The sequence below is a fragment of the Thamnophis sirtalis genome, unplaced genomic scaffold (assembly GCF_051295495.1).
Source record: "Thamnophis sirtalis isolate CommonGarterSnake01/CBP01778 unplaced genomic scaffold, rThaSir2_p1.2 scaffold_10, whole genome shotgun sequence".
Taxonomy (NCBI): Eukaryota; Metazoa; Chordata; class Lepidosauria; order Squamata; family Natricidae; genus Thamnophis; species Thamnophis sirtalis.
The window spans coordinates 25883373-26125382 of record NW_028261390.1 but is presented as its reverse complement, the minus strand read 5'-3'; the positions used below and the strand labels follow the sequence as shown (position 1 = coordinate 26125382).

At 38.8% G+C, this 242010-nt stretch overlaps 3 protein-coding genes and 1 long non-coding RNA gene across 5 annotated transcripts; 2 read left to right on the top strand and 2 right to left on the bottom strand.

The window, feature by feature from the left end:
- The first annotated feature begins 20194 nt into the window (after window positions 1-20194).
- FHIP1A (FHF complex subunit HOOK interacting protein 1A) lies at window positions 20195-106915 on the top strand. 2 transcript variants are annotated; one of them, XM_087724316.1, is made up of 13 exons: window positions 20196-20423; window positions 28653-28773; window positions 48888-49100; window positions 50301-50927; window positions 64213-64371; window positions 68857-68943; window positions 75462-75629; window positions 80005-80084; window positions 82815-83002; window positions 85375-86412; window positions 94048-94226; window positions 94502-94640; window positions 104706-106915. In XM_087724316.1, exons 3-13 carry the CDS (start codon window positions 48999-49001, stop codon window positions 104960-104962), a joined length of 3024 nt encoding a protein of 1007 aa, XP_087580442.1. In that variant the 5' UTR covers window positions 20196-20423; window positions 28653-28773; window positions 48888-48998; the 3' UTR covers window positions 104963-106915. The 2 variants fall into 2 exon arrangements, with proteins under 2 accessions (XP_087580444.1, XP_087580442.1); XM_087724318.1 differs by lacking the exon at window positions 28653-28773 and having other exon boundaries at window positions 20195-20423.
- Window positions 106916-111558: 4643 nt separating this feature from the next.
- On the top strand, window positions 111559-111975 carry LOC148043816 (uncharacterized). The gene is made up of 2 exons (XR_015697877.1): window positions 111559-111699; window positions 111762-111975. It is a non-coding gene; the product is annotated as an uncharacterized LOC148043816 (long non-coding RNA).
- GATB (glutamyl-tRNA amidotransferase subunit B) lies at window positions 111756-151333 on the bottom strand. Its single transcript, XM_014068499.2, has 13 exons — window positions 151182-151333; window positions 149163-149313; window positions 142857-142970; window positions 140447-140645; window positions 139003-139125; window positions 133581-133694; window positions 128612-128696; window positions 127344-127388; window positions 124304-124493; window positions 121746-121879; window positions 120649-120727; window positions 115051-115185; window positions 111756-113936 (listed from the first exon to the last, which is right to left on the bottom strand). The coding sequence occupies exons 1-13, from the start codon at window positions 151331-151333 to the stop codon at window positions 113811-113813; spliced, it is 1647 nt and encodes a 548-aa protein (XP_013923974.2). The 3' UTR covers window positions 111756-113810.
- A 43529-nt stretch (window positions 151334-194862) lies between these two features.
- LOC148043815 (uncharacterized) lies at window positions 194863-199226 on the bottom strand. The gene is made up of 2 exons (XM_087724315.1): window positions 197814-199226; window positions 194863-195055 (listed from the first exon to the last, which is right to left on the bottom strand). The coding sequence occupies exons 1-2, from the start codon at window positions 198823-198825 to the stop codon at window positions 195006-195008; spliced, it is 1062 nt and encodes a 353-aa protein (XP_087580441.1). The 5' UTR covers window positions 198826-199226; the 3' UTR covers window positions 194863-195005.
- Between the last annotated feature and the right edge of the window lie 42784 nt (window positions 199227-242010).

The following is a 242010-nucleotide window of genomic DNA, read 5'->3' as shown; positions in this document are numbered from 1 at the left end:
TAAAGAGTTCTCCTCTTCAGCTCCAGAGTGATGGAATTAAGGCATGATAATATCGGCCCTTTTACCCAACTTGCCACATGGCATCTGAGAACTCAACCAAACCTGGATTCAAAAGGCAGCCTAGAGAGTTGCCCCTGCATGGGCCCATGGGAGTCTGACAACCAATCAGAATACAAGCTCAAGATCAAAGGCCAGAGAGGGCATAAAACCAGGGACTCATCTTCTCTTCCTTCCCTTCCCTTCTCTTCTCTACCAACATTGAAGCATGTGATCACCTTTTCTGTTCAGGACTCAAGCCATGTGGTCCTGCCCACCATTAAAACCATCTTTCCAAGCAGCCTCCATGTCTCCAGTGTCTTTTTCCCCACTTGGAGCCAAACCCAGAAGGACATTTCTTCCAACAAATGCATTACAAATACCAGTGACTGGTGTAAATGGTTGATACGGTTTGCTGCCAGCATCCTAGGTATCAACCAAGGACCTTCTTAAAATATAAGATGTTCTGCTGGTGTTATTGCAGGAAGCTGCAATTTGTTGATGTATTTTGCAAAATTCTTGGACATGGTGCCAAGTGCCCCGATGACAATGGGTATCACTGTTACATGCTTCATCCATAGTTGTATAGTTTCGATGGCCAGGTCACAATATTTCATAATTTTTTCTAGTTCTTTTTCTTCAACTCTGGCATCTCCTGGAACAGCGATATCAATAAACTGTACACTTCGGCCCTCTACAGTATTATTGTTGTTGTTATTATTATTATTAAAAAATCTTGTGGTTCAGGCCTGCTGTGTTATATATTTTTGTATTACACCCATCTGAACTAGCATCGGTGATGTTACCTAGTTTGGGGTAATGAAATGTCTGCAAGAAAACAAGCAAACTCAGACATCACCGAGGACTCCTCATACCCATCTTCGCTAGTCCCAAACCCATGGAGGTGGTGGGCAATGGCAAAAGAGAGTGGAAGAACCCAACTGATAAAAGATACTTGAATGCAAGGGTCAAGTCAGTGGTGGGATTCAAATAATTTAACAACCAGTTCTTTACCCTAATGAATTCTTCCAACAACCAGTTCACCAAACTGCTCAGAAAGTTAACAACCAGTTCTCCCAAAGTGGTACTAACTGGCAGAATCACACCACTGGCAAGTTATCCTCTGTGTTTAAAAATTCTGATTATTAAAAACATGGGGGGAGCTTGCCTCCACGTTTTGTTTATATTACCAGTGGTGGGGGGATTCAATAGCAAAATTACAGAGTAATTCATCATGAATCAAAAAGTAATATTCAGTTCTACAATTAGTAAAATGCTAGGTCAGTTTTTATAAAGATACAGCAAATTGAAGAAATATGTAGATGTGAGGGAAAAGCACACATCATACTAGTCAACAAGGGCATCTATCAGCAATAATGGAACCTTTAGTTTTAATATGTAGGTTACCAGGGAAGAGAAGACTAATGTAGTACATTAGTACATTACTACCATGTCATACAAAATAAGAAATGAAAATTAAGTATTGTGCTCTCATTCAAACCACAATTTTCTTAATAAAAGGAAATGCCAGAAAGATTTCAAACTATATTGTGCACAATTTTAAAAAATTATGGTATAAATTATGTCAGCCAAAGTTGCTATTAATGGTTTATAGCCATTCTATAACAAAGATTTATAACCAGTCATATGAAAGATGGTCTAATTGTAATTCTGATTCTGTGCTTTGTAATTAATACTGTTAATTATATGGATTATATGGAGTTACGTGGACCTCAATTTTCCAAAGACTGCAAACCTGGAAGGACACATCAATTACCCTGACCTGATCTTTCAGTTAGTAGAAACTTATTGGTGTCTTACTGGCACTTTCAACTTAGTATGTTCTGCTTGAACACTAATGGTGATATCTAGTATGCCTTTCCCACACCCAATGTTTTTATGGAAGCAAGCATTTTTATAGAGTCCCTAAATCTAGGTGTGCATAGATGAGCTGATAAGTTGTGCTAAGTTATAATTTGCTTAGCCACTGCTTCACAAACCACAATTGGCTAGTTTCACTAAGCACAAAGCAAATAGGCGTCATGTCTACATAATGAGCCGAGGTGGCGTAGTGGTTAAATGCAGCACTGCAGGCTACTTCAGCTGACTGCAGTTCTGCAGTTCAGCGGTTCAAATCTCACCGGCTCAGGGTTGACTCAGCCTTCCATCCTTCTGAGGTGGGTAAAATGAGGACCCGGATTGTTGTTGGGGGCAATATGCTGACTCTGTAAACCGCTTAGAGAGGGCTGAAAGCCCTATGAAGCGGTATATAAGTCTAACTGCTATTGCTATTGCTATTGCTAATGTAAAAAATATATTCAAAAATAGTATGTGCACTCTTTCCAAAGAGATGGGAAGATAAAATCTGTCTAATGTGGCTTCAACTTTGACCTGACCACTGCATATATTTTTCTTTCAATCAGGAAAAAAAGGAGCTGCAAACTATGATGCCAGGCATATTAATCAAGATGGCTACTGCCTTACAAACTGGGGAAACCCTTGATATGTGTGATCACCTGTTATCACTGAAACAGTGGCTGATTAATTAATATATAGTTTCTATTAGGCAATTCTTGTACAACTTGCAAATGATGCTATGAAATTACCAAAAACGTATTTCCTACATTTTTTGTCTACAATAAGAGTTGTACACTGATAGTTGCCTTTGCTCAGATAAGTGGTATGAGAATCCTGATACATACATTATAACTTCTATTCTCGAGATCACAGATTCCTATACTTGAAAAAAGTTCTGGAAGAATATTAGGATTCCTGTTCTAAGAGATTCTTATGTTAAACATTTGAAAATCTATTAGGATGTCAAGTAGAAAAATATTGGGGCTTGCTTCCTGAACACAACTATCTAGCATTCATACAAAAGCAAACACCTTGCTAGTTTTAGCAAAGCATCACAATAAAGTGAGATTAGTTACATCACACATTGTATTAATCTCTGAATAACTATAGAATAGAATAGAAATAGAAATAGAAATAGAAACAGAAGTAGAAATAGAATAGGGTAGGATAGAATAGAATAAAATAGAATTCTTTAAGTGTGACTGGAATTTGTTTTTGGTGCATATGCGCTCAGTGTACATAAAAAGACAAAATACATTCGTCAAGAATCATAAGGCACAACACTTAATGATAGTCATAGGATACAAATAAGCAATCAGGAAACAATATCAATATTAATCGTAAGAATACAAGCAACAAAGTTACAGTCCTGCAGTCATAAGTGGAGATAGGAACAGTGAGAAGCCTAATAGTAATAGTAATGCAGCCTTAGTGAATAGTTTGACATTGGTGAGGGAATTATTTGTTTAGCAGAGTGATGGCATTTGGAAAAAACGTCTTGTGTCTAGTTGTCTTTGTATGCAGTGCTCTATAGCATCATTTTGAGTGTAGGAGTTGAAACAATTTATGTCCAGGATGCGAGGGGTCTGTAAATAGGCCCTCTTTTTGACTCATGCAGTATAATAAGGTCCTCAATGGAAGGCAAGTTGGTAGTAATTGTTTTTTCTGCAGTTCTAATTATCCTCAAAGTTTGTGTCTGTCTATAACCAGACAGTTATAGAGGTGCAGATAACAGACTCAATAATTCCTCTGTAGAATAAGGAATCCGATGCAACTGATGTGTTATATGAATTCAACCAGTGGTGGGTTGCCATTTTTTTTTCCTACTGGTTTGGGTGTGCTCCCATGCACGTTGTGGTCCAGGCAGGTGGGCAGAGCCTCCTGCCGCCACTACTATTGGTTCGCTCGATCCAGGTCGAACCAGCAGCAACCCACCTCTGAATTCAACCAAATCAATTTCACTGTCCTGTGGCTAAGTAAATTATGCCTTATGTAGAGTGAACCCAGCCAAGAGTAGTTTATACTTCATTTAACAAAACATAGTTTAAAAATATTGGCTTAATGCAGTGTGTAGATACTGGCATGAGAGAATGCAGTATGTGATTTCTACCTTTGCAATTTTGGTAGCAAATATTGACTGAATTTATAGCCTGCCTTTTATCGGAAGCTCAAGATAGTGAATATAGCACTCCACCCTCCAGTAGCTTACAACAACAATTTTAGATTGAGCTGAGAGAGAACATAACTGATCCAAAGCCATGGCTGAATGTGAACTCTGCAGTCCTAGTCCAATATGTTATCCAATGTACTATACTGCCTTTCTTAAACTGTATAAAGAGGCAATAGATTTACTCATCTGCACTAAATAACATTTAAAGCTAATTAGAAAAACACAGGAAATGCATCACATTAGTGTCATTATTATACACTGTTTTATATAAGAGTTGTCAAGCCCAAGAAACTACCATAGGTAAAGCAAAAACGTGGACAAGTTTTGGCTTCATTCCCAAAATAATACTAAGAAACCTAAACTTAAGACTAATAGATAAAAATATTCAAAGAATCTGGAATTACAGAAAGGTCACATTTTTAGAAACCAAAGGGAAAAAAACTGACTTACTGCAGTTCTGTGCAGAGAGTTGCATATGACAAGCCCAAACATGTCCATATAATACAAAAGAATACTTTGGGGCATAATCCTATATACAGACTTGTCTTAGGGAAACAGGATTTACCAGAAGGTCTCCATACCAGCTGAACACCTGATTTCTTTCTGCCATGACTAAACAAGTTCACATACTATTGCAATGGTATGCAGAAGAATAACTAAAAAAGGTAAAAGTGTTGGTGGAATATGTCAACGCAGAGAAGAAATACACAATGACCTGTTTTAAATAATACACTAAACCATGTCACGCTTAGAGTAAAGTAATTATCTTCCAGTGATTGTAACTGGAAGAGGATTTTAAAATAGTTACCTATCTGATTTTTACCCAGTCACTGTTTTTAGTACGCCAAAGCAACTTGAAGGCTATTAATCTTCTTTTCTGATAACCTTGCAACACTGAAAATAAGAAACATACAGGACAACCGCTCCATCCCAATTTGACTTAGGTACTAGAGTAGCAACAAGTATTTCATTCTGAACTCTATGCATAAGGTTTTAAAAAAAGGAGTCATTGCAGATTTTATTCTGGTAATCATTCCATTTCAAGGTCATTGAGCCAGCATTGTCCAAAGACATTTCCATGGTCATGTGGCCAGCATAATGTCACGAGAGCTGTTGCCTTTCTACCAAAGTGGTACCTATTTATCTATTCACATTTGCATGCTTTCAAACTACCATGTCCCAAGGTGCTTTTTTTCAGGAGGCAACTGGACTTTCTTGTTTTTTCTTTTGAAGATGTTTCGCTTATCATCCAAGAAACTGAAGAAGAATGTCTTCAAAAGGAAAAAAAACAAGAAGGTCCAGTTGGCCTCATGCAAAAATGTACCTTTGGGACAACCTGAGAATAACTGAGAATCTCTACAGACTTTCAAACTATTAGGTTGGCAGGAACTGGGGTGAGGACAGGAGTTAACCCTGTTGTTTAACACTCAGGTCTCAAGCTTGGGCTACTGGCTTTTCAGCCGACAAGCCCAGCATCTTAACCACTGAGCCACCGGACTGCCCTACTCCAAGCATATGGGAAATGAAATTATTTTCTCCTGGCTATCTGTATTCTTACTTGTGATGTATACATTTGTCATGTCACAGAAAACAGAAGCCATTCAGATATCAAACCACCTTTCTTCTTAAAAGACGGTATCGGGCAGTGGAAGATCTGGAACCAGGAAATCAAGTGAAACAAATGTTCCTATAAATAAAAAGGGACATACACCCAAGCTGTACAGATCCAGTGTTTCAAATAAATGATTAGTATTGGAACTAACTTCTTCAATGCAGCCAGTGTCGTGGAATCACAGAAGTCTAGTTTTATCTGGCATGCAGTCTTTCTCTAGAAATCATATATGTTAATAATTTTGTTCCAAGGAGAGTTCAGTTCAGTTAAATGGATATGGGGTTAGTAGTAAAACACAGTTCACACAAACAGCTCCAGGCAGATGTATAAGGTTGGGTTCATAACAAAGGAGTTCATGTTACTACATTCATGTTAGCCATTTTGGCTTTCAAAGGCAGATTCTTAGTTTCATTCCATAGAAAAAAGGAATGTCAGTGTTTGCACAGCTGAACACATTAATTTGTCAGCAGTTCAAAGTTGACAAAACATTCTAAGGTGCAATTTAAGGAAGAAGAAAATGAATGATGTGAGACTTCATCTATTCATGGCAGAGGAGCTTGAGTAGGGATGATGGAAGGAAGATCAGAAGTTTTAATAGTCAAAGGATCACCAGATAGATCAAGACTAATTGCCAAGTTATTTGACTGAGGAAAAGAGAAAGAGGAAAAATGCCACCAATATCTGTAAGCCTTTAACTCTAGAATAAGGAGGAACATACGGGACTAAAATTAAAATAGAATGTACATATGTTAAGCCCAGGGGTGAAATACTGCCGGTTTGGACCGGTTCTCCCAAATCGGTAGCAAAAAACTGTATGGTTTGCCTGAACCAGTAGTAAAAAAAGGTTCTGACAACGGCAGGGTTCATTCACCAGCTCTTTAGTTCCTCCTTGGGGTCTTCCCCAGCTTGTCTGGGGGAGTGGCTTCCTTCCTGTTTGCAAGGATTGGCAGGAAGGATTCCCCATTCAGCCTTGAGAGAAAAGAAGTGTGCCCTTGCTCTTTCCCTTTTGTGCCCTTTCCATTTGGTGGAAGCTTTCAAAGTGAGGAAGTGCGTGCTTTTTTTCTCTTGAGGCTGAATGGAGAATCCTTCACGCACATCCCTGCAAACAGGAAGGAAGCCACATACCCTCAGACAAGCCAGGGAAAGCCCTGGGGCTGGGCCATACCCCCATTTGGTTTTTATATTGACGGTGAGATTGAATCTCCAGTGATTGGCAGAAAGTTCTTCAGCTGGCTTTGATTCCTGCACTCCTACCATATGGTCCTCCCCCTCCCCAAAGCACAAAAGTTTCCTTCTGAAGCTGTGCATCCCAGCTCCCACCCCTTTGCCCAAAAAGACAGCTGTCACTTAAGCCCCTGTCCTGCCCTGCTTCCTCGCACCCAGGTCGGGCAGTGCCAACCCAGCAGGCTGCCTGCCTGAGCTCCCTCCCACTGCCTTTTCTCATGCCAAGCAAAGTGGGTTGGAGAGGAGTGGAGGCGTGGGTGAGCTGCAGGGATGGCAGGTGGGGATGGGCGCCTCTTCCCTCCCGTTGGGGCTCTGGCTCCAGAGGCTCTCCCCCGCCAAGGAGAGTGGCCTGAAGACATGTGGGGGGGGAGGCAGCAGTTGCTGGGGCTCTGAGCCCATGTGGGACTCCGAGACAGCTGCAGGAGGGACCTTCTCTCATCCCCAGCCCCAGACTCTGCAAGGGAGGCAGGCAGGCAAATGAGGCAGATGGGCGCTGCGGAGGGAGCAGTGGAGAAGCCAGTCTTGGGAGGAGCGGATTGGCCACCGCCAGTTTCCGGAGCGGGTTTCTCTCCCTCCAAGGTTGCAGGTGTCAGGCTGGGGGAGAAATGGCTCCTGGCTCAACATAGGGAGCAGGAGAGGTAACGAGCAGCAGCAGCAGCAGTGCAAAGTTGCCACTCTAGGAAGGGGTGGGGAGGGTATCAGCCTGGCAACCAAATGTAGGTTAGTGTGCTCTATTGTGTTCCCTGTAGGTACCTATCGTTGTTAAAGTTGAGCTTTAAATAATCAAGAGAAGAAGAAAATCATTTCATTTGAGCTGTGGTGCTGAAGAAGGCTCCTACGTATACTTTGGATAGCAAGTAACTAAAAAGCTGGTAGTGGAGTGAATAACACCAGGTATGGCGCTAGAAGGCAAAATCACAAAACTGCATCTCACTTACTTTGGTCACTGTCATGTGGGGGAATTCACTGGAGAAAGCAGTTGTATTTGGAAGAGTTAGTGGTAAAAGGAAAGCAGGCCATCAAAGAACATAGTGGCTGGACACTATCAAAGCTGACACCAGACATAGAAAAATTCAAAGAAACAGTGCAAGATCAAAAGATGTTGTGAGATCAACTAAATGGATAACATCATCATAATTAATGTTGCTAGTTCAAAAGATATACCAATGACTTATCATGGTTATCATATCCACTTTTAGATTTTAAAGTGTTTTTAATTATTTAAAGTGATTTTTGTTGACAAATCAGGAGGATCAGGACCAAGAACTACCATTTTAGAACGCTAAGCACCATAGACATACACTACATTATACATACCATGCATATCACATATAATTTTCCTTTTTCGTATCATCATACTGATCAGGAGTGGGTTGCTGCTGGCATTACTGCTGGTTTGGTGTGCAAAATGTTTGCATGCGCAGAACCAAAAATCAAGATGGCACCACCGTAAAAGAACTGGTTCGGGGATGTGGCAGGTCTGGGTCGCTACCAGTTCCAGAGACCCAGGCTGCCAAGTTACTACCTATTCGGCCAAACTGGTGCGAATTGGTGGGAACCCATCTCTGATACTGATCTTGACCATGTTTGCTGTTAAACAGAAGCTTATCTTTTCTGCATCTTTTTTCCACGGATGGAAACCAGTGAATTTTATTGTAGTTGCTAGAATGGAAAACTAGCCTGTAAACTAAAGATTAGCAACCCAGAGTGGAGAAATGAGGAAAAACTAGAAATTTGGGGGGAGGGCACTAGTAAATAATCAATTTTCTTCCTTTCTCCCAGTGGTTCATTATAAATGGCTTATTGAGATAATCCAAGCCTGAAGTTTGCAAATAAATCCTTTTCTAGGTTCCATGGGGAAAAAAGGCATCAATACTTACAACAAGCTTTCTGCTAATTACTTTTAAAACATTTAAAGTGTTGCAAAAATCATTTCTTAAGATTGCTGAACAGCAATTTTTTAAACATATCTTTTAAATATATTTTGTTAAACACCTATTGATTTTATTACTTGTGATAACTGTAATACCTGGTGATCTCTGGCTCATAAATTATGAATATCATGGAATGGAGGAGCTAAACACCATCTGCTAATGTATTACACCATCTCCTAGCTATACTAAGGGTAGCTTGACATGAGGGGAGGGGGAGAGAAGGTTTTTCACAGACAGAGGAAGTCAGACTGTGTATGTTTGTGTATTACAATTAGACAGCCTCCGCTATTGAGATATAAAATCTAGGGATGATTCAAGACTATCAGTAAGGAATTTATATGTATGTCCATTTCACAAATTTGGGTGACTTATAATAAAAAATAAATAAAAAGAGTCAAACATTAACAACTATTCTATGATTAAAATATCAATGTTATTTTTAAAAACTAGAAGAGAGCATCTTCGTTGTTATGTTCAATGTAGTCATCTTAACTTCTCCATATCCCTGTGATCCTCAAACTGTTGACACTGCCATGTTTTGAGGAACTTCTAGAAGGATAGCAAGGATGAGGCCACAGAATATTCCACAGGGTGGGTTCAATGGCAGGGGTGGGGGGAGATGAGAGAAGCAACATACTCTTCTACCAGACTTGATGGGACCGGAAGTTTTAATCGGGAAGAGGAAATCTTGGTAAGAGGATGCAGTGTGGAATGTTCTACTTGGTGAATATTCAAGAAAAAAGGGGATCCAATATGTTTCAAGCTTTAGTAGTCAGGGAAAGTAGGGAAATTTTAATCAGAGGCCTTAATTATCTTTTGGGGGAATTTAGTAACCACAGAATTTTAGAATAGACATTCCCTTTCTTTACTGAAATATTGCTGTTTTGGAGATAATCTTTGAATGGTGCAACAATTAGGTGATGAAAAATTGTCCTGGAAATTGAAGCTAGGAATGGACAGGATTCAAAATGGAAAGGATCCTAAATCTATCTATCTATCTATCTATTATCTATCTATCTATCTATCTATCTATATCTATATCTATATCTATATCTATATCTATATCTATATCTATATCTATATCTATATCTATATCTATATCTATCTATCTATCTATCTATCTATCTATCTATCTATCTATCTATCTATCTATCTATCTATTACCGATAAAAAAGAATATATGTAACTCAGGGTTGAGCTGTGGAATCCTTGGTGTTCTATGAGCTTAGTTATCTAGTCAGTTAATAAAATATCTGCAAGAAAACAACTAACTATTTATATGTAGTAGCTGAATTGCACTTACTCAGCTATTTGACTGGAAAGGTCAATCTTTGAAAGAAATGTAAGTCATTCTATCTTTGCCAGAAGGAAAGTTTGTAAAATGTTTTATAAGCTGTATTTTATTTCATGACAATATAATTTTAAAAGGTTTCAATTTTTCAAAATCTGCAATCAACTATATGCAATTGCAAAGCTGTAGTAAGATCGATATAGAAAACCTGCAGTTAATCTGAACTAGTAATATCCTATTTTAGCAAATCAATGAGCTGGGGTTTTATATATTATGAATATTGCAGGTTCTTAAGATTGTTATTGAATCTGTTTCAGAAAATATGTAGCAAAGGTTTGATTTTACTTTGGTATGTTGGAATTGTATTATGTTTGGCCTTGTTCTATGCTGATACCATTTTAGTTCATTATTCATAAAATTATAAATAGGTTGATAGAAAAAGAAAAAGGAGTACAAAAGGGTTACTGAATTATATTCCCCAAAATTAGAATCTGTCCAAGTATGAAGAAATTTGGAAATATCACCTGTGAGCAGCGTTAAGGTTTTATTCTTGTGGAGTCTAGTAAACCTGACTTATAATTCTGGATGAAAATTGAGCACAATTTAAAGAGATAAAATGATTTTTAGCACTATAAGCTTCTGTGCAAGATCTTGTTTTATACAATATAAAGCCTAATCTGTTCCTCCTCCTGCTCTTTATCCTTCTCCTCTACCTTCTTTCTATGGCATAGATTTATCCAAGCCCTATGGAAAGAAGAATGTTTTAGCAAAAAACCTGTAGTTCTAACTAACACCAGAGAGTGGCAGAATGATAACAGTAAAAACAATTTATCCAGCTCTTACAAACATCGATCCCTTTCTGTAATCTACTCTGAATTCTACAATGCTTTGAATACTCAAAAATAAATAGAGAATATGCTCAGTAATGAACAACAGTAAGATTAATAAAACTGAGTTATTTACTAGTATTAACTTATCCCAGATATTTTCAAATAGAATAACTACTGTACCTATAACATGTTATGTCAAATAATCTTGTATTTTATCTCTTTTGGCTCCAGACTTCTCAAAATTGGTGGCCCTTCTCTGTGTACAGGTGAACATCTGTGTACATCTCTGAGCATGCACCCAAGAGTGCCTTTAGGGCAGGGATCTTGAACTGACGGTTCGCGGGCTGGATGCATAACACGCAGGCCATGCCCACCCCAGCTCTGCAAAGGCAGCAACATTGCAATACGCCATGTGACATCAATGTAACACAGCAAGTTTGACATCCATGCTTTAGGGCAATTGCAGATGTAGTCTTGCCATCAGATAAAACCATTTTTCATCAACATTCACTATAGGATTGCTCATTCTGTGAGGTTTTCTACCAAAATTTCATGTACAAATAAACCCAGACAATGAATAAAAATAAACAACACAAATAAAAAAACAAAAAAATTAAAACTTAATTTTAAAATTAAAAAAAACTAGAAACTCAGAACAAGAAACACAAATCTCAATTTAAAAACCCATAGATTGATGCACGTATTTACTATGAAAAAAACATAACTGAACATTTTATTCTATCTTGTTCCTAGCACTGATTAGTCATACTACATTGGCTTTTAGAAAACATATGCTTCATAATTTCCTCTAGCAACAAACTATAATAATGTTATAAACTGAACTATAATAATGTTATAAACTGAAAGAAGCTGCACATCTCAATTTATATGGCAAAAATTAAAAACTTGTACTGGCATTCAATTATTAGGTTGATACTTTCAGTGTTAGGTAATAATTTCCCCTGAATATCATATTTGTTCAATAATTTAATAATCTAAACATTAGATGCAGATGGTTCCTTGATTCTCAATGATGACCACTTTTAATGTATTGTAATTAACATTAAGCAAATCGTCCTTAAAAAAGGAACTTCCTATTGATCCATAGAAGCCTACTTAGTTGGGAAGACTGAGTTACATTTTGGTTGTTTGAATAAAATATTGCAAGCATTTACCTGTTTCTCTGTGACAGGTGGAAAGCCCTTAACATGCTAAGTCATGTTGTTTATTGAAGTTATTAAACTGCAACAAACAAATACACATTAATGTTTAGATGCTACTGTGAGTTATGTGCTTTTTAATATTATATGGTGCCGTCTAACTTCAGTTTCTGGTATCAAATTCTGTCAATTTATACTTTTGCATATAGAGTCTCCCACAGAGAATTGTTGGAAATTATGACATACTCTGCACTGGAAAAGGGGAATAATATGAACCTCTAACATTGAGTATGATATTGTTAGATCTTAAAATAGTCTTGCTGTTGTATCGATAACATGTTGAGGGCTCTGGTCTCCCAATTTAAATGTGCAAAATCCCCACAAGCTCTTGCATTAGAGTGACGGAAGTGAAACTGCACTCAGAAATAAAGCAAGGAAAACATCAAGTAGGGTGAAATCCACTTACTTTTGCTACCGTTTGGTAGCAATGTAAGCTACATTGGTAACATGTGCACTGCTTTGCTCGCATGCACTACCTCCATGCATCCACAGGACCTTCTGTGCATGCGCAGAGTATGCCAGCAAAGGTAAGCGAACAGTGGGGGAGGGGAATCTGCTGTGCCAGGCGATTTACATTAGCTTGAAAGAAAAAATCATGCTAATAGAAATTGCTCATCACAGCTAATCATTGGAAAAACTGGTTTGCCCGAACCAATAGCATTTATTTTACTACCGGTTCGGGCAAACTGGTCCAAACCAGTAGCATTTCACCTCTGTCATCAAACAATTTTATGACTGAAGGTATCATTGCTCAAAACTTCACAAGGACCCATCATTGATCTATGTAGGCTAATGAGCTGAAATCTTCCAGGTGTAAAAGTCCGAAAAAGAACATGGAAGGTTTTAAATTTGATTGGTTCTTAATGCCGAACTACCAAGATTATGATTATTTGACACCCTGGGGTTGAGGACAGAACCATTATTGATCTTGGCTGGAGCATCATTTCCCAATTTGAGACTGGTGTGCAATTTGGAGGTCCTTTTGAACTAACAGTTACTGCTCAAACAGCAGAAGGCAGGTATGGCCAAGAGGACCATCTACCTAATTTTATGTTGTGTACTAGTTGTGCCCTTCTCTCAATCCAAAGGTTCTTCATACATCCCCTAAACTCTGCTGAAGATGTTATCTATCTGGTAATGAAACGTTTGAAAACCAATCCACAAGCTTGGAGAAAGAACCTTCACCCTCGCTCTTCATACAGTTATTAATGCCCTGTTCTCCTCATACACTTCACATTGAAGACCACCCAGAAGCTACAGCTGCTTTAAATGAAATAGTATGAACCGTAATGGGCACTTTTCAATATTCCCATGAGTCACCTCTGCTTAGGTGAGTTGCATTGCTTTCCAGCTTCCAAGTGCAATTCAAGATGATCTTCTTCTTCTTCTCCTTCTTCTCCTATCTATCATCTATCATCTATCTATCTATCTATCTATCTATCTATCTATCTATCATCTATCTATCTATCTATCTATCTATCTATCTATCTATCTATCTATCTATCTATCATCTATCTATCTATATAAAAATGGCTGTGCGTGTATGTTCCAGCATAACTCTGGAACACCTCAAGCAATTTCAACCAAAGGTGGTACAGAGATGACTTACCTCTGGAAACAAATACTGTGGGGGGAAGACACCCCTAACACTCCTTGGGGTGTGCGTTCTGTTATGATACAGCCTGTTATGCCTTAAAATGGCTTCTACTGTACAGTGCCATGGAGTTGCCATGGTAATGGCTTCACAGTATTCCACAAGGGGGCTCCCTCTGGTAAGGGGGAAAATCCAACATTAGAAATTATGTTTGGTCCGGACATTTCCCCCCTATAAATAAATACCCAGGCAACACTGGGTTATCAGCACTAATTACCTATAAAACTCTACATGGAATAGGACTTGGGACATCTGAGAGGCCACCTGTCTCCAATTGCCTGCATGGCAAGTTTCAGCAAATCAGGACTGAGGAAACGTTTCTTCATCTCATGCCATCTGGAACAGCACCCAGTCCCTTGTGATTCCAGGAACCGCTTAAAACCTGGCTTTGATTCCTGTATGTATTGGGTGGGGCCAAGGTTCTTGCTTTTGTGATGATTTTAGTCAGAGCTGTTTGTGTAGTTTTGTGTGCTTCTCAGAGTGTACTAGAAGTAGTCAGCTATAACAAATTTAAATTAATAATATTGTTTTAGACTTTATGAATCAGTGTTCAAATTTTGAGAATAAAATAAACCAGTTAGTGTTAATGGGTACCATTTATTTCACGGGTGTCAAACTCGTGGAGACATGTTCCCCTCGTGTGACATAGCAACACTTTTTCCCTTTGTGGAGCTGGGGTTGGTGTGGCCTGTGTGTGACACTTCCTAAGAGTCACCAGTTTGACACCTGTACAATTTTATTTGAATGCAATGAAGATATAATTTTTTGTTGTGTTCTGCTTGCCTCTCTGAGAACTTGACAGCTTCTTCATTACTGCTAAAAATCTGCATGGATATACCCCTAAAGTCATCAAAAGTCATGCTTGATTTGACAGCACCTTATCTTTACAAAGCATTGAAAGTCAATGAAAAGCTCCCTATTCGTGTCATGATAGCATGGCAAAATAATTAGCAGAGCTTGCTGCAGAACTGGTCCATATATTTATATCTCTTGTATAGTATAACTATGTAGCTAATAAGAAACCATACTTTTCTTGTAGAGGGAACAGTTTTTATACATGTAAAGGAATAAATATTTCTTAGACACACAGTCTGGGCTTCACATATTAAACCATAATGTGATGTAATTGTTAGCAGCCAAACTATATCAATTTTCAAAGATGAATAGTAATTATGACCACACCTCAAGTTATGGTCATTGTGGTCATGTGATCAAAATTCAGGCACTTGGCAACTGCCTTTTTTACAACCACAGCATGCACTTCAATTTCTCAAACTATTTCCCCCATCTCTGTCCTTTTGGCCACCCTGCACTTCACTCTTGCCACATTTTCTTCCTCCTGTTTGCAGGTCTGGGTCCCTGGCCTGATGACTGCCCAATCCCAAGATCCATGCAGTGAGTGTAGCAGGGAGCTTGCCAGGCCCTACCTGAACCGGGAGGCTCTCACAACAGTCACTCGTGCCCTTGTGACCTCTAGGCTGGAGTACTGCAACGTGCTCTACATGGGGCTGCCCTTGAAGAGTATTCGGCGACTTCAGCTTGTCTAGAATGCAGCCGCGCGAGCGATCGTGGGTGCACCTCGATTCACCCATGTAACACCTATCCTACGCGAGCTGCACTGGCTGCCTGTTGATCTCCGGGTGCGCTTCAAGGTGCTAGTTGTCACCTACAAAGCCCTTCATGGTATTGGATCTGGGTACTTGAGAGACCGCCTACTGCCAATTACCTCCACTAGACCAATAAGATCCCATAGTTTAGGCCTCCTCCGAATTCCATCAGCCGGCCAATGTCGACTGGCAACTACCCGGAGGAGAGCCTTCTCGGTGGCTGCTCCAACCCTCTGGAACGAACTCCCCGTGGAGATTCGTACCCTCACCACCCTCCAGACCTTCCGCATCGCTCTTAAAGCCTGGCTGTTCCGACAGGCCTGGGGCTAAAGACTTCAACCCCACTCGAATGGTATGACTGTTGTGCTTTTTTTAACGGTGTATGGTCTTCATGTTTGTAACTTGTCTGTTCTCCCCTTCCCTTGAATTGTGAGCTGCCCCGAGTCCCCCCAGGGAAAAGGGCGGCATACAAATAAAGTAAAATCTAAATCTAAATCTAAATCTGGCTGTGGAGGAGGCAATGGAGTAGTTTGTGTAGGACAGACCCATCTGATTATGATGTAGTTCTCGCCTAAGAACCACAATCAGAACTGCCATTTGTAAGTGTACTAATCATGTGTTTTGCCTAGTCTTGCTTAGTGACAAAAATTTCGATCCCACCTAGCACCATTAAGCAAGAACTGTCTGAATACAGGTTAGGAAATAACTAAAAAGGAACAGCCAAGTCAAGTTGCTGAATAACAGATTTTCAAAAAAATTGATACTGGTATGATGGAACTAGTCAGCTATTCTGCTGGAAAATAATTCAGACTGTTAAAAAATATAAAGATAAAAGAAATCCCAAATTATATTATAGTTATAGTGCTATGGTATGTAGCTCTAGCATTAGAAGAGTACATGTATTCAATTCCCAATGGAGAATATTGGCATTTGTGTCACTTTATAATTGAAATAATATAGAATATTTACAGCGAAAGCAATTGGTGTATTATTGTATTAATATCATAGATGAAATAAAATATTATATTGGAAAAAGTTATGCCAAATTTTAACTTCTTAAGTCTTCAAAAATGTATATAGGTGTCTGCACTTGCATGTGCATTGCATCTGATCTGTTGGAAATCATTTATCCTCAGGTGGAACTAACTTTATTTTCTCTTTAGATATTTAATATTTTTAGTTTGGACTGTATCCACAGTTATAAGGAATAGCTATTTGTTCCATGTATCTGATTTTGTGCTATACATAAAATGTATGATGAGTCACTGCTGAAGTTAAATACATTAAAACAAAAGAAAAGGAAACAAAAGAATGTTGGGGAAGAAAAACAATGTTTTATTTAACCATTAATGGTCATTGTTCTGTCAGGAGTTCTGCATTAATAAGCATTAATTCCCAGTATTCTACAAAGTACTTCATGTTCTTGCTAGCAAGACATGTTGTGTTCATCTTACCTTTCCCTGTTGTCCATAGACAGAATTACAATACATTCGTTTGTTGGTTATAGATTGCTCTATTTTTTGTCCTCCATCATATAGACCAGTGTTTTTCAACCTTTTTGTGCAAAGGCACACTTTTTTCATGAAAAAAATCACGAGGCACACCACCATTAGAAAATGTTTAAAAAATTTAACTGTGCCTATATTGACTATATATAAAGTGTTTTTCCCACGGCACACCTTACACTATGTCACGGCACACTAGTGTGCCACGGCACAGTGGTTGAAAAACACTGATATAGACAACATTTATTCTAAAGAGGCTATTTAGAGGGGGGGGGACTCATCCTTTCAACTTTATCATAGATGGGCTATCCCACCAAAAGTATTCTGTCATTTTCACATACATGTTTGCCCATGATGATCGTATACAATAGCACCAATTTTCTGCTTTTATAATTGTGACATATTGTATTTGTTAAACTGACAGACTGCTTTTCCTCCAGGAGTTCAAGACAGTTTCCATGGGAAACCCCTTCCATTTTAACTCTGCAAAAACAATCCTGAGAGACAGATATGCTTATTTAAATATACGTACATGGCTGCCCATATCAGAAAATGTGACTCTGAATAGTTGACAAGGTGGCTGATAAAGGTTTAAAAAATACAATATTAATACAATATAAAGTACATTTCACAACCAACTAAAGCACAAAGTAGTAGCCACCATACTGTACAGCAAAAGTTTTTCCCAATTACCCTCCCAAGTCCATGCCTTGGAAGCAATGTCTTCAAGACTTTCAGAAAGGTAAGCAGAACTGGGACAATCTAACCTTTGGTGCTATGGTGTCCAGAAAGCAGGCACAGCTACAGAAAAGATGTGGGAAAGATTGGCCTAAGAGGCAGTAAGTAACTCAAAGTCATCCAGTGAGACACCCTGGTTGAGGACAAGGGTGGGATTCTACCGGTTTGGATCAGTTCAGGCAAACTGGTAGCTCCGAAGAACCAGTCTGTTCTCACTAGCAAGAGGCCTGCCTCCCCCGTGCTTTACTTACCTTTATTTTCTCAGCTGAGTCGTGCGACAGAGTGGGTTGCTGAGCCTCAGCTGTTTTCCTTCCCAAGCAGCAGGAAGGTAAGTATTTTCCAAACTGAGCATCCGTGCACAGCGAACCAGTTGTTAAACTAGTAGGATCCCATCCCTGGTTGAGGGTAAACTTGGTTGTGGTTAACTATACATATAATATAGAATTGTGAGTTATACAGTACGTCTATTGAAGAATGGGACTGTGGCTGAAAATATAAAAAAATAATCAGAAATGCACATTTTATTCCTTGCCATTTTCAGGATGGTAATGATTAGGGATTTAAATATGCACACACACATACTCTTTTTCCTTGATGAGAGAAATGTCACTAGCACTGCTGAAATTGTTATACACCAGTCAATCCTTTTGTGCAGTTTCTAATAACATATTTAAGAGATATAGAAGGGGGTGGTGGTTATATTTTTATTGCTGATGTTTAATCCCGTTTTTAACCATCTAAATCACTTTATCCAGCTGTTTTCTCTATCATGGAAAAGGTTCAAAAATTGGCTGTTGCTAACAGGAAGATTTAAGCATTAAATCTCTAACAGCAAGAGATTTAAGCATTAAAGATAAAGCATTCTCGAAATAGTATGTCTAAGAAATATATAACAGTATCATGGCTCGTTGAATAAATGTGGTTTTTGTTATAAAAATATAGCAGATAAATGTAACATGGGATGAATTACTTGCCAGCATGTATATACTTGAATTTTGCATTTTTTTAAAAATTGCACTTCATAAAGACTGCGTGATTCACTTTTCTCAAAAATATAATTAGTTTCCAAGCAGAAAAAAATGGGCTTTCTATATGACATCTAGAAGCCTGATTTACAGAAATTAGGAAGTATATGCTTGTATGTATGATTATCTCTCAGTGTGTAACCATAGTGGGGCAGGGGTTAAGATATTGTATTAGAATTAGATTGAAGTCCACACTCAACTCAACCACAGAAGTGAGTCACAACACCCTCAACTGTGGAAGTGAGTCACAACATATAGTACTTCAGAAAGTTGGTGCTCTGTTAAAACTGGAAGCAAAGGATCATCTCCATGGCTTTTAGCTCCGGAGTAGACTTGATTTTTCTCAAGTTTCCAGCTCGAGCAAGCGCTGCCACCTATTGAAATACGGCAGAAATAGTTAAGATTTAATTTCTTTTTAAGTTACTATGAATGTGCATTAATTGTTACCATCATTCCTGGCTCCTGCTAGACAGGATTATTCATTTCTCTTTCTAATCTCCCACTAGAAGCATTTTTTTTTAGTTAGTACTGTTGCTCCATTTAGTTTTTAGTTAAATAAAAAAAAGCAAAACTAAATGGGGCAACAGTACTAACGGGTATTAGAAGTGCCACTGGTTGCCTGGCAGCCGAGGAAAGGTTTGCGTGGAATCTCAGAGAGAATTAAGCTGCTTTCTAGAGCGAAAGACCAGGAAGGCGGAACTCCAGGGAGCCTCTGTACTAACCAAGGTAAATTTACAAGCTGAATGTGTTTCATTCAATAGCCTCATAAAGTCTAAACAGACTTTTTGTCCCAGCAAGGGCACAGAGTGATTTTTAGCATGAAGATGACACACCATCGGCAGGCTTCTGTGCAGCCTTCTCCCAAATTTCAAGGTTTAACGACAAGAAGGACTGGGAGGTTCATGATAGCAGTGCTCCAATATCTAAGAGGCTGCCACAAAGAAGACCCTATTTTCAACCCATTTTCCAAAAAGCACCTAGAGACAAAACAAGAAGCAATGGATGGGAACTAATCAAGGAGAGAAGCAATCTGGAATTAAGAAGAAATTTCCTGACAGAACAATTAATCAGTGGAACGACTTGCCTTGAGAAGTTAACAATGCTACGGCACTGGAAGTTTTTAAGAAGAGATTGGACAACCATTTGTATGAAATGTTATAGGGCTTCCTGCCTGAGCAGGGGGCTGGACTAGAAGACCTCCAAGACCTTCCAACTCTGTACTGTAAAGTCCAAGTTCGCATCCCGCGTCCCGCTGTCTGAGTACTGCCGGGGGCTGCTTCCTTTCCTCTCCAGGACTAGTAAATCCACCACGTGGTCGCCTTAACTCCTCCTGGAGGCTCCAAGAGCCGGGAACCCAAGACTTACTCCGGCTCCCCGCCCTTCCCCTCAGCGCCTGGAGGATTATGGCTCAGAGCGGGCCGCTGACGCTCGAGCAGGCACAGGGAGGGACTTACCTGCTGCGGCTGTTGTCAGGAACGGCGCTTCCCCCGCCCGCCGCCTCTCTCTCTTTCCCCGAAGGCCGCTCCGAATTGCGCATCCTGGAATCCATCTAAGCGACCTAGTCGAGAGGGGGCTTCTTTTTTGCGCCTCGAAAGGAAAACTTTTCAGCCGTCCAAACACGCGGATTATTACTATCAAGTCAGCTGAGAGACGCGTCGAGGGTGGGGTCTGGCGGCGACGACACCACGGAAGGAAGAGCGGAGTCGCCTCAAACCGCCAGGTATCTCCTTTTGGTCTTTCCCAGAACGAATAGGTGGGAGCTAGCATATTCCTCGCTTTTCTCAACCACGTGGTTCGTGGGGGGGGGGGACTTCCCTTAGACCAGGGGTCCCCAACCGTGGCAACTTGAGGATATGTGGATTTCAACTCCCAGAATTCCCCAGTCCACAAATTTTGCTGGCTGGGGAATTCTGGGCATTGAAGTCCACAAGTCTTAAAAGTTGCCAAGGTTGGACGGGATCGCTAAGACGATAAGTAGCGTATATGCTCCATAAGGGGCTGTCAGGGATCTGGAGGAAACCGGGAGAAAAGGGAGTGGGAATCGTATGATGGAGCTCGACGTACTAGCCTGACGGCTGAGGCGATCGCACTCTGACCAGAGGCAACGGAGTGGGCCTAAGAAGAGCCGGACTGGGTTCATTTCGCTTTTTTTAAATTATTCTAAAGTTGATGGAATATTCATTCCTATTGATTCGAAAGTGAAAGGCGTACCAATTGAAAAGCTTTCGAAATAGTCTCCTATATAGGAAGGGGAATCTACGCGGCGTTGGATTTAAAACATTTTGTGAGTTTTGTCCGGGTTTTCCATGGTAATCTTCCTCTAGCCAGGTGCCATAAAGCCGGGGTATCCAACCTTGGGCTTGAATTCCCAGAAGATTTTTTGGTTGGGGAATTCAGGGAGTTGAAGCCCACATGCCTTAAAAGTTACCAAGGTTGGAGTCCTCGGTCATAAAAGTATTTCTGAGACTTGTTGCTTAACCAGAAGTACTCCTCCCGCCCTCCTTTGTAAATTGCCAGCATACTTGGGAAGCGGAGGCGTGAACGCAATAAGCGTTACCAACTGGATTGGGTGGTGGTTTTTCCCCCCCTTGGGCCGATCTTGGCAATAGCTGGTTCAAAGCATCCTCTTCCCTGTTTCCTTTGCCTCCCTCCCTCCGTGAGCGTCTCGTTCTCCCGAAACGAGGCCGGAAAACAACGAGCTTAATCCGCTCTCAATTGGAAGACGGATGGCGTCGCGCTGCTTGGAAAAGAGGCGAACGCGGAAATGAGCTCCTCCTTCGTTATGGAGGCAGCCGCATATTATAAAGCTAGCCTGATTTATACAGATTACTGCCGATCTTGAACGCACTGTTAGACTTGCAAATACGTTGGACTGACCTCTTCCCCTTGCGCTTTAAAAGAGTTGGCTGAGCTCTATAGCGATTTCATTTCTCGAAAGCTCATGCCACCCGCAACTGCTCGATTCGTACATTATTTAGGTCACCAGCTAATAATTCGAATGTAAGGCTCTTAGAGAGAGAAAAGAATTTCAGTTTATACTGGTGTTTGTCTTTCTCTTATCAAGGCCATATTTGGAAATAATGTTTTTTTATCTGCATAAAATACTTATTGGAAGACCATATTCTTGAACCGTGATGCATTGGACTGTGAATTAGCCAAAGCTACTTTAATGTAGTAATAATGCTGTATCTGTGTGTGTTTGAGAGTGTGAGTGTGTGTGTGAGAGAGAGAGAGGGAGAGAGGAGTCTGCCTATCAATTCATGGTGCTGGGAAATGACTTGCTCCTTAACACCAATAAGATCAAGGAGTTTATAGTAGACTACAGAAGGAATAGATTACACATCCAGCCCTTGCTTATCAATGGAGACCAACTGGAGCAAGTGGCCACTTTTAAGTTTCTGGGCGTTATCATAAAAGAGGACCTGACCTGGGGCACTCACACAGCAGCACTGGTCAAAAGGCCCAACAGAGATTATACTACCTGAGATTTCTTAGGAAACAACAACTGAATGAAAAACTGCAGGTGACCTTCTATCGCTGCACCGTAGAGAGTATTTTAACTTACTGCATCTGTGTAGGGTTTGCCAATTGCACAGTGGCAGATAGGACAGCACTCCAGAGGGTCAAAGTCATTGCCCAGAAGATCATTGGTTGCCCTTTCCCCTCTCTGGAAGAACTTTGTAGCTCCCGCTGCCTTAAGAAAGTTCAAAACATTCTTAAAGAGCCATCTCATCTTGGGCACCCTTTTTTTGAACTATTAACCATCTGGCAGATGGTACAAGATAATAAAAACAAGGACAAATAGGCTGAAAAACAGCGTCTATCCCAGGGCAGTAACCATATTGAATTCTATGGTATAGTGCAATATTGGGTTTTCAATTTGAATTATATAGAAAGTAAAAGATGTATGTTTGTGTTTTTATTTTATAGTTATAATGTACACTGAAGACAGCATTTAATTTTGTTGTACCATGTGGAATGACAATAAAGTAAAGTAAACTAAACTTGTGTGGACATGGAAAATAAAGTAAAACATAATATTAGGTCATTGAGACAAATGAACATATTTGATAGGTGATGCATTTTTTTCTAAATTCATAGCACTCATTTAAAATCAATGAAAAAAATATCTCTGGTTTTGGATATAACGTAACTTACCTTACGTCTTTGGGGTAAAATACCCGCAGACAACATATATTTTCTTCCTTGGTAGATATAGGCCAATAGTGGGAATACTGGCCTTGAAAGATGTAATATTGGGCTCCCCAAATGGTCACAGCTATCTTCTCCATCTGACTTGCATAATTTTTAAGGTGCTTTTAATTATGTTTTCAATTACATTTACCTGTTTTGAAGTTTTTTTAATGTAGGCATCTGTTACTTGAATTTTTATTTTGTAAGGAAATTCTGTAAACCACACCCGTAACTCTATTTCCTCTGACACGGTACTTCTTAGATACATTGTTAGTTTTTTCTAAAGGCAGTTTAAGAGTATAAATGCGTCTCTTTCATTTTTGGTCATAGGGCAGAATAAATTAATAACATTGTTAAGAATTACAACCATTTTAGTAATAACTCTGGAATCTGTGAGGTGTCTAAAAGAGAGCTACAGTAGTTTAATGTAGTGGTTAACGTCCTGGCTTAGAAACCAGGAGACTGTGAGTTCTAGTTCCACCTTCGGCATTAAAGGCAGCGGGATGACTTTGGGCCAGTCATACTCTCTGGGTTATTATTGTAGGAAAAAGAAAGGATGAAGGAGTATTATGTATATTTTCTTTCATGAGTTACTTATACAGTAATAAAGCTGGGACAAAAATCTAATAAATACACAAAAGCTGACATACCAACACAATACTATAATAAAATAGAAGACTTTTGTCCTTTGGGCTAAGATCAAGTGTAATGAAAAAATATAAAAGTACTATACTTGTCTATTGGCAGTCTGGGGGTAAATGGGGAAGGGATTGGAAGATTTGTGGTTCTTACTATATTAGAAAGCTGCTTCCTCAGATTTGGTCACATGTCTTTCAGCAATCTTTATAGCAATGAACCTCTGGATAAAAGCAACTGTATTCCGAGAAGACAAGTTTTGTTCCCTTTTGTCTGTTGGTAGCATTAACCTTTAGCAAATTCCTTGTTGGAAAAAAAATGGAGCAAAATACTATCATATGATTTAGCACTTTGCCTTGTAACTGAAGCTGAAGCCTCTTACATAATAGTCACACTGAACTCAGTAGGACATTTGAGTGAACATTCTTTCTTTATATTGTACATTTATCTCTATTGTGATTGAGGATAACACCGGGCGGGTGAGGCAGTTTTTAGGTATCCTGTTTACTCCTCTGGGCATGTATTGTCCTGCATCAGCTACTTATGCTAGCTTAGTTTTATGGTAGGTAAAATATTGCCAAGTGTTGTGGGAGGAACACATGAACCAAGCACATCTTTCCCCATTTCCAAAAATTGTCCAGCTTCTTCTGTCTGTCATACTAACCTTATTCAATCTGGTGCTCACTATATGGGATTACTCAAAACTCAACATTCTTTGCCTGTGGACCGAGGTTCCACCACAAATCCGCGGTAGACTAAAGCGTGCTCGACGAAAGCGCGTACGTGATGTCATCACAGCACGACGAAAACGGCATGCTGTGAGCGGTAAATTTAAAATTAACGCGAAAACCTTACCCTAACCCCCCCAAACCTAACCCTAAGCCTAACCCTTAACCTAACCCTAAACCTAACCCTTAACCTAACGCTAAACCTAACGCTAACCCTTAACCTAACCCTAAACCTAATCCTAACGCTTAACTTAACCCTAAACCTAACCCTAACCCTTAACCTAACCCTAAACCTAACCCTTACCTTTATGTGAATCGGCTTGCTTTAATTTAATTTTAATTTTAATTTAATTTATTTTTAATTTTATTTGTCGCGCTGCTGATGACGTCACATACGCGCTTTGATCGGGCGCGCTTTAGTGGACCGCGGTTTTGACGGGTCACGGTGGACCGAGACTTCTGGAAGGTACAGAGTTACTGAACACAGCCTTATGATGCTACCACACTATATAATGTTAGGATGGCATAACGTGGACATTGTGCTATTGCAACTTGGAACAACAGCAATATAGCAATAACACTTAGACTTATATACCGCTTTATAGCCCTCTCTAAGCAGTTTACAGAGTCAGCATATTGCCCCCAACAATTTGGGTCCTCATTTTACCCACCTTGGAAGGATGGAAAGATGAGTCAATCTTGATATACATGATTTATTGTAATACTATTTTCTATTGAGCAGGTATAGCTCAATGACAGAATGTCATTGTCTGTTACATTGAAATTAAATACAAAGATTGATATTTGACTGCAAGAAGGATTTAAGATGAAGACATTTAAAAGTGAATTTGTTAGGAAGTATATACCACACTTCCTTTCCCTAAATATCTTATATTAAATGTTTGTGTTAAGTGCCTTTTTTGCAATGGTGCTTACCCTGTAGGATAGCTACCCTGTCCCTGAACGTTTTAAGGTTGGTTTTATTTATTTATTTATTTATATATATATATATATATATATATATATATATATATATATATATATATATATGTGTGTGTGTGTGTGTGTGTGTGTGTGTGTGTGTGTGTGTGTGTGTGTGTGTGTGTGTGTGTGTGTGTGTGTGTGTGTGTGTGTGTGTTTTTGTTTTTGTTTTTGTTTTTGTTTTTGTTTGCTTGCTTGTTTTTGGTCATATAACTTGTTAGCTCCCCAGAGTTACTTGATCAATATGATCAGCCACATTAATTTTCAGAATAGAAAAGTGCTAGATAGAAGTAAAATTCCAGGATAAATTGAACACAAATATAGTCTGATTCTTGTCATGATACGAAGTATAAACAGGTGAGTTAAGATAGTTCAACATCTGTTCTATTTACATTTCTTATAATTAGGTCAGTCCTGTTGGGAATACTACTGCATCTACTTACTGGGCCTAAACAACAGTGTTTTATTCTCCATAGCTACAAAACATTTAAAATACTTTGTTGCTAGCCAACTGATTTTTTTAATGGATTTCTGATCTAACACTAGAGAGTTTTTCACAGAAGCATTTTTATATCAAAATAGGACAAAACGGTACATGAGATTTGACTCCCAATATTTATACCCGATATTTATATACTTGGTGCAATGGAGCAGAAAGGTAACTTTAGGCAATATTAGTTGTAAATAAATAGTCCTCCAACTTATGACCAATAACTGAGTTTTGCCCCATTTCATGACCTTTCTTGTCACAGTTATTAAAGGAATTGCTGCAGTTGTTACCTTAGTAACATGATTGTTAAGTGAATCTGGCTTCCCCATTGAGTTTGCTTGTCAAAAGGTCACAAAAGGTGAGCACATGAAGTTGGGACACTGCAACTGTCATAATACATGCCAGTTGCCAAGCATCTGAATTTGTTCTTGTGACCATGATGGGGATTCATGCTAGAGCAATTTGAAAAATAGCAATAGCATTTAGAATTACATTTAGAATGTCAAACAATCAGTAAACAAGTGGTTGGAAGTGGAGGATCACCTGCATTTTGGTCTCATAGGAGCCTAGGCCATAATGTGATTGGTTTTATTTTAAACTATGTGTGTGAAACTGACTTCTTCAATAAAATTCTGTATAGTAAAATTCTGTCATATTGGAAAGCTAACTATTTCCATCTATTGTTTTTCATATTTGTTTGATACCCCCCTGACAGATTTATTTATTTATTACAGTTTTATCTCATCTTTATTACTTTATAGTAACATATATAATACTCCTTCCTATTTTTCTCACAGCAATAATCCTATGAGGTAGGTTTGGCTGAGAGAGTGTAATTGCCCAATGTCATCCAGCCAGCTTTTATGCCTAAAATGGGCTAGAACTCACAGTCTCCTGGTTTATAGGCCAGTACCTTAACCACTGTATCAAACTGCCTCTCACCAAACATATATAAATATGGAAAAGTTTGTGAAGACACGCACTAAAAGGCCACATATGTTGGTTGAGTTATTAGGAATGTTAAGATATATGATCGTTGTCTTATGTGCTAATGCTACAGATGATTTCTAGATAAATGTATTTTAATAGTCGTTGGTATCGGACCGGATAAAGCAGGACAACTGCTAATTCATTCTTTCTTCTGGATAGCTGTCCATTAAGGAGACCAGACTAGGAAAACATGTAGGTCTTATGGTACTGCTTTTATTGAAAAGTTATAGTAACAGAATGTTGCAAGTTTGAATGAGCTTTTTCCTTCCCTAGTTGAGTGTCATCCTTGCCAATTAGCCAGACATGAAATATGACCAGATGGGCTAATACTACATATATACTGTAGCTTCCATCGTGATCAGTTGGTCATGCTTCTTGAGAGTAATGGGAGTTATACGAGCCACGGTGACGCAGTGGTTAGAGTGCAATACTGCAGGCTACTTCTGCTGACTGCCAGCTGCCTGCAGCTTGGCAGTTCAAATCTCACCAGGCTCAAGGTTGATTCAACCTTCCATCCTTCCGAGGAGGGTAAAATGAAGACCCAAATTAGTGGGGGCAATATGCTGATTCTGTAAACCACTCAGAGAGGGCTGTAAAACACTGTAAAGCAATATATAAGTCTAAGTGCTGTTGCTATTATTGATTAATACATCTGGAGTACATCTGTCTGAGAAGAGGTATTCTACTTAATGTAATTTCCAATGAGTGCACCAAAAGCTGTGATTCCAAATGTTCACAGTTTTCTGGATGAAAATGTTGGTGTTAAAAGTAAATACAGAAATTATGTTTCTTTTTATATGGGTGCTAAATTAATAATTTGCAGTGATATTAAAGTAAAATATTTCACAGAAGGGGATAAAACATAGCTACATAATGTGGAGTGCATTACACTGCCATTGCCCTCAAGGTACTTAACCTTTCACAGTGGATTACTACTTTTTCATCTCCATATCTGTGTCGCTTCCTTTGATAGCTGTTATTACTAACCTATTTGGCTTGAAGACAGAGATCTTTAAATTGAAAGGGAAATGGTGGATCATTTAACAAAATTAACCTTGGATATCTAACATGCTAAATTAAAATGACAAATCTGATATTGTAGCTTTGGAGTTTTTTGTATTTTTAAAATATGTATTTAATATATATTTAATATATAACTCTTCCTGGTTTAGATTTAAAGGAACATTTGTCTATGCTAAATTTCTGGAACTGGTGTCAGAGACAGTGTAATAATTATAATATTTTGTTGTGTATATTCTATGTATAAAATTTTAATTTGTGTTCTTAGGGGGCACTTTAGAGTGTATGAAACTGCCCAAAGTCTTATGCTGCAACCAGATTAGTAGATTGCACTGGAAAGAATTAGCTGTTTTCATTGGATTGTATTAATAAGGATATGAACATAACTGTCAAAAAAGATGACAGTTAAATTTTTCATTAAAGTTAACATCCAATTGAAAGTGCATTAAGCATTGTATTGTATTTCTAAAGAACAATAGCTTATATAATACTAATTATAACACGCACAGTCATTTATGGTACCAGGGTACAATATCATTAATAAAGTAATGACACTATATCCCCACTTTGAATAATAGTATAGGTGAGATGCTGTCAATTAGCTGTTCAGCTACTAGAGACTGTAAGACTCAGGTTGAGGGAGAACAGACTAAAGCTGAACTTAATAAGATGAGTTACTGTTTATACGCTAAGATTCATTGTTAACACCGGGTTATTTCTGGGAGGCCAGGCACTTTGATCTGGGGAGTCCTCTTGGACTCATAGCATTGCTCCTCCTCAAATAGCAGAAGGAAGCCAAGGCCAAAGAGAACTTTGCTTGACTTCAACTGGTCCAGCTGGTATGGGAAGACCTATCTATAGTGATTCATGCCCTCATTATATGTTTGGATTACTGTGACCTACTTTACAGGTGACTGCCCTTGAAGAATATTTGGGAATTACAACTGGTCCAGAATATGACTTGCTTACTTAAAATTTCCTGACATCGGAAGCATTTAACACCAATTCTGTGGACCCTGCATTGATGACCGGTAAGTTTACTTATCCTTGTAAGCTGCCTGGAGTAACAGAGAGTGAGTTGGGTGTCCATATGCATTTTCTTAAATAAATAAAATGCTAGTAAAATGATCTGTAAAGCTTTTCTTGGATTGGCTCTTGGATAGGACTGTAGGACTGCGTTATTTCAATTACATCAGCCCTATTTACCAGATACTATAAGGAAGAGGTACTACTGATTCCATGCTTCGACAGGTGGGGGGGGGGCTGAAACTAGATTCTCTACAGTAGTGTTGGCTTCTCAGTGAAGATCAGACTCACATTCCTTACTATCCTGTAGGAAACTACTAGACAACCTGTGATCTGTTCCTCATTGTTTTAGAGATATTTCCTTACTGAAACAGAGAAACAGAATTATCAGAGGTGCACGAACAAGTCAGTGGTAGTGTGACTGACTTCTGTTTTCCTATTGGCTTGCCGGTTGAATTTACTTATGGAAAGCTTGCAATAAGCATGGGAGATCCTCCCTCCCTCCCTTGTAGCAGGCAGGTAGATCACACCTGGAGCTTTGATCTTCAGAATCACCTAGTAAGTTTTTTTCCATCAATCACAGTTGGTAATTATACATTTTTTATTCTCTACCACTTTCAATTTACTGTACTTAGACCATGTTATTGCTATGCATTGAAGACTGCCACTTGCATTTAATTATATCTAAATTTATTGTTATTTTTGAACGATGGCGGTTACGTGTGTATTATTTTATTCCTTTTTTTATTCTGCCTTTACTACTTTTAAGTAACTCACTTAACTTACATACTTAACATTTCTTTATCCTCCTATTTTTCCCATAACAATAGTCCTGTGGCTATTGGGTTGGGCTGAGAGAAAATGGTTGGGCCAAAGTCTCCCAGCCAGCTTTCATGCCTAAGGCGAGACTAGAACTCATAGGTGTCTAGGCTAGCATCTTAACCACTACAGCAAACTGGTTCTTAATTAAGCACAAAATTGTATTCAGTTCCTCCCTTCCCATCAAAATTGAATTTGAAGCTTGTGATATGTTTTGTACTATTAAAATAAGCAGAAGATGATAGATAGATAGATAGATAGATAGATAGATAGATAGATAGATAGATAGATAGATAGATAGATAGATAGATGATAGATAGATTTTTTTAAACTGTCTTTTTTCCTTATAGGAATTGATATTACTGTAGGTGAATGCAAAACTTACTAAACTGGATTTATAACATAGAAGTTCTGACCCTAAATTGTATACTAGCTTATGGAAAAATAATTTTCTTAATTTGCTTCTAAACAAAATGAAAAGGCTATTGGCAAAATGAGGCAACCACTTTCAGCCCTACAAAGTGGACTATAGTAAGAAACAATGTCAAAGTTATAGTAACAGAATAGTAACAAGTCTGAATGTGCTCCCTCCCTCCCTTTGTCTTCAGGTGAACTAGGGTGGGGCTTGATGAGACATTTTAATTTCTCAAGCTGTCTTCTTCATTGGCTCAAACACCATTGCCTTGGTAGTTGCTGGTCCTTCTGTCCTATAAGGCTATTGCTTATGATCTCTGTAGTCATAGACAAGGTTGCATAGCATGTATTTTTAGCAACTTGTTTTGAGATTTTACTCCCTAGCAAAGTCATACTTATTTTATGGTATGATGTGCAAATGTAGCTCTAACTATTCCTACATTTTCTCATTAAAATATTATGCTGCTACTCATCTTTACTGAGATAAATCAAAAAGTTGTCGATTATTTATATTATACCCGGAGGAGAGCCTTCTCGGTGGCTGCTCCGACCCTCTGGAACGAACTCCCCGTGGAGATCCGGACCCTCGCCACCCTCCAGTCCTTCCGCGCCGCTCTAAAGATCTGGCTGTCCCGGCTGGCCTGGGGTTAAGATTCTAACCCCACTCGAATTGTGTGACTGCTGTGTTTTCTTTTTAATATGTTGTATTGTCTTCATGCTGGAAAATTGTTTGTCCTTCCCCCTCCCTTTTTTTTGAACTGTGAACCGCCCTGAGTCCCCCCAGGGAAAAGGGCGGCATACAAATAAAGGGAAAATGAAAATGAAAAAATGAAAAATATTTTTAAATTTTCTATGAATTCACATCTTGTGCTAATTAGCTATGGTTTATAGACAAACCAAAATTTAGCTATGGTTTATAAACAAGCCATCACTCTTATATATAATCAGTAAATGTTATATTGTTTAATGCTTTGTATATAAACCATATCTTACCAATTCTAACTACAGTTTTTATTGATTTTTCAAGGCAAAGATAAACTGATTTCACAGCACATACAACATGACTGCTGCTGTTTTAGGAATACAGCTTAACTGAAACTTGATTACAATTATGTATAAGAAAGGAAAGAAAAGCATTGTTATCTCCTTCTAAAGAGAAATGAACAGCATTTTAAATGAGTCATTCTGATCTGGTAGAAAATGTCAAAAAGCAGAAATCACTGCAAATTGATGTGCTGTCACATGGGAGCATTTGGTTAATAGTTCCCAATTGTAGCAAAGAATGAGACACTAAAAAGCCCATAAATCATTTTAAAGACTTATCAGCAGCAAATGCAGAAGTGCAATACTGATAAATACAGGAGCGGTTTAGAAAAAGGCTGCAATATTATGTATTTATCATATGATGATGGAGCAAAGATACATGTTGCCTGAGATTTAGTTTAAAATATTACCTACAGCCTTTTCTTATGTTATTGTGTTGGTGAAATTTGCCTTCCCCCTTTCTTTCTTAGCCCTAAGTTTTAAGATAATTGTCTTATTCTGCTTTTTATCATTGTATTTATTAGATATGCATAATTTAAGAAATATGTAAATGCTGACAATTTTATTAATGGATGCTTTACAAAAAGGGTGGCTAAGACACTGAGCTTGTCAATCAGAAGGTTGGCAGTTCAAATCCCTAGTGTCGTGTAACAGAGTGAGTTCCCATTACTTGTCCCAGCTTCTGCCAACCTAGCAGTTCGAAAGCACATAAAAAAATGCAAAAGTAGAAAAATAGGAATCACCTTTGGTGGGAAGGTAAAAGCATTCTGTGCATCTTCAGTGTTTAGTCATGCTGGCTAAATGACCATGGAGACGTCTTCGGGCAGCGCTGGCTCTTTGGCTTAGAAACAGAGATGAGCATTTCTCCTAGAGCCAGAAACAACTAGCACACATGTGCGGGCAAACCTTTACCTTTTATACAAAACTATTAACTATAAATATTGTATTTTATTTCTAAGGATAGAATTATTGTTCTTTCAGGCTTTCACTAAAGGGATTTGAACATTTGTTGCACTTTGGACGTTACTGCTCATATTTTTAAAGCCATATCTTAGTGATAGTTATATAGTTGCCATCAAAAATTGGCATGGTTCATAGTTATACAATTATATACATGATAGTTCACTTACACTACCCTGATAGCACAGAATTTCATATTTTGTTTTCAAAAAGCTAAGGAGTTTGGTGAGATTTAAACCATCTGTACACTAGATTAAATTGCTCAAGGCTTATGGGAATATTTGCAGATGGGCTATAAGAACTAACCAGAACAGATTATTCTGTACCATATTTTTTATTATATAAATATATGTATTATTGAAGTCTTTATATGATAATTTTTGAGATTTCATTCTTCCACTAGAATTCTTGCTTGATGTTTGTATTGTGGTTTTCATTATTTAGCATGAAGGAGATCAGTAATTGTAAATTATTATCTGAAAATTGGGTTAATAATCATTGATGCATACAGGCTACCATGGGCAAATAATAATGCATACACCTTTCTTGTTTTCCTTTTAACTTTACCATAAAAGTCCTTTCTTAACCATAATAATACAATGACCATGACATGAACTAAGGTGACACATGTCTATGACATGAATTAGAATTGCATCCTAAGAGGAGGAATGCCTTCTCTGTCATGGTGTCTGCTATGAGCCTCTCCCCAAAATACAGAAGCCCTGATCTTGCCCCCTTTTCAGAAGATCATGAAGGCTTGGCACACAAACACACCCCCGCCAAGACTTGGGGACATGATCTTAATGGTGTTCTGGTGTGAGTGTGGTTGTGTCTGAATACAGTATGCCAGCATAGAAATTTAGGTGTCTTAATCTAAATTCTTTTAATTGTTTGTACATTTGGATTCTGTTTTTATATTTCCCTTTGCCCACAGCCCCTCTGATAGAAGGTGAAAATTTAGGTGGACAAGCTTTATGTCACAACAGGTATTTAGTCACACACCTCTTGTCCTCCATGGACAACTATGATTAGTATGCAGTTTAAGTATATTAGTTTGCATATGAACTCCAATATGTAGATGAATGTGGTATTTTATTATACAGATGCTCATTTTCAAACAAGGAAAAAAGGAGAACCGTTCTTGTGAAAAGCTGAGCTGTTCCAGTGTTGTTCTGGCACCGATTCACTAACCAAAATTCGCAGATTACTCTTGGGTCACTTTTTACCCATTGATAACAAAATTGGGACGAAGCTTTTTAGGAAATATTATTTGTTAGGCTAGAATTTGTATTTTTTTAAAAAGTATTTTTATGCTTGTTGGTTAAATGTAAGATGTCCTTTTAAGAAATGAGTGATGCCTAAAGAAAATTCATGTTCAAATTACAGTGGTATATAGATCAGGAGGCACCAAATTATGTGTAGCCTTTTGAGATTTCCAACTTCATGAGAATAGATTTAATAAAAAGGGAGGTGAATAGGGTGAATTGAAATCAGGATATGAGCATGAAATTAAGCTGTGTTAGCTTTTGTTCATGTTTCTTCTTAATTTTTATTTGAAGCACACAGATTCTTTCTCTGCAGGAAAAAAAAGTAAAGGAAAAATATTGTCTACAATACTGAGGCTTGAGATTTATTTTGCCTTACAAATCAAAGTACAAATTAAAAACAAACAAATTCTTAATAGTAGACAAATTGGCTGATTGGATGGGAAGAAGTAGGTAAAGTCTTACATTCTAATAATGGATAGCAATCTTTCTTCAATAATAGAATTTCAGTCTTGGAGAGATAAATAAAGTATTTTCAGATTATTGGGAAATATTACAAACTATGCTGACAGATTAAAAAGTTCTAATGCAATACCTTTTATATTCCACAAGATGTTAAATAAAAGTAGGTTGAGGCGCAAAATGTAATTTTGATTAGAGAAATACTTACCTTTTGATTTTGATTCTACTACCATTAGCATATGTTTGTAATGATAGAGTGTAAAGAACATGAAGAAACTATTGCTGAGAAAATAGTCTAAAATACTAATTCTTTTATATATGTTACCAGCTTTGTAGTCAAGATATCTTATTAAGTAATTGAGGACTCTTCTTTTTTTGATTTTTCTGCATAAAAGTGATCTTTATTCTATGAGAGGAGTTCGATATTAAATTTGTATGGCTATAAATCTTACAAAACAGATGAACAAAGATTAAGTAGCAATCTTTGTGGCCGTGACCCGTCAAAAGCGCGGAGGACAAAATCGCGCTCGACGAAAGCGCGCATGTGACGTCATCACAGCGCGACGAAAAAAATTAAAAATTGAAATAAAATTAAAATTAAAGCAAGCCGATTCACATAAAGGTAAGGGTTAGGTTAAGGGTTAGGGTTAGGGTTAGGTTAAGGGTTAGGGTCAGGTTTAGAGCGTTAGCGTTAGGTTTAGTGTTAGGTTAAGGGTTAGCGTTAGGTTTTTCGTTACGTTAACGGTTAGGTTTAGGGTTAGATTTAGGGTTAGGTTTAGGGTTAGGTTTAGGGTTAGGTTTGGGGGGGTTAGGGGAACGTTTTAGCTTTATTTTTACATTTTTCGATCACAGCGCGATGTTTTCGTCGCGCTGTGATGACGTCAAATGCGCGCTTTCATCGAGCGCGATTTTGTCCTCCGCGATTTTGTGGTGGAACCCTTTGTGGCACAGGCTAATGCCTTTGAGTTAAAGTTTCTGGTGACTTCTCAGACAGGTTCATGCAGTTTGCTTAATAACTTTGCAAAAACAACTTCCCCTTTATGGCTTTATTATCCAATGTAGGGCTGACAGATAGCAACTGACTCAAAGTTACCCAACTATCTTCCATGTCTAAGAGAGGACTAAAATCCAAGTTGGAGCATTAGCATAGTAATGCATGTTGTAGAACAGGGGTGTCAAATGCAATTTCATTTAGGGCCTCTTCAGGCCTGTGGTTGACTTTGGGGGGCCAGGTCAGTGTGGCCAACTGGGTAGCTGTGGCCAACTGGTTGTGTGTGGCCAGCTTGATGCCACTCCCCAAACAGATGTCATGTTTCCTTTTCGCTTTGGGTAGACCGGGCCAAAGCCACACGGGCTGATCTTTCCTCTTCGCACTGGGTAGACTGGGCTGAAGCCACTCTGGCCTCATCTTTCGTCTTTGCACTGGGTAGACTGGATCCGGCCCGCAGGCCTTGAGTTTGACACCCCTGTTATAGAATAACAATTAGGGCTCTTCCTTAAGAATAGAAAAATGTAGTTGGATAAGAAAACATTTGCGAGAAATTGGGGAAATAAATTTGGTTTCTTCAGATGAAAAACTTGTATATAGATACTTACGTTATTCGGAATGAATATCGACTGATGGGTAGAAAACAAAATATGAATTATGTATGGCACAAGCATTAACAAAAGGTATTAGCAAATAAATTAATGTACCAAAATAATTAATGGAATATGAAAGTAATGAAAAAGGCTGGGTAAAGCACCTGGAACAAAATGAAAATTATTATATTATGCAGTGTCACAGAAGTGTGTTAACTGTTAAGTTATAAAAATGGAAAATATGAAGATGGATGCTTGACAAAATGATGAAGAGAAAGAGGCTATGGATAAGGAAAAATCATTAAGAAAATGATACCGAAATAAAAAAGACAAGATATGCTGTATAAAGTATATAGGAGAAAAATGCAGAACAAAGTGCAAGTAATAGTTAATTAAAAGAGGTGGAAAACATAATTTTGATGGATATTAGAAAATGTTACAGAAATGGAGAAAGAAGAGTAAAGCAGAAACTTCCAACAAAGTAAAGACAAAGACGTGAAATGATTTTGAACAAGCTAAATGTAGGGTTTGCTGGGAGTAAGTTTAGAGATTTGCACTAACATGTCAAAGTAAGATTGAAATACATACTATGAAACTAAGAGTTTAAGAAAAATTATGAAAAGGAAATAATATATACTATGAAAATGTTGAAAAAAGTGGCTGTGTTGCAAATAATTGTATAACTGGAGAATTTTTAAAATATAGGTGTGGTTTGCATATAGTAGCACTGTGTAATTTGTTTAACAAATGCTGAATAAGGCACATGTGTAAGAATTGTTTCTCAGAGTTACAAGAATTCAAGCAATTGTATAAAGCACAGATTCTTAAATTCCCAAACTAATATATGCATAGATTAGGTTTAAATGGAAAGGGATTTATTTGCTGGGATTCTTATACCTCTACTGCTCTCATTTGAATCAATATTGTTAAAGAAAATTCTTAAGAGTCATGCTTGAGGGCAAAGCAAATTTTTAATGCTGGTAAAATTAATTTTCCCAGGGTTCCAAGTATTTATTTTGGGGGGAAATGGATTAAAAATATTCCAAGTACATTTCTTATTTCAACTTTCCTGATTAGTATAAGAAATGGAAATGGAGAATGCCTGGTCACACAATAATCTAGTTAGCTTTGAAAATGTGCAACTTCCGAATAATTGTTCTAATGTGTCTTTGTATCTTAATGGAAGTTTGGGTTTTCAAGAGTCCAGCCACCCAGATAAATGTCCCCTGTATTCAGGCAAGTCTTTTGATCTTCTCGGTTTTGCTTTCCCATTTTTCATCAACACTTAGTAGTATTTGGATATCATTTTATAACTTCCAGACCTTTCAGATATTTTTTTTCAGTCCATGTTTTCAGTTTAACCATAATGTTTATCTGCATAATTTGATTTCCTGGAGCTAAATTTCAAAATTGCTAAATTCTGCAGAATTGACACTGCACAACATTTACCCTCTGAATTTTCTTTAAAAAATTATCATAAAAGAATTAGTTAAAAAGAATGATCATAGGTTTTTTAAGTACTTGTTCTATTTTTGATGTGTGGTGGCAAAAATGCTGATTTTCTTTTGTAATTTTTAGAACAGAAGGATTTACAAATTTTTCAATCTTTTAACATATTACTATTTTCTTCATCCTATCTCTATATATTTTGCTTAGACTTATTGCTGCAATTATCACTACTAATCCTTCCCCCCTATTTTAATAAATAACAATCAGTCTAGATGACATGTGATTACTTTTTCATTGCAGAAGGTTCTATTAATGAATGTGATCATTTACACAGTGTCACTGTAGTATTGGCACGCTGAATAATTTAGAAGACTGTGGCAGGTAGATTAGCTGTGTACTGTCCAAGTTACTATGGCAATATATTTGCTTAATGCAAATATTAGTCATTATAACTATGTGTCTCTCCAGATCTGGGAAACCTATCAGTAAGAATGCAGGATTCTGCCTACAGCAGTTCATTTTTCACGCTTATATGGTGATTGGTCTGATCCTTGTGGGTTGGATTTAATGCCACAAAACACACAATTGGACTGTATTAAGAAGACCAGAATAACAGATTTGGAAGGGACTGTGGAGGTCTTCTAACCCAATCCCCTGCTCGGGCAAGAAGCCCTGAACCATTTCAGACAAATGGTTGGCCAATCTCTTCTTAAAAGCCTCCAGTGCTGGGGTACCCACAACTTTGATGCTTTTCATTCCCAGAAGCCACTTTGTCACAGCTGCACAAACTTCTATTTTCCCTCATCTTTTTATGCTTTTGTTTGTCATTAATTCTATTCATGGTAATCATTTTTGGGAGGTATTTTGTCCGATGATGGAAGGTACTTGGAGTAGCATAAAATGTTATACGGTATATTTTTATTGCTATCATTTTTCTTCTTTATTATAAAGGGCACTATTACAGGGTTGTTAACTAATGGTGTCTGAAATTGATTGGGATGTTTGTTACAAACCATCTTCTGAAGACTCTGCAGTCATGGATACTTAATTAAGGTGGGCTGTTGCTATTCAGACTGAACTTGCTGACCTCCATCCAGTTGTCTGGCTGGACTGTTCTTAGCTCATCTAACAAGAACTCTTTTCGACTCAGATCTGCCCTAAGAAACATAGAAAGGAAATGCTTTGTGTTCTTGCCTAAAGCCCATAAATATACAACAATTCTTGTGTCTTTTCTGGAACACAAGATGTAGCAGTGTAACAATTCAATCTTACATGTAGTTTTTTTTAAACAAATTCCATTTTTAACCCAATGAAACCAAGTGTTTGAAAAAAAAAAGTTTCTAACAAAACAACAACACTGTACAACAATCCCCAAAAGCAGAATTCAAAATAAAATCAACAGTTGGAGTTAGGTAGATCAATTAAAAACAACAACAACCCTCTAGTGATTTCAAGAAAGCTATTTTATTGTTTTCAGGTAGCCGAATTTTAAAACTTTATTCAACTTTATCTCTCTCTCATTTTATATTGAAAGTGGTATTGTTTCAATTTCTTTCTCAAACTTCCTTCCATCTCTGAACTGTGTAAACTCTTAGCCTAGCCCTTCCCTAACAGCTCTTGCGTAGCTTCCCAAAGGTCAGCTATAAATTCCTTTATCGAGCACAGATTTACCACTGTTACTAATTCCTAGATCAAAAGTATGCTTGTAAGGAAAAAAAAACTGTCTAAAACAGAAGCAACAAAAATAATACATTACTAAATCTTGAGCTGATCCTCATTTAATGACTGTCTCATTTAGACTGTTCATAATTACGACGGGGATGGAACTTTATAATCAGTCTTCAGAATTGCAATCTTGGAAAGTCATAAGGGCAGTCATGATTTTCCTTAGTAGCCACTTCATTTCATGTCTGGTCAACTGGTCCTAATTGACCACAAAACAAAGATTACATGTATTTCACCTCTGTCATTATATTTTAGATGTTAAAATGTATTTTAACCAGGGCAGTAATAAAATGTAGTAAAGAAATACCTCTCTCAGGTACATATTTTGTTCTGAAGCCTTGGCTTACACAATCATGAATTATTGGGAACTCAGCAATGTGCAGACAATTATGGTTTATAAAATATGGTTTTGGCTTAGTGTTATAGCATGAATCAAAATAATGGGAATTTAATCATGATTAAGCAAATACAAATAGTTCTTGACTTACAACAGTTTATTTAGTGACCGTTTGAAGTTACAATGGCACTGAAAAAAGTGACTTATGACCATTTTTCACACTTATGACTGTTGTAGCATCTCCATGGTCACGTGATTTACATTTGTATGCTTGACAATTGACCCACATTTATAATGGTTACAGTGTCCTAGTGCAGGGGTCTCCAAACTTGGCCACTTTAAGACTTCCGGACTTCCAACTCCCAGAATTCCTCAGCAGCTGGCTGAGGAATTCTGGGAGTTGAAGTCCGCAAGTCTTAAAGTGGCCAAGTTTGGAGACCCCTGCTCTAGAGTCTGTGATCCCTTTTTGCAGCCTTCTAACGAGAAAAGTCAATGGGGGAAACAAATTCACTTAACAGCCCTGTTACTAATTTAAGAACTGCAGTGATTCCCTTAACAAATGTAGTGAGAAAAGTCATAAAATGGGGCAAAAGTCACTTAACAAAATTTCTCACTTAGCATAAATTGGGCTTCAGTTGTGTCTGAGGACTACCTGTATAGGTATCCTCACTTAATGAACCTAATTGGGACTATAATTTCCATCACTAAGTAAATGAGTGGTTAGGTGAAGTATCACATGACCACGCTGCGTAGCAACAGTAGTTAGACTTAACTCAAACTTCAGGTGGTTGGCAATTGACTCATATTTATGACGGCTGTAGTTTCCCTGGATCATATAATCATCATTAGTGACCTTCTGACAGCAAAGTCAATGGGGAAACCAGAGTCAGTTAAGAACTATGCCACTAACGTAACAACTGCAGTGATTCACTTAACAAGTGTGGTAAGAAAAGTCATAAAATGAGGCAAAAATCACTTAACAATTGTCTTGCTTAGCAACAGAAAAATTGAGATAGGCATGATCTCTATGCAATATGAAAAGGAAATTGCTCAGTACTGTAGAGGTATTACAGAAATAATAGTAAAAGAGTGTTGCAGGTGCCATACATATCAAACACAAGGACTGTTAGATCATAATTATATTTTTTATGACTCTGTCAAACAAGGAAAAAGGTAAACGTCTTCTATATAAATTCATATATAAATATCAGAAATAGGAAAGGGAAGCTCACACTTTGGTAGCCCATAGTTGTTATAATAATGCAGTTATATTTAGCATATAAATATTTATAAATTTATAAAGCAGGATTCAAGTTGCTATATAACAGTGATGGCAAACCTTTTCAGCACTGAGTGCCTAAAAGGGAAAGATAGGGAGAGGGAGAGGGAGTGGGAGAGAAATGGAGAGAGAGGGAGGGAGGGAGAGGGAGAGTGTGTGTGTATGTGTATGTACTCGTCGGCGCAACCCAGAAGAGGAGCTGCTCAGGGGGCATGTGTGCGCTGGGAAATGAACTTCCAGTTTCCAGTGTGCATATCTGCGGCGTAGCCTGTTCCTCTTCTGGTGTGCATGATCAAGTGTGATGATCAGCTGGCTGGCATGCATGTGCACGCCGGAAACCAGAAGCCCAACTGTTCCAGTTTCCGGCACTGCTGCACGTGCAGAGGATAGCTGATTGGCGTGTGTGCATGCGCGCCACCAACCCGGAAGAGGAACGAGTGATTCCGTGTGTGCCAGACGACATAGCTCCGCATGCCACTTTGGGCACATGTGCCATAGGTTCGTCATCACGGCTATATAACAATAAAAATACTATCCCTTGGCATTTAGTACTTGGGAAATCAGTTAGAGTACCACTGAGATCACTATACAGTACCTAGACATTCAGATGCAGCAATTACAAATGATTTTATGTTGTATACACAAAGCAATTAACCCGTGCTAGGAAATATTTACTGTTTATTTTTTATAAACATGCCAATCTATTTTCACCTCTCTCAGTGTGTTATTTGTTCATACATCCTTCCTTACAATAAGGCCAAGGCTGTATGAGTTTTTTCACAATTCTAAGTTAGGAACTCTTATTTTTTTTCTTGCCTTGCTACTCTACAATCCCTGCATGTTTTTATTTCAGTATTTTCTTCATTCATTGAGCAGTTCCTCAGGGACACTGGGGGAAAATGGATTCCTTGCCTGTATCATGTTGATTCAAGCTGAAAGGCTCTGATTCTTGGGGATTTTAATTGTCAGATAATCCTCAAGTCTCATTTCTCAGGATTAGCAGAGCCTGATACATGCACAATACACACAGGCTATTACACTGTTCAAAATCTGTGCCCCATTGGTGTGTCTTATAAAATAATTGGGGGCAGGGAGGAAGTTCTGTTTTCTGTTGCAGAAAAGATAGAAAGGAAAATCATTCTTCCTCCCCCGATAACCATAGCAATTAGGGCTGCTCAGTGATCGGGATTCAAAGGGCAAAATGTAAATTAGTATGCATGTGGGTGTGGATGCTGAAACATATGAAACCAAATGCATATTTCCTTGAGTCATGTGCCAACGGATTTATGGATTTTCCACAAGTCTTATTTGCATACTCAGAAATGGTTCAAATCACATTTTACCCCTTTCAGTTTGGATCTTTGCAAATCTTAACAGGAATATCTGAAAAGATAATAAAATTAAGAGCATTCACTTTTTAAAAAAAAAAATCACGTTTTTATATCAATTGACCATGAAACCATTTAAAAATACCACATTCACAAGCTATTTATGAGCAGCTGTACTGCAGTGGCTAGAGTGCAGTACTGCAGGCTACTTCTGCTGACTGCCGGCTGCCTGCAATTTCGCAGTTCGACTCTCACCAGACTCAAGGTTGACTCAGCCTTCCATCCTTCCAAGGTGGATAAAACGAGGACGCAAATTGTTGGAGGCAATATGCTATAAAACCGCTTAGAGAGAGGGCTGTGAAACACTGTAAAGTGGTATATAAGTCTAAGTGCTACTGGTATTTTAATAATTGTTTATATGCTTGGAGAGTATCTGGAAGTTCAGTTTTCTAGGCCTACAATTTCTGTATAATTAATACAGAATTAGTTGCAAAAAGATTTTATTATGTGTGTTCCAGAATCCAGAATGACTGCAACGCTTCTCTAAAAGGTTAATCTGTATGTTGGCAGAATGGGAGTACATATTTTCTTGGAGTCTGTTCTTCATAATGTTAGATCAGCATATACTATCTTTGTTAACATACCTGTCAAGCAGCACAGTAATTAAGATGGTCTAATATCAAGGTAATTTACAAAGACTATACTGTACAGTATATGAAGCAAAATTCATAACTTTTAAGATTTGAATAGCAAGGCATTCTTCCTCACCCTTTCCACTAATTTGACCAAAGACACTTGGTGGTTGCAAGAGAGGCAACATTTCACAGCATTAGAAACATATGTACTCCTTTCTTGGGTGAATCATTGCAGAGGTAAAGCTTGGTAGCTGTCAGGTTTCCAGGCCACAACTAGGTCACTTCTGGTAAATCTGTCTTGTCCCCACAACAGAATGTGGAGGGAGAACTGAGAAGCTATGGATGTAGAGGAATGTGGATGAGCTCTGATAAGTCAGGAGAAACATGACTCAATCTAGTAAGATTTAAAACGGTAGCTTGAGATATATTGTTTCCAGACTTCTTCAAAGGTAGAAGTAAGAAGGAATAGAATCAACAACCAAAGTTAGGGCCTCCTCTACACTAGCAAGAGATACACAGCTACATTTTTTTTTAGACAAGAAGATCATACAGTGGGGGATTAGCACTGATGAGTCAGTATTAAATTCTCATAAATTATTATTCCAAGACAGGGAGGAGAGACACTTACTGATCCTATGTAGTTTATATTGAAATGAAGCAGAAGCATTGAGAATCTGGATTACAGCTGTTTCCTCTGTCATTGCCAGAGATCAGTGATCTGGAAATCTGACTTTCCAGAAGCCAAACTTAAAAGAGAGACTATCAACAAAATATTCAGAACAGGAGAAGCCATACAGACATTTTTATTGATTGTTTACAGTTGTATCCAGATTTTTCTAGACTAGGGTTTCCCAACCTTTTCAGCTTTATGAACCAGCCCTGGGATGGGGGGCAGGGAAGAGGGGATGGTTCCACACAAGCAGTGGGCAAGCATGTGCAGATTCATTTGTGCAAGTGGTGGGCATGCACGCCCATCACTTCTGCAAATGGAGCATGTACACCCACACTTGTTGCCCACTACTTACACAGCCCAGTTATGAAGGGCTCAAGGCCCAATAGTGGGTCATGTCCTGGGATTTGGGCACCCCTGTTCTGTTAACTATCACATGTTGAGGCTTGTTACTCAAACACTGGAAGGTGGAACTCCAAATTAGAGCACAACTTCATGGTCATTCCTTTCAGAGAGAAGTAGCTATTTGAGGAGTTGACTCATTCCTTGTAGAAAACAAAGATAAAAAGAAATAAGAGCTTGTGCATAAGAAAACCACATTCATCATTTGATTCCATATCCCAATTTTTTTGGATGAAAAAAAGAGAATCAGCCACTGGAGTTACCAAGCCTGTCAATACAGATAGCACTAACCAACAAGGTGGAAGAGACAAGCACCAAGGAGAATGTCCCTCAGATGCCAGTATCTGCCAGTTGGCAAAACGTTTGGTGCAAGTGGAAACGCACATACAAATGTGTTTTGGAAACAGGGGAGGATATGTTTCTATAACAAGAAAATCACCTGATTAATTCCTATAATCTCCCCATATCCCAAAACAAGGAGCAGTTGCTCAGGCTGAAAGAAGCAAGAAGTTTTTTTAAAGGTCAGAAAGCTTTTCATATTTGAATGTCTGAATAAATAACAAATAATTAATAAATAAACAACCTGTTTCCATTCACCGCTTCCATTTTAGATGGGCCTCTATATCAAAGACATAGCAGCAGGGATGTTCATAACTAAGGCTGAGGGTGAATCCAGAACAGTGTCTTCAGAAAGAGGCTATACAATTAATGATAACGGAGAAACTATAGGTAGTCCCCAATTTACAATTGTTGTTTAATGACCATTTGAAAATAGAGCGGTCTCAGAAAGGGTGTATTACGGCACCTCAAGCTGTTGTAGAACATTGTGCTGTCCCGGATTGAAATCTGGTCCTTGGCTATCTGTTCCAACTTATGACCAGTTGCAAGAGTCCCTGTAATCATGTGGTCATCATTTGCAATCTTCTCTGCCAGATTTCCCAGAAGCCAATTGGGAAACTAGCATGGAAGGTAGCAAGTTGTTGCTGCTTGCCGAGAGGGCTTTCTCATGTCTCTGGGAGTTGACTGAAAGAGCTGCCTGCCAGAGGGAGCTGAACTCCTTTAGCAAGATGCAAAAACGGAGCTCAGATCCTGATGATTTGAATTGATTTTGCACCCCACTGAAGGCATTTCCTTCTGTGTGTGGAGGAGAGATTGCATCTCCTGCGGGATGCAGAAATGGAGCTCAGACTCTGACAATTTGAGCTCCATTCCTACACCTCGTGAAAAGAGTTGCCTTCCACATGTGGTTCCCGCCGAAGAAGTTCCATGAATGGAGGAGGGATGACATCCTTCAGCAGGCAGCAGCTCTTTCAGCCAGCCTGTAGAGACAAGAGTGAGCCAAAATCCAGTCAGCAAGGAGCAAGGCAGTACAATAAGATAAAGCAGCATGGGGTGCCTTTCTCCCTCCTGCTTGGATTTAGCAGGGAGGATTTTTGGTTCCTGCGGAAAGCCTCCCAAAGACTCCCCCACGCTCCCGTCCAAAGCACCCTGCACTTGTTACTGGGACTCCCATCAACTTAACAACCTACACAATTGCCTAACAACCACAGCCAGGAGTTTTGGGATTATAATCATTGAGCAAAATGGTCTCGTAAGCAGTCACATGGCATCTTATTTAATGACTATATTTCACTCAGCATCAAAGACCCCAGACTCAATTGTGTTATAAGTCACAAGTTTGTGTGGGGAAAATAGGAGTATTAGATGTGTTCTCTGCATTTTGTTTGTTTGTTTATCACACTTTATTATTTTTGCAAATAATTCAAAGAAGAGAATACATCTAATATTCTTCTTTTTCTCACCACCACAACAACAACCCTGTGAATTAGCTGTGGTGGAATGGAGTCTGCAGTTGCAGGAAGGGAGGGGCAGATAGAGAGAAAAGGCAGACTCCCCCTCCCCCCCACAATCACAAAGTACAGCTAGCCGTTATGCAGGTAAATGTTTTAGTCTGGTTAATAGGCAAAGTGATTTCTGTTAACAGGCAAACAGTAAAGAACTGCTCAGAAGGAACTCCACATGTCATTCTTGGTTCTTTGGTTCTGACATTAGTAAAGAACACACAAGAAGCAGTGAACATTACAACTGACTAAGGTGAAAAGCTTGAAAGAATGATTCATTCTGAATATCATTCAGGCAACCATTTTCTGAAATTGTATAGGATTTCCTGCTTGAGCAGGGGGCTGGGCTAGACGCCCTCCAAGTTCCCTTCCAACCCTGTTGTTCTGATATTCAGCAAGATGGGTAGGTCCCTTAGTCACCCTGGGACAGTGGACAGTTTTCAGAAGTACATCTTCCAGTTTTTGAACAAAGAGAGCAATTGACAATCTTCTGTAGTTGGAAAGCTGCTGTGTGCTTTGGACAATGCTAGTATTATATAAAGTATCATACACAAAGTGATGATTTTAAGGGGACAGTTTATTTCAGTTGTCCAATTCTGCCTCAAAAGAGTCTAGTTCTCCAACCAAGTGGAGAAAACTGAGATGCTCATATGATGTCTCACAAAATGCCTTGACTGGCTAAGTCTTGCAACCTGGAAATTGAATGGAAACATCTCTTGAACTGCTTGCCTCCAGCAGAGCTTTTAACAGTCAGGTATATCATTCGGTAAACATAAGCTACACTTAGTTGGAAGTTGGTGCAGGTGACTGAAACAAAGCATTTCCTCCAAGTCGCAGGAAGAAATGTTAATCCTTAAGTGTTAAGCCTTTTAATTAGAAGGTAGAGTTAAGCCTTCCCTATAAGGTCTGTCCTTTGATTATCATTTTTTACAGAGAGATCTTTTCCAGCCAGTGTTTGTACTTCTTTTTTATTTTTTTTAATTGAAGAGTTTTAATAAATTTTACAAATATTTCCCCTTCCCCTTCCCTTCCCCCACCCCCAACCCTCCCTTCCCTCAACTTCCCATAGCAAAATACAGGGTATAAACATTTAATATAAGCTAACTAACTATAGCATCCTACCTTCCTCTTGTACTTTAACTCCCCTTTTATTAAACTAAATTTAGATAAATTATAACATTCCTTGTTCATTCATAAGCTAATTGAAATTTCTTACTCTGATATTTATTTTGAATGTAATCAATCCATCTTCTCCATTCCAACTTATATTTCTCATTTGAATGGTCCTTCAAATATGCTGAGATTTTGGCCCTCTCTGCTAAATTTACTACTTTTAACATCCATTCTTGAATAGTAGGCAATTCTTCCTTCTTCCAGTACTGCACCAACAACAATCTTGCTGCCATTATTAAGTTCAGAATCAAATTAGTCTCTATTACTGTACAGTCTGTAATTATACCTAGCAAGACAAACTGAGGAGTAAACTTTATTCTCTTTTTAAGAGTATTTTGAATAATCCACCATATATTTATCAAGAATGCTTTAACTTTTTTACAAGTCCACCATACATGATAATACGTAGCGTCAATACAATCACATCTCCAACATTTGGATTGTAAATTCAGATACATACAAGCTAGCTTTTTGGGATCTAGATGCCATCTATAAAACATCTTATAAAAATTCTCTCTCAAGTTTTGAGCTTGCGTAAATTTTACATTTCTTACCCAAATCTTTCCCCATGTTTCCATCAGTATTGGTTCTTCAAAGGTTTGTGCCCATTTTATCATACAATCTTTAACTAACTCTGTTTCAGAATCTATTTCTATCAATATGTTATACAACCTTTTTATATGCATTTGACTCTGGTCTCTAATTTGTTTTACCAAATTTTCCTCATTTTGTATGATACCAATTTTCTGGTCTTTTTTCCATCCAGCCTGTAACTGTCCATACTGAAACCAGGTTTGAATTACCCTTTCCTCTCTCAATACATTCAAAGGTTTTAACTGTGGTACACCTCTTTCTATGTTAAGAAGCTCTTTATATGAAATTGCATCCTGTTTTTGTTCTATACTTATATTCTCTATCGTGTGTCTGGGTACTACCCACATAGGTATCTTGTCATTTAATTTATATTGATATTTTTTCCAGACGCGCAATAGAGCATTCCTTAATATGTGGCTTTTAAAGATCCTGTCCACCTTCTTATCGTATACTAAATAAGCATGCCAACCATATATTAAATCATATCCCTCAATATTCAATATTCTGTCCTCTGTTAAATTAATCCAATCACTAATTGTTGATAAAACTACTGCTTCAGTGACTGTGCCTAAGGCAGGACCAGAGTCTCCTGTTTCTAGCCTGGTATCTAATTCAAATGATATTTATTTTTATTTTGTCTTTGCCTTTTTTGGGCGGATGGGGAGAATTAAGACTTTTACACTGCCACAAATGTATGTACAAAAAACACTTGCATGTACAAGCACAAGTTTATGGTGGGATGGGGAGAATTAAGACTTTTACACCGCCATAAATGTATGTACAAAAAACACTTGCATGTACTATACATTCCTAAACATGCACAAGTTTATTGTGGGATGAAGAAAACTTCAAGATTAATTTCACCAGTCAAAATCTTAGTTAATAATGTACGGAAACTTGGCACTGGAGAGGAAAAATGTTTAGAAATTTTTCCAGCAACTCTTACTCTTACACCTTCTTCTTTTGGGGGGGGGGGGGGTGTTGCCATAAATTCAGGATTATTTTCCTTTCAAGCAGATATGGTAATTGAGAGAGAAGAGTTTGTTAATAATTGAAATATGAATTTCTAACAATATATAGCTGTATGCATTGTTTCATGTTATTTAAATAATAATCATGTCTGGGGGATGAAATTGGGAAATGAATATACATTAAGATATCAAGTTCTTGATTATTTTTTTGAGCTAGGCCAGTACTTTCACAGTACAGTATTCTTTTATTTGAATATTATATTAAGAAAATTTATTATGTATAAGTAGTATTCAAGCATATAGATTTATAATAAACTAAATTGAATTTCAAATAACACTTCGTTGGAGACGTTTTCTGTTCCCTCCTGCAACCCTGTCCTAGTAGCGGTAGCTTCGAGTGGCAAACAACCATTCAAACTAATGAATAGCTTGTACAAATGGGAAAAGAAGGAAGGTTGGGAATTTAGTTTGTATAAATAGTTTGATTATGCAAACTTTGTCTCTAGTATATTAAGTATGTAACATGTTGCATTTATATGAACATACATTGATACTTTGATTAAATACAAGAACTTCTGTTTTTATAATAACATTTTCTTATCAGTACAGTGATGCTTTCAGCCAGAGTAAGTTAACATGGTGTAATTTCACACATGTTGCCACTACTGAAAAGAAAAAATTAAGTATTTCTAAAGCAGTACCTGTTTTTGCCAAAAAAAAAAAATTTTCACATTTGAATATAATTGTTCTCATTGTCTAAATAAACAGTATTGTCTTACAATGAAAAGAAGAGTTACCAAATTATTTTTTGTTCCATTTTATATGTTTCCAGTTAATAGATTCTGCAGAATTTTATTAAACGCTCTTACCTCTTTGAATCAGGAATCCAAAAGGGCTGAAACTAAACAGTATTCTTCTTTTGAGAATGATTGATAACTTTTCCTGTAACATCTTCCCAATTGTACTTGCACTGCAAAGGGATCACAGAGTTATATAGCATTCATAGTGACAAACATTGCACAATATATGAGAAATGCAGACTTGTTTATGGAAGCAGAGCATGTTTATAGGTTATTCCAGGCATTTTTGAGAGCCATTCGTGTTTTTTTGCTTTTATTGTCTATGTTACAGTCCACATGTTTTATCTGGATTATTCTGAATTCCTTGCAGATCAGCGATGTCTATCCACGTGCTATGCAGCGATATGCTACTCATGTTGAAAAGGAAATTTAATATGGCCTAGTAGAATTGACCATTGAAGAGCATAAGCATAATCATAAGATGTCCACAGGTACAAGTGGGAAAAAATCCCATCAGGCTGTGAGCCTAGAAGGAGTTGACCCAGAAACATGCATGATAGTATTTAAAACCCACTGGGCACAGGTAATGGAGCTCTGAGAACTTTTCTTCTTTTATTTCTCTTTATTATTGATTGAATTGTTAGGAACCCATTTGGACCATCCGATATTTGCTTGAATTGTCAGAGTCCAAGCCATATCGTATGATACTTACACCAAGCATATCTTCATTGACTTTTGAAGAACTGTATAATTTACTGTTTTTTAAAAAGGAAAAAAAATATCGTATATTAGGAATATAACAACCAATTGAACAAAACTCATGTTCTATTTAAGATTCCTAGGTTCTGTTGCAAGTGCAGTAAAGTCCTTTTAAAATAATTGCATTTTGAATCTTCATGGACCGTTCACTTCTTTGCCGGGTTATATTTCTTAAATCCACCAAAACACTTCCTATGCTGAAAGGCTGCATTACTATATTTAGAGCATTCAATATATTATTTCTATGCAATATATTATTTCTGAATCCTGTATGGTTCATTTTTAATTAGTGTTGTCTAATGCCCACATATATCTGCCAATAGAGTGCCTTTCAGTGTGGCCATTAGTATTAATCTAGTATTTTTATACTGTATCTTCTATTCAGTGGTGGGATTCAATTTTTTTTTACTACCTGTTCTGTGGGCATAGCTTGGTGAATGTGGTATGGCTTGGTGGGCGTGGCTTGGTGGGTGTGGCAGGGGAAGGATACTGTAAAATCTCCATTCCCATCCCACTCCAGGGGAAGGTTACTGCAAAATCCCCATTTCCTCCTGATCATCTGGGACTCGGGAGGCAGAGAATAGGTGCGGACAGGGCCACTCAGAGGTGGTATTTACCGATTCTCCAAACTACTCAAAATTTCCACAACCAGTTCTCCAGAACTGGTCAGAACCTGCTGAATACCACCGCTGCTTCTATTTCAGCTATTGAACTTTTACTCTTTAAATGTACTTGCCCATAAATGAAGCTAGGAACATTCTTAGTTGCTCAACATGGTCATATGTTGCTCTTCTTAAGTAGCACAATTGGTTAGATTAGCCATTTGGGGCTTGATATTTCAGATAAGTAATGCATAGGCTGTTTCTACTCATTAATCCATAGCTTGCCTGTTATGGATCCATTTGGAATGTTCAGGACTATTATGAAGATGAATGCAATTTTTCATAATTAAAGATTGCAATAGTGAGTCCATATTTTAATGCCTATTGTATGATCGAATATGCATTATTTAATTTTTCCATAGGTTGTGAAAATTTTAGAGACGCATGACCCTTTAAAAAATATTCAAGCAAAATATGGGACAATTTCTCCAGATGAGGCCAGCACAGTGCAGAACTATGTAGAGCACATGCTCTTTCTTTTAATTGAAGAACAGGCAAAAGATGCAGCCATGGGACCTATCCTGGAGTTTGTGGTTACAGAGAATATCATGGAAAAGCTCTTTCTTTGGAGTCTTAGGCGGGAATTCACGGATGAGATGAAGATTGAGCAACTGAAAATGTATGAAATGCTTGTGACACAATCTCATCAGCAGCTGCTGCATCACAAACCCATCCTAAAACCATTAATGATGTTGCTGAGTTCTTGCTCAGGAACTACCACACCAGCCGTTGAAGTAGAGCTGGTGGTTCTTCTCAACCAGCTATGCTCAATCCTAGCCAAAGATCCGTCCATCTTGGAACTTTTTTTCCATACCAGTGAGGACCAAGGAGCTGCAAACTTTCTAATCTTTTCTCTCTTGATTCCTTTTATCCATCGGGAAGGGACTGTTGGCCAACAGGCCCGTGATGCACTACTTTTTATCATGTCTCTTTCTTCAGAAAGCTATGTGGTTGCTCATCACATAGTAGAGAATACTTATTTCTGTCCGGTAAGTTTTTTTCTAGATACTCATTCTAACTTCCTAATATGGATTCCTTTGTAAATGAATATTCAAGTTAAGTTTTTGCACAAAGGAGAATTAAATTTACCTGATGAGTTGTAATTTTGTTATGGCTATGCAGAAATTCTAAATGGGATAATTGGGGAAAATGAAATTTCTTCAGAAAGCCCATCACGTTGAATTGAGAAGTGAATTTGTTGTCTTTTCCAGAGGAAGGGAGGGAGTGGTCACATGTGGGTATTCTCAAAGCCTGATTGGTCCAAAGACTGAGAGCAAACTCTTAAATACTGGTGCCTTCCAATCCTGGCCCAGTTTCCTCTCAGTCTATTTGGTCCAAGAACTGTTGAGAACTGGTAGGATTTCTTTATTCAATCTGGTTTCTCATTCGGTTTAATTGGGCATTTAAAAGCTTTCCTAAACTCCAAACTTTGCAGCTGCGGCCCCAAGGGACAGTTCTCTGCCTCGGGCGGTTGGGGAGGGCCCTATGGGGCATTTTGCCTCCCCCCCGCGGGCCCGGAGCCTCAGCCCTATCCCCGGGATTGCAGGGGTGCCAGCTCCTACTACAGCTGCTATAACGGCAGCTTGGATTGCTCATGTAGCCGAAAGAAGTGGCTGCGGCGTCACGAGGAGTGCACTAGCCGCCTGCGGTGCCGCTGATAGCTCAGAGCGGCTGCCGCGCTTCTGTATTTAATCAAGTGGCTGCAAGTGACCTGCGGGGGAGGGAGAGCGGGCCTGGGGGCTGCATGGCCTCCCCCGACTTTGCTGGAAGCAGTGTGGGCTGCTGGATGCCTGGCTGAGCCGAGGAGGTCTCCTTTAGGCCCCTTCATTGCACAAAAGGTTCCAGCGGCCATTTTGAATCACCGCCACGTGCGCGAGGAGTGCGGCTCGGCCTACAGCAACTAAGGCCTCATTTGGCACAAGGATAGCAGGCCCTGGTCTCGATGGGGCCTACAGAGCCTGGCAACCCATTTCTTGCACCTTTGGGCACGTGAGTATGAAATGGATGAGGGTACTGAGATTCCCCAGGGCCAGGTAGTGGGCCCGATGAAGGGTGGGGAAGGCCCGGTGCAGGGAGTGGAGCAGGGGGTTCCTCTCCCAGGGTCTTTGGTTGCCCAGTGCCCATCTAGGTCCTCCACTGGGGAGGAAGCCAGGAGGCACAGGGCAATTGAGAAAACCTTTGCAAGGGCGGAGAGAAAGGTCAGGTTAACTGGGTCCTTATCCTGAGACAGATCCAGGTCTCCTCTTGGGCCTCTTTCTGCGTGCTCTTCTCCTAGGGGGTTTAGCCCCTCTTCTCCCTCAGTCTCTCTAGACAGGCCTCATTCCTATTCCAGGAGGAGGAAGTCTTCCTCTCCCTCCCCTTCAGGGGATCCTTTGGAGGGTACGTCTAGGGGACCCTGCTCCTCTCGCAGGTTGGCTCCCTAGGGCCTAATTTTGCTTATGGTGATGTGGAGGATTTGGATCACCTCCCTGAAGGCCTTAAAAGGCTTATTTCTGCAGCCATTTCACGTGACATTGCCCAGTGGGTTAAGAGTTCTTTTTCTTCCAGGCATGGGGGTCCGTGCCGGTCCCAGTATCATGCTTCCTCTCCTTCCATGGTTAGCAAAGCTTCAGTCATGGGTGAGGAAAATCTCCAGGACATGGGTTTCTCGGAGGATGAGGATGCGGCCCCCTCAGATGAGCCTTTTTCTTCAGGACTCTTTGTCCCAGCCATGTTCAAGATTCTCTTGGGCATGGCAAGGAAAACCACCAAGGTGGGGACGGGGGACCCTTTGGTGCCTCCAACTAGGGATCCTGACATGGCCATGTTTTCTGCTACAGCCACAAATAAGGAGGAGATTCTGGCTCCTCCCTTATTTATGGAGGTCCTGACCAACCAGTGGGCGCGTCCCTCCAATTTCTCGACTCCTGGGAGTAATGACCGCTGGCACTATAATGTGGAGCAGGCCTTTGCTCTGGCCATTCAGTTACCGGCCATTGACACTCCGGTGGCCGCCCTGGTTCCTCCTCTCCGGTGGTATCGGGCGATGCGGCAGATAAATTGAAGCCGGAGGATAAGCGCGCTGAGCTTACCTTGAGAAAGAACTTTAATGCCACTGCATGGGCTATCAGGTCCACGGCCTCGGCTTCCTATTCTAACCGGGCCACGGTCATGTGGCTTAAGCAGCTCCAGGAGCGCATTCCCATCCAGGACGAGCGGCTCCACCAGGATCTCATCAAGATCATGGCAGCCTGCCAGTTTTCCACTGATGCGACCGTGGACATGGAAGTTTGCATCCAGTGCTTTGGCCACTTCTGTCATGTGTCGCAGGCTCCTATGGCTGCGTCACTGGCAGATGGATAACAAGGCCAAGTGGAACTTGGCGGCTGCTCCGTTCAAGGGCCCTAATCTTTTTGGGGAGGCCCTCGACCCCATTCTGGTTGAGAATAAAGAGAAGAAGTAAGTTCTTCCATCTAACACTAAGAAGCCTGTGTCTAAATCTCATCCTTATCGTAGGCAACAGTATAGGGCTACAGATTATGACTATAACCAGCCTTTTTCTTCTTTCCAATCTGACAGGCAGTTTCCCAGGTTGTCCTTTCAGGACAGATACCGCTTCCAGCACCAGTCCAGGCGGCCCTTTCATGGGGGAGGCGGCCATCCGTACCGCAGAGGGAAGTGACTCGAACCTGAGTCGTCCCATCGGCGGCCGCCTTTCCCTGTATGCCGATCAATGGGACGAGATCACATCGGACGCTTGGGTCCGAGCCACGATTCGTCACGGTCTCAGGTTAGAATTTCTCTCCACCCCTCCGAATCTCTTCAGGTCATTCCCTCCGTCCCAGAGCCTGGAGTGCTGCTGCCTGATGGATTGGCAATTTAATAAATGTATATGCCGCCCAATCCCGTAGGACTCTGGGCGGCTTACAGAACAAAAATAAAAGTAAAAGTTGAAATAAAGAAGAGATACATTAAAAAAAACCACACAGGATCTGTAATCGACTGATACATTTTCTACAGATGTAAAGAAAGATGCTGTACTTGTTTCAATTAAAATTAAAAAACATTTATTTAAAAAAAAAAAACACACCAAACATTCCGTTTAGGTGGGGCTGGACCTTAATCAACAGCCCCAGGCCTGCCAGAACAGCCAGGTTTTTGTGGCTTTTTGGAAGAACGAGAGAGTGGGAAGGATCCGGATCTCTACGGGTAGATCGTTCCACAGGACCGGAGCAGCTACAGAGAAGGCTCTCCCCCGGGGGGCTGCCAGCCGGCATTGTCCGGTCGACAGCATCCAGAGAAGGCCCAACCTGTGAGATCTTATTGGTCTTTGGGAGGTATGCGGCAGGAGGCGGTCTCTCAGATATCCAAGTCCTAAGCCGTGTAGGGATTTAAAAGTAATGACTAGCACCTTGAAGCGCGTTCGGAGACCAATAGGAAGCCGGTGCAGCTCCGGAGGATGGGTGTAACATGGGTGTATCTAGGTACACCCGATATCGCTCACGTGGCTGCATTCTGGACCAACTGTAGTCTCCGAACATTTTTCAGGGGCAGCCCCATGTAGAGCGCATTACAGTAATCGAGCCTTGAGGTGACGAGGGCATCATCCACCTTCTCGACATTCAGGTGGTGGAGGCAGTTCCTCTAGAGGAACAGGGCCTGGGCCACTACTCCAACCTGTTCGTGGTTCCGAAGAGCTTGGGGGCTGGAGGGCAATTCTGGACCTCAAACGCCTGAACCGTTTTCTGGTTTAAGGTGATTCAAAATGTCCTCCCTCAAGTCTATCCTTCAGGGTGTACGGAGGGGGACTTCTTGACTTTGGTAGACCTCACAGAGGCCTATCTTTACATTCCAATTCTGGCTGGTCATCGCAGGTTCCCTAGGTTCTCTCACGGGAACCGCCACTACCAATACAGGGCTCTTCCCTTCGGGCTGGCCTCGGCTCCCCGGGCTTTCACAAAGGTTCTGGCGGCCCTGGTGGCTCATCTGCGTTCCATCCCGATATGGCTCCAATGTTATTTAGATGATGTCTTGGTTCAGGCGGGGTCTCTTCCTCAGGCCATCTTGGACCTTCGGCTCACCATTCGGAGCCTTCAGAGCCTAGGATTTTAGGTGAACTTCCCCAAGAGCCACCTTTTCCCCTCCACGCGCATTCTCCACCTGGGGACGGTCATAGACTCCGTGTCGGGGGTGGTCCGTCTGTCCCAGGAGCGTCAGAGCAGCCTACATCAACTGGCAGGAAGCGTTCACGGAAGTCGGTTAGTTTCGATCCTCACTCTATTGCAGTTATTGGGCAAGATGGTCTCTTGCATCGGGATTGTCCGGTGGGTTCACCTTCGGCCTCTCCAGTGGGAACTCATCCACTTTCAGAGGGAGCGATTGAGCAATTTTCTTTAGACTCTCCACCTCCCGGTGGGGGTCCAGGTCTCGCTGGGATGGTGGCTTTCCCCGGCCATTCAGCAGGGCTGCTCCTTCTGGGAGCCGGACAGGGTGACCATCACCACGGATGCGAGTCTGTTCGGGTGGGGAGCCCTAGTGGATTCCCAGATGGCTCAGGGCAGGTGGACGGGCTTGGTTCTCCGGCACAACATAAATTGGTTGGAGCTGAAGGCGGCCCGCCTGGCTCTATGATACTTCCAGGCCTCGGTGGAGGGGCGTCAGGTGCTCCTCCTGATGGACAATGTGGCCGCCAAGGCCCACATCAATTGTCAAGGGGGGACCCACTCTTGGGCTCCCAGGCTCTCTGGCTAGAGGCTCTGAGGCTGGGCGCCTGGGTGGAGAGGCACCTGTTGTCCTTGGTGTCGGAACACATCTCTGGGCTCTCCAACGTCCAGGCGGATTGCCTGACTCAGGCAACTCTGGACAATGGTGAGTGGCAACTCCATCCATTGTTGTTTCGGAGGATCTGTCAGAGGTTCGGCACTCCTCTGGTGGATCTGTTCGCCTCGCCTGCGAACTCACAATTTCCGCGGTTTTTCACTCGTTTCCAGTCCAGGTCTGCGGAGGGCATGGACCTGTATGCATTTCCTCCTATCACCCTCGTTCCGGGGACCATCCAGAAGCTGGTAGCGGAGAAGGCTCTGATCATTGTGGTGGCGCCTTATTGGCCCAGGAGGCCTTGGTTCGCAGACCTAGTCCAGCTGTCGGTGGCTCCTCCGTGAAGGATTCTGCGGGAGGAGGTGGTCTTGCAGCAGGGGGTCCTGCTTCACCTGGAGCCCCACTGGCTCCATCTGACCGCCTGGCTCTTGAACGGCGGCTACTGAGGGGGGCTAACCTGTCCTCTGGGGACATTTTTACCATCGAGGCATCTCGGCGTCCTTCGACGACCTGCATCTACAATTCTACCTGGGCGGCCTTTGTCCGGTGGTGTTCTTCTCTTAGTATTTCTCCCGACAGGGCCACTATTCCCAACATCTTGGACTTCCTGCAGAAGGGCCTTGATGACGGGCTTTCACAGAATACGTTGCGCCACCAGGTGGCGGCTTTGTCTTCGGTCCTGGGGGGTGTGGGGTCTTCTTCCCTCTCCCATGTTCCCCTGATCAAGCATTTTCTGAAGGGGGCGGCTAATTTCAGGCCTCCCTCCGTCCACAGATTCTCCACGTGGGATCTTCCCCTGGTTCTCAGGGCTTTGACAGGGGCCCCATTCGAACCTCTCCGGTCTGTTCATCTACGGTTCTTGTCTTTGAAAGTGGCTTTCCTGGTGGTGGTTACCTCTGCCCGACGTATTTTGGAACTGGGCATCCTGTCTTCCAGGGATGACCTTTGCCATTTTCACCAGGACAGGGTGGTGCTTCACCTTGATCTTACCTTCATCCTGAAGGTGAACGCTCCCTTTCATAGGGCTCAGGAGATTGTCCTGCCCGACTTTTCCCCGGGCCCGTCCAATGATAGGGAGAGGTTCTGGCATCGGTTGGACGTGCGCCGCACTCTGCGGATCTACCTCCGGCAGACCGAGGGGGTCAGTAGGTCGGAGGCCTTGTTTGTTTCATTCCAGCCGGGAACGTTGGGTTCTAGGGTGTCCTCGGCCACGATTGGCCATTGGCTGTGTCAGGCCATTGCGGAGGCCTACGGAGCAGCTTGTCGTCCGGCCCCATCGGGCATCACGGCCCATTCTACTAGAAGTGCCGTGATCACGGCTGCATGGGCCACGAGGGCCCCATTTGAAGACATTTGTCGTGCAGCCACTTGGGTTTCTCAAGGGTTTTGCAGAGGGTGGCGGCTGATGCTCCCCTTGGGCCTTAGTGGTTTTCTTGTTCTCTCTCCCTAGGATAGAGCTTGGGTATGTCCCACATGTGACCACTCCCGTCCCTTTCTCAGGAAAAGAACATTGGTCTTACCTGAATGTGTCTTTTAAGAAGAAGGGAGGGAGTGGTCACCACCACTTTATTTCAGTAATGCAACTTAAAAGGTGAAACTAATATATGAGATAGTTTCATTACATGCAAAGCAAGATAGTTCAAGCCTTGATTTGTCATAATTGTGATGATTATGGCTTATCCATAAAAACCCCAAATTCATAATATCAGAAAATTAGAATGTTGTGAAAAGGTGCAATATTCTAGGCTCAAAGTGTCCCACTCTAAGCAGCTAATTAAGCCATAACACCTGCAAAGGGTTCCTGGGCCTTTAAATGGTCTCTCAGTCTGGTTCAGTAGGAATCACAATCATGGGAAAGACTGCTGACCTGACAGTTGTGCAGAAAATCATCACTGACACCCTCCATAAGGAGGGAAAGCCTCAAAAGGTAATTGCAAAAGAAGTTAGATGTTCCCAAAGTGCTGTATCAAAGCACATTAATAGAAAGCAGTGACGTGAGGTTTATAGCTGGTGAGGCAAAAAGAAAGAAAGCGGCTTTTGGCCGCTGTCGAGAAAGAGGCTTTTGGCCGCTCCGGCGCTATGTCCACTCCGGCGCTATGTCCGCGTCCCACCTGTATGGCAAACATAGCGCCGGAACGACCAAAAGCCTCTTTCCTGACAGCAGGCAAAAGGCGCTTTCAAGAAAGAGGCTTTTGGCTGCTCCGGCGCTATGTCTGCTGTGGCGCTATGTCCGTGTCCTGCCTCTATGGTGGATGTAGCGCCAGAGTGGCCAAAAGCTTCTTTCTTGACAGCGGGTAAAAGGCGCTTTCAAGAAAGAGGCTTTTGGACGCTCAGGCACTATGTCCGCTCCGGCGCTATATCAGTGTCCCACCTCTATTGCGGACATAGCGCCGGTGCGGCCAAAAGCCTCTTTCTTGAAAGCACCTTTTGCCCGCTGTCAAGAAAGAGGCTTTTGGCTGCTCCGGCACTATGTCAGCTCTGGTGCTATGTCCACGTCCCGCCTCTAATGGCGTACATAGCGCAGGAGCGGCCAAAAGCCTCTTTCTTGACAGCGTCAAGAAGCCCCGGCACTGTTTACGCCATAGAGGAAAAACTTCCTTAGACCAACGGAAGACTTTAAAAGCAGAGGGGACCTATGGAAAGCTTCAAAGAATCAATGCTGTATGGAACCAAAGCCGCCCTGCCACCCCAGCGCTAGAGGCAAAAGCCGCCCTGCTGCTATATCCAAAAGCCCTGCTGCTATGTCCAACATAAAAAAAAGTGCCAGCCCACGCACCAGCAGAGGCGGGTAAAACACACACACACACACATTACTTACAATAATACAATTACTTAAAAATTACATTAATTTTGAATTCCTCCCCCCTCCCTCTGACCCACATACCTTTTCCAGCTGTTTCACAGAGGATTTCAACTCTGCTCTTGTTTGCCATGATGAAAATGTAAAAATGTAAAAAGAAAAAGCAGGAGCTGCTCACGTCTTAAAAAAGTGCCCTCTACAGGAGGAGGCGAGAGAACCATGTGCCTCATGGTTTTTCAGCTTTTAACCCTTGCTTAACTCTGCTCAAGTGATCATAAAGATAGACTAAATGAGGCACGTGGTTCTCTCGCCTCCTCCTGTAGAGGGCACTTTTTAGAGGCTTTTTTAAACAGTTAAGCACTAAGCAGAGTCATCTACTGTGACTCTGGCAGCAACTACCTCAGCCTTTTTCCTTTAAATTTTTTTTTCTTTTCATGATGACAGTGGTGAGGGCCTAAGTTGCATTACTGAAATAAATGAATTTTTGCATGATATTCTAATTTTTTGAGTTTCACCTGTATAATGTTGACTTTGCATGTAATCACGTAGTTAGATAGGGCTATTTATACATTGAATCTAACCCCAAATTAAGGGCAACAATTGAAGATCAAGCATTGCCAACAGATGGCTGCCTATTCTCTGCTTGAACTGATGGGAGTTGATGATGTCTCCAGGAAATTTTTCCACTTTCAAATTGCACTTAGTGGTAGAAGTTTTTTTCTTACAATAACCAAATCTGCCTTCCTATAACTTACATTAATTATTTTTATTTCTTGCCTTCTGAGATGATGGCGAACAGGTTATATTCTATATTGCCTTCTTTTAGATATTTGAAAAATATCTATCATATATCTCCCTCAGTTGTCTTAAACAATCCCAGTTCCTTCAGGCATAGGACTCAATTTGTAGTACCCCTTACATCCTTATTTCCTTTCTCTGATCCATGTTCTAAAATGTCATAGAATGCAGAATAAAATGGAACCATTATACCTCCAATCCCCAATGCCCTTCTCCATAAAGATATTTTCAGCCTAGAGAAACCTTGTTGATTTAATTTAAATGAATACATATAAAATGTACTTATTTTTAAAAAGGTATTTTCATGATAAATACGTTTATTAGATCCATGCTTTTGCGTACACGCCTACATTTGCCAATTAATTTTTAGGAAGACTTTTTTACTTAGAAGATTAAAACCAAATGTGTTTAGTTTGTTAACCTTCAAACAGTAGGGGCCATTATCATCAAAATACATTACTAATTAGAATAATTGTCTTAGGATGTTGGAGTGAGACAAGTAATAAAGGTAGCAAACCCGAGGCTATAATAAAAAGAACACAGACCATTCCTGAGGGCTGTTTAATTGTTAAATATCTCTAATATGCGGCCTTTATAAGAATGATCTTTCCAGTTTGGGAAGCTTTGGTCTTCCCTTGAGAAAACTCAGAATGATGCCTCAGATTTTGGGTTTCTTATCATTTCTCAGTGGATAAAAATTGAATAATCTAATTCTAATTAAAGTGAAGTAATTCCAGTTAAATGTTACACTGTATGTAATATTTCCTTATTATTGAAAAAAATACAGAATGGAGCAAATTGTTCCCGACTGTATCCTTCATCTTAAAATTATGCTGTTATATTTAACATGTGTGGTGGAATTTATTTAGGATGCTATTTTAGAAGTTGAAGACTTTCTCCTCAAAACAGGCATGAATTTTTAAAAATTTGCATGGAAGATGCTTGCAGACCAATAAAATAGTTTAATTTTTAAGTGGTAGTTTATGTAAATCCATTTACAGTGATTTATACAACGTGGTTTATAGTTTAGCATATTGTGTGAACCTAAGCAATTGTCATTCATTTAATAAACTGGTTAATCAAACCAGACACAGCACAGTATTTGAATTCTGTCGATAAAGTTTCTATGGGATTTACTTCTATTTGGCAAACATGTCATGCCCTGGCTGTAATGTTCTCTGACTTCATAAATATGTTCTGCCTCTGGAAACAGTTAGCAATTATGAAGATCCATGCTCACATATATAAGAAGCAATGCTAGATATTATAATTAGGGTTTACAGAATTGACCTTGGAAATGTCATCCCACAAGGAAGTTTAAAATAGTAAATTGTCCTCCCACAAGCACAGTTTATAGCTGTGATTTGCATGCAAAATACCTCCCAAATCTATTTTGCTGCTGGCAAAGTTAAACAGTACTGGTTTCAATAGATGAATCGGGAATTGCCTTCAGTGACTTGGAAGCAAAGCACGACCTGTCTCAAAGGCAGTAAATTCAAAATTTTAATTAAACTACATCGTTTTAATATACAATATCTAAGCATAACAGCACTTTAAAAGTAGTCAATAGCATTATTTTAGTATACTTTGGCAGATTTTCTGAACATACAGCAGTATTGCAGCTTCTTACCTGTGCAAAATTGTTGTGGCCCATGGCAGCATATTAGTAGATAATCTTTTTCCACCGTGATTTCTTTTTCAGTGATGATGTTCTCACATGGAATCTTTCTAACATTCAGCAAAATTCAATTTGCATTGAGCTGAATATTCCCAGTTGTCATTTTCATCCATTGTGGCTATTGTAGAATTAGAAGAATTGTGTTCACTGAACCTTAAGAGCAAACTTTGCCCCTACTTCCCATATCCTAAAATACGATGAGGAATCTTCTTCTGACCCAGTTCTGTTGTGACCCATGTCCATTGAGCTTGGAGACCAAGTATATAGTCAAATCATATTCTCAGATGGATGAGCAACCTTGAACTAGTGGTAGCTGGAAAAATGAAAATGGATAGAGTTGAAGGACTGGATATACATTTCTTTTTAATGTTCCCTATGTCAATCAGGGGTGGGAAAGAAAAATAATGAAGTGGGAAAAAACATTCCTTTTGTACAATCTTCTGTTGTTCAGTTTAATTTAGTGAAATAAAGATGATTGGAAGGACAGCTTTCAGGAATAATTGCCTGCTGGAAAGAGGTAGCTGCTAAATTAACACATTCACAAAATAAATTGGTGGGAAGCTAATGTCTTTATTTATGTGACTAGAATACATCAAACCTAGAGATACTGTATATTGTCAAATTAACATTTCTGAAACATTAACTTGACAGGCTAGAACTTATTTTCCTTCCTCCTCAGTTTGGTTAATTGTAACTTAGGTATTGGAATACGTTTGTAAGCACTTTCCCAAGCAAATTCACAAACATTCAGAATTGGCAAGATATTTTATTTTTAAATGAATTAATATTTCATTTTGACGCGTGGAAAAACAAACCTGCTCTTTTAACCACTCCAAATGAATTTTAGCTAGTTTTTACAAAACTGAAATTTTATGAGTTATGGTTTTTATTTTTCTAAGCAAATCAAACCTTTATTGCCAATGTACAACATACTGTATGTACAATGAAATTGAATTAGCCTCCCTTGTTGCAACCCCCCCCCCAAAAAAAAACACAGAATGCATCTCAATAGCTCAATACATAAAAGAAAAAAGAAATCCCTAAACCCAAATAAGTACTAACTAGCACACATTTGTGTGTGTGTGTGTGTGTGTACCATATTTTTCGGCGCATAAGATGCATTGGAATATAAGACGTACGAAGGTTTTGAAGAGGCAAAATTAAAAAAAAATTTTTTTGCACTTTGCGAAACACCCCAAAATGGCTTTTTTTAAAATGAAAACAGGCCCGTTTTTTCAAACAAAGGGCATGAATAGCCCTTGGGAGGCTTGTAGAGTGTTCTGGGAGTGGGGGGGAAATGAGAAAAAAATGGTCCATTTTTTGCAAAAACAGCCCGTTTACAGGGCATTAGGAAGTTTATAGAGCACTCCTGGGGGTTGGGGGTGGTGGCAAAATTGAGCAAAAAAGACATCATTTCTGCCCTTCCCAGCCCGCAGGAGCTCTCTGAAAGCCGCCTACAAGCTATGCATGGCCATTTTGGTGAAGGGGATGGGGTTTCAGGAGGCCACAAATGCTGTATTCAGTGTATAAGACGCACCCAGATTTTCAGCCTCTTTTTTGAGGGGAAAAAGTGTGTCTTATACTCCAAAAAATACGATATATGTGTATAACATTATATTACACCGGTATAAACATGTCACATGTTACCCTGGCCCTGCAAGTCTTATCATATTAAACCTGATATCAGAATTTTGACAGCCCAAGGATAAAAGCTATTTTTGTTTTGTTTCAAAATGTTGTATGCCTATGGAGGGGTAGATAACTAACAAATAGCAATTTTTCTCTCTTACTTAAATGCATATGTGTGTCTGTGTATTTAAAAAAAAAATTAATTATTTTCACCGTTCCTGTCAAGATTATTTTAATTTAAATATGCATTTGTAAGTCTTAGAACTGTACATGTAGTCCTTGATGCAGCCTCCCAATTACAGTCATATGTCAGCATAGTTGTAAAATGGGTCATGATGTGAGCGACCTGATTTTATGGCAGTTTTTGTGGTGGTCATTAAGCAAAAGACCATAGTTGTTAGGTGAATCTTTGTTGTTAAGCAAATGCTGTGGTGATTCAGACCTATTGTTTGCTATGAGACATTTTTGCTAAACAGTCTTACACATGGAAGTAAACCCAGTTTTCAGCAAAAAGGTTATAAATCATGGTCACATGATTGCAGGATGCTGTAAACGTTTATAAATAATCGATAGTTTCCAAGGGCCCCAAATGTCTCTGGCGATTGGAACTTAGGTAGAAGTAGGTTGTATGTGTACCTTTTGGGGCGGGGTATCCTATGGTAATTTTGAATGATCACTAAGTCATGGGTTATAAGTCAAGGACTGCCTATGTCTAGTACTCTTTCATGAAGCTTTGCTTGCATTGATGCCAAGTTTAAATCATTTCAGTTATTTAGTTCTAAAACTATAGATATCTATTTAAAGTGAATTTAATCTACGCCTTGTCTTCCATAGATTTTTTTAGCTACTATAAAGATGGTATCTTTATAATATAGGCAGATTGTTGGATGAGTGAATCCCATTTTAAAGGACCTGTAGCCCATTATTTAGAAATAAAGAAATACGTAAAAATGTAAATTGTGGGAGAAAATTGACAAAATTTAGGGGGGAAAAAGATATCCACATTCTATGCTTTCCATATCTGATGTCTTTCCTGGGTAATATGTTTCTTTACAAAGCTAAACATTGAGAAATATGAATCAGATAAACAGACTTCTGTAAGTATATATAATTCAGGGAGCCATAGTTGCATCATAGAGATTTGTATTTCTGTTTGCCATTTAAATATTTAATCCAGTTATCAAAACTATAGAAATGTAACAAAGGATATAGCCACCAAGCCCTATTGCTTGACATAGAGCTTTACCACTTTTCTGTTTTTAATTTAAAAAAAAACCTGCAAGCTGCTGATTATTTTGTAAATATTTCAACTGGGAAAGTTCTCTTTGTATTAATTTGTTTGGAAATACTTTTTATGTGATAACATTAAGTACATACAAATCTGCCATTAACCTAAATTCAGATGCTATTCAACAGCATAATAGCAATTATTGGGAGGAAATATTTTAGATTACTGGAATTAACTTCCACAAACTGAAAACATGTTTTTATTCTTATAAGAAAATGCCAATGTTTTTTTTTTAAACAAAAAAAATCTGTATTTCTTCTCTTTTCTTTCTCTTTCATCTTGCAGGTGCTAGCAACAGGCTTAAGTGGTCTGTATTCATCTTTGCCTACAAAGCTGGAAGATAATGGAGAAGAATGGCACTGCCTTCTAAAAGACGACTGTTTACTTTCTCCAGCTCTTGTACAATTTATGAATTCTTTTGAATTCTGCAATGCAGTAATTCAGGTACTGGCCAGAGAAAAGACTTACAAATGGAAGTAGTATTTTAAAATAGTAGTATACAATTTTGTGAATATTTAGAAAAAAATATTCTTTATTTTATATGTGTGGCATACTATTTTTTGAAATGAATATCAGCATAATATTAATATATTATAAATATATTAATATATATTATAATATATATATATATTATAATATATAAATGAAATACAAGTTTATTTAGAGGAGTCCTGGTGGAGCAGTGGTTAGAATGCAGTATTGTGACATATAAGTCTGAGCGATGTTGTCATTGCTATGATTGTTACAAAATTTAACAATTTACATGTATTTGTAAAGCAACTTTTGTTGCAAAGCAATTAATGTAGTTTTGGGCGGGAATCTGTGCTTATTTGTGGTACAGATAGTGCTTGACTTAGAACCCTAATTGGGACTGGAACTTTCATTGCTAAACGATGTGGTCATTAAGGGAATCAGAATAGAGCTGGAAGGGACCTTGGAGGTGTTCTAGTCCAGTGGCCTGCTCAAGCAGGAGATCTTATATCATTTCAGACAAGTGACTGTCCAGTCTCCTCTTAAAAACCTCCAGGGATGAAACAACCACAACATCTGAAGGCAAGCTGTTACACTGATTAATTGTCCTTGCTGTTAGGAACTTTCTCCTTAATTCCAGGTTGCTTCTCTCTCTGATTAGTTTCCATCCATTGTTTCTTGTCCTGCTCTCTGATGCTTTGGAAAATAAATTGACACCTTCCTCTTGCAGCCATTTTTACAACTTTTTTTTTGCCATGGTCATTCAGCAAATCCCACAGCCATTAAGTGAATCCAGATTCCCTCATTGACTTTGCTTGGTGGAAGCCACCTGGCATAAATGGTGATCATGTGATTCCAGGACAGTGCAACTGCTGTAAATACATGCCAGTTGCCAAGAGTCCAAATTTTTACCATGTAACCGAGGGGATGCTGCAACGGTCGTAAGTGTGATTTCTTTTTACAGCATCATTATAACTTTGAAAGGTCATCAAACGAATGATCATAAATAAAGTATTACCTGTAATTTACATTTTGCTTTATGGTAGTAGAATATGCTGTGTATATGTAGATGGGTTTGATTTCTTTAGTATTTAAAATGTGTCTTTTTTCATATTCGTTGCTTTAGCTAGTAATTAGGGATTTTTGTCCATTCTGCTTCTTGTTCTTCATCTGTTAATGATAAGATTATACATTATACTACGGATTTTATTGCATCTACACTAAGGCTGTCAAACTCAAGGCCCGGGGCCCGAATCTGGTCTGCAGGGTACTTAGATCTAGCCTGTGGGGCCGCCCTGGAAACAGCAAAGCACCTGCCCACGATGGTTCTGCCAGAGAAAATGGGCTCCTGAGCTCTGTTTTCAGCTGTCATGGCCTCCTGCAACCCTCTGCCAGTGAAAACTGCCCTCCTGAGCTCCATTTTCACTAGCAGAGGGGTTGTGACAGCCGAAAATGGAGCTTGGGAGCCTGTTTTTGCTGGCAGAGCGCTCGGGCCACCACAGGTACCCCCTGACAGGAGTGATGCCATGCCCCTTGGCCCCGCTCCTCAAAGTGAAACACAACCACGATGTGGCCATCAATAAAATCGAATTTGACACCCCTAATCTATACCTTTGCTTTGATTTGTGCAGGCTTTATTAGTCACAGAAATTCTGTGTGGCAGTGTTTCCAGAATACAAGACTTTGTATGACAAGTTTTTGCCAAAGGAATTTCTGTCTGTTATGTTTTTAAAAGGTTGTGTATTTTTTCTGCATACATACACATTCTAAATATAGAATAATTTCTGAATGTGGAACTCATTCTTATGAGCCAAAGGCTATGTTTTCCTTTGAATGGAGCACTCTTAAAAAATAGCAGATAAATGCATTCATTTTTATTTTAATTATAAAACATGCTATTGTTACTTTGAAGTCATGTATTAAATGCTGTTTTGCTATTTTTAACTTAAATATATAACATGGTACTTTATGAGGTCCTGCAAGATCATATGCAAGATTTTATGTCAGGCTTACCTAGTCAAAAACATTGTATGAAATGGCCAAAATAGAATAAATAAAATAATACTCTCCAGATCATGGTTGCTGATAATTGGCATTTGGAGGCATATATCAATAGACAAAACAAATAAGCTACAGTTTCTAGTAGTTATTAATAACTTTATGTTTTATGAAATATGAAGTATCAGAGGGCTTCATAAATTGCCATCAAATTATGGCTTTGGATGGCATAGTGCAGAAAAGTACTATATGGCTAAGAATTAATTTAATTAACTTTAATCTTAAAGTTTAAATTAAATTAAATTCATTTCTTATCTGGCCTCTGATGACTTTTTTTGGAGAACTTTCTTCCTTGGTTCAAAAAAAGTTTTACATTCCTGTTTTAAACTTCCAAGTTAGTGATAGTTTATGTTAGTAAGAAAAATTGCTGTTGTTTTGCTATTAGGGTTAATTGGATGTTCCGGGTTCTCGTATTATGGAAGTAAATGTTTTCCTATTTAAACTATTATTAAATTATCCACAGCACATGTGGTTTTATACATATCTGGATGTAGGGGATGAACAGGCTAAGCCAAAGGATGGGAATAAATAGGTCATCAATTTAGAGTTACCACGCTCCTACAAGATAACTAAGTCCAGCCCCCCATGAATTCTGTTGAGTCTTACCTAGGGCCAATTTGCCTTGACCATTAGTGGATCAGATTTTTATATATAGGTAGCATGAAATAATTGTGTATTTTTGTATTTTTGAAGTCTATCCTGACTCTGGATTGTTACACCTAAAACTGTTTTATCTTGCCTACCTTTTCAATAGTTAAAATGTATTGACTTTAAAAAAAAATGACATTCAAGTTTGGTGATTTATTTTTTAACTTCTGTAATAAATTCAGAGATAAAGAAAAATATAACAAATACTTATTTCATAACTTATACAGTTCATTATCAGTTAAATATTACATTAAGTATTTGGAGGTCATGAATGTTATAGTGATTTTCGTAACATTAACCAGTTAAGATTTAGTAGGCAGTTTTATGTGCATATTTCTTAGTCTTGAACTTACATTTTCATAGTGAGAGGCAGTAATTGCAAAAGCACTCAGACTTATATACATCTTTACAGTGCTTTATAACCCTCTCTAAGCGGTTTACAGAATCAGCATATTGCCCCCAACAATTTGGGTCTTCATTTTACCGACCTCGGAAGGATGGAAGGCTGAGTCAACCCTGAGCCTGGTGAGATTTGAACTGCCAAATTGCTGGCAGCTGGCAGTTAGCAGAAGCAGCCTGCAGTACTGCACTCTAAACACTGTGTCACCGTGGCTCATTAAAATAGTTAACAATGTATGCAAAACTGCTTGAATTGAAATCATTTTGATGGAATTTTTTTAAAAAAAGTTTTATTTATTTTTATTTTGTCAATGCTGAAGACATAGCCCATAATAGAGATAATGAAAAGTCATTAAATAATTTGGAATAGACTGAAGTAAGGCATGTTGGGAAGGATATTTTACAGATCTATAGGGAAATGAGAGTGACAAACTGAAGATTTGAATTTAAAAACCTTCTAAACGCATTTATTTCCAATAAAAAATAATTTTAGCAATAGCAGTTAGATATAAATAATTTTAAATAATTTTAAAATTGCTGGGGGTGTATAGATAGGCACAGAGGGGCACACAGCTATGGGGTTTGTTAGTGCCCTGAAATCCATCCCCCATTTTTTAATTTTTAATTTTAATAATGTTTGTTTCTAACTGCTTTTTATTAAAATGTTTACCATATTTTTCAGAGTATAAGATGCACCAAGGTTTTGAAGAGGCAAATTAAAAAAAAAAGTTTTTGCATTCTGCAAACTTCCCAAAAACGGTCCATTTTTTGCAAAAATGGGCCCGTTTCCCCCCCAAAAAAGGCATGCGTAGCCTTTAGGAGGCTTATAGAATACTCCTGGGGGCTGGGGGGGGGGCAAAACTGAGCAAAATCTGGCCTGTTTTTCACTCATTTCTGCCTTCCCCAGCCCCCAGGAGCTCTCTGAAAGCCTTCTACAGGCTCTGCATGGCCATTTTGGTGAAGGGGGCAGGGTTTCAGGAGGCAAAAAATGCTGTATTCAGTGTATAAGACGCACCAAGATTTTCAGCCTCTTTTTTGAGGGAAAAAGGTACACCTTATACTCTGAAAAATACGGTATATATATATATAAGTTTTATCCTTTTATGTATATTTGTACACTGATCGGAGTCACTCCCTGAGTGAGATAAGCAGTTTCTAAATGTGATATATACATACTGTAAAATTTCAGGAAAATGTTAAATTTGCAAGTGCAGATGTAGGACCTAGAGAAAATTTAAAATATGGATGTGGTTTACTCAAGTTCAGCTTCTTTAAATGTATGTTTAAATTGTACTCTGGGAAAGTAAATGCTTATTTATTATTTCAGGTATATCCTTCTCTTTCCATTTTTAGGTGGCACATTCTTTGATTCGTAACCAGCTTGTGAATTACATTTATAATGGATTTTTGGTTCCAGTTATGGCCCCAGCTCTCCATAAGGTTAGTGCTAAGTAATATAAATCATAAAGCTAAATTAATATAAATCCAATATTTGGGCATTGAATTTGGTAGAGAACACAAAAGCAGAGAATCGGTTTGATGTAGTGGTTAAAGCATGAGGTTAGAAACCAGGAGACTATGAGTTTTAGTCCTGCCTTGTTCATAAAGCCTGCGATGTTGGGTCTATCATTTTCTCTCAGCCCTAGAACAGGGGTGTCAAACTCGATTTCATTGATGGCTGCATCAGGGTTGTGTTTGACCTGGGGGGTGGGTCTGGATGTGTGTGGCTAGGGGGAAACTGGTCAGCTTGAGGTCACTCTTGTCGGAGATGCCTATGATGGCATTCTGCCAGCGAAAACAGGCTCCCAAACTCTGTTTTCAGCCACGACAACCTCCTGCAGCCCTCTGCCAGCGAAAACAAGCTGGGGGGGGGATACGTATGGCCCCGAGCTCTTTTTTTGTTGGTAGAGGACTGCAGGAGACCGTCGTGGCTGAAAACAAAGCTCCATTTTTGCTGGCAGGAGCACCAATGGGCGAGATCTAAGCACCCCGTGGATCTGGCCTACGGGCTTTGAGTTTGACACCCCTGTTGTAGAAAGAAGACAATGGAAAACCACTTCTGAAAAACCTTGCTAAGAAAATTGAAGAGAGACTTGCCCAGGCAGTCTCCAAGAACTTGACGCAATTGAATGGAAGGGGGAAAAAACAAAAGCAAAAAGTGACTTCTCTTCAGTAGAACAAAGTATTCTTTTAAAATTTGATGAATGAGATGTCAAGTAGATAATATTCCAAATCATAAGCTGGCATGTTTTTAATACAGAGGCTTTTAATATATTTTGGCAACAATACAAATATACTGCATTATAGCCGTAATGTGCAATTTCATTATACAAGAGGCTTGACTAATACAACCTGGATTATAGGAGTAAAAAAAATGAACCTAATATGAAAAGTTTGTTCATACATAGATTAATAATTCTACTTCTGATCCTGATATTTCCCTGATGTGTTGAACTAAGGACAAATGTTTGTTTCACTTGAAGAGTTTAATAAACTAGGCATTCACTTTTAGCTGAATGTCTCCATTTATATGCAGAACTTTCATTACCTCTTAATTATTGTGTACTCTTTTATTTGCTATAAGGGTAGTGAAACCTTTCTTTGTTCCTAATAAAGACTTTTTTTATTTTTGGAAAAAGGTATGTGGGTAAGTAATTCCCTCTGTCTTCTCTCTTTGAGCATTGTAAATCTTTTGTATACTTTTTTAAAAAAAACTTGAAATAAATGAAATAGCCCTTTAATAACCAGAATAATTAATTTAAAAATCTATGGATCTTCTTGACAAAGAATTTCTTGACAAAAGTTCATTGTTAATTATGTTCTCATCTTTTTTCTCAACATGTTTTGAATCTATTGCCTAAATAAACATGTTGTTCTCCAGATGGCAACCCATAAACATAACAAGCTAGACGGGAAATCTAAATTAGAACCTAGCAGTTACCTCAAATGTAGATTGGTATTTAAAAATGTATTCTTGTAGCATAAGCACTTTAGCTATTAAATGATGGAAAGTTATAACAATTTATGAAAATATTTCAGGATAACTTGCTATTCAGAACATTAATAAAAATCTCAATTTTGCTTTTCTTCTAATTCTCAAAATGTGCTATGACACCCACTTATTAATTACTTTTTTGTGGTCATTTTTCAGATTATTTCCCATTGTGATTATAATCCTATTGGACACAAAAAGATTGCATGTTTGTGTGCCTCCTAACACTGACTCCTAAAAATATGTTTGCATGCCATCCAAACTTAATTTGTAGCCACACTTGACCAAATAAGTTAAATTTAATTAGTGGAAAAACTTAGTTTTTTTCCTCCAATAACCAGAAAGGGATCAATATATATGAGTAGTATTTCAGAAATATTTGTAGAACATTTTTTTATTTTATATATAATATATAAAGAAAGAATAGGTTCCAGTAGATAGAATACCTTTTGTTGATCATTTCATTCTTGGAAAGTCAAATTACAAGTGAAATTACCAAGAAAGAAAAAACATACCAGCATTTTCTACATATAAAACTTTATAAATTCAGATCTTTAAAATGTCTTCATATGGGGTAGAAGTGTATAACAAACCAGAGATTAGTGATGTACAGGTGAAACTCGAAAAATTAGAACATCATTCAAAAGTTCATTTATTTCAGTAACGCAACTTAAAAGGTGAAACTAATATATGAGATAAGACTCATCACATGCAAAGCAAGATAGTTCAAGCCGTGATTTGTCATAATTGTGATGATTATGGATTACAGCTCATGAAAACCCCAAATCCACCATTTCAAAAAATTAGAATATTATATGCAATCAATAAAACAAGGATTGTACATAGAACAATATCAGACCTCTGAAAAGTATAAGCATGCATATGTACTCAGTACTTGGTTTGGGCCCCTTTTGCAGCAATTACTGCCTCAATGCGGTGTGGCATGGAAGCTATCAGCCTGTGGCACTGCTGAGGTGTTATGGAACACCAGGATGTTTCAATAGCGGCCTTCAACTCTTTGCATTGTTCGGTCTCATGACTCTCATCTTTCTCTTGGCAATGCCCCATAGATTTTCTAAGGGGTTTAGGTCAGACGAGTTTGCTGGACAATCAAGCACAGTAATCCCACAGTCATTGAACCAGATTTTGGTGCTTTTGGCAGTATGGGCAGCTGAAAAATGAAGTCAGCAACCCCATAAAGCTCGTCTGTGGAAGGAAGTATGAAGTGCTCCAAAATCTCCTGGTAGATGGCTGCGTTGACCCTGGTCTTAATGAAGCACAGTGGTCCAAAGTCCTCTCTTCTGATGAAAGCAACTTTTGCCAAAAGCACCAAAAACTGGTTCAATGACCGTGGGATTACTGTGCTTGATTGGCCTCTCCATTCTTCCTCCATACTCTGGGTCCTTGGTTTCCAAATGAGATACAAAAGTTGCATTACAGAAATAAATGAACTTTTGCACGATATTGTAATTTTTTGAGTTTCACCTGTATGTATGTATTATCACACCTTTATTAAGTGGCAAACTACGGATAGGTGGTAAATATATCTACTACTCCATCCTCCTCCTCTTTTCCCCTGAAGAGGGGGGAGAGGGATTGGGCTTGAGAGACAAACAGAGGCCCAAGATCACCCATTCAGCTTTTGTGCCTAAGCCAGGACTAGAACCCACAGTCTTCTGGTTTCTAACCAGATACTGCAACCACTAGACCAAACTGTCTCTTTTTATCACTTTCCCCCCATAACAATGGTACCGATTTACTGATATTGGTAGAGAAGATTTGTAGCAAGTGAACGGGATTTTGTAGATGAAAAAAGTGTACTCACAGTAGCTACTACTAAGAGATTTTAATAAAAGTGATATGATTGCAATCTTACATTTTTTCACCACACAAAATAGATAATACAATTTTCAGGGCTGTTAACCTCTAATAATTTATTAAATAAAAAGTGGTCTCAGTTTATTATTTCCACACTCGGAACAATTTTGAATACACATTGGCTTTTATCATTTATTTTATCTTTAAATACATTAGCTAGAGAAGGCGAGTTTGTGCCATCTAGTGGATTTGAAGAAGAGCCCTGAACCCTAGAATTAAGATTATATTTACTAAAGTAAGAATATAGATCTTCCTTTTTTGCTTAGTCCCTCTCCCCAAAATATTAATTAAAATCTACTCTGTCCTGGTCAAATGTCTGATTATTACTGCTCAGAAAGGATAGTGATAGAAGTAGGAAGTTTAAAGCAGTGTTTTTCAACCACTGTGCCGCGGCACACTAGTGTGCCGTGACATAGTGTAAGGTGTGCTGTGGGAAAAACACTTTATATATAGTCAATATAGGCACAGAGTTAAAATTTTTTAACATTTTCTAATGGTGGTGTGCCTCGTGATTTTTTTCATGAAAAAAGTGTGCCTTTGCACAAAAAAGGTTGAAAAACACTGGTTTAAAGGATAGCTCCAAAATTAGAAATCCAAGATCTGAATGAATAATTAAAGGATCTCTATCTATTAAGCCTACAAAAAAAAGTTGATATAGCAGTCTTCAAATATCTTATAACAAGAGTTGACATAAAGAAGGGGAAGTGAATGAGGGAACATATCTGAGGGTCAGAATCAGGATTGATCTAGACCCATGATGATGAACCTATGGCATGCTTGCCAGAGGTGGCATGAAGTTCCCTCTCTGTGGGCATGGGCGCCCTTGTCAGCTGCTCTTCTGGTTTCCGGGGCTCCAGCACTTGTGAAGTTCAGCTGGACAGCATGCATATACCACCTGCTCTTCTGGTTTCCAGCACGCGCATGCACGCCAGCTAGCTGGCCTTCACGCGCGCCGGAAACCAGAACACCAGGTGGCCGGTACATGCATGCGCACCTGTCAGCTGCTCTTTGAGCTACTGGGTCGCATGTGCACATGTGTGTTCTGGTTTGGGCACTCGGTGCCAAAAAGGTTCACTATCCCTGATCTTGACATTTATAGAAGCAATGGGAGGGAATGGGCAGGTTGTCAGCTCCTGAATCAGGCCGTCATACGATGTGGAGAGACTTCTTTTGCTAGGAGTCTCAAATAGAACCAGAATAGTCATCTTTCTGTGCAATCTTGTACTCAGCATGGAGCTGGACTAGATTATTCAAGTGACATCTGAAAGACAACTTTTGGGATAGATCGCTTCTTTCTAACCTGTCCCCATGTGCTACAAAACTTTATTATAAAGGCATTTCTGATCAATAATCCGAGCTGAGTCACTGTTGTCTCTGTACATATGTATATTTTAAAAGATTTGTTTCCCTGTTTTGGTCTATCTGTCATATCAACTAACTTAAATGAAAGAACACTTTAATATTCTGCTAATTTGAATAGAATTATATGTCCCAGGAAGTGATGATGTAACAAGAAATTACTGTTAATTATCGGGGAAAAAAATTCATTAACTGTTAGAACTTTTGTTTGCTCAGAACTTTTTTCTGATACTGTGCAAACTGTCCATTATTCCCAGTTATTTGTTAAGTATGAAGTTACATTTTCATCTCTGTTTTCACCATTGTGTAAATGTAAATTATTCTTTACAGAAGAATTCTTTAATAGAAAAAGAAATGTAAATATCTTCTTCTACCAGTATATAGAATTTATGCAAATGCATTATTATGCAAATTATATAAATTGATACAAACATTATTGCTGTATTTACATGCAAATTATATAAATTAATACGAATGTTACTATTGCTATATTTACATCATTATGGAAAATGTAAATTATTAAAGTATATTTCTAGGTAGTTCTGGACTTACAATCAGGGCCAGATTTCTGGTCGTACGTTTTTTTTATTTGTAAGTCAAGGCCCAATTTTAACACATTTTTGCAGCACCTATAATTGATTAATTGATTAATTGATTGATTATATTGCTTTAAGAATCTTACGTATTTGACCATTGTTTTTCAAAGATATTCTAGAAATCTCTGCCTTTCATTTTTCGTATATTATTTCTACTTTTTTTTTAATTTCTTGACTTTTCATCTCATGATAATCAGGGCCTTGTAATCTTTGTTGTGAAGTAGATTTTTCAGATGACGTTCTTCCTATTTGAATTGTTGGCTTGTAATATAACATACAACCTTCAGTATTGCTAGATCTCAAAGCTCATACAAATTGCAACTATGCAGATACAGAATATTCCACAAGGAATATTTTTACATATTTTTAATAAAACTTCATTGGCAAAGATAGTTTATTCTCTAAGCTAAATTTAAATGCATATCCAAGCACCATGCATTCTCAAGTAATTTTGCAAGAATGAAGAGAAAGCATTTTTTTTTCTGCTGAGTACATTCTGTGCTATACCTCAGCAGTTGCTCTACTGCTAGAATGCTTATTGCTTGTTTACTCTATTAGCAAGATTTTTTAGGCACTGAGCTTCTACAAGTAATCTTATAAAATAAATATATTCCCTGCAGAGAACATACTGTGCAGTACTTCGGTTAATGCTCCTCTAATAAAAACTTTAAACTTCTATATCTTGGTGGATCTACTTATAAACAAGATTTAAACAGAAGTTTTAAAATGTCTGTAATTGACAATATTTGCATGAGACCATAGTTCCTTTTGAATCTGAGGACTTGATCTCTGAACTTTTCATATAAGCATATCATTTGTATTTTTAATGAAGATAATGTCACAAAGATCAGTCCCAAAATATATTGGCTGGATTAAGTCATAAAAATAAATAACACACACTTGCTACAATGTAAAAAAGCTATATATACTGTTGTTAGACTGTTAGGACTGTGTTGAGTGTTACTGCTTTTTGTTTATCTTTGTGATGTTCCCATGTTTATTTGTGTTATATTGTTTTTGTGATTTTGTTTTCCATACTACTTTTTAAACTAATTTGTCAAGCACTCAGGATATTCTAAAAATGTAAACAAGCTTGAATTTTGGTATAGATTATAATAATTATTCATTTTTAGGTGACAGTGGAAGAAGTGATGGCTACAACTGCATACCTAGATCTCTTTTTGCGGAGCGTTTCTGAGCCAGCCTTACTCAAGATATTTCTTAGTTTCATCCTTCTGCACCGTCATGAGAATGTACATATCTTGGACACTCTTGCAAGCCGGATAAATACTCCATTTCAGGTGAGCGGGAGGGGTGTCTAGCCCACTCTTTCTCGTCGTTGTTAGTGAAATCGTTTTAGATATATGTGCAACTTATAAACATTGGAAAAGGACATTTTTGAAAAACCCTAATCAAACCCATGTTTTCAGGACAACAATCTAATGCTACACAAGAAAAAAGGGAAACAAAAGGAAAAAATAAATTGAAATCTTATCACTTATATAATGAGTGTAACTTTGGTTCCATATAGATAAAATATGGTATTAATATAGGTAACAGGCCATTCATTGAAGTTGACTAAGTACCTATTATTTTCTGTTGCCATCCCCTAGCTGTTCTATTAGTGCCCCCCTTATACAGGTTTAACAGCACACTTTGTACAATTGGCTTCTGCGAAACTACACTTATAACTAGTGCAGCATTTTGTTTCTTATAGCCAACTATTACTGTATTATGATCTGGAAACAGTCTTGTTTAAACAGAACCAAAAGTGTGGATAAATAACTCCCGTGTATATTATTTGTTAATCTTTGCATACTGGTTCCTTATTAGAATTCTGAATGGCTTATGAAAAGGTCTCAACAGCCTTTCATACAAAGGTTAATCCTTACACAAACTCACATATAGCACTTCTCAATTTCAGTTAGGCCATAGCGTTTTTTGAGTTTGAATGTGTATTTATTTTGAAAGAACTGAAAAACATAATGAGATACAATGCAGTTCAGTTGCCTCGTTTAGTTTTCTTTTTGTGAAATGAATTTATTTTAGTTAAGAAAATGGTATTGTTCATAGTGTTTGCTTCTTTATTTCTGTTCTTTTACTTATTCAATAAAGTGGTAGTACGTTTGCAATCATGGAAATTGTCTACATCATGGAAATTGTCAAAGTCCCAGCCCACAGGCCAGATGCATCACATGCTGGCCATGCCCATACCTGGTTTAGTCCCAATATATCATGTGACGATGGTGTGATGACGTGACTTTGACACCCCTGGATTAGATCATTTCTTAACCTCAGCAAGTTTAAAATGTATGAACTGCCAATTCCCCAGCTAGCATCTTAAATTTGCTGAGGTTCAGAAATACTGCTCTAGATGGCCGCCATTTGGCAGTGGTCATTCCCCCCCCCCCCATATCCTGACTGTTGCATAGTATTTGTCAGGCCAAGGAAATCAGGGGTCCAGGCAGTTCAAATGAATATAAAAGTTTATTGCAAGCTTAAGCTCTCTAACAGTCAAAGCAAATTGGCTGTAGACAAGAATCAACAGAATTCATGGTTGGCTAGACTTAGATCTCTTGTGAGTGTAAAGGGACTAGAGACTGATGGTGCATTTGATTCCTCCCTCAAGCTTATCCTGGTCATCTACAATATTAGGACAACTGTTTTTTTTTCAGAATGGCCCTGAATGATGAAAGCATTTGAGTAAACATAGTTATGGCATCCAGAAGAGTATTGATAATTTTGCTGCTGGAAATGATTTGAAATTCAGAATACTTATACATGAAAAAGAAATTTGAATAACAAGAATATGACCTGCATGAATATAACTGAAATAAATAAATGAGTAATTATAGAATAGACTGTTTAATTTGATTCTAACCATGCAAAATGCTTATAAACTATTTTTCTCTAAGTGACATTGAACATTTATCAACATTCCAGATTTACAATGAATATCTTTAAACAGGGAGAGCAGGCTACAGGCTAAATTTCCAGCTTCCCATTTTGTGGCCTGACAAACAGTAATCAATAATCACCATCAAAATTTGGCAGTCAGACCAGTTCCTTTCAGTGCTATAATTTGCTGTTTGTTTTCTTTTTGCATTTAATAGGCTAAATATGGATATATCAAGCTTCTGTTAGGTTTGGTGCCTGTTTCCAATCTTGAAATTCTCCCAGCTCTCCTCATCTCAAAATTCAGTTCTGCCAATAAAACAATATCATTTACACTATTGGCCACAAAAGAATGTGAACCATATCCAAAATTATGTTCTCCATTTTTCTTCTGCCCTTCTACGCCTCTTCCAAAGTATACTTCAGCCACATAAATTCATGCTTAAAAGTGTTTCCTGCCTCAGTTTCCTCTTGTCTTTGATTCTGGCGGGGAGTTGTTGAGAGATTTCTATTTATTGCCTTTAGACTACATACTGCAGCCATGTGTTTTAAAAAGTTCTTAATTTCAAGGGAAACTTTAAACTCTTTTAACTCTAATTCTAAATTTAGCTTAAGATACTCAGGCATGGCATTTTGCCTCTATTTGTAAAATTTTTAAGATACTGTTTATTTTATTATTTATTTAGCTTTGTGTCCAATTATTTCACTTACATCAAATCCTAAAGTCTGATTCCTTTCAATTAAAATAACCATAGAAATACAATAAACTTTAATTGTATAAATAATTAAAACAATCAAACAATTAATTCAAACAACAATACAATCACAAGTTGGCAATAAAACCAGCCTTTCAGCAGTATAAAATTGATTTATTCTTTTTGTTACTTCATTAGACTATTTTTTGGGTTTTTTACAGCTATTAAATACATAACAGCAGAATATATGTGGTTGTATAAAACACTAATGATACTGATTTTTACTAGTTGGAAATTATTTATATAATTTTTTCACTACCCAATTTTAGAGAAATAGATGTCAACCCTGAAGCTGACCTGACCGAAGCCATTTTGAGGCTTCAGTGTTGCCACACTGGAACTGAGGGATAGGGAGGGGGAAATAGAGATAGCTGGGGTTTTGTAGCCAAAACAAAATACTTTCTCCTGGGAACCAAGGACTTCTCACACCTGGTCCATGAGAGGATGAATGACGTTACCAGGCAACCGAATGGCACCTTGATTGGACCATGTGATTATTTGGGGAAGGGGAAAAACGTTTACTTTTAATTAGGTGAAAGCCGTGGGAACCTTCGGAGTCAGTTTTCACCAGATCTATGCCAAAATGATATATCCAATAAAACTTCTTTGAGGAATACCTGCCTTTGAGTTTTGCTTGCTATGGGTATATTACTTGGAATCTTGACATTAGAATTAAGTGGTCCATTTTCATGAAGCCAAACACTTGTTTAGTATAATGTTGTTTGATCCAGTGTTATCAGTAATAGTAATATCCACATGACCAGCTTGATTACTTCATTGGATTACCAGTATAAATAGAAATACAAGATATTAAATGGTTGCCTCTTCTGAATAATTGTGGTATGGTACTTATGTCCCCCAAATAGCTAACATGGTAGCAGATTCCAGTTGCATAGGATTCTGAAGCAGTAAATAAAAACATTTGCTTCAGTCTGCATTCCTGCCTCTCCCCTTGCCTGACACTTTATTTTGGGCCAAATAAATATGATTGAGGGAGGTATGTATGCACATACATATTCTGCAATGATTCCAGTTCCAAAGGAGATTTACTCAAAAACTGTTGCAACAGCGACTGTAAATTGCCAGAGTTGTCTTTGTTGAACTGTATCGGTTTAATAAATAGAGAGTTTGGGTGTTATGAAATATTGTCCTTCAGAATCATGCCATAATGCATAAATGATGTTAAATGACTTGTTTGTTGTATAACTTAACAACAGGACTGATTTCTATAAATAATTGACAACAAAGACACCCAGGATTATGCCCATCTGTTGCAAGATAAGCTGATTTATGTGGTAATTTTGGACCAGTCACTCTCTCTTGGGCCAATCTTAACCTGACTTTCCTGGCTTTCAGGAAATATTAGATGGAGTCTCGTCCAGAATTATGGGTGTGGCTAAGGTGGCCTTTTTTATCTTTTCCTTTCAATCGTGTTTATTTTTAGGAGAGTTGCCATATCAAGTTGTTTCAGTTATTTTGGCAAATTATTGCAAAAGTGGTTTGCCATTGCCTAAATCCTAGGGCTGGGAAAAAGTGACTGCTACAAGGTAATTCAGTTGCCATTCCCCATTACACCCACTAACTAAACTGGCTCTTTAGGATGGCCTGTAATTTTGATTAAATAAAGTAGATAAATGCTGTCTACTATAACATAGTTTTTCATATTAGAAATAACAGCGATTTTCAGTTTAAGGTCCATATTTAAACATGGCAAAATTGTCATACAAATGTTTGAGCGTATTGAACTTAATTACAGTTTAATTCTCTTTCAAATCATGTCACCATTCTTTTCTTTTTCTTGCTCTTTTTCCCATATTCCAGTATATATCTCTGTTTATCTTTGGTTTATGCTTTTAGGAGTACTAATTTAATTATTCTGGAGATACGTAACAAAGTAAAACATTTATATAATTCCTTTCAAATGTACTGCAATTCAGTTTGGGTGCTATTTGCATATATGGTTTTTTCTTTTTACCTTGGAAAGGATGAAAAAGTATGCATTCATATTGTGTTTATCATTTCCCAGCTTTGTGTGGTGTCCTTGGCATTGTTCAAAACACTTATCAGTTTGCATTGTGAAGATGTGATGTTGCAGCTAGTTTTAAGGTAAAGTCAAACTTTCCTTTCTGATTTTACAGTGCAAAGTACTGCATAAAAATTGATATCATGAGGTTACCTAATACACATATTTGCAGATGACACCAAGCTGGCAGGAATAGCCAACACTCCAGAGGATAGGCTTAAGATATAGAAGGATCTTGACAAACTTGAACATTGAGCACTACCTAATAAAATGAAATTCAATGGTGAAAAGAGTAAGGTTCTATATTTAGGCAAGAAAAATGAAATGCACAGGTGCAGTATAGGTGGTACCTTGCTTAATAGTAGTAACTGTGAGAGGGATCTTGGAGTCCTAGTGGACAACCATTTAAATATGAGCCAGCAGTGTGCAGCAGCTGACAAAAAAGCCATCACAGTTCTAGGCTACATAAACAGAGGGATATAATCAATATAACGTGAAGTGTTAATATCACTTTATAATGCCTTGGTAAGGCCACACTTGGAATACTGCATTCAGTTTTGGTCGCCACGATGTAGAAAAGATGTGGAGACACTAGAAAGAGTGCAGAGAAGAGCAACAAAGATGATTAGGGCACTGGAGACTAAAACATAGAAGAACTGTTGCAGGAACTGGGTATGTCTAGTTTAATGAAAAGAAGGACATGGGGAGACATGATAGTAGTGTTCCAATATCTCAGGAGTTGCCACAAAGAAGAGGGAGTCAAACTGTTCTCCAAGGCACCTGCGTGTAGAACAAGAAGCAATGGGTGGAAACTAATCAAGGAGAGAACCAACTTAAAACTGAGGAGAAATTTCCTGACAGTTAGAATAATTAATCAATGGAACAGCTTGCCTCCAGAAGTTGTGAATGCCCCAACACTGGAAGTCTTTTAGAAGATGTTGGATAGCCATTTGTCTGAAACAGCTCTAGGGTTTCTTGCCTAGGCAGGCGGTTGGACTAGAAGACCTCCGAGGTCCCTTCCAACTCTGCTATTGTATTTGTATTTATATATACAATTATTTATTTATTTATTGTTTGATTCATTCATTCATTTATTCATTCATTTTCTATAGCCACCTATCTCAGCCACATGACTTGACTTACAATTCTAAAACAATAAGAGTTAAAACAACTAAAAAAACCTAAAACAATAAGATCAACAACAAAAAATACATATAACATTTGAGGTAGTTAACTAAGCAATAGTAAAGCTCTTAGTTAATACATAAAGCACTTAATACATTCCATGCCCCCGGCCTGGGTACACAGTTTTTAAAGCCTTATTAAAGGCCGACAGGGTTGGAGTCATTGTAAACTCTTGAGGAGAGGATATTCCACAAAACGGGTTTCCAGCAGAGACGGCCTAGCTTCTAATTCGCACCAGCTATAATGATCAATTATACCATTCAGCATGTAGAAAAAAGGGGGATTTATTTAAAAACAGGACGACTTAACTGGCTGAAAGAGGCTTATCAGAAATTTAAGAGAAGGGCAGGAAAGGATTGTTAGAAATTAAGTGACAACGTTGGAAGAGTTACTTTTTTCTAAATTCACATAGTTGTTGAATAACTCAGTTCACCTCTGTATGTACAGAAGGCAATATGTAATCTCATGTTTTAGTCCTTGTGTCTTCCAAAAGGAAAAAGAGGTATCATTTACGTCCAATCTCCATGCAGTTTTTCCTCCAGAGTTGTCCAGTTACTTCAATTGGAGACACTTCAGAAAGCTGGGGGTGATTAATGGAATGAACATATTTTAGAAGAGATTGGGAATCTCTCCTTCTCCTAATACTTTTTGCTTTCCAGCCCGGGAAATACCTAGACCCGTGATGGCAAACATGGCAAGCATGTCACAGGTGGCACGCGGAGCCATATCTGCCGTCACGTGAGCTCTCAGCTCCAGCGCGCATAGTGTGCCGGTCAGCTATTTTTCTGCCATCCAGAGGGCCGGGGGAGGCCGTTTTCGCCCTTCCCAGGCTTCAGGAATGCCTCCAGAGCCTAGGGAGGGTGAAAAATGGGCCCAATGGGCCTAGCAGAAGTTCGGAAATGATCCGTTTCCAGTTTCTGGAGGCCTCCAGGGGGATGGGGAGTCCATTTCCCCCCTCCCTAGGGTTCAGGAAAACCTCTGGAGTCCGGGGAGGGTGAAAAGTGGGCCCAATGGACCTACCGGAAGTTCAGAAACGATCCGTCAAATGGACACCATATATCTATTTTTTTCCCCAGGCCATGTTAAAACTACTTAATTAATTAGCATAATATTTACTTTTGCAAACATTTACAAGTTTTCAGTCTTTTCCTGAAAAGATGGAGGAATAGGAGATAACTACTCTGGATAAAGTTAATCCTCTCCTTTTTGTAACCCTCTCATGGGCTTAATGCGCAGGGAAATGTGATTTACCTGTTGCATTGAAAACACTGCCTTCCAGGGTTCTGATTGTACAAGGTTTTTTTGATGCTCATCTTCCTGGCTGAGAACTCATGGAAACTTCCCTAGAACCCATCTCCAAAGTCTCTCTTGAACTGCTGCTTCACTTAGCCCACTATTAATGACTCAGGAAGTCACAGTATCCTGATATGTCTACAACTAAAAATGCAGTCTTTTATTTTATTTTTACATATTACAGGCATAGCATCGGCTCAGCAGCAGAAATCTTCAGTCATTCTGTAAAAATGGTTTGGGGTGTGTTTTAATCTAAATAAGAAATAAGGCTCCCTTGACATTTTTTCTCTTTCTCTCTGCTATTTTAGTTTAATAATAGCCTCTTGTTGTTCTAGGTACCTGATACCCTGCAATCACATCATGTTCAGCCAGAGATGGGCTGTGAGAGAGAGAGATTGGTATTCTGTATCTGCTGCTAAGCTGCTTGCCTTGACTCCTGTCTGTTGTTCAAGTGGCATTACTCTGACTTTTGAAAAGCAAGAAAAAGATTATATTCTCTGGAAAAAAAATAATAATGGGGAAGGTAAACGTTTATCTGTTTTCTAAAAACACAGTCCTTATAGTTAAATTTTATTTTTTCCCACACCGATATTCATATTTGGAAATGTTGCAGCAAATTAGTTTAGTCTACAAATGAATTTGAAAGGGTGACTCAGTGGCTAAGACGCTGACAGGGACGTGCAATCAGGGGAGGCAGGGGAGGCAGAGCCTCACCACTGTAATGAAAAGAAAAAAAATGTAAAAGGAAAAAGGCTGAGCTAGTTACTGCCAGAGTCACAGTGGATGGCTCTGCTTAGTGCTTAACTGTTTAAGTGCCCTCTACAGGAGGAGGCAGGAGAACGACATGCCTCATCTAGTCTGGTGTTTTATGATCAATTGAGCAGAGTTAAGCAAGGGTTAAAAGCCGAAAAATTCCTGATGTAGATGATGGACGTCGTTCTCTCGCCTCCTCCTGTAGAGGGCACTTTTTTAGAGGCTTTTTTAAACAGTTAAGCACTAAGCAGAGTCATCTGGCAGCAACTAGCTCAGCCTGACCTCAGCTCTTGCCTTTTTCCTTTTGCATTTTTTCTTCTTTTCATGATGGCAGGCAAGAGCAGAGTTGAAATCCTCTCTGAAACAGCTGCAAAAGGTACGTGTGTGGGTCGGAGGGAGGGGGAGGAATTCAAACTTCATCCTCAAGTATAGATCCCTCCCCAAGTGTAGTTGGATTGCATGCAGAGCTACATTGCCTTTCACACACACACACATACACACGGGCACACACACACACACACACACACACACACACACACTCACACTCTTGGATAAACGTATATAAGCCCAGCTTCACTGATTACAAGTTTGAAAAGGCAACATGGTTTCTTTATGATGAAAAATAATTCACTGAGTTTATTTAATGTCAACAGTGAACTACCGTATTTTCACGCATATATCCCGCCCACGCAAATAACCCGCCCACGCAAATAACCCACAGGTTTTCAAGATTTATGTAAACAAGTTTTTATACACCCCACCTTCTTATATAACCCGCGATGATTAAGCTTTCTCCTCCGTTCCCGCCTCCCGTCCCTTCCACCATCTCAGCAGTTTCCCTTCTCCTCCGTTCCTGCCTGTTCCTGCCTCCCGTCCCTTCCACCATCTCAGCAGTTTCCCTCCCCAGCTCACCCAGGCTTTCTCCTCCATTCCCGCCTCCCGTCCCTTCCCCGATCTCAGCACTTTCCCTTCTCCTCCGTTCCTGCCTGTTCCTGCCTCCCGTCCCTTCCACCATCTCAGCAGTTTCCCTCCCCAGCTCGCCCAGGCTTTCTCCTCCGTTCCCGCCTCGGGAGGAACGGAGGAGAAGGGAAAGTGCTGAGATCTGTTAACAGATTAGTTAATCTGTTAGTCGCTATCGTGTAAAATATTTTCCGTATACCTCGCCCACTTTTATACCCTGCGGGGGGCATGCGGGGTAGGTAAAAACGCACATTGCCCGCGGGTTATATGCGTGAAAATACGGTAAATGTTCTGGAGCTAGCCAGTCATTCCCCACCATAGAAGTACATTGTGTTTTGCCAGTATGCAAAACCTAGTGATCTTTTATATTTTTGTTAAATTTCATTTGTTCCCTGCAAAACAAAAGCAATTGTTCTTGTTATACTTTGAGACTTATTGAGCCATTACACTTAAGTAAGATTAAAGCTAGGATCATAAAAATGGATGTGCCCCTTGGGCAGTGCTCTATCATGCATTTCTTCTATAATGTATCATGCTAAATCCAGTAATTTATAGGCCCCTGCCAGAAGATTAGATTATAACGCTAGAATCCCACCATCAGATGCCCATTGTCAGGAATTTTGAAAGTAGAAATTGTCTCATATGAAGAGGTCCAGGTGAGACCTAAAGGGCTTATCCCTAGATAGATAATAATAAGCCTTAGAAAATAGAATTGGGTTCTTTTTTTGTCTCTTTTTCAGAAAAAAAGGCAGATGCCTCATTTTTCCAGGGGTAGGATGTGTTTTTGTAGCAGAAACACACATCAGGATTTTATATTAATACACCACAAGGAATTTACCTGCTGGCAATGCAAACTGTTGGAGTAATTTGTTGAAAAGCATATTTTGTAGGGTGATAGCAAAGGATACATTTGCAAGTATAAGTAATAAGCAAAAAGATAATAACCACAGTGCAAAACAAATAGAGAAAGGTTAGCTAACTTAGAGACCGTGTGGTAGTTAATATTCTCTCTTTGAGCTCATTCAAATGCTTAGCATGAAATCAGCATCATGTTTAATTATATCATTTATTGATGTGATTTACAGCTGTGATAACCATGTAAACAGATGATTAATAATTATGAGTGAATGAAGATTTGTATTTCCCCTCAGTTCCCTGTAACTTTTTGTTGCTGCATTGCAGATTCCACCGAAGAGCCCTCCAGGAAGAGCATTGCAGATTCCGCATGTATTGTGAAATATGGGAAAGCTATTGATATCAGTTACCTGCAGTACCTTTGGGATGCTCAAACTCTCATACTGCACTGTATGAAAGATTGTGAAGTTTGGTCTGCTCCATATGATGGGGAAAATCCCAATCCATATACCTTTATCCAAACTTCAGTTGAAGAAGATGGTAAAAACCTCAATCAGCCTATTTTCCAACTGCAACCGAGAATACCTAGGAATCATGTCTCATCTCAGGCGAGACCATTGAGACAAAAGATACAACTGGAGCTGGAATGGGATGATAGCTATGATACTGGGATCTCTCCAGATTCTGATACAGGATCTCCCCAGCGTAATGATGAGTTTAATACCCAACCTCCTGCAGAACCACCCAAGCACATTCAAGAAATGAAGAAAAATGCCATCATGTTGATCAAAGGATCGTACATAGAAGAATCAGACTTTCAGGATGATGTCATGGTTTACAGGCTATGCGCTAAAAAAGATGCACAGGAAGCAGAGTGCTTAAAGGTGAAACCTTTAATATCAGAATCTGCAGATGTGGACAATCCAGATGCTATCTCTACCAATGGTCCTCTAGAAAGTCCCCCATCGGATTTAAATTTGGAGGAATGCAATATGAAAAATTTAAATCTGATCCAACAAGCAAAAGACGAAACCCCAGGAAACATTGACGAAACGACTCTGCAACCTGATTTGGAACAGACCTTGTCTTCCCCAGAAGGAGATCATAACACTAAGTTGTTGAGTCCTGACAGTGAAGATTTTATTTCCGAATGTGATAATATCATAAAAGAATTGGACTCAAACTCTACAGGCTTGGTAGAACTTAAACTGCTGATTCCTGATCCAGTATCCCCTATTGAAGAGGAAGAAGATTTTGAAAACTTTTCAGCAGATACTCCATCAGCAGAGAGTGTGCCCTCACCCTTTGGGTTAAAAGATGCCTGGCCCAGCAACCCTGCAAGAGTCCAGAATATCCCATTTACAGGTACAGTTTTCTAATATATTAAGGCAATCATGCTTTCTAAAATGTCACTATTCTAGATATGAATAGCAAATGTTATATTACTTTGCATGCTTACATTTTATTGTTCACTTTGTTTAAAATAGAGATAGTCCTTGATTTAACGACCACAATTGAACCTAAAATTTATGTTGCTAAGTGAGAAATTTGTTAAGTGAGTTTTTCCCATTTTATGACTTTTCTTGTTGCATTTAAGTGAATCACTGCAGTTGTTAAATTAGTAACACAGTTGCTAAGTGAAACTGGTTTCCCAATGACTTTGCTTGTCAGAAGGTTGCAAAAGGTGATCACATGACCCTGGGACACTGCAACCATCATAATTGTGAGTCAATTATCAAGCATCCAAATATAAATCACATAACCATGGGGATGCTGCAACGGTCTTATTTTTTTATTAATATATTTTTTAATTTTTGAATAAACACAAACAGACAAAACACAAGAAACGCCATAAAAATATCTTCCATGACAAATTGTAAAAAGTGTGTCAATTGGTTACAAAGAGCTTTCGTGCATCCCTTCCACAGTCATCACCTACAATTCATATCAAGTTATATATTTTAAATCAAATATATTTATATATATTACTATCATCATACCTCACTCTTCATATGACTATAATTGTTGTTATGTCCCTTTATATAAAATATTCCAAAATTTAAAGCAAAACCACACGATGGCATTCCATTATCTATTTTCTGTATCACCCAGCAACATTACATCTTTATAACACTTTCTAAATAAAAATTAATTGTTTAATAACAGAGTTTCTAAACCTCCTTTCTTAATCACTGTTTACAATTTATATCCAATTTCTCTTTTATCATATCTTTTATCATATCAATACAAATATTACTTTATTATCATTATCAATCATTTATTTAACAATATCCGTCATCATTTCATTTTTTTTGTCTTAGTTTAACTAAATTTAACTTACTCTTTTTTAAAAAAATATTATAAAATATTATATGTATCATACATAACAGTTTCTAAACTTCCTTTCATGATCACCATTTAGAATTTATACCAAATTTCCTCTTATCAAACCAATACATATGTGTACATTGTTATCATTATCAATTCTTTATCCAACTATATCCATTATCACTTCATTTTTAACATAATGCCCTAATTTTAACTAAATTTAACTAATATTTTGTTATTAGTTTTCATATCTCAACCTGTGTCTTTCCAGTAATAGTGCAGTCTTGTGTCTTTTGCCATTTGTGGAATTAATCTTCTGATTATTTCCTTAATCAAATTGGTGTGGACTTCTCTTCCATCAGCTTTTTTAATCAGCTTATCTTTGGTTATCAGTAGTGCTTTTGTCAAAGTTTCTTTCCTTGAATCCATCCATTCTTCTCTTTTTTCTTCTTCTATATCTTGAAATCTGAGGTAGAGCTCCTTTACATCTATCTTCCCTTTCCATGTTCCACTCTTTCCATCTCCAACCACACTCAGTTCACCGTCAGTATCCACAATTATCTTGCCTCTTTGTTCATTTCTCCCTTGGGTTTTTAGGACTCTAACCTCCACTTTTTCCATTTGCTGGATATCTTCACCTTTTCCATTGAATTTCACTGCATTGCAATCTATATTTTCCAATCTCTTCTCAATTCTCTCTGTTGTTTCTAATAATTTTTGAATTTCAAACATAATCTGTTGTAATGTTATGGTTTCTTTTTGGAGCTGTGCCATTCTTCCAACTAGTAAACACTGCCACTCTAGTTTCAAAACAAGGTTTTGTTTTCACTTCTCTCCAGCTGCCAAAGAAGTATCCAAATAGCACCTGCATAAACAACCAATGCTCTTCTCCTTATCTCTTCTGTAAACAAGCTGAAGCCTTTGGAGTGCAAAGTCAAAATGATCAAAGAGAAAATAGAGAAAGCAATATTTCCAGGACTCAACCTCCAACTTCCAAGTGGCAGTGCAACTTCTTTTCCCTCTGATATTACTACTAAAGAGAAAAACCTATCCAAACCAATATTATAAAAATAATGAAAAAAATTTAATCCATAGGTAAAAAAAGAAATAGAAGAAAAACCAATACTTTCCCTTTAAAAAGTAGCAAATATTTGCAAAACTTCCATCCATAAAAAAGGATAACCCATTGTCCAATGTAGCTTAATTTCACTGCTTATTTTCTTTTCTTTGCAAGTTTAATTTAGCTTTGATTTTTTGGGGGGGCAGTCTCTTTTATAACAATAAAATTTCCTCACCAGATGGACACACTTTCTCTTTCCACTTTCCTCCCATTGCGGAGCTGTCCCAACTTCAGCAGCTTTTGGCTGTGCTTTTGTCGCCGGCAAGAAGAGATTCTCTTGGATCAATCAGGGAATTTGCGATGTCCCTGAGATCAACAAGACATACTCTTCCCTGTCACCGTCTCTTTGGGACTGTATAGGTCCAAAAGGACCGTCCAGCGGCAAAAGAAATTGACTGCGATCTCGGAGCTCCGAGATTGCATGTCGTACTGTTGCAACGTCAGCTCCTGTTCTCCGTGATACTGTAACAGTCTTAAGTGTGAAAAATGATCACAGGTCACTTTTTAGTGCCATTGTAATTTTGAATGGTCACTAAGTGAACTGTTGTAAATCGAGGACTGCCTGTTGTCTACTTAATCAGCTTGGATTTATATTTCCTGCATAGAAAATCTCTAGTAGTGACATCATTTTTGGCTGTAGGCCTACATACCTTAAAAGAAAGACACATTTAACTATTAATGTTAAATTATACGCTATGTGTTCATAAAATTGCTACAGAAAAAAAGATACAATTACTCCTCAAAGTATTAAATAGAAATTGAATGACCAAGGAATTATTTGTGCATTCATGTTTTAGCACTAGATGGCAGCTCTATTGCCATGTGGTCAGCATTTGCCCCAATCACCTCCATAGGGATTATGCTTTATCAGTGTGAATATTCTATAACAGGGGTTTCAAACTCAAGGCTTGCAGATCTGGCCCACGGGATGCTTAGATATGTGGCCCTCAATGAAATCGAGTTTGACACCCATTCTGTACGATTGAAGAAAATTCCATCTGCTTTCGAATGACACGTATCTTTCTATGATAATGCAGCAAGTCACTTTGTAGCATCATAAGGTGAAGCATTTTTTAATATATTTTATAAGTTCTTGAAAATACTCTGATATGAATGCCTCAAATCCTAAAGTTTAGATCTGTGATTCAAACTCACCCAATGAAACCAGCAACTGGAGAGAATTCCAGGCAATCTGGATTCTCTGCATCCATATGAGCCAAGAACAGGGGTGTAAAACTCAATTTTGTTGAGGGCAGCACCAGGGCTGTGGTTGACCTCGGGGGGAGGGCCTGGCTGGGTGTGGCCAACTGGGTGGGCATGGCCAACTTGATGCACTCCCCAAATTGCTGGCATGTTCCTTCTTCACATTGGGTGGCCTGGGCCAAAGCGACGCGAGCTGGCTCCTTACATTTTCCAGGATGGCCCCGAGGGCTGGATCTGGCCCGCGGGTCTTGTATTTGACACCTCTGGACAAGAGCTTCAGTATGTTGATTAACAATATTTCAGCAAATATACTGTCTGCCTTAGTTTAAAAACAAGCTTATAGTGACTTTATAACAGATAATAGAAAGTAATAGAAAGAGGGACAGAGATGTTTGTTAGATGTTTGTTGAGGTGCACAATAGTAGTTTTGAAATATGACTTATGGCAATGCTCTAATTGCTCTTCTAGCAAGCTTGTACTGTATGTTATTGCAAGGACAAAAAGATAAAGGGACAAACAAATCTGGATGCAACCTTGAATCTTGATTTTTTTTCAAGGTATGAACGTTATAACCAACTAATCACCAACAGGAATAGATTGGCACACTTTAAAAAAAAATAAAAAAAAATATTGAGAAGTAAAGAGATACAGAAAGGGAATGATGTACAGTATTATATTACAGTGCTATAAGCAAGCATATACTTTTGTTGATTGCCATAACCTATTCAACCTGAATTTTTATTCCAACTTTCATAAATTCTATTAATCTTCACCCATTAGAGGAAACAGAAAGCAAACAGCAATTTTAATTTTTTCAATGGTAGTAGATGGGTTGATTTTACAAATGTTAATTCAGTTGTGACAAGAGTATAATGTGGAAAGATTTCATTGTATTGTATGACAAGTTTGTTATCTTTCTTTGATGTGTTCTAATAGTTGTTTTAAAACCTGCATTTATTCTATTCATCCTCTTTTTTTTGGCAATATAAGGCAAGTCATTTTCTAATGACTATTCATCTATAAAATATGAATAAAAATAAAATTGTCTGCTAGTTTTATGGCAGAGCACAGGCACAATGGAGAGGATTCATTATTCCTTTTCCACAGGAGTATAATGTGGAAACAGATCTTGTCTGTCAGGGAATAAGCAGCAAATATGGAACTGAATGGACACAAATGCTTTCTATATTTTGACTAATATAACATCTGCTGCTTGCAATGCTTACTGCTCACCGCTAACTTACCTATTAACAAGGACACAATTATCATTGTAAAGTGGGAATGTAATCTAACAAATAGAACTTTTACTAAGAATAGGATCCAAATAAGTTTCAAGACTGTATGGTGAGTTGTTGGTAACATTTTAAAATCTAATTTACTTTATTTTGCAAAAAGTACAAAACCTATAAATCTCTTTTTGTCACAATTGTTGGAAATTAGTCTACTAATATGCTATTTGTATGTATCAAAGTACAGGTAGTCCTCAACTTACAATAGTTTTTTTAGTGACTGTTCAAACGGCAATGAAAAAAGTGACTTATGACCATTTTTCACACTTACAACAATTGCAGCACCCCTATGGTCACATGAATAAAAATTCGGATGCTTGACAACTGACTCATATTTATGACGGTTGCAATGTCCCGCAGTCACGTGATCCCCTTTTGCGACCTTCTGAACAAGCAAAGTCAAGAGGAAACCAGATTAACTTAACAACCGTGTTACTAATTTAACAACTGCAGTGATTCCCTTTACAAATGTGGCAAGAAAAGTCATAAAATGGGGCAAAACTCAGTTAATAAATTTCTCACTTAACAACATACATTTTGGGCTGAATTGTGGACTTAAGTCGAGGACTACATGTAAATTTCTTCAGAAGCATCCCCATTCTGTCTGCAACCATTCATTCAGTGGCTAAAGTTACATCGGCACTGAATGAATGGTGGTTATGACCAATCCTCAAAGGCTCAGCAGCTTGCTCTCTTTTCAGTGTGACTGCAAGAAGTCTTCCAGCTGCTGCCTCTTTGCCAGCTGCTTCCCGGCAGCGGCTGAAAGCTGGAGGCTGCCGGAAACTACCGGAGGTCAGTGAAAAAGCCACTGCTGTTGCTGCCCTGTTCTTTCGCCAGTGCGCACACACATCCCATTGCCTGCTGTGGATATTGTTCCATTTTTGTGATTGTTGAATTGTAATGTTTTTCTGTTATTAGATACGAAAAATGCAATAGCATTTTTAGAAAGAATGGCAGTCTAGCCAAACAGTGATCCATAGATATAAAGACTTAAAACTTATTTATAGATCTATCTCAAAACATATCCAAAGACCCCCAGTAGTGCATGAACAGCCCTCAATATTTTCCCTATATCACAAGGTAATCAACCAATTCTGAGATAAACAGATAGACCCATTTTATGGAATCAGTAATGAAAACCTGAATAAATTCAACAATCACAGGGAACGAAAATAGCCTCTTGGTGATCCTTCCCATCAAAAAGCTGATTTCACAGATAAGACATAGATGTCACCTTGCAAGTCAAAATCTACCAACAAGACATCATTCAGTTGCAGAGCAACATTCACTTGTAGCACTATGCAAACAGGCAAGACAGATGCATGTATAATCTCTGCCAAGATCACTTACTTCCTCAAACTTTCTCTACTGATCATGTTGTCTAGCATAGTAGCAAAACATCTGCAACCCAAAACCAATCTTGGATAGTTCCATCCATGCAGTATGCCAACCCTGAGTGACAGTTGTGAAGTATGGCAAACTATAGGAAGATAAAAGGAGAATGGGATTACTTTGCCCCATTCCATTCTGTGAAAAATACCAGTATACCAGGCCAAGCTATAATTTACTTTATCTCTTTGAAAGCTATATTTTCCAGGGGCAACAATTACTTGGAATGTGTGGGAAGACAACAGAGGAGAAGAGACCTCAATTTGGAGGCTTGCTAAATTCAGAATGTCACTGATACTTCAACCCCTGAGAAATAGGATAGGAGGATTTCTCTCTCCCTCTCCCCCCCCTCCATTTAAAATCTTGAGAAAAATAAAGGGGAAATTACAACACTGTTGGAATTCTCTGTCTCTTTATAAATATTTCTTTTCTTTTTTTACTTTTTTGGAACAGCTGTGCTTATTGCGAAGTCATTCTTCTCTTGCACACAGGGACAGGAAGCATCATATACTGTTCAGTATATGTTCCCTGTCTTGTGCCCAGGCATATGTACTCCATATTAGCATTAAATGTACCAGTTGTAATGCCATCAGTTCCTGTCTCTTTGTTGAAAACAGAAATGCAGAATACCCAATAGCTATGGTTCTTAATCCAATTTTTAATATCAGAGCTCCTGTGACAACATGTCACAGCCCAGGGCTGTCTGTTATCCAGTCATACATTCACCCAAAGAAATACATTGGGTAACATGTTTTCTCACTGAAAAAGATCAGCTGCTATGTTGGCAAAAGGAAGGAGAGAACCAGGGACATAAGGCTTTTTGGAAAAGCCCAGAGGAATGGCTGCCAAGCCCCCCCTCCCCCAACAATAGATTCTAGACAACATTGGCTGCTGAAGGATTCTTGGTTTCAGGAGAACCCAGGCTAGAGGAGGTACTGAAGGTAAAGTACCAATAAGGGATGCTTCATGGTGGGGTTCACTTACCTTCCTTACCAGTTCGCGAATGTGGGCATGTATGGTCGCTTCGCTTGCACGCACTGATCTGCGCATGTGCAGTGCTTGCACATTATATTGGGGCGGGTGGGCGGAGTCTCCCGCAGCCGCCACTATCAGTTTGCCCAAACCAGAGAGAACTGGATGAATACCATATCTGGGATGCTTCTACTCATTGCAAATGGCTTCTGTGGGAAATGGGGTAAGGGAGAGATCATATCCTGCCAGCTTGAGAGAGACAATGCCAGCCTACATCAGTCAATACTTCTTTTTTTAACACCAAGTAGGAATCTAGAAATAGCAATGCATACATTTTGTTAACACACTGGGCTGCACACATATCCAGCGGAAAGGCAATTCATTTTAAAAATGCTTGGCCAGATGTTAATAAATCAAGCCTCTTGTTTTTTGCAGTTCTGCTCCTTAGCAGAAGAAGAGGGAAGAGAGCTGAAAGAAAGGAATGCAGCCTGATTAACGGTTGCTTACCTCCTGTAATTACTTGTTTGAATGTGTACGCCTGCAAACGAAACTAATAACTGGCCTAATGCTGCTAATTTTAAATAAAATCATAAAAATGGGTTGGTGCTATGAATTGGATCAGATCTTACGAATCCCTTTCCTTTTGCTTCTCCTTTCTCAAAATTTTGTTTTGTTTTGATTTGCTCTTTAAATCTGCAGGCCCATTTATCAGTGTGGTGCTATCAAAACTGGAAAACATGTTGGAAAACTCCTTGCATGTGAATTTGCTGCTGATTGGAATAATCACTCATCTGGCCAGTTACCCACAACCTCTTCTTCGTTCCTTTTTGCTCAACACAAATATGGTATTTCAGCCTAGTGTGCGGTCACTGTACCAGGTACTGCTTTAATACTAAAAAGAAATCTTTTAAAACTCACTTTAAAGTGCAGCACCTATCATTTTTTTAAAAATTAAATTTTTGCTTCAGTTTTTGCAGAGCGATATCTTAATATTAATTTGTTCAAATATAATTGTTTAAATCAAGAGAATATAAAATATCACAGCAAGATGAGTTGTTAGGGACAAAGTACGTGATTCAGTCATAATTTAGTAAATAACTGTATTTGTAGCTGTATGGATGCTATTTATTTACTTTACTTTATTTTTGGGCAGGTGCTGGCATCTATAAAGAATAAAATTGAGCAGTTTGCTTCCATTGAAAAAGATTTCCCTGCTCTCTTGATACAAGCACAAAAGTACCTGCTTTTACGAGTAGATGCACTGGATGTTCCTTTAGAATCATTAAATAAAGGTAATAATCTTTCCTGATAAATTAAATATATTTTATTTTTTCCTGGCTTTAATAAGAATTGAATATGTTGTAAGTAAATTATCTTTTATACTGTGCAAGGTTATTCTAGATAATTGTTAGGATTAATTTTGCAAATTTTCCTACCCACCATTCTTTTTAGGTAAGAATAGTTGACATCTGTTCACCAATCTAGTGTTGGGTTCATCTTGACCAGAGCTGGCAGGTAAATGAGATAGCTAGGACATAATGTGAGCTTGATCTATCAGCTTATCTCAATGGTGGAAAACCAGAGAATAATCCTTTTTCTTGAGTTCCTCAATATTTTCTACCTGCTTAAAAATAGTGGTATGATTTTCCAACATTGTTGAGCTGCATTATGTAGAGCTGTGTAAAACCTGTATCATAAACCCTAAAGTAGGTTTAACATAGTTGAATGTTGACTGCAATACCCATATGTCCCAAAGAAACTAGAGCAGTAAAAAAAACCTAACTCTCAGTCCTCATGGATGACAAAGTGCTGAAACTTTGTGTATGCAAAATAAATGTGCAACTTAGCTGTAGTCTTACCTTTCCTGACATCCTACTTTTCTCTCAAGAAGGTAAGACCATTATACAGTTATAATTTTATTTATTTATAGAAGACTACCTTAAACATACTATTATTGTTGTTATTTTAAAATGGCACAGCTTTTTCAAAATAATTCCCATCTATAGGTATAACAGCCATTATTAAAATATTTTTTAAGTCGCTTTATTTTTAGCAAGGCTAAATGATGGGCAGAGCAGTTCCAAACATTCATTTGGGAATTCTAGTAGTAAAAGGTTCTGCAGTTTAAGCATTGTTGTCAGAGATGAGCAAATCTAACATCTCATGAATGCACTTTGTCAAGTGGAATGGACTGTGGTAAAAATAAGTCTAGCTATAAACACTTTAGGTCAGAAAGGTTAGGTTATTTCATATGAGACAACATTTTCCCATTGCAGCTGCCTGAATTATACTGTTGTCAATTCTAGCAATTCTAGCATATTAGTCAACTTTTATTGCAACAATTTGTAGGCTAATAAAACAAAAAATGCATCGCTCTAGGGAGAAGATAATCATCATTTTCCGTATCCCCACTTTGACCTGGGATGCTTGCATAAAATTACTGGATAATTTTATGTAAATAACGCTATTGTGAATATTGCTCAAGAATTGTTTAACAGCAATTCAGGAAGAAAAAAAAATCTCCATATAAGCTAGTGGTTTATTTCTTTTAGAATCTCTTGTACCAATTTCCCCAAACTGCTTTAGGATTTTGTCACATCATTGTTTATTTGACAAATGACTGGTTTATAATTTATAATTGAAATTGAGATGCCATATGTAAAGTTAGCAATCATTTTATATGATTATCTTATTTTCTAAGCATTTTCCTGATCCTCTTGCTAACCACTCTTTAATACACTGGGAGGGGATGCAGTGTTGCTCTTTTTCATGTTTTGTACTGTTTGACAAACTTTTTTCAGGGTCTGAAAAACCCTTTACAGTATATCTATCTACATGTGGAGTCTTACATCTGCTTTAATTTTATTCTCACAGAAAACCTAGACATGTGGTTGCTGCTGCACTAGATCATCTGCTTACTATGTAGGCTTCCCTAGTGATAAAATGTTAATACTTCAATGGTCATGGAATGAGCTTAAAAGAAGGCCCCTTTCACAGATGTGAAAGAAGTAAATGGAATACAATTCACATACTATTTATATGAATGGAATTGTCAGTTTTGAATGTATTTGTGCATTATCTCTGTAAATTAGAGTAGGTCAGGAAGGTTCTATTGCCACTCTCATACATCTTCCTCACAGTCTTCCATATAGAGCATATCCTAGTATTAACTCAACCTTAATTTTTAACAAACTCACCTTATTCTGAAAACTCATGTCCCAAGTTGTAAATTGCTATATGAAATATATAATTCAGCTGAATTTTTAATTTAGAAGACAAAAACACAGAAATGATTCCAATTGCAAAGACTGGAAGAGTTAATTAAAAGTTAGATTTTCTTCCTATCATTGCTGCTGTTTGGCTCATTATAGGTTTAGAATAAACAACTGCAGTAGCATTCTGTGCAGATGAAATTACTTTCATAAAATGTAATTATATGCTACCTTTAATGAAATGAAAAGACAGGGTGAATAAAGGGAGGTTCCCTGTTCAGGAGCATGGATATTAACAGATTAACAGAGTTGGAAGGGACCTTGTAGGCCATCTAATCCAACCCCCTTCCCAAGAAAGAGACCCTACATCTTTTCTGACAAATGGCAGTCCAATTGCTTCTTGAACGCCTCCAGTGATGAAGCTCCCACAACTACTGAATGCAATTCCATTGATTGACTGTTCTCACTGTCAGAAAATTTCTAGGTTAAATCTCTCCTGGATCAGCTCCCATCCATTATTCCTTGTCTGGCCTTCAGGTGCTTTGCAAAATTGCTTGACCCTCTCCTCTTTGTGTCAGCCCCTCAAATATTGGAAAACCTTTTTACCCTGAATCTGAAAAGGTCTAAAATACATTCCAAGGGGATTGATACTGAGGAGTCGTTTAGAAAAATAGCATACTTGCATTCTGTGGACTGAAGTTTATGTGTTCTGATTTCAGAATTAACTTTTTAACCTCACCAAGCCTTGATTAGCATTCTGTTAGAATCTTGTGCCAGAGGATTGTTCTTGTATAGCTGTTGTAGATAGGAATTTTCATTAGTGGCTGCGTTCAGGGATAAGGAGACTTTTCAGAATCTGATGAAACAGTAACCATAGTGACTAATTGCTTAACAGTAGAACGGGTAAAGAGGTTTCTTTGTTTTTCCCCCAGAATAGTCTACCTTTTTTTGCTCCTTGATTTCATTGTAAGCTTTGCTTCAGTGTTAATAAGAAGCGGTTGGGACCTTCGTTTTTTCCTTCCTTCCAATTTAAATACTTCTTCATTTCTGATTGCCCTCCTAATATCTTTTGGTATCTTTTATAACCATTGTCTAATCCACATAATTAGTGAATCGTGTGAAATATACATTAAGTAACTAGCTGCTAGGAGATGTGGCTGTTGTTCCCTAGAGTTTGATTTTAAAACCCAACATATGGAGACTAGGATTCATACAATTCTGGTTTCAGTAGGCTGAGTTAGTCAGAAGATTTTTGACATCATGTTATAGTTTTCAGAACTATTTTGCAAGGCTTCTAAAGTCTTCTGTCAGAGAAAAATAGATACCTAATGGCTTTACTTCGAATTGTGGCCATTCTTTTTATGTGTCCCCCAAGGCATGAACCAAATGCTTGCTTTGATATTTTTAGCCCTGCTACATCTATCTCCAAAATATTTAACACATGCAGTATGAACAACCCCCAACATCCAGTGAATTCATGAGGCAGTTTGGATTATTTTTCCTTTTAAAATATTCAAGCTATTTTAAACAGGAACATATTTTTAATTCCAGCTATGTATACTTTTATTGTAGCCTTGCTCATTTATCTTCCCTGGTTTTTCTGGTCAATCTGCACACTGAATCTTGCTCATGCTCTCATTTTAAAGCAGTTTTTTAGGAATCACTGATTAATGCCTAATCCCATGTTTCCCCGAAAATAAGACAGGGTCTTATTTTCTTTTGATCCCCGAAATAAGCATTTCACCTTATTTTCAAGGAGGCCTTATTATTTTTGAGGTACAAGAGGCAGCGAGTGTGGTCACCTAATGGCTGCTGCTGTGTTACAATATTTTCAGGGAGGGCTTATTTTCAGGGGAAGGCTTTTTTTAGTGCATGCGTTCAAACGCCCGATTAGTCTTATTATCTGGGGAGGTCTTAGTTTTGGGGAAACAGGGTAGTTGCAGCTTACAATATCTATAGCCAGATGTCATCAACACAGATTGTACCAATTAGGAGAGAATGACCATTGGCTTCCCTGAATGGTCGTTTTCAGGGCGCTGCGAAGGAGAGTCCAAACAAGGGTTAAATACAGCCAATCTGCCCAGAACTGAATTGAAACTTTAAGCCATGCTTCTGGTGCTGACTATCTTCAGATTTTTTCAATGAAGGCATGGAACTGTTACGTGCTGAGAAGTCCAACAATAAATCCAAAAAACCATATCCAACAGAGAAACAAATCCAACTGTAACTGTAGACGTCAGTACTGAACCCAGCGGAACCAGACCCCAGGATGGGGTTGGACTCTCCTTCGCAGTGCCCCGAAAACGACCCTTCAGGTAAGCCAATGGTCATTTTCCAGGGGACTGCTCTGGAGAGTCCAAGCAAAGGACATACCAAGCTAAATGTCACTAGGGCGGGAAGCAGTCGCATTTAGGGTATCTCCGCTGATATGAATGCCCTGAAGAACTCGCCTCCCAAAGGCCCTTTCTGCCAAGGCAAACTTGTCCAACTTGTAATTCTGAACAAACGGAGATAACGAAGTCCAAGTGGCTGCCCTGCAAATCACCTCGATCGGCGCCTGCGGCGCCCAGACTGCGGTGGTGGCAGCACTCCTAGTAGAATGTGCCGTGATATGGCTAGGCACAGGTTTGGAATGCAGAACATGAGCAAGGGCAATGCAAGCCCTCAACCACCGTCCGATAGTAGAGGACGAAACTTTCCGGCCCTGGGAGGCCAGTTGGAAAGAAACGAAGAGCAATTCTGAACAATGAAACACAGCCGTGCACTTGACATATCTGCGGAGTGTCCTGCGGACATCTAGCATGTGCCAACACTTCTCCCTTGGGTGCCTGGGATGCAGGCAAAAATCTGGGAGAATTATCTCCTAGGCCTGGTGGAACCAGGAGTTGATCTTGGGGATGAACGTTGGGTCCAGTCGAAGGACCACCCTCTCCTGTTGTATCAAACACAAGTCCTCCCGAACTGATAGGGCTGCCAGCTCTGAGATACGCCGCGCAGAAGTGATGGCGATCAAAAAGGCGGTCTTAAAGGTCAAATGCTTAATGCTGGCCGAATGAAGTCGTTCAAATGGAGGACCGATCAGAGAACAACATTGAGGTCCCATGAGGGATATCTGTGGACCACTGGGGACCTCAGATTGGTTGCGCCTCTCAGAAAACTATGGATAGTAGGATGACGTCCAAGTGAGGAGTGTTCGTCAGGCACCAGTATCGTGGAGATTGCGGCCACCTGACGTTGTAGGGTGTTGGGCACTAGTCCCTTGTCAAGGCTATCTTGCAAGAAGTCCAGAATGACAGAAATAGTGGCTGAAGTTGCAGATCCCTCGTGAGAGGTGCACCAGTCGGCAAACGACCTCCAGGTGGAGTTGAAGATCTGGGTCGTGGAGGGATGCCTGGATGGTGTAGAACCTTGGCCGAGAGGCTGCCCCTGCTCAGGAGATCCCTCTCAAGTGCCAGATGGCCAGTTGCAACCACTGGGGCTCTGGATGGTGAAGGGTCCCCTGGCTGAGGGAAATCTTGTGCGGTGGTATCCACCAAGGAGGGTCGATGGAGAGAGTCACCAGATTGGCAAACCAGGTTCTCCTGGGCCAGAACGGTGCCACCGACAGGATCTTCCGGATGACTCTGGGAAGGAGAGGTAATGGCAGAATGCATACAACAGTCCCCGTGGCCATGGGCACTGCAAGGTGTTGACTCCCTCAGCCTGCGGATTGTGAAATCTCGTGAAGAACCTGGGAAGGTGCGTGTTGGCCGGGGTGGCGAACAGATAGACCAGCGGACAGCCGAACCTCTGGGACAGGTGTTGGAATAGAAGCAGATGCAGGTGCCACTCTTGAGTGGTCAACTGTGGCCCTGCTCAGCCAGTCTGCCTGGATGTTGCTTGCTCTGGAAATGTCCTCCACCTATATTGACAGATGTTTCTCCGCCAACTGACCTAGGGCATCGGCTTCTGTCATCAGAGATTTGGAGCGAGTGCCCCCCTGGCGGTTGATGTGAGCCTTTGTCGCTACATTGTCCGTTAGCACTCTCACGTGATGCCCCTGTATGCTGAGGCAGAAATGGAGGAGAGCCAATCTGACTGCCCTCAGCTCCAGCCAATTGATGCTGTGAGCCGTCTCGGCCGAAGACCACCTGCCCTGCGCGAGCTGATTGTGGAGGTGAGCTCCCCAGCCATAAAGGCTGGCGTTCGTCGTGATGGTGAGACGTGCTGGTTCCATGAATGGGGAGCCCCTGGAGACAGCCACCACCTGAGGGAGTGACGTACCTTCGGGGAGACAGGTATCAACCTCGTCGAGCTGCTTTCATTGGCCCTCTGGTAGGGCAGCAGGAGCCACTGCAAGGGACGATAATAATTTGCTTTCTAGGGTAAAGAAGACAAAGATATGCTCCAGAGCCTTATCATGAGAGCCTTTTTGACAGGACACAAAGGGGTGGGACAGCGGATGAAATGTCGGGAGGGAAGAGAAATTCCGAGGTGAGACCCAAGAGGATTGTCTGTAGGACTCACTGGTCTGACGTGATCCGCTCCCATTGGGCGTGGAATAAGTGAAGACGCCTTCCTTTGGGAGCTGATTGTTGGTGGTCACTTGTATCTTTTGAAAGGGCGGGAACCAGCCCCCCCTCGAAAGGGATGCCTGGAAAAATTCTGCTGGCGACCTCTGTCGCAAAATGACTGACGGTCCTGGGACTGGTCAGCCTGCTATAAGTATGGCCAATGGAAAGGGGCGGAGCTGGAGGAAGGCTCTGCATTCCAAAAGGGCTGCCTCCTGTAGGAGTTGGAGCCCTTCCGGTCAGATTTCTTTGTGACCGATGGCATCACCTTATTTTTGTCCTTGTTTTCTACTAGGACTGGATCCAGGACCTCCCCGAAAAGCCTGTCCCCTTTAAAGGATGCCGAGACCAGCTTCCACTTGGAGCACATGAGCCACAGGAGATGTCTAGTAGTGACATTGGACGCCAAGGCCCGGGAGGCAAATTTGGCTGCGCTCAGGGTGGTGTCGGCGGTGTACTCAGTAGCTGCCATAATCTTATTGATATCCTGCCTTAATTTGGTATCTCTGGCCAGACATTTGGTCAGCAACTGTCTCAACCAGAGAAGGGCAGCCCTAGAAAGGAAGGACGCCGAGGCGGACATTTTAATTGCCCAAGCCGCCACCTGGTGCGTTTTGTGGCAGGCGTTCTCTGTTTTCTTATCCTCTGCTTTGAGTCCCTCCAGCAAATTGGGAGGGAGTACAGAGGATGAGCTAAGGGCTGCCACAGGAGGATCAATGGAGGGTAATTTAAGCAAGTCCTCCAGAGTGGCGTCTACCATGTACAACCTCTTATCATTGCTACTGGGAGTAGCAAGGGTGGCTGGTTGTGCCCATTGCTTTTGAACCATATTCAGAAAGAACTTGGGGACTGGCACTATTTCCTGGGCTGACACAGGCTCCTCAAAGAGGTCCCCAGACAGGTCGTCTGGATCATTAGTCGTCTGATCGGGGAAGGAGGGGTAGACCCCTAGCAGGTCAAGATTTTTTTCTTATTCAAGATGGTTTTGAAGTTGGCAAGCTTAAATAAGCCTAAAAAGAGGCTTTTCAGATGCAACCCCTTTGTCCCCAGAAAACTCAGGTTCCTGCCTAGGTAGGATGTCCTCTTCCTCCCAGTCACAATCCTTACTGGTCAGAGAGGAATGTGGAGACTGAGAAGGCTGGGTGAAGGGTGCTTCTCTGGGAACATCTTGGGCCTGGAGATGTTGGGTCTTGCGCGGGCGCTTGCCTCACTGCAGTATGCCCGCCTCTGTGCCCTGGGATATAGCCTTGTTAATGACCTCCTGCATTTCTGCTGAAAGGTTGGGGCCTTGGTCCTCAATGGGTCAAACTCCTGGAATGGGTTGGGGGGGCCAGCTGCTGGGGTGCCAAGGGGCCCACGGAGTGGGCCCTTCCTCCAGGTCTGAAGGACAGGTGAAGAGATCTGCCTGGTCAGCCATTGAAGTACCTGGAGAAGCCACCATGGCTAGGGAAGCAGTGGGAGAAAACTCTTGGGCCTCCTCATCACTATCAGAGATGGGCTGCCTCTGATCTGGTTGAACCTCCATGGAGGGCTCCATTGAAGACACTGATTAGGAGGTTTGGGCCTGCTGCTGAGCCTTGGAAAAGTGCTTCTCTAAGGCCTTCTGGCGACATATGGCATCCTTATCCGGGCCTGATCCATGTTTGGGTCCAGGCCTAGAATAGGGTTTGCTGCCACTGATGGCTTCCGGGCAGCCTTGCCAGCTTGCCTGGAGAAAGCTCTGGAAGAGGGCCCAATCTGCTCTGAGCTCTCAGGGATCTGATCCTCCATGGCTGAAAGTTGGGGTATAACTGAAACAGGCAGGGACTACTTCCAGTTACCATCTTCACAGTTGCCTACCGCGGACTCAAGCGCTCAGAAGAGAGACACAGAAAGTCACTGAGATCAGATCCAGCCAAGCAGGAATGCGGTGCGAGTGTTAGCAGCTCAAAGCACCTTGCAGGTGAGGTAAGGAGGAGACCTGATAAGCCACGATCCTTTGCCGCACTAATCTGGTGGTTTCGCTAGATTAGGAGTCAAATCGCCGGTCAGACTGGACAAGGAGCCTCCACGCGGCACCTGCAACGAGTCAGGCAACCAGGCAGCTGCGGCAATGTGCTCAGAAATGAAACTGGTGAAAACAAAATGGCGGACGAAACTTCCTGTGTCCCAAATCAGCCGCTGCGCCAGTAATGCAACTCAAATTTGCCGTCGGAACTAGATAGGAGTCCTGAAGAGCCGCGCCGAACGCCGGCTTCTGCAAAGCGTGGACGGCGGCAACGGAACCTTCAGCGGGGGTTGCCACCGCAGCAGAGGTGCTGCAACAGCACTGGCGTCGGCACTCCAATCCACGTGCCTCCCACGACAGCTACCTGTGGTCCTACGGCACCCGAGTGAACCCAGGACGCCAGGAGGACCAAAGCGGTGAGCAAACGGCCAAATTGAAAAGAAAGGAATTTTCCTTCACCAAGCCTGCTCGGGATGAACACATAAAGGGAATTTTCCATACTTTTAACTCTAGGAGAGTCCAAGCAATCTGTAGAATTGGAAAGAAACTCAAAAGTGCATCCACTGGGCTAGCTGAATTGAAAAAAACTGAAGATAGTCAGCACCAGAGGCATGGCTTAAAGTTTCAATTCAGTTCTGGGCAGATTGGCTGTATTTAACCCTTCTTGGACTCTCCAGAGCAGCGCCCTGGAAAATTAATTAATTTGTTTAATTAATTAATGTAATTAATTAATTTGTCAGAAGACTATGTCTAGAAATTGGACAACCATTTGTCTGATAGTGTTCCTCTTTGAGCAGGAGGTTGGATTAGAAGACCTTCCAAGGTCCCTTCGAACGCTTTATTTCGTTAAGGCTGTTTGTAATGACCATAAAGTTATCATGAGGTGATCTTTTTTTTCCCCAGGAAAATGAACATTTTCTTCCCCAAAGAATCAATTTTGTATATAAATATAAAAGATTTATATTTCACGTTCATGTCACTAATTTAAGTTGCAGGACATAGGAGCAGAACTACATGAAATGCACCTGTTAGGACACTGAAAAAATTCCCACTACATAGCTCTAAATAATATCCAGAATTAGAATGGCTGCTTCATGTTATTGATACTGCCACATTGCTTACAGTTATAAACTCTGCATGTTGTGATGTTCCACATTTAAGAATTTCGGTTGACAAGCCCATTTATCAAAAGATAAGTGAAGTTTTCCTAATAGTAAAATAAGAGTGTTGATGACCTGTATTATGAGGCTGGTAAAATAATGATCTCAAAACACATTTAAACTAGAAGTGGTATTCAGCATCTTCTGACCAGTTCTGGAGAACTGGTAGCGGAATTTTTGAATAATTTGGAAAACCGGTAAATACCACCTATGACTGGCTCCTCCCCCATCTATTCTCTGTCTCCCAAGTCCCAGCTGATCTTGCAAAATGCAAAATGGGGATTTTGCAGTATCCTTCCACTTCCATGCCCACCAAGCCACGCCCACAGAACTGGTAGTAAATCCCACCACTAATTTAAATGTCTTGTAAAAAATAACCCAATACTTTTTATTAGAACTTCTAACATTGCATGTACATTTAAAGTAATTTTTATTTTTTATTTTTCAGACAATGGACAGCAGAAGAGTGTCACAGAAAAGGTTAAGAACCTCTCAGAGGCATCCCAAGCCCTTCTCCAGACTTACTTGGGAAATAAAGCGAGAAAAGGCTCTGGCCTTCCCAACGTCCCCTTGAACATTCCAAACTCCATTCTGGCGGCCGCCCTCTTTCCAGAGTTTCTCAAGGAACTAGCAGCTCTTGCACAGGAACATTCTATTCTGTCCTATAAAGTATTGGGTAATCTTGAGGATTACTACCCACTCTAAAACATTTAAAATATTTTCTAAATGTGGAACTACTTATGAAACAAATTTGAACTTCACATTCCTGGTATTACTTGATTCAGGAGAAATTGTTACTTTTTGGGTTGTGTCTCATTTTCATAAGAAATTGAAATTAGTAATGAAGCCAATACTTTATTTATGTCCTTGATTTGGCTGACTTTCAGGTTTTCTCTTTTAAACTTTGCTGTTCTGACCCTCCAGGTTAGAAAGATACAGTTATGCAAACAAGTAAAAATATTTTTATCTCTCTCTTTCTTGCAAAGATTCATAAAATCCAGCATGACAATCCAACAAGACGATTACTGTTGAAAGGGAAGCTAGCAATCTTCTCTCCAATCTTCTACCTTAGCAGTGATTAGACTTGTGAATCCAAATGGATTCATTCTAAGCCTGTGATTTGCTGAAAGCAGATGGTGGTGCTGAACACATACCATGTTGCCTTATGTTGTGGATATATCTGGTACTCTAAGCCGGGGGGTAGGTGGGTCAAACTCGATTTCATTGAGGGCTGCGTCAGGGTTGTGTTTAACCTGGGGGGGGGGAGGGCTCAGTTTTTGCTGGCAGAGGGTTGCAGGAGGCTGCTGCAGCTGAAAACAGAGCCTGGGAGGGCCATGCACAGCCTTGCAAGCTTCATTTTCTCTGGCAGAGACACTGGACTGGTCTTTCACTGTTTCCAGGGAAGCCCCATGGACAAAGATCTAAGCACCCCTATGGCCAGAGTTTGACACCCCTGCTCTAAGCTGTTGACTTCTTTGACATTTAGATTAAATGAGTACAGTAACTGGATGTTAAGTGCAGACTGCAGAGTATTTTCTTGCCATTTCCTGACATTTTAAAAAAAAATTTAGATTGCTGCTAAAAAAAACCTCAAGCCTTATCTTAATAAAATTTGCACAGGGCGAAATATTTCTATGCAAGCTGTAACTTTTTTTTTTGCAGAATATGTTTGTAAACCTCTGTTGACGAGCTAAAAAGCAAAGGTTTTAATAGTTTTAGGAATGTCATTATTCCTAGAAATTGTGATTGTATATTTTGTTAAGTCATTTAAAAAAAAAAGAAAACAGTAAATTTCCAAATTGTTTTTAATGAAATTTTATTTGGTTTAAGAAATTCATTGTGATACATTTGTATGTTGGTTAAATCTTTTTGATGTACGCTGATCTGTTGCAAGATGGCACTTTATAGACATGGCTTTAATATATTGCTCTACTGAAATTAGAAAAAAGATTGTTTTCTGGGATAAATACAGTGCAACCTGTTACAATTGGTGTAGAATTCCTTAAGAACATTTTCTTTTTTGAGTAATGAGACTCATTAGAAGAATTCAGACATGATGAATTGGTATATTATAGCTGCATTCCAGTTTGCACTAGTAAGAGTAATTGTCCTTCCAGTACTGAAGCTAACTGAGCAATAAGTGGCCCAACAATTGAAAGCCTTCATTTTCTTTTTCATTGGTGAAAAGGAGAAGCTATTTTAGAACAAATGAAAAAATAAATGGGCATAAAGACCAAGCTGGGGGGAAAAATCTTTTCATCTTTTTTTAAAATTATATTTAGAAGAACTAATAATTACAGGGAGAATTTGTAATTCCTTTGATAGGAGTTAATATAGCATCTCTAAGCATAGAAAATAAAGGACAATCTGCCTGTGTATTTGATTATTCATCAAAATATTGCAGGATGTAAAAAATCTTAAAGTTGTAAGTATTGTATTCTGTCCTAAGTTCCATGTTTGTTCATACCGTATCTCAGCTCTTTGCTTTTCCTTCGGCAAGCAGAACAACTGCAGCCACTTGGGCATCTTACATTTTTCTTTAGACCTGAATTTGTTCCCCCTAGCAATTCTTTTGTGTATAATTACTCCAGACTAAGGAAAGAACTTAAGTAATTTAAGCGCTATGCCAATTAGTCAATTGAAGCCAGAATGGTTCCTTTTTGAAATGATGGGTTAACAGTTAAAAAGAACAACGAAAGCATTGTTTTGATATACAGGTATTCCTCAACTTGCAACCATTCGTTTAGCAACTGTTCAAAGTTACAATGGCACTGAAAAACAGTGACTTGTGATCAGTTTTTACAATTATGACCATTGCAACGTCTCCACAGTTACAGTACGTCATCAAACTTTGGTTGTTGGCAGCCTGCATGTGTTTATGATGGTTGCCGCATTCCGGGGTGCTGGGGTTATCGTTTGCAACCAACTTAGAAAGCAAAGTCAATGGGGAAAGTTAGATTCGCTTAACAACCCACATGATTGACTTAACAGCTACAGTGATTCACTTACAAACCATGGCAAAAAGTTCGTCAAGTGGGGCCCAACTCACTTAACAGTTGTCTTGCTTAAGCAATGTAAATTTTGGGCTCAGTTGTGGTCCTAAACCGAGGACTATTACAGTGGCAAGTTTACTATATGCACAAAGATCGCTGAATGAAAGTTGTGTTTTATTATTTTTTCTTTGTGCACATATTGTTTTGTTTTTGACCTTGCACCCCCCTCCCCTGTGGTTGTAAGCCGCCCTGAGTCCCCTCAGGGAAAAGGGCGGCATATAAATCCCAATAAAACCTAAACCTAAACCTAAGATGAACAGATTTGCTATCATGGAGGAATGGTTGGTGAAATTGAAGGAACTTGCCCAGATGATCAAACTCACTTCTTTGACTAGAAAAAGGATAATGTCTACATTTGTGGGTGGCTTATTGATTTTTTAATATAGAAAATGATTCTGTGACTTACGGTTTGAAGATTAGAAGTTATAGAAAAGAGGAAATTATGATTATATAAGCAGAGAGGCTTTATTAGAATTATATAACTGCAGAGGAGGAGATTGGAAGTAGCTTCTTTTATTTTCTGTTGTTTTATTATTTTTTCTTTACTCTTTCTTTCCTTTTTTATTTTTCACATTTACTAATTTTTACTTTGAATGTATTTCTTATTATGTATGTAAAAGCTTTTAATAAAAACTATTTTGAAGAAAGTAATTGGCATTGTACCATCCACTACCTATTGAGAAAATGATATATGATTGACTGGTTATTTATCTGAAAAGCAAATATTTTATCTTTCCTCCATCTATCTTCAACCTTATCCAAATACTAGGATCATCTAATTGCATGTTCTCTTCAGTATCTTCTTTCTGAAATGTCCCCTTGAACATTCTGGAAAGTCTTGTTATGATTTTATCTAATCTATAAATCATAATTAGTAATAACCATTTTATATTGTTCACAATCCGGAGTCATTTGTTGAGATGGTGACTATACAAATTGAATAAATGAATATAAAACTGCTCAGCCCACTTTGAGTTTACCAGCTAAGCCTTTCTCTGAATAGAAACCAACAGGATCCATTATTCCATTTTCAGTAGCCACCAAAACTGCCTGATCCACATTATTCAGTGTAGAATCTGTAGCTGCCAGCCAGTTTATTTATAAACAACTTCTCCCCAAAATCCTCTGTGATTTTAACATGTCATCTTGGAAGCTTTTAAGTGCATCTTCCTTTAGGACAACTTCATAGCTGTTCCATCTTTTCCTATGGGAAACCTTACTAACAAACAAAGGCGATATAGAGAGAAAAACAGGTTGAGTTATTTTCTGTTCTCTTATCACTAGCTCCAAAGTTTCTATGCATATGTGATTAACTAGCAACGAAACTGTAGTAGAACATATTTGTGTTTATAGCATTCCCAATTTATTTCAGGACAGGGGAACTAAGGTACATATTTGAAGAGATGATCTAGAATTTTAGGGAATCTGCTTGAGAGTTTGTCGATGTGTACATGCACAACTCTTTCTGAAGTGCCAGAGGCAAGCATACATTAAAAATGTGCTTGGGTAAGAGATTAGCAATTAGATAAGAGCAAGGTGTGAAAAAATATGTACGCAGATAGTGCAAAGAATGCCAAGACAACAAAACAGGAAATTGAATACAGGATTTATGTTTGCATGCCAAGTTTGCTGAGAAATGAGAAAGAGACTTAAAGCAACTCTAGCAGTCTCTGGTCAGAAAAGCATCAGGAGGTCCGAAAGCTCAAGACGTGAGCAGAAGCAAGCCAAATCTGGGAATGTACAAGGAAATCCCAAAAGTATATCCAGCAATCAAAAACTGACAAGTTCAAATCCCCTCCCTGTTAAGCAGTAACAGCTGCATCTCCCTTAGCACAGCTGGCTGTGATGATGAGCGGCCAACCACAGGGATGCTTGATGCTTGCCAGTTGTTCATTCTTGCAGAGCACAGGGTGTTGAACTACTGTATATGGTAGACTGAGTAGTTCGCTCTGCTGTCTGATGCCTACACTGAGTGGCCGACATTGGGGAGGTTTCTGTACTGGCAAAGTAAGCACCTAGCACAGTGATGGTCAACCTTTTAGCCATCGCTTGCCAAAAGCAAGGGGAGCGCAGGAGGGTCGTGCATGGGCATGCCCACACCCATAATTCTATGTGCACGACTCCCTGTGTGTGTGCGACCCCCGCCCTCCCCCCACTTTTGGCATGCAATTGACCCATTTTTTGCCCTCCCCAGGCTCCAGAAGCTTTCTAGGAGCCTGGGGAGGGCAAAAACGGACTCCACTGCCCCCCACCCAGAGGCCCTTCAGAGGGTTCCCTGAAGTGCCGGAGGGCGAAAAACTCCCAAACATGATGGCCAAAGTCAGCTGGTGTGCTGGAGCTGACAGGGCAAAGCCTCACATACCCTAACAAATGGCTTCGCACGCCACCTGTGGCACCCGTGTCATAGATTCGTCATCATGGACTTAGCATCAAAGCATCTGGGAAAACGGAGGGCAATCCTTAGACACACAGACATAAATCCTATGTAATGCCTACTTTTTTCCTCGTCAATAGGATTGACAACTAGAGCTGTAACCAATTCTGTAGATTCTTTCCACACTCCAGTGAATGTCTGCTTGTGAAACTTGTTTATATATATATACATATGATTATGTAGAAGATATGCCAGAAGGCATATATATGATAAGGTTCAATGTGCCAAAAGCCATACTTTAAAAAAGGTAGAACAAAACTAAATGTAATTGAATTCCCTACTAATTAAAATGAATTGCATATAAAATAAGCGTCTTTCACCAATCTTCAATCTGCACATACCAACCATTATGCAAAAAAGGCATCTATAATTTTTCCCTCCTCCTGCTAGCACAAATAAAAAACAACAACACTGAATGCAGATTGAGAACAGATAGGGTTTGAATGAAAAGGAAAAAGGTAAGTCTAAAACGTGAAGAAAAGATATCGCCATCCTTCCTTGCTCCTCAAAGTCTGACAGACACAAGGGCTGCTGCATTTTCCTTCTGAAGCACTAAAAAAAATCACATTTGTGAAACCAGTCTGTATTGTTTTTAATGTCCTTTTGAATAAAAGCTCTTACAGCAGTAGCCCTGCAATATACTTGTAATAGCAGTTCCCCAAGAAAGAAACATGTTTTCTCCATTTGCATTTTTCATAAGCCTTAAAATGGCAGGGTGAAAACACAGTAAATTTCCTTAATGGTTATATAGTGCACTTAGGAGACGATAATTTTACCATGTTACAGGCAGTCCTCAACTTACAACCACAATGGAGCCCAAAATTTCTGTTGCTAAGCAAAACAGTGAGCTAAGTTGAGTTTTGCCCCATTTTACATTTTTTTTTGCCACAACTGTTAAATGAATCATTATGCAATAGTTAAGTAAATCATAGGGTTGTTAAATGAATCTGGATTCCCCACTGACTTTGCTTGTTGGAAACCGGATGGGAAGATGACTAAATGGTGATCACATGACTTCGGGACAGTGCAACTGTCATAAATACATGCCAGTTGCCATTTAGCTGGATTTTGATCATGTGACCACGGGATGCGGCAAGGGTTGTGTAAAGCACAATCATAGGTCACTTTGTTCAGTATCATTGTGGCTTTGAATGGCCACTAAATAAATGGTTGTAAGTTGAGGACTACCTCTAGTTTGAATTCAAACGGTACCTTGTGTGATGGGGCAACGCTGATTAAATATTTTTCCCACCACACTCACTGTGATTCTGGGGTGACCTTTATGTCATTTAGGTGCCATTGAGATGAGTGTGGGCCCCTCTAATAACCGCATGGAGAAACCATTTTGATATTCATGGAGGCTGCTTTGAGTTTGGGGAGTGAGGGAGCTAAGACTCTATAAACAAAGAGACCTCAGCAATTTATATTTCCCTTTTACTATATAGAGCTACTGTTATGAGTTACTAGAGAAATCTTTTAACAGTAGAAAACAGTAAAATGATGAACATTGGAAAGTAAATATTACAGTCACAAAAATGCTGTGAGCAGACAATGTACTCCTGTGAATATAAGACCTAGGAAAACTATTCTGGGCTGCATTTCACACATCAAAAGCCCACAAATCTTTCAGAAGGCTCTGAAATCGAGTGCTGCAGTGTACTGCTGTAATTACCCAGCCATGATTATAGCACTAATTCAAGCTGTAGTGTTGTAATTATTCTGATATAAATGCCATCTCAGGGAAAGGGAAAATTGCATCTTGGTTAATGTGGCTCTGGATTGCTTGCATAAGTAAGCTATTTGGGATAATTCAGTGATGGGTACTATACCAAAAAAGGCATTTAAGAAGTAAGCAATCTCTGAAATACTTTTTCACTAGTGTTGCGTTAACAGCATTCTCTAACAATTTAAATGAACCATTTTATTAAATTCCACCTATCCAGGTGGAGCCCGGGGTACTTCCAGCAATTTTTAATATAAATATATATTTATGAAGATGAGCACCACACACTTTGAGGTAAGTTTTTATTGATAACAATATACAATTATGGTGTTCATAAGTTCAAAATATTACAACAATGCTTTTGCACTGAGTGTTATGCAAAAGCAGCACTATGGGAAAAACAAGATCATTATAGATAGGTTCAGAAAGCATGCAGCATGATTGCTTGGTTTTTTTAAAAAAAAAAAACTGGTCAGAGAACACATTTTCACATTCCTTAATGTGAAATGGGATATTTTAAATGTAGCATTTTTTAATGGAAACCCTCTGATTTATACGGTAAGTGCTGTTCCTAGAATTATTGCTAGCTTAGGTTTAAATGGAAATTGTTTCCAACGGCATACAATTTCTGAGAAACTGTTTTGGATGCATCATACTTTAAGTTAAACAAAATTGAAAAGTTTTGTGTCGCCCCACCTGGAGGGATCCTGAGAGATCTTATACAAATTGGCCAGGGGAAGATTTGGATTACTGCCTTCTGCACCTGTGCATGGTTTTCTTACTGCCCTGGTCTTAGAAGCTCCCCAGAGCTCACCTGCCCCAATCTCTCTCTGTCTCCTTGTCAGGTACTGCTGTTGCTGTCCACTTGGCTGAAGGGAAGAAAAAGCATGGCTTCCTCATAAAGTCAAAACAGCCATGCAAAAGGTTAGCCTCCATCTTTTCATCTTTCACTGATTGCATACATCACCACTAGCATTATAGGCCCAAACCAAATCAAGAAAGCCCTTCAGTTTGGGTTTTCTCTATTTATCCAACTTCAAAAGCAAACAAAAACTCACTTCTGCCTGCAACAACCAACTCAATTTGTTGAACACCCCAACCCAACAATAATAGCCCGATTTCATTCTGCATCCAGACCAAAAATTCATATTTGGCATTCAAGCACAGGTTACCCGAATTCAGTTTGTTTTGTGTATGTATTCTTTTGCACATCTCTCTTGATTACCATCTTGCAAAAACAGTAAATAGCCTTTATGCATGTAGTAGAATACTGTATTATTTTTGACAAAGTTGTAAAAGTATCCATTTTGTTTGAAATTATTGTACAGATGGTCTGTTTCCTTTTTGTGCTGCTGTTTCCACTTCCTATATCTTAAGTATAAAAAGGTGGTGAAATCCTATAAACAGTTTAAACATCAATGGAGAATTAAGTCCTGGGAAAATAAATTTTGTGCAACTCAGAGCTCCAGGTTCTCTTTTCATTTTTGGTAACTGACGAGATACAAATTGGTATACCTTTCTTTCTTTATTGTGCTCTTATTATTCAATAAAATATTATTTTTTTGCTATTTCAGTTGGTCTGAACCTATTGTCTTAAGAGTCCTAAAAAAATCCTCTTCTGGCTGACCACCAGATGGCAACACAAAGATTCAGAAGATGATCCCTTCTAGGGAAAATTGAGAAGATTTTCCGTTAACATACATTCAGTTTATTCTTGACTTTGAAATGTTGTGGGGAACATAGGAAGGAATATTAGGTACGTTCAGAGTCTTGAGTTATTTACAAAAATAATAAACGTGAGGTAAAAAAATAAAAATAAATAAACTTTAAAAACTTAAAATTTTGGAATAGCATGAAAATGTTTAGAGACGTGCCACAAGGCTTAAGTCAGTAAAGCATTGCAGAATTGAGTCTGTAAGAAATAACAATGTCTGGAGCGAGAAGATTCATTATGCTAGTTAAAAAAATGAATCTACCTGCTTCATCTGCTAATTCTGTTGAATTCTTTGAAGACAGACTAGAAATTATTCATTTATAAGAAGCTACATTAAAAGGATATAGTTAATATTATCAAAAATGTATAATTTTTGCTATATGCCACAATATTATAAAAGCAGGTTTTTAAACAGAAAACTTATGCACACTGCAGTCTTTTCCCTTCTTTGTGGACTTTATATTCTGAATTTATAGGGACATAAGAGGATAATAACCTAACATGTTCCCCTCCCAGAAAAATGGCTAAAAATGATAAATTGGTCTCAGCACTGCATTAAAACTTACATAATGGTTTGATGCTATTCAGAATGTTAAACACAGTAGATCAGACACATAATTTTTAGTCCTCTATGACAGCAGCTTCTCTAGAATTTGTTTCACAGTTACAGGATCTGATCGTCCTCTTGTGGTTCTTTGGACGTGTCCAATTATGGAATTCAGGACTTTCAGGTTGCCACTCTTTATCTCTGCCACCTAAATAGAGAAGTTTAAGACACAATGGGTTATGATTGATTGTGCTGAACATTATTTCTATATTTTTATTTATTTATTTTATTTAGTTTGTCAAAACATATAAAAGATAACAGGTATAAGTATAAACGTAAGTATGAACACAGTAAGTGGGTACGAATAACTGGGGACAGTAGGAAAGGGACATTAGGCGTGCTGGTGTGCTTATGGACGCCCCCTTTACGGACCTCTTAGGAATGGGGTGAGGTCAACAGTAGACAGTCTTAGGTTAAAATTGTGGGGGTTTGGGGATGTAACAACAGAGTCAGGTAGTGCCTTGCAGGCATTGACCACTCTATTGCTAAAATCGTATTTTCTGCAATCGAGTTTAGAGCGGTTTCCCTTGAGTTTGTATCTATTGTTTACTCATGTATTATTGTGGTTGAAGTCGAAATAGTTGTTGACAGGTAGGACGTCGTAGCAGATAATTTTGTGAACTACGTTTAGGTCAGACTTTGTAGCTCTAGGTTTTCCAAGCCCAAAATTTCAAGCCTGGTGGCTGTTGTAAATAGAGGAGTGGAGTACTCTTCTCGTGGAATATAGCTGCATCTTTGAAGAATTTTTATTTTAGAGCAGTGTTTCTCAACCTTGACAACTTGAAGTCCTGTGGACTTCAACTCCCAGAATCCCCCAGCCAGCATTATTTTAGAGCAGTGTTTCTCAACCTTGACAACTTGAAGTCCTGTGGACTTCAACTCCCAGAATCCCCCAGCCAGCATAGCTGTTTTAGAGGCTTCAGAAAAACCAGTATTGTGCTATATGTTCAAGAACAAGCAGGATTGTTTTTACACCGCTTATATAAAAGGGAAATGCCACTTTGCTGTCCAGAAAGCATTCAAGTCATGTAATCTGAGACATCCCCAGCAAACAGATCTTAGTTGTTAGGACAGTTTCTGTCTTTTGTGGCCATTTCATGTGTCACAAAGCAATTTGTTCCATTTTTCCCCTCTCTCAAGAGTTGTCAAACAACATAGTAATCTGAATGGCAAAGGCAGTTTACATTTCGTATCTCCACCAGCCACCCTAAAGTGTCAAAACCTCTTTCTTCCCAATTTCCCTGGTCTGTGATCAATATCACCTCTTTTTGATGGTCTCTCATCACAGTCTGACAGATGGTCTCAAGTTCATTCCAATCCAGGATTAGATCGAGTTTCTTTTCTTTTACAATCAGAGCTGGAGACTTCTCCTCCCTCTTCCACATCTCTTCCAACACCTGCAGCATCAAGATAAAAGAAAATTGGTGGCTGAAACATGCCTCTTGTCTTTCAGAAAGCAAGATCGAGTTGAGAAGGCAAAGAAAGTAAAAAGAAAAAGACAAGCAATTAAGGCTTGTTACTAAAAAAAACCAAAAAACACCCCGAGATTAGATGGGCAGAAAATTCATGGTTTGGTTTAATTTAAAATTTAATTTAATTAATTTAATTCAAATGCTATTTTACTTCTTCAAATAAGGAGACTTCTGTGCTGATTAGAAATTTTATAGTTGTGTCCTATTTATTATTTTCATTCCAAATTGCTTTGATTGTTTTAGTTTTGCCTAGAGCCCTCCTGAAAGATCATGCAACTCCTGTTTCATCTTTTCAGTTATGCTAAAACACAGCTAATAGCAGTAACAATACCACTACTTTAGAGTTAGGAAACATTTTTATTGTCCTGAGTTGTTTTAAAGGTTTCCCTACATTTTAATAGCATTCAGTGGCAGTCAGTTTGTTGTAGTTGTTAACACAACAGGCTAGAAACTGGAAGATTGTGAGCTCTAATCCTGGCATGAAGTTTTGAGCCAGTCACAGTCTCTTTCAGCCCTAGGAAGAAGGCAATGGCAAACTACTTCTGAAATCTGCAGGGCCTTGTCCAGTCCAGCCGGTCACCAGCAATCAACACTGACTTGTAGGGTAGACCAAAAACAAAAACTGCATTCATAGTCATTCCTGGTTCCTGGCTTGAATGGACTTTTGCTTTAGCTCATAAATGTTCTGAGTCTTTATATAAGAAAACACTTCTTAGTTTGGGTTTTCTACAATTCAATCATTTTCCTTCTCCCCCATTTTTGATAATATTAAAGAAAATAGTATCAACTCGTCAGTCAGTTTTATAAAAAATTAGGATTATCCAATTACTTGGAAAAGGAGGTTAAATGAAATAAAAGAACCACATCCTACATTACATGCTAATCAATGGGTATGAATATAGTCAACATCATGGTTTGAATATAGTGAACTGAATCTTTTAACCTTTAGGGCATATTTTGCGCTTAATAAGAGGATTATTTGGATTCTCTGTTCATCATTATGAATACATTGTGAAGCTTGGACTGGGGAGGATAACACAGATGACATATTTGCGTATGTCACAATCAAATGAAATAGCAAAATTCATTCCCACAGAATTGTTGGCTAAACAGTCACAGGAGACAATTTCTGATCAGTGCAAGAAAAAGGAATAGAGTTATATAATTAAACCAAACCATATATTACAAAGCTGTGGAAGATTATACAGGTAATCCTTGTTTAGGGACCACAATTTCAACTGGCACCTCTATTGTTAAGTGAAGCAGTCACTAAACAAAACTGCAACTGTGCTTACCATGTTACATCACCTGTCCTTTGCTTTACAGAAGGTAGTAAATGCAAGAATTGGTCACAGTTACATTTCCATTACTGTCATAACTTTGAATAGTGGGTAAACTAGGGTGTCACTAAATGAAGACTACCTGTAATGCAAAATCTATAACACCTATAACCAATTTATTCATTCTATAAAGCATAACTGTATGCAACAACGTATCAGTCTGCAATAATTATTTCTTAATGTTATAAAGCTCTCCATTTTTGTAGTCAAGCTACAACACATTGTAGCAATCTCTAGAAACAGCTACTTAAAAGAGGAACATTATTTGGAGGGTTTCTACCTTGTGCTTGCTTCTGATTCAAACATACATGCTGTGAGACAGAAGGTGCCCTTTTAAAACAGCTGTTTCTTCTCAATTTTCCAGTGAAAAAAATAATACAATGCTTGGATTATTGCAATCAGCTCATGCAAAATGATTGGCATGCTGGAAATTCTGTACTATTAATTTATATGTGCTAAAAATGTGTCAAATGCAGCAATTTCACACATAATTAGCAATTCCTTAACAAAATTAGACAACTGAATTAAGTTTTACTGTGTTATACTTAAGTATAATAATGCAGCACAGTTTTCTTATAACATGTAAGAATAGTGTCCTAGAATTTAGTAAGGTATCTTGTATAGGTTGATAATAGATGTACATTTAATGCAATGATCTGTGGCTGACTCAATTCTCTATTAAGCTGCCCTGGTCCTGCTGTGGACCACAACAGCCTACTAACAATGTAAAGTGGAGTAACCACTGTACAAAATTTGCATTTGGTTGGGAAAGAATAGTATGTCCTAAAGGCAAACCAAAGTGAAAAAATAGTCAGCAAATGTAACTTATTTATTGATTTAAATAAAGTATTAAGATCAAAATTTTTGTACTCCTAAGAAATATAAGTACAGTACAACCAGACTGTAGTGCAAGAATAATGCCTTGAGAATCAGGGCTGTACCAGAGAAAAGATGTTTCGGAGACTGAAATATCTGAAGATAACAATCTTGTGCTCATTAAAATTGACATTTAATATTTTACTATATAGGACATTGCCTTGCTGCATTGTAAGAGGTCTTCCCATTTGTTTTGGAAGATAAAAGAGCTGAGCAACTTCCCAGTAGTATAATTACAGTCAGCACTATTATATTGAGCACTGATTTTCAGTTAATGACATTTAGCAATAGCAATAGCAATAGCAATAGCAGTGGACTTATATACCGCTTCATAGGGCTTTCAGCCCTCTCTAAGCGGTTTACAGAGAGTCAGCATATTGCCCCCAACAATCTGGGTCCTCATTTTACCCACCTCGGAAGGATGGAAGGCTGAGTCAACCCTGAGCCGGTGAGATTTGAACCGCTGAACTGCTGATCTAGCAGTAGCCTGCAGTGCTGCATTTAACCACTGCGCCACCTTGGCTTTAGGGAAATTGAATTAATTTTAGGTTAAACGGTTTAAATATTCAGTATGATAGCTTTACAAATATTCCAGGATTTTTGTCATTTTTACATTAAAAATTACAGTTTGGCTTTGGAGGCATGTGTGACTTTGAAAGCACAGGCAGAAGAGCTCACAATGATTAGATACAGATTGAACCATATGAGCTGGTAGGACAGGTTGTCCAGGGTGGGCAATTTTTACAGAAATAAAACAAACCCAAACATATCACAATCACCACCCACACATTCTGACTCAGAAATATTTATAAAAATCAAATCTGTTAGAATATTCATGACTGGGAGAGACATGGTAACAAGGTCAGCCAATGAATAGGTATAGCAATTAAGTCAGCCAATGGGAGCTTGAACAGGTCTGAGTCTGTGCTGAGAATCAAAACTGAAACTACTCTGTCTGCTCTGAATTCTGAAATGAAACTGTTCTCTCCTGCTTGTATTCTGCTTGTAACCACGCTGAAAGAATCTACTATTGGTATTGTACATTTATTCATCTGTTAATTTGTATATAAAGAAGTAAATGAATCCAGCTGAATCAGTTATCAGTGTGTGCTTTCTGGATTTGATTTTTCTGCAACAAATTCTGACAAAGTCCTATCTGCACACCAAGATATCACTACCAAGTAAATTATTATTTGAAGAATGATTAAGGATAGCCATGGGCCACGTATTTTTACTTTCTGGAGAATGTGTTTAGATATGCTTTCCTGTCTTGCCTTATCTGCTTATCTATTTATTCTTTAGAAAATCACATTGAGTAAGGAACCATTATCTAGTATCTTTTTACTGAATTGATTAAGTGGGCTGCCATACTGACAAAAACCTTAATAGTTTAAGGAAAAAAATACAGTCAATAAAAATGAATCTAAATAAAGAATGCTGAAGCGATAGGTCATAGAAACTGAAAACTAAGTCACAGTTAATTCTAAACTTTTTCCTTCTAAATTTTAAAACAAACTAAATAGTAATATCCCAGATGGGTTTCATTCTGATAATATAGTGGGATCAACACTCCAGATTAATAAAACAATTCATGATATTTACTTTCAGCTAAGATGTACCCAAAATGAATCATTCCAAAGTATTTTATCTAATGAAGGATCATTTCTTGCCTTTGAAAGTTTGGCATTTCAGGTTAAGAAAGTCTATATTATTTAATTATTCTGTTTATGGTAGCAATTTGTTGCTGTATGGGTATATTTATAGTTTTGAATTTTTACTTTGGGGTAATTGTTCATTTGGGGTAATTGTTCATCCCATCTGCATAGGACTCTGTACTAAAAGAAACGATATTCTTAATAGTACGAGAAGCTACTTTTGCCAAATAAATGGGTTAGCAAAAATAAATGGCCAAAACTGCATGCATGCATGCATGCATGCATGCATGCATGCATGCATACATACATACATACATACATATATATATATATATATATATACGCAAATTTAAACACAGACTTCATAAGACACTTCTTAATAACACGTTAAAATTATATATTGCTAATCATAAGGACTTGAGAGTTATAACTCTTGGTTAATCTTATTTGCACTTGCTTCATTAACCATTTTCAGTCATACTAAAAAAATCAGTTTAGATAAATAAATAAATCATATGACACCTTAGTGAAAGAACAGTTAGGCAACTATTGTTTGTACACATTGTATTGTGTACTGCATTGTACACTAAATGTAATGGAAGTGAAAATAGCCAATGAAACAGATTCAAATAAATTAACCTTGCTAATCATATTCACAAATTAACTGATAAGGCCAAATACACATTTATAACATCAATTTTTTTAAAAAAATGTTTTTCTCTTAGATGGAACCAAAGTTTTATGTGATGAGTATGCAGAGTTTGCTCCATTTTTTAAAACTTAAAGACTCCACAGAAGCAGCATTCTTTAATCAAAGACTAACCCAAAGTAGAAGTGGACACATATGTCTTCATTACTTCTTGATTGCCAATTTAACACTATCACATTACTGCAAATTTTCACTTTTGATCATCTGAAGACAATAGGTGAAAGGTAGATAATTCAAGCAGCTTATTGGTGAAGAACAATTAAGGTCAGTTGATCTTTACCCTTCCAATCTCCAAAACAAAATTTTGAAACCAAGAGAAGTATATTTATTGTCATTTGGACTTGAAGCTAGACCATATGTCCATTGTTTAAATAAAATTTAAGACTTTTTAATATATGATAATATATTAAAAAGTGATAATATATAAATATTTCTCATACCAGCACCCCATACTGGTTGTCTATTCCTAATATTTTAAGATACATATGAGGCAGGCATGAAATCCTCTTACCTTTGCTACCGGTTTGGAACAGGAGCGTGTGCATGCGCGGAACCTTCTGCACATGCACAGAGCGTCTGTGATGATGTCTGGGCAAATGGGTGGTGCCTCCCGCCACCGCCACTATTAGTTCACCTGAACCAGGGCGAACCAACAGAATACCACCTCTGATATAAGGTTTGTGGAAATAGCAGAAACCTATCCTTTTGGGTTGTTTTAAGTTGAGTGAGAATTATAAATTATGCAACTGATTGAAATACACTTTGACATAAAGAAGCCCTGTTGGAAAATAATATTCCAAAGAAATACCTGTTTGGCTGCTGAAGTTGAAATTTTTCTACTTGATACCAGGTCCAGCAGTTCAGCCAAAAGAACAGGAGTGACTGGACTAAACCATAAAGCAAATAAAACAAATTAGAAATGATATAACCTTCTTGATTCAGCGGGCTCATAAAATATTTTGTGTCACGTACTCAAAAAGTATTGTTGCTATGGAGTGCTTGCTGCTGGAAAGGGGATGTGGCAGTTCCCAAAAGTAAATTACCAGAAGGCTAATGAATGTGTTTGCCTCATTCCACTTTTTCAACTTCACTTTTCCAGAATTCAACTGCCAATTTATTTCTTTATTCTTTTTTGTCTGATCATTTCTTTATGCAAATTCACCCATTCACCTCCCCCCCAAAAATATCAAGAGTAGCCATAAGAAAAGTTGCTTTAAGAAAAGTGGCCTGACAGTTTCATACAAAAGGCCACAGTTAATCCTGGAAATCTATGACCATAGAAAGTCTCAGAAATACAAGTTCAGATTCAAAGTACTTTGCTTATATTACATATTAAGCTTTTATCAAACATGTCATAATCCAGCTTTCATCCTGCACTTAACAAGTCAGCATTGGCAATAGGTTTGGTGGTATATCTCATTTGAAACAATGCACTGATAATTGATACCTGCATTCTAATATACTGTTAAGTGCATATGGATAGCTGTTCGTAAAACAATATTCTCAGATGTTCAAGTTATAACTCTCATGTTGGCAAGCAGCCATGCTAGCTGCAGATATTGGAAAATGAGCTCTTCTTATCTGAAAAGCACCAAATTGAGATCAGGCTCTTATGGATATTCCTTATTTTACATTTTGTTCCTTTCTTTTCTTCCTACCTTGATAATGGGAAATTTTACTTCACTAGGGGTGAATCTTCTCTTCCTTAGCAACTGTTTAGGATAAGTCTACTCTAACAAAACAAATATTCAGATGAAAAACTGAATCCTGCAGATTGCTGTGATAGCCCATTCACCGAATCCTTTATTTATATGCCCGTATGTCATCAGAAGATGCTATTCGTTTGAAAAAGTAATTATTGGCATAGAAGATCTGTTTGACCAAAATGAAAATCTAAAACCTCACCTTTCTTTTACAGTAATATTATATAATTTTAGGTAACTGAGGAAATTATTTATAACCCAGCCAATCACTTTTTTGGGATTCATTTCTGTCGCATTCACAACGCTTTCAAAAAAATCCATTAAGCCATCTTCATTCTGTTAAGAAAGAAAATATATTTAAACATAACAACCAAATCAACTTTCCCATGAACAAACCATATCTTCAGATTTGAACTCATCTGTTGTGTGATACACTCAATCTTCATAATTGCCAGCAGTTCAAGAAACTATATACTAACTAGTTCCAAAAAAGTCATGGCATGAATCTTCGATGAAGCTGTTTGATTTAGAAAAGATCAGATTCTTGGCCAATCATGCTGATGTTATCTAGATAATAATATCATTAATTCACTTCTAAATGGAGATGATTAACACAGGTATGGAATTGATTACAATTCTATGGCTTCCATGATGCAGATTTCTACAAGTAGCTGACTAAAATGTAGAAACAGGGAAGTACAAGAGCAGCTAATCAATCAATATTGTTTCATGCCCATAGAAATTTCCTTTCTCTGAAAAATATACAGTAAGTTCTGGTACATTCTGAGGGAAAGAGCCACAAGAAAAGCTATATGGATACTGTATCAAGATCTCCACATCCTCCAAACATGGGAAAAGTAACACGAGGACATCATTTAATTGGCACAGGATAGAGATGTACAGCTAAATATCATCAGCATAGTAATGATATTTACCTCCCTGACACCATGTAGATATTAACAGGAGCGAGTGGAATTTAGGACCCTGAGAAACCCCACAATGGTATTGCTCTGAAACAGCTTCAGAAGTTTGCAGTGGGGGCTGGGAGGAAATCAATATTGAAAAAGTTCTTATTTGTTTCAGTTCCAGTTACAATTGGGAGTAGGACTGATCTAATACCAAATCCCTACTTTGGTGTGGACACATAATATTTTGCCTATCTACTCTGGTCCCTTAATTCCCTGGACAAATATATATACACACACATTCCCTCTGTCTCATATCTTCCTTCCTTCCTTCCTTCCTTCCTTCCTTCCTTCCTTCCTTCCTTCCTTCCTTCCTGCCTGCCTGCCTGCCTGCCTGCCTGCCTGCCTGCCTGCCAGCCAGCCTGCCTGCCTGCCTGCCTGCCTACCTTACCTATCTACCTACAATTAGTTCCTGGCAAGTATAATGAACATTTAAAGTTACAGTGGCACTAAAGAAAGTGACTTACAATCCTCAAACATACGACCAAAGCTGCATCCCTGTGATCACGTGGTCAACTAGCATGTATTTATGATGGCTTCAATGTCCTTCCCAGCCAGCTTCCAAAAAGCCAAGTGAACTGGGGAAGCCAGATTCGCTTAATGATTCACTTAACAACTACAATGATATGCTTACAATCATGGCAAAAAGGGTCATAAAATTGGGCATGATTCACTTAACAACTGCCTTGCTTAGCAACAGAAATTCTGGTCTCAACAGTGGTCCATAATTTGAAGACTAGTTATACAGTATTCAGTATGTCATTCCTTACATATTTTCAGCACATCACTTATGTTTACACCACCGTTTCATTTATTATAGACTTACTGGATATAGTATGTACCACAATTAATTAACACAGGTATTTATGTATTGCCCTAATTTTAAGGACTTGTTAACTTTTCTAATTATGCTGATGTTTAAAAACGCTATAAACAACATGGGACATGATGGGGAAGAAAGACCTGTTGTGCTGATTGCAATTAGGGTGATCTAGTGGAAATTTAATAATATATACTTTGAAATCTATCAAAGCATAAATGCAGCACCAAATGTAATAAGCAAAGGGAGTGTGTGTGTGTGTGTGTGTGTGTGTGTGTATGTGTGTATCCTGAAGTTTGTATTTTTTCAATGCACTTTAGAAAAGCACACAAGTCAGATGAATTTAGATTATCTGGGTGTTTTGGTGTATCAAGACAATTGGGGGTGGGGGTGTTCTTATACCTAAATGTAGACAGAATGGATGACAAAGACCTATTTTTTTGTACCATAAATATAAGATTTCAAAAGAATTCTGAAACCTATCAGAGACAGGTTTACATTATGAGATTTAAAAATGTGTTATGAAGCCCTGAAAAATTTACACTCTTTGTGTGAAGTAGAGGAGAGAGGTAAGGGAAGAAGAGAGGGATAGGAGAGAGGGTGGGGAGGGGAGAAGAGGAGAGAAAGGAGGAGTGAAAAGGGGAGAGAGAAAGAGAGAGGAAGGGGAAGTAGAGAAGAAAAGGGTGACAGAGGGAAGAAAGGAGGTAGGGAGTGGGAGGAGAGAGGGAAAAGAAAGTGATGGATAAAGTACAAATATGGTGTATGGAGAGCAGAAGAGCCAATAATTGTTTTTGGGAGTAGATAATAAGATGAATTTATGTAAACATTGAATAATACAATACGATGTTGGCTATGTAATAGCATACATGTGATTATATGTTATGAAAATGAAAAAATAAAAAACTTTATATATAAAAAAACTCAAAAAAACCTTACATTCTTTAATTTACTTGATCATTTGATCAATAGAGTTACCTGTAAGATAAAGCTGTGTTGAATCTGAATCCCGTAACGTTCAACAAACTTTGCTCTCTTGACACTGGGAAGGTCTGGAAGTGTCTCACGAATCCAATCAATATTTATCACTTGCTGGTCACTTATATGAGTGGGCAAGGATTTAGTGTCATAAAGAATCAATGGAGGAAGATTTGGCTCAGGCATGAACCTTGAGGAAAACAACAACAGCAACAAAAACCATTTATTTTGATTTTTTTAAAATTAAATGTGCTACATACAAAATGCAGATGGTTGAAGTTCTACATAAGAACTAACTGGCAATACAACCAAGCACACACACAAAGAAGTCAAAGCTGAGAACAATCCTCTGATCAGAGACAGATAAATCCCAATCTATAAGGTGTAATTGTCTTCTGAAAGCCATTAGCTTTTAAATGATTGCCATTCAGAGCCAGATATTGTGGTCCGCCAATGGCCAGCGGAGCTAGTGGCAGACTCAGACAGTGAGGAGGTTGGGGAAGAACATGGGCCAGTCTTGGAGTCTGGAGAAGACTCTGATGAGGGCTCTGCATCAGAGGCAGAGATGGTGCAAGGGTCGTCTGACAGTTATCAGCTGCCTTCAGGGTTGGAGATCAATGGGGCAGAAGAACAGCTGGAGCCTGTTCCCGATGTGCGCATGCGCAGAGATGTCAGAAGAAGGGAACAGTTAAGGAACAAGGGCCGACTCGGGAGTAAAAGCACAGGTGGACGGTGAATGGCCCCTCCCATAGGGAATAAAGAGGAGCAAAAGGGGAGTGGAGTTTGCAGGAGACAATTAATTTGCTTAATTAGTATGCAGATTTGTTTGTGACTCTCAGAGACTCTTTGCCAACTATTTTCTTGTACAGCATTGCATTCGGAAGATATCGGCCTGACAACTATCCAAGCCTGATGAGGTCTGTGGTTGTAAATTCCCCCTTGAAAGACTGTTTGCAGGGACTTTGCTAGATGTGAATGAGAGGAATTTACATTAGCTTAATAAAAAGGGGTTTTCTCGGGACACGGCGTCTGCTTCGTGATTTTGTGAAGCCTAGGTCAGGACACCAGAAATAAATGGACATCATTTTAAATTATTCTGCAGAAAAGCAATACAATATAGATGCTAGTCATCTCATGCCAAATGGGATTGGATATTCAATTGGTACTATACTTTGGTGAAGAGATGAACTTGCTAAGAACATTTCATATGGGCTGAAACTCCCCTTGTTATGAATCTCTGACAATTTCATGGAAAAGGGAAGTTGTGCTAAGAATCCAATTGCCATCTATAAAGTGAATGACAGCATCAAAGGACAAAGCCTTTATTGAAAAGGATACTGATTCAAGATGTCAAAAAAATATAGTGATTAAACTCTTAGTTCCAGCCTTGCATAACCAAACAATGGATTTGCAACCTTAATTCAAGCTTTACATCTCTCTGCAAATGATTAGATATATTCTTTACAGAAGCTGTATTTATGCTTCAGGCATTGTTTTCAAAAGCAACTTTAAATAAAGAAAAGCATTAAAAATGATATTCAACACAAGCATTTTCTCCATATTTTTTTTTTAAAAAAACATCCAAATTCTGAGAAAAAGATTCAGAAAAAGGAAGGCTTAAGAATTAGTTACTGAGATTATGCCATGTATTACACATAATCATGGCAGCGAGAATTACATTCACGTAAAACTGGGAAAATTACGCACCAACAGAAGAAAATGTAATAACAAAAATATTGGAGTGTGCAGAGGTGGATAGGCTCACAAAAGAATTAAACGAGAAAGAAGAATCTGAATATTACTCCGTATGGGATTTATAGTATAATTGGCTAGAGGAAAGGAGGGGGGGGGGAGAGAAAAGGAAAGCAAAAAAGAAAGTAAGAAAGATCAACAAATTAAAAAACAACTACAAAACCGAAAAATGATTAAAAGATAGAAATACGAAAGACTGTAGAAAATAAACAATAGGAAATGGATGTAATAAATGTTGTTACACCTAGAATATATAGAATGTTATATATAGAATGTATAACCACCATGAATGTAAAAAAAGAATAATATGTGAATGTATACCTATAATTGTATAGAGAACAAAAAATAAAAAAAATATTTAAAAAATGTTATAAATAGAATGAAGAAAAAAGAAGTATGAAATAATATAAATGCACACACATATATAAAATTGTAGTTATACAAGACTTATATATACAGATAAAAGAATCATTACAGACATACAAAAAAGTGTAACTTGTTGCAAAGATGTGAAGTTTCCATAAACAAAATAAAAAGTTTTTTAAAAAGAATTAGTTACTGAATTATATGCAGCATGAAATTGCTTTAGTTATACATAAGAAAGGAAATTTAATATGGAAATGTTAGGATACTTCTGTTGTGTTTGATTTTTGTTGTTATTTCACATTTTATATCACCGTATTAAGTTGTTTTGATCTTTGACCATGTGCAAGGAATGAAATAAAAGCAGCAACTGTAGTAGTCAGGGCTTGATAACTAGGTTTTATTCACAGAATTATGAAATGGAAAAGATGGAGGAATTCAACTTCTCGTATTTCTCTCCTACCCTGTAAAGTGCTTGTCCCAAAGGTGCTTTTTTTCCAAGAGGCAACTGGACTTTCTGGTTTTTCTTTAAAGACCTTTCACTTCTCATCCAAGAAGCTTCTTCAGCTCTGACTGGATGGTGGGAAATGGAAGTCAGAGCTGATGAAGCCAGAAAGTCGTTGCCTCTTGAAATAAAGCACCTTTGCAACAACCTTGACCTGGATGACTGAGAATCTCCATAGATATCTGTAAAGTGCCTAGAAAGTATGTCTGGAAAATAAAGCGGGACTTCAGAAAATTGAGTAGAAGAATATCTGCAAGCAGGAAGCTGCTGCTTATTTTCAAATCTGATCCTTTTCTTCAAACGTTCAATCCCCAGAAGGTATTTAAGGTGAAGAAAAGAATTGAATGGGTGGGAAAATCATAACTCATCAATCTCATCACATATATTTTCCGGAATGCAACAAAACCTAAATGAAATTACCGATAATCCTGTTTTCCTTCTTTGTCCCTCATTGGCACAGTGCATCTATAAAAGCAGAAAAGAAAGAGGCAATTATAAGAACTGGATTTAGCAAACCCAATAGTTACAGTTCTTAAGTGATTCTACCTCATGTTAAGAGGTTTCACATATTTTTATCACAATGATTAATATCATGTGACCTAGATCTGCCAATGGATGGTTTTCTTTTACCATATAATCCTAAAAGGCATGAGTTGACTCTTTAAAGGTCCCAGCAACTAATTGTAAATGAATATGTTGTGCTTACTTGGTGGTTTCTCTCTTCTTTTGTCTCCAGATGGAAGAAGATACAAACCGTTAAGTTAGCACAACATATTCATTTACAATTCTTCTGTAAAGGCATGGTGGTGAAGCGGCTTAAGGATGCTGGATCTGCTGGCCAGAAATAGTAAACTCTCTGGCGGTTTGAGCCCTGGTAGCACTGTGGGATGGGGTGAGTTCCTGTCACTCACCTCTAGCTTGTGCCCTATCCACCCAGCAATTTGAAAGCATTATTGGGATAATAGATAAATGGGTGCCACACCAGTGGGAAAAGTTAACTTTGTAAGGAGAATGGGAGCCGGCGCTGAGCCTGCCCAGACTTGAGGCGAGATCGGCAGGGGAGGCCCTGGAAGGTGTCATCAACCCAACCGCTGCTAGCCAGCTGGTGCAAGCCAGGTCACGCTCCCATGGCACACCGAGGAGAAGTGTGCAAGCACAAAACTGAACAAACTAGCAATTCACTTGCCAGGACTATTCTGTAATGTAAGAGTTCCTGACAAATGTATGCCATATGAAATAAAATTTATTGTCCTGACCTGAGTAAAAGACAATGTTGGTCTACCATAACTCAAATTTAAAGAGCTAACATTGAGATAGCATGTTAGTTTAAACATGAAACATCTTAGCTTAAGTAGTAGAATATTTAATTTTCAATGCTGTGGCAAAACTTGCAATATATGTGAGCAGCCAAACCCCAGAGGTGCAGCATATACTAAAGCCAGGCTACCACAGGATGAAACCATATAGAGTACTTTAAAATTATTTCCCAAGATGATCGTAAGTCCAAAAGTTGTATCAACAGGCAAAAGGTACACATTTTTAAGAAGCACAGAATGCCGAGTAGCTAATAATTACGCTTCTGCTTTCAGATGACATTGTAATTTTCTTTTGGTTTCTTCTGTGTATTGATGGTTGTGGTAAGTTAGAAATAATCCCCACAAAAACCAAAATGGAAGGAAACCTCTTACCCAAGTTTAAAATCAAAGGCTCTAGTTTCATTTAGAATGGTTCCTCCATTCTCCAGCTCTTCAATCTGCCTGTGAATTTCATAGTCTTGAAGAAATAAACAAACAGTCTAGATCAGCTGTTGCATACGCACCTATTTCTCTCTCTATCAGCACAAACAGAAATGATCTTTAAGCCTTATTAAAATCAGGATGATTAATAGCAAGAGAGATACTGTATATTTTAAGAGGCAAATGCTGTGAGATATATGTATCGGCAACATTTAGGGAATTTCATTTTCAATATACTAAAAGCCCATTCTTTAATTCCTCCATGATATGGACTTATTTCTTAGGCTTTTATTTGGCAATTCTGTGTGTCTATATGTAAGATACTTCCACCTCTCTCTCCGGCTTGTTTTGGGTGACCACAGGTCAGTTTGCCCCTTCCTTCCTTTTTATTTTATTGTCAGTTGAATCTTCCTCTGACCAATCTTTTTCTTTCTTTTTGACCAGGGGAATTAGGACGGAGGAATCTCTATCTCGTCTTTGGCTGAGGACGTATCTTCTTTCTTTCTGGCTTCTTTATATGCTCCTGTTGTGGCCCACCAGTGGACAGCGGAGCTGGCAGCACATTCGTACAATGAGGAGGTTGGGGAGGAACATGGGCCAGTCCTGGACTCTGGGGAAGGCTCTGATGAGGGCTCTGTGTCAGAGGCAGAGGTAGTTATGTTCTGCCTTCAGAGTCAGACATCAGTGAGGCAGACAAAAAGCTGGAGCCTGTTCCCAGTGCATGCACAGAGTTGCCAGACGAAGGGAACAGCTAAAGAACAGGTGCTGACTTGGGAGTGAGGCCACAGGTGGACAATGAATGGTTCCTCCCAGAGGAAATAAAAGAGGAGCGAAAGGGGAGTGGAGTTTGCAGGAGACAATTAATTCGCTTAATTGGTTCGTGACTCTCCGAAACTCCTTGCCAGGTTTTACAGATATCGGTCTGTCAGTTGTCCAAGCCAAATAAGATCTGGAGCTGTAAATCCTCCCTAGAAAGACTTTGCTGGATATGAATGAGCAGAATTCACAGTAAATTAATAAAAGGGTTTTTTGTCGGGACAATGATTTTGCTTCATGCTCTTGGGAAGTCTAGGTCAGAACAGCTTCTCTCCTATGTGCTGCATCTTCTTTTTAAAATTTTTTTTAATTTAAAACAAGCACAATATCCTTCTTTACATGCTGTAGAAAGTGTATCAGTTGGTTACAAAAAGACTTTCGTGCATCTCTTCCACAGTCAACAAACATACTTCATATTAACTCAAGAATTTTAACTCAAATATTTAAACATGTCACCATCATCATATCTCCATTTTCATTTGACTGTAATTGTTTAAGTGTCCTTCATCATAAAATATACCAAAGTTTAATACATAACCACATATTGGCCTTTCAATTACTATTTCTAAGATCCTCCACTAACACTAAATCCTTATGTCCTATTCTAGCTAAACATCCATAATATTTAATAACAAAGTTTTCTAATCCTCCTTTCCAAATCACTGTTTAAAATTTACATCGTTTCTATATTATACCAATTTCTATATATATGTTGTTATTCTTATCCCTCCTTTATTTGACTATATCCTGTATCATAACATTTCCCTCCTAATAATCGAAACTTTAGCTGCATCTAAGTTGGTTCCCTTTTTTTAAATTAACCTTTATGTAAAATCCAAAGGTATTTCTAATCTTCCTTACATGGGTACAGTTCCATATTCATATCCAATTATACTCATAACACTACACATTAATATACATTAATAACATTATCAATTATTTATTTAAACTATATGTATTGTCAATAAATTTCACTGTTTAACTAGGTTTAAATTATATTCTTCCATCAACCTGTATCTTTCCAATATCAAAACAGTCTCGTATCTTTTGCCATTTGTGGTGCCAGTCCTCTAATCATCTCCCTGATCAACTTTGTATAGACTCCTCTTAGCAACTCCTTGCTTATAAGATCTCTCATGTAATCTTGATGCCTTTCTTCTGTTTCCTTAATCAGCTTATCTTTGATTGTCAGTAGAGTTATCCATGATATTGCTAATGAGATTTCTCTCTTTAAATCCATAGATTCTTTGTTTTCTTCTTCTTCTGTGTCTTGCCCTATGGGATAAATTTCCCCTCCCTTTGATTCCTCTTTCAGTATTCCACTCTTTCCATTTTCAGAGACCGACCAAAGGAAAACCTAAGTCCATAGGTTACAGAGAACAATAAAAGAAAAAATAGAAGAAGTAAGCTTAATCCATCCGTTTCAAAAGGCTTACATAAATTCCATCCATGAAGATAACATTTAAAAAGTAAGATAACCACTGTCCAAAACCATTCCAAATTTAATGCCGCTGCTCAATTCTTCTGTTCTCCAATTTGAATTAATTTTAAGTTTTTTATAGGCAGTCTCCTTTTAAAATAGTAAAAGTTCCTCACCAGCTGGAAACACTTTCACTTTCCGTATCCTTCCGTTTTGGAGCCGTCCTGACTTTGTCAGCCTTGGCTGGATTTTTTGTCGCCGGCTTGAAGAACTTCTGTTGCTTCTACCAGGGACTCTGCGATGTCCCTGAGGTCAGCAAGTCGTATTCTTCCTGTTCACCGTCTCTGTGGGGCGGTTTAGGTCCGATTGGACCACTCAGTGGCAAAAGTATTGGCTGCAATCTTGAAGCATCGAGACCACATGTCCACATCGTCGTGATGTTGGCTCCTCCCTCTCTATGTGCTGCATCTTCTATGTTCCTTGTTGGGAGCTCTCCCACACATTTGTGCTTCTCAGTTCCTATGCTTCCTCCAACAATTCTCTTCTCCTACAGAGTCAGAAATACTAGCAGGTGTTGAAGCATGCTAATGCAACCAGTTAGTGAACTTTGGCATGCAAAGTTATTGCAGGCAGAATTATTGAAGGAAGATGTGGCTGACTTTGTAATTAAAGAAAATAAACTTGGCATTGAGCGTCTTCACTGTTTAGAAGAGAGAAACCGGGTAGAAAGCCAGAGTAGGTTCCAATGGCATTGGGGATGGGGCTAACAATGAAAACCAGCAGAAATTTTATTTGTTTGTTTGTTTTCTGTGCTGTCCATCTCACTAACACAGCAATTCTGGGCAGCATAGAAATTAGGAATCTAGAATGCTTATAGAAAGTTGTGGCATCATCCAGCTGATTCTTGAGAAGATGTAGAATCTTAAGATTTAAATTTCCACTTTTGCGGAAGCAGCTCTTCTAATAAAAACAACAATCATAAACTCAACTTTGTAACATGACTCTACATTATCATTTTGCACCAGTGGTGTGAATTTGTTGTAGGTCCTTTAAAATAATGGGGAAAAAATCATCAGAAAGAAATAAAATCACTAGGCAGATTTAGGTATATTCACAGGAATGATATAAGAACAAGTAATTCTTCTCAAAAAGGAAAGTTAGCAATATAGTTCTCTTCCCGACCATCTATCAAAATTCTTTCACTGCTTCAAACTGGGAGTTCAATACTCCATCAATAACCATTTCCTAATAGTTTTATGGGATAAAAAGTACAGACCACCTTTGACTTAAAACCACCAATTGGCATCAGAATATCAGTTTTTGAGCAAAGTGAATCAAGATGCCCCCATGACTGCTTCACTCAATGACCACAATCCCAGCTCTCCCAGTTCTGCTTATTAAGCAACTGCGTGGATTTTTAAGGGGGTGGAGCAAAAGAGCTGCCAGGCAAAGGAAGGAAGCAGCATTCCTCCATGCATGGAAAGGAACATCTGTGCTGGAGGACAGGAATGGAACTCAGATCTCTGTAATCTGAATTTCATTTCTGCAGCCTGCCACAGGAGTTCTCCACCCTTCTACCCTGTTTCCCCAAAAATACAACCTACCCTGAAAGTAAGTCCTAGCTTGATTTTTACACATGCACCCAATATAAGCCCTACCCCCCAAATAAGTCCTAATTAAGATCCTGCCCACTCCAGAGTGCACAGGTAAAAATTAAGCTAGTGTGGGGATGGGGCGATTGATCTGCCCTACTACTTACCTTTGGACAGTTGTAGCTAGGCCTTGCATGCCCCGAAACCTGCCTCACCGGCCCATTTCTTCTGCAGCCAGCAAGACTGGCAAGACTTTTTTGAAGGCCTCTGTAGCTGATAACAAAGCTGTGGATCAATCCGGAGCTCTGTTATTGGCTCCAGAGGCCTTCAGGAAAGCTTTGCCAGCCACAGAAGAAGTTCCTAAAGGCCTCTGATAGTGAAAAAGAGGCTGGGGGTGATGCACACAAGTAAGATCAGTCAGTAGGATGACATCCCCTGAAAATAAGACCCGGTGCCTTTTTTGGTATCCAAAAAATATAAGACAGGATCTTATTTTCGGGGGAACACGGTATGTACAGAAGGAACACCTGCAGTGGATTGGAAAAGTTCAGATGCCGAAAATCCAAGCCTTGTTTCTACAGCCTGATGAAGAATTTCCCCTTTCCTCCTGTGAACAGAAGAGAGATGAAATCTTTTGGCAGGAAGCAGCAACTTGCTACGTTCTTTGCTGGCTTCCACACTGACTTTCTGGAAAAGTTGGCAGAGAAGATTGCAAATAGCGATCCCATGATTGGGGGGGGGGTGTGTGTGGCAACCAGTGTAAGCATGACCAAGTTGCCAATCACGCAGTTCGTCATCGTGTGATTGTGCAGAGAAGGACAGCACAATGTTTTATGATGGTCAGAAGGGTTTTAAACAACTCGTCATAAGTCAAGGACTACCTTTTAATGTAAATTAATTGTACATTCTACATCAACAATAGCAGTAGTAGACAAGGCAGAGATGGAAAATCATATATGTAGTTTAAAGACTTAATAGATTTGTATCAATATTCTACTACAGGTTTTACAAATAGGTTTTCTACAAACAGGTTTTGTTGGATATGAAATTTCAAATTTCTAGGGTTTTAGCTAGGAAGAAAAGTTTTATTTACCTATTGCCTTCGCGAGAAACCGAGCACTGTTGATATTCTTCACTTCGGTCCTTACTCCATAAAGTTGGCCAGGATGATGTACAGATACATTTGCATCTACTCTCAACTGGCCCTCTGAAAATAATATGAGCAGTTGAATATGAACCCATACCGCTTACAAATATATATATATTGCAAAATTGCTATAGAAGATTATATGATGATTATCCAAGGCTTTTATTTCCTTAGGCTCCCCAGAGGAACTTATGGCCCTTCAGCTACTGTGAAGCTACAATCCCAAAATACATCATCATTGGACAATTTAATCAGAGTTCACAAACAACTCAAGGACCACAAGCTCTCCATTTCTAAGTCTAGTCTAAAATTCTATGGATACACACCTTAAAGAGATTACTACACTTTTATCAAATGAAACACACTTCAGAAGCTTTTCTGGAGACCTATTTCAAACAGGAATATGTGCATCCCTCTGTGTGTGGCATCTGTACACATCTTAAGGCACTGATGCTCCCAAGAGGTTCAGCATTTATGCACAAACCAAGCCTTTACATCGTTTTTAAGACTCCACAGTCAGTTGAGAAAAAACTTTGTGACGTATAGAACAAAATTAATTTTGCTTGACAGTAATATAAGATTTGTGTAGTTATTTAAAAAAATGACACTGAAAACTGTTAAGGTTTTATAGATGCAAACTACTGGTGAAACTACATGAAAGGAAAAAATTGCCATGCAAGCACTGAGCTACACTGCACCTATTTTTCTCAGATGTTGCTCTGAAGATGCTTTCCTAATCAACAATCCAATAAACTGTAACCGGCTTCCTATCTTACTAATAGAACCACTATGAAAAATCAATGGGGCTTTTCTTTGGCAAAGTTTGACAGGTTGCCCCCTGTGACAATGTTAGATTTTATAGCATGCTTATTTTACACAGCCTATTACCCTGTACAGGACAGGAATTGTTCAAATTGACTCATATAATGTTTTATTGCCCATTTTAAAATAATTCATTGTCCCACTGATTTATTCTATTCTAAGACATCCAGGCAGTGAGCTTGATTACTGTCTATGTTATAAGTTACCTGATTGCTATCTGGAGTATTACTATATTTTGCACCTCTATATCTTCATGTACACATTGCTGCAAATATTACTGTAAAACATATATTACATGTTTACCTTGGACATATATTTCATTTTTGTTGTAAGTTTATTAATACACATAATTTGACACATATTATAATACTAGCTGGATACCCATGCTTTGCTACGAAACTATGTGATCGGGTTTGATACTTAAAGTTTGAACATTAATGTAGAATGTGTAACTCTTTAGCAGAGCGTGTTAATATAAGGCAACTGGCAGTTGGAACAGAGTTCTTTTCAGGTGGGGAGGGAGAGTAGAATGTCTAAATTCTCAGCCCGCAGGCCAGATGAATCACACGCTTGGCCACGCCCGGTCAAGCGATGGGGTGAGCATCAGAGCATGTTAATGTAAGACAACTGGCAGTTGGAACAGAGTTCCTTTCAGGTGGGGAGAGGGAGTAGAATGTCTAACTCCTTAGCATTGATGCGTGTTAATATAATACTGTATAAAAAATATTGATGATCTGTATTCGAAAAACTGATTTTGACACATCCTTTCTTAGCAAGCACCTAGAAGCCAAGAGGAACCTAAGTGCCGAATTTCTACAGTTCTAGAGATTTCATGTTGAGTGAGTGGTATTTGGCTTTTATCTCTATATATATTATAATAACGCAAACATTGTGTTGGTATTATAACACAATTATAATACTAACACAGTTCTAAACAAATATCCAGAAGACAAAAAGTGAAACAACTAAGCTAAAAAAAGGCTTTGTCAAGGATTTTGATTGTATGAAACTATCATTTGATGGCTTGGTAGAATTCTATCACAAAGCCTACAGCAATCCAAACAGATTTACTCAAGTGTCCTTGAAAATTTATAGCACAAGGACAGGTGAGAAAAGCCCATTTTTCCCCTTCAAGGACTTATAATCTTTGCAATGAATACAACTGAAAACCCTTTCAAACAGCCAAAAGCTAATACAGATTTCCACATAAACTGATAGAACAATCAGGCACTAAAACAACTATTTCAGGTGTATATTTCTTTGTTTTTGCAGATACAGTACTTCCTGATCAAACCTGTAAAAATCTAGAAGTCAAACTGATAAAGCAATATAAAATCTCCTCAATAATTCTGTACCAATAATGGGGGTGTAAGAGAGGAAGCTTTTCACACTCTTCCTATTTGCTGTAAGATACTATTACAGGGGTGTCAAACTGGATTTTTGGGAGGGCTAGACCAGCATTGTAGTTGTCCTCCAGGGACTGGCTGAAAGGGGGAGGATACCCTCCTGCAACACCCTGCCAGCCAAAATGGGATGCAGGGGGGGGGGGGCGTGCGCCTGTGGCCCTCCCGCAGCCTGCTTTCACTAGCAGAGGCACCACAGGCTAGTCCTTTGCTATTTCCAGGCCAGCCCCATGGGCTGGATCTAAGCACCCTGTGGGTTGGATTCAGCCCAGGGGCCTTGAGTTTGACACCCCTGTACTATTGCATAAGGTGAAGCAAGATTTTCTCTTAAATCTTAATGAAAAACACTGGGTACATAGCACATAAAACTCCAGCAACGCACTGTATAGAAGCCTACATTTTGACTACTTTGAATATTACAGTTTGTAAAAATAAAATAACCTGCTTTTTTATTATTTCCTGATTTGCTTTGAATATCAAAGTTTACAGAAAAGCTTCGGTTCTAGTTTTTGCAGTCAAAAATGTTTGTAATTAGCTACTTACTCAAAAAGGTCAATAATTATCTTTTTAAAACAGTTTTGCTTGAATTTTAGAATGAACCTTTGATTACATGAAATAAATGAAACAAGCATAGTTGTCCATTATTTATTCACCCAAACTTTCGTTCTATTTCAGCAAGTCACATGAAACCTTGAAAACAAGTACTGTGGTTGTAGAGATATTTTTATAGTTGCAAAAAGCTAGAAAAATGAAAGTGGTGGGGGTTGAGTACTTTTCGCTGAACTATGTGGTTTAGGTAAATTAATAGGTAATTATTATAGGGAATACTTATAGTATTATAGATAATACTATACTATTTGCATAACACTTAAGAAAATGACCAAAATTGTTTGCAAACTGCCCAGAGTTACTTAGGTGAGATGGAGAGTGTAGAAATTTGATAAATAAATGAGACTAAACTGCATACAAAGTCTAATAGAAAAAACTTTCAACCTCTATCAATACACTCAATTATTCTAGAATAGGGGTGTCAAACTCAAGGCCCAGGGGCTGGATCCACCCTGCGGGGTGTTTAGATCTGGCCCATGGGGCCGCCCTAGAAACAACAAAGGACCAACCCATGTGCCAGCAAAACGGAGCTCAGGAGGGCGTCTGCTGGCAGAGGGTTGCAGGAAACTGTTGCGGGAGCCCATTTTCATTGCCAGAGCACTCGGGCCATAAGTGCCCCCGGCATGATATCGAGTTGGCCAAGCCCACCTTGGCCACACCCACCCCGGCTCCCCAAGGTCAAACATAATTCTGATGCGCCCCTCAATAAAATCGAGTTTGACACCCCTGTTCTAGAATGATCCAGCTATTATTATGTGCTATTAAGTCAGTGACTGTTTTTAGTGGCCAGATAGACTTCTTCAGAATGATCTGTCACTAAGCCTGATTTTTCAGCAACGCACCTCTCACTACTTTAATCCATTCACTTTGCTGCTGGTTGTGCTCTTCTTTTTCTTTCCATATTGGCCAGCATTATGGATTGTTAAAAAGGAGCAGGGTTTCTCATCTTGTGCTCAGATATGATAATTTGAGCCTGATCATTTTGTGCTTCAAAGGACAATTCTGTATTTTCTTGTGCAATTCATTTATTTTCTTGGCTATCCATGGAATTCTCTAGAGTCTTCTGCAACACTGGCGTTCAAAAGCATTAATACATTTTTCTATCTTCTTCTTCAAAATGCTGCTTTCAAATCATTTTTGCAGAGCTTTGAAGCTATCAGACTATCTCGCAGCATCTAATTACTTTTTCCAAGGCTTTCATGGCTATCCTATCAAATGCTAGTTTTGCAGCATGCTTGTTCTTTTAGTCGATCCTAAACAACAAAAGCTATTGACCACTTCACTATCAATTCTAAGGATTTTTAAGATTGTTGTACTTGTCATTAGTTTAATCTACTTCTTTTTTCAGGCTCTCAATAGTAAGCAGTCTGATCTTCTGCCTGTCCGATTCTAGTCTATTTTAATTTGCTGATACTGAATATGTCAAAAGGTAATTGATTCATTTCATCTTTTACTGCGACGACCTTTTGTATGTTCATCCTTCTTATGTTTCATACTTCTACTGCAATCCCTTCTCTGAAGCTTTTGACTGTCTTTTCCAGCATGACAATATTAGCTACTTTAATCTAGCCACATCATAAACACTATTAGATCTTCATTTCTTCCTCTGCCAGCATCTGACTTGATGGGCCCATAATCTGGCACTACAGTATATCAACAATCACTTTATTAAGTCTATCCATGTGATTTTCGTGGTAAAATACAGAGGTGCTTATTCTTGTTAAATCATTCATATAATGTACACCATGAATAATGCTTTTGCTTTTGTCAATACAGCAACAATCTACCCATAGCAAATTCTTATATCCCTGCTGCCTGATATAAGCAAGTAAGCATTTAGCTGGGCAGTTGTCATTATCCTGATGGAAGTATAGCACTTTGATGTACATTCCTAATCATCCTTATTTATCCCTTCCTCAGTAGCAGCTCCCACCATCACCACAAAGAAACAACATAGCAGGAAATGGGGAGGGGAGTGCTGCCAATTATAAGGGTAAATTATTTGGATAAAACCAAGGCTTTGTTTCATAAAAATATAATATTCAATAAAAATATAACTTGTCAGCAAATATTTACTTGAAGCTGAATCTCAAATATTTCCATTTTGCAACATTCCCAGGATCTCTTACAACTAGCAGTATAAAACTAGAAATTATTAGGCAAGTTACAGTTAGTATTGTCCCGAAGAATTTGCATTTGGGGAGGCTAATGTGGAAGCAAAAGAAAAGTCCACCCAGGAGCCATCAATAATTCTATTCCCACTTAGGTTTATCATGCACGGTTTCAAAAAAAGGTCAGCAGGCTAGAAATATCTGAGCTGAGTCAGAAGCACTAATGTCTCCAAGATACCTAAGGTAGGAATACCACATACAGCTTCAGAAATCTTATGAAGGAGAGAAAAAAACTCCAACAAAAGGCAGCCAAACAATGCTAAATGATTAGTGGCTGCACGGCAAAGAAAGCTACTGTGAAAGGGCCTTTCTTATAGAAAATCACAGTTGAGGAAAGATAAATAAGCCCTGCAGTTCCCCTACCTGCCATGTTTGCCTGGCTGCTCCCGAGAACCTGCAGGATGAGTTGAAGTTCTCTCACCGCGGCTGCCGCCTCTTCTCCACAACACATTTCTGGTTCCATGACAAGCTCCATGAGGCCGATCCCTACCAGAGGCAAAGGAAGGATAACAACAGCAGCTTTTTCATCTCATTGTATCAGTTCAGTCAATAATGTTGAGCACATTTAAAGCTGCTCTAGCTTTTATGTGAGGCGATTCAGGGTCATTTATTATTTAATCCCTGTCAAAATTCATACAACAGTAGAACTGTTATTCTGTCTTGAGTAAGTTCACATCTCACTAATATAAAAAAAGAAACTATATGTAAAGTCCCCCAAGAGAAATGTGAGATGCTCATAGGTAAAGGTTCCCCTTACATATATGTACTAGTCATTACCGACTCTAGGGGGTGGTGCTCATCTCCGTTTCAAAGCTGAAGAGCCAACGCTGTTCGAAGATGTCTCTGTGGTCATGTGGCCGGCATGACTAAACACTGAAGGCGCATGGAATGCTGTTACCTTCTCACCAAAGGTGGTTCCTATTTTTTCTACTTGCATTTTATGTGCTTTCAAACTGCTAGATTGGCAGAAGCTGGGACAAGTAACGGGAGCTCACTCCGTTACAGAGCACTAGGGATACGAACTGCTGAACTGCTGACCTTTCTGATCAACAAACTCAGCATCTTAGCTACTGTGTCCCATTGAGCCACCACGTCCCATGGGATGCTCATAACTAGCTGTAAAAGACTGTCCTTTTGCAAATTAGGTAGCAAACAGAGGAATGTGGTCTCTGGCTTTGAAATGTAGCATCGACAGACAGATCTATGGGAAATATCCTGTGTCTGGCAAATCTTCTGGTCCCTGAACACCTGATACAGCAAACATATCTCTGTGTAGGAAGAAAAGTGAATATTTTTGCGCTCAAACATCTTAATGGTACCTGATTTTCCCATCTGATGATACCCAAGACAGCCTGATTAAAGAAACAGCCTTCATTTGGAAAATGCCACCAAAAATTCTATTTGGTCATTTAATTATTCAATTAAATTTAAATGGTTAAAATATTTTTCCCTCTGGGTTCCATTATTTTTCAGCCTGGAACTTCAAGCTCCCAGAAAAGCATCTGTGTTTGTGTATAAATAGAAAATGAAATGGGAGGTTATGCTTCCAATTTTTTTTACATGACGTAAGTGAATGGTGACACTTTAGACATCTTATCTTGGCTTGTCTGGGTCTGCCTCGTGCTCATAGCTGCGGCTCGACACTTTCAGTATAGATGATACAGTCAAGTCTTTCTTTGAAACTTTGATCTTTGAAACTTTAACTGGGCATCAAATCCAGTTATTTTAATTTGAGAATATGCGCTCCGTTGAAAACATATAAATACTTCTTGCAACAGTTACATGCATAAATATGTTTAAAACATACCTGCTCTGTTGAGGTCAATGAGTGTTTGGCTTCTAAAATCATCATGAAGACTCTTTCCACTGTCTTGTTCCAACTGTATTTGCTTGATCCTCACAGTCTTGCTTACAATTTCTTTCGGGTTTTTATCGGCTGGCATAAAGTATTGTAAGCAGCCATTCACCGCAATGGGAACCCTGTGCTGAGTGATCTGATAACCAGCCTGCATTTAGAATGTTAACAGATAGCTCATTTCAAATGAAAGCTGATCATCTTTGCCTTTTAACACACGGACCCCTCCTTCTTGTTAACTATTGACACCAAAAGATATATCGTATTTTTCAGAGTATAAGACACACCTTTCTCTCTCAAAAAAGAGAGTGAAAATCTGGGTGCGTCATACACTGAATACAGCATTTTGGGCCTCCCGAAACCCCACCCCCTTCACCAAAATGGCCGTGCATAGCCTTTAGTGCATAGCCTGAAGGCTGGGGAAGGCAGAAATGAACGAAAAATAGGCCGTTTTTTGTTCGTTTTTGCCTCCCCCTCAGCAGCACTCTATAAGCCTCCTAAAGGCTATGCATGCCCTTTTTTTTGACAAAAGGCAGGCCCATTTTTGCGAAGAATGGGCCGTTTCTGGGAGGTCTGCAGAGTGCAAAAACCTTTTTTTAAAAAAATTTGCCTCTTCAAAATCTTGGTGCATCTTATACTCCGGTGCATCTTATACTCTGAAAAATATGGTATATATGGTAGGCTGCATGTACTCTTTCCGTTCTGACCACCCATTCTCTCAAGGTAGTTCTGACTGAAAAAAATATTTCTGTGCCAACTCAGAAAGCTCAAACTGCCCAAAGAGCTGCTGATTCAGTTCTACAGAGGAATTATTGAGTCTGTCATCTGTACTTCTATAACTGTCTGGTTTGGCTCTGCAACCAAGTAAGACAGACAGACTTCAACGTATAATTAGAACTGCAGAAAAAACAACTGCTACCAACCTGCCTTCTATTGAGGAGCTGTATACTACACATGTCAAAAAGAGGGCTGTGAAAATATCTACACACCCCTCCTATCCTGGACATAAATTGTTTCAACTTCTACCCTCAAAATGACACCACAGGGCACTCCACACACCAGAACAACTAGACACAAGGATAGCTTTTTCCCAAAAGTCAACATTCTGCTAAAGAACTAATTCCCACAACACTGACAAATTATTTACTAAGACTGTACTACTATTATTCTTCTCTTCCTTCCTATCACCTATGTCTTCCCACTTATGACTATAACCATGTTGCTTGTATCTTTACAATTTATATTACTTTATTTGTTTCCTAGTACAATTTGATTGCTTATTAGTAACTTATGACTATCACTCAGTGTTGTATCTTTTGATTCTTAATGAATGTATTTTATTTTTCTTTATGTGCACTGAGAGCATATGCACCAAAAACAAATTCCTTGTGTGTCCAGCCACACTTGGCCAATAAAGAATTCTACTATATTCTATTAAAAAAATAAAAACACAAATAAAAGTGAAAGTGAATAACCAAATTTCATTTTTTATTAATGCTCAACATTCACATTTAGCCTTCCAATGTAATTTATCATACACAAATGTTATGTTAAATGCCTTCAGACTATCAAAAAAAACTACATGGAAAGAATAACTGGAGGGAGAGGGAGACTTGTATGACAGATCTAATTGGCAAAAAAAAAAAAAAAAAAAAAAGCTAAGCTCCCCCTTCCTACTTGGCTAGTTTGCTGCATGAACTAGACTGAATACCCCCTAAAGTGTGGTAGGCACTGCCTCATTTTACTGGGGGTTTTCACCACTGGCATCAATTGATTTGCTTTAGATATCTGAACAAATTTAAAACAAAACACAGAATACAATAAAATAGAATTTTTTATTGGCCAAGTGTGATTGGACACACAAGGAATTTGCATATGCTCTCAGTGTACATAAAGAAAAAATAAAATATGTTCGTCAAGAATCATAAGATACAACACTTAGTGATGTGTTTGAGATTCTAAGATGTAATGACAATAAGTGCTTGTGAAGTCACTGGAGCACCAATATGCGTCTGTAATACATTCATTTAAAAAGATTCATACCGTTTGTCTTAATCCTAGCAGGCCATTAATGAGAATAAAGGAAGGCTTGTCCTAACAGTACCTTCCCCAGTTCAATTACTCCCAAAGCCCTGAAAACATGAGGCACAGCCATCAGAACAATCATCGTCAATCTGCAAGCTCCTGGCTACAGCTGCCCATTCATCTGAATTCAGGGCTGCATCCAGCTTGGACGAGTAAACAGTGGCTGGAAAAAAACAAAGCTTCTCTTTTGTTGGCTCCCCCCCCCCCCCCCCCAAATCTGTTCTTCAGGCATGTTCCTCTTCCGATTTGTCAAGGACAAAGCCTGATATATACTCACAGGCAGATCTGCATAGAAATAGTGTTTCCTGTCAAACAAGGACTTCTTGTTTATGGTGCAGTTCAGTGCAAGGCCTGTTGACACTGCTGCTTCCACGCATCGTCTGTTGAGAACCTAGAGAGACACAACACACAACTTGAATTCATACTCTTTTAAACAGTGTGTGATTCCTTTTTGATTGCTTTAAAAAACCCATGTTTCCTTGCAAATGGGAAGTACAAGGGGTAATATTTTTCCATTTTATGGTGCAGAGCTAGAGGTGGTATTCAGCAGGTTCTGACCAGTTCTAGAGAATCGGTAGTGGAAATTTTGAGTAATTCGGAGAACTGGTAAATACCATGTCAGACTGGCACCGCCCCCATCTATTCTCTGCCTCCTGATTCCCAGCTGATTGGGAGGGAATGGGGATTTTGCAGTAACCTTCACCTGTCACGCCCACCAAGCCATGCCTACAGAACTGGTAGTAAAAAAAAATAATCCCACCACTCTGCAGAGCATGATTGTTTTTAATATTGCACACTGTATGTTTAAGTTTTGTGCTTTTGTTTTAGTGCTCTTAAGTACATTCATTGAAAGATGACACAGAGCTGAGTTTTAACCTCTAATAAAACACTGGCCTAAATTAACATGGATACATGGATTTAAATGTTTTGCTATGTAACAATTCTAATATGTTCTAATCCAATGGTTCTCAACTTTTTCTTCATCATGGACCCCCTTTTCTAACCTTGGACCCCCCAAGACTTAAGTCAAGATTTAAATTGTAATATTTCTTCAAGCCTTTGCCGAACCCTTACGATGATATCACAGCGCCCCAGGGGTCCATGGACCACAGGTTGACAACCACTGCTCTAGACAATTGAAATGGTTATCAGGAAATAGCTAGGTAGAGAAAGAGCTATTAACTTATTTGCTTGATTGTTTGTTTATTACATTTATTTGCTACCCATCTTGCTGTGGGACTACTCTAGATGACTTACAACAATAAAAACAGAGAAATGAAAAGAAATGTAAACATTAGCAGTAGCAAAATAATGAAACAATAAAATAATGGTAATGCAGTAATTTGAGATGATTACTGAAGCAGGGAATCCATGTGTGTGTGCGTTTGCTATCTATCTAGTAGCCACCTTCACTGGGTCTGTGGGCCAAGTTATACCTTGATTAATACAAACATTTCACTACTAAAAGTTATCTGGCAAAGTATTCCACTGCATTCAAAAAAATTTTTTTCAGGCTTACCTAGTATAGTAAATAATACAAAACAGTTTGGACATATCTACCAATCACTGGTGAGAAAGCAACCCCTCATCCCTTCAGCCAGAATACAGATCTAATTGCACTTACGATCTATGAGCAAATTGCCTATAGACATAGACTACGTATAGGTAAATATAATGAAATATGAGATTCATGCAAACTACTCTAAGGTTAAAAATATAATAGTTATATAAATGTATTAGAAATATACATGTTATAATAATATAACATTATAATTATATATTATATAATAGTTATATAAATATATTAGAAATATACATGTATTTAAGTAAAGGTTTCATTAGATAACTATATATAATTATCTGTGAATTGCAATTATTACTATATATATATATATATATATATATATATATATATATATATATATATATATATATATATATATATATATTTGTGCTGATAAATAAATAAAGGGAGACTAGTATAGATCTATTTCAAGCTATTTAGCTTGAAATTCCATTCTCGAGAATGGAAGTGTGATCTTCCTCCCATATTTGGGCATACCAGGGGTTGTGACTTTAAATATATACCTTTCACCCTGGCCTGGCTGATAAGGAGTCGAGCTCTGTAGCTCAATGGTTAACACATCTGCCTAAGAGGCAATAGAGCACAGGTTCGATTCCCAGCAAGGGTATGGCTAGCTGATGAGAGCTAAATAGCTTAAAATAGATCTATACTAGTCTCCCTTTATTTATTTATCAGCACAAATATAACAAATGTAACAAAAAGGCAACAGTAAAAAAATATTGGGTTTCTGTCTGGATGGTCTCTTGTGACGAGCCGAAGGACAGAGAATGGAAGTGTGATCTTCCTCCCATATTTGGGCATACCAGGGGTTGTGACTTTAAATATATATATATATATATATATATATATATATATATATATATATATATATATATATATATATATATATATATATATATATATTATATATATATTATATATATATATATTATATATATATATATATATATTTATATATATATATATAAAACTATTAGTATAATAATGGTATTATATTACAAATAGTATTATAATATACTTTTTCTTTTATTTTTTAAAAATAAAAAGCACTATGCTTTCTTTGACATGTATGCTTTATAAAAATACATGTATTTTTATCTGTGTAGTCCCCCCCTAATTCTCTGTCATTATTTTAAAAGCAATAAAAGAATAAATAAAAAGAAAGAGACCCCACCCCCACCCCGTATAGACAAAAAGCTATAGTTGAAATTGTAAATCACCAGATCCATTGTTTTTCTCACGGGTTAACAAGCAAATTAGGAGGATTTATCATTTTAAAAACCAGTTTGGATCAAAATAATCCACTACTTAGCAATTGTTTTTTAAAAAAATCCTCTTAAAATGCACCGAAGCCAGGTTATCTGCCCACAGCCAGTATATGCAGATAGGAATCTGCTTTTCTCATTTTGTTGAAGGAAATTTTCAGAGACATAGCAAACACTACACTTCTCAGACTGTCAAGGTACATGGTATATACAAGCTAAACCCATAGCTGAAACTAACTGCTATATTCACAAAATATGAATATATTTTGTTATAAGCTCAATATGAAACACCCTGTCTACAACATTCAAAAGTAGTTTTTTAAAGTAATAATAATAATAACAATAACAATAATAATAATAATCACATACTCAGCTGCTGTAAAAAAATCGCGCAGACGGATTATAAATTGCGGCACAATTCAGTAGCACAAATGATCCATTGGAATTTGTGCAAAAATTATAATATGAAAACAGCAACAAACTGGTGGGAACATCAGCCTGAAAAAGTCACCGAAAATCAGATGGTCAAGATCTTGTGGGATTTCTGTATACAAACCGACAAAATACTGGCGCATAATACACCAGACATCACACTGGTTGAGAAAAATAAGGTCACAATCATAGACATCGCAATACCAGGTGATAGCAGGGTCGCCGAGAAGGAACATGAAAAAATCGCAAGATACCAGGACTTAAAAATCGAAATCCAACGACTATGGCACAAACCAGCAGTGATAATTCCAGTGGTAATTGGCACACTGGGTGCTATTCCAAAAGCACTGGAATTACATTTAAAACAGTTAAAAATTGACAAAATCACCATCAGTCAAATGCAAAAAGCCGCACTGCTTGGATCTGCACGCATATTACCAAAATACGTTACGACGTCCTAGGCCCCTGGGTGGGGCCCGACTAGTAACCAATGCCAAATCCGGCGAAACAACTGGCCGCTGTGATACAATTCTATAATAATAATAATAATAATAATAATAATAATAATAATAATAATAATAATAGATAAAGTGGACAGGGAACAAACTTGGTTATGGTTAAAAACAGGTACATTAAAGAAAGAAACAGAGTCACTAATCCTGGCTGCGCAAGAACAAGCTATCCGCACAAATGCCATTAAGGCCAAAATCGAAAAATCCTCTGATGATGCCAAATGCAGACTTTGCAAAGAAGCTGATGAAACTGTTGATCACATACTCAGCTGCTGTAAAAAAATCGCGCAGACTGATTATAAATTGCGGCACAATTCAGTAGCACAAATGATCCATTGGAATTTGTGCAAAAATTATAATATTAAAACAGCAACAAACTGGTGGGAACATCAGCCTGAAAAAGTCACCGAAAATCAGATGGTCAAGATCTTGTGGGATTTCCGTATACAAACCGACAAAATACTGGTGCATAATACACCAGACATCACACTGGTTGAGAAAAATAAGGTCACAATCATAGACATCGCAATACCAGGTGATAGCAGGGTCGCCGAGAAGGAACATGAAAAAATCGCAAGATACCAGGACTTAAAAATCGAAATTCAACGACTATGGCACAAACCAGCAGTGGTAATTCCAGTGGTAATTGGCACACTGGGTGTTATTCCAAAAGCACTGGAATTACATTTAAAACAGTTAAAAATTGACAAAATCACCATCAGTCAAATGCAAAAAGCCGCACTGCTTGGATCTGCACGCATATTACGAAAATACGTTACGACGTCCTAGGCCCCTGGGTGGGGCCCGACTAGTAACCAATGCCAAATCTGGCGAAACAACTGGCCGCTGTGATACAATTGTACAACAACAACAACAACAATAATAATAATAATAATAATAATCAAAATAACTGAGCTGAGGGCTTAAATATTGTGGCTATAAGATACACAAGAAAACAGAATAATAATAATAATAATAATAATTATTATTATTATTGTTATTATTATTATTATTATTATTTTGCTGTATCATCAAAAGTGTGTTTGGAAGGAGCAGTCCATCCTGATGGTTACTGTTTCTCAAACTATCAAGATAATAGCCAAGATTATTTTAAAAATAAAAACAACCTTAAAGGAAACAGTGGACTCACACTAACTGTCAGCCAACCTACAGAAAAATGGACTTCTATAACATATTCTATAAATATGTTTGATGAAAAATGAGGACTTTGGTCATAGTGGTCCAACAAAGATAAATTGGCATTTTAGTCTTTTTCTGACTTCTGTGTCTATTGGGTTTTGTGAGTAGAATGCTGGTTTATTTATTAATTCTAAGGATTATAGACTGCTCCAGTTATAACCAATTCTAAATGACTTATATGTCCTATTTATGTATGTAAGGTTTAAAAGTGAGCAGTCTAAAATACAAATATTATGGGAAAAATACCAGACAAAAATATTTATTACCTTTCGGATTACAGATTATTCTTATATGAATATTAGTACATATAGCTGGAAAAAAGGTATTGCTGCTTTACTGTATTTTGCATGAACAAGACAAACTTTTACAACAGCAAAAAACCCAAAAAATCCAAAACAAAGTCATATTATACTGCAGAAGAGTCCATAAAAAACCAAAATGTAGTTCTAAATACTTATTGAAATTTAATTTTAACAGGACAAAAAAAAAAAAACAACAAGATGAAAACTCTCAATGAAGTTCAGTAATCCACCAAAATAGTACAATCATGGTCTTGGCATTTTCAGCCTCTTCAGAATTAGCAAAACTCTAAAGCACACACTGTGCCATTATCTGTCTTCATTTATCCAGTTAACTGATTTCTTTTGCAACCTATGGGCCTACCTACATATTAAAATAGAATACCACATTAAATTAGCATTCATGATGCAACTGGTAACATGGATCCTAATGTATCCATAACGAAGTATTTTAAAAACAGCAGGTATTTATTTATGTATCTGTAGCTCCTTGGAACAACAGAAACAAGAGAGCAGACCCCACAAAGGACATAATACAAATCCATAATAACTGTGAATAAATTTAACATTCCAGCCTACAAATCACACCACCTTATGTATTACTCCATCCAATCTATGCCAATAGCAACAGGAACATAATATATAACACAACATGTAACATGAGAGAAGAGATAAATATACACTCAAATCTTCATTATAGGTCCTGCATGGGGCCTCTTATTTACAATAAATCAGACAAGAAATAAAAAATAGAAGGTAAATCAAAGATATTGGACAACCATTTATCTAAAATGATATAAGGTTTCCTGCTTGAGTAGGGGATTGGACTAGAAGACCTCAAAGGTCCCTTCCAACTCTTTATTCTGTTATTCTTAAGTTGACGATGTTCTATTTGGTGGTAGCCAAGCTACTCTTATCTTGTTAACATTCTTGCTTCAACATATAGCACAACTTCCAGTGGAGCTTAGCTGATACCATGGAATTATTCCTATGGAATTTCAGAAGCAGTTGGTATCTGTATAGCTTTAGACAAAGTACAAATGTGCCGTTTCAGTTCAACGTGTGGGACAGAATCTGATTTGAGGTCTTTATATCTGTTATTTTACATTTCCTTGATGTACTTTATGTTCTGCTTTGGGCTCTGATAGGTGCTTGTAACCATGCTTCAATAAAACTGCATTTTGTATTTTATACTCCATATTGCTTTGACCTTATTAAAGTTTGCTCCTTTTTTTAGAAAAAGACAGGTTGATCATAATATATTTCTACTCAGGACTGAAAAAAACCTACCGGTAGAGTACCAGGAAGAGAAGCATCCAAGAATGATACTAGAGAATTAGGTGGAGCTGCAAACTGGACTTGAGAACCAGAAAAAAGCTTCGAGTTGGATGAAATCTGTGCATGGATTTCCAAGCCTACAACTGCTGCCCAGGAAATATCACTAAAAGAAAGCCAACATGTATAATCAGTAATTAGATAAATGCAATTAAAAATTTAAAACACTTGGGAAAGTGGAAAGAAAATCAAGCACAATTAATACTGGAACAAAATGACAGGACATTAAAAGAAACTCAAATTCTGAACAGCTTAAATAAATTAAAAACTGAAAGGTTTCTCAAAAAGCCCAAATTTGTTAGATAGATGCCAGTTCTTATAGCCAACACTGTCCTATTGTCCTATACATACCTTTCCAAAGGGTCACTTTCATTGAGAAAGTGTCAAAAATTATCATTTGAAAAAAGATGGAACAAAATCTACATAGCCACTAGAAGTAACTGCACTTCATGCACCTGTATTTTGATGACTGAGAGAATGAGTAATTTTGCAGTAAATGCTTTACAGAAGCTGAAAGCAATGATTTGGACTTAAACAATGACATAAACAAATACATTTAATTAATGAAGACAATCTTATGCCATTGCAATGATAATAGCACTAAAATCAATACCCGAGATCCATAAAAGAATTATATAGATAGATACAAGCTTTCTTTTCTTTTGAAGATGATAATTTAGGTTTCTGTATTTCTCTGAAGTGCAATAATTGAAACCATGAAGAGGGGCTGCCAATATAATCATATTTATTAATACAAGTGGACATTTTCAGTTTTTTTCAGTATTTGTGTAAATTCCTGATTATCTCATATGCAAGAACCAATACAGTATATTGATTAAAATGTTGGACTCATGTTTTTTATATGTACATCCAAGCTATACTCTAAAGTTGTTACATAGAATAGAATAGAATGGAATAGAATAGAATAGAAGAGTTGGAAGGGACCTTAGAGATCTTCTAATCCAACCCACTGCTCACGCAGGAAAAACTATACCATTTTAGACAAACAGCTGTCCAATCTCTTAAAAATTTCCATGGTTGGAACATTCATAACTTCTGGAGGCAAGTTGTTCCACTATACTATACTACTATACCACTGATTAATTGTTCTGTCAGGAAATTTCTCCCTAGTTCTAGGTTGTTTCTCTCCTTGATTACTTTCCATCCATTGCTACATAATATCTGTCCATACAGTGTGTTCAAAATGTACTTGAGACCAGGAGATATTTATTTAAAAGCACATTGAAGCATGTATTTTAAGTCAGTGCTAATTTAGAAAACAATTTAGAATAGATTTTTTCTCTCTTTGCATTATCATTGTAAGGTAAATGGGGCTTCCCAAATGGGTATCCTGTATAAATATTTGCTGTGTGATCTTGTAATTTTTAAATCCACATTGAGTTTAAAAACTGTTGCTATACTAACTATTGGAAAGAAAAACCTTCATATATGAATATTAATAACATCATTTAATTTTTTTAAAAATAGAAATCTGCTTACAAGATGGTGTGTGTTACAGTCTCATACAATAATGCAAACTATTTATAAATGCATCAATGGTATCCATAGTAAATGTTTTTCCTTCTCCATGCTGCAAGGGAAGAGTGCTAGTTGTGAAGCAGCCCACGAATTTATGCAGCAAAACAGCATCACATTAAGATCTGCCAGCAGGTAAAGATAAGAGTTTGAATTCTATACTTTAACTACATCTTCAGTTCTATTTCAAATTGGAAAAAAAATACCTTTTTCCCCTTATCCTTTAGTGCTTTAGTTTATTATATTTTCATCCAATACACTAGTACTAAAATTAATCAGCATTCTACATAGAAGGACATTTGAAATCTTGCGAGATTCCTTTCGCGTTTCAATCCGTACTAGCAAGCCACTAGAAGAGCGGAAACGCGAAACGCGAGGAAAGTTTTTTTTAAAAAAAAATCAGCCAAGAGCCACAAACTGGAATATCCACAGTCATACCGGTTCTCTTTCGTTGTAATCCCTTTTGAATTCCAGCAGAGAACGCTGGTGGATACCGGTCTCTTCCAATCTCCAAGTACGGTGTCATTCGCAAAGCTAACTTTGCCAGCTCGAAGCCAAGCGCGGTACCGTCGCATCATGGGGGCCGCCATTTTGTTCGGCGCTGGGGAAACATCAGGTGATCTCGTTCTTATAGCAAGTCCTCTTGGGAAATGCAGTCCTGGGTTTGCTTAGAGAAAAGGGGATGGCGAGAGGAACGAAAGCCTTCTGTTCCCGTGATGCTCCATCACTGAGCTGCTCCACTCAAACTGGGAGACTAGCAAGGAAAAGCGAGCAAGAGCTGCAGGACTTTTATGCGAGTTAGATGGAAATGAGTCAGTGATTCGCGTTCATTGAATGGGCAGAAGAGCATTAGATGCCTATGGGTAAAAATTAAAAAGAACTGGAGAAGACGTTGTTCTTGGTGCTCAGGCAGTCATATAGTGGCAGTTGTTTAATAAATGTTAACTAAACAAATAGCATGCCTGTAATTAATGGCTGCTTTCCTTAGAAAAATGGAAAATTCTGTTGTTTATTATCAATTCCATTCTCTCGTAATGGAGAATCCCTCGGCATTAGGACTGAGGCTATTCACGCTAGTTTATAAAACAGTGTGCACCCAAAGAATTGAAGGCCAAGTCATTGTTTGTTAAAATGTTACTAGATTATATATTTTATGGCAACAAAGCATGCATAATCACTAGAAATGGAGCAATAATAATTAAGGAATGCTGACATTCATCTATAAGTCTTTTATTATATGGCAGCAGTGATGTTTTAATAGATATTTCCTATTAGGGAAAAGCATTCTTTTATTTCCCTATTTGCATAAATAGTTGCATTTCTATGTAGTTAGATATGGGAACGTCTTAAAGATTAATAGCTTGTCTGCCCTTGAAAAGAAGAACATTGCAGGTTGCGCTACAAGAATTTTTAAGATTCCTCTCGTGGTTAAATGGAAGAATGCTACTGTATAGATATTCTGATACTGCTGTGTTCTTGAGCATTTACCACCTGAATTTATTTCTGATGGCCTTTTAATGAAGTGCAAATAATAGCCATAAGAGATTTCTTCACTTTTGAGCACAGCCATGAGGTCTTATTTGCCCATAAGCAACTGAGTTTGGAGAGTCATACCTTTATGGTAAATTGAACATAGTACAACGGAAGACCCTTAAGTGCTATAGCTCACCCTATAATCCTTCTCCACTGTTTACCAATAAAATTGCAACACAGTCCAGATCAGAACATTCTTAGGCCCTTGGGCTTGGAAGTAAACATTAACTTTATCTCACAAAACACAATAGATAATAAGTCAACTGTAAGGATTTGCATATAGCAAGAGCATTTAGACATACACCATTCCATAGTGCTTTACGGCACTCTTTAAGTGGTTTAAAACTGTATTCTGTAATACAGAGCTCGTACAACTTCACTGAAATGTTCTTGTCATGCTTGTAGGAGGCTTCTTTGAAAAGATGATGAGTCATGGGCATGTTGAGTCAGCAGCTGAATTTTTATCCAGTAGAGGTCAGTGGAGTACATAAGCCCTCATCAGTATTTCATATCCCTACAGAAATGGAGATTAGCACTGTCAGTTACTTTAGGAAAGATGACAATATTGTATAGAAATTGCCCCTGTTTTCTTTGGGGCAAAATAATTATGACATGGAAACAATAATAAAAGATTTAATATTGATGAAAGCAATGAGCTATGCAATGGAAATAAGATTTATGGAAAACAAGATTGGAAAGGTGAAGCATTTTACATTACAGATGCTGCCTAACCAGTACATGCCAAATTATACTTTTCCATAATGAATGGTGTTCCTGGGTGAGCTGGCAGCTAGATGTAGCAAATACTTGCTTATGTTTCACTGTTCCATCCAGGTTTAAGCTGATATTTGTTTGTTTCCTCAAATTCTCTCTTTCTGCTCAGGATGAATTTGAACTTCTATAATAGCAATAAAGGAATTGGAGGCAATCCCTCTGTGACACTTCAGGAAGGAATAAAGGCCATTTTAGATCTTAAATCACATGCATTTGCAGAGCTTTGAAAGGTTTATTAGAGTTTCTGGCATTTTTATTATTAACGGTAAAAAAGTTTTGTGCTCCAGCGCAGTGGGAATATCTATATAGGCACCAGGTATCATCCTATCCAATTTATTATTAGGCTGATTATTACAGTAGAAAGGAATATATTGTTCCATTTATTTTTCCTTTTTATTGTGTTCATGAATTTAGCAGCATGTTGTGCAATGAATGTAAAACAGCGATATGTAATTGAATATATGTATATGAATATATTGCTTCTGAATATATATTATTCATTCACAAGCAATCATGTTCACTTCAATTGGATTTGTTCACAAATACATATTACGGTTTAATAGAGCATCCTTATGTTATAAAATGAAAAGCTTCAACTTACTTTTCAAATTGAGCATGGTAACACAACAGCAATAATTCTGAAACTGAATGTTATATAACAGCACAAAACAGGAGGTTATACAGAGAATGAAATAAAAACAAATCATAAAGCTTATCTTTGAAAAGTTCTGCATGGAATCAGTTTTGCTTTATGCTTAGTCTGAAAAATTGTAAGTTAAGTTCCTGGCACTTTCAAGTGGGGCTCTAAAAATACATGTTGAATCTATGGTATTAAGTGATCATAGTATATTGTCCAGATGGTTCAATATTCTATGTATGATGGGTGGGGAAATTGTGACCCTTCCAAAATTGCTGAACTACAATTCCAAGCATCCCTCCCTTCAGGCTACATTATTGAGACTGCTGGCAGTTGTAATTTGATAGGATCTAGGTTCTAGAGGCTTTAGATTCCTCACTCTTGTGGAATAATTAGACAGTTTGAAATCATTTGTAGAGAATTACACTACAGGTGTACTTTTCAGAAAATATCTTTGTATTGCTTTATATCTCGTGAACAATAATAAGGGGAAAACTTTGGGGGAAATGGTTTTCAAATGTTTGGGGACTTATTGTATTTTATAAAGTGTTCTTTTTTCTTTTCTTGAGCTAAGTCACAATTGATTCAGTTACATTATTTCTATTAAGAAATGTGTGAGCATGTGTCAAAATGTCCAGTGTTCTAGAGCTGTAACTTTAATTCTCTACTTGAACTACCTTAAAGAATTTTAAAAAGATAGGTGGTAAAAGCCAGGCTTTCCTGATGTCACTAACTGTTCCTTCTAAAGAATTATCAAACTAGATATTCTAACGCCAAAATATTTTGGTTAATATTTTACAATGGGACTATTGGTGCCATTGATTGTAGTGTAGTCGTAAGAACTACGGATATGTGAACATATAATTATAACTATCAATTGTGAGAATAAAGAAATATAGCCTATTGATATGTTAGATTCAGTAAGTCCTATGGATGATAGAAGGCCTCTGAAAAAAAAAGATATGAACCAAAGTTTTCAGCTAGGATGATTTTAAAATTTACCAGAAATATTTGTAATCCTGCTGAACCGTTGCTAACTGTGAAGTATATTTTTGCAAAATATGCACTTGTATGGATTCATTTAAAACAGGAAGAATTAAACTGTTGGAAATGAGGAATTGACAGTAATTGACACAGGTGTTCACGGAAAGTAACATTGAAGTTGTGAAGCATGTATGTGATTAGAGGAACAGTATAAAAGATAGGGTTCAAGATCAGCTCAGAGCCCTTTGATTTATAGCAGTCCTTGTAGGACTTCTATTTCTCATTGGCCCATTGCAATGCCTTATTAATTCTATTGTAATGCTATTGTATCTTTTATATCTATTCATTTCTAATGTTCCAAATTATTAGAAACAATAAACCTCTAACATCTTAAAGTAAGAATTATTGCTTGTGTGTGCTGGCGATATCTATAGAATTATTAAATACCTGACTTAAAATGTTGTCATACCAGCTGCTATTATTAAAGCTCTTAATTTGCCAGATTGTTAAAATGAGGTTAAATAAAGATACGTATTTGTAACAGGATTTTCACTAGAGTTTTGCATAATAAAAGAATAAAAGGTGATAGTCCGTTCTAAGAATAGTAAGTAATTTCCAATACTACAGGAGAATTATTATCAAAAAATAGATAAAGGATATAAAATGGAGAAGCGTAGTTGAACAGGATTCAAGTACACAATAGGAAGAGTATGAGATTTTCCATTTAAATTTCATGAAATGTATAAGAGGTAATTTATTTTCTTATAGCATCATGAAGACCTGTACACATGACATTCAAAATACAAATATTCATCATGAGGATTACCTAGAAAATATCCAGAAAGCTTGAGGTATCTGTGAGAAAGTGTAAGGAATATACTGGAATTCCTATTAAAATTTTAAGATTTGGGACAGTCAATTCTAGTTTTAGTTAAAACGTCTATGCTATTACATAAAAGAAAAGAGTAGAGTAGAGAGGAATATTAAATGAGAAAACAGGGTTGGCCATTACAGGTTTACATTTACAACAAACATTTTAACAGGAGGAGTGTAGCAGTACCTGGTTTAGACTAATATCAACTCTCTAAAAATAATAAATGTATGTTACCCAATAAGCAGAAATGTGCCTAAGTGGAAAGGAAATGAGAGCCTTTAATGATATTTAGAGGTGTTCTTGTTTGTTTTTTCAAATAGACATTCTTCCTTATTTATGTAAATATCTGTCCATAACAGATAGTACTGTATATATTCAGGTAGTATCACTGTTCATTTAATAAATATCCCCTGATCTCGTATTAACAATTACCTTTGAATGATAACTTTTGAAGAGCTCTTGGCAGTGGTGGGTTTCCATTTATTTTACTACCGGTTTGCTCATGCCCCCGCATGCACAGAAGTGTCCGGGCGGGTGGGCGGAGCCTCCTGCCACCGCTATTACTGGTTCGCCCGATCTGGGCTGAACCGGCAAAAACTCATCTCTGACTCTTGGAGCCAGATCTAAGATTGTGATGAGTCACATGTGGCTTGGGGCCTCAGATTACACACCCTTGATATTGGAATGCTTCTGAAATGAATTAAGTATCTAACCAAATTGCCAGTTGAACATTTCTAATTAATCAATTATCCAATTCCTTTCTAGTCTCTTGAAATGGATGTTAACTCAATCTGAATTTATTCAGTGAATGACTGAATAAATGACTGTTTCCTTCATCAAGACATTCATATGAGTTCCAAAATGCATATTCAGTTTTCCAGATGACTGGAACTGGCAAACTAAACTAGTCATTCATTTATAGTAATTAAGATTGTGAATGATATTCATCTGGATTAACATCTTCAATTACAAAAGATTTACATGATAGCAGTGTTCCAATATGTAAGGGGTTGCCATAAAGAAGAGGGAGTTAACCTATTCTCCAAAGCACCTGAAGGCAGGACCAGAAGCAGTGGAAACTAATCAAGGAGAGACGCAACCTAGAACTAAGGAGAAATTTCTCGACAGTTAGAACAATTAATCAGTAGAACAACTTGCCTCCAGAAGTTGTGGATGCTCCAACACGAAGTTTTTAAGGGCAACCACTTGTCTGAAATGGTATTGGGTTTTCTGCCTGAGCAAGAGGTTGGACTAGAAGACTAAAGTCCTTTCCAACTCTGTTATAAGAAATAAGATTATACTATATTTCACTACTGGCCTCGGTGCAGGTTTAAATATCATGTATATTTTTGGAACTCCCTATGAAAAGAAGTCTCAAACATAAAAAGTATAAGATAGCTTCAATGTTCATCTAAACATGTACAGTAAGAGAAGAATATGTACCCATTTAATGAGAGTTGTCACATTTCTTACAACCCCACTCTTGGAAAGTAGAACAGAGTTAATGAATAGTGAAAAACCAAGGCCTGTTATTTATTGAGCACTTGATTGCTGCTATTTTTGTTTCCATTTAATCCAAGTAATATCACTGTTCATAAAATGTTCAAGCTCAATTGCTCCTCAAAAATCTAATAAAAGTATATTACCCATCAAATTATGTTGCACTATTCACATAAAAAAGCACCAAAACCAATAGACATTAGTAAGATGTTGTTTGAGAACCATTTAAACAAATATCTATAATACATCTTATTTTCTATAACATTCCAAGTAATTATAGTACATGAGAATAATACTACTTCCTTATAACAATGAAATATTCGTCATCACCGTAACCCTTAATTACTTGACAAGACAAATGTCAGTCATCCACTTTGGAGATCTTTCTGTTACTTATTAAGAAGGAAGCATGAAAGGTCTGTCAAGGTGAAAGGAAGCTAAAGGTTTGATTAACCTTGCTTTGTTATATCTTGGGTTGGGTTGCTATAATCCTATAATAGTATTGCCTTTTACCTATTCTTGGTTTTATTTAGTATTTCCACAACATCCGGATAAGCATCTGAAGTTTATCTTCCTGTATAGTACATGCCATGTTTTGTTAGCAATTTTCATTGGTCGCATCTAAAATACCAGACAAATAAAATACCTCACCTTTGCAAATCATCACAGCAGCTTAACTTCCAAAATAGCAAAGAAATAATCTAATAAAAACAACAACCTTTGACTTATGATGATTAAGCAGTCTGACACAAATCAATACCAGTAATTTTAGCAATATCTAAAAATGGTAATGGTCTTACAATCAAATAAAGGTTAAAAAAAGGCCTACAGTAATTGACCAGTGGATTTGAGGGAGAAGCTATAAGTTCCTTAGATTCATAGTTTTGTTGCTGTCCTAACGTTGTCTCAAACTGGTTTATAATTTATACTATTTGTAATTGCAATGAAAATGGTTTTATATTAAAATGTTCTGAAAGAATAGTAGAAGTGATAAAATATGCCTATGAGTTTCATCCTTTTTAAGAGGATCTCTAATGTAAAGACATCATTGGATTTTTCTCAGTTGTCGTGCAGAACTATCCCGCTACACATAGTCTTCCTACACATAATTTTCTAGGGCTAAATAGCATTGAATTCAAGCGACTAATAAGATTGCAGTATTAATAATTGTTATCAATTTTTGATTTAAAAATAACTGTATTAGTTGTTAGTTGCTAGTTCTTTGTTAGTTCTTTGTTAGTTGTTAGTTCTTTATTATTTATTATTTACTATTTATTTACTGTGTATGCTGTCCATCTCACCAGAGGTGACTCTAGCCAGCTTACAGACAATTAAAATAGCACTAGCACTTAGACTTATATAGCACTTGCTTTACAGCCCTCTCTAAGCGGGCTGTACAGAGTCAGCATATTGCCCCCAACAATCAGGGTCCTCATTTTACCAATCTCAGAAGGATGGAAGGCTGAGTGTCCTCATTTTACCGACCTCGGAAGGATGGAAGGTCGACCTTGAGTCAATAAGAATTGAACTGCGAACTGCAGGCAGAAGTAGTAATACACTATGAATTGTTAAAACAATAAATAATCATAAATTTAAGATTCAGTCGAAATAGAACTAACCAGGATAGAGAGGAAGGGAGCAAGGTGCGCACAGGGAAAAGGTGAGGTGTTATATATTCCATTAGCCATCTTCAAAGTACCACATCCCCAATGATGCCTTAGGCTGGTGGCACAGCCATGTCTTCAAGGCTTTTCAGAAGGCCAAAAGGATGGTTATGGATTTCACCTTTTGGGGGCATGATGTTCCAGGGGGCTTAACGGCATTAATATAAATCATTTGATAAGTCTTTTTTGTATGACTTCTTAATTAAATCAATGTGGATGATATGAATTTAGAAGTAAATGCTTAGAAATAATATTTAGAAATATTTACAAATAATACATGGATTAAATAATAAAAACACTTGTAAGAATAGACTTTAGCTTATGTAGAGATGATCCATTCCCCATTATTTGCTTTTCAACTGAATCCCTAGTAAACACTATCAGAGAAAATATTAACTGTATCGTAGCAAAACTGACATACTTCTGTATGAATTTGATGCCTATATAAGATGGCTTGAGAAAATGATGGTTAAATTAAACTAAAATTAAGAAATAATAAGCCCTTGCAAAAGACTCTATGCTCAAAAATGGAAACATTTGGCATTACTCCAATGGAGGAATTGTTGGTGAAGATGATGGAATTTGTAGAAATTATTAAATTAATCATTTTGATTAACCTTTAGGTGGAAAGCCCTTATTGACATTTTTTATAAAATGGAAAAAAATCACTTATAATTTGTAGTTTTAATGTCTAGAAAACAAGTAGACTAGAAAAAGCGACCTTTCTTTTGTAAATATGTGGTAAGAAATAATTTCGAAACTGGAATTATATTTTCTGGGAGGGAAATCATAAACTTCTTCTATCTTCCTTCCTTCCTTCCTTTGTAAAATTATATATAATTTATTATTTGTGTATACATATTATATATGTATAATATGCAAGTATTGCGGGCCCAATTGGCGAAAGAAAGCTCAGGATCCGTATAGGTTGGAAACATGCAGGAAAAGGCCTTCATTCTGCACTGGGTAGACAATGACTAAAATGATGATGAGGATGTGCATACTAAGACATCAGATTAAAAATCTGAAATGATTTGTATAGAGTGATTTAAAAAAAATAGAGCAAAATTACAACGGAATGAAAATATATTCTTTGCCCACAGAGATATTAACATGAGGTCAGATTTATCAAATACTTTAAAAAGTAATGAGAAAAACAATATTTATGTAGAAGAGTGATCATACTAAGAAGGTTGGTTGTGTGGTATTCACAGATGAGGAAACGTAATAGTCTTGATCTCGTCCTTCTTTTGTTTCCTCTTTAAAAACATTATCTTCGTTGCAAACAAAATAAATTAAATCAATTTAACTTTTTACCCACTTGTGAATATGGTAAAGAAATTTTCAGGTCCATAATTTCAATCTTTTAGACAAACCACAACAGGTTTTGAGGTTTTTAAGATCAAAAGAAGGGAATCATTAACGCTAATAGGGAAGTAGGAAGAAGAATTTGACAGGCATTTCCTTCTTCAATGTCAGAATTCTGTTATACAATGTATATTGAATAATTCAATATGGAGATTACAGTGTGGCTACAGTTACCAGGTGTCTGGCAAAAGGAGAACAGATCCTCCATCTGGCAGCCATAGCCGTAAAATCAAATGTTGTCTGCTTTTTGAGTATATAACAAGCTTTCTCTTCCTTTTCTCTGCAATGCAGTACAGTTCTTTCCTAGTAAGTACTAACAAAAGTTAACAAGCTTCACTTTGTGACCTTAGTTTATTATAGTATTACCCTCCATTCCCCTTGTCCTGCTGCCTGAAATTGACAAGATCTTTGCCTCCTAATGGGCTCTAACACATTCCTGTGATTGAAAAACAGTTTTTTTTGATGCTGGAAAAAATAATTACATATACATATTAGCCCTATAAAAGGGACATGATAGCTCAGTGGCTAAGACATTGAGCTTGTTGATCAGAAAGGTCTGCAGTTTGGCGGTTTGAATCTCTACCGCCACGTAACGGAGTGAGCTCCAGTTACTTGTCCCAGCTTCTGCCAACCAAGCAGTTTGAAAGCATGTAAAAATGCAAGTAGAAAAATAGGGAAATTGGTGGGAAAGTAACAGTGTTCCATGCGCCTTCTGCATTTAGTCATGCCGGCCACATGACCACGGAAACAGCTCTGGCTCTTTAGCTTTGAAATGGAGATGAACACCACCCCCTAGAGTCGGAAATGACTAGCACAAATGTGCAAGGGAAACTTTTACCTTTACCTTTACTATTAGCCATATATTGGGGGTGGGAGTAGTTTTTCACTGTAATTTTTGACACATATGTCAATAAAGTTATACCATTAGTGTCCTCTTTTTCTCCCTATTTCTCTTTTCCAATTATCCATGTTCTCCATTGCCTATTCAGATATCTGGTATGGCTAAGTATTGTAACTAAAGCTATAAACTATAGCAATAGCACTGAGACTTATATACCACTTCACAGTGCTTTACAGCCCTCTCTAAGCATTTTACAGAGTCAGCATATTGCCCCCAACAATCTGGGTCCTCATTTTACCCACTTCAGAATGATGGAAGGTTGAGTCAACCTTGAGCCTGGAACTGAACTGCCAAACTGCAGTCAGCAGAAGTAGTTTCCAATAGTACATTCTAACCACTGTGTCACCACAGCAATCCTCTTCTGATAAAACTTGTGACTAATGTGCCAGCTAGACTTAAGCCCTTCTCCCTACTGAGCCATCTGTGCCTCCATTAATAGCTTAGAATGAAGGCAAGATCTTAAATTATATACATAGTTCATTTGAAAAATAAATAAAAGCAGCAACAGCAACAATTTGAGGTAAGCATCTGTGCAATGTTAAGGAAAAATTAAAGCTTTTTAATGCCGCTTTGATTTTTTTGACCAAAGAAATGTTCCACACATTAAAATGATGTCATCTAAATAATGTTAATTGCCCATATTTTCAATAATAAACATCAAAACCAACATTACACATGCTTCTAAACTCAAATCCTTATTCTATTATTCAACGAGTAAGGCAAGAATTTGTTGTTCAGTTGTTAAATCATGTCCAACTCTATGTAATCCCATGGACCACACCCATCAGGCTCCCCTGTCCTCCCCTATCTCCTGGAGTTTGCACAACTTAATCTTCAACTCTCCCTATTCTATTAATTATATTTAATCTGTTAATAAATTGGGAGAATAAAACCTCTCTAAAGTGTTTTATAGAAACTCAGAATATTGCAAGACCTTTTATGTCAAATAATCCCAACCACCATTAAAGGCATGGAATGAGAACTGGTAGATATCTTCTTTAATTGCCCCAAGTTAATGTTTGATGATGATGATGATAATTATAGAAAAGCTTAATGGAAAAATAACTTGATAAAAAGATTTTAAACATTACTTCTGAATGACAACAAGTAATAAATTTGTATCTTTCAGTCATTTCAAAAACTGTAATAGATAGTACCCTTAGTTCCTAGGCTGCGTTCAATTGAATTATCCCAAAATATCACATTTAGCAATAGCACTTAGACATATACCGCTTCACAGTGCTTTCCAGCCCCCTCTAAGCAGTTTACAGAGTCAACATATTGCCCCCAACAACCTGGGTCCTCATTTTACCCACCTGAGAAGAATGAAAAGCTGAGTCAACCTTGAGCCTGGTGAGATTCAAAGTGCCAAACTGCAGGCTGCTGGCAGTCAACAGAAATAACCTGCAGTACTGCATTCTAACCACTGCACCACTACAACTCAGACAATAGTATATTTAGAACATACTATTGAATGTTCTCCCCTGCTTGCATAGATGGAATGACAATTTCAAGATAATATCCATACATACATCAAGAAGTGAATGTCTTAATGTTTTTTTTCAGAATTGAAAACACATCAGATAGTATAAATAAGATTACAACAAGCTCTGCATCAGTTTTCCCATCTGGCTGCCAAGTTGTATTGGATCTGAATGCCATAAACCTTGGGAACCTGCTGAATGGGAAATAAAGGATTTGAAACATCACACATAAAAGTTAAAGAAGACTGCCTCAGGTATTTACCAGATGTGGAAGATTAAACTCATTGCAACATAGGGAGGGAACTGCAATTCACATCCAATTTAACATCTGTGTGCAGCAGCCTCTGGGAGAGGTCATCCACTTGTTTTGGGTGAAATGTTGTAAGTACACTGATGATCTCAGTCACCCCCACCCCCATCTTCAACTAAAGATATTGGGGAAAGCCTGAAGTGGTGTCTGAAGACTGTCAGATTCTGAATGGGGTAAAATAAGTCTGTATAGAACGCTTTCAAGTTTGAGTTAGTCTTTATCAATATGCATTCAGGAACAATCATTGTAATACTCCAAATGGGGCTGCAGTGCTATTGAAGGAGCTGTTTGTGCTGAAACATTCTGTATATATAGCATTTATGAGAGTAAAAAACTAGCCTTAGCACAATTTAATGAAGAATATTTCCTGTTAAAAACTTATTTGTAGGAAATATAATATGGAGCTAGGCAAAGCCTAGCATCCAACTTACATTCTAACTGGAGGAAAGTGAAATATATGTGTTTTGTGTATATATGGATACCTGAGAATAGAATAGAATAGAATAGAATAGAATAGGAGTTGGAAGGGACCTTGGAGGTCTTCAAGTCCAACCCTCTGCTTGGACAGGAAACCCTACACCACTTCAGAAAAATGGTTACCCAACATCTTCTTAAAAACTTCCAGTGTTGGAGCATCCACAACTTCTGGAGGCAAGTTGTTCCACTGATTAATTGTTCTAACTGTCAGGAAATTTCTCCTTAGTTCTAAGTTGCTTCTCTCCTTGATTAGTTTCCACCAATTGCTTCTTGTCCTATCCTCAGGTGCTTTGAAGAATCATATGTTGGTTTTTCTTGTACAGCCACACAAATGGCCAACATAAAAATTCCTGCAGAAAACCATCAAATTAATGCTGGTAAGAAGACAGCATGGTAACAGCACTGGATTTGTATCTTCTAAATGAATTTAGGACAGTTTGGTAGCAGAACATTATTAAATTGAAGTAATTATCCATGTAATTCTTTTTTCCAATGAAGTAAGTGGGATTCTGAGGAAGATACCAAAATGATAAAAGACTGGATTTAATTTAAATGTATTAGTTTTACTACCTTGAATGAAGAATATAAATTCTTCTAAGCCCTTCAAATACCAAAATATACTAGGATATTCTCCTCGTTACTCTTTTCTTCAAAAAGTTCCAAATTGTTGAAGAGGAGGAGCCTAGGTTGCTATGAAATGGTCCCCGATCTCAATGCTACGAGATTGCCACCAATACTTTTTTTGCTGGGTGGTCCAATCGGACCTAAACCGTCCCATAGAGACGGTGAACAGGAAAGACTATGTTCTGCTGATCACAGGGACATCGCAAAATCCCTGATTGATGCAGGAGAAGGTCTCTCAGCTGGTGTTAAAAGCTCAGCCCCTAGGCTGATGAAGTAGGGACGGCTCTAAAATGGAAGGAAACGGAAGAGAAAGTGTTTATAGCTGGTGAGGAATTTTTACCCATTTTAAAAGAGCCTGCCTATAAAAATACTTAAAGCTAATTTAAATCTAAGAATAAAAGAAAGCAGTGGAATTAAGCTTTGGATGGTTTTTGTCAGTGTGTTATCTTAATTTTTAAATGTTATTTTCATGGATTGAATTTATGCAAACAGTTTGAAATGAATGGATCAAGTTTTCTTCTAAAATTTTTACTATTACTTTCACAACCTATGGACTAAACTTCTCCTTATTCATCACTACATGTGTCTTTTACTCTTTCTTCTCTATTTCATGTAAGAATTTGACATTTTTTAAAACTTGGAATATTAAAAGATACAAAAAGAACAAAGAGAATTGCAACAATTGTAACAAAGGGAGAGATAACTGCCACTCGAAGACTGGAAATGTGAGTACTGAAAACAAAATACTTTTACTTTCACTACTGATTATTCTGGTCTGGAACTTTAAAGTCTCACAGTTTGTTTATAGAAAGTGATAAGAAGTAAAGCACCATTTGTTTATATAAATGTTCCATTGAAGTATATTCTTAACCAGAGATCTCATAGTGAACTTAGGTATAACCTTGTAAAAATCTTCCAAGTCAGAGCCGCAGTGTTTCTACAGCTGGAAACAATGGCTTATTTCCAACAGCAGAGAGAATCTGTCAGCTTGCTAGAGATAATATTTGCAATACAGAAATTATCAAATACATTTGAGAAAATGTTTGAAAAATTAGAGCACCTAACAGAAAAATATGATGAAAAGAATGGAAATGCTTATCAAATGGGAAAAATAGAGGGTAGAGTCCCAAGCAATAAAGAGAAGAATAACTACAAAGAAATCAAATCTGCTGACATCTATGGTGAATGGTTTCTGTCTGGAAATGGAAAAAGTGGAATATAGAAAGGGGAACCAGATGGATGGGAACCCTACCCTAGATGGCTAGACACAGAAGACGAAAAAATAAAAGAACTTATGGATTTAAAGGGAGAAATTTTATTAGTAACACTATCGATAACAACACTGACAATTAAAGACAAGCTGATTAAGGAAAAAGAAGAAGGGCATCGAAATTACATGAGAGAATGAATAAACAAGGAGTTGCAAAGAAGAGTCCATACAAACTTAATTAAGGAAACGATTAGAGGACTGATGCCACAAATGGCAGAAGACATGAGAGTATTTCATTACAGGCTGATAGATGAAAGTGTTTAACCTAAAACTAGTTGGACTTAGTGAAATTTAGTGACAATAGATATGGTTAAATAACAATTGAAAATTGTTATTTGAAAATTGAAAATGATAATAATGTATACATATGTGTTCTGACTCGCAAATCACCCAGACACAGGCTTGGCTGTTTGCCACTCTTTAATCACTGCTTTATCAACTCCTTTGGCTAAAGGCCCAGACACGACTCACATGCAAGACTAGTTGGCAGCAACCTAAAATCCAACAGGCACAGATACACGACAGACAGAGTAGTCCAAAACTGTTTCAAACAGTTGTGTCTTGCAAATGACCTCTCCCCATTTCTCTCTTGGGAGGGGCCAAGCCACAACCACCTGGGCTTAATTATCATCTCTGAGTCTGCCTCCGCAGCTGCTGCTTCCGTTTCTCCGCCTTTCTTTGTCTGGCATCAGGAACAAACTACTTTGAATCCTCCCCACTGCTCCATGCCTCAGGTGCCTCCTGGTGGCCAACCAGCCTCTCTGGTCCCTGCTCTGAGTCTGAACCGTGCCCAGGGTTCTCCATATCTTCCCTGGCAGACTCATATGGTTCCTCGCTATCCGAGTCCATCAGCAGCTCAACCGGATCCTGCTGGGCCACAACACTTATGTATCGGTATAACAAGTAGTAATTGAATATGAATATTGAATGGTACCTATGAAAGGAAGATGAGAAATGGTTTGGTTACATATAAAGATTAATAAAAAAGAACTAAATTATGATAATTGATATAGTCAAATAAAGGAGAGATAATGATAACAATGTATATATAGGTATGGGTACAACATGGGGAAATTGGATGTAAATTGTAAACAGTGATTTGGAAAGGAAGATTAGAAACCTTTGTTACTAAATGTTATTGATGTTTAGCTAGAATAGGCCATAAGGAATAGTGCTATTGGGATACTAGAAATAGCAAATGAGATGCCAGTATGTGGTTATATCTTGAGTTTTGGTATGTTTTATGATGAAGGACGTTTAAACAATTATAGTCAAACGAGAATGGGGGTAGGATAATGGTAATATGTACAAATAGATTTGATTTAAAATACTGGAATTAATATGAATCATGGGTGAAAGAGGGAAAACTAAAAATAAAAAAACTTTTAATTAAAAAAAGTTCCAAATTGTTTATTAACTAAATTAAAGAATCTTGAAATAAGTAGTGGAATGTTTCTGGACATGCACTCATAAGAGCTTTTTATGCACAATTATATAATCTGAGCTGTAATTCTGCCGTGAGTTATTGTTCTAACGTCTGTAGTTTAACATGGGTTTACATGGAGATAGGCACAATATAGAATAAACAAAGTGGATTTAATAAAATAGACAGGTGATTTGGGAATTGGGACCATCAAGCAGTTCAACCTCTTACCATGGATTAGACCTTAGATGCAAGATGCAGAACACTTTAATAAGCTACCTTATTATATTTAATACAATAAATAGAATAAATTATTAGACATATGGGAAAGAATATTAATTGTATTTCATGAATGTAAAATTTAATTGTATTTATGTAACTTTAAATGTCATTTTTGTTCTGATCAATCATGTTTTTGTTTTGGACTTGACTATCTTAAAGTAAAACCCTTATTTTACCACTAATATACCTGCTATGTCTCTTCCACTATCATATTCTCCCTATTCCTATTTTATGGGATATTGGGATAAATCAGGGACAAGACAGGGTAAGTGTTTACTTTCACTATACCAAAGGCCTGACATATAGTATGGTTTATTATATCTCCTTTCCTGAAATTCTGTGATTTATTATTTTGGAACACAAATCACAAACTTGCCCTGGTGAAATCTCCAATATAACTGAAAATTCAATACCCAGTTATTTTACAGGTGAAACTCTAAAAATTAGAATATCGTGCAAAAGTTCATTTATTTCAGTAATGCAACTTAAAAGGTGAAACTAATATATGAGATAGATTCATTACATGCAAAGCAAGATAGTTCAAGCCGTGATTTGTCATAATTGTGATGATTATGGCTTACAGCTCATGAAAACCCCAAATCCACAATCTCAGAAAATTAGAATATTGTGAAAAGGTGCAACATTCTAGGTTCAAAGTGTCCCACTCGAATCAGCTAATTAAGCCATAACATCTGCAAATGGTTCCTGAGCCTTTAAATGGTCTCTCAGTCTGGTTCAGTAGAAATCATAATCATGGGAAAGACTGCTGACCTGACAGTTGTTCAGAAAACCATCATTGACACCCTCCATGAGGGAAAGCCTCAAAAGGTAATTGCAAAAGAAGTTGGATGTTCCCAAAGTGCTGTATCAAAGTAAATTAATAGAAAGTTATGTGGAAGGGAAAAGTGTGGAAGAAAAAGGTGCACAAGCAGCAGGGATGACCTCAGCCTGGAGAGGATTGTCAGGAAAAGGTCATTCAAAAGTGTTGGGGACTTTCACAAGGAGTGGACTGAGGCTGGAGTCAGTGCATCAAGAGCCACCATACACAGATGGATCCTGGACATGGGCTTCAAATGTCGTATTCCTCTTGTCAAGCTGCTCCTGAACAACAAACAATATCAGAAGTGTCTTACCTGGGCTAAAGAAAAACAGACCTGGTCCAAAGTGGTCCAAAGTCCTCTTTTATGGCGAGAGCAACTTTTGCATCTCATTTGGAAACCAAGGACCCAGAATATGGAGGAAGAATGGAGAGGCACACACTGCAAGATGCTTGAAGTTCAGTGTGAAGTTTCCACAGTCTGTGTTGATTTGGGGAGCCATGTCATCTGCTGGTGTTGGTCCACTTTGCTTCATTAAGTCCAGGGGCAACGCAGCCATCTACCAGGAGATTTTTGAGCACTTCATGCTTCCTTCCGCAGACGAGCTTCATTTTCCAGCAGGACTTGGCACCTGCCCACACTGCCAAAAGTACCAAAACCTGATTCAATGACCGTGGAATTACTGTGCTTGATTGGCCAGCAAACTCGCCTGACCTGAACCCCATAGAGAATCTATGGGGCATTGCCAAGAGAATGATGACAGACATGAGATTGAACAATGCAAAAGAGCTGAAGGCTGCTATTGGAGCATCCTGGTCTTCCATAACACCTCAGCAGTGCCACAGGCTGATGGCTTCCATGCCATGGCACATTGAGGCAGTAATTGCTGCAAAAGGGGCCCAAACCAAGTACTAAGTACATATGCATGCTTATACTTTTCAGAGGTCTGATATTGTTCTATGTACAATCCTTGTTTTATTGATTGCATGTAATATTCTAATTTTCTGAGATTGTATATTTGGGGTTTTTATGAGCAGTAAGCCATAATCAATCACAATTATGACAAATCACAGCTTGAACTACCTTGCTTTGCATGTAATGAGTTTATCTCATATATTAGTTTCACCTTTTAAGTTGCATTACTGAAATAAATGAACTTTTGCACGATATTCTAATTTTTTGAGTTTCACCTGTATATATAGAACTTGTGTGGGGAGAAAACATATTGGTCTACCATGAACTACATAGTCATTCTGGATGTGGAACACCACATAGAAGAGCTAGTGCAGAAAGGTAAAATATAGAACAGCCCTTGGGTTGTATGTTACACTGAGCCCAAACCATTCCACTAACACCCTAGAGACTAAAAGATAGTTTAATGCCCTGCAGCAGCTGAAGATTTAACCCACAGATTCCAACCAGAGTGCAATCTCTGTAATTTAGAGAGCCTCTGGAAAAGTCACTTAAACAATTCCCATATAAAATCTGAGTCCATCCAGTTCAATCTTGTCCAGAAAAATGACAGTTACTGACTAGGGACTGCATCTCCTTATTTACACCTGTTATACCAACTAAGAACAACTGGTTTTCTTAAAGTTGGTCACCCAGGTGATACCATAACCATGCAATATAAATACAATTGCAAGTGAGCAATTGAAAGAACTGGCTATCCGATGAGAAGATCTTATCCATTTGTTCTGCCACAGGTCTCTTCCTCCTTCCGTTTCAGCTTTCACAGTTTAATCACACATTCCCTTATATACAGTATAAATATTTAGCACCTCCATAGCACTTCACAGTTTCAAAGCACAGCACACACATTTAACTAATTAATCAGCAATTTGTTAGTTAAATAATCATTACTATTTACACATATCTCAGCCTTAATTTGTTGTCCATGTAGTGGAGGGAATCATGATTGCAATATGAGGTAAGCAATTCTTGATTGTACTTAACTAATAAAAATGTGCATTTTCTACCTCAGAATTCCTGGTTGCTTCTTTGAGTGCACTCAGGGCATTCATTGAGGAGTGAGACCAAGAATACCACAGAAGCAGGGGGGAAATATATGATTGTACTGACCTGTTGTGGCAGAAATAAATTCAAATTAGGGCAATTCTACCTTTGTCTGTTCAAAACAGCCTCATTGCTTGGTCTGAGGCTTGTTTCTAAGTCTACATGGTTGCCACCTAAAAGTGTCAAAGCAGCTACAACTGGGAGATATCTTGGTAGGCCTTCCTGGATAGGGATTTATATATTTCTCTTTCTGATTTGATTCAGAACTGGCCTTTTATAGACATTAAGACCAGTGATGGGTTGCCAATTTTTTTTACTACCAGTTTGGGCGCACTCATTTGAGCAATGCTTCTGTGCATGCGCAGAAGCATCCAGGTGGGTGGGTGGAGCCTCCCTCCACCTCTACTACCGGTTTGCCCGATCCAGGCCGACCCAGAAGCAACCCACCTCTGATTAAGTCCTCCAGAATCTTAAGAACCTTCGTGAAAAATATCATTTTCTCTAGCTAGACTGCCAGATTTCGGGGTTCATTTTCCCATTTTCCCGGGGTTCATGGTCTTTCAGGTCAAGAGCAATAGTTGATGCAACAAGGTTAATTCACACTAAAATTTTCAATATAAGGCCATGAAGATCTGACTCTTTTGACAGGCTCTGCGGTAGAGTGATTTGTAGGCTGCTCAGAAACTGTATCATGGGCTGCTCTGTTTCTTATATGATTGTATTTGTGTTTTCAATACTTCTTTTCTTGCTTTGGCAACTAAGGCTAACAAACTGATGAAATAAATAAATGTAAGACTGACACAAATTACAGGATACATGGAATTTGAATAGATGTTTGGTTCGCTTTTCATCCCCTCCTCCAAATAATCTAAGTACAGTAATATATTAAACTGATGAACAAATTCTGGTTTATGTAGGTCCAATTTAGCAACATCAGTTTTCATTAGCTTCAGCCTTAATAAAGCCCACAGGCTAGGCTTTGAACAAAATCATTACTGAAGTGAACAAATAATGTTGGCATAATAAAGGGTTAATCAGTGTTATTGTACATCAGCTACTGCATGGGAAATATGCCCATGGGGCTTCAAATGAGATATTTTCTCTCTTCCTTCTTGCACATGGATATTGAAGTTGAAGCCAACGTAACAATGTGCAAATCCTATATCATCACAAACCAACCTTATAGTTGTCCGTGAATCTATATAGACTTATTGGAAGGTAACCTCTATATTTTTGAAAACATAAATTCCAAGATGTTTTTGATTAAAAACACCCATTGTTCTTTCAATTCTGTTTTTGCAAAGTTCTTTTTTTGCAGGGGGGGGGGATTTTATTTTGCTAGGGCAGATAAACAGTCAAATTTATGCAAGATTTAGGATTATTTATACTAAGCAGTCTCAAGCTTTTTTCTTTGTATCATCCTACATATCCTTCTTTTGCAGTATTTTTGTGATTCTCTGTTTCAGAATTCTGTCTTTATGGTTTTCAAATTTAAATAAAATTGCAAGCTTTGGTTTGTTGTGAAAGAGAAGGAATAAGATTATAGAAAGAAAAGAAGAAAGGGGGTATATATATATATATATATATATATATATATATATATATATATATATATATATATATATATATATATATATATATGCGGCGTTGTTCGCCACACTGGTGGGCTGCTCATGTGTCCTTGCCTAATCAAAAGGAAAACACCAGACGAAATTCCTTGGGATGAGCAAAAAGCCTCGAAGGATCCTCGAAGGGCTCTTTTATTAGAAAAAGTTAGTTACAGCGTCATAATCACACATGGCACAAGTAAGCTAATGAAAAGTTCACAGCATTCCAGAAATAAACCAATAGAAAGTCACATCATGGCAAAGGGGGGCAAAAGGGGAACAGAAGATTACAAGCTGCATGGCATTGGGAGGGGGAGAGAGGGAACAGAAAGCTATGGCACAGCATAGGGGGGGAGGAAGGGCATGTGTGGGAGTAGGCTCACACAGTTCTTGTTACAAAAGGCTGCATAGTGAGTTATGACCGTTAGGCAATGTTTTTGCATCCCTGTGTATGTGTGTTTCAGACAGCCGAAGCTGTCCTGCACGCAAACATCCAGAATGAATTCCAACATCTCCTCTGTTTTTGTTTTAAAAAGCAGCGTCTCCCTCTTCATCGCTGGGCATGCGGAAGGGATCTTTCCCCATGAAAGGGGTTGACTGTTTATGTAACTCCATGTGGTTGACAATGTGAATTTTCTTCTGTGGAGCCAAGCTAGAGAGTATATTCTTGCACATTGCAAATAAAGAGGGTACACATTGAATACAGCAGCACAACAGTATCAGCAAAGCAACAAGGGTTATAATGGTCTTGACAGTATTTCCCAACCAGCTAAAATTAGGTAGCCAAGAGGTCAGCCAATCCCACAAGGAGTCCGAGGCCTTATATGTCTGTCTAACTGTTTGAACGATATCATGTAATTTTTCCACACTGGTTTCAATTTCTCCGGACTGGTTCAAATAATGACAACAGGTAGCATTCAACCAAACACATAGGCCTCCTTCCTTGCTTAACAAGTAATCCAGAGCTAATCTATGTTGAGTTAAAATTCCAGCTAAAGAGTCAACTTCTGCCTGCAGGGCTTGTAGCCCAAATATCGTGGTGTTAGCTAGGGTTTCCATTTGAGCAGATAAGATACGCAGTTGTTTAATGTTCCATGCGACACCCAAGAGTGGTAGGGCTATAGCAATAAATCTTTCACCCTCTGTCAGATAGGTATTGTCAGGATCATAACCTAAAGCTGGATTGATTGCTTTCTTTTGTCTGGCCCACCCAAATTGTTTCTCCCAGGCACTATCGGGTTGAGACATGGGATGTGCTGAGATTCCAGCAGGTGCCAGAGTTCCAATAGTGCAAGTACCATTCCATACAGGGGGCATGGGGGCAACACCTTCCCAGCCCAATGACCACAAAGCCAGTACAGGCCAGGTGGTAACCCATACAAATAATACCCATGATGGCCCCAGATTTGTTCCTGTATTCTGTTAAAGGCAACCATCCCTCTCCTGTTAGAGAATAAATCTATGACTATACTATCTTCTTTTCTACACTTAAAATGCTCAGGTAATGATAAGTGTGAACAATCGTAGCCAGTTTCTGTAATTTTGAAAGTAGCATTGCAGTGGGGATAATCCCCAACAGAAAAGCGGGGCAAAGGGATTTGCTTGGTGATACCACCAATAGTTACTGCTTCATAACCTTCATGCGAGACATTCCACCATGTAATGCAGATGGGGGCAAGAGGGGGTAAAACCCGATGTGTCAAAATATACTGGGCAGAATCGTAGATAGTGTGTGCACGATTACTTTTTGTGGAATATAGTACAGTAACATTCCAGCCTGTGAGGTTTAAAGTTCTAGAGGCTAGAATGGGCCAGCCCTGCATGTTAGAGGCAGGGCCGTGCGTACAAACCCAGCAATCAGACAGATTGTTAATACGGGTAAGGTTATGTATAAGAAGATGAAACTCATTTACATGCCAATCCATTGTGCGTTTGGGCCGATGATGTGGGGTGGAGGCATCCTTTGCCCCAGCAGGAACTGCCTGACATTCCCCAACCCAGATAAGCAAAAACAAAATGACCATCAATAAAGCAAAGATAATCATGTGATGTGAAAATAGTCTGCAGTCCAAAGGCTTGGAAACTTCCTCCGGGGGAGTGGAAGGTGGAGGGTGCTCTGCCCTGTTCTCCAGGTCAGAGACAGAGACAGCCTCAAGCTGTGGTTCCTGCTGGTTGGTCATGGTCAGGCGGCTTCTGTGTTTGTGTAGGTGGTTGTGTAGGTGGCTTGGGCAAATATGGTCTTACGTGCCGTCCTGGGATCCAAAGAACCTTGTCTTTCAGTTGGATGGCAGCATAGCCCCTTCCCCAGGTAATCAGGTCAGCAGGTCCTCACCACGTCAGGTCAGGCAAGCAGCGATAGTAGACAGGTGGTCGAAGAGTGTCAGCAGAAGGTGGAGCTGCGAAATGACGAGTTGCTGCTGAGGAAGGCGGCTGACCGGTGAGATTTAAAAAGTTTAATGTATAGAGACAAAGATTAAGAATGTTTTGCAAAGCTGGGAGGCTAGGGGGCGCTTTCCCCTGTGTTTCAATGTAGCGATCAAGGGCATGCTTAAGAGTCTGATTAGCGCGCTCAACCATTGCCTGTCCTTGGCTGTTATATGGAATGCCGAATTTGTGCACAATGTCCCATTGGTTGCAAAAAGCAGCAAATGCTGCACTGGTATAAGCGGGCCCATTGTCTGTTTTTATCTCTTTTGGGCGTCCCAGCGATGCGAAGGTTCGAATGCAGTGGTTGATAACATGTTTTGTGGCTTCTCCCCTTTGTGGGGTAGCAAACAAGAAGCCAGAGAATGTATCTATGATTACATGTAGATACTTCCAAGGAGCAAAGGATGCATATTGAGTCACATCCATTTGCCAAATTTGGCAACATTCTGTCCCTCTGGGATTAACTCCCATAGGGAGGGAATGAGCTTGCCGACTACAATTTGGGCATTGTTGAATGATTGCAGATGCCCCCGCTGACGTAAGGCCAAATTGTTTTATGAGCGCTTTTTTGTTCTGATGAAAGTAAGAATGGCTTTCCCATGGTGTGATAGCAGAACAAACATTGACATGGGGTGGGGGGGCTGATGCTGCAGCATCAGCAGCATCATTGCCCTCCTGGAGAGGCCCAGGGAAGGGCTGATGGCTTCGAATGTGGGAAACATGGAAAAAATGGGTGCGAGCAGAAATTAACTTTTGCAAAGATAAAAAGAGTGAGAGTAATTGTGGTTCCAATGAGGGAGAAAGATAGGCCTCATAGATTGATTACATAGAGGCTATCCAAAATCAAGTTAAAGGGTTTATTTGGAAAAGTGGAAAAAGCCAAAATAGAGGCAGCAAGCTCCGCATGCTGAGCGGAAGTCTGCGGGGGGGTAATTTTTGTACACCACCGACCATTCTCCTGCCAGGCACAAGCACCATAGGTTTTGCTTCCGTCAGCAAAAATAGTCATGGCCTGAGGAAGTGGGAGAGGGGAATATGGAGTGTGCCATTGCAGGGGAACAGTTTTCAAAAGAGCCAATCTAGGGTCGGGGGGGGTGCATGGCAAGAAACAGTTTGCGATCATTTTCATGGAGTGGTATAGAAAAAAAGGCATCTTTTAAATCAATGATCATGAGATCGCAATCTTGGGGAATCAAATTTGGATTGGGAAGGCCGCACTGCAGCGCTCCCATGGGCTGGAGAATTTTATTAACAGCCCTTAAATCATGCAAAAAACGCCATTTACCAGATTTCTTTTTTATGACAAACACAGGAGTGTTGTAAGGACTCAGGGAGGGCTCAATGTGTCCTTTTTGTAACTGTTCCTGCGTTTTTTGTTCTGATAACAAACACTGGGGTATTGTAAGGGCTGTGGGATATCTCTTTCCTCTTCCTCTCTTCTCTCTCTGTTTCTCTCATCCTCTATCTCTTTGTTTCTGTTCACTTTCTCTTTCCCTCTTTTCCATTCTTCTGCCACTTTCTCCTTCTCCCTTCTCTCTCTTCTTCTGTCACTTTCTCCTTCTCCCTTCTCTCTCTTCTTTGTCTCTTTCTGTCTCTTTCACTCTTTTTCTTTCTTCCTCTTTTCCACTCTTTAACCACTTTCTCTTTCCCCTGTTTCTTTCTTGTCACAGCCAGAGAAATATTCTGCTTTTTCAACATTTCCTAGGATATTACATTTTTTGGGAGAGGGCTGGGTGTTAACTTTCTACAATCTCTCCTTTTTTCCACTCTGCATTCTCTCAACAAATTTGGAAATGATAGCACACAAGCATACACACACATACCTTTAAACAACTTTGCAACTTACTATTTCTTTATATGAAAGAAATCAAAGTACATCCATACCAATTTTCACTATTCAACATACATTTGCACTGCAATCAGACTGCTTGTGTATAAAAATCCCATTTCATTCATTCTTCATGCAAAGCAATCATTTACCTCATTACCTACTAAATTTCTTACTTTTGCTCGAAGTTATGCCCATTCTATCTCCTTAAGCACTAAATTGTTAATATCTATCTTTCCCTGGGATGTTCCGTTTCTATCTTGATCTCCCAGCAGCGCTGGCATAGTTTTAAAGGTCAAGATTTATAGAGACAATGTATAGAGATGTTTGTCCACATTGTTTGCATTGGCCAGGGTTAGGTCCAAACTCTTAGCTCTCCCAGCTGAACGCTGGCATAGTTTTAAAGAGCAAGATATATAGATATTTTATTAACACATCATTTGCATCTGGGTGGGGCTCGAGCTCTACTTTTCTTTTAAAAGACAACTATTAACAGCTTTTTAACATCTGAAAAACATGAAAACAAAATTCTCTCCCCCACAGAAAAGACATTGTTGGGGGATTAAGGGTAAGGGAGGGGCTTGGGGAGGGTAGAAAGCTTGCAGGCAGAGTTTAAAAAGGGGGTAAAATAATCAGTTACTAAACAGATCAATTGCTCTGTGAAACATCTGTGAAAAAGATTCAGGTGCTTCAGGCAGGAAAATGTCATCAAAGCAACAGAAAAGAAATCAGAAGAGTCAGTAAGAAAGGGAGTAACAATAACTCCTTGAGACATGAAATCACGATGAGGAAAAGCCAAGAGTGGCATCGTAAAGGGTAATGAAATAGAGGTAGCCGGAATCACCGGAAGAAAATAGGAAGAGCCAGGCAGATTCACTTGCCAAAAGATTGAAATAAGAAGGAAGATAAGAAGCAGTCCTTTTGTGTGGGGGTCAGGTTGGAAAGCAGGCAAAAGCGTCCTTTAAAGGAATGTAATACTGAGGAGCTTCAAAGGCTGAGGGAGATAGGAGCATGCATACAAGGGAAGAAAAAGCCTTGGATTCAAAGTGCAAATTTAGTAAAAAGGTTTCCAAATGTGGCGGGGGGGTGTCTGGTTCCCCCATCATGGCTTTTTTATGAACTTTTAAACATTCCATGACAATCCGCCAAGTGGAAAGTATTTTCCCTGGTGCCCTTGGAGGGTTGTGGAAATACTTCCCTAATTTTTCCCAAGTGGCTATTCGAATTGAGCCCTTATCAGGATATGTGGGACAATTTTGATAAATATACCTGAGAAGGTCAGTAAGGTCTTTTTTCGAAGGGATGGGGAGAAAGTTCCCATTGTTTTTTAAGATTAATATTGAGGTTTTGGCCAATTCTCTAAGTTCTTGGAGGTGCGCAACCTGAGGCTTAGAGAATTCTGCCCCCATAACTCACGATTGGGAGGATGCTCCGTCTGCGACGGCCGGTCCTGGTATGCAAGGGGCGTTCCTTCGCCGGTAAGCAATGGGGGTGCCAAATGAGACAACGTGCTTGATCAGCAAGATCACGTCGGGGGTCACCAGTTGCGGCGTTGTTCGCCACACTGGTGGGCTGCTCATGTGTCCTTGCCTAATCAAAAGGAAAACACCAGACGAAATTCCTTGGGATGAGCAAAAAGCCTCGAAGGATCCTCGAAGGGCTCTTTTATTAGAAAAAGTTAGTTACAGCGTCATAATCACACATGGCACAAGTAAGCTAATGAAAAGTTCACAGCATTCCAGAAATAAACCAATAGAAAGTCACATCATGGCAAAGGGGGGCAAAAGGGGAACAGAAGATTACAAGCTGCATGGCATTGGGAGGGGGAGAGAGGGAACAGAAAGCTATGGCACAGCATAGGGGGGGAGGAAGGGCATGTGTGGGAGTAGGCTCACACAGTTCTTGTTACAAAAGGCTGCATAGTGAGTTATGACCGTTAGGCAATGTTTTTGCATCCCTGTGTATGTGTGTTTCAGACAGCCGAAGCTGTCCTGCACGCAAACATCCAGAATGAATTCCAACATATATATATATATATATATATATATATATATATATATATATATATATATATATATATATATATATATATATATATATATATATATATATATATATATATATATATATATATATATACACCCCCTTTCTATATATATATTCCATAATCTTTTCAAATATGTGCAAGCACCCAGTATTACAGCAAATCTGACAGCATACATGAAAATTGACTTTATGTATTGTGCTATGACCTGCTTACTTAACTACAACTTAACAAATAAACCACAATTGGCTGGGCTTATAGAACTTTCTAAGCCATAAATTGTAGTTTATAAACAGAGCAGACACATTTACAGAATACACCAAGCAAAAAACACATAAATCACATTACAGCTTAGTGCAATGTGGGAAGCCAGGTATTGCGCAATGTCTTTGACAACTAATAAAAATGCAGTCAGTGCAGTAGTCAGGTATGCACTTAGTCAATACAAAATGCAGCAGCTAGATTACTGACATGGTCTGAAAAATTTTGGTTTAAAATAGCTTCGCAGCCTGTTCATGAATCAAATTAAAGTGCTTTAAATTCTTAAACAGCTTTGGAGAGAGTACTTGAAGGACTGCCTTCTCCCATGTGAACTTGGCTTACCTGCAAAGATCAACTTCTGACGCACCTTCTGGCTGCCTCTAGCAAAGCTGTTTCCAGCACAGCATGAATTCAGAATGCTTGTCTACAGGGAGGCTCACCTGGTGCGATTGTCTGGGGCTTTTTCACACTAAACAGGATTGTTTTTATTTTTTTTTCACTTCTTAAGAAAATCAGTTGGATTTACTTTTATCTGCCAGGCAGTGTTATTGTTTGATCTGTAGTGCTGCAAATGTGATGCTTGATCTTACTGTTTTAATGGTTTTTATGAGTCATCTAGAAAGTAGTACAGCTAAGGGCGGCATGGCATTTTTTAAAAGCCAGTTCTCAAATTCATACGAATTTGAATAGCTGTTATTAAAACAAGCAGCATGTGAAGTTGCTCCCTTTCACAAGAGTCAAATCCCCCCCCTTTACATAGAAAGCATGCAAGAAAGGAGCAAAACCTCCTCACTCTTTTGCCTACCTATAATCTATAGGTCTTTCATTTCAAGGCAGACTGCTCACCAGAATTATTGCATTGGTATTTTAATCATTATTTAAATACATTTTACAAACTGGAATTTAGAGAATGTTGCTTTTATGATTAAATGTTTTGAGTCCAGTCTGTTTCCAGAAACCTGACATTAAAAAAAATATGAAATAAAATAACCTAATAAGTCTAATATATAGTAAGATTTTTAATTTGAAAGCTAAGCGATGAGCTTTTTGAAGAAAACATAATAGCAATAGTAATAGCACTTACACCTATATACTGCTTCATGGTGCATTACAGCCCTCTGTAAGTGGTTTACAGAGTTAGCATATTGCCCCCAACAATCCAGGTCCTCATTTTACCCACCTCAGAAGGATGGAAGGCTCAGTCAAACTTGAGCCGGTGAGAATTGAACTGCCAAACTGCTGGCAGCAAGTGATCAGCAGAAGTAGCCTGTAGTAGAGCATTCTAACCACTGGGCCACCACAGCTCATAAGATACACCTGGGAAGAGGAATAAATTGGAAAAAATACACCTAGATTTAAAAAGAAAAAATGGTTCTTGCTTTTGGCATTGGGTTATTTTCCAAAAGTCCTCAAATGCAATATAGCAGGTAATAATTATCAGTATGTCAAGATGATTTGGGAATTTGGAATGAAGGGATTAAACAATGAATACATGACATAAGAGTGAGAAATAGGTGGAGAAATGGAAGAAAAAGAATTGGGGGTGATTCAAGATGGCAACAGGGTGAAAGCTCTTTAAAGATTTCTTAGAGTTTTTTCATTTCTTTTACTTAATCTCACCAAGTAGTTTGTTAGTATCTTAAGTGTTTTGCACCCAACAATATTAATGCTAATTAAGGGTGCAAAACTATAAAGCAAGAACAAAAAGAAAGAGAAAGATCAACAAGAAAGTTGTGGTTGAAGTGAGTTGATAAATTCTTCAAAAGAAGGAAAAATGAGAGGTTTAAAGAAGAAAAGGCAATACATGATGCGGTGAATGGACATTGTAAAATAAATAATGGCTTGCAAAACTATAAAGTAATGGACTAATAGAGAGAATGTTATTGGTGTAAATTGGATGTAGTTGTTTCCTTTTTTAAAATAATATAATTGTCTAATTTTTCCACTTGTTAATTTCTCCTTACCTTAGTATGATGGTTATAGATGAATGTACTTAAGGTGACCAGACGTCCCGATTTTGGTGGGACAGTCACAATTTCTAACAATTTGTCCTGTGTCCCACTGCATTTTTAAAAAGTCCCGATTTTCTGGCTTCATGTTGAAAGCGCAGTGGATTTGCTTAAGAAATCCTAACCAGGGCAAGACAAAAGACACTCTGTCTAACCTCTCTCTCTGTCTTAGTACTTTCATTGAAGATATTAAAACATTAAAGAAAGAAAACGGAAACCCCCCCGCCCCTTTTACTTACTTTTATAAGAAAAGATGACCCAGTACCATAGAGCTCCAGGAAATACTTTGGCTAGAGTAGTAGCGACTGTTCCTTCCTGGATTTCCCGGAGGGGAGGGGCACGGAAGTTGGAGGTCGGCTCGTGTGGGAAAAATGGTGGCAAGGTTTCTTTGAAAAATATTTCCCTGGGACTAATTTCACCATTTTAATTTGCTCTACATCATTCTGGATTGACTTAGAGTGCCTGCCTGCTGGTAAGTGAGCCAGGTTTTTTTTCTTTTCTTTTTTTAATGTATTTTAAAATAATATTTTATTTACTGTCCATAGGATTTTTTAAAATAGTTTTATTCTGTGTGGATTCTTTTTTTAAATTGTCTTAGACTATTTAAAAAAAGATTCTATCAAAAATAAATTAAAATAAATCATTTAAAAAATTCTATGCACAATATTTTGAAATGTATTGTGCATAGAATTTTTAAAAACAGTTTTACATCAATTTATTCTGTGTGGAACAGTTTGAAATGTTTTACTTCAATTTATTATGTGTGGATTCTTTTTTTAAATTGTCTTAGACTATTTAAAAAAAGATTATATCCAAAATACAAAATACCAGCTGCAGTTATTCACTTAAGAACTGTGGCAAGAAAGGTGGTTTAATGCGTTTAGTGACCAAAGTTACAATGGCATTGAAAATAGTGACTGATTACCATTTTTCACACTTAGTGACCATTTTCACTCTTAGTGACCATTGCAGCATCCTCATGGTCACGCGATCAAAATTTTGATGTTTGGCAACAGATTCGTATTTATGATGGTTTCAGTGTCCTGGGGTCATGTAATCGCCTTTTGTGACCTTTTGACAAAGTCAAATGGGGAAACCAGATTCACTTATGTTACTAACTTATCAGCTGCAGTTATTTACTTAAGAACTGTGGCAAGAAAGGTGGCAAGAAAATCTTGATGTTTGGCCACAGTTACAATTTATATTTGTAAATTGTAGTTATGTTGAAATAAAAAAAATATTACAATACTATTTTTGCGTTGTATCAAAATTTTTGTTGCTCTGTATAAAAATTTTAATCAAGCCCCCCCCCCCCGCCCCCCCGGTCAAAGGTGTCCCTCTTTACCAATCTGAAAATCTGGTCACCTTAACCATACTTTCAGGAGATATTATAAAAATTCATATAGAGCACATACAGTATATGTATGAGAAAAATGCTAAGTATAGTACAATTTAGGTCCAGCATTACGATTCTTGTAAAAACAAATGCTTCTACTCAAACACCAGCAAAAATGGTTGTTTTTAGTGTCCAGATCATACTATACTAATTTACTTTTCAGAAAGTTAATTACCCCTGTTTTCTTTTGATCTCTGCCCAGATTTTATGTCTCTATGGGAAACTTGAAATTTGTTTACTTCAATTTCTTGCTTTGTTCCTTACTGATGATAGTAGCTTCTCTGCCTCTCCCCTCCCCCCCCCATTTTATACTGCCTAAAATTGTTTTTAGGTTGGAGTACCTGTTGCATGCCAGGTTTGTCGGGAAAACACCACAGGAGGAGGTAAATGAGCTTCTATTGCCAAACACATAAATTAGATGTTCGGCTGAATCAGTTTCATCTTCACAGGAGTTGGATTATGCATATTAGAAAAGTCCTGCTGGAACAAGCTAAGAATCTCTTTAGAAACTTGCTTCTGACGTTAGCTGGTAAGAATGGCTACAAATTCACAAATACTTCTTTAAATTTGGCAATTATATATACATATGATTGGGTGTGTATTGCTGTGTTAATAAAAGTCTGACATTGAATGAAATAGGAGTACCTGATAAATCACAGTTAATTTTAATACATCTTGTGCTCATTTAATAGTTATGATTTTTTTTTAAAAAAAGATCTTTGCACAGCATGTTTGATTTTGTGGTAAACTAGGTCATTTGGTGTCATGCACAAACATGCTTATATAATTGACTCCATATTGTTTAACAAACAGTATCATCTTACAATGTAGATATTTGTATGAATTATAGGTGTAAAATATGTAGTTAAGAGTGTAAGTATGCCAATAAAATCTAATTTGGAGAGCATATCGTCAGAATATAAGATCAATGCAAGCAACAGATTTAGTATGCTTAATTTATGTCAAAGTGAATCTGACAACTTCTGAGAAGAGATAGATAACATTATGTATAAAAGCATAAAAATATTGCCAATATTTCCAGAAGAAAAATATTCAAGTAGCATTCATGATAGCCAAAGATGGAGCAATAGAAAAATATACTATGAATCAATGCATATTTTAATGTCCAGCAAAAAATTATGAAATCTATCTCAATTAAGAATATATGAATACATTACAAAAGGAAAAAGATGATCTCTTTTGATTTCTAAGATGATCAGAGAAATCACAAAAAAATTGTAGGAATATATAACAATCACAGAAGAGAAGAAATTGTGGTTAAAATACTATACTATACTATACTATACTATACTATACTATACTATACTATACTATACTATACAATACAATACAATACAATACAATACAATACTATTATGTTTTCTTTATAAATGGAATTATATAATATTAGAAATATTTGTAGAAAGAAAATATATTAGGAAATGACTCCATTAAAAAGTGAAATACAATCTTCAATAGACCATATTTGAAATAACTAAGCAAAGATAGCAATAGCAGTTTCTTGGACTTATATACTGCTTCACAGTGCTTTATAGCCCTCTCTAAGTGGTTTACAGAGTCGGCATACAAATCTGGGTCATTTTACCGATATTTCACCATCGTTTTACTAACAGTCTAGGTCCTCATTTTACTGATCTCAGAAGGATGGAAGGCTGAGTCAACCTTGAGCCAGGGAGAATTGAACTACCAAACTGCTGGCAATTAGAAGTAGCCTGTAGTACTGCATTCTAACCACTCAGCCACCACAACTCTAATAGATAGAATACTATTGAAGATCTTAAGATTACAGGGAAAAAGAAGTCAAAGTGGTAAAAACTCTTTGTTAACACATAAGGCAAGATTGTGTCCCAGCGCTTGGTAAATATTAATATATAAGTAAGTTATTAATTTACAGATTTATTGAATCGCTGCTTTTCCATCATAGACTAATATTCAGAGAGGGAGAAGCGCTATGTTCCTACAACTATCTTTAGAGGATCTGTGTTAAATGAACATCGCATTTCAAATTTTAGGGATATTTTATTTTTCATACTCTCAATCCCCCACTGCTTCAACAATCACTCCTGATAGAGAAAATGTTATACAGGAAGAATGTTACCACTGTTTACTCTCTTATGAAATGTCCTAATTTGTGTTTAATATTTGAAAGGGATTGTCAGCTTCTGCTTTGCTGTTGCTTCAGCTGCCATGAAACGGGGAGGGAGGGCATGGTATTTGGGTGGGGTTACTCGATGTGCTGGAGGAATGTTCTGGAGTTCTCTGGATGGTCAGACTACGCATGCGTGGGTGTTTCCTGCCTGGACTAACGGCACTGACATTCCATCTTCGTGATGCCTTTTGAAGTTATCTCACACCTGACACTTGAAGGACATGATTGGACTAAGTCTATGATGCCAGGGGGTGTGGAATGGGCTATTCTATATATCAACTGCTTTCGCGCCTAATTAATCAGACTTCGCTATGCAACCGCTCTTTAACCATTTTTAATTAGTAAAAGTACATTTGATTTTCCACGTATGGAGTCTCATGGTCTTTCTTTCCTAATTATTAAATGGAGAGGTGCTGACAGGGATTCAATAAAATGACCCACTCCTAAATTATTTCAGAACAATCCTCTTTTCTTTTATTGTAGTTATATCCAAATGGGAACCTGTGTTGGACTTCTGAAGAAGAAATTAAGAATCTTATGCACTTTAAATTGCTAGAATTTTTTTTATCATTTGTATTTCCCTTTTAAATTTTAAAACTTCAGCCAGTTAATTTTGATATCCAATAAAGCGTCCTTTTCCAAATCATTCTCTTAACTTCTCATTTGTAACTTCCCTCCACCTATACACATATACAGGTTCCATAAGGCCCCAAAGAGAAAATAATTTCTAATGGACTTTAAGTAGGGAAAAAGAAACTTCATGCCTATATACACAAACCTGATGAGGAGCCATTAAATTTTTTTTTAAAAAACTAATTAGTTGATGAATGTAATGTCTGGATTAGGGTTCTTTTCTATAAAACTGGAAACAGGAAATTTTCAGGATAAGTATGGTGAACCAATATGTCCATAAAAGCAGAGACAATGACAGCAGCAAAAACCAAGAAACAGGCGAATTGAACAATTTTTCGGATCCGCCTTAAATAACATATAGTAGCGTAGAAATAAAAATAAAGAGCAAAATAAGTACAACTAGAACAAGTTTAACTTCCAGAAACTGTGAGCCAGTAAGGCTTCACTGAAGGGTCATAAATTTTAATGGAAGCCACAAACCAGAGGTTTTATAATAATAATAATTAAACTTTTAACAAGCTTACTCAAATCGGACTGTTCCTAATGAGTCCTGCATAACCTTTCATCTTCTACATGCTTTTCTCATTCAATTTGATGAACTAGAATTTGCTTTTGATTCAAACAGGAAAAGAATTTTGGTGAAATTTTGAAAGGAAAAAATATACTTTTTAGCTATCTACTAGGGATGGAGATAATCTTGAAAGCTTTTTAAGTTAAATAATATGAAATGATAACAGTGCATTTTATGAGAAATATCTTAATCTTCCACCTGACAATAATGTACATTCCAAAGAAATATTAAAAGAAGTTTAAAAGATTAATTTATCATGGAAAACAGAAATCTCTTTTATTTGTGATTATCTCTGACAGCATCTATCTAAACTTTGCTGATCTAGAAAAGCTAAACAGGTTCAGATTTGGTTGGTGTTTGAATGGGAGAACACTAGGAAATTCCAAGAGGTTAGCTTGTGAAACTGAAAACATATTGTACAATAGGAGGGAAACCTTCACAGTTGCCAAAATAACTCCATAGCTATATCTATGAAATTTAGCTTCACAGATTAGATACATATCTTCCTATTTTATTCCATAATTTTATTCAAATTGGGAAAATAAATGTTGCTATTTCAAAATAATGTTTCTGTTATCTTTTGCATATTAAATCAAGTTTATATGCATGGTAGTAAAGCCAAAATAAGGACTTCAAAATATGAATAATTCTAAATCCTTGAATAATTATTTATTGCTAATGTAAGATTTAACACATTCAATTCTACTTAACAAATTCAGTTCTATTTTCTTTCTAGCATTTTTGGAAACTCGGTTCAGTATAAGAATGTGCATTACATATGGCTTTTGGCATTTGAAATTTAGCAATGAATTATCAGATGATCAGATTCATGAGGAAATTTGAACTATGTCTGAAGCAAATGCTTTTTTCAAGGATTCTCTAATTCCAAATATAAGAGAACAACAAAAACTAGGTATGGGTTTGTGAAATGTTATAACACCCCAAGTTTTTCATATGAGAAGAATATCAGGGTTGAATGAGTTGAAAGGAATAAAAGAGTAGACTTTTGACAGTAACAATAAATGTTATCAAAATGACTGGGAAAGATATGTTGCAGCAATTATTAATTATTGGCATTTATATACCATAAATCCTTCTGAGAACTTACTTTTAAAATAGACCTACATTGATTCATAGGCCCCCTGCCAAAAAAACCGGGGGGATTTTTTGGGTAGGAGAAGTTTGGTAGCACCTTTCTAACTAGAGTATTTTATTAAGAGGCATAAGCTCTTGTAAGCTGTAACTCACTCACACAATTCATTGATGATCCGAGGAAGTATAGTACAGGTCACAAAAGCTTATATTGTACCTTTTTATAAAATGTGTGTTGGAAAAATTGCTATTAGAACCATCCTGATTTCTCATATATGGGGATCTCCCATCGTTTAGCCTATGTAAGAACCTTAGAGTATAGCTGGGATGAAAACATTTTAAGCAATATACTGTATTGATTCTTGCATGTGAGATTTTATGCTGATTTGCTCAGTATATAACAATGATACATATACACTTTGGTATCTAGCAACAATTGGAAGCATTGACCAAAAAGATTCTTCAGGAATTGGAATCTCTAGATTATCCTCCGCAGCTCACCTTCAAAGATAAGATTTAGAAGCAAGTGTAAGGGTGACTCTATGGACTTCCATTTAGCAAGTTATCTATTAATCCTCATAAGAAATTACTTTCTATATTGAAATTTACATCTGAATGGCCATTCCTTATTTTGAAATTTTCCATTAGTAATATGTCTTTCTTCTTTAATCTTGTTACTTAAGTCATTGGGTAGGCATAGTAACACAATATTTTGCTTAAGGGACATCTGACATCTTCTATTCGTTCAGAAGAAATGATGCTTGTATAATGCTAATCTTTTCTGAGCTTGATTTCGGAATATTTTTTCAGGTTCAAGAGAAGAAAAGATATTTGCATTCTTTATTACTAGACAGAATCAGATTACCTTTAGTTTTACACACTTCTGGATTTTGACTGGCTCCTAAGGAGCCAAGGTGGCGCAGTGGTTAGGGTGCAGTACTGCAGGCCACTTCAGCTGACTGTTATCTGCAGTTCAGCAGTTCTAATCTCACCGGCTCAAGGTTGACTCAGCCTTCCATCCTTCCGAGGTGGGTGAAATGAGGACCCAGACTGTGGGGGCGATATGCTGACTCTGTAAACCGCTTAGAGAGGGCTGAAAGCCCTATGAAGCGGTATATAAGTCTAACTGCTATTGCTATTGCTATTGCTAGTCACTCGGAAACATTTTACTTCATGCATTTGCAATATTTCCATCTTTGGCTAATGAAGGCTAATAGCACTCCAGGCAGCTGAATTGACATCCTGAAAATGCCTTGAGTCTAGTGCGTGTGCTGGCACACTTCCCTGTTGTAGCTCAACTACTAACAGTTGCCCTTTCTATAGTACAGAATTAGAATGATGAGATGACAAATTGGAAGAAGCTATAATTCCCATAGGACAGAAATGGAGAGAAAGGGAATGTTAAAACTTGTCAAGTAGGACTTTATTTTTAGATTGTAAAATACTTGAAAAATCTTTCTAAGGACCAAAGAAAAAAGGACATAGGATATGATGGTGGGTACCTCTGTATTGTTTTGCTTTTTTAGTATTACTTAGAATAAATGGCGAGGAAAAGGTTGGCTAGGACTATAGAATTGGTGAAGAGAAATCTTTCTTTCCTGACATATGAAAATTACTAAGCCTGAAGCGTTTATTAGCTATGCATGACAAAACAGTAACGTCTTCTAATGAAATGGGTTTTTGCAAAAGGAACAGGGTTAATGTAATTTATTAAGATTATTATGATATTTAAAGGGGTAGACGTGAAACCTCCAGCTTGTATGTCAATTTGGCTTGGTTGGAAGGAAATCTTTCTTCCAATAAAAGTGGAATCTTGCTCAAGGATAAAAATAACCTTTCATGTTTATAGTAGTCTGGAAAAAGTGATGTTGTAATAGATACTATCACTGGCTGGATCTGTATACAGTTCACTTCACATTTTGATCATAGGCATATTGAAAGTCAATACGGGCCACAAATGTTCACACAGAGAGGAAAGCATGAGCTAGTCCTACTTTCCTATCAAGGTTAAGACAATACAAAATGCAATTTTCTGCTTTTATGTTTTTGCAGGCATCATTAAGCATGTAACAGTAAACATATTCTCATTCTCTCATCGAAGAGCCAAGGTGGCGCAGTGGTTAAATGCAGCACTGCAGGCTACTGCTAGATCAGCAGGTCAGCGGTTCAAATCTCACCGGCTCAGGGTTGACTCAGCCTTCCATCCTTCCGAGGTGGGTAAAATGAGGACCCAGATTGTTGGGGGCAATATGCTGACTCTCTGTAAACCGCTTAGAGAGGCCTGAAAGGCCTATGAAGCGGTATATAAGTCTACTGCTATTTTATGAGTGGAAACTAAATATTTTTCTCTCTTTACTAACAGTTTAGGAAAGAAAAGTTGTGGACATTTTTTCTTGTTTTTTTTGAGTGAAATTAAAAAAATGAAATGAAAAAACATGAAATCATAATAAATTGGATAATCTTTAAGTTACAACAGGTTTCCCTGTTGTAACAAAACTCTCCTTACAGAAATCAATAGCCAGAAAAAATGATATAAAAGAAGGTGATTATAAATATATGTATATCAGTTGAATCTATGTATAAATGTATAAATATAACACAGAATAAGAAGGAAAAATTGAATATAACAATAGAGAGATAAAAGTACAAGACTAGTAGAATAAAATACAAGCAAGGAAATTAATCAGACTCATCAATTACAAATGCAGTTATTCCTAGACTTAAAACAGTTCGTTTAGTCATGGTTCAAAGTTACAATCTCACTGACTTACTCATGTGATCAAAATTCAGATGCTTGGCAACTGGCTCATGTTTTTGACAGTTGCAGTGTCCCAGGGTCATGTGACCACCTTTTAAAACTTCACAAGCAAAGTCAAAGGGTGTCATGCCCTGGTCAAAGCCTGAATCGGCAGACGAAGATGAGCTGGAACCAGAGTAGAAGGGGCGGCTTCGTTGGCTTGGGAGGAAAATGGGAGGACCAGGCCAAGGCCTTTCAGGAGGGCTTGTAGGCCTGGAGGAAGGGGGCAGGATGACCAGGAGAGGCTAAGCAGTGAACATGAAGACAGAACTCAGGCGATGAGCAAGGACCACCCCCTCCTGATTCTTGACCATGGAGAATGGAGAGAAGGTGAGAACAGCACAAACTGACCCAACTACTCAGGAAGAGAGTGCTCCTCTTTACAAGGCACACCTGGGACTGAGCCTTAGGAGATGCTGTGGGGAGGGGCATTTGTTGGGAAAAACAGTAAATTCCTAGAGTGTTTAGTGCCGACATTTGAACTTTCTTGGATTCCTTGCATTCTTTCTGGATTTCTTGCTTTGCAGCTGGGGTGCTCACAGCATTGGGCTGGTCTATTTGCAGCCAGAGGCTATTTGTGTGTTTGTGTGTGTGTGTGTGTGTGTGTGTGTGTTTGTGATCACTTTGCTTTGGGACTTGACAGAAACATGGGAGCACTTGGGGAAATTTGAACTGCCAGCTGTTGTGTTATTTCTGCACCGTGTTCCGGATCACCACAAAAGGGAATCCAGATTCATTTAACAACTGTGTTACTAATTTAACAAGTGCAGTGATTCATTTAACAACTGTGGCAAGGCAGGTCACAAAATTGGGCAAAAATCACTTAACAAATGTCTCACTTAGCAACATAAATGTTGGGCTCAGTTGTGGTCATAGGTTGAAGACTGCCTGCAAAATGAATAGCACAAAACTGGGCAACCTGGAATGATATTCTTGGATTCTTATCAGATAAGAGGAGTAACAAATGGACATTGTGGTCTCTACCCAGAAATGTCTTCAGGATAGGGTGAATGAGCTAAGATAAAGAAAGCAGCATATTGCTCAAACACACTACTGAGCTATTCTCACATGGGCATAGGCACTGGTCCACTAGAGTATTTTTATAATTCTTACAAAGGACTCATAAAGACAGTAGGTCTGGCCTGGCTAAGGTAAAAGCTCTACAAAATTTGATAGGTGATAAATAGGCATAAGTCCTTTTGGAAGAATTGCCTAAATTATAGGACAACATGCTAGACTTAGATTAAATTGAAGGTCCATGTCCTAGATCAGGGGTGTTAAACTCAATTTCATTGAGGGTCACATCAAGGTTATGTTGATCTTGGGGTGGCAGTGAGGCATGGCCAGGATGGGCATGGCCAACTTAATGTCACTTGTGGTGGGGGCGTCTGTGGCGGCCCAAGCACTTTGCCAGCAAAAACGGGCTCCTGAGCTCCATTTTTGGCTGCAGCGACCACCTGAAAATTTCTGCCAGTGAAAACAGAGCTTGGCAGGGCTACACACGGCCCTTCCGAGCTCCATTTTCACTGGCAGAGGCATAGTGGTCCGGTCCTTTGCTGTTACCAGGGTGGCCACACAGGTCAAATCTAAGGACCCCATGGGCTGAATCTGGTCCCTGGGCCTTGAATTTGACACCCCTGCCCTAGATTCATTGCCTGAGAGTGCATTGGCCATTTTCAAAGCCTAAGGAGCACAGGCTCCCCATTGCAAAATACGTATAATAAATGGATTTCATCAATAGCTTTCTTAGGCCACATTGATTTAAAGTGGTCTCTAAGAACCAAAGAGGACAGATTTATGGGATAGATAATTTATTTTAACCAAAAGTTCATAAGTAAAAACCAAGTTTTAGCTTCCACAAAAACTAAACCAATCTCAAAATGTTAAAATGGCATTCTTAAACACATTTTAAGATGGCAAGACTGGCTCTCATAAACTTCATTTGAGCAACTTCAAGAATACCAAATTTAGTAAGAGTGGAGATTAGCGAAGAGTACTGTGGAGAAACTGAGGACAGCCTTGAGCCAAGACCACCTTACAGGCTGCAGGTATGTAACAAGTTTCCTTTGAATGACAAAATCTCAGAAAAGCTATGGAGCTATTGTGAGCAACAGAAGCCTAATAGAAAAAATGTGCATTCCAAGCTAAGAGGCTGGAGATGGAAGGTTTTAAATAGCATGGCTTTCTGTTTTTAATTCCTGCTAGTTTGTAGTTTTCTGCTTTGATTAGAACTATTATTGGGGGAGGGGAGTTAATCCAATGGCAACCCTAAGGAAAGACATAAGCAGATTGATAACTATGGGTCAATTTGGAGAATGATATTCAGTATGAGAATGATACAGTATGTTACCTCCTGCACCTAAATACCTGCAGAATTCAGCTGCAGATATTTTCAGTGTCGTATTGATAAACAAGAACTTGGGGGGGAAATTCTACCCAGTACTATATTTAAGAATGTTTGTTATGTTTCTTGGAAGAAGAGCTCAACTCTGCACTTAATTATATAAAGAATATAGATGTTACAAATAGAGAACCAACCTGTTTCTCATTTTCGTGAAGGAATTTGTCTATAATATTTACAACATAGATGAAGATATATAAGAAAGGATCAGAAAAGAGAGATTTTCATACTTTTTACCGTAATTCAAATCTCATAGTGCTGTGATGAAAATTTGGTTCTAGTTATTTCTTTCTATGCAAACTTCACAGATAGAATTAATCAATGTGGTGAGAAGATTGCTTATATCTTTCTATCTTCTTCTCTAGGGTATATCAACCAGAGATGTAAAAGTATTTGTTTTCACTTTTGCTCAACACTTGCTTGTCATGATGTTCAAACCAACACATTGTGCTCAACTTTAATTGCAGTCTGGACAATAAACATAAATGTCCCCAGGAAGAATAAGGAAGAGTGATGAAATGCTCTTAAGTATATCATGATGTAGACTTTGTCTCTCGTGATCTCTGGTGATAAAACATAACAGCAACAAACAGCTTATTTCTGAGGTAAGGAACAATAAAAAAGAACTAGCAAGCTAAAAACTCACTTAACTGTCTTAAATTATGAATGGGTTTCACATATTACACTAAGCTATTATTTAATGAATCATAGTTGGCTGAAGAAGCCATAACTGAGTAGGTTTAGAAATAACAGTAAATCAAAAGCGAACAACTTACATTGTAGCTTATTCCAATATGAACACACAACTCCAATGGAGCTCCATTAGTTCATAAAGGAATTTTCCAGCCCAATTTGCAGAATCCAAAGGCTGAATGTAGGCCTTCTTTTATAAGCTCTATCACAGACTTCTGCAGTCATGACATAAGCCTAAGACTGAAAATCAGGCTTGTCAGATGTTACATCTTTTCTATCCTGCTCTACGGAGTTGAGAGTTAGTCTCTGATAGAAAACCACTTGAAGAAACTAGAAGCATTTAAAATGTGGATTTATAGATGGCTGTTATGTATAAGCTGGGTTAACAAAATCACAAATGAGTAGGTGATAAGCTGCCTTGGAAAGCAAAGAGAAATCATCAAAACCATTAAAAAGCGAAAGTTAGAATATTTTGGACATGTGATGTGACACCCAGAAAAATATGGCATCCTTCACTTAATCCTCCGTGGAAAATTGAAGGCAAAGGAGGTCCAGGCAGAAGAAGAACATTATGGATTCAAAACCTAAGGGACTGGTTCGGACAAAACTCAGCAGCATTTTTTCATGCGGCTGTTGACAAAAATAGGATTGCCAACATGATTGGCAACGTCCGATGACAGTTATGGCACAAGAAGAAGAAGAAGATCACAGACTTAAAAGAAATTATGAATGCTCAGTTGTGTATGAACATACACTTATTTTAGTAGGTAACATGAAAAAGGTAAGCTAAACCATATTTAGAAGTTGAATAAATTCAGAGCACTGGGTGGGATAGTATTGATTTACAATCCACTGGGCACATGAAAATTCAAAATTCAAATTTTTTATTGCTACAGAAATTGTGAAATTAGCTGTAATATAAAGAATAGATAATTATTTAAACTAAGCAGATCATAGAGTTGTGGTGGATCAGTAGTTATAATGCAGTATTGCAGGACTAACTCACTGCTCAGTCCAGGAATTCAATTCTGAGTGGCTCAAGCTTGACTCAGCCTTCCATCCTTCTGAGGTCAGTAAAATGAAGACCCAGATGATTGGGGCCAATATGCTGACTCTGTAAACCACTTAAGAGAGGGCTGAAAAGCCACGTGAAGCAGTATATAAGTCTAAGGTTATTAGACTTGCTATTGCTATTGTTATTAGAAATACATATACAAATCTCAATTTTGCCTTGTTTTCATTCATTTGCTCATCTAGTGTGTTTCCATTGTGTTTGTCCTGTATGGTAATGTTATATTGTTTGCAGCATTCACTTATGTATCCTAGTATATTTTTATGTGTGTTATGTGTATACGCACACTCATACACATACAAACACACACACTCATTGATTCATATCTAACAGATCTTTTGTGATGAATTGGATGTAGCTGAAGAACATTTATTTTGTGGAATGAAAGCAGATTTATCTCTCCATGCATGTCCACATTTTTTTCCATATTAATGCATGCTGATTTTTCACCTGTCAGGGAGAGTGAAAGAGGTAATGTTTTTTTAATCCTACATGAATTCGAATCAATAAATACAGAGATGTCTCTGTCGAGCAGTAAATTATTTGGTATGGTACCTATTAGTCTGGGGCTCAGACTAACTTTAAAAATAACTTTCTCAAATTTGTTCTTACTTCCTTGGTTTATCAACTTGAGACCTACATCTTCAAAATCAGCCCCAAAGAATTCCCCAAATGCAACAAGGAATTGACAAGATTATATCTTTATATCAATAGTACAGTAGGACTAAAAACAGGCCTCAGTGCACTTAGCCAGTTCTACATTCCTAATGTACAATGTATTGGCTGCCAATCTACAGCTGACCAGAGAACAATCTGTCCATCTTAATGGATTCAGACAAGGCCCCCAACCTTCAGACCATCAGTTCTATCCAACGGAAACCCAGCGTGCTTCCTGCTGCATATATGCTGTTAGAAACACTAGATATTAGTTGTGATAGCTCAGTGAGGATATAAAATCATGAATGGCTCGAGAGTGGGCAAATCTCCTTGTGAATGTTGGAAGCTCACGAAAAGGTTATAGTACAATAACCATTCCCCTATACCACTCCAGCTACTCAAATACTCTAGTGTGCACTCAAAGTTATCAAACTGTCACATGGACCATCTGATTAGCAAGATAAAATGTCTGCGGTCTAGGAAACACCACTTCCCAGGACATTAATTCTGGTCTTCTGAAACATAAAGCAGCCTGGGAGACAGCACTGGGGTAGTTGAACTTTCCTGTAGTCTCTGTGAAATATATTAAGCCAGTGTTTTCATCGGGGTTTAGGTTATTAATAGTACTGTATATGTTTTACTAGAAACTGACCTGGTGCTACAGTAGGATTTTTAGATAGACTGCTCTCCCCATCTTCTATTGCTGAGTAAACCTCTTGCTGTGGTTTACAGTGAAGATCAATCAAGACTCTTGTTCCTTAGTAAGATCACACTTGGAATACTGCATCCAGTTTCGGTCACCACATTACAAAAAAAATGTTGAGACTTTCGAAAAAGTACAAAGAAGAGCAACTAAGACGATTAAAGGCCTGGAGGCTAAAATATATGAAGAACGATTGCAGAATTTGAGTTTGGCTAGTCTAGATTTTTCATCTTGGAGCGAAGGGAAAGGACGCGACAAACGGGTATGCAAACAGCAACCTTTATTGAGAACAGAGTGACTACGATTCAACGTGGCGTGGTTCGCGCCAAACATTTATACCTCCGGGTTTGAACGAGGAGCCAATGGGGCGTCGAGTAGCTCGACCAATCAGGGCGAGGATTGAACCGGCTCCGCCCGGGAACCAATCAGAAGGAAGTCCTTTATTCCCGCGCTTGTATTTCCCGCGCTAGTATTCAACACCCCTCCCCCCCTAGTCAGAGAGTTCCCTTAGGAAGGGCAAACATAGTCTTGTAAGTAGGTGGGACGGTGACGTTCTCGTCCCGACCTTCGTGGCTCCACGGCGGTTGTCGTCGGGGGGGGAACCGCCGGCGGAGGTGTGTCCGTGGCGGGGCGGTGAATCTGCGACGCGGCCCCGTGAGATGGCGCTGGCCCCGTGCCCCGTGCCCGATGTCCATTTGTCGGGGGTGGCGTCTCCGTGGCAACAGGAGTGTCCGACAGTGGCCCCGTGCAGTCTGGTTGGGGTGCAGGTTCAGAGTCTCGATAAGGGCTTCGAGGAAGGGAGTAGCCGGGTGAGGCGCGTTTGTCCGAAAAGTTCGCATCGGCTTGTCCCCCGTTCCCCGGGTGGAGGCGGTCCGTTGGGGGGAAGGTCATCGAGGGTGGCTCATGCTGAGAGCGGGTGTCTGAGAGGCTCGGGCCGTCTGTTTCCGCGGGGAGGCGTCGCCTTAACTGGTCCACGTGGCGCCTCCATTGTGTTCCGTCGGCCAGGCCGACCCTGAAGGAACAGGGGCCCGTCAGAGCTGTGATGGTTGCGGGAACCCACCGTGGATCCCCAGAAAAGGAGCGGGCCCATACAGGATCCCCTAACTTAAACACGTGGGAAGGGAGGGCCCCCAGGTTGCTCGGCAGATCCCCTGCGTAAAGTGGATGGAGCCTGTCTAGGGGGGTTCGCAATCTCCTACCCATCAAGAGCTCCGCGGGGCTTTTATTAGTCGTTGGGCAGGGTATGGAGTGCTGGCTCAAGAGGTAAGCCGCCACTCTTTCTTGCCAGTCGCCCTGGTCCATGCGGCCCAAAGCTTCTTTGGCTGAGCGAACTGCGCGCTCCGCCCGGCCGTTACTAGCTGGGTGATAAGGGGCTGTGGCTGCGTGTCTGATTCCTTGTTCGGCCAGGAATTCTTGGAACGTGGTGGAGGTAAACTGGGGCCCATTATCTGAGACTATCACATCCGGTAACCCATGGGTGGCGAACATCTTACGAAGGGCCCTCACTGTACTCTCTGCTGTGGTGGAGGTCATGATTACCAGCTCCACCCACTTGGAGTAAGCATCGACTACTATCATGAAGTTTCGGCCGTGGAAGGGGCCGGCAAAGTCAATGTGTAAACGGGACCATGGGCCTCTAGGGATTTCCCACTCATGAGGGGCGGCTGTGGGGGGATTCGGCCTCGAGTTTTGGCAGATCCTGCATCGGCCTACGTAGTCTGCAATTTCCGAATCTAGCAAGGGCCACCACACATAGCTACGGGCTAAGGCTTTCATTCGCGCTATGCCTGGGTGGTTTTTGTGGAGTGCGGGCAGGATTCGTGCCCGCAGGGCTGTGGGGATCACTACCCTATCCCCCCAGACAAGACAACCCCCGTGGAGGGCGAGTTCGGCTTGTCGTGCTTTAAATGGTCGGAATCCTTCCGCTACCTTTTCCGCGGGCCAACCCCTCAAAACCCATGAAGCTACTTTGGATAGGACGGGGTCAGCCTTTGTGCACGCTGCGACGTCCGCGGCAGAGACGGGGAGGTCGGATTCGGCGATGGACAAAATAGAGAGAGCGGGCACGTGGGCTGTGTCCGTCTCTGGCAAAGGGCAACGGCTCAGGGCGTCTGCATGCCCTAGCTGCTTACCCGGACGGTATAACAGCGTATACGAATACGCTGTTAGGAACTCCGTCCAGTGTGTCATGCGGGGAGACAAAATGGGGGGGGGGGTTGGCTTGTCGCCTGCCAGTAGCCCCAGGAGCGGCTTGTGATCCGTGACAAGGGTGAAATTCCTACCATAGAGGTAGTCATGGAACCGCTTAATGCCGGACACTGCAGCCAGGGCTTCTTTATCGATTTGGCTGTAGTTCCGCTCCGTGGAGGAGAGTGTCCGGGAATAGAAAGCTATGGGGGCCTCCGAGCCGTTCGGGAGGGCATGGCTCAGGACCGCCCCTATGCCATAGGGAGAGGCGTCGCAAGTCAAAACTAGGGGCATCCTATCGCTATATTGAATTAGGACTGCCGACGAGGTCAAAATGTCTTTAATAGCCGCGAACGCGTGCGCTTCACGGCTACCCCATTGCCAGGCCGCTGACCGGTCAAGCAGTCGGTGTAGCGGCTCAGCTAGCGACGCCTTGTGGGGAATAAAAGGGGCGTAGAAATTTAAAAGCCCCAGGAATGCCTGCAATTCCGCCCTAGAGGTGGGTGCCGGTGCGTTTTTGATGGCGGCAACTTTGGAAGGAGTGGGGTGGATGCCTTGAGCATCGATGAGGAACCCCAAGAATTCTACTTTGGGAACAGCAATTTCGCATTTGCTGCGCTTTAGTTTCAGTCCTGCCTCCCTAAAACGTGTGAGAACCTCCCGCAGTATTTTCAGGAGTTCCGAGTGGCTGGGGGCTGCGACCAGGACGTCGTCGAAGTAGGGAACGACGCCTGGGAGCCCGTGGAGCAACCGCTCCATGAGGCTCTGAAAAATCCCCGGGGCAACCGAAACGCCGAATTGGAGGCGGCGGCAACGGAAGGCCCCGCGGTGGGTGACGATGGTCTGGGCTGTAGCCGCATCGTCGTCTACGGGAAGCTGCTGGTAGGCCTGTGCCATATCTAGCTTGGCGAAAATGCGGCCTTGCCCTAAGGAGTGGAGTAGGTGTTGCACTACGGGAACCGGATATGGATTTGCCTGCAGGGCCAAATTGATGGTCGACTTATAGTCGGCACATATTCTCACCGATCCGTCGGGTTTGACCGGGAGGACTATGGGGGTTTCCCAACGGGCGTGATCTACGGGCTCGATTACCCCCTGCTCTATAAGCTTATCAAGTTCAGCGTCTACCTTTGCTCTCAATGTGAAGGGGACCCTGCGTGCCTTCAGCCTAATGGGAGCGACTTGGGGATCGAGGCAGAGGGAAATGGGGGTGCCCTTATAACAGCCCAATTTCCCATCGAACACATCTGCGAACTCATCTAGAACGCTATCTACGGTGAGGGGGACTACCCTGTGCACCCCCTCTATGGTGAGGCCCAAGGCGGGAAACCAATCCAACCCAAGGAGAGCGGGCAGATCGTTCCTGACGATTAGAACTGGGAGTTTCCCCTTAAAGTCTCCGTATTCCACCTGGATGTGGAATATTCCTGCCGTGGGAATCCCATTTCCCTGGTAGTCTAGGAGGGAGACCCCGACGGGGCGCAATTGGCTCTGGGGAACCCCGGGACAAAGGCGGGAAAACAGGGCCCAAGATAGGAGAGAACGGGAAGACCCGGAGTCCACCTCCATTCGACAAAGCTGACCTTCGAGTCGGACGGCGGTGCTGATTTTGCGATCGCCGGCGGGAACGTGGGAAGCCTGGTAGACCACGCAGTCGGCGCTGGAGGGCTGGTAGGTTGAGTGGCAGTCCTCAGCTCGCCTCGCAGGACGTGGCTGTTGGCGGCGTTGCGGTGCCTGGCGCTGGTCGCTGGGCTGCATGAACGATGGGGCTGGCACGAGAGCCCGGCAGACCCTGGCGAGGTGTCCTTCTCCTCTGCAGCGGCGGCAGACGGCGGAACGGAACGGGCAGGATGCGCGGCTGTGGCGGCCGCCGCATCCGCGGCAAGGTGCGTTTGAGACTGGCTGAGCGGGCGTCGGTGGTTGCTGGTGTGGCCTCCGCTTCGGCTGCGTCCTCATTTGTCCGACGGTTTCCTCCTCCTCGTCTTCAGCAGGAGAGAGGTCGTCGACGAGGTTCGTCTGGGTGGAAGGCCCCGCGGCGGTTTGCGTGGGGGTTTTCAGCTGGAGGCGTTCGATGTCGGCCGTGGATTGTTCGGAGAGCTCCGCTGCTCGCGCGGTCTCCACGGCTTGCACCAAGGTGATTTTGTGGTTCCGGAGCATGCGGCTGCGCAAATGCACGTCGCGGACCCCGCATACAAACTGCTCCACGAGGTTCTCCTCCAGGTCTGCAAAATCGCACTGGGCGGCCACTGTGCGCAAAGCCTCCAGAAACTGGCTGATGGATTCGTTGGGCTTCTGCACTCGGCGGCGGAAGGTGAAGCGGCGTGCGATCAGAGAGGGTGAGGGAGCGTAGTGGTTCCTCAGCCTGGACATCAGCTCGTCCCACCCAAGTTTGTAGGCTGGCCTCGGGGCGGCCAGGGCTCTCGCAGAGGCGAACATGGAAGGCTCACAGCAGGACAAGAAGAAGCTGCATTTCTCCTCGTCGGTCTGTGCCTGGTTCTTCGATGCGATTAAGTAGCACTCGAAGCGCTCCATGAAGCCGTCCCATGATTCTCCGGCAGATCCGAATGGCGCGAAAGGAGGAAGCGCTGATGCCATCGTGGTGTGGAGCCAGAGAGGGGGAGGAAGAGGGCGGAGAAATTTTTGCGTTCGCTGCCGGAGTTCTCAGCCTGAGGATAGCGTTCGTGCTGGTTCAGACGCGGTGGCAGCTGGCTTGTTCTTCTCCGTGGTCGCGGGAATCGGAATCCCACCTTCGTCGCCAGTTTTTCATCTTGGAGCGAAGGGAAAGGACGCGACAAACGGGTATGCAAACAGCAACCTTTATTGAGAACAGAGTGACTACGATTCAACGTGGCGTGGTTCGCGCCAAACATTTATACCTCCGGGTTTGAACGAGGAGCCAATGGGGCGTCGAGTAGCTCGACCAATCAGGGCGAGGATTGAACCGGCTCCGCCCGGGAACCAATCAGAAGGAAGTCCTTTATTCCCGCGCTTGTATTTCCCGCGCTAGTATTCAACACCAGACAAAAGAAGGACTGAGTGGGTGGGGACATGATAGCAATATTCCAGTATTTGACAGCCTGCCACAAAGAGGAGGGGTCACTTGCTGGCTGGAAGGGGGGAGCAGAGAGAAAAAGAGGAGCAGGTAGTGGCCTGTGTGCCTAACGGCGCGTGAATCATATGTCCATAAACCAAAATAGTAATAATACATTCTGGATTCGTGTGCTTGAAAAAATTATTTTCCAAAGCACCAGAGGGCAGGATAAGAAATAATGGATGGAAATTAATCAAGGAGAGAAGCAACCTGGAATTAAGCAGAAACTTCCTAACAGAGAGGACAATTAACCAGTGGAACAGCTTGCCTTCAGATCAGAGGTGGGTTCCTCCTGGTTCAGAACGGTTCGGCCAATAGGTAGTAACTCGGCCGGACATGTGACTGTACCAGTTCTATTCTCGGCGGTGCCATCTTGATTTTCTGTTCTGCACATGCTCAGAACAATTTTCATTGAAAAAATGTAATTTTCCCCCTTTGTTAATGTTGTACGCATATGCAGACCTTTTTAAGTGCAAATGTACATGTGCACGCAATATTTTTTGGGTGCCAAACCGGTAATAATGCTGGCAGGAACACACCCTTGCTTCAGTTGTTGTAGGTGCTTCATCACTGGAGGTTTTTTAAGAAGGGACTGGACAGCCATTTGTCTGAAATGGTATAGGATCTTCTGCTTGATCAAGGGGCTGGACTAGAAGATTTCCAAGATCCCTTCCAGCTCTATTCTGATTCTTGTACAGAAGGAAGAATTGCCTTTCTTTCCCCCCATTCTTCTTGGAGTAAATTTCTAACAAATGTTTGCCATAGAAATTCCAGTTTGTATTTCATGCAGATTCTATTTTGTAAGAACATATAATGCATGGGAATTAGCTAATTTCTATATTCATTCATCATGTTAATTTGAATGATGATTGACATCAAATCAGGTTTAGTTCCTATCTTTTTCTACTCCATTCTGCCCTTATCATGTGTCACCACCTACTAGGGTTTGTCATCTATCCTTATCAACCAAGTCCCTTTCACCTTCTATAGAGAGAAATGTGCAAATGCTTGGATAGCCATAGTAAGATCATCTCATAATATTATCAAATGTTACATTTTGGTTGTCACAGTATGATTTACACTGTTTTCTTCATCACTTTATGTAACAATTTGGAAGATGTATAACCAGTAACCTTGCTGGATTCCGAGCTCTTTTGCATTATTTTGACCAACACCCCAGTGATTACTGTAAATTGTGCATGCCAATAAAATATATTTTGTTTTATCTGTCTTGCATATTATATAAATGCTTTATTTAAGTGGGCATTTTGTCCTTCATTGAGTGGGCATTTTTTCCCAAAGCACCAGGAGTATTTAGACAAATTTCATCCATCAAAATTGAAGAGTCTTCTTTTACATTCCTTAGTATATACTCCTTAGTGCCCTGTTTTACTTCTTCTCTTTTTATCTAAAATCTTTCATAGGTTTGTCCTTTTATAATTGGGCTGTTCATCTAATCAACCATGGTCTCGCTGATCCATTTCAGTCAACATCCAAGCAGATCATTCAACTGAGTCAGCACTGTCTTGGGTATTGAATGACACTGTGATGGCTAAGAGCCAGCACTTTTTCTCAGAACTAGTGCTGTTATTTCCGCCTGCAGCATTTGATGTTCTTGTCCATCAAATAATGCTGATGAGGCTATAATCCCTGGACATCACTAGCAATGTTTTGTCTTGCTATCAGTTATGTTTTCCTGGCTATTGTTTTTCAGTTATTCTAGACTGAGTGTATTTCACAGTGTTCCATCTTTTTACAAATGTTACCTAAGATTCTGTTATTTTTTTCCTATGTTTTCCCTTGTACACACTTGGTTAGCTAATCCCATAATTAGACCTTAAATACCACAATTCTACTATCTATTATCCATTACCTATACCAGTTCCCGTACCAATGCAAACTTTTCTATGCAATCCATTCAATAGAAGGTTGATCCAATCAACCTTCTTTCCATTACCTTCTTGTACATTGCATTAACTTGTTGGTGTACAATTCAGGATTTAGGCTCTTATTTATGGAATACTCATTCCCTTCCCAATCCACATAATTTTGGATGCATTTAATATTGAAAATGTATTTATTTGTAAAATAGCTATTTGGTGGCAGTGGTTGTGTCCAGATGCTGCCAATAGAGGCAGGACTATTATGCTGCAAATTTTCTTAGCAAAGTAGGTAGGATTTTATAATTATTATTTTTAATGTAACTGTAAATATCTTATGGTATATATTTATTATATTAATGTTGTATAACTATAACTGCTATTTTGTTTTTATTTGTTTTTATTATTATTAAATCTACGAAAGAAATGTTAGCTAGTGCAGTCATGGATGGTTTAAAGCTAAGGAAGCCCCAATGCCTCTCCTGTTTCAAAACTCTGCAAATTTTCAAATTCTGCAAATTTCCAAAATGCAAATTTCCTCAATGACTGGAAGATATCCCATCTGTCATGGTGGCCAAGGAGTACCATATTTTCTTAAGCCAGCACACTTTATAATTATCAAGTTGCAGTCTTCCACTATCTCTCCCTGCTAATTATTATTTCAGTGTTTTCCCCCAGCTATTCACAATGCCCGGCTCTTTCCTGTTTTCTGATGCAGCTTTTAAAACCGAGCTTAATAGAACCAGCCATTGAAATGTCTTCCTAATTAAACCCCAGTCTATCTTGCATTTCAAAACAAACCACGTTAAAGTATCTTTGGCCACAAGATGTCAGAAGGTGCACTGAGGGTTTCTAATGTTGTGGCCTGTGGAGCTAGCAGCAGATGCAGACAGTGAGGAGGTTGGGGAGGAACATGGGCCAGTCCTGGAGCCTGGGGAAGGCTCTGACGAGTGCTCTGCATCGGAGGCAGAGATGGGGTCAGGACCATTTGACAGATATCATCTGCCTTCAGAGTCAGACATCAGTGATGCAGATGAACAGCTAGAGGCTGTTCCCACTGTGCACATGTGCAGAGTTGCCAGACGAAGGGAACAGCTAAGGAACAAGGATCAACTTGGGAGTAAAGCCACAAGTGGATGGTGAATTGCCCCTTTCGTGGGGAATAAAAGAGGAGTGAAAGGGGAGGGGTGTTTTCAGGAGACAATTAGCTCATTTCTGCATTCTTGCTAAGTATTGCAGCCTCTGAAAGATATTGGCCTGGCCACTCTCCAAGCCTGATAAAGGTCAGTAATTGTAAACGATCTTGAAAGACTATGGGAGAGGAAAGCCTTTGCTGGAGAGGAATTCATGTACATTAAATAAAAGGGCTTTAGAACATCTAAGCTCTCTCTTTCTCTCCCTCTCCCTCTCTGTGCAATTCTCCTCAGACTGTTTCTATCAGAAGCACATAATCAAAAATCTAATCCTATAATATGATTGCCTTAAGAAACAGATAGGCAATCACTTGGTGGTGCAGCACACTTCTTGCTATTTATTTACATAAGATAGTTGTCTCTACTCACAGGGTGTGCTGGTGATTCTCCTTTTTATGGAATTTACACAGCTTGAGGACACCAAAACTGTGATTTATAGAAGAAAAAAAAGTCTATATGGTAATTTTGCCAGCGTTACTAGTTTGAAGGGGGAGGGATTGGCAGACAAATTAAGACTTCAGAGTATTTCACATTACCAGTAGTAACATGTTGATTAAGATTTCATTGAATCATAGAAAAGGCACTATATTTATTTGTTAAAGACGATTCAATAAGAAATACAGGGCAGAGGCATTTCCATGAAACTCTACTGCAGTTCCACAGATTGGATTGGAGTCTGTAGTCTTCTATTTCAGAACAAATTTTCTAACCTCCACTATTAGCCAACTTTTTCAGTGTATAGTTCTGCTTCACTCAATTTCTTTCCTTCATGACTGCCAATCTGTCAATGCTGCTATCAATTTGCAATTGCTACTAGGTTTCCTGGCTGTGGGAGCCTGCCAAATTGGGATTACAGGCATTTTGAGTCTCTAATCTATTTCTACTCTAAATATTAATTTCCCACACTGATTAGCAGTCTTAATACACATTATTATTTATTTGAATAATCTGTTTTGTATGTATAGCAGAAACTGAAGCATACCAGTCGCTGGCATAGGTTGGGCATCTTAATACATATCTGTAGGAAATTCAAATTGATATACGCTCTGAGGTCACCCATGGATTACCAATCATGGTAGATTAGTTAACATTAATTGTTCATAAATCATTCACTAGCTTGTAAAAAAATCAATATATAAAGCATAATTTGTACTGCCTTCTCGTAATAAATAGATTCAAAATTTGTTTTATGTGCTGAAATATTGCAAAGATAAGGCTCTCTTATTCAGTGCACCTGAAGCAGGGGTGAAATTAGCAGGTTCTGACAAGTTCTGGAGAACCGGTAGCGGAAATTTTGAGTAGTTTGGAAAACCAGCAAATACCACCTCTGGCTGGCCCCAGAGTGGGAATGGGGATTTTGCAGTATCCTTCTCCCAGGTGTGTAGAGGGAATGGAGATTTTGCAGTATTTTCCCCTGCCATGCTTACCAAGCCACACCCACAGAACGGTAGTAAAAAAAAAATGAATTTCACCACTGACCTGAAGAACATTTTACCTACCGTTCTGTTTTACACTTTAACCCAGATCTATCTCAGATACCTCCAGTATCAATAGTTTAAAACAAGGCTGTCAAACTTGCGGCCTGCAGGCCGGATGCATCACACGCTGGTTTAGAGAAGGGGAGAAAAATTGTGATACATCACGTGACAACACTGTGACAATGCGAATTTGACACCCTGGGTTTAGAAGAAAGTCAGTAAAAGTGGCCTGCCAGTAGACATTTGAAGATAAGAAGCAATGATTGCATTCCAAATGAAAAATACAGACCCACCTAGTATTTGCATGTTCTGTACTTTCTGAAGCTCTCGTCACACCACAAACTAAGCAAAAAACTGGTTTATAAAATCACAGTGTGTAGGTTTGCACAACAGTCAGGGATAAGCAACATTTTGGTAATTGAGGCCTACTAGTTTTCTTGGGTTGAAGGCTGCAAACTGGATGGGAACACATTTTACATGTATGTGAAGCTTAATGGGAAAGGCAATTGTTTGCTTTTCTAAAACTTTGTCTATTTTAGGCCTTATATTACAATTTTCATGTTTTTCAACTCCAGGTGTCAGGAGATTATCTCTTACCAATTATGATTAGAGGGGGCTCAAAGGATTGCAAACATGTTTTGGGGCCTTATGCAGTTGTGTGTCGTTTATCCTGATAATAAACCAAAATGAAACTATGCTTTGGCTTAGCATAATGGGTGAACTCTACTTATCACAGTTTCTTACTTCATTTACAATTGTTCTTAGTTTTTAATGAGTAGGCTACAAAAGCAAGACAGGACACCGGGTGGAATTTTCTGATCTCTTTGCTGCTATCTAATAGTTATTTAGATTAACAGGTCACTTATCCTGCAGATCTAATATATACAGAAAGGAAACTTGTACTTGTTTCATGATAAGAGTCAATCTAGTACCTTGAAAATTGTTGGAAATGCTTAAAAATTGCTTCCAGCTTCTGATATGGCAGTCAGTTTTTGTCAGTTCAAATGCCACAGGTGTGATTTGGTGGACAGAGAAGGTAACTTTTTAAATGGGTTTTGCTATGTCTCGTGAATGGACTAGCTTAAGATAAAATATTTTTAGATAAGTTTTTAGATTTCTAGGCTGTATTGTACAAATATATTGATACTCAAAAAAACCCCTCAATTATAGAGATGGTTTACGTGATTTTTTAATATACATAACTTGTTTGTTGGTTGGTTTTTCATCTCATTTAAACATGTATAGAACTTAGCTAAAAGAGTTAATTCATCTATACTAGTCAAATGGCAGTAGCAATACCTACCTTTATTTAATTATGTATTTGTAACTGAATTATTATTTACCCCCAAGCATCTGAAAACATGAATATAGAGCTCCTCTATAAAAGGTCTGAATGACATTTCATATACCAGGGGGTGGGCAACCTTAAACACTCAAATAGCCATTTGGATCCATTTCCCACAGAAAAGAAAAGACCGGGAACCACAAAACCTACCGGGGGTCGAAAAAGTCAATAAATCACGTGATGACGGGTGTCCCACATTGGTGGTTGTGACACATATTTTGAGCAACAGGGAGCCACAGCAGAGGGATGAAAGAACCACATGTAGCTCCAGAGCCACAGGTTGCTGACCCCTGTCATATGCCATTCTAGGTTTCACTGATGTAATAATCACATGGAATTGCAATAGACTGAATGTTGTTTTCTTAAATTACTGTTTAGATGAATTGGACCTTGCCAGAAAGAATGTAAAGACTCTGAAGGATTTCAGCAAAATTACATTTGCAATTATTATTGTTCATTCCTTAGGCACTGAGGGAATTGGCTCTTGACCTCAGGCCCAATTTCTATATCCTAGCATGGGCTATATTTGGCTTTGTAGTTTGCTTGTGCAAAATGACTATGCAACCTGTTGTATCTCTGCTAACAATGAAAAGAATGTCGCTATTGTTGCCTTGCAAATGGAAGCATAATAAGAGTGAATGCAAAAAAGGACAGAGAGGTCAATTCTTTAAGTAAGCCGGGAAATGTAACTTCAAGAATTCTGATTGAAAAGAAATGGCAATGAACAAAATTTGGGAAGTGGAGTGCAGCTTTATGCTGAAGAAAAGTCACAAATTGCACTTACGTGGCTGCTGGATACTGTGACAGAAATCTGGGCTGGTAGCCAAGCCTCTGGATTTCGATCCATTGACCATTGAGATGCTGTGAGGGCTGGTTGCACATATCACTTGTTTGGCGCTGTCATAAGTTTGATCACTGAATGAGTGGTCATTAACTGAGGATCAATTGTAAAGCATGAGACTAAACAGAATGCTTAGCTAATGGTCCAACCCTGGGCAGAGCTTCAGGCAAGGATGTGAGAACTTTCTTTGGTTGTTTAATGCATTGATGGATAAATGTAGTGGTTCATTGATGGAATATTTGTAGTGACATTAAAGATTATGGGCCAGTTATGTGATGGGCCTGCTTGCTTAGCCACATTATGAACTGAAGCAGGGGTTGACAGGTTTTATCCTTACAACTCAAGAGTTAACAGGCGGTTGAGGCTCAGGAAGAACAGGACCAGCTGGATGATAAGCTTGTAAGTCTGGAATGGTCAGGCAATGAACTCTCCTCTCTTGCAAATACACAACCACAGGCTAAGACAGCTGAAGTAGAAGCCTGAACAGAAAAAGATTCGGCCCTCCACAGACAGAAAGCTCAAGGGAGTAGATGCTCAATGAGGCTGTTTGAAAGGCAGAGGCATGACTCAGTTAAAAAAAAGGCATGTCTGAATCAGTGGCATAAAAAAATGGCTTAGGAATCAGTTGTGGCAAAACTGTATTCCAGCCTAGCTCTAACTTTTGGAATGTGGGCTGCTCTGATTCCAGGAGTGACCTGTGGACTTGCATAAATCAATCCTCAGCTCTGGCTCCTCATCTTGGATTCATCTCCATGGTACCTCACCCTCTGAAGTAAGTTGTTTATATTTTCTAAGCCTTATAGCTATAGATTTACAGCTGCCACAAAAACCCAGGGTCTGGCCTCTTGAAGTTGAAATTGCTGGCAAAGGAGTGTCGGTTGAAGACATGAGTATACATTTGCTTTTGATTGCAGATAATGAGAGTACTGTTGCAGAGGTGGGTTCCGGCTGCTGCTACTGCCAGTTTGCTCAGGGATGCGCTGTGCGTGTGCACTACGCTTGCATACGCAGCACTAAAAAAATGCTTCTGCACATGCAGAGAAGCAAAAAACAAGATGGCGGTGCCTATGGCACCACGGAGAGAACCGGTTCTGGGGCGTGGCAGGCCAAGTTACTACCTACCTGGCAGAACTGGTCCGAACCGGTAGGAACCCACCTCTGCACTGATGGTTGAGAAACCAGATTTAGATTGTACACTTGGTTATATGAAACTAAGAAATGGATAAGTTGGGAGAAAAATAAAACTAAATGGAATGCATAGAAATTGGAATATATATCAAATGTCTATGAAAAATGAGGAATGATGGGAAAGGGTTTCCTTGTCAAGAATTAATGGGTGCACGGGTCAAGAGGAAGAACTTCAGAGAGAGGTGAGAATTTTAAAGAACAACATTAAGTGTATGAATTGGGGTGAATGGAAATGAAAGCAAGGTCCAGAGGTGATATTCAGCAAGTTCTGACCAGTTCTGGAGAACTTGTAGCGAAAATTTTGAATAGTTTGGAGAACCAGTAAATGCTGACTGCCCCTGCCCCCATCTATTCTCTGCCTCCCGAGTCCCAGCTGATTGGGAAGGAATGGGGATTTTGCAGTAACCTTCCCCTGCCATGCCCACCAAGCCATGCCCACAGAATCGGTAGCAAAAAAATTTGAATCCCACCACTGGCAAGGTCCAAGAATAGAAGGGCAGATATGATGTTGGTATAATTTAGATCTAGGTACATTCCTCCTCTCACTTGTTCTATCTTACTTCTATCTGCTCTTCTATGCTTGGACTTTGGTTTCATTTCCATTCACCCCAATTCATACACTGAATTTTATTCTTTAAAGTTCTCACCGTTTTCTCTATTATGCATAATATTGCTTACTTTCAAAGGGAATAGTTTGATGGTATATGTATGGTACATGTAAGTGTGTGTATGTGTGTGTGTATGTGTGTGTGCATATAATGAATGCATCTTTTATTTTAAGCACACTGAAATTCTTTTGCTTCTTGTATTTGCTAAGGACATAATGTAACCATGACAGTGCTATATTTTGTTTAATAAATTCTTACAACTTTGTTAGCAAGAAAATGAAATACTGGCATTCTTGCTATACACACAGTATTTTCCCCCCGCTCTGAAGCAGTAAATGATCTTCGAAAAAAGATGATTTATCAAGAAATCTGTATTTACACTACAATCCCCTCATAATTTTTTTTTCAGGAAATGTTATTTTCTGATAAAGACTGAATCCTCCCATTTTTCCAGGATAATTTTTTTAGGTAAAAAGAAGTTAGAGTTTGAAATGAAGATAAAATAGATAACAGTTCACCAAAATGTATTATTGCAGGTGAAGAAAAAGGCTTAGACTATTCACAAACACATTTTTAGCTGGAAATACACCTAGCTGAATAAAATAGAAAGGGGATGTGATTCAGTATGGGCATTTCTGTTATAATACAAAAATTGAAATACTAGTCTAAGCATTGTTGAGCCTTTTGTTATGTGTGATTTGCTTAATTCTACCCCTTTTTATTATTTCCTTAATCAGTCATTGTTTTACCTCAAGAGCGAACAGTTCATTCAAGTGAAGAAGGCCACAGCTAATATTGAAATGGTGAAATCTTCATCTTATTTGCATACTATGGGAGAAGCCATTTCACTACAACAGGAGTGTCAAACTCGATTTCATTGAGGGCTGCATCAGCGTGTTTGACCTCAGGAGGTGGGGTAGGAGTGGCCAACTATACGTCACTTGTGTCAGGGGTGCCTGTAGTGGCACGAGAGCTCTGCCAGCGAAAATGGGCTGTTTCCTGCAGGTCAGATCTAAGCACCCCATGGGCTGGATCCGGTCCCTGGCTCTTGAGTTTGTAACCCCTGCACTACATCATAGTCTTTTTTGAATCCATGCCTTGTTTGCCATTTTGTTCCCTACTGTATACAAATGAGGTCTAAAAAAACATGCTGAATGAAATGTTTGATAAACCCTAAAATATCCCTAGTCTCAGATCTGATCAGTGAATTATATGTATATCATTTCAATTATATTTCCCAATGCTAGTCCACTTTTCCAAACAAAGACTTGCAAATTATAAGAGACCAGACTTCTGCAGAATCCAACTTTCTCTATATAGGTTTTTGCCATGAATAGGGTTTGGCATGTTTTATTGATTATATGGGTTTGGCCAACTGCATTTTCTGTTATCAACGGATGTACCAATGATTAATTGGCCACTTTTTACTATTTGTACTATTTAGCAGGGCACTGCATTGTAGCATTAAGGGCCATGCATTGGCTACTTCTGCATTCTGCTAGCTACATGAAGAGAGGGTTCCTCATTATTCATTATTATGAATAATGGTGGTAGAGTGGTTAGAATGCAGTACTGCAGGTTTGAACACCCCTGGGTTTTTTTTCTAAAGCATTAGGGGTGCAAGGGTCTTGTAACTTGATGCTTTAAGACTTGCACACTTCAATGCCAGAGTTCCTGAGCCAACATGACTGGAGGAGGAATTCTGGGAATTGAAGTCCACAAGTCTTAAAGCTGTCAAGTTTGAACACCCCTGGTTTTTTTTCTAAAGGATTAGGGGTGCAAGGGTCTTATAACTTGACAGCTTTAAGACTTGCGTGCTTCAAATGCCAGAGTTTCTGAGCCAACATTTTGGTTGCTAAGCAAGAGCATTTTAAGTGAGTTTCACCACATTTTACAAGTTGGCCATGCCCACCCAGTCACATGGCTGGCAAGCCACTTCCACCCCAGTCACACAGCTGGCAAGCCACTCCCACCCGGTCACATGGCTGACAAGCCACTCCCACAAAGCAGGCCACACCTACAGAAGAGGTTCTAAAAAAAATTGAAACCCACCACTGGGGGCAGTGCACATCTCCATTTCAAAGCTGAAGAGCCAGCATTGTTCAAAGACATCTCCGTGATCATGTGGCCGGTATGACTAAACGCCGAAGGTGCACAGAGCACTGTTACCTTCCCACCAAAGTTGTCCCTATTTGCCTACTTGCATTTTTACATGCTTTAGAACTGCTAGGTTGGCAGAAGCTGGGACAAGTAATGTTACACGGTGCCAGGGATTGGAACTGCTGAACTGCCAACCTTCTAATCGACAAGCTCAGCATCTTAGCCAATGAGCCACTGCATCACTTATTATTATTCACAGGTTATTCAACCTCTAGTCTATTACCTTGTTAGTAGAACAGTCTGAGAGTTGGCTAAGCAATCCATTTAAAACATCTGCCAGCGCTCTCCATGTTAGAGAATGATTGGTGGCTTCCCTGCTTACAGGCAACACTTGGTGGCAGGAAAAATGAAGCATCAGGAATCCAGTGACCACTTCCTTTAATTTGTCTCAGATTAAAGATGTAAGGACAGCTCCATCTTTGTGGTACATTAGAGCAGTGGTTCCCAAACTTGGCAACTTTAAGACTTGTGGACTTCAACTCCCAGAATTCTCCAGCCAGCAGAGCTTAAAGTTGCCAAGTTTGGGAACCACTGCATTAGAGTATGGTAGTTGGGACAGCATACTTTTCTGCCAGTACAAGGGCTGATGGAAAGCCCTTTGTGTCGTTATCCACTGGGACAGAAAAATGATATGAGATTGCAGAGAGCCTTCAAAGGTACGAACACAATCAAGAATTCTGTTTACCAAATATATCCAAACCCCGTGAGAAAATTGACTAATAAAATTCTACTGTTTGTCAAAATAAACTATAAATCTTTCTTGGATGGGGTATCTTTTCATTTATACATTGTGATATTTAATCTGGACAGTATTGTTCCAGAGGTTCAATTTAATTTACCTTTATTATATACCAAAAGTAATAACAGTAATCCAGCTGCAATGCCCACATTATAAATTCGGTTCTTTTGAAAATAAATCACAATCTGTTTTTGTGTGTATCTATGAATGGTTTCTCATTTTCTTATTCAGTAATATAAAAACTCTCTCCCTCTCTGTCACCCTTTCATTGCACTATATATTGTTCCATTTGGTACATTTTCCCAAACCAATTATTTAACATTCTGTTATAATAAATTGCATTAACCATCTGCTAGCTTAATTACCTAAATAATACAAATTCTCTGCAAGCCATTTATATTGCTTGTCCTCATTTGCTCTAAGAGTTAGCAATGAATTAGAAGTTATTGGTTCCCCCCATCTTCTCATTTGTGCAAACGTAGACATAGGCGATACTAGTTTAACCTTCTGTAACAGATAATTGAGTTTGATACTGACAATTGACTTTCCTTTATACAAAATCAGGCTTGAACATCTTCCTTAATTTGGGGTCCTCTACCAGGGGCCTGGGAATTTGAGGGTTCTGCACAATATCTTAAATGTCTTAACTAACACCGCACTCTTCTGGACAGAGAGCTTTGAAGTTGTTCCTTGGGATCTGCTAGAGCCATTTTCTCAGTTTAGGGGTCACAGCCCTGAGTGCTTCTACCATCAATAGGATCATTTTGGCCTTTATCTTGCACAGCCTCTCTAGTTCCTCCTTCAGGCTGTAGTACTTTTTCAGCTTCTCATACTCCTTCTTTCTGATATGGTGGTGTCACTTGATACCACTACATCCACCACCACTACCACTAGTCACTTGGCTCTTGTCCAGTACAAGAGTAGTAGACCTGCCTCTCTGTTTGGATTCTGGATGTTCCACAGGATCCTAGCCCTGTTATTCTCCACAAACTCCCATCTGGATTTTGGAGGTTCTGACCCATATACTATGCAGATATTCCCAACACAATGCCAGTTATTGTAACAGATTCAGGAGAATAACTGGAATTATAATAGCATAGCATAGCATAGCATAGCATAGCATAGCATAGCATACCATACCATACCATACCATACCATACCATACCATACCATACCATACCATACCTGTTGTGGCCCAGCAGGATCCGGTTGAGCTGCTGATGGACTCGGATAGCAAGGAACCATATGAGTCTGCCCTGGACGATGTGGACAACATTGGGCAGGGTTCAGACTCAGAGCAGGGACCAAAGAGGCTGGTTGGCCACCAGGAGGCACCTGAGGCATGGAGCAGTGGGGAGGATCAAAGGCAGTTTGTCCCTGATGCTAGATTGAGAAGGGGTGAGAAACGGAAGCAGCAACTCCCTAGGCAAACTCACAGAAGATGATTAAGCACAGGTGGTTGTTGATTGGCCCCTCCCAAGAGAGATTATAGGTGAGGCGTTGGGAGGGGACATTTGCAGGAAACAATCATTCGAATTAGTAGTTAAGAAAATCTATCCATGTATTCTAGTTATGTCTGTTCGTTTGGACTATTGGCGTTGCTTCGTTTGAACTATCTGGGTCGCTGCAGAGCTACTCTATTAAACGTGAGTTGCTTGGACTCTCAGCCAAAGGATTCATTATCTCAGTAATTGAACAGTGGCAAACAGCCAAGCCTGTCTTCTGGTTTATTCACAGGCTGTGGGGTCAGAACACATACCATACCATACCCTACTCTACTACAATAAAATATCAGTATGATAATAAAATTAATATAATTTATAAAATATTTTCATTATCTGACTCATCCCAAGTTTCAGTGTTTTCCGAGAGGCTTATAGTGGTTTCCTCTTAATGAAGCTGCCCACAAGTCTCTGTCTAATGTATAACTATCCAGTAATAGTTACAATGTTCAAAAGATAAAAATACTTTGTGTTGGGCTTCATTTCTAGTGACTTTATGGACCTCATCCAATGCTGGGTTACTTGTGACAGCATTTCAATGGCTTACTATTGATATCTTACAAGATTAAGGTTGATGCTGCTCCCTGTGAAGTTTGGGCAGCCAATAATTTCCTAAAGACCTTCTATGCATATATTGGATATACAGGGAAGCAGTAATGATGCTATTTCCTAAGATTATTTTTATCATCCTTCTATATCAGAGAAGCAGTCAAGTAAAGAGCATACTTTATACATCAGGAATAATGTTATTTGTTCAGTTATTTAGCACAACTTAACTTCAGTGGTTTTTTAAAAAGTGTACTGCTTTTTCATTTAGTATGCATACACTGAAATGATCATGTAAATGGGGACTGATTTAAGTCTGTCAGACAATCTGGTAGTAATCACTTGAGAAATACTTGTGTTAACTATCAAGACCAGCACACTCCAGCAACAGCTGCAGCTGAGCTGTAGGCAGCATGTGGCTATGTCAGTGGATGTGCGGAGCTTCTAAAATGGTGTGCTGACACATAGTAGATGATTTAAAAAAAAATATTTCATATCTGTAGTTGACCCTACGTAGAAGGTACAGAAATTGGTGCTCAGTCAATGTGCTGGACTCATTTCTATTCTCTGTCTCCTGAGTCCCAGCTGATTGGGAGGAAATGGGGATTTTGCAGTATCCTCCTCCTGGAGTTGGGAGGGAATGGAGATTTCAAGTATCCTTCCCCTTCCACACCCATCAAGCCACACCACGTTCACCAAGAACAGGTAGTAAAAAAATTTGAATCTCAGCACTGCTGCAGACATATGCCCTGCTGAAGCTGCAGACCAGACGAAGTGGTGGGTGAAATGCAAAGCTGCAGACCTTGAGATGTGATGGAGATAATGCAAAGGACAAGAAAAATGGTGTTCAAATGGTGTTCCAGAAGTTTTGCATCCAAGTACTATTGATACTATATTTACCTTTTTTGCCACAGTTTTTATATTTGCAGGTCTTTGTATTTTGTTATTTTCTCCAGTTTTTTTTCCTCTTCTCTTCTGCTGTCTCCAGGTACTGCAACATCCACTTTCCATAAGTCTGGGATGTTGTGTGGCAGATGCTTGTCTGTTTGAATTCTAAAGTCCCAGAGCACTTTGTAGCTTTTTCATTTTCAGTTACTTTGTCTACTTTGTGATCCCATCAGTTCTTGCTTGGTGAGAAATAATGTTTCCACCATCCACTTGTCATTCTATTGCAGTGTTTCTCAACCTTGGTGACTTTAAGTCCTGTGGACTTCAATTCCCAGAATCCCCCAGCCAGCTCTCTGTTCTATTGTTGGTAATCAATCTGTGTGATCTTCTTACAGGAGCTAACTAGGTGGTTCACTGTTTCTTCAGCTTCTTTACAGAGATGGCATTTGTTGTCTGTTCCTAACTTCTCAATTCTGGCTTTCTATGCATTTGTTTTTAAGTCTTGGTCTTGTGCAGTCTTGTCCCTTTTTTTCCTTCCAGGGTAGTACAGAATCATTGCTGACATTTGGGTGCAGTTTTTCAACCAGTTGCAGACCAACATAGCTACATAATTTTCCAGCCTATTAAACATATACAGAGAAGAATCAGTGCAAAATAGCATATATTAATGTCTACTGGATACTGCACGTACATTAACACGAAAAGAATTCTAAATAATATCAAGTTTTATTTTTCTTTTTAGTTTTCTACTCTATAAGTTGCTTAATTAAAATGTCTTTTTTCTGTGCTCAGTGATAGACGAGAGTGATGCATTACCAATTTTCCCCCCATCAATTTTTGAAACTCAGTAATCTGATGTACATTCTCAACTGAAAAAAATGAATAAGGGCTGTGTCAAAGAGAATTTATATTATATTTCATTTCAGGATGTAAGAGACAAGGAAAACAAATGAACTTTATCAGATTAGAGGTTAATTTATATTTCTTCTGAGTGAACATTTTTTATACTTTATAGATGCATGCAATTGCAGAATTTATGGGCAGAATATAAACATACAATTTAGAATCTGTGTTTGTTTTCAAGGTTCAAATCTTTTGTTTATTTATGTGTACATATTTATGTATCTATAGGTATTAAACATAAAATACAAATTCTGTAAGTTTGTATTTTTTTTCTAAATCCCTCTATCTGTATTTTTCAAGTTCTTCAACAAAACATTTATTTAGTATAAACTTTTAGCTTAAGATCATGAATTGGTCTAATATTTGTCACTAGATTGACTAGGTGACTCAGTGGCTAAGACACTGAGCTTGTTGATCAGAAAGGTTGGCAGTTCGGTGGTCCAGATCCCTAGTACAGGTCTCCTGTGTGAGCAGGGGGTTGGAGTAGATGTCCTCCAAGGTCCCTTCCAACTCTGTTACTGTTTATTGATTGGATTGTGGGGTCACTGTATTCTTTCCAAATACATTTAGCACATTGATCCAGACTGGGTAGGGAATAGTATATGGTAAAGGAGAGAGGGAAGGAATGTGGCATTATGTGGAAGAACAAAATACACAAAGGGAGGAAAGGAAGTTTGCTATGCTTAGGTTTCACAGTATCCCCCCCTTTTTTAGGGCCTGGAGAGAAGAAATCAATCAGAGTGGGGCACTTTGAACCAAGTGTTTGGAAGTGTAAGATCTCCCGTACTCTAGGTGTGGAAAGGAATGTGCAGAAAAGGAACATTGTCTTCTTTTCATCCATAACAGGCCTGAGGTTGCACTGCCTTCAACTGGGGTGCTTGAAGGACAGCTTTCATAGTACAATGAGTGTCACTTGTACAACTTTTTAATTATGAATCCCAGCTCCATAAAACACTTTCTGAGAACTTGAACATAATGGACATCAGGTAATTAGAGGTACCAAAGCAATTGGTACCTCTAAATCAGTGGTGGGTTCCGGATCCCGTTGCAACCGGTACGGAGTCCTCCACATGAATGCATACAGTGTGTGCCTGCATTGTACCTTCCAGCGATGTCCCCGCAAATGCTCGTACTGGGGCATACCGCCTGCAACCCACAACTGTTCTAAATTCTAAATTACTGTTGTTTTCCTTTCTTATTAAACATTTTCTCTGTCTGTGATAATGCACTGACACACTTGCTGAAATGCTTTCTGTTCATTGTTCTGTATATGTAATCATCTGCCTGTTCCTTCAATGTGTACTACCCATTCTACCTAAATCTCTAAACAACTTGTTCTCAGCTAAATATGTGTTTGGAATGGGATAAAAAATATATATCCTTATAGTGTATTCATTTGGTTCCAGAATATAGAAGAGATGCTAACATTGGGGAGCGGGATTATAATATAGAGCCCACGCTATAATAAAGAGACCAGTCTAATATTTATTATGTGAATGATCCAGTCACTCCATCAACTTCACTTTGATGTTGTAATCAGCAGGTGTATACACTAGTTCTGGAAGTTTATTCCTACTTCGGCAAAACTAGAAAGTGAAAACTCTTGGCACATTAGAATAATAGTTATGTGGTAGCTTCATGGGGACCTTACCGAAATTACTCCCATTTCAGTGTCCCCACCCCAGGCAAGGAAATCAATTGCCTCTTTTGGCAGGAAAGTTTTGATAACTGACTGTAGATAATCCTTGATTTTGAAAAACTATGCTTATAAGAAACCATTTTCATGTTTTAGTTTGCGATGGATACAGAATTTCTTTTTACATTGGATCCATTCATACAACACATTTACCCTGATTATCGACAACTGGAATGTTAAACAATGATTAACTGTCTAAGGTTAAAACTAATCAAGCTTGTTATGCAAATGCCACCACTGTTGTCTTTGACAGTCATGGATAAGCATGTTTTGTGAACGTACGTAATAAAAGGGGGGGGGAAATCACAAGAGATTCAGATAGACTAATAAAAGTTAATCTTGTCAATCAGGAAAATGAGAAGCAATCAGCACAGCCTGGGAAGAAAAAAAACTCTGAGCTATCTGGAGCATAAGGATGCAGTGGCTCAGTAGCTCAGTGGCTAAGACACTGAGCTTGTCGATCAGAAGGTTGGTAGTTCAGTGGTCCAAATTCCTAGCGCCGCATAACAGAGTGAGCTACCATTACTTGTCCCAGCTTCTGCCAACCTAGCACTTCGAAAGCACATAAAAAATGCAAGTAGAAAAATAGGGACCACTTTGGTGGGAAGGTAACAGCGCTCCGTGCACCTTTGGCATTGAGTCATGATGGCCACATGACCACAGAGAATGTCTTTGGACAGCACTGGCTCTTCAGCTTTGAAACGGAGATGAGCACCGCCCCCTAGAGTCAGGAACGACTAGTACGCATGTGCGGGGGAACCTTTACCTTTATATGGAGCAAAAATGTTTCATACAAGTGTTTTAAAGGGGAAGAGCCTTTTGCTGTCTTGTCGTTCATTCTGAAAGGAGAGATAAGGCGATTCTTCGGAGTCTACCTACTACCAGATAAGAGAAAAACATCTGTCCCAGAGCAGCATTGGTGAATCAGATGGAAATGCCCCCCTCTGTGGAACCAGATGTAACTTAGTTACAAATTGATCTAAACAATTTCTTTGTACAGTTAGTCCTCAAGTTACTACAAGAATTGAGCCCAACATTTCTGTTGCTAAGTGAGACATTTGTTAAGTGAATTTTGCCCCATTTAACAAACTGTCTTGACACAGTTGTTAAATGAATCACTGCAGTTGTTAACTTAGTAACAAAGTTGTTAAGTGAATCTGGCTTCCCCATTGACTTTGCTTGTCAGAAGGTTGTTAAGAGTGATCACTTGACCCTGGGACACTGCAACCATCATAAATAAGCATTGTTGCCAAGTGTCTGAATTTTGATTACATGACCATGGGGATGCTTCAATGGTTTGTAAGTGTGAAAAATGATCATGTCACTTTTTTCAGTGCTTTTGTAACTTCAGCTGGTTATGAAAAGTTGCAAATTGAGGATTACCTATATCTTTAGTTCTATTTTTACTACCTGCTTTGTGTATTCATGTTTCTGTATTATATTCCTGTTTGGAAGATTATTGCAAATTAAAGTCTGCAAGGTTCATTTTACTGTATTTCACTTCCTTTTTCTCTTTTCTGCCTTGCCTCTTAGCTAGTGTTATAACCTTATGATTTCTGATGAGAAATCTATCTTTCCATACATCCTGGTTACTCTGCTAGCTACAATAGAGACAAAAAAAAATCTGAGAGCAGGAGGATTTGTTTTTCCTTTCTCTTCCTCCTGAATAAAGGTGTGAAGAAGAATTCCCTTTATAAAAGTAAGGAAAGTAACAGCAACGAAATGGATTCTCCCTGGTTTGCGAGAAGGTACAGTTGGGATACTATGGTTTTCCCAGTTGCAATGTATGGCTGTGAAAGTTGGACCATAAGGAAGGCTGAGTGCCAAAGAATTGAGGCCTTTGAACTATGGTGCTGGAGAAGACTCCTGCGAGTCCCTTGGATTGCAAGACAATCAAACCAGTCAGTCCTAGAGGAGATCAACCCTGACTGCTCTTTAGAAGGCCAGATCCTGAAGATGAAACTCAAATACTTTGGCCACCTAATGAGAAGGAAGGACTCAGTGGAGAAGAGCCTAATGCTGGGAAAGATTGAGGGCAAAAGAAGAAGGGGATGACAGGGAATGAGGTGGCTGGATGGAGTCACCGAAGCAGTGGCATGATTTTAAATACACTCCAGGGGAAGGCCTGGAGGAACTTTGTCCATGGGGTCACGATGGGTCAGACACGACTTCACAATTAACAAGAATAACAGTTGGGATAATGGAAAAAGGCTTAGGACCCTCCATAAGATAGTAGGAGATCAACTACCATGTCCCTGTGCAGAGTCTATTGGAATTGGGACCTGGTACATCACAAATTCAAATAAAGAATAGTTAGCATTACAACATGGGGATATTCTTGTAGATTTAGCACATCATGGCTGAATTAGATGGCAAGTTGTTTGTAATTATTTTTTCAACTCCTCTAAGAAGTGAAATGAAATAAGGGCTTGCTTATATAATATCCTATTTCATTCTTTAAAGAACATTTAATGGAAAACATGTCTCATAATCTATATGCATTGTCATACAGTAATGCTGTGTAATCTCTCTCTCCTCTTTTCCAGGAGTTCAGTTATAGTAGCAGTAAACTAGAAGAAGTTTCCTTCCTTGGATTTGTCACATGAACTGATTACTGATATGCAAGAAATTGCTGTGGCTTTTTCATTTGTAAAATTATTTCTGCCTAGCTACCACATATCTCTTATGATTTTACATGATCAAGGCACCAAGAACAGAGACAGAAAAATCAAGTTACTTCTTTTAAAATAATGCTACATTTGTATTATATTGTCTTCTATTTATTGGATGATTTTGATGACTATGTATGTGTTTTAAAACTGACTTTTAAATCATTTGTAAAATAAAATTGCTGGGCATAGAGAAATGGGCAAAAAGTGTTTCAAATAAATAATTTCCTATTCTGTTTCTAGCTTACAAAATGAAATTCTTAATTTCTTTGTGCAGTGTTTAGGAAACGTTTTCCTTTTCTTTAATATATATTCTTTTAAAACTAAGATTATGCAACATGTGTTTTTGAAATATGGCTCCAAGTAAAATGAGAAATATTTCTATCAGAAGAATTATTCATAAACATCTATCTATCTATCTATCTATCTATCTATCTATCTATCTATCTAATCTATCATCATATATTTTCTTATTTATTTATCTGCTTTGTTCACAGCACTTGCAGCAAATGTGCATAAAAACAGAGTTAAGATTAAAACAAAACGCAGGCCAATTTGCTGTCAGGAACAGTAGAGAAACCAACCTGTAATGTAACATTTTCTAGTGATTTTCTTTAGGAAGGACAAAACAAATCATTGTTTTCTTAATAAGTTGTTCAGTTTTTACATTGTTTTCTATTCCCAAAACATAAGTGCTATAAGAACATGGCTTCAAATTTAATTTTGAGTAAATCTCTTGAAGATGGCAATTAAATATTTATTAATTTATTGGAATGAGGTAAAACCACTGCATATAAATGAAACATTTGAAAGAATGCATGAATGAATGAATAACCTCTATTGTCATTTCCTGTATATACAATGGCACACACTAAAATGAAATTCCAATGCATCAATGTTGTGTAACACTATTTTGTTTTACAAATTACATTTTAGATGATTTTCTGAGTTAGATGAATATGTTTATACTTCATAATAGAGCTTTCATTTAAATTCAGTGGCTTAATTTCTACATAAGTGTGCACAGAATACCATGAAAAGTTATAACTGGCTGTTTATGTTTACACCTATTTGAATTGACAGGACTTATCTTTAATTGTGTTATTTCACTGATTTAATTGATATTACTCTAAAGCAGTGGTCCCCAACCCCCGGTCCGCGGACCGGTGCCGGGCCGTGGAGTACCTGGCACCGGGCCGCGCAGCGGCCGGGGGCCATGCAACGGCCGACTCTTCACTCATGCAGTGCCGTCGCCAGAGGGGGGGAGCTGCGCGGAAGCACAGGAGCAAGTGAGGCAAGGAGGAAGAATCCCCCGCTACTACACCACCTCCGCCCCCTCCCCGAGTCAGCCGTCCCCTCAGTGAACGCCTCTGCCTCTTTCTCCTTTCTCGCCTCAGTCGGCTCGCCTGGAAGCGAGGCGAGGAGGGGGCGGACCATGCGCTGGAAGCGGAGCCCTTGGAGGCCCTGGCGGCTTCCCCGGCGGTCGTTGCTGGCTGCTCTCTTCTTTTTCTCGCTGTCCTCCTCGGCTCAGTCGTCTCCGAGTTGCCCAGGGAGGGGCGGCGCGCCCGGGACGGAGACGGCGCTTCCCCGCCCGGCCTTGGCTTGTGAGAAGGAACGGCGGGAGAGGTAGAGAGAGAGAGAGAGAGAGAGAACGTCGGGCAGCCGAGGGCGGGGGGGGGGTCTTTTGAGGGGAGATCCAAAATTTCGTCAAACTTTAGAGTCTAAAGTATCATAGGGGAACATTCTTTTAATTTGCATTTGAATGTGAAACTATTTAAACCTGCTTTTTTTTCCACAAGTCTTTTTTTATTTCCATTTCATTCTATACAATCACATGTTTACTGTGCATAACCGAGGCATATAACATTGGGTAATAAACACAGCTCTCACTTTTATAGAAAATGCCCCCTACAATACAAACCCAATATACCGCCTTAGCCCACCATACACCCTCTTTCATCCCCCTCCAACTTTCATTCTTCCTTCTCTCATACCCCTCTACACCTATTTCCCCTCCCCCTCTATCTAACCCTAACCCTATCACTCCCTCTCTTAATCCATTCCCTCCCTTCCTTCTCCTCCTCCTCTCTCTCACCCTCTCTACTCTCCTTCTTCTTTCACTCAGCTCCTCCCTTCGGTATACTTCTATTACCTTCCAATATATTCAGTTTGTTCTGTTTTGACACTAACATTAAAAAGCCACAGTATACAAGTGCAATCATGCTTTAAAATTTAACACATATTATATTTCCCCCTCCCCCCCTCCCCCTAGATCCCCACCTCCCTTCCCTCCCCCCGACTTCCCAGAGCCCATACATGGTATAACTTTTTGACAATCACAGTCTAAAATATCTCTACATTGAACTCAGCTTCTTGCTGTTACCCAAATTTTTAATAGTTTAAGTTATTACTGATTTTAAGCATAAGCTATCTGGAGTTTCTTAGTCCCGTATTTGCTTTGTATATAATCAATCCATTTTTTCCAGTCTCGTTTATACCTCTCGTTTGAATGTTCTTTAAGATATGCTGAAATTTTTGCCATTTCGGCTAAGTTTATAACCTTCAAAGTCCATTCTTGAATTGTAGGCAGGTCTTTCTTCTTCCAGTATTGCGCCACCAAGAGTCTTGCTGCCGTTATTAAGTACAGAACCAAATTAATCTCTACTGCTACAAAGTCAATACATATACCTAGTAAAAACAGCTGGGGAGTGAATTTTATCCTTTTTTTGAAGATATTTTGCAGGATCCACCAAATTTTTATCCAAAATGCCTTAACATTACGACATGTCCACCATATATGAAAATACGTAGCATCAAAAGAACCACATCTCCAACATTTAGGCTGAACATTTGAATACATAGAAGCAAGCTTTTTGGGATCTAAGTGCCATCTATAAAACATCTTAAACCTGCTTTTAAATAAGACCAAAACTTAATTATAATTTAAAAGTAACAGTTCCCTGAATTTTACAATGCATTTCTCCAATAAAAGAAAATGATTGTATTACTGAAAAGCTTAAACAAAAATACCTTTATTTCTAAAAATGCTGTACAAAAAGTGTTAGATTAGGAAAATTATTTGCAAAAAGGATGTACGTTAGGCAAAATTACAAATAAAAATGCATTTTTAAAAAGTTTGCTCTTGAATCAGGGATACTATTTTAAGGTTGCAAAAATTAGTATGAGAAAGGTATGAAAAATCTATGATGGTCCATATTTTTGTAGCTTTACATATAGTATCTATGCATACCTGCATTTAAATTGTAGTGTGGATTAAATGTTTGACAATTTTGACTGGAAAAAAATGAGAAACAAAACTCAATTTTGTTCAACATTCCTAAAAATAAAAAAAAATAAAAAATTTACAATATATGCATAATTATATCTGATCCTAGCCTAATTACTAGGAGACTATAAATGTCTGAATCACATAAACTGATCTTATCTACACTGCTGGGTTGTCAAGTCATCAAAACAAGCCACCAACTGTTCCAGAAGGGCAAAAACAGATAATCCTGCCCAGTGGTGGGATTCAAGTAATTTACAATCGTGCTCTGTTCTAATGATTTCTTCCAACAACCAGTTCACCAAACTGCTCAGAAGGTTAACAACCGGTTCTCCCGAAGTGGTACAAAATGGCTGAATCCCACCACTGATCTTGCCCTTTGTTAATCCCACTCTCAACATAACACTGACCTTTATGGCATAGTTTTCTGTTGCACTCCCAAGGGCGGCTGCCAGTTCCATACAATGCACTTCTTTTTTTGTCTGGCTAATTCCAGCAGAATTATAAGACACACCTTTTTCCCTCAAAAAAGAGGGTGAAAATCTGGGTGCGTCTTATACACTGAATACAGCATTTTTGGCTTCCTGAACCCCCCCCCCCTTTTGCAAAAATGGCTGTGCATAGCCTTTAGGAGGCTTCCAGAAGGCTCCTAGGGGCTGGAGAAGGCAAAAATGAGTGAAAACGGTCCTTTTTTTGCTCGTTTTTGTCCCCCAGCTCCTAGGAGCACTCTATAAGCCTCCTAAAGGCTATGCATGCCCCCCTTTTTGCCAAAAACGGGCCAGTTTTTGCAAAAAATGGGCCATTTTTAGGAAGTCTGCAGAGTGCAAAAACTTTTCTTTTTAATTTGCCTCTTCAAAATATTGGTGTGTCTTATACTCTGAAAAATATGGTATATAATAATATAATTTAAATAATACAGTTAAAAGATGAACAGTGGTAGATGCAAGCATTTTATATTGATTCATCAGTACCAACAATAACATGGTTAGAATCAGCCTAAAATATAAGATTTAGCAAGAGCATCAGTTAAGCTTATAACGTGTGCGGAAAAGCAACCAATGACAAACCTTATGCCCACAGAAGGCATAGATTGACATACAGCTGTTTCTCCATGCACATCTGATAGTTTAGGCCAATTTTCAACTGCATTATTGTATTGTTGGTACTGATGAGTCAGTATGAAATGTTTGCATCTACCACTGTTTCTCTTTTAACTGTATTGTTTAAATCATTAAAAGGGACTAATTGTTTTAAATAATACAGTTGTGATGAATATTGTCCTGTAAATAAAAGGAAAAGCTTTGCTGGTTACACAGCAAACCTCTTTAGAAGAAAAAACTATTATTTTTACTTCATTGAACTTTCTACTTTTCTTTGTCTTTTTGAAAAAGGCCATCAGTGCATAATTTCATCATTTTCCTTCACCGGATGTAAATTTCTGGAGATAATCCCAAATCTTGAAAAGTTAGAAGGAAAAACAGGAAGAACACAACCAGCAGCAAATTGGATGGATTTAGTTACAGTGGTAATTAGATCTGAAAGCCCAGATTAGGGAGATACTGTCATGGAGAAAATCTATTTATTGTATGTAGTCACTAAAACAATGACTTACTGGCACACAATATGATGCAGCTTTACTCAGAACAGCTTACATCGTTTAATAATAATAACAACTGGAGATAGAAGACTTTTATAGGCTGCTTCCAAATAAACCAGGTTCAGCAGCAAATTCTGAATTCTAAATTTTGTGTGTATGTGTCATTGGACAAAATCTAGAATGTGCATCATCTTAACCCCTCTCTTCAAATCTGTGCACTATATTATAGAAGATGCTGGTAAGATTTTAAAAATCAGCAGTGGGATAGCTGCCTCTGTAGAAGTGTTATATAACACATATTTGCCTTTTTGTTCATCATTATAGTATGTTGTTATTTTTATTTGTTGCAGAATGTATATACAGTGAAAATCAGTTTGGGGTAGTGTTTCAGGCATCGAACAAAGCCAGCTTGTGCCTACTTTCTCACAGCCCTAAGAAGGAGATAATGGGAAACCAAATCTTGCCAAGAAATTGCAGATACTTGTTCAGACAGTGTCTGAGAATCTCAATCATTCGCTCCCTCTCTCCCTCTCTTTCTACACACACACACACACACACACACACACGCACACACACACCCTGCATACGGCCACACAAATAGACTGAGAGGAGAGAAAATACATCTGTTCAAAATAAAGATTTTCTTGAACAACTAATATCTAAAAAAAAATCCTTCAAAAGCAGCAATGTGTTCAAAACATCAAAATAGTGTCCATAATAAAATAAACAACAAAAAAGCTATGTTTAGAAAGTAGAAAAAGCATCAGAAAATGCAAAGTTCCATTGCAGAAATAGGTCTCGGTGTGTGTGTGTGTCTGTGTGTGTGTGTGATGTGAATGAGATTTCCTTATATCTTTTCATTATTTGAAAAACTAGGAATATGAAATCATTTTCCTGCAACTCCATCCATACATTAATGTAAGGTTTCCATAGAAGTCTTCAATCCTTTGTCAAACTAACCAAAACAGTGTCATTCCATTGCCACACACATTATCCTTCTTTTATAAGCCAAGGTGGCACAGTGGTTAAATGCAGCACTGCAGGCTACTGCTAGATCAGCAGTTCAGCGGTTCAAATCTCACCGGCTCAGGGTTGACTCAGCCTTCCATCCTTCCGAGGTGGGTAAAATGAGGACCCAGATTGTTGGGGGCAATATGCTGACTCTCTGTAAACCGCTTAGAGAGGGCTGAAAGCCCTATGAAGCGGTATATAAGTCTACTGTTATAAGGGACATCACAGCATATTTACCAAAGGGACAAACTTATGTCATGTTTTCATGTTTGCTCTTTTCTTGACACTCTGTCTAGGTTTCTGGGCTACCATACCTGGAATGTAAAAATCTAGCTGACCATTAAATTATAGTAAAGAGCTACTATTTCACTATCTCTCTGCTATCTACTAATCAAAATGTTGGGGCCCCAGAAATGGGCCTTTTGTAAGCTGCTTTCTTCTTCTTTTTATTCCTGTGAGTACAGTTGTGAAAATAAGTGCATATGAAAGTATATATTTGTTTTCTGAACAATCTTCAACAGCCTACACCCTTTCCATTGTCGTTTGCAAGAAATTAAAATGACAGTAGAACAATATAAAACTATTTTTGGACAAGAAAATTACAATACTACAACACAAAAAAAGAAAAATAGCTTTCAGTAGACTAAAAAGCAAACCAGGGGTGATATTCACTTCCCTTCCCTACCGGTTTGCAAATGTGAGCATGGGCCCTGTCCACGGATGTGCTCAGCCTTCCGTGTATGCACTTTGGCTTTAAAAAGTGCCTACATGGGATGGCATAGGGCCAGGGTGAATGGGCGGGCCCATCCACTATTTCCACTACTGGTTCAGGTGAACCAGTCCTAACTGGCAGAATATCATCTCTGAAGCAAACACCAATGACACCCCAAATAAACTTGGGAGTAATCCAGAGGTTTTGAGATCAGTTCCTATTACTGTTTTTTTTTTCTCTTTCTTGGTATACCACAGTTAAGATCACCCAAGTCTGTTTAATGTTACTAAGCAATGAATTCCACCTTTGGTTTGAAGAAATAACTGACCAGCCTTTGAGAACTCTGAAAAAGCCACAGCTCTTTTTGTGTGACTGTATGTAGCTTATAGCTATCTGTTGTATTACTCCAAGGGCTATTATACTCTGGCTATTATACACTATTTCAAACAGTACTGCAACTTTCTATTCTGGCTTTGCAATAAACATCTGGCTTGATATGCTTTAATAGCACTACCACTAATTCTGTATTTCCACCAATTATAGTTTTATAGTTGGTATTGAATAAACACAAGGAAATTATATTAAGGTGGGAATCTGAATTTCACAGATGATACTTTTTGTGGACTACATCAAGCAGGAAGAGGAAAGAGGATGGGATATGGAGTTGCTTTGATCTGGAAGTAAAATGTTCTATCATCTTTTCAATAGTGCCCAATTCCCTGTACTTCTCCCTCCCCCTGCAATATCCAAGATGATTCTATGAACATTCACAGAGAATTACTAAAAAGGCGAAAATGTTAAGCAACTCCCACAGACTCCAAGCACATTTTAATACCACAGATATGCCTGAAATGAAAAACAAGAGAGTTAACTGTGTTGAAATTGTTCAGTCTCACAAATTCCTTTCTAGTGAAGTCATAATTAACTGTCTACATGCCTGGAGCTGCCTGGTTAAGATTTCCTTGCAGCTCTCATTGTCAAAAAGACCAGAAGTGCTCTTATTAGAATGCCCTATGCAGTGCCCATTAGAAATTGTATATTCATCAGATGGTACACTACTTTTGTCAGTTTTGATTAGAAACAACACTTCTTTTAGAGCTAAAGATGTAATGACAAGTGTCAAAATACATTTTTCATCTTGCTGCATATTTAAATATCAGTTGAACTGGATCCATGCAGACAGCAATGAAAAAAAACAACCCACAGTCCTGCTGTAATAGAATAAGGACAGATATAATTGTCATTATAATATCCTTGGCTGCTGTCTGGCAGTTCTGAAAGCCCAATAATATGATTTGTATGATCTGTGATTTTTTTGATTGAAGAAACATTTGCTCTGTCACAGCTTGCCAAGGATCTTAATGTTGCATTTGGTTTCTAAGGAATATTTTAGGTGGTAAAGTTACAATAATAGGCAGCAGCTAGGAAGTTAACAAGAAACTGAAGTTTTCTGAAATTCTTTGTAATTGTAGGGTGAAAAAAAAGCAACAGCGTGGAAACTAATCCAAGGAAAATCTCTTTAAGCAATCATGAAAAATGTAGGCTCTGGATTTCAGTGTATGTGCTTCAATCTTCTATTTTATACTAAATGAATACCATTTTGACTAGATATTGAAAAATTAAAATTCAGTAGTGTACTTGTTTGGGTTCAATAAGAAGATTATCATTATCTTTACATAAAATTAATAAAGCCAATGAGATAGGGGAGGGTGTTTTATGCCTGCAAGTGAAATCAACCCATCCTAAATTTTCAGCATACTTTTTTGTGTGTGTGGGGGGGGGGGGGGGAGAGACACTTCTTCCTGCAATCAAACTAATCTAATCTTCCAGAAATCCTAATTAATTTTAACATGCATTTCAGCAATACAAACCCTTTGTAATTTGTAAGTAGTGACCTTTTCCAGATTTTATGTCCTACTTGTCATTCCTTTCGTATCATCTGGATTTGGCACTGAACTAGTGTATATATGCGTGTAGAGATAATAAGGAATCATAATTAAGAAGGTACTGATATATTGGAATTCATAACCATAACCAAATGAACAGCATATGCATCTTATTCTGTATAAGTTCATTCTGTCTTTCAGAAACAAAAAAACTTTCCGGAAATACAGAATGAACTGGAAAAAGTAATCTGAGGACAAGTGAGAACTGCTGGAGAGACAGGTATTGTTTATGCAGGTCTCGGCTTGATCCATGCGAAACCTCCTAACGTGAAAGAAAATCTGAAATGCTGAGGGATGCAGATATTTGTGAGCTCAGGTAGTACATATTTAAATTCACCTTAATTCAGTTTACCTTAGTCATAGGGCTTGCTTGATGTAGTCCAGGAGTGTTGATGGCCACATTAAGGTTGTGCTTGACCTTGGGGGGGGGGCTCTGTGTGTGTGTGTGTGTGTGTGTGTGTGTGTGTCTATGTCCAAGGGGGTGGTGGCCAGGTGATGGTGGCCGGAGGGGTGGCTAAGTTGACATTTCTCGTTGAGACTCCATTTTCAGCTGTGGCGGTCTCCTGCAGCCCTCTGCCAGTGAAAACAGAGCCCGGGGGGGGGGGTGGTGGCACACAGCCTGCCCAGGCTCTGTTTTCTCTGGCAGAAGGCTGCAGGATGCCATTGTACCTAAACACAGAGTCTGGGTGGGCTGTGCATGGCCATCCTGAGCTCTGTTTTTGCTGGCAGAGGTACCACTGGCTGGTCCTTTGCTGTTTCCAGGGGAGCACCGTGGGCTAGATTTTAGTACAGCGCAGGCTGGATCCGGCCCGTGGGCCTTGAGTTTGATATCCCTGATGTAGAGATTTGGGGGGGAAAGTGGAACGAATGAAGGCAAATATACGTGTCCCAGGATATTGTTGCAGGATCCAATCTGGGTCGGTCACATGGACAAGAGTTTTAGTCATTGGAGTTTTGTGACTCATACTGGAGCCCATTTCCAGGGAACTTCTCTCTATCAGAGAATATGCTTTGGGCTATTCTGTGTGTGGTATTACATGGTCCCTATTGTATGTGGCTTTTTAAATGTTCATTGGGGTGCTGATGGCTGGCTATTAAGTCATTGGCTGTTGTTTCCTTGTGCTGCCAATACCTCACCTCCTAAATAAAGGTAGTGGTAAATCAACCCTTTTGTTGACTGATGAGGGGCCCATTTCCCAGGCTTCAATCACTTCCCAGGCTGTTTTTGTGCCTGCTCATCCAACAATCTTAGTAGCTGACCCGGACTTGATCCTGCAAAATGTGGAATATACTGTAAATGTAATAAAGAAACAATATAATTAGCAATTATAAATGGTGATGACTACTAATTTGAATTGCTTTTAATAAGGTTAGATAAAATCATGACTAGTGATGTTTCAATAGCTACAATCTTAAAAGCTGTAGATTATCTTCTATATCACAGACAGCATATTTTAATTTCACAATGCTAGAGAATGACAATAGAAGATGAATATAATCTTCAACTTATAGTTACCCTTTGTTCTCTAGGGAGCATATTGCTGCTGACTTGTTTTATCTATTTGGGTGAGATCTTTCAGCGGCACGGGATAAAATACCATCAGTATGCGGACGATACCCAGTTGTATCTGTCCGCCCCATGCCAACTCAGTGAAGCGGTTGATGTGATGTGCCAGTGCCTGGAGGCTGTCAGGGTCTGGATGGGGGTTAACAAGCTTGCACTCAATCCAGACAAGACCGAGTGGCTGTTGTGGTTCCCTCCCAAAAATTTGGCTAGTATTCCATCACTCAGGCTGGGGGTGTGTGTGAAATTTTACGCCCCTCAGACAGGGTTTGCAATTTGGGAGTCCTCTTGGACCCACAGCTGACCTTAGAACATCATTTGTCAGCTGTGACCAGGGGGACATTTGCCCAGGTTCGCCTGGTGCACCAATTGTGTCCCTACCTGAACTGGGAGGCACTCGCAAAAGTCACTCATGCCCTCGTGACCTCAAGACTGGACTACTGCAATGCGCTCTACATGCCCTTGAAGAGCATTCGGAGACTCCAGCTCATCCAGAATGCAGCCGTGCGAGCGATTGTGGGTGCACCTCGGTAGACCCACGTTACACCTATCCTCCACAAGCTGCACTGGTTACCGATTGGTCTCCGGATACGTTTCAAGGTGCTAGTTGTCACTTATAAAGCCCTTCATGGTATTGGACCTGGGTACTTAAGAGACCGCCTGCTCCCAATTACCTCCCAAAGACCCATTAGATCACACAGATTAGGCCTCCTCCGGGTTCTGTCTACTAGCCAATGTCATCTGGCTACTACCCGGGGGAGGGCCTTCTCTGTGGTGGCTCCGGCCCTTTGGAATGAGCTCCCCGCAGAGATTTGGACCCTCACCTCTCTCCAGGCCTTCCGAAAAGCCGTTAAAACCTGGCTGTGTTAGCAAGCCTGGGGTCGATGAGTTCCCTTCCCCTCTCGAAGTGTGTGGCTATTGGTTGTTTTAAATTCCCTGTACTTTTTGTTGTAGTTCTTGTGTTTCCATTCCCCTCCTTTGGGTTTGTGCGCCGCCCTGAGTCCTGCTGGGAATAGGGCGGCATATAAATAAAATGAACCTTGAACCTATGCTTTTGGATTTACGCATTATTTGATACTCTAGCTTCTTATTCATCTGTATATGGATCTTTTTGCCTCTAAGTATGATACACATGACTTGATTTCTGTGTTGTTAACTTCTTTGTTCAACAATCTAGCTATTTGTTCAACAACCTATCTATTCCCTAAGCCAATAGTTCTCAGCATGGACCATTTAGCTGCTGAAGGGGCTATGATGTTTTTGGAGGGCGGGTTATACTGCTGCTAGACATTTTATGTCTTTAAAAATTCTGTTTGCCATTACACAATTGTGTTTAGCATAGGATTGTTTTTTTAGCTGATTTAGATACTTTGTTCTTATCATTGTGTGCCTTCTGATCAGTTTTTTGACTCCTGGTAACTGCCGGGACTAGTTTTCTTGGTAATGTCTTTCAGAAGTAGTTTTTCATTGCCTACTTGCTAAGTCTGAGAGAGTACGAATGAATGGCCTATGACCATACGGCTAGATTTATGCCTAAGGCAGAAGTAGAATTTGTGGTCTTCCAGGTTTTTTGCTTGGTGCTTTAATCACTGCATCAAACTGTCAGGTAATGAGGATTTAATAGCTGCCAGCTGATGTAAGGTTGTAAATTGTAATCTGTAAAATGATGCAATGAGGATGATTCAGCAATCTAGGTAAAGTCTCTTTAAGACTCTGATGGTCCACACAAGGAATTTATCTCTTTAAGAGGTATCTATATATAGGTGGTCATTAGAGGGTGTTTTTCTCTCTCATCGTGTATCTCATTTCTCTCCTTGTGTCCACAGCTGTGTGGTAAGGGATTTATCTCCATGTATATGTCTGTATATATGTGTACATAAACCACTATAAATTGTCTACAGGCTCTGTGTGCTGTGATTTGCTCTGGGTTTATCTCTTAATAATAATCATGCTGCCAAAACTCTGACACAAACTGTTTCTCCTTTATAAATACACTTTAGATTATCATCTATAACAGTGCAGTTGGTAAAATTTCTCCATTATCTTTACCTCTCATTTGCAAAGGAAAATGAGGCTCAGAAGGGGATATGGCTAGTAAAAAAGTTTGAGAATCCCTGTTTTAAACATATATAGTCTCACAAAAGCTTTTCCCTTGGTATTTATAAGGGTAGCTTTTTAAAAACAAAATACACAGAGTGTTAACTGTAATATTCAACTTATTTATCCTTAATATATTTATAAGTGATAATGCAATATCTTTAAATCACAGGACTTACCAAAGTTACAAAAGCCTCTTTTATCCTGTGTGCTTAGCCATTTTCTTAGCAAACAAGGCAATAACAACACAATTATTTCTCTAATCCTTTAAAACTGGGAATTATTTCCCTTTCCCCCAAGTCTTAATGTTTTAACTTACATTTAACTGTACATTTTCCTCCACCTTCTGAGGAAAAGAGGTCATCTGAGATATTTATAAATATGGATCTAGTGCCCTTTTGAAACAATGCTAAACCCATGTGTAAATATAGTCTTGCATCCATCCTCAACCTGCCAGATGATTTTTGCATACAGATGTAACGTTCTATTTTCATAAACAGCCGCAGGTCACATATATAGTTAAAGGATTATAGGAAGTGTCTAGATACCTCTTTAGCTTCTTATATTCCTCCTTATCTTGGGACTGTCAAGTGTACTGAGAGGAATAGAAGAAGGAGAGAAGGTACAGGATGGGAAATGTTGAATAATATACAAACTCTTATCTTTGATTGGTGCTGCAAAGAAATAACAGTACTCATAGTGAGTGGCTGTGACTGGCAGCACATAAAAATCCAAATGTAAATATAGGAAAATTGATATTCTTCCTACAAATTATTAAAAGTAATAAAAATATGGCTCTGTGAAACTTCTTTTTGGCACAATACCATTGCAATACCAAACCTAAAATACATGTATTGGTAACAGAACCAAAAAAACATAGCTTACAGAATTGAGCATAGAATAATAGAGTTGGAAAGGACCTCGGTGGTCTTCTAGCCTCTATTTGAAAGCATTCAGTAATGGAGCACCCACAACTTCTGAAGGCAAGCTGTTCTACTGATGAAGTGTTCTAACTGTCACGAAATTTCTTCTTAGTTCTAGATTGCTTTTTTCCTTGGTTGGTTTCCATCCTTTGTTTCTTATCCTGTCTTCAGGTGTTTTGGAGAATAGATTGACTCCTTCTTCTTTGTAGGAGCCCCTCATATTAGAACAATGCTATCATGTCATCCTTACTTCTTCTTTTCATTAGACTAGATATACCCAATTCCTGTAACCATTCTTCTTATGTTTTAGCCTCCTGCCCCCTAATCATTTTTGATGCTCTTCTCTGCACTATTTCCAGAGTCTCAAAATCTTAACAAATTCTAACACTATTTCAAAACACACTCAACTATGTTGATGAATGTTCAAAACAATGCAAAATCTATATATATATATGTGAAGCTCACATAAGGCCTGACACTTTGGAAAGCACCAGACATAATGCAAATAGATGTATCTGTCAGCTGATGCTGTATACCGTATTTTTTGGAGTATAAGACGCACCAGAGTATAAGATGCACCAAGGTTTTGAAGAGGCAAATTTAAAAAAAAAAGTTTTTGCACTCTTCAAACCTCCCCAAAATGGTCTGTTTTTCATGAAAAGAGGTCCTCCTCCTCCTCCTCCTCCTCCTCCTCCTCCTCCTCCTCCTCCTCCTCCTCCTTTTTTTTTAAAGGCATGAATAGCATTTAGGGAACTTGAAGAGTGCTCCTGGGGGTTTCCCCTTCCAAAATGGGCCCATTTTTTTGTCAAAAAAATTGCATGCTTAGGCTTTAGGAGGCTTATAGAATACTCCTGGGGGCTGGGGGGGGGAATTGAGCAAAAAATGGCCCATTTTCACTCATTTCTGCCTTCCCTAGCCCCCAGGAGCTCTCTGAAAACCTTCTACAGGCTCTGCATGGCCATTTTGATGAAGGGGGAAGAGTTTTGGGAGGCAAAAATGCTGTATTCAGTGTATAAAATGCACCCAGATTTTCAGCCTCTTTTTTGAGTGAAAAAGGTTCCGTGTTATACTCTGAAAAATACGGTATTGAGTCTTTCCTGCAGTCTAGTCCACAATGGCCATAGAAGATTAGTACCTTTAAGAAAAGACATACTGTAGTAACCCCCAATCAGATGCAATAGTGTGTGCCTAAAATAACCAAAAGAAGCTTGGCATATTTTGGCATCATCAGTTACATCTTGGAGGAAGTAGGTGAAATCATGTACAAAGAAGAAATGCATTGCAAGAAGATTAAAACATTATTTTAAACCAGGAAGAGCTAAATGTGTCTGTCTGCTACCTCCCTGACAGCTAGAGTCAAGACAAGGCAATATTTGAGGATTTGTCAACTAAAAACTAATACTGGAACAAGTTCATGTTGCTTTAAGAAGGATTTTTAGTTTGCTCATGGTCACATTCAAAAAGTAACATACATACCAAAAAAACAGTATCCTAACTAGAAGCATGATCATACGCAGAAACACAAAACTATGTTTCATATGCACAAGTAGTCTTACAAACAAGAGTGGAATACTTTAATTATATTTTTCCATTAGTATGTATTTTTATCTGCATTATGAGACTCCTGCTGCCTTACTAGGTCTCGGCTAACATATACTTCCTACAGTAATGCCATTTTGTGCGCCATTAGAAAATAGAACTACAAAATTAGCTTTGAAAAGCTCATTGGGGATGAGATCAGGAAGATAAAGCATTAATTTTTTTTCTTGAAGCAAGAAGAAGAAAAATTCCAGAGAGAGAAGGAAAAATGCAAACTGAAGTTGACCCAAGACTGTAGTTGTTAAAATGATAACTAAACATCTGAGTTGCTAAAATACCCAGCAATTGATGTTATTTTTGCATCACGTTAATTGCTTCATCCACCTGGGATTCCAAGGTCTATACCATTTGTTTATTCTTCAGGATAGCAATGAGAAATGTGTGACCTTCTAATCTAGACATTGCTAAAGTACAGTTCCCAGCATTGGATATTATGATTGGTACTACTGGGACTTGTCAGTCACCAACATCTGGAAATCCATAATTTCCTCACGTTTTTATTTGAGATAGTAAGAAAGTACATTTTCCATAATGTAAAAACTGAGATTCCCTGAATAACAGGGCCTCTTCTGGAAGATTGGGTGAAAAGGTTTCAAAGAATGTAAAGAAATACACTTAATCTCATAGAAGGAAAGGGAACTACTGAGCTTAAGCCTTTGATTATGTTTGCATAATTAAATATTTGGATTGTACGGCCTCTGTTCATTTCTGTGCCTCTCTTGTGTGGCATTACATGTATATAAAGCTGTTATATAACCATGTTCCAGCTCTGCTAGGAGTGGGTGGCAAGATGAATTTATCATTCCTTTGAAAAAAAATCCATCAACATGGATTTAGCTCTAATTTATGGCAATATTGGGAGTTCAGTTGAAGCTTCTAGTGGCTTCTGAAATATCTAATGATTATTATGTTGTCAGATGAGAGAACAAAGTTGCTGGGAGTGCATGAATCATTTATGTATGTGCCATGCAGGAAAAAAAAGGGAAGAAATGAAAATGCATTTATGTGATAAGAATGAGTTATAAATTTTTTTTAAATTATGCAATCTCAATTTTGGCAATTGGACTCTTTTATTACTGCACTTCTCTCCCAGAAGAAACTAGTAGGAAACATTGCCCCCTTCCAATATTAGTGTTTTATTCATTATTTTGAATCTCTCACCAAACAGTTTTTGAGAAAAATTGCAATTGTCCTCAGGTCTGCTGATTCAAAATACCAAGAATAACTGGGGAGCTGTCCAGTGCTGACCAACAGCTAGGCAAAAAGTGTCATCAAGCAAGTGTTTTGCTTTAGATGTGCCCTAGATCCAGAAGCAACAAAATCCATTCACTTTACTTCTACTCAGAAAAGAAATGAAACAAATTGCTGGCATAATTGCTTGCTGTTCCCATTATTTATTTATTGATTGCTTAAATTAAATTAAAGCAGAATGCTTGCTCTGGAGAGAACCCTAGCTGCTATGACATCATTATTTTGTTGCATGTAAAAACAAAACCTTACCACTGAGTATGACAGCATCTTTTTTTGGAAACAGCTGCGGTTCTCAATAGCTATAGTAGTAGTAGCTGTTGTTGGTGATGCAGTACTCAAAGTGAAGGAAATGTATTCTAAATTAGGCACCAACAACAGGACTCTAAAGTTGGGGTAGACAGAGGCAAGTAATGCTTTCCTTGATCATAAGAGTTAAGGTGATTGAGGCAAGTGTTTCTACTATGGGAAAAGCATCATGAGATTGGACAAGTACAGAACTGCTTCTGATTTACCCGTGCTCATGTGAACATACTTTTTATTTAGAAAGCTACATAATTGTGTAGCACATACAAATTAAAGACCCTGTTTCACAGTTGTGTGGTATGAATCATAGTTGTTTGTCCTCACTCCTTATAGAGCATATAACCTCACCCGCACCACTTGCTTCCCATTATTTTTAATTAGGAAGGGCACAGTCCCAAACAACTAAAGGATGAAGCCAATTTTTTTTCACTGATATGGCTTTAAGGGATTTTATACTTTGGCAGTTCAGCGACTACTGCTGATACAATAACTAACTATTCCATTGAACAAGAAAGGTTCAGCTTTAGCCTATAAATTAGTGAGCATTAATAGGCTTATGGGGTGAATTTTAAAGCTTCTCCCACAGGCCTGCAAACCTATTTCCATTTATGCATTATTGTAAGAGGGTGCTCAGAGGAATATACCCTAAGTGGCCTAAGAAGGCAAGCTCTGCAGCCTTTCACAGAGCACTTTCCATAAGATGTCAGAGCAATACAAGGTTTTAAATCATCTTGCTGTGGTATGAGATGACTGTTTTGAGAGAGAGAGAGAGGGAGGGAGGGAGGGAGGGTGAGCAGGGTCCACCCTGTTGACATCAGATAATTTGTAGTTTAACTTATGGCAAACTGGTTCATTTGAACTCACTAAAGGCATTCTGTTCTTTTTGGTTAAGAAAGATGTTACCATATTTTTTGGGGCCTGGGGCCTGGGGGCATAAATGGGCAATTTTTTGCTCATTTCTGCCCTCCCCAGCCTCCAGGAGCTCTCTAAAAGCCTTCTAAAAGCTATGCACGGCCATTTTGGTGGAATTTCGGAGGGCAAAAAATGCTGTATTCAGTGTATAAGACGCACCCAGATTTTCAGCCTCTTTCTTGAGGGAAAAAGGTGCATCTTATACTCCGAAAAATATGGTACTTTCTTCAAAAACTCTGTTTTTACTTAACTTTTTAATTCCCATGCAAGAATAGAGAACCCATTCATTTTCCAACTATTGTTTGAAGTTGGCTCTTCCAATGTGATCATGTAGATCAAATAGAGGATGAAAGGCCATATTCCTGCAAAAAGTTCACAGTAGTTTCCTGATTGATCATTAATGAGGGATAGTAATTGCATATTATATTCATAATATAATCTTAATGGTTTATGGTTTGTTTTAATTGGAAGAACTTCATTAAAACACCTTGTATATTGAACTGCAGTGATATTTTTTTTAACTTGGAAAGGAATTGCCAATTATAAAACTGACAGAAGTGATTAGGAGCAATATTATGTTGATCAGGGGTGTAAAACTCACATCGACACGGTGGTGTCATTTGATGTATCAGGACTGTTTTCCCCTTCACTAAACCGGGTGCGGGAGTGGCCGGTACATGATGCATCTGGCCCATGGGCCGTGAATTTCACAGACCTGCTCTAGATCAACATTCCCTAAGTTGTTGCCCTGTGGAGCTGTGTGGATACCCAGCCTCTAATTTCCAAGCTAGCTGCTCATTGGCAGTCAACATCTACATACTGTATTTGGAGGATTGGACATGGTTCATATAACTGTCTCTGTAAGGGTTTTCAAATGTGTATTTTGTTTATTTACTAATTAGATTTATTTTTAATTTCTATTCACGCAATTCAAGGCAATGTCCATAAAACTCTCTTGTCCCATTTCCCTCATAATAACTCAGTAAAATAAGTTGAGATCATACAGTTGTACTTCATGTCCAAGATACCAAAGCAAAGCAAATAGATGCTGTTATCATGGTCAGAAAAGAGGCATGAGAATGAATTATTTTGGATGTGGAAAAATAAAATATTTGCTATGCACACTGTACGTCTTTAAGCTGCTACTGAGCATCTTGATCCTTATATTTGTGAATTCTCAGTTACATGTATGCAATGAACCTGGAAACATAATGACAGCTTCTAGAGGTGTGATGTACACATCTAGCACTAGGAATGTGTGTGTGTTAGAATAAACTTGAGTCTATAGAATTCAAGATATCAGTGGTGCCAAAATTGCAATCATCTTCCCCAAGCAGTTTTATATTTTTGGTATTCTAAAGAGGATTGAGTTCAAAGTGCTATTCAGTTACCCCCAAAGAAGGGAAGCCGGCCAAGAAGCCACAATCTCTAGTCTCAGATGAAAACCAACAAAGTAATCCTATTCCATTTTAAATCATCAGTTGAATCCTTTTTTCGACAGGGATTGTGTCTAAGGCAGCCAAGATTTACATAGCAACAAAGCAGCTACCAGCCAACTTGATTACATTTGATCTCATTCAGGAGCTTCTCCAAGAATATAAGCATTATAATATTGAAAGATTTTTTTTCTCACAAAAAAAGAATGATACCACAAACAAATCCATTAGTAAAAATAATAACACAGGAACACAAATTATCACTTTTATATGGGGCATGAATTACATCATGAATACTATAAATGTTAGATAATTTCTTCTATTACTAAGGAGAAAGGAATTATGTGTCTTAAGCATCGTTAATTTCCATATTTTGATTCTAGGCATGCAACCAAGTCATGAAACCAAGTCTTGGAAAAAGAATGAGCAAAGTCATTGTTTGACTTATGCTATGAAAAAAAGATAAAAGCCATGCTGGCTAAGGAATTGTGGGAGTTGAAGTCCATACATCTTAAAGTTGCCAAGAATGAGAAACATTAATTTTAACTAAGATTTTCAAAGACAGTAGATGTATTTAAAGATTATAACTCCTCATATAGATAGAAATACACAAGTAAGAAAAAGAATGTCTGAAATGGTAGCACCCATTCAAGCAAAGCTCTCATTTTCTGCATGAATCAGAAAGCAAATACCATCAATGCAAACCTATTTTATCTCTAGGTTTCCTGTATGATTAGAATCTTGAATATTCAGAATTATAAACCATGCGAGAGATGTCTGTGGGTGGAGCAGACTCTGCAGTGGGTTATGAAAGGCGATAAGAGTGAAACCAGCAATGGGACAAAAGACAAATAGGGACCGATTCTCATTCTACTAACTTAATACTAATCTTAAGTAAAATTAGTAAGACCAACTCATTTGGTAGGTCACATCCATTAAATATAAGGAATTCATAATGTGGAATCATTACTGCAATGCTCTTAATTCTGAAATTCTTCATAAGTGCTGAATGGACCATTAGCCCTTTCTCCTTATTTGTTTTGAATTAAACATCTGTTTCTTGGCATATTTGTCCAAACATTGTATTGTTAATATTCTGAAAAATATGAAGGAATATTCATATATACGATCTATACATGCCTACACTTCCCACCATAAAAGACATGAAGATGTGGATGTAGGGCTAAATATCCTAATAGCAGTAGAAATGATGGATTACCAAATAAACACAGTAAAATGTTTTGGAGAGATTTCAAAAGGCATTTAATCCACTTTTCTGCTAGCATAGGTGCAATACTGAAGTGGGTCATCTGCTTAGAATTTCCAAGGAAGAAGAAATTGCCATCATCTAAGGAAACTGTAGGCAACCATTCAGCTATTTTGAACCAAATGTCACCAGTACGATTTCACACAGGCAATAACAAGGCAACATAGGACATATACAAAATTTCTGGAGGGAATCAAGCTTTCCCTAGTCTGAAAGATTCTATTCCACTATTAAACAATTGAAATTGTTGGAAAGTTCAGTGAAAATTCCCCATATTATAACTTTAACCCACCATTTTGAAATGAGGGAAAACAAAATTATTCTCTTATCTATGTGATATACCTTCACTTAGCTGATTTTTTTATAATCAGCCTAGAAACATACAACTGGTTTAAACAGTAGCTTTCTTTACTCTATCCTTTGCTCAACTTCAATGTAGATTACCTTAACGAAATTGACTTGTAATGGTAATTTAATTATGTATATTCGGAATCGGTCTATGCCAGTTGATTTGTATTAAGCTGTTGGATACTATTCACAAAAGCCATTGCAGAGATTGGGGAGTCCATGGTGCTGTCTACAGTTGCATTTGTAGGTCAGGGGTGTCAAACTTGTGTCATCATGGAGTCGTCATGTGACATATCGTGACTTTTTTCCCCTTTGCTAAACTAGGCCAGTGTGTGATGCATATGGCCTGTGGCCCATGAGTTTGACAACCCTGCATTAGGTAATATCATCAATGCAAGTGAGTGTGGGATTTGCTCCCCATATATAAAGGTCAGTTTATATGATAATCTCCTGTTTTATATACTTATACCAATATATCAGAATTTTTAGAAGAGAGTTAATGTTGGTAGTGGCCTGTTGAAATGCATGGATGACAGCCAAGCACAGAATATAGAATATTGTTTTAATTTCATTTTTTTGGCAGAATTTTTTAAAAAATCATTTTGCACTAATCTTAATCCTGCACCCACCAACATTTAAGTGCTTTAATTCTCCAGAGAGAAATGCTTCTTTGAACCACGAAAAAACCACCCCACACAGACACCCTGCAGTGTGGATTCTCTCATGAAATCAAGAAGCCATCCATGAGCTGCACTGGCAACCTTTCAAAAGAATATTTAAAAGATAAACTCAACCAGAGAGTCGAGGCTGGAAATTAATTTTAAATTCTTGTAGTCATTTTTTTAAACTTTCAAGATGCAATTAGCAGTATTTTTTTAAAAAATATCTACGAAGTAAATGAGAACATCCGTGGCCTTTTAAAGTTGGAGTACCCTGTGCTTCACACTGCATTTTTTTTCCAAAGGCAAAAACAAGACTGCACAACTCAACAGGTCCCCTTACTGTTGCCCAAATCCTTCTTGAATTAGTCCCCCCACACACAAACACCCAATTGTAAGGACGTCTGCTGCTTAGACAGGTCTCCATGGATCTGATACCACCATTCCCAAATGAAGAGAAATAGGAAGCCTTGGGAGAGACGAGAGATCTGGGGGAAAACATCTGACTTGAAGGGGCAATTAAGAGGCTTCTAAACTAAGAATCCTACAGTGCATTTAGCTGCCCAGTCAAGCACCGTTCGAGGGGAATCTGTTTCCAAGGCTATTTTGAAACACTGCAAACTGCCCTTCTGCAGCAGAGGCAGACTAGAGGTCCCATCATCCTCAGCCAGAAGGCAAGGGACGAAAGGGCTGTAGCCAAACACACCTGGTGGGCACCAGAATGGAGGAGACTAAACTACCATTTTCAAACTCCCAGGGCTTTTGGGCGAGTTGTTACAATTCTTTCTTTTGATAAAAAGGCAATATATAAAAAGGCAGGATATAGAATTAGCAGGTATTCTTAATCAAATAGTCTTAAAATTAGTTAGGCTGCCATTCTTCCCATAAAGTATCAGAGATGATTGAATATGATACATTAATTTGCCCAAGTCTGCACATTGAATTAATAGTTGAACTGGGAAATAGTTTGCTCTCTGAAGTCCACATCTAACAGCTAGTCCATTTATGCAATCAATCTTATTCATTTTTTCCCTAGTACAATAGGGATCTGTCTTTGAGAAATATCTCTCCTGACTTCTTTTTGAAGAAGCATTATTTTTGTTTCAAAGTTGGCTTTAACTTTGAATAATTTTTTCCTATCATTTGACTTTAGGATACTGTCATGGTCAACTGCGATAAAATTTACATATTATATTAAGTGATAATTTCTGTAACCAGATTTTATAAAATAAATAACTATTGGGTAGAACTGTCGAGCCCCGGCCTGGGGCTCATGATACTGGGTGGTGGTGGTAATGCAGCGGGAGCAATGAATGAGTCAGCAAGCCAGGCAGTGGCTTGCCGGCGGTGGGCCTACAGCTGACACCACCTAATGGCTGCCATGTTCCTTGATGAAACTGCGCTGCCCAGTGGATCAGTCTTGGCAGCCTGCTGCAGTGGCTATGCACTATGGAGGACTTTGCCACCAGATGGATGTTGGCCCTGGCGGATTCTGTGGTGGCTGGACATACACTGCCCTAACACTGATGGGCGCTGGATGGTGGTTACCGGTGGGCGTGGGCAGCCAGATGGACAGGGGTGGGTCCCAAAGACTCAAAAAGACTGGGACGTAGACGCTCACAGCGCTGACTTTACAAGTAATCTCTTACCTATTTGTCGCGCTCTGAGATCCTGGCCTGTATGTAGGAATTAAAGCAAAGCTTTGCCATGTATGGGTACATGTCCTGCCTCCCTTTGTTTGTACCAGGTCTGGCCTATACCAGCTGAGAGAAACTTTCTAAACCCAAACCAACAAAAGAGTTTGTGGCTTAAATTTTTGTGGGACCCAGGTGAGTATACTGATGTCATCATAATTACAAACTTCTCAGAGCTAATTTGCATCAGCTGAGCCCAGCTTAACCTTTTTATGAAATCAAATGTCAAAGAGGTTTGGGGAGGCATACTAATTTTGAACCACAAAAATCTAGATGAAAACAAAGTTATTTATTCTCTTTGTTGCCATCTGGAATGTTGTTTGGATTTTATGAAATGTACACCTGTTATTCCCAATATGGGAGTATCCCCACCATTAAGGCTTTCTGATTGCAGGAAACACCTTATATCTGGAAGTATCACTTATCAGATCTGCCTGAAAAGACAACT

What these genes read in the sequence shown, in the direction of transcription:
- FHIP1A (XM_087724318.1), top strand. Translation starts at nt 48,999, where the DNA reads ATGTCCACAGGTACAAGTGGGAAAAAATCCCATCAGGCTGTGAGCCTA. An exon ending in GGATAAATACTCCATTTCAG is followed by an intron (nt 75,630 to 80,004) that starts GTGAGCGGGAGG and finishes ATCATTTCCCAG; the next exon opens with CTTTGTGTGGTGTCCTTGGC. An exon ending in GTGTGCGGTCACTGTACCAG is followed by an intron (nt 94,227 to 94,501) that starts GTACTGCTTTAA and finishes ATTTTTGGGCAG; the next exon opens with GTGCTGGCATCTATAAAGAA.
- GATB (XM_014068499.2), bottom strand. Translation starts at nt 151,333, where the DNA reads ATGGCGGCCCCCATGATGCGACGGTACCGCGCTTGGCTTCGAGCTGGC. An exon ending in ATTACAACGAAAGAGAACCG is followed by an intron (nt 149,314 to 151,181) that starts GTATGACTGTGG and finishes GCTTTCTTTTAG; the next exon opens with TGATATTTCCTGGGCAGCAG. An exon ending in GAAGGAAAACAGGATTATCG is followed by an intron (nt 124,494 to 127,343) that starts GTAATTTCATTT and finishes GTTTTCCTCAAG; the next exon opens with GTTCATGCCTGAGCCAAATC.
- LOC148043815 (XM_087724315.1), bottom strand. Translation starts at nt 198,825, where the DNA reads ATGGCATCAGCGCTTCCTCCTTTCGCGCCATTCGGATCTGCCGGAGAA. An exon ending in CACCGCCGTCCGACTCGAAG is followed by an intron (nt 195,056 to 197,813) that starts GTCAGCTTTGTC and finishes CTGTTCCTTCAG; the next exon opens with GGTCGGCCTGGCCGACGGAA.